The following is a 242445-nucleotide window of genomic DNA, read 5'->3' on the forward strand; positions in this document are numbered from 1 at the left end:
CACTTTAAGCGCTTCTTGCTCCAGTTTAGTAGACTTTTGCATCACAGGCGTGAGAGGTGGAAAGTGCGAGGTGTTCTGGCAATCAGATAAATTAGCTGCAGCTATCATAAGATTGCAATAACACTGAGCACTGCCATAAAACTGAGTGCTGTCTGTGTGTGTGTGTGTGTGTGTGTGTGTGGATGCAGGTGTTTGACAGACAGCAGTTGAACATCATGATTTATTTCGGCACCCCTGTCCTATTGATCCGCCACGAGGGGTCCCAGAGTTCATATCTCTAGAGGGTCGCCCCGCATCTCTTAGTGGCTTATGCTACCCCAACATAGACGCATCAGAAAGGGTGAAGGAGTTTATGGATTAAAATAGCAGAACCTTGATGATAACCATGGAGGGCGATGCACCCTGAAACATGAGCTCAGTCACGAGTGATGTTTAATGAAATGAAATAGAAAACATGTGCTAACAAAACTGACCTGTTTTCTTCTTCTAATGATCTGTATAATACATCATCTCAGCCTATGTTCCAACCGCCTTCACAGGGTTTTCAGTCATCTTAAGTGAAATTTCAAATCGCTGGGAACCAAAATGTACAGTCCGAAGGGCACTGCAAATGGCAGAGGGAGCAAATGTACATTAATATATCACTTCACAGAAAGTGGAGAGAGAAACTGACTATTTATTCACTGACGTTTTGCTCAGCTTCATTTACCTGCGGTGAGGTTTCTAAACCGGTTCAAAGCACATGAGATGCCAAATAAATAATTAACTGTAAAATATATTTATTATTATTATTTTATTTATTTACATTTATTTTCATATTAAACACCGCAACATTATCATGGCATTTAGGGGTTTCAAGTATAATAATTGTATTCATTGAATTATGTTTTAATACTCACCAAGGCTGCATCTTTTTGATCAAAAATATATTATTACAATTTATAACAAATGTTTTCTATTTGAATATATTATGAAATGTAATGTATTCCTGTGATGCAAAGCTGAATTTTCAGCATCATTACTTCAGTCTTCAGTGTCACATGATCCTTCAGAAATCATTCTGATATGATGATTTGCAAGAGACATTTCTTATTATTAATGTTGAAAACAGTTGTGGTGCTTTATATTTTGTGGAAACTGTGATGGATTGTTTTCAGGATCCTTTGATTAATAGAAAGTTTTAAAAAAACAGCATTTATTTTTAACAAAGTTTTTACTATCACTTCAATCAATTTAATACATCCTTGCTGGATAAAATTATGTATTTATTTAAAAAAGAAAAGCAAATCAGTAACAGCTTACTTAAAGCTTTTATGTATAATGCATTATAAAGGTATTGTTAATTATGTACGTTATAATGCATTATATATTTCAGATTCCTCGTTACATCTGAAATTGGTTATTGAAAAAGGTGTTCTCAATGAATATATGAGCATTATAATGTATTACAACTGTGGTTACAATTATTCATGAGACCATAAAGGCATAATTAATGACTTTATAATGCATTCTATATAAAGGCATTAACTAAAGTGTTAGTAAAAAATCTTACTGATCCTAAACTTTTAAACAATATTGAACATCTTATATACAAAAACATCAATGTATGATATGCATTTATATCTATGGAAATATTATAATTCATATTCTTTTTATTTACATGGCTATATTATGTCACATACCTGAAACTCCTAATCAACTGAAGTGCTGTCAGGTCTTGTCAAATTTTGTCAAGTGAACATCTTTCCTGCACAGTAGGGTGCAGTGAACACTGCATAGGCTCCCTGTGAATCAGAACACAGCTTTAGTTTTCTTACTTTAATCAACAATACAAATGACATGTCTTAATTGTCTTGCCACAAGAAAAAAAGAAAAAAAATACACAAATGTAGCTAAGCCGACTCAATGCGTGTAGATAATCAATGAGAACAAGCAGCAATCTACAAACACAACATCTTTTTGATTACCATCATGGAATAAAAACAATTATGCTTCGTTCTTCCACTGGCATCTCATTCAAGTTTTCTTGTGTAATTGAATACAAGGACCCAATTTCACTGGGTTTTAATCATAAATGAAAAACTCTGACACATAAGGGCAACCTATCATATGCCCACATATTGCCTCATCCCTTTTAACAAATATGTTTCATAGCCCTATTAAAAGGGGTCTTCATCCGTCCTGTCAAAAGGCAGTCCAGCCGGGTTTTTTAGTTTAATTACACTACTCAATTAAAAAAAAAAAAAGAGCACGAAAAAGAGAGCGAGCGAGCGAGAGAGAGAGAGAGAGAGAGAGAGAGAGAGAGAGAGAGACCCTCTTCAGTGGGTGCATTCTGATTCGCCTCTCCTTGGGTTTGAGTGGAGATGACATTTACAAGGCTCGCCTTTCAGGCAGACAATGGCGTGATTGATGAGGTGCAGACGCTATGAAGGAGGCCGATTGCCATGTGGAAGCAGTGCTTAGTGCACTTTGATTTATTTATCATCTGTTTCTAAAACAAGGCTGCCTGCCCCCTAAAACGTTAGGTGGGGACTAGAGAGGTGTAAGGCAGCCTTGGTGCTGGAATGTTTGTGTGTGTGTGTGTGTGTGTGTGTGTGTGTGTGTGTGTGTGTGTGTGTGTGTGTGTGTGTGAGAGAGAGAGAGAGCGAGAGCGAGAAATGTGGTGATTCACAGTATGAGGTGGGCAGAGTTTGGTTTAGGTATACTTATGGTTTTTTTTTCTCACTGTCATTCAGTGATGGATTAACATCAACCAAGGTGTCCAGCTCAATGGAATGATAACTTAATGAACAGAGTACAATTTTATTTACTGCTATAGACATACAACACATTTGGGGAAGTTTGCATGCACCATCTAATATATTTTAAACTGCATTTTTCTACATGCGCTTTTTCTCATTATTGTTGTTGTTGTTATATTTAATTATTGTATTTCATATCATGATTATTTTTAATGCAGCTTTTATGACATAATATTAATTGAGGGACTGTGTGGATTTTTTTAATACTAAATTCAATTTTCAAACATGTTTAAAATGAAATAGCAAAATGAGCAAACAGCAATCAGAACCTAAAATATACACATTCCTTTACACAATTCACATTCATTCACAATTTAACCCAAAATGTTGGAAACTGATTTAAAAAAAATCATGTCAAAAAGTCCATGACCATTTTATGCATCAACTAACATAAGTAACACTTTCTTATTTTTTAGTATTAAAGCATAGAGAATGTTAAAGCAGATAGCAGAATAAGAAAAACAGCATTTTAATGAAGGCCTATTATTGCTGACTTCCATCCCTCCTTTACACGGCTCTCGAGATAAAATGCTTTCCAATGTCTAAAGATGAATAATGATAATCCAGTAAAAACCGCAGGTCTTTGTCAGGACAATCATTGTGCTTTCTCAGGGCAGACAGAGACTCGTAAAAACAGGGTATTTTGAAAATGAATGGAAGCGTGTTAGCAGGAGTGCATCGTAGGAAAATAATGCGCAGTTTCCTTGATGGACAGCGTGTTTCAACCAGGGTTTATGTACACACTACAGCCAATGAGGCTGAAAAAAGCAGCAGGAGGATGTGATGGATCTGTTATTGTCTTTTAGACCCCCCATCTATCTGTAGTGGTCAGGGATGTGCTCTTAAACCACTGCAATGTTTTAACTTATTACCCAGTGCGCACTGGGGATAGAAGTCAGAAAACGCCCATTCTCTTGATTACATGTAGATAGTCACATTAAACCAGGAATCTATCTGTCTGTCTGTCTCTCTGTCCGTCCATCCATGTCTATTTAATTCACCACAAAAAATATATATATTGTGTTAAATTATATGTGATAATATCATGCGTTTTCACATAATTTTGCAACATTTTAAGCACAATTGAATGCTCAATTCATGATCAATTTACTCCAAAATGGTTGATCAGAACACTTTTGCAATGCACAGCCCTGCTAAATAATACCATTTTAAGAGTGTCCTTTCTCTCTCATAATTTTGAACGTGTGTACTAGTTAATTATTCTATAACTAAACATTTAAATGGTATTTTAAACATTTTAGATGGGAAAGAGTGTTTGCTCCATCCCAAGTAGCATTTCCACACCAGTGCTGTGTTTTTATTTTCTTTGAGCGTTGTAAACGCTCTTTACCACTCATGATAACAATTTTCATTATATCCTGAAATACTCCAGCTCTTTCATGTGACACTATTTTCAATTAAACTGTACTTGTAGCAATTTACCCAGCATCTTTTTTAGGACAGTGACCACATTTTTTTTTTTTTTTTTTGTGAAGGTGTTCAGAGGCAACGAAGAGATTTAAATAATTCATAATCTGTCTTGAGAAATTAGCTTGCCTTTTCAAATTTCCAAGGATGACATGCTACAGTTCATTACTTGTTTACAGCGACTACAGTATTGCCTCATCTCAATTAAAAATGACTTACTGATGTTCCTTATAAACCACACAGCCATGAAGTCCCAATCATTAAATAGAAACTAATTCTCACTGTACAGTGAACAACCTGAGAGACTAGCATGACAGCTAATTAAAATGTGTAAGACTTTAATAAACAGCAAAACAAATAATGCATTGTCTGCATTAAAAAAAAAAAAAAAACTTTTAATTGCACAGAGGAATATCAGTCGACAGAATCAAACCATACGTCAACTGTCAAGTCTCAACAATGGCGAATCTGCAGGAATAATTCGATCTTGATGGGTAAAGTGTGCATACAGCGCTTTACAAACACCATAATGGCATCTACACAAAGCACTGGACCAAGATTCGGACCAATTTAAACCTGAAAAGCACCAGGAAAATAAAATGATCAGAGTTACATCTTTTAATGAAACGGGGGGTGGGGGCGGATTCATTTTTTCATTCACTTGCAACAAGACATGGGAGCCACGTCTCCGTAGCTTAGACGTTAAGAACAATGGGTGGTCGACTTTCATCAAAAAGACAAGCCTGGTAATGAATCCATACTCCCTTTAATGAGGATACACATAAAAAGGCTTGTCAGAGTTAATGAAAAACTACTCTCTACACGCTCCTGTATGACAGCAATGGAAGATAGCGGCCTTTGAATGGTCATCATCATCCATTTCAACAAGCCTATTTTTACCACTGCTCAGGACACTTGATCTTTTGTTGCTCATCATTGCATTAGTTAAATGGAATCGTTCACGCGGGGAACACACACGGGTTTCGGTCTTATCTGTCCGCTTTTCAGAAAGGCAGAATAGAAAAGCGACTTGATTGGAACATATTGAGAAGGGAAGGTGCATTGATACCCAGTGGAGCATGAGTGCCCCTTGCAGATACCTGCAAATGTCTAATCACAGCGCTCTGATGAACCTTGCCTCTGACAGGCCTCTTGCCTGCCCTCCGACGTGTAACACGCCGCACTTCATGGGGGAATTATGCTGTGGAGGTCTAACTCCATGAGCAATGGAGCTTGACTGAGACAGTGTGACTGTAATGGAGTAGGACAATTGATGGGGATTTTCCTGGCTAAAAGTGTCCGTCAGTCCGGAATTCTGATGGCGGGATAGAGTGGCAACCCATGCATGCTCGCTTCCTGGTCAGTGAGCTGTAAGGGAGCTGGGGAACGAATGTTTGATTAACCCAGTAGAAAGGTGATGGCCACGGTAGAGAGGGAGACACGCTGCAATTTGTTGGCTAAGCGTTGTCTGCGTGGTTGCTCCTCCCCAGCTGATGTCTGAAGGGAGAGGGGATGAAGAAGGGGTGTGGTGCGAGACAGATGCCTAACGACTCCCATGGGGGCCCCCGTTTCTGGCCCCTTATCTCATCCGCGGTTTGTGCGGGTTGCCATAGAAATGGACATCTGAAGATAAAACCATGAGCCTCTTTGTATTAGATCAACAGATATTAGTTGGATTTACTGGACTTGGCGATTGCGTCTTCAATCTTCAAAAGGAGATTTTACAGAAATCTGTACCTGGAAAGTAGTCATCATACTTCGCTTTATACAGCAAGTGGTTACTATACAGGGTATGTTTACACGACAATGATGTACTAAAAACGGAATTTCTTTTCCTTTTTTCGTGAACAGACGATGTTGTCAAAACGATCCCCATTCACACGGATCTGCGAAAATGACTAAAAACCCTGTATTATGCATGCCAAGCCAGTAGTTGGCAATGTAACTTTGTAAAGAAACACTTCACACCTATAGACTGAACGCGTAATACACATGTGCATGACGTCACAGTTTTCACAGTTTTTGTAGTTTACACGGAGACGATAGCGGTATCGTTTTCAAAACCTTGCACTTTGAAACCCAATTTCAAAAGCTTTTCAGGCCGCCAAAACGCATTCCATTTTTAGTTGAAAACTGTGTTGTGTAAGTCCAACAGCGCTGAAAAAACTTAAAGGAACCGTATGTAAGATTGTGGCCAAAACTGGTACTGCAATCACTTTCAAATTACTGTAGAGCGGTGTATCCCCTCCCCCTCCCCCTGACTCGAGGTTGCCAGATAGGCTGGCATTTTTTATCCGACACGTTTGTAGCTACAGCTGTGGTAACTAGAGCAGAGCTGGCAACCCGGATGCCGAAACACGACTGACTTCGTGATTGGTAGATAGGTGGAGGGTGGAGCATCAGGCCAAAACACAAGATGACAACATCAACATCAGTTGAGGGCTGCAACTTCCCTTTTAAATGACAATATCCTGGCCGGACTACTGTTGTCAGTGATATAAGTATTTGAAATGAACATGATTTCTTAATGTCTAGTGACATATCAGGGCCATTTTATGATTAATTAAAATACATTTCTTACATACGGTTCCTTTAATCAGTTAATTGAAACCAATAGGTGGCGGCAAATTACTTTGAGTAACAAAAGCACTGATTCTTTCAGGAACAAACTACGTGACTTTTTATGAGTGAGTCATTGAATCATTCATTCAACTGATTTATTCAGGAATGAAATAAGTGATTGGCTGCAAAAACATACTACATTCATCATGTTGTCATTGTCATGTAACCTACCAACATAAGTTGCATAGTTTTACTGCCATTCACAAATGAAAGACCTGTCAAACTATCGTTGTGGTAAAACAGAGTAGGCCCCATTCACACAGAACGTGTGCAGTAATAATTGCGATATGCAAGTCGAGAGACATGTTTTTTTTTTAGTTTTTGAACTACTTGTACCTTGAGCACCATGTTTTTAGAATACTGTCATGCACAAGACGCAGACGCAAAGGTCAAACACATCAGTCTAGCACGTGTTTACTTGAAAAAACAATGGCACATTGTGAACCAGGTGAACAAAAACCAATAATACAGGAGTTTGTGAACAGCACACCATACGAAAAGAGTTCAGAAAGGCAAAAAGAAATAACTGACGGTGTCACGTATTATTTAGTCTATGAAAAGATATGGTGCCCGCAAATATCGTCAATAAAGCCAGCTAGAAAAATCTAAAAGGAACCAGCGGCGAATTAGTCTTCCGGGTTCTGACGTCATACCTGGACCACTAGATCTGTGCATTCAGTCTTAAAGTGAACGCAGCCTAATAAACCTTCTGGCTCTTGTGTCATTAATGTAAATCAAACAACAAAAGAGAAAATCACTTCCTGATCTTGACTGAATAACTTCATTTGCTTTAACAAGAATCAATGCATATTTAATTCATTAAGTGAAGTCTGTAGTGTTTTATTACCTCTACTTTGGCCTAAATGGTCTGTCATTCTTATTTCTATGTCTATTTATGAGATTTGTACCATATCGCCACCCCTGTACTGAACAAGATTCAAAAATCCAAGTCAGAAATAATCAGATCTTCCCATCACTAGTAACTGACAATATTGTGTCTAAAATGTAAGTAATTCAATACTAACAACTTGTTTATTGATCTTGTTGCATAAAATCAATAGCACATAACACTGAATTGTGAAATATCAATGATATACAAAACTGTTGTCAGTTGCAAGGCGTCGTAACGATCTCAAACTTATCAGCTTTGCTCATGAATATGAACTGCCTAACATGACCTTCACTCCAAATGGATTTCCTAAAAGGCCGCTAGCCATATAGCTGAATTACTGCTAACTGTTTCATTCAGTCCAATATAATGATAATGATGTTGTAATGGTTACTACTCCACTGGTCTGCTATATAATGTGCATATAATCAAACAACATGCAATCCAACAGGTTGTGTTACCATAGCAGTGATCTATATAATGTTTGATTATCTGCAGGATGAGGTACGCTTTGCATCGGAGAAATTATAGAACGTAAAAGCACAGGTTTTCTTGTCTTTTTTCCCCCCTTATCTGTACAGACAGCTGTTTCTTCATCCTCCCTTCTCATCAAAACAGGAACATCTGGCAAAGCCACCTCCGCACAACAGTTATACGTAAGGTTACCTTGGAGGCTGACAGCAGCTGAGCACAGACAAAAAAAAAAAAAAGAGAGAGAGAACAAAAAACACATTATTCTTTGTGTTAGAAACTAATTTTTGTGTTTATTTAACATACAGCATAGCTTCATTTAAATTCTCTTGCATTTCAGCAAACGATATCTGATATATAGTACAAGTCAATTGCAGACACCTGAAAATACATCAATGACTGGCCAGGAGCCTTAATACTCATTACAGAGCGAGTTCACTAACAAGACACTGAGGTTAATTCTTGCTAACAAGGGATATCAGTATATTTAGGGCATGATACAGTTCGCTGTTTATGTCTTAAATAGGTATGTGCAGTGTTAATAGCCTGTAAATAAACTAATAAGGTGACTGTGGCATGCATCCGATTGAACAGAAAGTTTATGAGATTATTCTGCAGTTACTTATTTTTCTTATTTCACATAGACGGTTTAAAATTCTTTGAGTTGATGATGTGATATAAAGTGAGTGGATTATATTAAAACAAGCCGAATGATTTATTCTGTAGCAGGCAGAGAGAGGCCCGGCCACTAAAGAGTTAATGAGAGTCCTCTCACAGCCCTTATGACAGAAAAAGATGTTTACTTGAAATGACGTCAAATGGGCAAATTCATGTAGCATTTGCAATGAACAATTACTTAAATAATTGGTCCCCGCACCAAAAGATTGATTGCATAAAAGCTGTTTTCGTTTGAAAATCCATTAGCGGGCACCATTTTTCCAGCACACTTTGACATCCTATGATTTTATTAATTTTTATCCCTAAAGATGCATGATTCTCTCGCTCCGGTCCTTTACCCTTTGCAAAGAGCACAGTAAGAGAGGGGAAGAAAGGGAGGGAGAGATGAAGAGAGAGAGAAAGAGTACCACTTAGATGCCGTCATTGATTACGCCAACTATCAGGACCCTTGAATATATAAAGGTCTCCATTTGGGGATTGAGAAATCTCCATATGCTAGATTCCACTTGCTTACAGGCCCTGCTGCTTGATTTACATTAGGATTCATTAATCTATTAACTGTTGAAGAAGCCGAGATTGTGATTGGATCTGAAAGCAAAGGTGTTTCAAGTGGCCCTTGTGGTTGAGGGAGAAAACCGCAGACTGACAGAGACAGAAAGAAAGAAAGATGGAGGAAAAGCATGTTGCGATGCCACCTCGTACCTCTCCTCCTCATCATTCTTTGCTCTCTTCTCGTTCTTACTCATTGCAGACGCCGTGCATACATTAACATACTAATTAAACCTCAATTAGTAGTTGCGCTGACTGTTCTTTTTTTATCAGTGAGATGTAAAATATGGATTGGACATTAGCGACACCAGAGGCTAATTTATCAAATGCTTTTCAAAGGTTTTTTTTTAATTATTCAACAATTTCTGTACAGGGAATTTATGTTAACGATTGGTGTATCATAATGATGTTTAATTAACATGATGATGAAATGCCAAGGTTTTGGAACTTTGACCAGTCATTCTTCAAAGTACGTGAGTTTAAAGACAGTTTGAAGCTGAACCTGATCACGTGCACGCATATAAATGCATAAAGGCACTTAATGTGATTTAGCAAAGTAGGACGTACCTGAATTAGTATCCTTGTTGGTCTTTGAACAGTATTCTTATTAACCACTAGGCTAATGGTCTGTTTACATGTGAGATATCCCTGTTTGTCATATTTGACCTCTGACCATAAAGGTGTTCCTATGTCTGAAGCTCTAAAGATGACAATATATAATATATATCAAGGCTAAAGTTAGTTTTACAGTTGACTGTTGTCAATAAAATAAAAATATAGTGTTCTGGCAAACCCCTGTGTCAAACTGTCACAAATTACCTGAAAGTTAGCAACAGATAAATCATTTTTGCGGAGGAACCAGGAATATAAAGTGGAAGATAAACGATTCTTTGCAATGCTAGCAATTGTTTTGCAGGATCATTTAGCATGTTTTACACACCTGTCTCTGCAAGCATTTGCTAAAAAAGTTGTATAATGTAAACTTTGATTCACTGATGCATTTCATTTGCTTAATTTGCAAAGTTCATGGGGCATCTGGGTTTCGAATTACAATATAAGCATTATCAATTAATGAATTATTAAGCAAAATAAGAATTTTTTTATATTGTAATATATCACTGTAAAATTTAAATTTAGTATTTCATAAAAAAATATATTTAATTTTACAGTGCAACTGTAATATTACATTACAAAAAGTCTTAATAATTTATTCATTTTCAAACGTTAAACAATCACGCTTTTATTTTAGCCATGAAAACTGCCCTTGAATCTTCTCTTTTGTTAACAGCTGCAGGTTTAAATGTGTTTCTTATCACAAGATTGGGAAGATGGTTGATACATGTTGCATTCCCAAATGCACGTCATATAAGCGACCCAAACTCACGGCACTTGCACTGATGAGTTTGTGTGGAGAGGCATTTACACTGGATCAAGAGATGCTTGTGTGTAAAAGAACAGAGTTCACTCTGAAACACACAGCACATATTTACTTAATTAAATCACAGATATTGCGATTTGATAAACGTACTAAACCGTATTGCGATTTCGGTTTCATTTTGATTAATCGTCTAAACACACTGCAAAAAATGCTTTTCTTACTTAGTATTTTTGTCTTGTTTCCAGTCCAAATATCTAAAAATTCTTAAATCAAGATGTTCTAAGTTCAAGAAATTCTTAAATCAAGATCTTTTACTAGATAAGTAAAATGCCATAAGATATTATGTCTTGTTTTCAGGGGAAATAAATGAAAATTAAGTGAGTTTTTGCTTAAAACAAGCAAAATTATCTGTCCATGGGGTAAGAAAAATTTGCTTGTTTTAAGCAAAAACTCACTTAATTTTCATTTATTTCCCTAGAAAACAAGACATAATATCTTATCTAATTTTACTTATCTAGTAAAAGATCTTGATTTAAGAATTTCTTGAATTTAGAACATCTTGATTTAAGAATTTTTAGATATTTGGACTGGAAACAAGACAAAAATACTAAGTAAGAAAAGCATTTTTTGCAGTGCACCTAAAATTTCTTCTGACACTGATTTGGCCTATGATTATTACATTTTTTATTAGAACATTGTCCCAAGACCAACATATACTGTTTGGGTATATTATACTGTACGCATTAACAAGATAAACTGCTTACCATTTAGAACAGAAAATCCTCAACAAACATAGCAAACAGCCATAGATTCTTATTCCAAGTGAAATATCTGCACTTTTGTTGCAATTCACCGGACACAACTGAAATCAAAACAACTTGGTGTTAACTGAAGCCAGGTGCACTGTACATAAATTCATTTTCTCTTAAAGCGATGGTTCACCCAAAAAATTTAAATTCTGTCATCATTTACTCAACCTCAAGTTGTTCCAAACGTGTATGAATTTCTGTCTTCTGCTGAACACAAAAGAAGATATTTTGAAGAATGTCAGTAACCGAACAGTTAAATTCCATAGTATTTTTTTCATACTATGGAAGTAAATGGGGCCCATCAATTATTTGGTTACCCATATTCTTCAAATTATATTTTGTTTGTGTTCAGCAGAAGAAAGAAATTCATACACGTTTGAAACAACTTGAGGTAAATGATGATATCATTTTCATTTTTGGGTGAACTATTCCTTTAAGGGACATATTTACTAACAGCTTGCACCAGCGCAAACCCTCTTTTACCGTTAAAAAACCATTGTCAGGAAGGATTTACTTACGACTGACCTTATTGCTTATGCATTTGTAGGAGTTTCCCTTTCAGACGCAAAATGAATGGGAGGAGAGTATTTAAATGAATTACGCAAGGTGATTTACTAAGGTTTGCGCTAGTCAATTTGCTAGTGTTTGCACCATTATTTAACACCCCCCCAAAAAAGCATGTCTTAAACCAGATGCTAATTTGCACTGCTTTTGGTAGATTGCGATGGTCATTATGGAAATGATCCGGCTGCGTCTGTGCTCTTTAATTTGCGTGTTGTCAGTAGATCACGCGCAGAACTTTCCACTCCCATCTGCGCACTCTCACGCTAATTTGCCCTGTTTAGTAAATCCGGCCCTAAGTGTTTGGCTGTAAGACTCGCATCAGTTAGTAAGTGGTGTCTTACAGTGAGGAGCTTCTACGGATTGACTTTCACAGGAAACTTTTGAGTTTCTCAGTGCCGCATTATCATTTGTCTTCACCTCGTGAAGATGTCACTTCAGAAGTGAGAACATGTGTACTCGTACGCACTCATTCATAAACTATCCTGAGGATTGCGTCTGCATGTCCCTCACTCCGATTAACTCAACCCTTTTTTTAGACAGTTATTAAAACCAAAGCTGCCTGCTAGACGTCGCCTATTCCCTCAGAACGCAGCTGACTCTTGCGAGTGCTCTCGCCATCTTGCGGCCCCCGTCTGTTGTGCTGAAGAGACGGGGGCCACAGCCATCTGTTCCCTATCCTCCTCCTTGTTTTCCTTCTCTTCAGCCCCCACACCAAAGCTCCTCTCACTCTCCTCCATCCATCCACCCCTCCTTCCCTTTCTTGCTCAAATTGTCTTTGCCTTCTCCTTGTAGGTCATGCAATATTCAAGCTCTCATATCTCAAACATCATGACTAAATGCCTCTTCTCTTTCGGTCCAGTGTCTGAATGTCTGCTTCCGTCGACCAGAACAAATTGTAACATTGTTAATTGTAGAAGGGCTTTTATTTTGTTCCGTGTTAAATTGTCCATTTACACTATACTCTGCACAACTATCATCTGGTCCCCAGCACTAAAACTCATTCTGGCACCGAGGCATGTCTGATGCACTGTTAATTATGTATTTAAAAAAGTAATGCTTCAGTTCAGTACACACTATGCAGACTCGATGTAGCCTACTGTTTAAAAGTTGTCGTTTTTTAAAGAAATTAATACTTTTATTCAGCAAGGACGCATTAAATAGATCAAAAGTAACAGTAAATACATTTATCATGTTACAACAGATTTTTATTTTAAATAAATGCTGTTCTTTTTAAAACTTTGCATTCTTCAAAAAATCCTGTTTCATGGTAAAAGGATCATGTGACACTGAAGACTGGAGTAATGGCGGAATAAATTCCATTTTAAAATATATTCAAATAGAAAACAGTTATTTTAAATTGTAATAATATTTTAAAGTTTTTTTCTGTATTTTTGATCAAATGAATGTAGCCTTGGTAAGCATAAGATCTTAAAGATCTTACCAACCCCAAACTTTTGAATCAATAATTTTATGTTTAACATCACTCCTGAATTTTTCAAATGTGAATTCAGTTCTAAATAACCAATCTCAGTGTGAACAGAACAGGATTTAGCACTCTGAAGAAAGAAGAGACAATCATATTCACCTTAGCTGCAGTGTGCCACACTGATACACTCATACTCTCTCTTTTTGTGAAATGCAGAGAGCAGCAGTGCAGCGTGAGCGCTGGTCTAGACATGTGAGTGAGCCCTGCCTGTAGCCCCCCACAGCCGGGCTCCTCTCTCTGCCCGGGGGTCTGGGGAAGAATGACTGTGAAAGTAGGCCAGAGAACATATCACTACCACTGTCTGCGAATGAGGTGAAATCTGTGCTTTGTCTTACTGGAGATTCTGCTTTAAAGGGATAGTTCACTTTGAAATTAAATTTTGGTATGTTTTAACTTACCTCAAGGGCATCCAAGATGTAGGTGTCTTTTTTTCCGCAGTAGTTTCAATTTTGATATTTTTAGGTCAAACCGTTCTTGTCTGTCAGTCATATAATGCAGGTCTATGGTCACCGCCTCAAAGAGCATGCACAGAGTCCAAATTAAAGTGATACGCGTCCAAGTGATATGAGAGCGCGGGCGGGTATAGATATATACACTAGATGTCGCCTTGGCTACGGTTTCGTTCCAATGAACTGCAGTAGCCAAGGCAACTTCTATTGTATATATCTATACCCGCCCGCGCTCTCAGATCACTTGGACGTGGTTGTGTACAAGAGGTAACAACGATATAAAAACTGTTCGTTTTCTCACACAAACCGCTCGTTTCGTGTCTTAGGCCATCAATGTGTACTTACGATGGGGAATTGTTTAATTTGGACGATGGGGAATTGTTTTAATTTGGACTCTGTGCATGCTCTTTGAGACAGTGACCATAGACCTGCATTATATGACTGACAGACAAGAACGGTTTGACCTAAAAATATCAAAATTGAAACTACTGCGGAAAAAAGACACCTACATCTTGGATGCCCTTGAGGTAAGCTAAAACATACCAAAATTTAATTTCAAAGTGAACTATCCCTTTAATGGGTCTTTTTATTCAAATGTGGGTGGATTTCAGCAGTGGCGTGTAACACAGTCACTCATATATATATATAACTATTTTTCAATTGTAGTCTTTTAAAAAAGGCATCTGAAATAATTAATAATAAACTAAGTGCAATGTAGTGTTGTCAAAAATATAAATTTTTCCGATACATATTGACACTGAAATATCTGTAACGCTTCCAAATACTCATTTTCTGCAGAATTGATGCATGATTCCAGCTGCGTTTTCTCGCTCTCTGATCTCTTCGACAGCGAGTTGACACACAAACCCGCCTCCCCTCACTCGTTTAATTTGCTTCGGATGAATATCGTTGGTGTTACAGCGCTTGAATTTTGGCGTGGGATTGCGCATATTGCACATAATTCGACTCATTCCCGCAGATTTTGTGCTCACACCTTTCAGTACTAAATTGAGTTTTTACCCGATGCTTCTTTAAGCTTAAATGGTCAAATACACACAACATAATGTCAAAATGCTGGTCTCTGTGAGTGTTAAGTTTGAAGTGTTTTAAGTGAACATAAATAGTTGGGAAAGAAAGCACATGTGTAACAGTATAATAGGTCCGTCCGTCAGGTCTTAAAGTGACAGCAGCATAATATACCAGCTCCCGCATTATTAAATAATATAAATATATCTATATCTATATAATTCCCAGGTAATATAAAAAAAAAATAATATATATATATATATATATATATGTGTGTGTGTGTGTGTGTGTTTTGGCTTTAATACAATAACAAATAAATGCTATTTAGGCTACTCTTACAAAGTCATTTCATACACAATATGATATTCTAGTTTAATAAAAATTATACAGCTGGCTTTATATCTTAACAGGGTCCCTTTCAAGGGAAACATCTTTATTCACAGTTTATTTTGCCATTGTATGTTTAAAACCCCCTGAGCTTTACGATCATTAATTTTTAGTCAGAGTACATATTTATTTCTCAATGCAAATTGCTGTTCAAACACAGCACGCGTATTGTGTTTGAATTGGATGGGTCACTGTACACTGATTAATTGCACCTCTGTGCTGGGTTGATTTTAAGAATAACCAGGTGGATTAGAGAGGTCAGAAATGCCCTGGTAAACATTAAAATTTTATCTTGCTACACATATCTGACATTAGAAAAGACAGTGAGAATGCATACACTGGAGGCCAAAGTCTCGCACGTGCACGTGAATATAAATTACTCATGTAGCTTTGCACAAACCGAATCCGAAAAGTACGCTGGGACGCTATTAATAATGAAGACGACAGGGTTCCATTTATTAAAATAGTGAAAAGTCATGTTTTCTCTGATGTGGCCTATTTAGGAAGGAGCAGCACTGGGAATAACGTAGCCTGCCAAACGCCAACTGTTCAGTCCCGGGCCCTGAGAGAGAACCGGTGGGGACGAGACGCTACAAAGAGCCTCAGCACAATCCAGCACTCCAGAGGGATCTTAAATCTTGGGTGATGGGGAACAGTTTGAGCACAAGTTCCTTGTATGCATCAGTTTATCTGGAATACTCGCTGAGCTTCTCTCTTTCTCTTTTAGTCTCTCTCTGTCATGCTCGGATCTTACATTTTATTATCCATGAAAATATTCAGTATATTTTTATGCCTTAAGCTATAAAGCGTAATGAAAGGGGAACACCCCACGGTGCATAAAATACGTGTACATTTTTCTTTTCTTTTTTTTTTTTTTTTTGCAGCCATACAGTCGACAGCTCTCTCACAAAAGGCCAAAGGCTTTGGATTTTATCTTTTGATTCCCACATTAACCTTCCATTAAAAATTATCTATGTTATCGTCACCTCAAATTTGAGCTCGTAAATTGCCGTTTTATGAGCCATCTTAAAAGGGAGAATTATCCTGATGTTATAGTTTAAGCAACATATGTTCCAATTTACTGACATCTACCAGATTTGACGCGACACCAGCCATCCATACACATCAGTGTCATTTGGTGGCACTAAATTGCCCCGCAATAAGTCGCCCCGTGGAATTTTTTGGTGATCAGGCAGCACATGGAGCTAGAAATTAATAGCCTGCAGCCTTTACAGGGGAGACGGGGCCAAATCAACTCCTCTCCAAAAAACTGCTCTCATTCTCACAGACTGGCCCGTATGGTGCACAGTTTCCTCGTGGCACTCTTTCTACAACAGTTAAAAGATTAAATGCTGAGACATTTTTATCTGTTTTGAATAGCCACAATGAACATTTTATTATTTGGGCTATCAAGCGTTTAATCAAATTAATTATATGATATGCCAGTTAATATAGAATTAATTGCAATTAATTGCATTGAGTCTATAAAATATAACATTGAGGCAGATGGAAGCATTACAAAAAGTGGCTTTAGAAGGCAATATACTGTTTGTTTTATTTCTGAATCATTAAAAATAAGACCTACAGCCCACAGGAATCCATTTTTGCCATTGAGTTTGTCAATCTGTCTGAAACTCACTTAGGGAACATTCACACAGGAAGCATTTTTGCATTTAGTCTGTGATATTTGTTAATTGTTGGGGAATTGTACCAGTGCACTAGACAAGTATTATTAGTTGTTGCATCGTGTCTCATTTTATAATTTTTTTAGTATTAGTTGTTTTTTTGGTGTCTCGCCATATTTTTAAGATGCAGAGAATTAGCAAAATTTTTAAAACTGTTCTGTTTTGTTCTCTTGTTAAGTGTGATTTGGTTTAAATAGAGTTAATTTTTATTGCATTGTGTTTTATACATTTAAAAATAATAATAATAATTACACTAAATGAGCAAATTAAATTAACAGCCCGAGTTATTGTCTTCTTTTGGTACATTTCTTAAAAAAAATGTCCATTCTAAAAACCAAGCACACTACATTTGCATTTGCTGATTCATTGGTAAAACTTAAAATAACAAAGTGTTTTAATAGACTTCAGGGGCTCATCGTTTTGGATTAGACAAGACCCATAAAGCAGCCATTTTGTACCCTTTCTTTACTGCGCATAAAATCAGTCTGCTATAGTGATATTATAATGCATTGAATTAAAAATCTATTCCGGTTGGGTGACCTCACACTAAAAAGGTGAACGGGTCAAAGGTTAGGGTCATTCTTATCCATTTCTCTGCTCTTATGCACAGCCCGGGACGGGTTCATGAGTATAGGAAAGAAATAGGCGCCAAGCGGAAATGAACCCTCACTGGACAGCTGAGGCAATAACCTGAATAGATGTCGTCTCCCAGTGCAATTAAACCCTCCCTGATTACACCTCTCTGGCTATCGATTGGAAACTTTCACTTAATAACCACTAGCATGGTCTCTTATGGTAACCCAAGGTCCAGCCTTCAAGAGCGGGACTGCTCGAGATTTATGTCCAATGGCTTTAGTGACTCCTAAGGGAGTCTGTGTCATTTCTTTATTCCAATGTGTAGAGTGGGACTAACTCAGCTTTTTACACCATGTTATTAAGAGTCAGACATTTGTAGACAACAGGATATTGTTTTGAGTACAAAGATATATTGTATTGGAGTTTAGGGTGTGGTGTTACATTATTAAGGATGGAACATTACTGTGTATACCTTTTAATAATGCAACTCCACACCCCAAACAGCAATATTGTTGACATGCATAACTTATAATGACATATAAATGGCAGGATTGGGAATTCACAGTCAGTTATTCACTATCTTAGCTATCCTATCAAGGCAAAAAGCCAAAAAATAATAATAATTTATAAAGTATTTAAATAAAAAGTATTAAAAATCTTAAATTATCACGAGAAGACTCATGCATACTTATTACTTATTCAGTAATGCAGTAAATGAAACTTAAAATGTGAGCATAGACAATGTCTCAAGTGCCCACAGACCACAATGGTTAAGAAAAGAGAAAAATGCATGGCATAATCAAAAATTCATGCCATTCACACCCGTGAGGCAATTTTATTCAAAACAGTCACTTTGCAATGTGTGTAAAAGCTTCTTGAGTCAGGTCCAAACAGCAAGACTGGCTTCAAAAGCAACATTACCTCCACGTAAGAAAATTCACCCTTCACAGCCCGCGTCTTCCCATCATACACCTGTTTGGCTGAGCGTGCCAGCTCGGATCCCTGGACCGCTCGCCGCTCACTCATGTGAGGAGAGCACAGGTTGTCCACGCTACTGCCCTCGGGCACTGCAATGTGTTCACAGCCCCGGCTGGGGAAAAGCAGCTAGGGATGAGAGGGCTAGGAAGAAAGGATTAGAGAAACAATGCTATATGGCCTTCATGTCTTTCTGGATGAGGACATTAAAGAGGTGAATCTAACATTGAGTCGTTCACAATATTCCCTGCATGTAGGGGTCAAGGTCTTTTAAAAATGGCGTCTGTAAAGCACTATCCAGGCGCAATTAGATTTCTAAATGATGTTTGAATTACAATTGACGGAGGATGTGATTTCATGTACTGATTTGGTCATGTGCTCTTGATGCGTATAGTTGCAATTAAACGGAAGTGTGGCGACAAACTTTTCTCCTGCATTGTACAGCCAAGTGTTACAGATTATCGAAAAAAAGGACTTGGATGAAGCAGTTGTTGTTTGGATTTTGAGATGTGGGTGTTGCACTCAAATGTGGAAGCTGATGAACACATGGTTTAAGTTGACTAAAGGATCGAATACACAACACAAATTTTGAGTTTGAAAGTCCGAGCCAGTCTGGAGATTTGAGTTAATCCAACCCGATCTCACAACAATTTGAACAAATTTTACGAGGTGGCTAATTCGTACAAATTCATACGACCTCACTCGTACGATTTTTGCCAAATCGTACATATTTTATGAGTTGCCCAATTCGTATGAAGTCGTAAGAGTGCCCTGACACGTGGGTTTAGACAATTCATACAAATTAGCCACCTTTTAATCACTCGTACGAATTGGTCGTGAGATGGTGTTGGAAAATCAGTGTATGATGCGCACTGACACACTGACTGATTTTTTAAATTCAGAATATGATTCCATTCAGTCGAAAGATATCAAACGTTTGATCTCTCAGCAACCATTTACAAAGTCGTTACGCATATGTATGATGCCTAGTGTTTTAAAAGCTGTTCAAATGATTTTTTGAAATTTGAAGGGATAGTTCACCCAGAAATTAAGATCCTGTCATCATTTGCTCACACTGAAGTTGTTCCAAACCTGTATGAGTTTCTTTCTTCTGTTGAACACAAAACAAGATATTTTGAAGAATGCTAGTAAACCAGACAGTTGACGGCAGCTATTGACTTCCATTGTAGGAAAAAAAAATACTATGGAAGTAAATTGCTACCGTCAGCTGTCTGATTTTTGTGAAGCATTATTTTGCTTTGCTTCAGCTATGATAAAGAGACACATCCGGTGTTGCATTGTGTGTTTGTGTATTTTGGGGGCAGTGAAATTAAGGGAGGGGTGTGTGTGTTTGGGTTGATTTCAAATATCATCAGCGATTCAACAGAAATCGCTTACTGCACCTTTAAGAGCGTACGGAGACTGACACTATTACATCAATTGCAGTGCTTCATGGGAGTGGGCGGGGATAAAGGTTTCTTTTGCCACAATTTGCTTGTTTCGCTTCTCTAATTGGTGGAGACTTCTTTGCAGAATCATGGTTTTTCACCAGGAATTCCACTGTTAAACATGATTATTTAATAAGCTGAAATAATGCAGGCAGATGGCTTCAACAAACTCTTTAACGGTTTATTGCTCAAAGTTATCGCTCCAAATCAATTCCCTGAGCAGGATTTTTATTTCTTGAACCTGACTGTTGCACTTTGGGCTGAATTCAGGTTTAGGGCCTAGATAATCATGGGATTCTTTCTCTTCATGGTGGAGTACATTATATATTGTGTAAACTGCTCTGGCGTGGTCCTACCTGATACCACGCTCTGTGCTTTATATAATGGTTAATCTTCATAAAACATCAATGACTTCCTGTATTCCACACACCCCAATGATTTCACCATTAAGATCTGCTTTTATGACAAATACAGTGAGGCTGATAGTAGCTCATATATATGGCACTGACAGACAGGAGTGAGTTTGAATGTTACCCATAGACACATTAACATTATAAAATATGTAGACTCATAGAGAAAATTAATATGTTGAATTAAACCAGACTTGTTGAGAATGCTCATCCTTTTCTTTTTTTGAACCATCCGAGGTGCTTTTTTTGGGCATGGCGGCCTAGCAGCGACTGCTGCATTTATCACAAGGATCTACAGTGAGTGGAAGACAATAGCTAATGAGAGCTTGCTCCCCGTTGGGCTGGAGCTCCAGACAATGCAACAACATCTGTGCTGGCGTGCTGAAGTGCCTCTTCCCCAGAGTCGCAGGACGAGAGGGGGGGGAGGCAGCAGCTTCACCTGTCCTGTGCTTCCAGACACCCCCAACCCCCACCATTGTCCATCCTTTTCCTTCTTCCCTTCATTCCTTCCCTCCGTCATCCTACCGATCCAGGAGCCAAGCTTCTTAAGGGGACTCCCAGGTCAAATCCATAAAGCATCTCCCACCAAGGTCACTGCTCACGCTCGAAACCCGAATCCCAGAAAAGAAACATTTAAAACGTCAGGAGTTTTGAGTTAGCACTGCGAGGAGAGAAGGATGGCCTACCCCAGGAGAGAGAAGGAGAGAGAGAGAGAGAGAATGTGCGAAAAAATGAGAGAAGAAAACCAGGTGTGGACTTCAGTTTTAAGTGATGTTTAATGAATGGGCCCCCAGGGTGGTTTAACACATGAGCGAGGCTCTACATTTCCCCCTTTCCCCTATGGAAATGCACTGGACATATGATTCAGGGACTGAAGAGTGCAGGCTGTAAATATGTCAAGTTCTTTCGCGGTCTGAGGATAACTCAGGAATCGCACTCAGACTGCAGCCTTGGTATGTGGATTCGATAGAATCCAAAACACAAACTTTTTCAAAGCCCAAACTTTCACCTCAGTGGAAAAATGAACATGAGAGGTTTATTTAGGATGCCTAAAGTTTTCTCTCTCTTTTTCCCCAAAGAAGAGGAAATATAAACCCTGACAATGGGATCAGGACTCTTGAATCACTTTATATCACAACTAATGTTCAAAAATTTGGGGTGAGTTGTTTTTGAGATGTTTTTTGAAAGTTTTAAGTCTCTTATGCTCACCAAGTCTGCATTATTTGATGAAAAATACAGCAACAAAAGTAATATTGTGAAATATTGTTACTATTTAAAATAACTTTGTTTTAACATATTATATTATGTCATTTATTCCTGTGATGCAAAGCTAGATTTTCATCAGCCATTACTTGAGTCTTCAGTGTCACATGATCCTTCAGAAATCATTCTAATGCTGATTTAGTGCTCAAGAAACATATTTTTTTTTATCAATTTTGAACAGTTGTGCTGCTTAATATTTTTGTGAAAATGTGATAATTTCTTCAGAATACTTTGATGAACAGAAAAAAATACGGTAATCTACCAAATATTATTGTCTATACATTCATACTCAAAGAAAACTCCGTAAAAATAGGGCCAAATTTACTGTTAATATGAAGTAATTTTCTGTATTGATTTTTTCACAAGTGACAAACTTTACCTTCGCCACATCTCCCACCTTCAACTCCAAGAGACGCAGGCAAGCTGTGACCCCTGTAAAGGACGGAGAGGAAGTGGTTGGTAATTAAAATGCAATCTCCACCACTTCAACCCCCCAGAGCGGGGCACGCAGCAACAGCGGTGTCGCCCAGGAGCCCGAGGGCGTGAGGTGCCACCTGCCCAGCCGTGCCACCTGCGCCCATGTCCTCCCTTCATTAAAGTGTGTATTTATACCACTTCTCCTGGCCCCCCGCTCCACAACCCCACCCCCCACGCGGGACTCTCGTCCGCTAAAGTGAGGCTTTATTAGAATTAATGTGCTGCCGCAGAGACGCATGGGCAGGCCTGGAGCCGGGGTGCCAGAGGAGAGGGTCCCCAGCCCTTGTACTGTCACTTTGAATAAAGGCGGTCGGGCAAGCTGAGCATGCATGGGCACATGACAGCCATGTTTTCCACTGGGCAGAGGGGAAAGCAAAGTATTTTTTCTGTACAATCTGCTCGCATACACATGACAAGCTGTCACGTGCACGGAATAGATGAGCGGATCGAGGACAGAATCGAGTAAGTTTCCAATTTGATTGGTCAGTAACAAGCCGATAAGTTGATATCTGGCTTCCAGGGTATCTCTATAAGCACTAATATTAGCTTGACGTGCTCATTATGACTGTTGCTCGGTCTGCTTTCTCTATGCGGTGAAGTGTTGCAACTAGTTGCATTAAGTCCAACTCCAAAATTCAGCATTTGTCAGTATTGTACAATGTGTACTTGGGACTAATTGGAGATAGATGTGATACATAATACAATTACTGAAGAAGTTTCCACATTATAGTCCTGAAACGTATCCGTGTGGTCAATAAGTCGAGTGCACCAGGGCAATGGAGAAGCTACGTATGAGCTTGTTGTGTACAAAAAAAACGATGTACGGATCGAGGACAAGTTGATTGGTCAGTAACAAGCCGATATGTTGATATCTGGCTTCCTGGGAATCTCTTTACGCACATTATTAACTCGACATGCTCATTATGACTGTTACTTGGTCTGCTTTCTACATGCACTCAAGTGTTGCAACTAGTTGCATTAAAGGGATAGTTCACCCCAAAATGAAAATTCTGTCCTCGATTTCTCACTCCTGTTCCAAACCCATTAGACTTAAGGCTTTTATTCACATTGATCAGTGAATGTACATACCTGCTTAACACGTGACTTGCTTGGAAACCTCATTGGTTCTCACGCGTCATGCAAGTGTGCTTGAGCTTCCATTTACCAAATTTGAGTGCTCTATGTATGTTTGCGGATCAAAGTTTATATGTGAATATAAGCCTAAATTAAATATTTTCATCATAAAGTGATTGTCTCTCTTCAGAAGACATTCATATGGATTTATTTTACAATCTCTGGGTTTGAAATGACATGAAGTGAGTAGCTGATGACAGAATTAAAAAAAAATGTTTGGAGAGTTAACCCTTTCAGTGTGACTCAAATTCAGTATTCAGTATGTACTTGGGCCTAATTGGAGATGGCTGTGATACATAATGTAATTATTGAAGAAGTTTACACATTATAGTCCTGAAACGCATCCGTGTGGTCAATAAGTTGAGCGCGCCAGGGTAATGGAGAAGCTACGTGTGAGCTTGTGATGCTTAAAAGGGCATTTCAGTCAAGTCATTATCATTCCACCACACCAATTAGACACAAATAACCTCCATACAACTCTATTCTGAGAAAGGGCAATCTGCGGCATGCTGTACTCCTACACCGTAGCCTAATCCACATTTCATGTGCACACTCACTGCTTCACAACCGAGACACTATTGACTTCATTAGTGTTAAAAATGGCTAGTATTTTATAGGCAGATGTAGATTTTAGCATTATTAGCCCTCTGTAATGTTCTCCTAAAGGGCACGTGAAGCAACCAATTAAACCAGAAACTATGAGAGAGAACAGACAGGGGAACTCTGAAAGATAATATTTACCCCTCACACCCTCCGCAACCAGAATGCAACTGTATTTTATTTTCTGAGGAATGAATAGCTCGTGTTGGCCTTATCAAATGGAAAAATCAAAGAGGGTATATGGATTCCACGCTCACAAATAACACAATGCCCACTTCGCTGGGATTGCCTCAGATTGAATTGTGAGATTACGTGGTAAGTACCTGAGCGAGGACGCACATAATCTTTCCATTACCACACAGATGTCTCGCTAACATGGTCATTGCGTTTGATATATCTTTATTTCTTCACACATTGGGTACGTACGTAACTATACGTACACATGTATTTGTGCACAAACCCTGTGTGGGAGCATTTTAACAAAGTAATCATGTTTCGTCAATACGTTTTAAACTTGAGTATTTCTTCAACTTCAGGCACTTTTATGCCCCAGGGGTTGATTCTTGTTATAATCACTGGCCAGTTGCATAAATACAGCCATTATGCTAATATTTAAGTACTAATTTGTGTTTTTAAAACAAGTCAGATGTACTAGCAGTAAGCAAAGGGATAATCAGTCTTGCTTTTCATTCTCAAACCGTTCTTCATTCTCAAATTAAATTAAAAGTTTTTATGCAACTATCCAAAATTTATGACCAGTCCTTGAGGGAAAAAAAGGCTAGATGAATAACTTGTAATACTTCTTAAAAAGTTTATGAAATAGGCTAGTCCTTGAGCTTTGGAAAGGCACTATATAAATTAAACATATTACTATTATTTTATTGTATTATTATGTCGTCAACTTTTTTGTTATATCATATAAAGATCACTTAATTTATTTATTTTTGTTCCAGGCCTTACTTCTTTTTTTTTTTTTTTTTTTTGCCGCTTTTAAACTCTTTTATGTATCTTAAACTATTAAAATCCATCATAAAAATATGAACCATGATATATTTAACATTGTGATAATCTAAACAAAAACTGAAATAAACCATTTCAATATTTATTGTGTGAAAAGGATTCTAGTATTTTTATTTATTTTTTTATACTATGGCTGTCCCACAGTCCTTTGAAAAAACACTTGACTTGGTGTGTGTTTACACCTGTTTGTTTGAGCACATTTTATGCACACATTAGTAAAGTACACTTCTTAGCAGTAAACTAGTAAAAAAATTGCCAAAATATTTAATTGGGTAAAATTTGTAGGTAAAATATTTTTTTCCAAATCATCTTAGAAGCTCTATTAAGCATTATGGTATATATATATATATAAAACATGCTTAGCTCTTTTGCACTGTGTGTGTGTATATATATATATATACACACACACACATACACACACACATACACATACATAGTAATATGATGTTTAAAGTGGAAATGTTTAATAAACATGGGCCGCCATGTCAGTGGTTGGTGTGAGCTAAATGAAAAATGCAGCACCAGCGTGATGTACAGAGGGATCCAGACGCCCGCTTTCCTCCTCTGCTCTGCGGTCTCAGTGCTGTTACAGTGCTGTCACTTCTCATTGGCTGTGCCGGCTTCCATTGGGTGCCACCACCTCAACAGGGGCATCACTGCTGATAGAAAACACAGCGTGTGATTTGTGAACTCTCACCGTCTTTGTAATTTCATCAGGGTAATGGGATTATATTTCAAATCACCGCTCCTTTCTTCATTACACCTCTAAGCTCCTCTGACAGACCAAAAAACTTAAATAAAATGTGCGCGTCAGCCCCGCTTGACTTCGCCCGCCGCTCGCACTTGATTAGACAAACAGCGCGGAACACGAAGGGGGGAATAATGTGCTCATTTATTCATTTTCCCGACGAGTCACAATAGATTTTTAACGACCGATGTCTGACCTCCCTTAGGTCCCCCGTGCTTAGGAGGGTTAATAAAGCCCAACAGTCTGGAGCTGAGAGGAAGAGAGCGAGAGAGCGCAGAAGAACAGGAAAAGACCAAGCTCCCGCAACAATATAAAGACAGCCACGTCTCAGGGCCCAAAACAAACTGCCACTCCTTCCTCCATCTTGAGCACCAACCACCCTAGAGAGACGGAGTGAAGAAAGAGAGACAGAGGGATGGAGAGTTAGGCTGCTTTTCCACTTAGATTCCAATTCTACTGGTCTCTGAGGGACAATTAAAGGCAGTGTGGTAGAAGTGGATTCTTTGCTGCGAGCTCTCTGGCGTGCATGTTAAAAGTGTTTCCCCTGGTATCACTGACTCGGAGACTCTGTAGCGACAGGGTGGACGGGAGAGATAGAGCACGAAGAGGGTGGAGGGGTGGGGAGAGTGACAAACTTGCATCTTAAAAACTACCAACTTCAGACGGTTACCAGAGAATGGTAATGAATGTTTCGCAAGACCAAAACTTGTTTTGTTTTTAGAGTTCTGGAGGGAGAAGGAACTTGTGTGATGATGATGGCATTGTGACATGAGGACACATAAGTGTAGTGTGATATTTGAGAGCAATTTTGCTTTTAAACAACACACTGTAAAAAAAAAAAACTTGGATCATGTTTCACAAGAAAATACTATTTAAGTCTTTCTGAACTCAGATGCTGAATTCAGAACTGCATTCTAGTGTACTACTCAAACTACTTTTACCACATCTTTCTATGGCACAAATAGTCAGAGTAGTATGCTAGTATGTGGTTCCGAATTTAGCAAGAGATTTGTTTAGGATTAACCGATTAACTAGAATGAATCAGATTTTCCATTTCAACATATGAGAAAGAGATTTGTTTAGGATGAATCGATTCACTGGAATGAATCAGACTTTCAAACACTACATAATGAGAAAGAGAGATATAATCATTTAAAGGCACACTATGCACGATTTGTACCTTAACATAACAGCTTCGAAATCATTTCGATGGTAAACGCCGCTGACAAAACCAGCAATGCAAGTTTGAGAGGTGGCGCCCCGACAAATCTCGCGAGAATCACGACTTGCCTTACGGCACGACGTCACATACATCAACAACATATGAAGCAGCCTCTATGGAAGACACTAGCACGCATTTCAGACGTGAATCATGGCAGAGTCGACGAAGAAAACGAAGAAAGCGCGGTCGGAAGAGTGCAGAGACGGCTCTGCACTCTAACGTTGAATACAAGTACTCCGCCTCTAGGGGTCACTGTTTGAGAAAAACGGAAACGGCATAGTGTGCCTTTAAGTGAGCGTGTTTAATTACTCCCTCAGTTAACCTAGGAGATATCTGTCCTTCTGTTGAAAGTCAACGCAACTAAACCTTTGACAATTCATAAAGTTCATAAAGTCATTGTAAACAAAATCAACAGAAATTGGTTTAAAACAAGTCTTCTGAAGAGACACTATCACTTTATATGATGAACTGATTTAATTTAGCTAATTACTCGGACATTACACAATGTCAGACACAACTGGATATTCTCCAACCGAAACGAATATCAAAAAACTTGCTCCAGACAAAATTTTACAATTTGGCTTCCACTTGGCACTGCTCACATACTTTATGGATCGGCACAAACACAGACCATCAGAATGATACAAACCTAGAAAAGTCTCAGTGTGGTTGGACTGTATAAGCTGTTGGAACAACACTTGGCCAATCAGGTTTGAAAGCCAGAAGAAACTGATGTATGATTATAATTATATTATTGTTTGAGTTTCACTTACTGTAGGTCTACTTTCACTCTCGCGCATGCTTCCATCATCTGATAGGGTGCCCTGCGATTATCAGGATCCCCTTGGGTGTTTAACGATCACATAATTTTTCCATGATAATGTTAAAGACTTTAAAAATGGCTTGTGATGTTGACACACTGAACTTTAAAGGCCACTCAAGAAGCAAAGACCATTACTAAACTGGCATGAAGTGACACCGGGTGTCTATATAAAAGACAGAACAGAAATTTTATCCTGGCACTCTTGGCATTTGAATATATTAATGGGTTAATGCAGATGGCAATGTCCTCATAAATGTCCTGGCAAATGCCTGAATCCTGATCTTATCATGTCACAGCCCTTCCATAATAGATCATAAAAATGAACATGCACAAAACGATTCACACCCATTTGCAAGTGCACACTCTACAGCTTTTACATTTCTCAGACACTTTTTCTTCTAAAGTGACTAACAGTAAAGTTACATTGATAGCGCCATGCACTACCAGATGAGCTAATGTTGCTGCTATAACATTGCTACCCTTGAAGTGACCTTTAATTGCACTTGTAGTGTAAAAGTACAAAAGAAACTGTCTATATAGAAGGCAACTTAAGTGTACTTGCTCTGTAGTAACAGTAGACTTTCATGTTTCCTAACACTCTTAGGCCTAAGCATACTTTTACAAAAGTATGTAATTTCATCATTACAAATGTGTAATTACCAGGATCCACATAATAGCCTCCGAATGCTGTGCATTTTTTATACATAAATATAGTGGGATTTTCTGCATCTATGGTTTAAAAATAAAATATGTCCCCAACTAGGTTCCCTCCAGTGAATCTTGGCCATTTCCAGCACTGGTAATTACAAATGTATTTAAATACAGGCTTACAGTTTCAAAAGAAATGACATTAAAGTGTATTTTAGTTTACCATAAATGCTTGTCAGTACACACTTTAACCATATTTCAAAGACAATAGAACTAATTATGAAATTACATATAAAGATGTACTTAAGCCATACTTAAGTCAAAAAAGCTCACACACACAAAAAGTTCAACTAACTGCATTTTTTATATAAATTTAAACTATATTAAATTATAAATTTACAGTAATGTCAAATAGCATGAAAATAAGTGTCCGAAAACATTACATTCAATTTGCACTTTAGAATATTCTTTTAACTATTTCCGTAATACGTTTTTTTATTTTTTTATTTTAAGTATGCTAAAGTCTACTTTTTCACAAGTGTATGCAATCTTACTTTGCAATGCCAGTGGTTTATTTAACGGGCATCTCAGTGAAAAAAAAAAAAATAGAATGAAACCATAATCACATCATCTTTTATGGAAGAATCTCTAAATATACTACATGCTAAATGCTAAAATAAGTTTAATCATCGCCATTCAGCCATCACATGTACATTTGAGTTGAAAATTCACTGTATTACAATGTCTTCTTTCAGATATAATTCATGACTTTAAAACAATGAGCGCTCGCCGGGCAGCCGAGCACGTTCAGAGTGGAAAATGAAAAATGTCCATTTGCGTTTCACCCCCCTCTCAACATCTATGCATCATTTTCATCTAATTGTTCCCTCTATTCTTGCAGCTCTTTGTCAGGGGCCACATGGGAGAGGGGAAAATTACAGACTACCTGATAATTAGCAAAGTTCACAGTAGAACTTGGATCTGTACAGAACTAGCGGCTCCACGCTAGAGCCGGCTTTCTCTTAGCAACTAATTAAGTCCGCCTCTGAGGGCTCCTACTGTGGTGGAGGTAGATGCTGCAACAGCAGAATCCAAAAAAAAAGAGGAGAGAGAGAGAGGGGAAGCAAGAAAAAGAGAGAAATAGTTAGACTTGCTTTCGTCTTTCTTTAAACAGTGGAATAAAACTGACTCTAATGCTCCTGGTGTTTTATTATTTGTTTCAGACGTAAATGGATTTCTTTCCCAAATGGAAGTATCAGTGGTGGTCACCATTATACACCACTCCAAACAGCGAGGCTTGTTCAGCTCATGACACACTTTAATTATTATAATGGCATTATCCATATCCGTCGATGTAACACGGAGAGAAGGAACAGCTGAGCGCAGTGGGCGTTAAGCGCAGGTTTTTAATCTCCTGCAGTTGAATTAAGCTTCTATCTAAAGAAGACTTTATTGGTGATGCTATCATCATCACTGCAACAGATTATTAAGCAGGATGCATCATCAAATGTCATCGCTCGTACACGTCGGGTGGCGAGATTATCTCCTCAGGGGCCTTATTGGATATAATTATGATTTTTGTGTTTGTTTGTTTTCATTTAGTTTGTAATTTTTTTTCTTGCCCTGCTGGGCAGAGCGATGTTTGTTCTTAAGTGTCGCATGCAGCATGTCACTTTCCTTAGAGCACGCTTATACATACTTAGATGGCTAAGAAAAAAAAATTATTGAATCTAAAATGGTGTGAAAGTTTGACAGATTAAACAATTATATATTGTAAAACTGTATATTACGACTCTGTAATTTTATATATTTTTTACTTGGACAGACAGACAGACAGACAGACAGACAGACAGACAGACAGATAGATAGATAGATAGATAGATAGATTATGCAATATCCCAAATGTGCATAAAAATATGTGGATGGAAACATAGCTACAGACTGACAGACATATGGGCTGTTTACACTACACCGTTTTCGACTAAAAACGTAAAACTTTTTATGCGTTTTGGCCTATCGTTTACACGACAATGGTGTTTTGGGTGCCTGAAAACACAAACTTTTGTAAATGTGTTTCATAGTGCAAGTTTTTGTCTCCGTGTAAACAACAAAAACGCGAATGTCTGAAGACTATGACGTCATGCACATGTGTATTATGTGTTCAACCTAATAGTGCTTCATCGCCATCTAATGGCCTGACAGCAGAATACAGCGTTTTTTTGTCATTTTCGCGGATCCGTGTGAATGGGGATCGTTTTGCCAATGGTGTCGTCTGTATCCGGAAAACTCAAAGGAAAAACTTCTCTGTTTTAAGCATAACGTTTTCGTGTAAACGTACCCATAGATAGATAGATAGCCCAGACAGACAGACAGACAGACAGACAGACAGAAATACGGTGACCGGGAGGGGACATGTTCGGTTCACTTAGTTTTGTTGTTGCCACAAGATATTAATTCGTGGGAACGTCATATTAAGTCGTGGGAACGTGATAATAAATCGTGGCAACGAGATCATTTTGTTGAGGTAACGACATCATTATGTCGTGGCCTCGAGATTATATGTTGAGAGAACCACACCGGTCAATATAGTAACCATATACAGCAGTCAGAGATGGAGATGACTGTGAAACAGTGAAAGACACATGAATCGCATTCTTAAGTTGAATGGGCTTTTTCGTTGGAAATTTGCTGGCTTGAATGAAACAGGCTACTCGGGTCATGAATAAAGTCCCGTTTAAGGCAATAAACAAAAACAAATTATGAGAAACTTAAATGAACAACAAAGTAAATTATGACCGGGATAGAAGGAGGAGCCTGTGTCGCCTGTGAAGATTCGGTTCCCACATGTTATAAAACTCGTAGCCATGAGAAACGGATGTCGTACCCTCAAAATATTTACGACTTAATATCACGTTCCCACGAGTTTGTTTATATGTTGTGGCCACGACAAAACTAAGTGAACCGAACATGTCCCTTCCCGGTCACCGTACAGAAGAGATAAGATCTGTTGGCTTGATGGAATGTGCCCATGTCCCAATTTCTCCTTTTCATCTTATGAGAAGATTTACAAACAATAAATCCCTTTGGTAAAATCCCCCAAAATCTTTCTTGAAAGTCGCTGCCATGAACCCAAGGGCCAAAGAGGACAGCTGAAGCCAACCAGAAGTGATGTTTGGGCATTTGTGGCCATCCTGACAAGACTCTAGCGACACGGAGAGACTGTTTGTGATGCAATCCAAGAGAGACACGTCTAGCGAGCAGCAGACGAGGCTAAGGCTGAGGCAGTCATTATTTTCTGTGCAATTAGAGGAAACCTGAAGTCCTTGATAACGAGCGCAAAAAAATGCCACATAATTAGAAATACACCACAAACACCATTATTGTCAGGAGAACACGGCCGTATAATGAAGCAATTATAAATGAGCGGCTGAGCTCCTGTCATTAATTTCAGCTTTTAAGGATGCGAGAAGATGAGCAGAGGCTAAATGTTTCAGAGAGAGTGAGCGCTGAGAGGGTGCTTAAGGTAGTCAATGCCGTCAAAACCACTTGAGGTTCCCCTCAACGGCCAGATAAAGCCTTAAGTGCCCTGTGGAAAGACTCCTCTGAGCCGGAGTGTGAGGCGAAGAGCTTTGAGCGTTAACTCCTGAGCCATTATGGCCGTCACAAGCCGAATGTTTATACATGCTTGTGCACACGTTCAAAAGCACAAAACGAGGAACTGACTTTGATGTAGAATTTCAGTCTTGAGCTAATCAACAATCAACCAAACCAACATCATTAAAGAGCCTTCCAGAAAGCCAGGAAGGGATTCCAATGCTCTAATGTGATGGTAAAAGGTATGTTTGTTTGGTATGTGGACTGTACATTGCTAATCGCATTAGCTTGTAAGCTAAAAGGCTAAGAGAAAGCTTCATTACAGCCACACTTGGAGGAAAGAGAAAAACTGCTCATCCACGAAAATAACTCAAACGTATTGATCTCGCTTTGAAATGCACACGCCGCTCTCCTTAAACCCCACCAATTAAAAAAGTGGGGGTGAATTTCATTAAAATGCCACACACTTAGTCTTGATCTACCACCGCAAGCCAACCAGCGCAAACACGCGAACATATCGCTTTATTAATGAGAATGTTTCTTCTTTGATTGCCCTCCTGCATCAAGCCGATCGGCGATGAAATCCTAGACCGTTATATACATATACACACGATAAAGAATGCCAGGCAGAATATGTGCTAAAGCATCGTGCAGTAAACATGAAAACGGCAGTCACTTCTTGTTCGCACACATGCACACACACACTGCGCATTGAACTCCAAAGACGTTGGCGTCATCCAGCACACTTAGAAATACAATCTTATTAATAGAAAGGCTGGTGCTACAGGCACACTACATCATTATTGTCTTGAGAATGCAGTGCTAGAGAAGGAGGCAATTAGGCTGAGGAAGCTGCGAGGTTGCCATTATTTTAGCATTTAATGACCAGGCGCTACGGCAGGGGCTTGATGCAGAAATGAGGGTCTCAGCTCTGAAATTATGCATTATCTGGCAGATCTTAGTGCACCCCCCTAAGACTCCCTCTCCTTCACCATGAATAAATTTACATGGGAATGCTTATTTCTCTAATTTAGGCAGTAAAATTAGAATATACAATACAAATCTACCCGTGGAAGACAAGCATCTACTCACTGTTTTGGTTTTTAATGACCCTGTTTCATGTCTTCCTGTGCTTTTTTCTAGTTATTGGGCGGGGGCTGGAACAGACTTGTGGAAATGAGAATTGTGTCTTTCTTCCATTAGTTTAGCTACGATTTTTGCAAAATGGAGGAATATTTTGAGACTATGTGGGAGTTCACACATATGCCTATTTGGGAACACCTTTGACTAGAAGAGCAAATGCTGAAGGAACGGTAGCATTGGTAACGTGTTGAACTGGTCTCTCCAAAAAGCCATTCCTAAAATAAAGTGTCAAGCTTTTTAAGCATCGAATGAACACCCAATAAACACACAACTAGCATGAAAAACGTATGTTTTCTCATAGGTTTCCTGAACACTTACCCCATTTGTTATTGGTCAGTCAAACAGATAGCCCCACCCCAAACAAACACCATTGGTTGAGCCACTGTTGTCGTGCTGGGCTGGTCGGAAAGCTGAAACAAACAAAACAATATTTGAAAACACCACAGAGACACAATGATCAAATAACTACAAATAACTTATTTGGCTTACTATGACTCTGCATATACCGCTGGGGAAGGAGAAAGTATTTTAACATCCAAAAATTATACACTTCACCTTTGTAAAACAAACATTCTAAATGATAAATGCAAAATTATTTTGCTGAACTTCATTCTAACTCCCAACAATGAACATTTATGTGATTTATTGTTGATGAGCAATTGTAAAATTGACATCTTCCAGATGAAAATGCACACAGAAAATTGATGCCATGGATTGTTTTTATCATCAAGGAAGATTCTGTTCATTAGAATTAAAAAGTTTCATATTAGACGTTTTCAAACTGGGGTCCACGAGAGTTATAGGGGGTTCATAATGTGAAAAGACGAATATAATATAACAATATATAAAGTGTTTGAATGCGTTTCAGTGTTATTGTTGTTAACAAAAACAAAAACTATTACAAATCATTGTTGTTAATTGAAATAAAGCAAAAAATAAATTAAAATCAAAATGTTAGATGAAAAACTTAACCTTATTTTATGTAATTTGCCAAGGCAACAATTCTAAGTTTAAGTTGAAGAACTAAAATTGAGCTAATAACCTAAATAATGCCTTCTGCTTCATTATACACAATTTTGTGATGATACATTATTTGCCACCACCATATCACAAAAAACTATTTGTCGGACATTCTCTACCATTATTTGTAACCCAGAGGCTTCGACATGGCCATAGTCTGCACTGTCAGCTAGAGCTCTTCTCCGGGACGATCACGGCAGATTCCTGCATAAGAAGTTTCAGCCATCCGGTGAAGTCAGGACTGAGGAGATGCGTCTCTCAAGTGCTAAGAGATGTTCATCATTCTTGATCTGAGTCTGTCAGGCCCCGGTGTTTTAGTGCCTCTTGCTATTAGGCAGAATTGACAGGCCAAGAAGGTAGCGAATAGCAGAAACGTGTGAAATTAAGGAGGGCATCGTGTGTGTGTACGTGTGATGGGAGAGAGCAAGTGAAGTGTGGCCGTCATTTAATCTGCAATTTATCAGTTTAGGCTGCACCTTGTTACAATGGAGCGAAATTGTTGCTGCCTTCAGGAGAGATGAGATGGCGTCTCGTCTCTTCTATTGCCCCCCTCTCTCTCTCATTCGCTCTTTCTCTGCATGCACCTCTTAATGTAGTCTGACAGCGGGGGGCCGGATGGAGTGGGAGAGATATGGTGGAGAGGTATTTTTTATTGTTATTATTATTATTTCTGAAAACCCTCAATTAATATATAGCGTTGTCATCCCCTCCATGGGCGAACGGCCATAGCTGTGTGACAGAGAGAGAGAGAGAGACGCCTGTGGAGGCTTCTGTGTCATATAGGGCTGAGGTCACACACTGAGGTCGGTTGCTTTGGGAACATACACGCACAAACATCTCTTCTATAACACTGAGCACATTCATTTCAAGGCAATCAATGCTTAATTGGCATTTTTCCCATTAGGCCTCTCTATTAATGTCTTTTTAAATCAGATTTGTATGAGTTGTGAGCTAGTTCATGTTAGATTTCCCATTTTAGAAGCCTAATCAAATTACCTCATTGGGCTTCTGTGGAATGGTATTTTTCTATATCCATGACAATATTCGATTTAAATGGCCTCCCTGCTAAACAGGTTGACAAGCATAGTGTATTAATCTTAGTGCAGTGTCTCCTGAAATGACATGTAATCTGCAATGCGCTTAGCCACGTTTACGCGCATGGACGTTTGCGAATGAAGTGTCCATCATGACGTGGAAAAGAATCCTCTGTGTGATCCCACCCAGGGTTTTGGTATAGAACGCTGCAAATGAGGGGTGCCATTGAAGAACCATTTTTGGTTCACCAAAGAATCTTTCAGTGAAGAGTTTTCTTAAGGTGCGTTCACATTAGCAAAAAAAAATGTCAGTAGCGTAGAGATGTATTTAAGGGTTAGTTCACTCAAAAATGGAAAAAGAAAAGTTTTATCAATTTCTCACCCTTGTGTCTTCCAAACCCTCAAGACTTTCGCTCATCTTCGAGACAAATGAAAATATTTTTAATGAAATCTTAGAGATTTCTGTCCCTCCATTGACAGTCCACGCAACTACCACTTTGACACTTCAAAGAGTTAATAAAGAGATGGTTAAAGTAATCCATATGAATTGAGAGGTTTAGTACAAATTTTCTGATGGGACTGGATTGCTTTATATGATGAAACGATTAAATTTATGCTTGTCGGTAACATGTGAATTGACATGTGAAGGACAAGTATGGTAACCCATACTCTGAATTTGTAAAATCGCAACCTTTGGCTTACCAGTCTCACTCTAACCATTAGGCCATGACTGCCCCATTCACATATAAACATTGATCAACGAACATAAGAAGCAGACGCTTAACCGAACCTGCCATGACGCACGAGAACAGCCCTCATTGGTTCTTTCAGAAGCTCAAACATGCTGTGTAAAACACAAGAATGAACCTCATTGGTTCAAGCAGAAGCTCATTCATGCTGCGTAACACACAAGAATGAAACTCATTGGTTCTTGCAGAAGCTCAAAAGTGCAGCGTAACACATGAGAATGAACCTCATTGGTTGTTACAGAAGCTCAAAAATGCTGCGTAAAATACAAGAATGAACCTCATTGGTTCTTGCAGATGCTCAAAAGTGCAGCGTAACACATGAGAATGAACCTCATTGGTTCTTACAGAAGCTCTAAAGTGCAGCGTAACACATGAGAATGAACCTCATGGGTTGTTACAGAAGCTAATAAATGCTGTGTAAAATACAAGAATGAACCTCATTGGTTCTTGCAGATGCTCAAAAGTGCAGCGTAACACATGAGAATGAACCTCATTGGTTCTTGCAGAAGCTCAAAAGTGCAGCGTAACACATGAGAATGAACCTCATTGGTTGTTACAGAAGCTCAAAAATGCTGCATAAAATACAAGAATGAACCTCATTGGTTCTTGCAGATGCTCAAAAGTGCAGCGTAACACATGAGAATGAACCTCATTGGTTCTTGAAGAAGCTCAAAAATTGAACCTCATTGGTTCTTGAAGAAGCTCAAAAGTGCAGCGTAGCACAAGAATGAACCTCATTGGTTCTAGCAGAAGCTCAATCATGCTGCGTAACACAAGAGATTAAACCTCATTGGTTATTGCACGTCAAGTAAACATGATTGAGCTTCTGTTTACCAAAACTGATGTTTGTGTTGATGAATGTTTATTTGTGAATGAAAACCTAAATTCAATCTGGTCACCATATAAAGTGATCGTGCCTCTTCAGAAAATTTTAACTAAACCGTTCAATTCATATGGATTAGTTTTTCCATCGCTTTACGAACTTTTTGAAGTGTCAAAGTGGTAGTAGCGTGGACTGTCAATAGAGGGACAGATATCTCTCAGACATAAGGGTGGATAAATGATGACAGAATTTTCATTTTTGGGTGAACTAACCTTTAAGCACAGCTCATGCAGTTGTCATTTTCAAACCAAGTAAAAGCTTCAAATTCGCGAATTGACCAACTGTGTGGTGATTGACTTTTTCTCTCTGCCGAGAAACTCCCAATCACATGAATTCCTATTGGAATGACTGGATTATGCTCGCAAAATTTCGCTGAAAGGTAAATGTGACCACACCTTTAGTGTGAAGAACATTATAAATCTAAAGAACCCTTTTCCACTATAAAGAACCTTTTGTACAATGCTAAGGTTCCATGGTTGTTAAAGGTTCTTCATGGCACCATAGATGCCAAATGAAGAGACATTTTTAAGAGTGTATATGTGTTACCTGGTTTAGTATCAGCTATAAGACGAAGTGTCGGAGCATTAATGGTTAGTGGGAAACTGGACAAAGTGTTGCGGTGCCGCTATCACACAGCACTTTTTCCACAAGAGCCTCTTTAATACAGAGCAAGTTCACCTTTGTTAGCCTGCTGGGCTGACAAGCAGGGCAGGGAAGCCAGGACCAGCCCTGTTTAATGCCTGTGCCCTGTAAAACAGCATTGCGCAGCAGAAAAGTCATGGCTGTGTTAAATACCTGCAGGGCATACTCCAGGCAACCAGGGGAAAAGAAGAGAGAAATGGAGGGAGGAAAAAGAACTAGGCCATCTAAAAAAAGGAGAGATGGGGAACAGGAACTCTCACCTGGCAGGATTTGATGACACACATGCAGGACGTAATTCAAACTAAGTTTCAGAACAGCAGCTGTCTGAAACACATCAAGAAAACATGAAATTACTCATAGGTTTGTTACATCAAATATAAATGTTAGGAATAAGGCAATGTTAACATAGCTTTAATAACACCCACAGAGATAAATAAATGGTAACTTTATAAATAACTGCAACATTACAAAAATGTAAACATGATGATAATCTCTTTTATATGACAGAATGTGCTGCTCATAACAGATATGCTGGTAAAACAACTGAAAAGTCCCATTATCATAAGAACAATATATACTGTTAAAAAGTTTGGTGTCAGTAAGATTTTTTTTAAAGAAATTATTATTTATATTCAGCAAGAATGTATTAAATTGATCAAAATTGACAGCAGACATTTATAAAATGACAAAATATGTAAATTTAAAATAAATGCTAATCAAAGAATCCTGAAAAAAATTATCAGTTTCCATAAAAATATTAAGCAGCACGTTTTCAACATTGATAATAACAAATGTTTATTGACCACCAAATAATTTCTGAAGGGTCATGTGTCACTGAAGACTAGATTAATGATGCTGAAAATACAGCTTTGCATCACAGAAATAAATTACATTTTACGATATATATTATAGAAAACAGTTATTTCAAAACATACCAACCCTCAACTTATGTGTGTAGGCTATTTGGAAAAGATTATTTAAAAAACAGTTTCATGTTCAATAAGAAATATTTATGTCCAAATGGTCATCAGTGGCAGGTTTGGATTCTACAAGCTCTGTCACTGATGTTACCATTAAAAGATTTTGATGCTTTATTATATTCTATTAAAACCACCATGTTATCTTTTGTGCTGTAGGCTAAAACAAACCTTTAATTTGTTCCGCTCCTTAACTAAAACAGATCCCACCACGCACAGAGAATTAAACTAAAACAATCATGGGATAAACAACAATAATAACAATTATTTGATAAGATACATTTTTTCCATTAAGTTTTAGTACGTACATGTTAAATAATGCTTTCACCATTAAACAATCCAGATGCTTCCCACTGAGAATATGACTCAGCTCCTCTGAAGGTCTGTTCTGAGATCAGTTCGCTTCAACCATGACAACAACTGTTTTATTTCCTCAAACGTGGATTAAACTCTTCTTTGATGAAAACGTGACTTGACATCCCCTGCTCACTGCATGTCGGGAGCCGAGACAGCTCACTTTTCCATCGGGCACGTCGCCAGACAGCCTGCCCTGGGTCAGGTCCTCAAAGGAGGGCCGCTGTGGCCGGAGACACATTTGCTTGTAACTTCTGTCACCTGTTGCTTGAGGGACGAGGCAGCATGACTGAGACCAGTCACCGACTCACATCAGTGCTGAAGAAGCTACGGAGACTCTATCTGGTACCGGTGTAGTGGTGCCCGTCGATTTAGTTTCCTCAGGCACATCAGTGGCACAGCTCAGAGCTCATTTCTCATATTAACGCTGACAGAAATCAGCAAAGCAGGCGTCAAGCATACATACTTAGGCCAGATCGCTCTCACTCGGAGGGAGCCATTGGCTACAGATGATGCATGTCTGATTGATCGTGCTGGTGGACTTTACAGACGTCTGAGATAAAATATCAACATCTAGGCTATAGGCTAAGGTGAACACTCACATAAAGTGATCTTAAAGGGGAAGTTCACCAACAAAAAAAAAAGACAATTATGTTATCATTTACTCACCCTCATGTCTGCTCCAAACCTGTATGACTACATCCTTCTGTGAAACACAAAAGTAGATATTGCAAAGTAGTTGTTTCACATACTGAAAGTCGACTGGGTCCAAAACAACCCCTTGACTTTCCATTTCCAAAAACACTGATATATTTCTCAAATATGGCTACATAAATATTTCTTGCCATCAAAACTGACCCAATTAACTTTCAAAATGCACAGTCCCGGTGTTGTTGTGAACAATTTATGAGTACATTTTTAAAGTAAATAGTTTACCTTTGTTTAAAATTTACACTGCAAAAAAAAAAAAAGGTCTTCCTCAGTATATCTTGTTTTCTAAGACAAACATCTAAACATTCGTAAATCAAGATACATCTAGGCAAAATTACTAAGTCTTGTTTTCTGAAACAATGATCAAAATTAAGCAACTTTATGCCTAAAACAACAACAAAATCTGCCAATGGGGTCAAAAAAAATTATTTAAATAAATTTTTCTTGTTTTAAGTGTGAAGTTAGTTCATTTTGATGCATTTTGATTTAAGGAATGTTTAGATATTTGTGCTGGAAAACAAGAGACATAAATACAGGAAGAAAGCAGTGTAATAACTTGTTCTTATACTCTGAAATGAGTTTCCTTTCCCACTGACATCACTATGCAGGCTATTGGATAATAGTAAAAAAAAACACTTTTAAGGCCTTATTTCAACAAATTTGTATTCAGGTCTGGCTCAATTCACCCCGTTCAAATAAATTACTGATGGATAAAACTGTGGTTCTCAACCTTAGCAAACTTCCAGAGATGCCCCAATAAATCTTCAAATGCTTTACATTTAGTTAAATTAAAAAATATTAGCACTTTATTTTGCAGTCCTGTTCCGCATGTACACAGTATGTCCTTCTTATAGCAATTGCAATAACTGTATTGTAAAAAAAAAAAAATATTTTTTGATGTTGTTCACTTTGTTTAAACCATTCATTTTGATTTAACACCATTGTATGGTTTCATGTTCAAACACTATTGCATCATGTTAAACTGACTGGAAACTCGATGTTTTCATTTTGAAAGAACATGTTTCAAACAAGTAACTAATTAATTTAATCTAGTAGCTGTTACGTGTATGCCTGACCACAAAATATTTAAAAGAAATTTGAACTTACTCCTATAGGAACTAACCCTGAACCTAACCTTAACCCATGTTACCTTATATCACAGTACTTTTACATGTAGTGTAAAAAAAACTTGCTGAAAAAACAGATTAAAAATAAATATGTACAACATTAAACTTACATTGTATATTTTAGTTTATTTATTTTCATTACAACAGAGGTTCATATCACCTTATGTGGTCCTTAAAATATTATCTTGAGAACCACTGGGATAAAATCAAGTCCCACCCTACATTTTTTTCCCTGAGATCCTATTTCACTCTTAAATACGTCACATTACGTAAAAAAATTAATTGTGAACGGTAAGTTAACTTTAAATAGAATATTCTCTGATACAACAACAAAACAGGACATAAAACACAATTCATACTAGGTTACAAGTCAGTCCTTATGAGCTGAAACACCTAATATTCTTACAAGAACTTTAAAATGCCACATATTTTATGTTGATGTTATTAATCTCCCATAAGCCATATCATATAATAAGCTTATCTACTGCAGAAAGCTGCATAAACGACTCACATCCTCAGGTTTTTTTAATGCACAGTACAGTCCTGGTGTGCCGGTCATGCTTTTCACTAACTCAATTTAGGCAGCCAGCTTAACTCATTTCTAGTAGAACAACATGTTTGGAACTGAAGACCCTGTGTTTTTTTGGTTTGGATGCAGAACGTCTCCCGTGTCCATGCTGCAATCCCAGTGTGTGCAGGTTGAGCTGGGTTTCATTATTTACATCTCTGCGGATCCTCCTGAGCTCTAATCTTCACGTCTCGCAGGCTCCTCGGGGCTATTTCATTTAGCTTTAATATGTGCGTTTGACGTTTTGTTCATTTAGCTTCCCCCTTTAATTTAATTGACATGCTGCTGCCTTGTTTTGTTTGTTCTCGCCTGTGTAGGGATTTTTTCCCTCATCTTCTAATGCTTCTATAATGCTGTGGTTGTGTGAGACAACTTTTATTGTGTGTGGACAGACAGTGAAAATGAATTTATGCATGCATGCTTATGGGGAGGTAAAAGTCAGTGAATTTTTCATTACATTACAATTGCATGTGGTACCTGTGGGAATGCCTTACTTGTGCAATAAATGTACAAACAGTGGTAGCCTATCAGCAGAAATGTGTTGTGTAATCTGATTGACTGAATTATAACAGGATGAGATTATGAGAATGCCATGATGGCAGTTATCAATGTGCATTGGTTAATGTTGGTTAGTTAATAGTGCTTTGCTTTTTGGAAATGAGTGTACCATCATCAGCCTAAGACAAAACAAGAGCAAAGAAAGAGTTGTGAATTTCAGTTTAGCATTTCAGGAGAATATTTATAGAGTTAATTGTTATACTTAGCTATCTGAGCAACAGGATTTTGTATATCTTCTTTTAGGTCATGTGAAGCTATTCAGTGGCCTAGAGCATCTATATCCCTAAAGTACAATTAGCCTAGACACAGTTCCTTCTAACAACAATTTCTGCCATGTTAATTACATTTTTCGATTATTAGGCGTTTATATCTGAACATGTACAATCTTGCAGACGTTCTATTTGTAAATATTTTTTAGCATTACTTTGTCTAAATGAAAGGTTTCACAAAATGGTGCGTGTTTTAGCCACAGTATCTGAATGTGTTCTTTGTTTCGGCGATTTCCGAAGCGCTGGTCGCAAATGGCGCGGCTGCCATCTGGCGGTCACTGCGAGAACAACACCCAGTCAAACCCATTACTGTCTGCATATTTACTGACATAATTCTTTCAATCGCAATTCACTTTGATAATTCAGAGCAACCCAGCGGAGCTTCATATTGGTGGGCTACACTGGTTAATTAAACTTTCATATTATGAGGTAGAAATATAATAAATCTAAAACAAAACAAGTACAAATGTATGATAATTCTCCATTTCTATTCGCATTAAAGCTGTTAATCAAGTATAAAAATAACGCACATATAACATAACCCTTCCTTATATGGGTCAATGACGTGATGCTAATTTTTTTCGGATCTATTAAATGATTCAAAAACACAAGCATAAATGACATGAATACACTTCCTCAATTTCTTAAGCAGGCTAGGCAAAAATGTATGTCTTTTTGACATACATTTTGCTTCATGAATGTCTACAAGGGCCATTGACCTGGCTTCATGAATGTCTACAAGGGCCATTACATATGGTAATACTTCACATTAAGCTCTCATTTGTTCACAATAGTTAATTAACTAACAAACTAACAACGAGCAATATATTTTACAGTGTTTATTAATCTTTGTTGATGTTAGTTAATAAAAAAAGTTCATGTTTATGTCAGTTCATACAGCATTAATGTTAACAACTTTTGAATCTTAAAAAATTAAAAAATGTTGAGCAAATTACATTTAGACTAATAAGACTGATAGACTAATTAGACTAACAAATTAACATTTAGACTAATAAGTGTTGTAGAACAAGTGCTGTAGAACACCTGTGTGTGTGTGTGTGTGTGTGTGTGTGTGTGTGTGTGTGTGTGTGTGTATATGTATATTATGTATATGTGTAATATATATATATATATATATATATATATATATATATATATATATGTATGTATGTATATGTATGTATGTATGTATGTGTGTATGTATATGTGTGTATGTATATGTATATATACACACACCAAGGTTTCATTTATTAACGTTAGTTAACCTGAACTAAGAATAATAGTTCTATATAGTACATACATATACATATGTATATATGTGTGCATGTATGTATATACCGGTATGTATATGTATATCATATCATATCATATCATATCATATCATATATCAGACTACTTTGTCATTGCACCATATATAAATATGTTATATAACGGGTATAATATATACATACGGTAGCCTATATTAACGTTGGCTGAGCCACAATCCATTCTGCTGTTCTAGCTGCATGTGAATTAAGCAAGCCTAACATTTAAAAAAAAAAAAAAAAACTGAACTGTGTGTGTGTGTGTGTGTGTGTGTGTGTGTGTAGTCATGTGAGAGCCTCACTGGACTGATGATCTGTGATTTCAGTGCCATCTGGGCTTGGCCCTCAGGCTGTTTAGATCTTCATGCAACAATCTGACATCAATATGTAACACAGTTGCATCAGACAAAACCCATTCCCAAATCCAGCATGCACAATCAAATCAGCAAACCCCCAAGAACCTTTGTTTACAAACGGATAAATGACAATAACACGGCCACAGGATTGCCAAATGCGTTTAGATGGGGGGGCGATGACCTCGTGTTGTTTAATCAAAGTTTATTCATATCACGAGCCTGTTTCACCAATAAGGCCTCCATCTCGCACAGCGGGCTGCCGATATCCACCCGATCTCACCTAAACAAAAGCCATCTCTTCTCCCGACCAAGCGAGTCATTTCGGGTTATTAATACAACTAATTACCCTTTTTCTGGCCAAATTTGAATTTAAATGAACAATCGGAGATATCATCAAGAGAAGCAAAGGCACCCCGCTGCGTTCTTTTCCTCTGATGGAAAGATTACAATTAGAGCACTGGAGTGGTAAGGGCAGGAGAGAGAGAGCAATTGCGAAAGCCTATTACGCTGAAAAAAATCTCCAATTACAAATCCGCTATACAGTTGTCAGTGGTAATTAAATGTGTGGCGAGTGCGGGGGCTTTGCTGTTCGTGGCGGCCTTTGTTTCGTCATACTCAAGGCCGGTGACGTGCTCGATGTGAAGGTGACAGACATCAGTGTGAAGGGATCTGTCAAGGAGAGAATGCCACTTTTTAAAGCAGTCCTTGATGGTTGAACTTTTCATAGACAAAGTTTTATTTGTGATTATCGATTGTGAAGAAAGTCTTTCTGCCGTCAGACCTTGCGGCTGCTCAAGGAGGCTTAGGCCAGCGCAGTTAAAGTCACCATTGAAATGGACAAATCCTTCTTTTTTTTATGGAAAATGTATGTATTTATTATTAATGATTTATCTGTGTACAAAATTAATGTGCCCTCGTAATCTTTAATCAAAAATAAAAGTGTGTTCACGCCATGTCGTAATAAGCGTAATTCCGAGATTCCGACCTGTAAAAAGCGTTCACATCTTCATAGATCAATTACAACTTGTAATAGCATTCCGACTTGAACTACCTGAGCGCTGCAGATTCATTTTGGCGTTGTTAATGTTGCCATAGAAAAGCATTATTTCAAGTAGGTCACGCGTTATCATCTTTTAATTATGGCACGGATGCAGCATAACTTCCAATACCTCCTTGCAATGACATGTTTTTTATTCTCTGATGGTGTGTTTAATGGCATAACCGGTCACTCGCATGAGATCACAGCAATAGCAAACCACAACCATCCAATCAACTTCCAATGGACAAAATCAAGTCCCACCCTACATATTTTATATTTCGAGAGGCTGTTTCACGTCACAACAGGGAAGTAAATAATATTGCAATTTTAGTTTCATGCTGACTTTAAACTAAAAGAAGCCAGAAGATACAGTAGTCATGCATCTCTATCAAGACATTTTGATGCAAAAACAGGCGTTGCATTTTCACGGAAAAAGTCTTTAATCGTTTTTTTTTTTTTTTTTTTTAAGAATTATGTACAGGTTCATATTAAATCACATAACACACAGAATGCCTTCCCAACATGAGCCCAAGTGAGTACGCTCACAAATGCAAGCCATTACCCATAATTCTCTTAGCATGCTCTTCAAAATAGTGGACCAACATGATACGGTAGGGATTATAAAGCTCTTAAATACAGATCGAGTACAAAGCCTTGCTCTCAGTCAACATACTGTGCAGATATTAAGCCAGTTCAGTTAAGTACAGTACACCAAAACCCTGTTTAAGTCACTTCTGCTAAAAAGTGTGTTCAAAGGAACAGTAGTGTATTTCAACTGTTCAATTAAAAACTGCCCTATTGGAAACCTCAAAGACTATTAGTCTTGTGGGTTAGAATATTTGCACAAGGCCGTCGCTTTTTAGTTCTTCCGGTTAAATGTAGAACACCAAAAACACCAACCTTTCAATCTCAAGAAAAAGAAACAAATAAATCAAGATTAAGTCCTCTTCAAATGTTTGCCACAGGTTACACAAACCCCAAGGTGCATATTTTTGTTAGGGCAGACTTTATACACAAAAAGGTCTTGGTAAAAGTACATGCCATGAAAATATAAAGTCTTTGATTCCTTTGGCAACTAATTTCACCAAGATCCATCAAATGCAACATTGCTGCTGTGGTAAAAAAAAAAAAAAAAAAAAAAATCCAAACACTGCAAACAAACAGAGCACCAAATTAGTGTGCAAGCCTGAACCATTTGAGATATTGAGATCAATAATACCCGATTCCACATCACAGAAAATATTGAAAAGGCAAAATTGTATATCACATTATAATTTAAAAAGGAACCAGTAAAAAACAAAGATAGTCTGCTATAGCATTTATATAGAATTTAAATGATCTATTATATAGAATATAAATGTTATACAGAATATCAGTGTTGTTCCAAAGTGCACTGCAAATTAAGTCTTGTAGCTGATGCTCTTCGTATTACAGTTTGTGCAAGAGAGAGATACACGACGATATCGCGTTCATGCGCCATTCAAATCAGAAGGAAAACAAGTATATACAGGGCTCTAAAGGCAACAAAAGCTAGAGGAAAAGAATGCATTACAACAATTTTATTTATCCCTTTATGTACACAGTTGGAGGTAGAACTAATTGTTCTAAGTGCATCTACTATATTTAGGACCAAAATCAACACCCAGAGTATGTTATCAGATATTCACACATCTTTAGGAGCAACAATAACAAACAGATTTGAAATGGGGAAACTCAAGACAACCACACAAAATGTTAGGTACAGTTATTTTGCCCTAGTTCTACGCAAGTGCAAATGTTATTGGGAAGTTCTGATGTGATAAAGATAAATTTAGCAATAACATGAGTATGATATTCTACATTCCTGTTTAAATAATATATTGTGCCGATGTCAACAGCAAAAACTGTTATGAAGAACGTGTGCTTGCTGTTTATGGGATTATGACACGAGGTAGCCTGAATCGCATAGATATATTCTCCTCAGCAACATCAATATACTAGTCCTCAAGCTTTGATGATGCCACAGTGTTCAAATGTTCTTTGTTCCATCTAAACGCAATACACTGGCAGAAAAAAAAAAAGTGTAAAAATTGTACCTTTAGGTGTAAAACAGCTTGTCAATGGGGCAGCTCCCATAAGAGGGCCAGTTTGTACCTTATATACCCCTAGAAGGTGCATATTAGTAACTTAGAGTAGTCATATGTGCCCTTAAGGAACTACGATGAACCTTTTAGGGGTAAATAAGGTACAAAGGTGTCCCTTTGAGGATACTGCCCCAATAACAAGCTCTTTTTGCCCTTGAGGTACATTTTCTGCTGTTTTCTTTTCTAAAAGTGTACCTCAAAGTACAGAAAAATAGTCCTCCTAACTCAAAGTTTTACTTGGGAACTGCATTATAAAAATAACAATGATTTTAACCCTAGAAAAGTAAGAACTTTGAAAACAATACATGGACTTTAAACACAAGTAAAGGTCAATATCAAACTGAATAAAAATATTTTCAGCAGTAACTATTGTCTAAGACCATTTGGTAAGACCTAACAGTCAGTTTTCCAACTATTCAACATAATCCACATACTGAACGTCCAATTGTGGGGTGTTTCTATATGGCATGTTGTACTTTTTACTGTAGGTTGGTTATAGCGTACTGACGCTTAGCCAGGCTTGACTTTGACAGATCCGACTTCCTCACTTCCAGGAAGATGCAAGGAACGAAAAGAACACGTGTTACTGCAAATATCTGCAAGGCACTAATTTACAACTCTAACCGCTAATGTGAAGACACCCTATTTTAGCTGCTCTCAGTGAGTCTTAATTTTTCTTAAACTTGTTTCCTCAACCGAACCGTGTGCATCTGTCCAACAGCTAATTCATGGAACAAGTCACTAAATATAATAAAACATTAAATACAGGAGTTAAGTAATAAATACATTTTATTTTATATAAATATGTGGGCCCTTTTGTCCAAATTGTCTGGGAAACGTAGTAAAGAATGAATGTACAATAATGACAAAACCTGCTTACATTCATAGAACAAGCTGCCCTAGTAAGATAATGGCATGATTAATTTGATAAACTGTAACATTGATACACTGGCAGCATCTATAGTGATGCATTATGATATGACTCGGCGTGTGACTGTTAGCTATGAATGGGGTGAGATTGCACGGTTTATACGAGAAGGACAGAATCATGGATTCCCATCTGAAGCGTCCCGATTCATAATCGTTGCCGGTAGTTCCTGGTCCCTTTTTTCATTTGATAGGTATGTTTTAACAGCTAATTACTTGCTAAATCTGTTTCATATAAAATTTGATTCTAAGCCCCAACACCTCCCCAATACTACAGAAAAAAGACGTGGGTTATAAGCGAGATCAGTAGAGCGCGGCAATGTCGCCACCGGCCGCATTATTTGTTTTCATTCGTTTAATACCCCACCGTAGTAAAACCTGTCATGATCATGTCTAATTTTTGATCGCTTTTAAACTTGTTTTTGTCTCTATGTACAGCTATACAGACTGAGGCGATGCCTCGCTGTGATGAAGGGGAGAGTAGTCGTCCGCGCTGTCCTCTCTCTCTCTCTCTCTCTCTCTCTCTTTCTCCTTCCTACAGTCTGCCCATACAGGTGGCTGTTCTGCTTCACTTGCGATCGTCGATGGTTTTAATGAATTCCACGGCGGCAGTGAACTGCATCCACCAATAGCACTCCTCCCCGCTCAGCCTGCTGGCGTAGAAATTATTGATGTACTGAATGGTGGACAGAAGGCAGGGTGGGTTTGCCTGGAGGGAGGGAGAGAACGAGCGAGAGGGGGGAATTAACGTACGAGATAACATCTGACCACCCACATTGTGCATCCTTACACATTCAAGCACACTTACAAGTTTAGAAAATCTGGTGTAGGCGTGTGCATCGCAAACACAAACAGGTATGGGGTGGGGAGAAGGAGAAAAACCTCACACACAATAACAATACTTAGACACCAGCAAGCAAACAACTCTAGCGTAAGGATCAGTACATTAAGTTTGCTTCTGAAGACTTGAGAGGTTTTAACCTTGAAGCAGACTAGTGTTCAAAAGCTTAGGGGCAGATTTTTTTTTTTTTATTATTAACTTTTATTCAGCAAGGGTGCATTCAATTGATCAAAAATGGCAGTAAATACATTTACAGTGTTACAAAAAGATATTTTAAATAAATGCTGTTCTTTTGAACTTTCTATTCATCAAAAAATCTTGAAAAATACAAGCACAATACAGCACAACTGTTTTCAAAATATTAAGAATGATTTCTGAAGGATCATGTGACACCAAAGACTGGAGTAATGATGCTGAAAATACAGCTTTGCCATCACAGAAATAAAATGGAATTTTAAAATGTATTTAAATATAAAACTGTTATTTTAAAATGTAATATTTCATGATATTACTGTTTCTAAAGTATTTTTGATCAAATAAAAGTATCTTTATTGAGCATAACAGATGACAAAAAAAAAAAAGCAGGGATGCAACATATATCAATCCCATATCGGTTAATGGTTAATATTGAGATTATTTTTATTATTATATCATTTTTCGATATCATTCAATAATGGATATTTATTAGTGCATGCTCATTTCCCCGATTTTTACTTTTGCCATAATTTAATGCACTTAAAATGTTTATCTTTAAAACAATAAATAATAATAAAATTTTATATTAACACAGTTAAACCATTTTTAGCAAATCTCAAAATAACTATGAAGCATTTGAACGACTGATTTATTTAAAATGTATATAGAATTAAAAGAATAATTATATAATTTGCACAACCATAATTTGCACAATCAGCTAATTTTATACAACATATATAACTAAAGGGAATTACAGTATTTTATAACAGTCAGAGACTATGTGAGTCTGGTCTCTAGGAGGCAAAAACAAGGGAATATTGGGCATGTTTTTAAAGGACGAAGGAATGAACCCTGCTGTTATGAATTTACAACTGAGTTGCTTGTATTTGAAAGGATGTGCCAATTTCCATTACACCTTAAAAGCAGTTTAATGAAGTCATATACTTTTATATAGCAAAGGAAATTTTATTACATAGAAGACAACAAAGCTTTTGGGCCTTAGTGCCAACTATCAGAAATGTTACAAAATACACAGCACACTTAGTGCAATTAGCAGCATTATATCACTCTATGGTTTTGTCTCTCAACTCACCTTAATCAGGACAAAGACGAGCACGGGGACGAAGTCGTCCGCCCCGGGGACAGCATCCTCATTGGCCAGGCTGAGCAGGTTCATAATGGTGGAGCACATGCGCAGGATACACTGCACCTTATCTCGTGGGGTCTTATAGGCATTGATGGTCCTGATCTCAGCCTGTGCTGAGGGCCACGGTGCCTCCTTCAGATACACCTGCACAGATTCACACACATCAGATTGCAGTTTTCTGTCTTCATTTCTAGATATATTTTGACTCATAGAGCAATATCATATATTCTGAGACAGAGCAAACGGTTACCTCTGGGATCTGCAGGGCTTTGTGATTGGCCGTCACCACTTTAGACAGACGCTGAATGTGCTCGTGGAAAAGCCTTGAATAAATGAGACATCCCATTAAAAGACATTTAAAATGCTAAAATGGTGTCCTAAACTGAGTTGAGCATAAGTTTTCTTGAGCTAAGTAAATGTTTCAACTGACAGTGATTTTGTTATAGTTAAATATGCAGGCATGAACAGGATTTTGGACCAATGATGTTTCATTGTGCAAGGCCATCCAGACAAAATTTCAACTATGTGATTGACAAAATGTCAAACATGAGGATTAGTATAGAGGAGATTGTTTGATGCATCACATCTAATTCAGACACAATGTATGAATCAACATGGAAAGGAATAAGGAAAATTGATCGCATAGTAAATATTTGAGTTTCCTCACTCGTCTCTGTGGATGTCCCCATCCTGATTGGGGTAGAATGCCAGTTTGAAGATGCGGTTCATGACGCTGCGTTCGATGGCCATCTGGGCGTCCTGGAGCTGCTCCTCACTGGCATACTGCCAGATGGCATCATGGGCCATGGCTCCATACAGGTAACGCAGGAAATCCTCCACGGCTGCTGTCTTATCGTCAGATGCTGTGCAGCCCTGAAATGCTGTGGAACAACAGAGAGAGTCAGCCTCAAAAACAGAGGTCTCATCTATCATTTCATACAACCACTCAAATGCTAATAGTTTAATTAAATGTACATTTAGAAAAATTTGTGTTGCATTACGACAATATTGTTGATTTTCGACCAGCTGCAGCAACTGCAGCTAATTTATTTTGCCTGTCTATATGAAATTATACTATTTTAATTACCAAAAAATGAATTATTGTATTGTATTTTAGTCCTTTCACGCCACCATTCAAAAGGAGGGTCAATAATATTTGTTTTTAAGGAAATTAATACTTTTATTTAGCAAGAATTAATTGGATCAAAAGAGACATTTATAATGTTAAAATACATTTCTATTACAAATAAAACTATATTTATCAAAGAATCCTGAAAAAATGTAGCATGGTTTACACAAAAATATCAAGCAGCACAACTGTTTTCAACATTGATAATAATAATAAATATATCTTGAGCAGCAAATCAGCATATAAGAATGATTTCTGAAGGATCATGTGACATTGAAGACTGGAGTAATGATGCTGAGAATTCAGCTTTGCCATCACAGGAATAAATTACATTTTAAAATGTATTTAAATAGATTTCACAATATTACAGTTTAAAAATCTCAGACATCATTAATCCGCTAAACAGCAGAGTAGTACGCTAGATAGTAGTATAATATGAGTCACTATACTCTGAAAATGGAGAGGTAATAAAAGATGAGTCAAATATCCACCTTTGCTCTGTGAATGACTTAAAATAAAGCACTGGATTTTTTTTAGAATTTGGCAATCAACACAAAAAGTGAGTTCTCATATACACAGATTCATATAGACCTTTGATGAAGTCAAGCATCTTAGACTCCATGTGTTCCAGGAGCAGTCGGACACAGACAGTGGTAAAGTAGCGGTTGGCCACTTCTTTATCTCTCAACACTCTCTGCAGGAGTCGCTCCAGATGAGCCTGAGACGTCTGCAGGCCCTGCCGGCACCGTGTCAGATAGGCGATGTACGGAGCCCGCTTCCTACAGCACAAAACCATCACAGCGCTCATTATGGAGTCATGCCCAAAAATATGTCAGCACAATCTTTTATTAAATTGTGATTCATAGCTGTGTTTGAGAGAAGTGAGTAAAAGAGAAAGACAATGAGACAGAAAGTTAGTGAGACATTAAGAGATAGAGAGATAGAGAGAGAGAATAATGTGTGTACCTGTAGTCCTCTGCCATGGCAGTGAGCAGTTTTCTGCAGGTGCGGGGGTCGAGGTGGCTGACGCAGCGCGTAGTCTCCTGGATCTGAGCCATCTGGTTCTTATCCTGCAGGTTAATGGCCTCCGCCAGCTGCACCTTCAGAAAGCACACGATCTCGTTGTCTGAGGAGAGAGAGGAGACAGGGGCCAGACATAAATGCACAGCGTTTTGAACCTCAGAACCTGCGTAACAGCTACTTTCACCCCATGAGCAGAGAGCTACAAAAACTTTATTTCAAAAGAAGGTTTGTTTTAAATAGGACTGAATACTACCATAATGATGATAATAATAATAGTAATTAGTAGTAGTAGTAGTAGTAGTAGTAGTACTACATGATAATTCAATATATTGGCTATAAAAAATAATTCTTATTTTTATTAAGTATAAATAATAGAAGATAATATGGATAATAGGAACCTTCGGGATCTGCATGGTCCGGGAGGCCGTTACGTGTTGTTGCAGGTGGAATGATGGGAAATACAACCGAATCTGCAGAGCACAGCGCCATGCGAAGCTTTTTCTTAATATCACTGCAGAGATGAAAGACATGGCAGGTTAACAGTCTGATTGTGTTAAATGTTCATTGCCATTTTGGTTTCTAAATGTGATTTAGACTTTCAGAATGTACTGATTTTACTGAGAGTTTGTCTGAGTGACCTAAAGGAGAACGTCTTGTCCTGAGGTGGTGCTGTCTGACTGGCAGAGTCTGGAAGGTCATCTGCAGAGATGTTCTGCAGTACTTCATCTTTAGGAGAGTCATGCTCACTGTCTCCTTCTCTACAAGACTCTGTAACACACAAAGCAAAACGGTTACAAAACAGCAGACAACAAATTGTATCAGTGATTAATTTTGTCTAACAGATGCGAGTAGAAAGCATAATAAATAGTGCTATGTCTTTAACGACTTTAATTTGTAGATAATATAAATAGTTCCCCAGTGATAACACTTAATTTACAGTTTCCTTGTTACATATGTTACATGTGCTTACTCCAGTAATAACATGCAACATACTTAATTATGCTTAATTACATGCTAACCCTAAACCTAACCCTATAGTAAGTACATGTTGTCAAATAATATTACTCAATAATAAAATGTAGGACACCTTAAAATAAAGTAACCGGAATAGTTTCCGGGGGGGGGGGGGCTGCCATGATTTCCTTTCAAACACTACGATACAAGTTACTAACAAAAGGTGGCTGACTACATTAAGCTATTAGGGACAAAAGGCTGACAGCAATAAACTAAAATATAACTGATAAAACAAGAAAATATCAAATTTTCCCATTTTATATTAAATAATTTGCTACAAAAACATGACAGATTAACTACTCACTGATGAATTCTTGTTGTAGTTGTATTTAAGTTTATTGACATGTCAGCATTATGGGCTATTTTATGGCAGGTTTAAATTAATTGGACAATGCTACAAATGAGAGGACAATGTAGGAGTGTGTTTGCTGGAAAAAGTAGTTTGTTATTGGACAGGATACGGTCTCTCTAAAACAACTGAACTGCAAAAAAAAATGTTTTACGTTAGAAGCATCACTACTTTTACTCATCAAGTTATTTACTCCTCAACACTGAAGAAATAGAGTGTATACCCTTGTGTGTGTTCGTGTATAAAGCATGAATATTGTTATTTGGCAAACCTTGTCCAATATAGTTTCCAGAACCTGCTCCATCACTGTGGGTGGGTCGTTTCTCCATGTACCTGATGTACTTGTCCATTATTGCCTCCGCTGACTGGGTCTTAGAGTTCTGTCTGAGCATTGAATGCTCATCTGAGATGCACAAAAATGCATACACGTGATCAATGTGGACAATGGTGGCAGAGAGTGTATGATGAAGTTAAATGTGTGCAGACCTTGTGGGACCCTCTCTGCTCCTTGCTCGTCTTTTTCTGGCTTGTCCCGCTTTCGGAGCCCCGCGATCGGCACTGCAGAGATGAGCAGAAGCCGTTATTCTCACAAAACGCCAGAACGCTGCAGTTGTGTTCCTATGAGAAAGCTAACCTCAAGACACGGACTCTCTCCAGTCCATTGTGGCAAATGGATAAACATGCTTAGAATGTTTTTGCTCCACAGATAATCCACAACCAACATTTTTGTAATGGGGAACTAAAACAGGGCATGTCACCACTAAAGTGCAAACACACAGATGTGGAGCTCTGTGCTGCAGAATGTCATGTGTATGCTCATGTGAATTTAGGCTGTGTGCAAAATAGAGAAAAAAAAGAGGTTACAATAGCAAAAATTCAGTAGTTACCAATAATGGTAAAATCATGAATCTCGATACCAAGAGCAAAAATCAATACGCTATTAAAACAATCTTTTTCAGAATACTTTAATAATTTTTTTAATTTTTGTTTTGACTTGTAACCAAAGTACTGGTAGTTTTGGTGCCTACTGTAAATTACGCACATTTTTCAAGTGCAAATTTCAGCAAATGTCCTTTAATAGAGGTCAACCACTGCAAAATAAACCATGTTAAACCAAAATGGCTGCATGAATGAAAAGATGAAGCTCGATTGTGTCATGTCACAGAGTGGCAAGGAGGAGTCTACGGGATCTAGTACAAATTCGGGCCGCTGGAGTACAGCACTAGATTGAGTGGGAGAGAGCTTGAAGAGTGGGTTACCTGGGAGTTCACCCTCTGCAGTCCAATAGAGCACTGTGTGAGGAACACAGACAGCAACAGACAGGGTTGGGGGTCACAAACACAAACTCGTCACCCAAGCCATGCTAAATATTAATTGCTAATGAGCGTCAGAAAGTAAGATCGATTCGAGCTGCATTTGGGAGTTTGACTGTTCAAAAGTTTGGGGTCAGTATTTTTTTTAGTAAACATGCATTAAATTGATCAAAAGTGACAGTAAAGAAATTCATAAAGATTTCTATTTTAAATAAATGCTGTTCTTTTTAACTTTGCGATAGACGATAGATAGATAGATAGATAGATAGATAGATAGATAGATAGATAGATAGATAGATAGATAGATAGATAGATAGATAGATAGATAGATAGATAGATAGATAGATAGATAGATAGATAGAAATCAGCAAACAGATAGAAAACAGATATTTTAAATTGTAATGATATTTCACAATATTACTGTTTTTACTGTATTTTTGATCAAATAAATGCAGCCTTGGTGAGCACAAGACATTTCTTTTATTTATAAAAAAAACAAAAAACTTTTTGAATTGTAGTGTACAGGCAATTCCACAAACAAAAACTATTCAGAGTTTAACTGTCAAATATCTGTAAGAAAGGAACAGCCAATAATCACAAAGAGAAATTACTCTCCAATTAGAAATACTGATCACATACAGAACTGCAATAACTTGGATAAAGTGTTTTCCATGTTTAAAGAAGTCGTAGTAGTTGTAGGGATGCACATTACAGCGGTGACAATGTCAGTATCAGCAAATACTAGCGTTTTCAAAATTATCGCCATAAATCCAATTAGGCCAATAATAAAAGCAGATATTATCATCACTTTTTCCCCACTCAAACAGAATACTTTTTTTTCCTATGCCAGCAATTTCTATATCAATTAAATTTTCTAGCCATTGATCCACTGGATAAAAGTAGGCATTAGGGATGTCCCGATCAGGTTTTTTTGCCCTCGAGTCCGAGTCATTTGATTTTGAGTATCTACCGATACCGAGTCCCGATCCGATACTTCTATAATACATAAAAAAAGAATAAAGAAGAGCGAAAAAACAGATCCAGGATGTTCCTTATTTTTTATTTAATTCACCTTATTTTAACATTCAACAACTCTGTTAACAAACAGAGCACTTCTGTGAGATAGCTTGAACAATCAAGTAATAAATAACATAAATTCTTCACTTTTGGACTTTAGTGCAACAGTAAATATAAAAAAAGTCTAATATATATAAACAAATAGCACCTCAACTTAAAATACCCGGCAGGCATGTAAACAAATAAAATATAAAAGTGCCACAGTGTTTGCAAAGCCAGTAATGTGCTTTTAGGAACTGCACTCCTAACTCTTACGCCGGTTTCACTACTGAACGCGTTAGCAGAGCGTGCAGCGCGTATTTTTTTTGTACATGTTAACAGATTAGAGCATTCACACCGCACGCAGAGGTGGCGCGGCAGTGCGTAGCAGAGCAGAGCAGGAGCAGCAGTGCCGCGATCGTTTCGGCGCCGAGTCTATTTTTGCTGTGCCGCTTACGCTGAATTAAAGTGACAATGCATTGATCATGGCCAAAATACACCAGTTTTATCCAAAAAGTGCATTGATGATATCTATTGTGTTTTAAACAGTCAATCAAATGACCAACAGCAATTTAAAAAGAAAACAAATGTCCAAAAACAAACTTGTTGCCAGAACAATAAAAACAAAGATGAACCAAAAGTTATATAAATGAAATTATTAATAAAATAAGCTTCTTGACAAGTCTTTTCTCTTAAATGTATTTGAAAACGAAATAAAGCAATGACATCTTATCCATAATAGAGTACTCTGTCTGTACACAACCCGCGGTTCAGCCGCGCGTGACAAACGCTGCCAGTGTGAAGCCGCTTGTCCACCAGCGTCTCGATTTCTGACGCGACGCCAAACCCCATTCATTTCCTATGGAACTACGTCAGGCAGCAAAAACGCCCCCGCAAAGCATGATGGGTCACGTCGCGTCGATTTGGTCAACAGCGGCGCTGCAAAATAAGTATCTCGGTGGATACTTTATGCAAATGAGAGCGTCAAAACGCGGGGCAGCAGCCAATGGAAACTCGGCGGCGAGAATTTGTGTATGGGCGTTGCTATGGTTTCATATTTAAAGTACATTTTTCCCGGCGCGAAAAGCAGCGAAAACGTCACAGGCGTCGCGTCGGAACAAAAATGTATCGGACGCTGGTGGACAAGCGGCTTGAAAGCAAAACGCGCGTGTCCTGCCCCTGCTCACCAGACACACTGCTCCTGCGCTGCTTACGCTCTGCTCACGTGCAGTGTGAAACCGGCGTAAAGCCGCTTGTCCACCAGGAAATGAATGGGCTTTGGCATCGCGTCAGAAATCGAGACGCTGGTGGACAAGCGGCTTCACTCTGTGGCACCGCATAACTATAGATGTGTTAAAAAAATTATGAGAATATATATACATATATATCCGAGTCCTGATCGGGAGGTAACGTCCGATTCCGATCGAGTCTGAAAACACGTGATCGGGCCCGATTTCCGATCACGTGATCAGATCGGGACATCCCTAGTAGGCATGTACTTTTTCCAAAAAATTAAGGGAAAGAGAGTTGGGCTCCTCACCTTTAGGAATGGCAGGAACAAAGCGCTTCTTCCACCAGGGTCTGTTCCTATCAGACTTCTCATCATCACTGTCCTTTCTGTCCTCAGTCTGAATGCATACAAAAACAGTTATTTAAAGTAGTTGTTCACTCAAACATTTCAATTCTGTCAATTACTTGATCTCATGTAACTCAAACCCTGAAGAAAAAGAAAATAATGAGTTCGACTGACAAAGTAAAGATTATTTTGAGTAGATTATATATTTTTTGTCCAGAAATGAAAATGAAAATATATATTCCAAATTATATAATATAATATAATATAATATAATATAATATAATATAATATAATATAATATAATATAATATAATATAATATATACTAGGGCTGGGGGAATTCACGCGTTAATCTTTGCGATTAATTTGAGATGCTAAACGCGTAAAAAAAATAATAACGCAATTAACGCAGCACTTTTTTTTTGCCTCGTTTTAATGACTTAAAGGCCGAAAATATGCAGTCCCGCCCCTCCGTGTTCGGTGATCAGGTTTCATTCTTGCGCAGCTTTCATGAGCGGGTCTTTTCCGCGCCGCGCTCTCCATTCCGTGTGTGTGTGTGTGTGTGTGTGTGTGTGTGTGTGTGTGTGTGTGTGTGTGTGTGTGTGTGTGTGTGTGTGTGTGTGTGTGTGTGTGTGTGTGTGTGTGTGTGTGTGTTGGCGCGCTGCTGCGCTCTTTGCTCAATGTTCTGCTCTGTCGTTAATGGCCCAAACGCTCCAATCATGTACCGATCACGCACTGGAAAAGAAAAGTCCGCTCAAATAACGTGAAATTTCTCAGTAGTAGACTTCTGTTTGCAATAGCATAGGCTATAGACTGAGCTGGTATAGTCATGCTGGGCAACAATGGTAAAATGACCTACTCTGATCATATGCTCTGGTAATAATAGCTTTGTAGGACTATATTGTATTTTGATAATTAGTAAAAAAAAATGAATTATGTTGATTGATTATCGAAAAATAATAATATATTGATGTTTAATATTTTAATACAGGGCTATTTTCTGTTCCTTTTTTTTTTTCTGTGTTGTTTAATTTAATTAGGTTATTCTAAGTTTAAATATTGATGATTACAAGCTTGGGGGAAATGCAATTAATTACAGCAAATTGTGCAATTAATTAGTTTTTTTTTTTTTTTTGATTCCCAGCCCAAATATATAGACACACACACACAAACAAATACATAAAGTAAAAAAATATATAAAATAAAATAATGCAGATAGTTCAGTCAAATTCAAGTTCACTCAACTTTATTTTTTTTAAAAAATCCGAATTTTTATATACTGTAAACAACCATTTAAAAGTTTGGGGTCCGATTTTTTTTAAAGAAATGAATACTAAGAAATTATTCAGCAAGGATGCATTAATTCATAAATTGCATAAATAATGCATAAATTCATCTTGTTCACCTCTCCTTTGAGGGAATCCTTGCTGGGAGAAGAGGTGGGTCCTGTGGAGAAAGCCCCAGCCACGTCTCTCTCCTCCATCACGGTCCTGCGGTTCAGTCCGGGATCGCTGTTGGGTCTGCGGCCAGCAGACACCACATCTGTGCTGCGGCTTCTCACCAGCCTTTCAGGGTAAGAGTGCCTCTGCTTGGGATGCTCCAGGTCACCCTGTGCCAGGTGGGGGGCAAAGAGCGGCGGGCGAGGCTCCTGGTGGCTCATTATGCTGGCCTCTGGAATGGGCGGATCAGGGGGAGGGTGAGGGGGCCGGGGATAGTGCACCTTGGGCCGTACAATGGTACCAGTGGTCGAACCTGCAAAGACATTTGATCCAAAATCAGAGGGTCCTTGCTTTTGGATTTAAATAATGTCAATGGCTAAATTCGATACCAGTGAGAAAAACTTTTTGCGCTGTGGTATTTGTGACTTAACCGCCAGTTTTTGACAAACAAAACTAGATGCAAGGGTCGTGACATGACTTCTGTTCAACTGGCATTCATAAAAAAGGTTAAATGCATACCATCAGCATGAGTGTGTGTGTATGTGTGTTAGAAAGCTTGAAAAAGCTGTCAGAGTCAGACAGACCTCAGGTGAAAGTAGGCCACCTGTTCCAAGGGTACAGCATCTCTGCTGTGTGCCTTCCAATGCCAGCCCTGTGCCACTAGCTCAGTGGGGACGGGCTGCTGAGCCAAAACGCCTGCAGTGAGGTCTAGCAACCTGTCATCCCCTCACCTTGCCCCACACACACAGATTCTCACAATGTCTCTCCAACACATTTATGCAACTTTCCATTGTGGATTTGTGGGCTTGGACAGAAACAAATCAAATTTAGCCCTTAAACACCAATATAATATAACCCCTTATTCTACCAAAAAGGGCCGTAATAGGGTAGAAATCTGGCAAGCGCTTCCTCTATTTCACAGCACACATGCTGTTTAGTGGGCTCTTGTCATTAGGCACATTAATGGCACTCCTTTCTAGATCTTACATGTGTAAGTACTGCATTCAACAGCAGTGCATGCTGGGAAGTGACATTACCTTCTCCAGAGGAGAGGGGATCGAACATGGCCAGCAGTGAATCTGCATGAGAGGGTGCACAGGATAGACTGTGAGCTCCTAGAGAGGTGGAAGAATGGAGGAGTGGATAGAGGAAGAAGTAAATGAGTGACAAAGGATAGTCCCACACCAGACATCCCAAGAAACAAATTCAACAGCTGTGCAGGATGAGATTTAATAGTAAAGAAAAACATATTTTATATCTGAAGATAAAAAAGTTTGATATACTTGATATCTCACAAAACATACAAATATGAATTTAAACTTAAAGATGCACCAAGTTATTATGTATATATGTTCCTCTGGCTCTTATTTTCTTTAAACATCTGATATATCAGCATTATGCTTTTTGCCATCTGTTTTCCTGGGCACTTATGTGGCTTTACCACAGATAAACTGGTGTGCAACATAAGTTGACATTCACTGGGAAAATACGGATGCACTGATCTTAAATTCTGTACAAAGCACAGTGTGTATGTGCCCAATCAGTAACTTGAGTGTGTGTTTGTACCATGAGCAGAGTCTTCTCCATCTGGACTGGTCACGGAGTCTTTGCCTCCAAAATCTGAGCTGCACTCTGAGCGTAGGTCTTCAATCTTATTGGGGATGTCCTCTGACGTGGCACTGATGCCTGCACAAACAATATGTAACAAATCAGCAAAACCTCAAACTATAAATCACAGAAGCAAACATATTACCTTCAGAGCTGTGAAGTAGTTTGGTTTGTCAAAGAAGAAACTTTGGCATGACATTCCTCTTATACAAAGAACAAAATAATGATGAAAAAAAAAATATATATTTTCTGCTGCCTTAGCAAAACAAGCCTAGAGTTTGACTGTGTATATATCTCTCAGATATACTAAATAGTTCAGATAGTAAGCAAAAGTCTAGCGTATAGGTGATGGAGTGGTGGCCAAGTTGAACAGCCAATCTCATTTCAAGCTCCTCATGGAAGCGGGGAAACCACGCCAATGCTCCCTTGAGCACACAAAGAGGGCAGGAGAATCCCCAGGGAGGTCAGAGTAGGTGAACGAGAGATGGAAACGGCAAGAATGAACGAAAGAGGAAGGGAAAGGCAATCCATCTGCAGAAGTCCTCAGGGAAAACTCCCCACAAGGAGTCGGTCGGGAGTTTGCCGTTGTGTTACCTGGCTCTTCGTCTTCATCACAATGTCACGGCAGAAGAGCCACTGAATAAAGAACTCTGTGAGCCAGGGAATAAAATTTAAATGTGACATGTAAGCGGGATGTTCAAACCTTCGGATTGCTGAATGCTGCAAGCTCATGCTTACTCAAATAAGTCTGATTCCAGACTGACTGTGAACGTTCATTTGAACACATTTAGACAATTGAGGCTCTGATTTGACCTCATTTTGAACAAAATCAGGCTAAAACAAAGTTCGTTTTGGTTGTTCGAAACAGCTTGCCAAAGAGAACTTTCCGGAAAAAGTTTGCTACAGCTGGTAAACACCTTCAAAGTACCATTTGTCGGTGGCATTTATGTAATAGGTAATAGGTTCTTCTGTTCAGACCATCAAAGTGAGACAAGTAAGAACAAACACACTGAAAGTTTGCTTTATAGTAGAAATTTAAGTTGTAATTCTAAGTGAATTTTCATGCTTAACATTGTTAAGCTGCTTGCTTTAAAGCAATCTATTGTATAAAGTGCTAAATAAATAAACACAATGTGACTACTGAAGAGACGAATTAAATATCCACATGCAAACAGATTCATGTCGCTATGATCTGCTGTTTATTTTGTTATTGAGAGGAAGAAAGCATGCAGCACATATTAACATATCCATCTAAACGTCGCTCTCAGCAGCGTGGACAGCTTCGGGATGTTCGCTAAAAGTATGTCGCTGCAAAGGTATTTCAAACTTCTTTTTACCCCTAAGCGAAGAACAAAAAAGAATTTCACCGTGAGTATATCGGGGCCTTTAAGCTTCTGTGTATGTGTACCTGAAACAACGCTGAGTCCCGGGGTGCTGGGTCGGGAGCTGACCTCCCTGACCTCGGTGTCATCTGAAGTGCTTCCCACACCGGAGCAGCTCTCCAGCTCCTGCAAGCGTTCCTCCTGCTTCAGGTCTGCAGCTTCTGCAACACAGATTCATTAACTGTAGAAAACGGTGTATCCACACACACACAAAGACACTCAGGGCATCCCCGTGGAGGGCTCTCATTTACGTGCTCATTTGTAATAATGCAGGTCTCAATTGGTCTTCGGAGTCTACTTTTCCACCGCCTCGAACTGAAACAAACCCCAGAAAAGCAAAAAAAACAATCACTCATTCTCTCTTTCCTATGTTTGTGATGCAAAACGGGCAGGGAGACAAGACCACACACAGACTGCCGTATGCCTGATACTGGCACAGTGTTGTTTTACTTTCTTATTCACAACAACTGCATGATTTATTTCTTATTCACAACTGTATGATTCATAACATAATTAGCCTTGTTAGATCATTATTAGTGATGTCACAACAACCAAATTTCAGTAGTGGATACTAATACCAATAAAATGTAAAATTTCTCAATACCACAACAAAAACTAATATGCTACTGAACAAATTTGTTCAATTAAAAAGCTAAATATTAATTAAAATATAATTTTTTTTTTTTTTTTTTTTAATGTAACAGCCTGTAGAATGTAATTAAAGTTTTAAACTAGTGATTTTTAACATTCTGGGAGATCAGCAAGTCTATCAGGCTGCACTGACACTAAAAGGCCCAATGCACAGTTCCAATGCTTTGACACAAAACATCACCTTTAAGTATTTAAATTTAAGATGTTTGAATCCCACAATAATATTTAAAATATCAGTAAGATTAATTAATATATATAAAATCATCATTTATTGGGTACTTTCAATTGGGAGGTGGCTGTCCTGAACCCTAACTCCTAAATTTCAACTTGTAAAAATTATATTGAAATAATTTTTGCATTTTTTCCCATAGTTTTTAAAAAAGTAAAAAAAAATATATACAGTATTTTCTTTGTAAATAATGAAACTGTGTCCCGCATGTTCATGTCACTACCGAAACAGTGTATGTTTTAGTCCATTGGCTGAGACTGATTTTGACCACACCCCTATATTTTTGATTAGTAAATATTCCTGTGTCCCTCTCGCTCATATCTTCTCTCTTTCATAGTAGATAGGTACCATCGTTTTGAGGTAAATGTGTCCAGAAGTGAAAATCTGTGTAACTTTAAGGAACGTCACTACCAAACACCTTTTTTCTGCAATTAAGCAAACTTTTTTGGGTGTTAATCCATAAAAAATGTTTTGATGTGTGTACAACTGTTCAGAACTGTGCTAGGTAACCATGTACTGATTAGCATCTTTGAGCTAGTCTCAAAAGTATCTAAAAATGTCACTACTGAAAGTCATGACCTAAACGTGTACACATTGTTTTGGTAGTGACAAAAGGGAACACATAATCCTTTAATTGGGGAAAATAAACAAAATTTTTGTACAGTTATGCAAATCATTAGTACTTTATTATTAGTACTAGAGCTACAATACATTAATAAAGACTCTCTTGAGTAAAGCCAAAACTGACACTAGTAACACTCTGAGAGAGATCACCAGTTCATGGGCAGCCTTAGTCACTAAATTATTCTTGTATGCATTCAGCTCTTGTATGCATTCAGCTCTCACCTGAGTCACTTGGCAGAACCTCCACGCTCCACGCCTCGCTCGTTGTCTCAGAGATGGTAGAACCATACGGGTCCAGAAGCACCGGCAAACACAGCAAGCTGCCCAAAGCGTTCTCCGCCGCCGCCCCTGAGAGGACAACACATACACAAGGCGCTTGGTTGAAAATACTGATTTCTTGATTTTAATCGATTCTCATTTTGATGAACCGATATTGATTCTTAAATCACAATATTTCCGTCTGTGCTGTTTTCAGTTGGTGCATGAACAAATCTTCACTGAAAATGATTTGAAGCGTGCCTACCATCCAATAAATCACAGTAAGTTTTGTGCTTTGTTACTTTTGATACGAAAAAAAGTCTCCGCTTTCAAATTCTGTCCATTTTATTATGAAATTCAAACAATAAATACTGATTTGGCAATCTTTATTGTCGCATGACAACATTAATAAAAAATGTATGTACTGTACCTGACTTATATCCAAATTAATGGTTATCAAACTGAAATTAAATTGAATTACACGCATGTGAACTGGAATTGAATCGAATTGTGACAGCCCTACACACACATTAGAAACACATGGGTATGAGGCATCTCTGATCTAAAGCAGCAAGTAGGCGGACTACGACAGGGATGGCCAAAGGTTAATTGCAGCCTCCCTCGCACACAGACGCATACACACACATGCGGCATCATCAGGGTTGTGACTTTGAGGTGTGGATCGAGCAGAGCATCACTCATAACCTCATTATTCTCTCAACCGGCATCCCACACAGCGCCTCCTCTCTCCGAAACACTCCCAACAGGAGCTAACGCCTAACAAGGCAGAAGAATGGAGATGGAGAGCGGGAAGGGGGGGAGTGAACAGCTAGCATGGCGGGGGGGTGTTTGCACTCGTGCAGGGGCGTTTGATGGTCGGGCTGAAGCAGAGATCATGAGCGCTCCATATGAAGCTCTCTGCAGGTCACGTCTCCCCACATACGCACACATACATGCGCACACAAGGGCAGGTTTGGTGGGCCTGCAGGAGAGCTTTCCCCCGCTGGCCCTGTTTACAGTGAGTGAGGCAGGGGCTCTGGGCCGCCCGTCTTTCAGGTGCATGATTAAATGAGTGGCACCCGCAGTAGTGAAACAATTAGAATTTCTGCCTCATTATCATGGTAATCTTATCAGTGGGATAATGAGGTATTAATGGATATTTAATGTGTATCTCATAACCCAATCCCTCGGAGAAAACACATAAGGAAATCGCTGTAAATTCACTTAATGATGGAAAAGTCCCCCAACGCCATATTCCGAGGAATGAAAAATGGAGGATGCAAATGAGAAGGAACCAAGGTCAATAAGACTGCAGGGACTGTGTGAATGTCAGAGAGAGGGAGGCGAGAAAGAGAGAGAACATGGAAGACAAGTGAACAGAGTGAAAAGAAGGGGTGGAGGGAGTGAGTTGACTGAAAGACAGAAGGAGAAAGAGATGAAGAGAGAGATGGAATGTGAGCGAATGAAATGAGAAGCAGTCTGCGGTTGTTCTGCACATCGCTCCGTACATAACATTTTTGAGTCAAAACCCTTAACCCTAACCCTATAGTTATATCTCAATCCAGGAAAGCATGAACTAAAGACACTGAGAGGTGGAACAAATACATTACCCTCATTTTGAATATTGGATAATTTTTTTTTATAAATGTGCATTTTTGCGTTTATATATATATATATATATATATACACACATACACACACACACAGTGTATATATATAGCTAAATGGAACATGCACATGATTTGTTACAAGGACTATGATAGTAAAACCTCAAATATAATTACAGTAACACAATCCATTGTAATTACTATGGCACTACTAAAGGGGACTAACAGACACTTTAAAGTTCACTCTATAGCTCCTTAATTGAGAAGTGCAAATATACAGCTAACCACAAGGTGGCAGTAATGGGTTTGCTGGCTAATATGCTCAAAAGAACCTTCTCACACTGTAAAATGTGTATTTTGCACTTAAATCCTAAACAAAATGTTAGGAAACCATTACTATTTATGGTTATATGAACTTAATATGATCTATATGAACTAGAGCACAATAAAGTGCATAGCCTTATGACTGTAGCCATGATTGTGAGATCTCCTGAAATAAACTCATACCTGCTATCTCCTGCAGTCGGTCCTCATCCATGTTGGGATCGAAGTCACTGCCCAGGACGTCAGTACTCCAAGTCTCACTGACAGTCTCAGAAATGTCTCGATCATCTGTCAGGCCCATCATGTCCCGAATCTCAAACTTGCGCAGTTTATCGTCCAAATTATCCTGTGTAGTGGCTACAACCCAGAGTAATAATCAAGATTTGCGACTTAAAGCAAAAAGCTCTTGTGAATGCTATTTAGTTTCTTGCTGGAGATTTTTTTGGGTGAAATACTTTAAAACACAAATTCACCTTGTTCATGTTCCAGTAGTTGTAAGGCCTCTGCACCATTACTACCAGATGGCCCGGGTCCTCCTTCTGACACAGACTCCACCTCCAAGTCCAAAGAAGAAACTGAATTGGAGCGGTTAGACGGGCCTACAGACAGACCACAATTATTCATATTCACTAACATACTACTAGTATTCAGATACTTAGTTTTAGCCACTTATTGCAAAAAAAATAAAAAAAATAAAAACGTAGTAAATGAACAGAAGGTCTATAAACTAATTTTTATAAAATATAAAATGTCTATATAAAATAAAATAAGACTGCTATATTTCTTTTTCCCAAATTTCTCTTACAAAGACCATAGGAAAGAAAAGAAAATGCGAGGTGGATATGGAACAGTTTATGTACAAGAGAACCATCTGCTGGTTGTCTGGTGAAAACACACCCTCAGAAATGCCCTCCAGGTTGTCACTGCAAAGTGAGAAGCGCAGCGTTTTGTCAGGCTTGCCGTGCAGTTTGTTGTCGTCGACAGGGGCATCTCCTTGTCCACCATCTCCAAGATTCAGAGTCAGAACCTGCGGACATAGACACAGCAGTCACATACCAATATCACTATCTATAGAATCAACAGTGCTTGTTATCTACTATACCATTTGACCATCACAGCATATGGCATAATGACTATAGCTTCAGACCTCGTTTTCTGACATCATCCCAGGTACAGTCTGTTGTGAGGATCCAAACGAGATGACCAGCACTTCCTCAGGCGTGACCTCCTGCAGAGACTCCTGGGAGCTAGCTTCAATCTCGCCCTCCTGGGCCATGTTGGATCGGCTTCGGCTGCGAGAGCCTGCTGGGTGAGGAGGAAGGGGAATGGAGACAAACTGTTAGGGTTAGAGGAACGCAAGGCGGCTAAAACTGTTAGCAGAAGCCTAAAAAACCACGATGAAAGCCTGCATGAGCATTAGCACTCACAAATGCTCAAAAACATCTTTAAATGGCAACAAGAACACATGCGAGTGAACAAACTGTTCTGATAACTGAGACAATAAGTGATGTTCCATACTTAGACAACTTGGAATGTCACCTTTGTATGGATTATGAAACCTTTTTTGAGAGACTTTTTGTCCAGAATCGGTCTTAAAATTGGAATTGAAACTGGATAAAGCAAAGCAAACAAATCAAATGAAGAAAACAGCTGGAATACGGTGGAAAAAGTTGCAGGTCGGCTACATCTTACAAAATTTATGACAGTCATAAACAGTTTTGCTTGTCTGAGCAACTACAACAATCGCTAGAGGCAAGTATTGCAGTCCAGATGTGTTATAGCGGAAGTGAATTGTATAGCAGGGACACACACGGCAGACACAGGCTTTTACAGGTTTACACCTGGTATTTAGATGCGTTTTGGTCGATCGGATCACAAGTAGAAGAGGCAGACATATACCTGTTTACACCTGGTGTTTTAACCCGGCTCTTTTGTCCACTTTCAACCACTTACCTCCTGATTTCTTCAATGGGAGGGTCTTTGGTCAGGTAAATGTTTTTTTTTTTTTTTGATCTTTCGATCTAATGGACAAAATAAGCTTGCGCAATTTACATATGAACGCGCCCGGAGACGACGAAAAAACATACGGAAGCCGATCAACCAAAACACATCTTAATACCAGGTGTAAACAGGGCCATAGTGAGCACTGTCAAAGCATGGGTGAAGCGGTAAGAAGCTATGAGTGGACGGAGGTAATTGTACATATCGTTCACGGCAGAGCGACAGTGTTACCCACCAAACGGGGTTACTAAGGGTATATGAGCGGACAGGGCAGTGGCAGAGGGTTCCCAACACGTTATGGCTGCCAACTGTTGTCCTGATGATCATTGGCAGCAAGGCAGGAAAAAAAGGTGGAAGAGACAGAAGGGGGAAATCAGAGAGTTGGTGGATAAGATAAACTGTGTAAAAGATCAGTAAATGTAAATGAGTGTAAGAACAAACACTAGTAAATTAACATAAGACCATCAACTAATGTCCATGTCTTGTGGGTTGTACAGAAGAGATATTAGCTCTGTTCCAGCATGCTTATGACTCTTAAGCCTCCTATGCTCGTAACTGATTTGAATACATTTTGAACAGGTTGGAATATTGCTAAGGTAACAGTGCTATGCTCCATGCAGAAACTTTTTTTTTTTCATATTGAGTGAAATACATTAAAATTATTTTAAATCCAACTTTTCTCATACCTCAATCAATATTTATTTTTTCGCTGAGCTAATTTTGAGATTGCTTTGTGAAGAATGCATGGGTTATGACAAAAAATGTGTATTATTATAAAATAACAACAACAAATAATTATTAATAATATTATTTGTTACAGAAACCCAAGTGTGTATCATTTTATAAACTGTATTATTAATAATAATACTTTTCATTGTAATATTATACCATTTAATTTATTACCAAAACAAACAAGTGTGTATCTTCCTACAAACTGTCATATGAACAGCCAGTTTAAGATTTAAGTTTCACATCTTTAAATACACAAAACTTGCTTTCAATATGAACATCACTGAAAGTCATCATATTAATCATCATATTAATATTAAAAGTAAATCATAGTTCATTTACCGAGTCAGATGTTGATTCAGTAAGCTCTCTGACTAATTCAGTAGGTTCATTAAGTGAAATAATTAAATTCTTTCTAAACAATTCATTAAAAGAACCAGCTCAAAAGAGTCATTTGTTCTTGAATCAGATTATAGTGGACTGCATTTTCTGTAGAGGGTTAGTCTCCAAAACATTTGCAGCAACCAACATGCAGTAAAGTGAACGTAGAAGGAATACCAATGGGGAGTCTGTTCTTCTTGTTGGCGGGTGTGGTAGCTGGAGAGAGCTGGGGCGTGTTAGAGGGCGTGAGCTCCAGGCTGTTGCTCTTTGTCGTGCGGGACTGAGGTACATTGGCTATTAGGGTTTCCAGAGCCAGGTGGTCTTCTTCTCTGAGCTGATCGCCTGCAGTGACACTACGCACAAAGTCCACCTGAACACAGAAATGAGGTTTAAGACACTTTTTTTTGCTTTGCTTTGGTACAAACGTATTATCAAACAATCACTCTAAATTGCTCTCCGATTATTTCTTTATGTCAATATCCTGTGAAATAAGACTTACGGTGAGCTTTCTTTATGTCTTCAAGTAATTTTTTAACTCACTCTTAATCAGTGCTGGTAATTAATGCAGGTGGGCCTCATTATTCAGCTATCATCATTAGTGAATTTCAAACAGTGAGTCTAATGCAATAACAACATAGGAGTCGGGCTAATTGGCTCTGTAGATGACAGTGTGATGATGAACATCTTGCTGCTCATGCTGAGAAGAAAACCAGGGAAATGGAGGGTTATTGGCTCTTGGCAGGGTTGTGCAGGAAGCATTTTGACTGTAAAGGTATGAAGCATGACTGTTACTTCTGTAATGACGTGACGTGACGGGTTTGGGCCTGTCTACTTCACCTTCTTTTAAACCAACAGAATGATTAATATTTCATTGATCTGAGTCTCATGTAAGAGTAGAGTAAAAGTACTGTGATATGTTTTGATTAGGGCTGTCAAATGAATTAAAAAAAGTGATTATGCATTTTAAAATAATTACATGACACTGTGATTAATTAAATTAACTGCACATTATTGCACATCAATATTACGTAAAAGCTCTGAGGAAGAAAATTCAATGCTTTACTACTCTCTGCTACAATAATCTAATATCTTTGAATTGACACTACAAAAAAAGTGGCTTTAGAGGTCAATAAATGATTTGATTTATTTCCATATCATTATCATAAGCTAGTCACAGGCCTACTGTCCACAGCAATCCTTAGTGTTAATGTTTTTGTGTGCTTATTTACATGCAGGTCAGCGGACTGACATGATTAATGCATTCATTTTAGTATCGCATTATATTTTTATAATTGTATCAAATTAAAATCCCGTCATATTTTACTGAAGGTGGACTAGCTAGTGAATATGACAATGTTTAGGATTACATTACCTATGTCTGCTAACCTAAAAAGATTCATCTGAACAGAGCTGTTCAGAAAAGGATGTGAAACTGCATAAGTCTTATATAAGTCATAGTGCAACTTGTAACAAAACTGCAGACCATATTTTAGAGGGATATTTAACAGCCCATTTAGCTCATTTGTACTTTTGATTTTGAAATCATAAAAGTCAGCTGACGTTAACTTCCTTCCACACGTCTCTTTCATTACATACCAGAGCTAAAAGCTGATTATGAGTCATGAAAACCACCGTCCGTGACAGGCCCTCCAGTAAATTCATTGACGACATGGGTGGGGTCTCGACAGCTCTTCCACCAATGACAACATCCAAAAAGGCAGCAACACACGTCTGAAAAGACCAGAAAGCAAACTTCAATGAGTCAATCACAAAAAAAAGACTTGGAACATGTTAGTGAACCATTTAACGTTTTCTGATTATGTTTGGAATAGTGTACTAGCATGGCACTACTCTTACTCTTTGTGTAACATGCACAATGTATACTGTATACATGGAATACCCAGATGACATTTGCTAAACTGTGATTTAACTTTAAAATAAAGGAATAAGTTCAATGGCATATTCATTTTGGTGGTCAAATCATATTGAGAATGATGAAATTTCCCTGGTGTTGGTTTAGACTTCTGAAATTTATTGTGACCGTATTATTATGTAAACTGGCCAATATGCAATACGCTAAATAGATGTAGTTTCAGAATCAGAGACAAGGAAGCTTTGTAATTTGGGGATTCTTACCTTATCAAACTTTAATAAACTGCTTTTACGTCGAGGATCTCCATCATCTGCATCAGACATGGCTAATTGTTGCAATAACTGCCCCACCTAAATCATCAAATTAGATTTTATTTTTCCAAATACATTCATAACACAGACAGACATGAATAACACTAAATATTTGTGTTAGAACAAGCATTTGATTCTTGAAAAAAAAAACGAATCCAGTGTTTCTTGCACTGTCGCTGAATCTACAGCCTCACAGCAAAAAAAAATATAATAATCATTTTATCCTAGTCAGTAAGATTTAATATGTTTTTGAAGGAAGTCTCTAATGCTCACCACAGCTACAGTTATTTGATCAAAAGTACAGTAATAACAGTCATATTGTAAAATATGATTATAATTTAAAATAACTGTTTTCTATTTTAATATATTTAAAACAATTTATTCCTGTGATGACAAAGCTGAATTTTCAGCATCATTACTCCAGTCTCCAGTGTCTAATATGCTGATTTGGTGCTCAAGAAACATTTCTTATTATTGTTGAAAACAGTTACACTCATTACAGAGATTACAGTTGTTTTGTAATATCATGATGAAAGAAGTGTAAATCACAATCAAATGATTCTTATAATTTGGTTATTTTAATTAATTGGTCAAAAAGACCTCTCAGATCACTGGTGCAATCTGCCCGGGCAAATAAGATGCTAAGAGAATTAGCATCTGCCTCACTGAACTGCAAGTAATAACTTTCAACTTTCAAGTAAAAAAAAACTGAACCATAACTTGAATTTAACTGAAAGCTGTTACTCTGTTCTGTAAGTAACACTATATACCATATACCATATAATAAAATGACACAAAATTGCTTACTGGCTAATCATGCAACAATTACAGGCCTAGTTCAAGTTATCCATTCACAAACAAATACTTTTTCACAATGGTATCTAAATGGATAAATAAAAACTTTGTTTTAATAAATATGTTAGTGTGCCATCTAAATACCACTCAAAAATAATTGTTGTGAAACTGGAAATTCTTAACTGTAATACTGTTATACTGTCAGCATTTTAACTAACTAATGGCAGTCAAAGTAATTACATTAAAGTTGTTTTGTAATATACTGATAATGATGCAACACTTATCCTCTACCTGCATGAGGTTGAAACGAGCCACCTCATTGATGGGTGCATCTGAGATGATGCCGTACTGTTCAGGGTTGACAATGGCTGGACAGATGAAGCAGGTGAGCAGCAAGTCGGTGCACATCGTCCTCACCTCCCCGACCTCTAACCTCTCAACCCGTGCCAGCGTCTTATACATCTGAGACACAATCCAACGCAGACTCTGTGGGAAGCAGTAGGTGTTCTGCTTCAGGTAGCCGATAAAGGTATTGACCAGGGTCACAAGCTTGGCCTCATTGGCCTCCACCTCTGCCTGAACTTTTCTGCGGTACTCATCGGTGCCTTTCTCCCCAAACAGGCGCTCCTGCTGGGTCGGGGTAAAGCGTTCTATCAGTTTGGCTGGATCTGTCTCTAGATGGTCCTCGTCCTCCACCAGCAGTTGCATGATGGGCTCATGAAGGGTTGCAGTGAGAAAAAGCTTAGCAGAATACAGGCCCTCGGAGAAGAGTTTGAAGAGGATGCTGAAGGCACACGTGCCTCGCCGTAACAGGCGGCGAGGGTTGTCACTCTCCTTTAGTTCAAATTCCACCAAATAACGCAGCACCTGTTCAGAGTAGGACAGCACAAAGAGAGTTACCTGGTATCAGTATCAAACAAACAACATACACACATACAATAATAAAAAGTAATGGCTAATGACTAGTACAAATAAACAAATTGTATTAACTTGAACTAGAAAAAGTTTAAGTGCTTTGGTACACCTGCAGATTTATATCACTACACACATCCAATGTACCTGCAGCAGGTAGCTTTCATCCTCTTGCATTATGCAGTTGCCATAGAGTGAGGTGAAGACTGTGTGTATGACCCCCTGCGTGTGCTCATGATTGAGTCTCTCTCCTGCCACCAGACAGGATGCCACCAATCGTGGGTTCTCCCTCAACCGGCCCAAGAACTCCCCGTAGATGCTCTCCTGAAAGCCCAGTGTCTTATAACCATCCACAAACTGTGTGTCCTCAAGAAACTTAGCATGCTGACAGCATTCTGCAGGAGAAGCCTCCACACTGGAAAGGAGAGAGACACATTCAGACAAGTGGATCGCAGAAAACCATGTAATTAAATCTGATCACCCTGGAGATGCATTGGAATGAATGTGCAAATGCATTTCAGATAAAGAAATATCTATATACTATCTGCTGGTTACAACAACCATTCAAAAATATCCCCATTGAAGATTTACAAAATCCCCACTGAAAAGGGGCCACCCTGAACTACCTTGAATGTTGGACTTACTAGCATCCAAGACTACAGATTTAATCATTTGATAGTGTGCTGCAATGTACTATAGATGATGGTAGGGCTGGGCGGTATGACCAAAAATCTGTACCACTTTTTTTCTTTTCTTTTTTTAATCACAGAACCAAACCAGGAAATCCCTAATGATTTAAAACCATAGACAGTAAAAGAAATGGACACAGCGACCCCATAGACTTCAACAGAGAAAAGTGAAGTCAATTAGAAGCACTCATTTCCTGATGGCTGAGCGTACTGCGCAGACTCAAACTGAGCTTGACGAAGTAGATGTGACATGAGCAACCGGTCTGACAGTTGTAAGTCTTCTAGTAGCTGTGCCAAGAGAAATCTGAATCATTCCCTTCCGAATCTTGCAGAGACGGAGAGCGTGAGTAGGAGCTGTCCATGAGCTAGGAGCAGGAGCAACTTTATGACTCTCTATGGGCTTCTCCCTTGACTTTATGCCACCACGTCCCCCCGATTGCCCGCGAGCTTCTCCTCCTGTCTATACGGTAATTATCTACTGTGTGACAGAGAGTCGCGTGGTTATGACGCAATCGTTAGCCTATTTTTACAAAAACTGCTTCTACGGGGCCATAACGTAAGATACAAGGTAATGGAGCCTTTTATACATTGTCGTGTTTCTTTAGAAATAAACAATGGATAAATAGAGTCTTTAAACACCTCAGATGTAAAGTTATTTGCTGTCAAAGTGACACCAAAATGAATGAGGTCAATGGAATGCTAACAGCAGGTGACGGCTTGCTAACCAATGGCGGCCCCCGGGGAAGGTACGCTTTCCGGGTGCTGGATTACCCCCTTGATTAGAATGACAAAATAAGCCAGGCCTCAACGTTAAGGATTATTTCCACTGGCCCGAGCAGGCCAGCGAACATTTTTTTACTTGCCGTGTCAATGTTCACTGGCCCCACCACAAAAATAAATAAATAATTAAATTATAATAGTTATTGTTTTCATTGTGTCAGAACCTGTGGTGAAAATCAAGTTTTTAATGTTGTTTATCCATGTGGTGTTTTTGATATGCTATAAGACAAACCATGTGAAAATTTCCAAGCACCATTGCAGAGTATTTTCTCTTTAAAACTGCATTGATCTAAAGACAGTCTCAAAACATGCGGTTTGAAATCGCTGGTGTTTCTTACATCACAAACTACCTTGTAACCAATCACGTCAACGTGCCGGCGGGCTTTAGCATATCATCAACTATGACTGCTCTGAAGAAGGGGAGTCTCAATAGAAGCCAAGTTATCCCGGTATATTTTTCTGTTGATATGAAAAATGGGGTACTTATATGTATATGATGTATTTTACAAAGTTATGATGAACTATATGCCTCTCTCCACTGACGTGCTGAGTTGTTCAAAGCGTTTCGAAGGATACTGATTGTTAGAAGGCAGCTGTCTGACTCTGAGGTGGCGAACGGGAACATGGTTTGTGTAACATTAGCAACACATTATTAGCTGTTTGATAACATAGTCAAGCAACAGGCTAATTATATTAATTACCTTTGTGTGTCGGACTTTGTAAAGAGCGATGCCATTGTGCAGTGTTTACCTCAGTAAGTTGACCGAGCGAGTGGATCTCTGAGCTGAGTGAGTGAGTGAAGGCGGGGCTAATTAATTAGCATACTCATGGATCCGCATATACTAAATGCAGCAAGGGTGTACAGTTACATACAAGCTATTTAAAGACATGAAGAAAAAAAATGTACAGGAAAAAATATTTAAATATGTAATTTTGGTGATCAAAGATGAGTTTTAAGGGATACAATTATTGACTTCAGGGGGACTATAAGACATAACCGACTGTGTTTATGAGGATACTCTCCAAGATGGGCATTTTAAATCTTGAATTTATCTGTTCAAGTGCAAGACGACGTGAAGGAGAACTCAATTCAGTATTCACGCACTGACTGAGGTTTCTGGGTGTGCGCTTCATGAGTGTGCACGCACAAAACTCCTCACAACGCATGAGTATGATCGAACTGAACTCCGAATAGTGCCCTTTCACAAATAATAAGCTAAACAACTAAAAATCAATACATTTCTTATTTTAATTCACCCGCTCAGCACCTTTTTTTTGAGAGCGAGTCGTCATTTACTCACCCTCATGATTTTCCAAAACAAAACTTTGTTTCTTCCATGTAACACAAAAGTAGAACTACTAGAGAATGTGCAGGCCTCTCTCTTCCATATAATGAAAGTGAATGGAAAACCAAGCTGTTTTATTTGAAAAAAACATTCTTCATTTATTTTTTTCTGTTCCGCAAAGAAAGATCCTAATGTTGTTCCAAACCCGTATGAGTTTGAGTAAAAGAAGACAAATCTTTCTAACAAAGTCTAAAATGATGAAAGACATAAAAGAAAGTATTAGTCAATCAGATGTCAGAACTTGCCAAACCAGAAAACTCATTTGGCTCTTTCCTCAGCCACCTACCACAGAGATAATCTGCAATGTGATCTTAGTGATTCTTCCAGTTCAGTTAATCAGGTAATGAGTCATGAAAGAAAATAACAAGGAGAGTCTCCTGATTTTACTGGTCTGGAGTGCACAATGCAGTCACCTGGTTAGGATTAGGCGGTCGAGGTTGATCCTTTGTTGTTTGGCAATCCAGGCTGCGCGGTAGAGCCTCTCTGCTGTCTTTAGCACTTCATTGTTGAGGCGCTGGATGAGCTGCTTCTCTGATGCCACGTACAGCCGTTCCTGCTTCAGGTGGTGGGCCAGAGTGTGAATGTCTGGCTTCACCATCGTTCAGCTCAGCCACGGCGCTGCAGATAGACAGCAAAACAAGTAGGCTAAAGTAGAGATATTGAAAGAATTATGTCACCAGAATATAATGTAAACACTAATGTAAATTCAATAGAAGAGATAGGCAAAGTATGAGTAACAAATCTGAGCAGTATAAACCACGCTATAGCAGACATATTTATAATGTATTACTTTGAGTCTTTTGTTAACTCAAGCATTATGTAATGTGAAGCTGTTTTTGATCTTATGACAGATTTCTAATTCATGTAATAAATAATCATACCTTGTAGTTTGCATACATCAAGTCTCAAATAAAGAAAATAAAATGAGATTAACTTTTCATTTATGAACATTACTTCACTTAAGCAATGGAAAAAATAAGTAATGCATCAATGTATTTTTGGGACACATTTTTCTTCTAAATTAATAACAGTTACCATGATAAAAAAAAATATTACTCATTCCATGAGTTTTTTGGTTTTACCACCCACCCCGATGGGAAACTGACAAACTTGAGGAACTGTTTTCAAAAGGGGTTCAGAGACAATACTGATCAAAACACAATAGACTTCAGTTGGAGCAGATGCCATAATTAATTAGACATGAATTAAAAAAGAGGCTGTGAGTGACAGAAGAACAGACAGTCTAGAATAGTTATTCTAGTCAACTGAATGAGATCTGTCTGTTGTTCAAGACAAAATACATCAAGTTGACTAGAATAAATCTACTAGACATTTTGCATTGACCTGGATAAAAGTTTCCACAGACAGTTCTCTAAATATGTCATTGTGTATTAAGTTCAAATGTAATGTGACACGTCTAACTTTCAGTAAACTGTGTTTAACAGTTTGGAGTTTTTTTTTTTTTTACTAAACACTTACACTTTAGTTTAAGGTCCAATTCTCACTATTACCTAGCTGCTTATTAGCATGCTTATTACTAGGATATTGGCTGGTTATTAGTACTTATAAATCACATATTAATGCCACAGTCTGCATGACCATATTATACATCCTTTAATTCTACCCAATACCTAAATTTAACAACTACCTTTCTAACTATTAATAAGCAGTAATTAGGAGTTTATTGAGGCAAAAGTCATAGTTGTGAGTATTGGACTCTAATTTAAAGTGTGACCAAACATTTGTATAAAGAGCTAGGCTATGTTAAAATGCATGTCTAATACAAAAGTATGATGGACAGGACATTTTCATTCACATCAAATAAAGCTATTTTGGCCAAGGTTCTCAGGCCGAACAATAGGGATTTTTTTCCCTGTTGTCTCAGTTGTTCACATTTATACTTGTACTGACAAAAACACATTTATATTTTTCATTAAACATTGTTTACTTGCCAAATCTAGTGTGGATGTGTCACACACTAGGACTGGGTGATATGGATCTCTGTATTTTTTTGCTGAATAGAGATGCACAATATACATCCCGGTATTTGGATGATAACATATAAGGCATGTCTCATGTTTTGGAAAATTTGGATTACGCACTTTCCCCGCAACAGCTCACTCCGTGTCCTCTGCAATTTTTCAAAAGTGCCCGTATTATCAAACTATTGTATATCGATAAACTGTATTGCCTCATCCTATATCATTTATAAAAATATATTGATATATCAGACAAACTCAATATACTGCCCAGCCCTATGTCAAACTGGAACTGGAGTTCACTGGAATAAGAGGTATAATTACTTCTGGGAAGTAAGCAGAAGTATTTATCCTGCAGCAGGTTTGGTTCCTTTGGAGTGTAGTGTCACTACAACATCTAACCCTAACTTGTCCCAACAAGGATTCAGTAATACACCCCCATTATAACGGCTGGACCGCACATCTCAATATTACACATTCCTTATAGGACAAAAGCACGTGGGGCCTATTATGAAAGTAAAATCACTAGAGATAAAGTCAATAAACAGAGCTGCTGAATAGCGCAAATCCAACTGTGTAAGACAAACAATCAGGCTTAAACAGGAAGACTGCTCTATTTCCTCTGAGACAGGAGAGAATAGAGCAATTTTCGTACAGGGAACTTATGAGACTATAAACACGGACATACAGCATAAAAAAATTGCAAATATTTTATAAGGTCCAAAGGGCATGCTGAAGTAAAGCATTTTTTAATTACTTCACCTTTTTAACCCAGAGTCAGCAAACAGCAATGGCAACTACGCACTTAGCTTCGATGCGTTTCATTTAACCCCATGAAACTGCCGTAAAAAGAAGCAAGGCATGAAATGCATCATTTCTGCTTATTGGTTTTGTGTGCAAAACTGATGCCATGCACAAACTCTGCCATAATCTTTGACCAAAATCATTCTACACCAATGCAGCTAAGAGTATTAAGGACTTTACAACAGTTAAATACATTAATAATCCATTGTTAAATCATTCACTAACATAATGACTAACAATGCAAAGACCACATAAAATGCAGTCTTTTAGACAGTAGCCTTCACCAGTTATCACAGCCTGAACACAAACTATTCAGGAAAAAAAACAAAGACATGCTCTTTGCATGCAATTTGCTTTTGGTTAACAATGTATTTTAGGGCCCAGTTCAAACTACATTTCTAATGTTACTGAAATACAAAATCCATCATATATAAGTGAAAGATAATGTACAGTCAGTTACCCTGCAAATAAGCTCAAAATAATACAGTGAAGGACCAATCAGAGTGAAGTGTTCCAGAACTATAAAAAAATAAATATGTAAATCAATCAGTGCTGTTAACTAAAACTATTAAAAAAAATTGTTTCTGATAATTGAAAACAAGATGATGAAATATAAATGTTAAATCTAAACTAGACTTTCAGAACTAGATAAACAGAAATGTAGCCTTGGCAACTAACTGAAATAAATACAAATAAGTACTAAAATTACTAATACTTTTAATAAAATTTCAGTAAAGCTAAAAAAAAAAAAAAAAGACTAAATCACATAACAAAATTACTAAAATTTAAATGGTAAGACTTTACAATAAGGTCTCATTTGTTAACATTATAGTTAATGCATTAAATAACATTAACAAAGTGTAATAAATGCTAAAAATATTTTGCGCGTTGTTAAAGTTAGTAAATAAAAACATTGACATTTATGTTAGTTCACAGTGCATTAACTAATGTTCACCAATACAAATTCTGATCTTAAAAATGTATTAGTAGATTGAGATTACCAGCCAGACCTGCAGGCACTTTATTTTATGAATGGCCAAAAAACAATATGTAAATCACATTAGTCGCCTTCGCCTTCGCACATAGTGGAGGGATGCAGACAAACAGAAAGCACATGCAAACATTCAAACAAGAGAAAATGCAGAAAATTCTAATAATTTCATGGACCGTCACCGAGACACAAAGAGGTTTTTGTAAAGCACGGTTACACAGGAGAACGTGGGATGAAGAGCAGCCCCGAGATGCCCTCGATTGAGCCGGGCCCCTGCGCATCCGTATAGCAGCCCACAAATACACAGAGCGGAATATCAGTACATCCGCGGAGGCCTCTTGTACCACTCACTCCTGAATCAGCTCAGCCTCTTGTCATCCTGCCAAATAAAGCACATCAATGCGCTCACTGTGTTTTGTGGTTGAATGCAGAGGTATGTGAAGATTTAGCCTTGGGGGCAGAGGAAAAGGCCACCCTTTCACTTACTTTCTACTTCTATTCTGAGAAAGTTTAAGGTAGCTGTATTGGCTTTTGTGCTTTACTGTAAGTGTCAATAGGCTTATAAATAGCAAAGGCATGTGCTGTGTTACACTGAGTAAGCATTAAATAAGCTTACCAAAGAAAATCTATGAATCAAAGCAAACAACTAGGTCTACTTTTCTAAAGATCTAAACTTAGCTTAGTTGGCCATATGGTATCAGATGGTAATAGCATGATACTTTTAAGTACATTACCATTCAAAAGTTTGGGGTCAGTAAGATTTTTCTTTTTAAGAAATGAATAAAAACCTTACACATAGGCCTATTTATAATTTTAACTTATAAAATCATTCTATTTCAAATGAATGCTGCTCTTTTGCTTTTTTGTTGTATTTTTTCATTTAAAAAAATGATTTCAAAAACATTCATACCAACAAACTTTAAGAAAATATATATTTTTAAATGTTTTATGACAAAAATATGTTATAATTTAGGCTAACCTCCAGTACTACAGCAACAGTGAGAGGAATGCTGCTTAGATAGCAAGATGCATCATTAAAATAAATAGTATCTCTATTTTGAACTAAGTTTTGAAGACAGTAATGGCATCTCTTATTTATAATTCTTTATTAAAGTGATAGTTTACCCTAAAATTAAAATTAAGTCATAAATAACTCAGCCTGGTGTTGTTCTAATGTCGTACGCCCTTCTTTCTTTTATGGACCTCAGAGAAGGCGGCATGGATTGTATTTTGTGTCACATTTTTGTATCTTGACTTCTCACAATTTGTGTGCTTTTTCTGGGCGAGACGGAGTGAATTGTTGCGCTAATTGAGTCTCAAGAACACGCAGGTCGCGGAACCGTGCACTGAAGACCATCAGCCAAGGTCAGGATTTTTGTTAAATAATACATTGTTACATATCGTATAGCTACCCTCACAACACTTGGAATATACGCATGTCGCATGGATACCTTATGTCGCTATTCAGCCGGACATTTAATTTAAGCCGGAGTATTTCGTTTTCATTTTATGGTGAACTATCCCTTAAGATTGACTTTTATACTTCAATCATTTATTTTAAACCAGTAAAAAAAAAAAGTTTTATTAATTGTGCAAACAGAAAAGAAACTAAAGGTTTCCAAATATCTATCATCAAAATGGTCCCATTTTTCTCACACTAAACATATTAGACAAAACATCTGCAGCCATGCAGTGAGGGAAAGTATAAACTGGACCATAATAGGACCACAGAGAACTAAAAAGAGGCATTTTAACTAACACGCTGCTTTTCTTGCACTGCCAAATTTCTGGTACAGGAAGTTGAAGCAGCCAAGAATATTTTCAAGACGCAGTCGCTCTATTTCGATGATCAAAAATATCAAAGCATCAATGGATCTGTGAAAAATGGAAACGTTTCACATCTTACACAAAAGGACACAGGCTGAGATTAATAAGTTAGTATGCAGCAGTGTTTCTAACATCCTAGGGATGTTAGGTGGTAAGCATTAAGATAAGACGCACTGCAATCCTCTGACTCAACGTCAGCAGCAATAAATTCACAAGCAACTCAAACCCAAAGATTAGTCTACTTACACTTTTTTCAGGTTTTGGACTGCAGCCGATGCTGTTTTTAGCAACACATAGAAAGGCACACTTTCTAAAAGCATTGGGAACAGGAGGAAGGTCCTTTTTTCAGTTCCTCTGTTCTCAAGAGCAGCATTTGGATTAGATCTGACAGCATTTGATCAGGTAGAGCAGACTCAGTCACTCTGAGGAGGAATGGAGAGAGAGATGGATGTGTGCTTAGTGTATTCTTATGCAAGAGAACAAAATGTCAAAACGTAGTTAAGAAAATAGCCCAGGGGATTAAAGAAGGGATGTACAGATAACTTTTTTAAAGGTCAAGTACAAATACCAATAAATTATTTTGGGGTACTTGCTGATATTTCAGTACTGTCATATCAATTACAGTCCAATGCTGTTACAGTTACAGTTCACTAGGCTACAATTTTCTTGTGATTTCATTTGAATGAAGAGCATGTACGGATTGAGCAAGCCGACAGCACTCGAATGCGCGTGTGCGCGCACACACACACACACAGTACACTAACTTAGCATTAGACTTGGTGTCTTCCTAGTCTAAAGACCTCAACCTTTCTCAAAACTGTACTTTTTATTTATTTTTTATTTTTACTTTTAACAAAAATATTCTTTGAATATAATTGTTATTTTACCATGTCAATTCATTTTATGCAAATTTACTCAGATTTCTGATCTAATTTTAGCTGATTAAATCATTTTATATATTAATTTAAATTTGAACAAATTTATTCATATTCAAAAGTTTGGGATCGAGAAGAGTTTCTGTTTTTCATTTTTAAAGTCTCTTAAACACACAAGAGCTGTATTTATTTGATTAAAAAAAATACAGTAAAATAGTAGTACCGTGAAATATTATTAATATTTAAAATAACTGTTTTCTACTTCAATATACTTGAAAATTGAATGTATTCCTATGGTGGCAAAGCAGAACTTCCACCAGTCATTACTACAGGCTTTATAATCCTTCAAAAATCAATTCTAATATGCAGATTTTTTTTATAATTACCAAATGTTGTTTTGTAGTGTTTGTTATAAATTATGTTTTGTTTTTTTGTGGGGGGGCGGGGGGCAACAGGGAAGAAAAGATAAGAGCCACTTCTGTTTCATGCAACCTTCAATAATATTTTATAATATTTAATAGGGCTGCACAATTAATCGCAATGAAACCACACGCGATTTTTGCAAAGGCTGCGATTATTTTATGCGCAGCTTGTCAGTGCAGTTCCATCTCAACGCCAGAGGGCGCTCTAAAGCAGACACGCTAAATACGCCCTGCGCAGATAACACACATCAGTCAAGGAAATCCCTATTGCTGTACCCATCATTGCTGTACCTGTACCTTAATAAACAGAAGATTGAAACGCTTTGATTGATTAAACATGACTTATAAACACACGACTGCCTTATTCTGGTGTAAGAATACACCAGATTATCTCACATAAGGATGTTCAACTGTCATTATGAAGTGAGTTTGGAGAAAAGGGATGTTATTAAATGTCTTTTGTTGGACAAGAGGTTCATAAATGCTTATATATATATATAACAGAATAAAATGGTTAATTTTGAGTACCTGAGCACCGGAAACGAGTACACGGTTGTAACAATCCAAAGTTGTGAATCAATAAAAATCAATAAATAAAAAACTCTGTTAGGGGAACATTTACATCAGTAATTTTATAACACTGGTATTCAAAGCATAACTCTCAGGTTAGGTTGGTGCCTTAACGAGGATCCGTTTTTCATTTCTTCTTCCTCTTTGCATCTGGTTGAATCATTGCTCTCAGTGCCCTTAAAGCACAGCATTAAGGAGCTCTGCGGGATATGAATCACAGCCTGGATGCAACATTACGCACTTTCACATGTTTACTACAATGCACAAGACCAAACCACTCATGAGAGAAATTACCCACACATTCAGCAACGAATGCAGTCTGACTCTGCAATGGACAGTATTGTGGAGTGACTGAGCACGCAGATGAGAAATCCAGAGTGGAAGTATACAATTTTCAATTTCATGGCAATTATGAGAACAAAGAGACATCTAAGAAATAGAGGCAGCTAACGTGACTAGCAGGGGATGTGATGTGGAGTGGGATACTCTTTCGGTGGCCAAGCATCCCAACCACATTTCCATTTACAACTACATAAATGTGCACGCAAAGAGATAACACTTGGTCAGTGGAACTCTACTAAAAGCCTTTTTAAAGGGATACTTCACCTCTGGAAAGATGAATGTGTATTTAAAATAGGTCATTTATGTAGAAGAAATGTGAAATTATTTTTGAATTTGGAGCTTTCTAGACTGAGAAAAGCCAGAAAATGTATTTTTGGCTTATGTGGATGAAAGACAACAACTCCCAGAATGCACTTGCTTCGCTGCCCTAGGAGGCCACTCCCAAGCCGCGCCTACCAGTTAGAGAGCGCAGTTGAAAACAACAAGGCTACTAGTGAGACTCTGACGCATATGAATCACTCATCCGTCCATAAGGCTAGCTACCACCGGAGCTTGAAATTCATTTCACACAAAATGTCTAACGTTAGTTAGTTGGCGAACTCATTAATGAATTACTCCTCATTTGTATTTCTTTCGAAGTGGTGAATTATTGCATGGTTACGTTACCGGGATGTTCAGTCAGATGCGGTGCGAAACTAGGATGGTTCACAACACAAACGTCCGTGTCCTCGTGTGATTCAGAGATTTCGTCCAGGAGAAATTGGCATCGTTTAAATGCTTTGCAGCAGACGGACTCTATCTCTGTGTTCGTAGCGGTTCGTAGTTGCATAGTGAGATCACCGGCGCCACCAGTCCGCCCCCAGCTCGAGCCAGTCTGGGCTTCTCGTCCGCGACAGGCAGGTCTTCTGCCTCGGCTGCTCTTCGCTATGCGGCTTGTAAAGGTAGCCACAAACACCTGATTCGAGCATCAGACTTCCGAAATCCTCTTCTTCTACATCATATTGAGTAACGTTACCCTCCGCTATTGTCATATCTTCACAGCTTGCTCCACAGTGCCTGTTAGCTTAGCTTCCAAACAAGATGGAGGATATTGCTTTTAGTTTCAGAAAGTGAAGTCCCACCCACTGATCTGTAATAGGCCTGTAGCGTGAGCGGGTCCCGCCCCCTGGAATAATGAGGAGCTAGTGTTTGTAGTCTCTACACTTTTCAATGAAATGTGACTTCCTGCTTATTATGACGCAAAATGATGATTTTTACGTCATAATAAGCAGGAAGTAAAACACTTAAATCCTTATTTCTCCCATCTCAGGGAAAAATTAATGAAAAATCCACGTTTATTATAATATATGACTGGGTTTCTAACAATACAAAGCTTAATGCAAATGGGTGAAGTGTCCCTTTAAGGTGTTCAGATCTGCATTTTTCCGCTTCTACTGGCATCTAACTGACCACTGAAAATCCCATAACCAAGCACAAAGTCTCTCTGAGAAATCTATTTCATTGCACCAGCCTGGTGAACATGAGTGTGGGAGTACTGTGCGGAAATGTCTCCAACCCAGGATGCTTTCTGCTCTCTTTAGGGAATGTGAAACAATATCTCTGTGGTTCACAAAAATAGTGTACCAAGCAAGTTTGAGTACCTTTGGAAAGAATCCGGAGATAAAATAACAACCACATGCACAGTTTAGCAGTCATCTTTGAGATTTCACAAAAAAAAAAAGTCACCGAACATCAAGGATCTAAGAAACACCTGTGCATGCCATTACATGGAAACAAAATTACACCTCAGAAAAATTGACTGTTGATGGAATAGCGAGCCAAAAATAGCATGCCTGCCAATGACCAAGTGACCAATCAAAACAAACAGAAGTTCACACACAGATGACATAGCCTAAGCCTCCTGAGAATTACAAATTAAAGCGGCTCTCAGAAACAGTCATCAAACTTCTTGTGTTGTAGATAGAGAAGTTGGTGACAGATCTGAAAAATGTGGTCATGTACGGAAAGAGGAGGCCAACAAATGATTCCTCTAAAATAAAGAAATACAGCAAATATTCCACTCCCCTAAGACTGTGTTTAAAAGTATTTCTGAAGTGGGCATTCATGAAGACCATTTCACTATTTTTTCTTTATTTTAGCATACAACTGTCATATAAAATCCAGTAAAAGTATTTAAATTACCATCAAGAAAATGTATTTTGGAATAGATATAACCTAAAACAATAAAGTTGCACCAATTAGGCTACATGACTAACTGTCATTGCCTGTTAAATAACTGTTAAAACTTTTTTTAATATCTAAAAGGCTATCAGTCATTTGGTTATCGGCCATATAAAATAATTATTCCATATCTGTATCTGCCAGAATTGCATAGACCGCATTCTTACTTAAAGTCATCATAGAGCGGCACGATTAATCGTTAAACGATCACGATCTCGATTCAAACACCCACACAATCTTATTCCTAGATGATTCGGGATTGATCGCAGCAAACATTCAAATCTGCGTTAGTGCTGCCGCTGACCCAGAGAGAGAAGTTGTCTTGTATAGGTATGAAAGAGCTTCACAAACAGTCTTTTCAACCACACACATTATCATTATTTCTGTTTTACAATAATTAAAATTACACAGAAGTCCTGAGATAAAAGTTAATAGTTTGGATATAAACACTGATGTCTATGGTAGCGATCAAAATAGAGTAAATTACCTTTTAAAAGTAACTTTGACTTTAACTTTGATTAAACAAGTATGGGCTGCATCAGAAATCGCACACTCTTGAGTGGGTACTTAGCCTATTTAGAATAAATCATTACTTCACAACCGCTAAAAAAGTATGTTCTATATAGTATGAGTGTGCGTAGTATGAATGTAATCCAGATGTACTACATTCACCATGCTAAAGTGTCAATTGTATGCCCACTTCAGAATCTCGCCGGAAGAAGTAGGTCATCCAGGTATTTTTTGCCTACTCTTTTATGAGGACTGTGTGAATTCTGACATGCTTATTTTGTCACATACTGTTTTTAGCCTACAATATAGGATGTTTCTTGCCTACAAATAGTAGGGAAGTATGCAATTTCGGATGCAGCCTAAGTCTTTATGAGTGAGTCATTGAATCATTCATTCATTCATTATTCCTCATTCCAAACGGTAAAAAAACAAACAAAATGTAATTATTAATTATAGAACATTAATTACATATTTTTAAAAAAGACTATCATTTTGTCAAACCTCTAAATTACATGTTATTTTGTTTAGTTGTCTATTCAACCCTCTACACTGCAAGTAAATCACTCCCATATGTGACCAAAATTGACGCTAGATGACTAAACAAATAATTAGCCAATGGCTAGTAGCCTAAATTGTACGATTTCACTCGCCTGTGATTAAGTTACAGGTAAAAAAAAAAAAAAAAAATTTTTTAGCACAGACATCATTTACGCATCATAGTTTGGCTGAGAGCGCCCTCTGTCGCTTTCTCTCACACACACGCATTCAACGTAAAAGAAAGGGAGGGGCTTACACACGGCAAGTGACGCACTAGATCCAAATACAGGGCACAACAATAAGGACTGCCCGATGGACAAGAGTTGACGAAACTGTCACTGTCCCAATCAGGCCAGTGATGCATCATACTGAAATTTTATCAAGTGAACACAAGTGTTTATCAAGTATTTTTGTGGAGAGCGCGCTTACTGCATGACATACAGGTACCGGCACCTTCACTTGCATTTAACTTAAAATATGTGCTTTTGTAAAATAATGAAAACAATCAAGATGCGCTTTTTGCCGTCTTGGTCTCAGTCACATCACAAAACAAACTGAAACTCAGTGTACACTTGCCTCACAGACATGATAATTAAATCTATAGAAAGCTTGAAATATCTAGGCTACTTTTAAACAGCTAGGCGTGTCCACTAATGCGGAGATGACGAGTCAGCATTCATGACTTAGGCCTAATCTCTACTGCCAAAAACACAGAAACATTATCAATAAATTATTAAAATGTTTAGACAGTCTCTTTCTGTATTTTCAAGACAAACTCAGTTTGCCGATGCGCTGTGGAAAGCTTTATGTGTGCGTTTGAGCGCTGATTAGGCTATGTAATATATAGGCAATTAAAGGCTCATTATTATGATATATGGCTTATTAATATAAAAGCGTGATTAGTCAACTAATCGATTAAATGACGAGGGCAGCCCTAGATTCTCAATTTATCCAGAATCACACAGCTATAAGTCATCATAAATAAAAATAATTAGTTCTGGAACCATTGCACCAAACTGAAATATACAACTGTTAAATCTCAGAAGAAGCTGAAACACATCCTAATATGTTTACAAGCACATGATGTTCATGAATTGTCAGTTTTCACAGTTTTGCCAAATACCAACAGCAAGGCGCCAAGAAAAATATGCTAAGGGCCCCTCTGAAATTACTATGTGTCAGTGCACTCTCTTTCTCACTCATGATCACACACACACACACACACACTATCTGGAGCTTCACACTTCCTAACTCCAGACCCTGCAGAAAACACATCCTGCTTGACCTCAGCATCACCTCAACAGTTTGTACATTGCCTCAGTCACATGACAGAAAACTGCAGCCTGTTAAAAATGCGAAACCTCCCACTAACGCTGAAATGGTTCATCAGGACTTAGAACTTCAACATAAGGACATTTGGCAGAGGTAGGAGTAAATTGGCATCACGAAACATCCTCATTGAGCTTTCAAGACAATAGTGAAAGAAGGTGTTGAGATATGAGCCCCACTAAAATAGATAATGCATCAAATAAACTCCAGTCTGTTACTCAAAGAGCACCGCTAACCTAATGTCACAGCTTTGGCATGTGTTGAGGAGATGCAATGGGAGGAGCTTCATACCCTTAATATGAGGCTACATAAGGACAGCCAAACAGTTGGGGGATGAACCAGATCAGAAAAGCAGTCCGTAATGTGCCAGCCACACACAGCTGACTGATTAGAAAACAAGAGCATTCTAGGATTTGGCAGTTGTCTAAAAGACCGGCAGCGCGTGTTTGAGCAAGCAAGCCGTATGGATCAGTTTCCCTCCCCTGAAATTACCCAAAAACCCATTCAAATCTTTTTGGGACGATTTCCATAGGCAATTAAAGTTGCAATGAAATGGACTTGGCAACAGATATTTTCTTCTGTACTGTGACTTACATCCAAGTGATAAGGATTATCGAAAAAAAAGAAAAAATATAGGGTGGGACTTGGTTCAATGCATCAAATGTTGAATGACATGGGTATTGCACTCAAAAATGAATGCGATCTTGCAGTCAATTGTGGAGGGAGTAAATTATTGGTGAAGTCCTGCATAGATCACTAGAGAGAAGTCTGTAAGTTTCACTAGAAGATCAAGTTATGGCAGTTACAAAATTAAACAAATTAAACAAGCACGGAAGAATTGTTCACAATAAGATCTATAACATGCATTTAAAAAAAAGATGGGGTGAAATTCATGCCGGCTTTTAGAAATATACAAACTGGGCAATGTCTGTATAAAACAAACTTAATATAAACTTCTTGCTTAATGAACTGTTGTATAAAGCGACATCAAACTCGCAATAGTGCTGCTGGTCTCATTAACAGTTGAATCACATCAGTTACCACTCCTGCTCCTGCCATTTTGTTTTTTTTATCCATTTATTTTTATTTTAACATTGTTTTTAAATGAAGTGTTATTTTTCTTACATTTTATCATTTCTATGTTAAGCACGCCAAATTACCATTGTGTAAAAATGTGCTAAGTAAACCTACCTTTAGGGGTAGTTAGGTCACTTATTTCCAGAAATAAGTGACCAGTATGAAAACCCTAGAATTTAGAGATTTGCTGCAAACAACATTGTCTCAGGTGTGCATGGTCATCCATCATCACAGAAAATAATTTTTCACAATAATATTTTGATCACAATGGGAAATGTTTATAACGTCAGTCACATAAGAGCCATCTGTAAACACAGAGATATAGCAGCGCGTGATCTAATAACGTGAGTGACAACAGAACAAAACATCGGCTGCAAATACATGTGCAATTCACATTGAAAGGAAATTATTCAAACCACTTAGGGCCTTACACTGTCAAATAAAACACTGTAGCTGGCGTTAACACACCAGCATGACTGTCAATGAGAAGTGCATGACAACAACAAAAGCTGCAAGAGTCGGTGTGTCAGCGACCAAAAGCAAAAGAATCATCGTGTTTTATAGCGCAACAATAAATGAAATACCTCGCTTAATAGCGCTTTGAAATCTACAGTCAGGTAACAATATGCCAAGAAATCGAAATATGTTCCTGAAAGCTTAGTTTGGCAAAAAACGAGGTTAAAAAACAAAAAGTGACAACATGACCGAGACAAGCAGGCCAACAAGCAGCTAACGCTCAGTTCGCTAAAGTGTCACATTAACCAGCTCGAGACAGCGTACAACAGACTTACCGACTAATTTGAGGCCTGGGAATTACGTTTTAAATTCAGTCGCGACTGGTACGGGTCGGTTTTACAGTCGAGTTCTCGTTACAGTCCTCCCAAGGTCCTAGCTGCGAATGAAAGAGATAAAAAAAAGTCCTCCGTCGTGAGATTTTCTCCTCCCTTTAGCAACAGCCACAGCGCACAGCTGTCATCAAACGGGGACGCGCGCCGTGCGCATGCGCAATTCAAACCTGCGCAGACCTGCAGCGTATGGAACTTTTTTTGAGTGTGTTTTTCGTTTTGTATTTACAGTTTTCCATCACTGTTTTCTTTTAACATTACATAAAAACTATTTATACATTTAACTACTTTAGAGAGTTATGGATTGACTGAGAACTCGAGATTCAACGAGAACAATAAATTGACAAATGTATTTTCGATAATAAATTGTTTGATCAGCAGGTGTCGCTACCAGCATTTGATTATAGAACAGTCGAAGATATGCACTATTTTATGGTGTGTTGTGGAACATTTATGTTATATTTTCTTTTTTAATCTGTCAGATATGACTGCCTTTCTGTTGATGTTGCAATAATAACAATAATTGCTCTTAAACTGCAGAGGGGTGCCGTCTGTGCCTGTATGTATAATAATAAGAACTGTTATAGGACCAATTTGAATAGATACTTAGTAATTGAAATGCATAACTTGAAAAACAAAATGAAATGCAATGAACACATTAGTTTAAATGAAACTGCATATATATGCAAATACAAATACAATACAGATGCATGAATAGCATTAATTTCTTTATTACTGACATTATGACAAAATACATCCAATCATGTGCATAATGTTAATATCACATATATGATATGTGCAAAGTGAATGTGAACAAATTAATAAAATCTAAATTATTATAAGCTTATGTGCTTGATACAACTTTGAAAATCATAAACAACAAAATAACATCTTGCCAATCACAATTTTAATCTTATTGTAATTTTTTTCAATGTACAAAACATTAAATATGCCTTACTGTTCATTTGATTAATACAGTTTGACAGAACTAAAATACATAGATTAGGATCCTGGTAGATATATATTTGTTTCATTAGTTCAGTATTAACAAAAATCATTCTGTGCAATACACTGTATAAAGATATATGATCAATTAGTTTTGACAACGTATGTTTTTTACTTTGCTTTAACTCATCAAAAAAAGTAAAGCAATTTTCAACTTTTTTTTTACAAGTTATACAAGATTCAACTCGTGTTTTAAGTCAGTTTAATGTAATTTAAGTTGAAATGACTTAAACATTCAAGTTGATTGTACTTAAAAATTTAATGCAGCAACTTTTTTTTACAGTGATGAAATGTGATACATTATAGCACACAGGTGATAAAATAAAAAGATTGAGAGAGTTTAATTTAATCTGTACCTCATCCTGTATATTTTGTCGCAATGTCTTAGTAATCAGTATTATACATTCTATTCACCTCCTCGGTGCATCTATTTTTTTCTTTGAGATTCATTTAGTAGGATTTTTCTTGGTTGTCTTCAATAATTCCATGGACAAACAACACGGAATAGCACAGAAGAGAACACTTGTGCTCCTCAGCTCTCTCCGCAGCTGTTCATATTGAATTATCTTATCTTGTGATCTCTATCATTGATTCTGAAAGTACAGAATGATGCTGGTGTCTCCCCTGATGGCATTTTAATGACCTTTTCCAGCAATAGTATTTGGGTCGCAGACCTCTCTAGCATGCTGGCTTACCAATGCGAGTCCTGCTTCGCGAAGCCTTCTTGACTTTCTGTGCAGGAGGTAGAGAAGGAGGCAACGGCTCAGGAGGATGACTTCTCAGCAACGTTCGAGCGCTGTTGTTGGAGGCGGTCTCAGCACCCCAGCCCCCCAGTGGCTCTGAATTGGAGCGGGGCCCCAGGGAAAGAGGTAGGCAAGTTTTAGGTGTGATAGTGGTCATTGTGCGGTTGAGCACTCGTCTCCTAGATGTTCCAAGGGGAGGCATGCTGGGAGGTCTCTGTTTCTTGGTCTCCATGGGATCGACTGTGTGGTTTCTGGGAAGCGCTGTGGGAGTTGTGCGAGCCAGCGCTTGTGTTCTCAGGCGGGTCTCCAGGCCGCAGAGCGCCCGCTCCGTGTAGCTTTGCATGTCGCAGCGAAGCTGAGCGAGCTCCTCGCTCAGATCCTTCTTTAATGTCTCGACGTTCAACAATATCTCCTCCAACAAGACTACACATAATTCTTCACCTCTCTCCTTCTTATTCTCCCCAGTCATTTGCTCTTCTACAGTCTCTTTCTGGACCGCCTGATCCGCTGCGTTCTCCTCAGATGAGCTGATCTCAACTGTGTGTGTTGGTTCATCATGTTCCTTCTTGCTCTTCTCCAGTTCCTTGATTTGGTTTACAACATCCATTATGCCCATGCGCTGATCCAAACCGGCCTGCGTCCTGATCTGACTCCTCACCAAAGAGAAGACTGAATGGATTCTAGCCTCCTTTTCTTTGCCTGTAACCGCCTCTGCTGCTTCATTCTTCTCCTCCATTTCTTCATGAACAGCAGGATCATGTTCCTCAGCTTCAACCTGCATGTTTGTTTCCTCCTTCTCTCTGTCATCTCGGCTTCTCCTCTTTTGCAACCACTTCTGCACAATGGCTGGGTTTTCTGCTGTCTGCTCATTCATGATGCTCGGCTTTCTTTGATCTTTTCTTTACTTTTCTTCGCTCTTCATGCTTGTTTTATAATATTTGTATAGCTTGTCTCATGTTTTGTTATCTCTTTGTTGTTTCTTCGTTCTACTGTGATCTCTCTTATGACTTGTGTTGAGATCACATTGAGCTAAGAGAGACCAACGGCACTGTATTTCCCCTGAGAACTGTATCTGTCCAATCAGCGTCGGCTACAGACTGTCACTGTTCTCTCGAGAAACATACCTCATATGCATCAACATCTTTCCCCTAAACACTCACATATGCTCATTTGCATTTCAGCTACTGCCAGTCTACAGCTCAAAGACCTGCTCTCAGTAGATTTGTACTTCTGAGAACACTTAAAAGTTTCACACTTACATCAGATGGATTCATAGTAACAGTAGCACTGTTATCACAAATCAGTAAAGAGTTTTTTTTTTGTTTTTTTTCTGGGCCACACAAATGTTACTTTATTTCCAAACAGAAAACTGATGTAAATACTTTATGAGAGCTCCTCATAAGATGCTGAATTTATAATAAACATTATATATATAAAGCAAATTATTTAAATGTTTTAGTTATTTGCGTTTATGCTTTTATCCAAAGCCACTTATAAAAGTAATAATTAAAAGTTACATCACACCTGATATAACTGTCCTCAGCATCAACATTGTCACTGCTAATGAAGTCCCCTGTCGGTTATAAGCATTTTGCTATTTAAAAGGGGGGAGCGGGGGCTGTTACACTAAACGTTATGTTTACCATCATGATGCATTTTATAGTTAAGGGGAGTGACAGAGAGGAGTTCGAATTTTTTGTGTCAGTATGACAATGCAGTTCTTTAAAATCATTTTAAAGAAAATTCCTTCCAGAGTGAGGAAGAGAGCAGGTAAAATCATCACAGACTCCACTCACCCTGGACACCCCCTGTTTGAACTGTCAGGACGGCGACACAGATCACTGGCCACAAGAACATCCAGGCACAGGAACAGTTTCTTTCCACAGGCCATTTCCCTTCTGAACACTTAACATGCCCCCCAAGGCATATGCCTGTAAGTGCAATACTCCCACTGTCTAGTGCAATATTCTCTAACTCAGGTGATATTTATATTTATATTATTCATACTACTCAAAATACTGTAAATATGTTCATAATCTGTAAATGTTTATTCGGACTAAACCCAACTGTGACCCTACTTTTTTACTTTTATACTATTCTTACTTTTTTTATATATATTTTATTCTTAGAATTTGTATTACTATGTTTCTTGTTGTATTTGTATTTGTATATGTGCACTGGAAGCTTCAGTACCAAGAAAAATTCCTTGTGATTCCTTGTGGGTGCAAGCACACTTGGCAATAAAGCTCTTTCTGATTCTGATTCTGATTCTGATTCTGATTTAGGCCTATATTAATTGTTTCCATACTGAAATGTAACTAACACGAGTAGCAAATTAATTTATAATACAATTTATAATAACTACATTTTTTACTGTCTAATGAAATAGGCTACGAATGCACATTAAAAAAAGGGAATTAATAGTAGGCTAAGTTTAACCTAACTTTTACAATTCTACCTCAGAGAGATAAACATGCATCAATCTTCATGACTCATGAACTAAATCGTTTCACAGCCATACTCGGCACTGAAAACTACAAACGCAACTCAATAGCCAATAGGGTTGAAGGACCGTGTTCCTCCTCTTTTGCATGGAGACAAACATCTAAAGTTAAAAAAACAAAACCTCACTCAAAAACCGCAGCATGTCTTTTTAAACGGACAGAAATCCAAAGATCGATTATTCTGTTGTACACTTGACTGATTTTGTATTTTTAGAGTTAGATGTTTACATTTGACTTGCTTCATAGACTGCATAGTTTTAAAAACATAATAATTATATATGAAATATAGAATATATATATGAAATATTATATATTTTATTATAAGTATGTTATATTATAATAGTGTATAAATCTGTCTAGTAAAATAGTACTTAATTCATCATCAGAGCATCATGTAGTGCCGCTCTCGTCCTCTATGGGCGGAGTTTCACACACAGCACTACAAATTCACATCTGGAGCATCTGCACTCACCACATCACCTCATTTCTGACACTGACCCAAGAAGAAGCTGTCTGCAAGAACCACTAAAAGATGGTAAAAAACTTGATTTTTAAGACATTTTAAGATTTTGATGCATTTGATTTGCTAACTGACCAAACAATTCAAACAAGCCTAAATTTCTCATTTCTTTTTCTACAGACAACCTACACTGACAAAGGTGAAAAGGTATGACAGCATTATACATGCATGCTTTAAGAAATATGTCCTCTTTCTCCTAATGTACTGATATTTTACTGCCACCTGCATTCTGAACTTTGTTCTGATTCTGATTTTACTTGTAGGCTACATCATTATACTCTTCAGACTCTAGATTAATTCTGCTTATAGAATAGAAGGTTAGTACATCACAGTCGTTTCTGCTTTTATATGTCAACAGCACGAGCAGGGCAGGTTTGTCTGCTTCGACCACATCACTTTCTGGGTTGGAAATGCCAAACAGGTAATTATTTAACACTACAAGTTTGTAGATTTAGTTTGTTTTATTGAATGTTAGAGGAGGTGTCCAGTAGGGAGATGCTATTGGCTCTTTTCAGGGGTGGAGGCAATAAGCTTGCAGAGGCAGAGACCACCATCCTCCACTCACTAATTTCTTCCATATTGAGACTTTTGGGGCACTTCTGTGATTTCCCCAGTAGATGGAGCCATTATCATACTACACATGTTGAAAAAACAAAAACAAAAGATCTTTCCCTTTGAAGATTCAGTGAATAGTTTGTTTCATTTAGCCTATATGAATGTTCAAATGTATATACACCTATATAGCCTAGATATAATTTTATTACCCATATTCTTTTAACTTTATTTGCTGTGATGAATTTGTTCAGATCTCCCCATCTTGTCATTTTCTCTGTTTTCATCTCTGTGCTGTGATGCATCTCAGGCGGCATCTTATTACTGTAATAAACTGGGGTTTGAGCCCTTGGCGTATCGTGGGCTGGAGACAGGCAGTCGTGATGTTGTGTCTCATGCGGTGAAACAGGGAAAGGTGAGGGTCAGGTTGTGTCCATCCTCTTCATTCCTTATGCATTGTGAAGCCTGGCCAGTTTGATCTGCTTTGGTCAGAATTTTTAAAAGCCTCATAGAAGTGTTCGCTGATCAATGTTTTCTATACCCAGATTGTTTATGTCTTCACCTCTGCCTTGAATCCTGGTAATAAAGGTAAGACTGATAAATTGCCGTTTTTGGTATTTGATTATCTTTAAAACCACATTCCGTACTGTATAATCTTTATTTTCCTTGAACAGAGATAGGAGATCACCTGGTGAAACATGGAGATGGTGTTAAAGATGTAGCTTTTACTGTAGAGAACTGTGACTTCCTGGTAGAGGTAAATGCTCACTGTAAAACATCAATACGTTTTGACAACATATGTTTTTACATTGCTTTAAAGGGATACTCCACCGAAAAATGAAAATTCTGTCATCATATACTCACCCTCATGTTGTTTCAAAACTGTATGAATTTTTTTCTTCTGCTGAACAGAAAGGAAGATATTTAGAAGAATGTCAGTAACCAGACAGTTTTAGATACCATTGACTTCCATAGTAGGAAAAAAATATACTATGGAAGTCAATGGTATCTAAAACTGTCTGGTTACTGACATTCTTCTAAATATCTTCCTTTCTGTTCAGCAGAAGAAAGAAATTCATACAGGTTTGAAACGACATGAGAGTGAGTATATGATGACAGAATTTTCATTTTTCGGTGGAGTATCCCTTTAACTCATCAAAATAAGTTAAGCAATTTGCAACATTTTTTATGAGTTATTCATTTTTTTAGTCAGTTACATTTTTGGTGAAATTATTTAAGTTGATTACTTAAAAATGTAAGGCAACAACTTTTTTTTGTTACAGTGCTGATGGTTTTCTCTCATGTTATTTCACCTTGGCATAATTTGCAGTAATCACCTATTGGTTTATTAATTTTTTCTTGCAGAAAGCAAGAGAACGAGGTGCCATTATCGTTAAAGAGCCTCATGTTGTGGAGGATAAGTTTGGCACTGTGAAGCTGGCAGTACTTCAGACAGTATGTATAGTCTCATGTGTTTATATAAGTTAAAAAAATAAAATAAAAGATCAGTTATTGAGCAAGTATGCATTAAATTGGCCAAAAGTTACAGTAAAGACATTTACAATTTTACAAATGATTTATATTTCAAATAAATCATATTCCTTTGAACTTTCTATTCATCAAAGAATCCTGAAAAAAAGCATCACGATTTCCACAAAACTATAAAGCAGCACAGCTGTTTTCAACATTGATAATTATAATAAATAAATAAATAAATAATTTGAGCACTAAATCAGCATATTATAATGATTTCTGAAGGATCATGTGACGCTGAAGACTGGAGTAATGAGGCTGAAAATTCAGCTTTGCTATCACAGGAATTGATTACATTTTATTATTTATTATTTTATTATTTCAAAATGTAATATTTTACAATATTCTTGTTTTACTGTATATTTGATTGAATAAATTCAGCCTTGTTGAGCATATGAGACTTCTTTTAAAAACATTTTTAAAAATCCTATACCGACTGTAGTGTATGTATGCATATACATTTAAATCTTTCAACTTTTTGTCCCACTTCCGCTCTGATTCCTCTTATTGTTTTAGTATGGTGACACCACTCATACTCTAATAGAGCGGACAGGATATAATGGGCTCTTCCTCCCAGGATTCCATGCTCCTCTGTTCTGTGACCCTTTCTTGGCAAAACTGTGAGTGTGTTTATGTGTCCTTGTCTTCTTATATAAGAGGTCCATATCTCCGATCATGCCTGGATGGATTGTTATATCATTGTCCTTTTCTTTGTCTCTTAACATGATTGTTCTTCCACAGGCCAAGCGGGAAGCTGGACTTCATTGACCATGTGGTTGGAAATCAGTCAGACAATGAGATGGTGCCAGTAGTAGAATGGTAAAACACTTTTCTAAACATATTGTTTCAGCTGCGTAATTGTGAACAGGCAGACAGCATCAGACCTCAGTGCCAGGGTTGTCAAGACTGAAAAGCACAAAAGAAGTCACGAGAGGTACTAGCTTAGAACATCGCAAGTCTTTGGGGGGAAACTCCCTATCCGTCCCATCCAGTCAGAATACAACGAGAGCCCTTCCCCAGTGATCAGCAGTGTGTCTCCATGGTGAGGATGGAGTAAAGACAGAAAGGAAAGATCAGAAGAGACTCAGAGAGAACAGACAGAGACAGCAGATGGGGTGGATGCATTTCAGTCTGTGGTAGTGGACGACTGAATATTATGCAAGAAAACTCCTTAGTAAGTATGACTCAGCAAAATTACTTTTCAAAGGATCTGAGACACCATCTGGAGACAGTTAGACACAGTGGGGTGGGAATAGAAGAATTATCTAAACCAGACCCCATCCCATCATGTCCAGCTCTTGTTAAAACACTGCACAAATAAAACCAAACTCATTTTTTCTTGATTTCCAGTGCAAACATCTAAAATCAGACATTCTTAAATCAAGATACATTTACTTGAGAAGCAAATTGACTTAAGATACTAAAAATAGTTTATGCTTAAAACAAAATAAATAAAAAAGTATGTCAATGGGGAAAGAAAGAAAAAAATAAAAATAATGTTTGCTGCTTTTGTAACCATTAACTCTTTAAATTGAATACATTTTTAAGAAAATATATATATATATATATATTTGTAATGGAAAAACAAGACAAAAATATTAAGTAAGAAAATCTGTGAAGATAGATTCATTATAAAACAAAATATCTAATTTTGTTTTTAAAATGAAAATGCATTTGTTTCTAAAGGAAGAAAATGCATCCCACAAATAGGCCTAAAAAAACTCATATGACTTCTTTAACCTTATATGACTTCTCCAAAAGTATTTATAATCATTTGGCAGATCACAAATTGTGACTTGCACTTGCACTTGCCCATGCTTTTCACATCAGGATCACTGTGTTAAACTGACCTGTAATGCATTTTTATGAAGGTATCAGAGGAACCTGCTGTTCCACAGATTCTGGTCTGTAGACGACAAGCAGTTACAGACTGAATACAGTGCGCTGCGCTCCATAGTGGTGGCCAACTATGAAGAAACTGTGAAAATGCCGATCAATGAACCAGCCATGGGAAAGCGCAAGTCCCAGATCCAGGCACGTATTACAGACATGACATCTACTGTACTTTCTATCCATCGATGCATCCATCCATTCATTTGACTATCTTTTCTCCTTTTAGGAGTATGTGGAGTACTATGGTGGCCCAGGGATTCAACACATTGCCATGAACACCTCTGACATCATTACAGCAGTGAGTAAAAAAAGCTTTTCATCCAAGGTTTTACAACATTGATACAAAGATAAAATACATTTGTAGAGTGAAAAGGGTTGGAATTGTTCTTTGTGAAAGCTGAAAAGGTTTACTTTAGGTATGTATATTGCATTGACAAGGATATGTTTTCAGATCCGTAACCTGAAGGAACGTGGAATGGAGTTCATGTCAGTGCCTGACACTTACTACCAGCAGCTCAAGGAGAATCTGAAGCTTTCCAAAGTCAAAATTGTTGAGGACATGAGCATACTGGAGGTACAATACAATAATCAAAGTATTTATCTGCTTACTATCAGAAAAGTGAAACAATGCAGAGTTTAAATTTTAAATATGTTCTTTTGGTTGAAGGAAATGCAGCAAAGAGTTATTGGCCACCTGATAGTCATTTTAAATTTAAATGTATTTAACTGAAGCAGAATGTGAAAATAATGTGGCATTGTTTATACAGGAACTTAAAATCTTGGTCGATTATGATGACAACGGCTACTTGCTCCAGATCTTCACTAAACCAGTACAGGACAGACCCACCGTGTTTCTAGAGGTCATCCAGAGACACAACCATCAAGTAAGACTGCTATTATAAATCTCAGAATATAGCAAATATTTCAGAAATAATTTCAGAACAAACATTCATATTTAAATTTGCAATGAATTGATCAAATCTATTGTTCGGAAATGTCTCCTAAATGTGTAGATATGTGGTAGTGCATTAATAACAGAAAATCCTCTACTTTTTCAGGGTTTTGGTGCTGGAAATTTCAAATCTTTGTTTGAGGCTATTGAAGCTGACCAGAATGCCAGAGGAAACCTCACCATCCTTACACCCAATGGCACATGCGAGAAACTCTGAATAGGCTATTCATAGTAAATGCATGGTAGCCTACATATTGAAATATGCACAGCACAAGTATGGGTCATTATATATGTACCCACGTGTTTCTTTGCCAACAGACACTTTTGACCCTGTGTGGAAAGAAATGGAATCATGAACATTTCCACCACAGTATCACCACATCTCAAATTATGTTTTATGTTTACCAGCATACTGTGGTGGAAATAAATGATGGCCTAGTGGAAATTATTTTTTGTAATGAAATGTCCTTCGTCTTGCCAAGACTAATTTCATTGCTAGCATTTTATGTATCACTTCACTGATGCATAATTTGACAAAATTACAGCTTGATTGGAAATGAAGCGCAATAATAAAAAATAAAAAAATAATTTTCATGGAAATAGCCTTGATTTTTCTTTGTTTCACGTCTTATTTTTCGTCTCGAATTCTTAACTGACTGCCTCCTTGGAAAACAAGCACACTAGCCTAAAAACTTTTTGGCCAACATATTGTGGTGGAAATAACGCCGCTGCAAGGACGCAGTAATTTACGTTAATTAGCTCAGCGCAAGCGAGAGGTAGCAGGATCGATGCCCGCATTCTCCAATGACATTTTTCCTTGCGTCAAAAATAGTCAAAGAATAAAAAATACAATAAAGGCTTTACAAAGCTAAACAGTGTTCAGCGGATAGCCGACTAACTGAGGCACCCATTTTTGAAGCATAAAACAAAAACTAAAAGTAGTGCAATTAATTCAAAACATATCATTTTTGTCTTTACATTTAGTCAAAGTTTGATAGTAGGCAGAAAATAAAAACATTTATTTGGAAAAATACACGTTTTTATTTTAATTTATATTTCACAATAAAACTCATGAAAGCATATTTAACTTGAATCCAATTCAAACCTTCCAACAATAAACATGATGAAAACTAAATTTAACCAGTGATGGCCTGTTGCTCTGAACATTTTCCAAATCTACACATGCAGAATATAAATATTAAAAATCTGTATTCCTAAAAGACTGCCCTAGTGAAAAATAAATATACTAAAATATATTTGAAATACATTTATTTTATGCTAAGTATACTACATATACATTCACATATTTATGTACTTAATATAAATACCCTGCAATTGTACTTTTACTTTTAAATTGGTATACTTTAAGTCTGCTAAATTGGAACAACTAATTTTGTACTTAATGCACTTTAGTTATCCAGAAATAGTGCTGAGGTCCAAGTAAAGATATATTTATTAAGTATATTTGATTTTGTATTTGATACTTTAGGTACTTTAAATATCTTACATTTAAAGACTGATATTATACAGAGATCATACTATCACTAATAGTGATTTTAAATCACATTTTAGGCTTAATATTAAGAAATGTGCATTGTGCAATAAAGAAGTACTCCAAATAAAGTTTAATTATAATATTCATATCATTAAGTCTCAAGCGATATGTCAGTGAATATGTTAATGGATTTGTAGTATACTTAGTATGAAATAAATGTATTTTAAATACAGGAGTTTGTTCTTAAAAAATAAGTTTACGAACAGTCTGAAACTTATTTACTGCTAATACTTTGAAATTGTGAGAATAGTCCTTGTCTAGTTGAGGGTTCCTCTACAGTTCTCTGCAGCACACAGGCAGGGGATCTTCTCATCCTCAATAGGGAATTTGTAATCGTAAGTGATCTCTTCATTTACACAAATAGGTTGCCGAGAGTAGATGACTATCTTCTTCTGAGCTTCTACAGCGATGACTTTGGCATAGCAGTTCGGCTATGGAAGAAAAAACGCATAAATGAAACCAGTAAGCACAAAATGTTAAAAATGGAAATGAATTAAATTCATAGCAAACACTAAACAACAAAAGGAAACAATTCTTAGGCATATTGACAATGTATTATGAATTAATGACTTACATTGCAACTGTGATTGATGAATCTTGCCAGGTTACCGCACTTGGTTGCATCAATTATTGTGTCCTGGTCTACCCGGAAAAGATAGCTGCTTCCAATACCCTCGTTTTCATAGCGCCTTTCACGCATGTCCGCTATCACCTAAAGGCAGGATTTGGGATATGATAATAATATACAAAATGTACTGCTTGAAAAAGGCCGTCACTGATGTTTATACTCAGAAACGACTGCTGAAATCTTAAAATATTTCTTTTGTGTATTGTGTATCTCACCTGCCGAATGCTCTGGCCAACATATTCAATTATCATTTCATCTGCAGCAATAGGTTCCTCTGCAAACAGCCCCCAGTCATGAATACGACTCTTGCCAAAACGCAGATTCTTCTTACGGAACTGTAAGGAGGGAAATATATTTGTTATTGAACTTTATAACTCGCAATTGCTAGTTTATATTTCACAAAATGTTAGAAAAGAAGTCGGAATTGCGAGTTATAAAGTCAGAATTGCGAGATAGACATGTTTTGCGAGTTTATATCACAATTCTGACTTTATAATTTGCCGTTTTGAGTTTATATCACACAATTCTGACATCATAACTCACAATTGCGAGTTCATATCTCGCAATTCTGACTTTATTTTTTGCAATTCTGACTTTATAACTCGCAATTGTGAGTTTATATCCCCTAATTCAGAGAAAACATTCAGAATTGCAAGATGTAAACTTGCAATTTTGAGAAAAAGGTTACAATTATCTTTAATTTGTTTCATTCAGTGGTGGAAACAAGCTTCCTTAATATTGTTATAGTTATCACACCCTTGGTGTGAACAGACCTTTAATGTTTTTGTAAAAATAAATAAAAATAAAAGTTTTTGTGTTTCTGGTGGCTCTAGCATCTCATATGCTTTGTTATGCTGTTGTTGGGACAGCTGGCCTCACCTTGAGCTGGTTGAATTTGAGGAGGTCACTGTCACAGCTGAATGAGGACAACAGACGACGCTGTTCCGCTCTGAGTTCTGAACCTGATCTGGATGAAGATGGAATCTGAGATGGCACACTCTTTCCCTGCATAGATCAGAACATAATTCTCAAATTACAATTACTTTTAAACGTGCAAGTACTTTTAAACTTGGTCTTGGATTTTATACTGACACCCACTGGTGTGGATGCATGAAGGTTGTGACAAACTTTGTCAAATTGCACAACAAATTGCCTGGTTATGTCTCTACATTCTGGCCATGGTCAAATAAAACAGCCTTTTCTAGGTCATTGATATAGTCCTCATTTAATCCCTCAGTATATTCAATTATATCCCTATATAAAACAAAGTTATACCCCTCAAAGTAAAAAGTACTTAGTGAACCTTTAAATCACTTCATGCAAAAGCACACAGAGAAACACATGAAGCAGAGAAATAACAGAGGGATGAAGTCTTTAAACATGTTTACAACTGAATAGCAACCATCATGAATGGTAACAGTCACATAAATGTTTTTCTTTCCAGTGTTATTTTTGTATAATTTATATACTATTATAGTATTTATTAATATTTAGATCTTTAAAATTTCAGTTTAATTTGAACTAAAGTTAAATAGTTATTTTACTATTTATTAATACTTAATTTATTCATTAATACTTTTAGTTTTTTTATTAGTTTTAGTTTTTTATATAGCTTTAATTTATCGTTTTTCAGCCCATTATATTTCAAAACTTAAACGAGTTTTAATGATTTTAGTTTTAGTTAACAATAACAGCACTGTTTCTTTCTCACCTGAGTTTCAACAACAAACTCATCACAGAGATATCGCAGCTTTTCCCTCTTGCTGATGAAGTAATATCCCTCACTACGTGCACAACCTGTCATGTGATACCTGATCCCATCCAGCCATCTTCCTGGCCCGTCGTCAGGACTGCTGGTTGGTGCAGCAGAGTCAAGGAACAAACAACAGAGCAATGTGCATTTGGAAAATAAATTTGACACAATGTTGCATGACACAATCCACTGGATACAAATAACATTATCAAGTATTTTGACTATGACATGTTTACATGTGTATTATGCGTTTAAGGATATGAGGATGTGGGATCCAGCGTGTTCTCCTCAACCAATCACATTCTTTATCCTGCACCACAAGCCTCTCATAGGTGGCCTTCAGGTGCCTGATCTCCTCCTCATTCACTCCTTTAGTCCACACAGCATGGACGACCAACTTCTCTCTTCTCTCAGAGCGTGGAGAGAAGATGAGGTGACGTCTGGATGATGATTCTCTCCATTTTCTCCATAAACATGACGACTCCTGAACCCTTTGATTCTCATTCAGTTTACGTTTGTCTTCTAGCAAACTCTTCTGTCTGTGAGCTTCGGGTAGTGTTTGTTCTGTCCTGATATCTGAGACACAATCAAAATGCCCCAAAACCTGATTTGAAGAAGATTTTGTTGTCACATTGTTCACTTGTAAGGACGAATGAGTATTTATATTTGGGCATTGTCTTCTCCTTTGTAATTCAATCATTCGTTTCCTCATTTTAAGCCGCGCTCGTCGCCTTTTCAAGCGCGCCGAGTCCAAACACTCTGTTTGACGTGAGGGGATATGGCGGTTATGAGGTTCATGCCCATCATCTATACTAAAATTGTTAGTTTGCGCATCTGACTGTGCAAAACCAGAGTTGTGATAATGGAGTCCACTAGCCCACAGCTCTCTATGCTGAACGTTTCTCTCTCCGTGGTTTAGAACAGGTGGAGATGGAGACATGTCTCTCCCTGGAGTCCTCGGAATCATGCCGTCAGCACATGGAGACAGAATGGAGTTAGAGGGGCTTCCCATTCTTTGTAAAGCCTCTTGCAGTAATCCCGCTGGTGTTATTCCCTCAGAGTGATAAACGTGGGCAGGACCATTGAAGCAGCCTGGTGTTTTTGGTGTTTCCTCATATGCTGGGTATAAGAAAGAGAGAGGAGGACAGTGGAAAAGGGGCGAGGAGGGAAGTTCCTGGATGCCTGTGGGAGAGGCAGGAGGTGGTAATGGTGTAGGAGGTCCTGGAGGTAGAATATGACCCTCAGCCTCCTCCATTTCCAGACATCCACCAGGTGTGTGTGGCAGCTCCAACTCCTCAACTGCAGGAGGAGAAAATCTACGCCCAAGCTCCATTTCAGGGTCACTGTCAGACAAGGATCCAGTAGGTGTGATGGGTCTAAGGTTCTCAGAATCCTCCAGTGTTTCTGTAATGACTCTCTGGTACTCTGAATCTGTAGAATATTGTGTCTCCAAATCATCTGAAAGCAGAAAGATCCATGAATTCTGGAACTAACAACTATTTGATCTGGTGATTATTTATTTGATTAGTCTGATATTCCAAATATACAAATCGTCGCTGTTGGGCAGAAACCTCATATCTCCGTATTTTGTCCCCCCCATACATCATTACTATTGGTCACCTTTTACATCTGTCTGTAGGTTATGCAAATATTTAACCCACAGACAGAATTTAACACACAGAAAAGTATTAAAAAGAGTTTGTGACTAATCCTTGTAACTCCATTAGATCCTCAAACTGTCGGTAAACCCTCAAAACTCTACCCAGCCTCTATCGCGAATGAAGTGCTGCGCATATTTTGGACCGTCTCTGCTTGTTTGCAATGCAAAGGTAAATAATGAACTGGTTCTTTGAATAAGCAGAGCATTTTTACACAAGAAACACTATATATTTTGTATATAAAGGCTAATGATTTAAGCTTTTGAGGAGAGGAGAAGAGTGTCTTAGTCTAGCATTTGTCTTTGAGACATTGCCAATACTATCTTAAATAGCCTTAAAAAAAGCACTTTGTCTTTACTAACATGAGATTTTGTCCAAATGCCAGAAAAAATGTAGTGCCCACATAGCTAACATTAAACTTTATAAACTGTAAAACGTAATGCGATGCACTTACTTTCTCAGATGCAGACGTTCTAATGACGGACAAAACACGCATGTCCGAAATTTGCTGATCAAAACCCTTAATTTGAGCTTGATTTTGCTAAAACGTTAATAATATTATGACACATGCAAGTGTCGGACCATACATAAAGCCACAATATCAACTTTGACAATACTGTGTTTCATTATTTTAAAAATACAGTTTTTTCATTTCCTGAAAAATTGCTTTCAGTTTTTTTTTTTTTTTATGCGAACCACACTTTTAGGGCTTTGTGTTCACACTTGAGTTTACAAGAACAAACAAACCTTTACAGTAACCATAAAGTAATTTAAATCCCTCCACTTGAGTTTGCATAGGGCACATCTCCACTGTTTTTGACCAATTCAGTATGAAATAATAATAATAATAATTATAATAATTGTGATTTTTATTGTGATTATTATTGAAGGTGATTTCTGATCAGTGAACCTTACCTGACAGTCCTCTGTATGTAGGAGACGGTGGGCTTGGCAGCTCTGACTCCTGCTCTGAGAAGAATATCACTGGGTCTGGGAGCTTAAATTTGTTTGTTAAACAGTGTTTAACTGGGTCCTGTAAGGTGTATCTGAGAGGCTCAGATAGTTTCAGACCTTGCATGTACACTCTTACACTCAATTCCTCTTCTGGATCCTCTGATATCCTTGGATTTAAATCTGCTAGAGCAGAAGCACAAATTACATTTCAAATGACATGAATTACAAATTGCATCAACACTGATGATATAGACATTTCTTAAATGTTCTGCTTCACCAACTGAGGTCAGAAAACTATCTCTGACATACAGTAACTACAAGAAATTAAGAATTCTCAGAAACATCTACGTATGTAATGTAAACTTCAAATAATAAACCACTAGTATTAGAGTGGATATTTTTTATTACTAAATGTCCAGTTCAAATTTAGTTAAGACCTATAATCTCAAAAAAAATATCAATATACAGATAAAAAAAGAATGTCTTTGTTATGCATGATGGTTTTGTTTTCATTTTGGAAACATGGAGGTTGATTTGTGCTTTATGTGAAAACAGAAAATCAATGAACTAACCAAACAAGTCATGGTCCACAGCACTTTCAACTGAATCTGGAGCAGAAGGGGTCACAGGAGGGCCGAGATCTTCTTCACAGTGTGTGAAAGACAAGTAAAATGGTGTGTGAATTATCTCTTGGTTTTCCTTATTATCCTCATCTGAAGAAATCCATATCGCTTCTTCTATTCTCCTGTCCTCATGTTGAGTTTCAGGAAAAGACCTTTCACCATCCAACTGATCTTCCTCCCCAGAAGAAAGACTGTCTGACGAGTCGTCGCTTCTGTCGTCTGAGGAGTCAAAGACAGATCTAGAGGAAGCTGAGGAGTCATTAACAGATGGAGAAAAAGCTGAGGAGTCAGAGACAGTTCTGGGAGAGACTAAGGAGTCGTATCCTTGGCTTTTAGAAGCAGACGAGTTTGAACTTGTATGGCTGATGGTATCTGGAGGATAAAAAGAGGACTATAAAAAAGTTGTCACTTGTCATACATGATATAGAAAATATAATTATTTTAAAATTGTTAAATATTGTATATATTAATATTATATATATTTACACACACACTACCGTATGAAAGTTTGGGGTCAGTAAAAATGTATAATGTTTTTGAAAGAAGTATCTTAAGCTTGCCAAGGCTGCATTTATTTGATGAAAAATACAGTAAAAACAGTAATAGTATTACATATTAAACTAACTGTTTTCTACTTTAATATATTTTAATATGTAGTTTATTCCTGTGATGGCAAAGCTGAATTTTCAGAATCATTACTCCAGTCTTCAGTGTCACATGATCCTTCAGAAATCATTCTAATATGCCAATTTGCGGCTCAAGAAACATTTCTTATTATTTGAAATATCTTAAATGAAATATCATTTATTTGAAATATATTTGTTATGTAACATTATAAAGATCTCTACTGTCAATGTTGATAATTTTAGCATCCTTGCTGGATAAAAAAGCATTAATTTCTTTCTTTTTTAACGTACTGCCTCAAACATTTCAGCGGTAGTGTTTTATATTTGTATGTACATTAAAAATTATATTATATACATTATTATAAATAACATATAATTAAAATAATTATTTTATATAATAATTGACAGATATCAATGAAAACCTGAATCTGAGTAATCTTCATCCTCTATTACACAGGCATCACTCTTCTTATCTTTATGTACTTCATCAGCTTTCATCTCATCAACCTCCTGAAAAACACAATAGACACCAAACATGTTCATTAATGGCAGGGGTCAATTATCAACTCTCCTAAATACAGTGTTATCTCCCAAGCAAACATCACAATTTCTGCTCAAAAATCAATATTTCTTATACATGCATCTGCATTTCAAATAAGTGAAACAGTACCTGAGCAGACACATCAACTTCCTTAGATTCTGGATCCTCCACCTTCTCAGAATTCTCTTCATCTTCTTCCTCCTCACTTTCTAACACCATTGGCCTGGAATGCCTGCGTTTCACCATGGTCTCTTCACAGGCATTTTTGGTCATGTCCTCTCCAACATTATCTAGGGCTGTTTGCTGCTCTGGCTCTTTAAGAAATAAATGTTGACCATATTTTGTACAAGATCTACTTAAACTTTGTACTGTGAGATATAAATTCACAATTGAAAGAAATGTCACATTGAAATAAAGTCAGTGAATTAATTTCCATAGTTAAATCCTTTTTCCACACTCAAAAAGGTTTTTCTAACTCCATGTGAAAAAGCCAATGCCAAACTGACCTTCTTCCTCAGTTTGCTCAAGACCAGGAGAAGGACAGATCCTTTTAACATCAGTGGAGTCCTGACCTAATGGATCCTTCCTTTTTAACTGAGCATAATGGAAAAAATTATGAAATCACACAATGATTCTCAACCAAGCAGCCTCAGCAAACTTTCGAGGGGGCCTCAAGAAGACTTACAATTATATAATATAAGACAAAGCAATCCCTAAATACAACTGAAAATGTTATTCTAAATACTTCTAATTTTAATTCACCCCTCCAACAACCCCAACACCTTTTTTTCTTTTTTCTTTGAAGAAGCATGGCTCCCAGGATCTTGAAAAACCTGGATAAACAAGGTAGCCTTATTTTTAAACTTATGATTTCTAGATTTGGAAAGGTTAGGTAAATTAATCAAATTGTGTAACTCCATGGTAATTGTTATAATGTATATTAATTTTTGTAGCCAAGCTGTAAAATATTTTATTGGGTAGAAACTGAGTAAAAAATATATCACTGGAAAATTCATGGGGCTGTTGAATGTTTTTTGTGGACAATGGTGTGAAATTTTTCACTTGGTGTGAAATTTTTTTAGGAACCATCTCTTCATTATTCATTACAGTTTTAAACCTCTTATAAATTTCCATTTCATTATAGGTGTTATTTTATCCAAAAATAATAGTGCAGGCAATACCAAAGTGTTTAGCATGCACTTCTCTACAGAAAACATACTAAATCAGTTCTTCTATATTTTCTATGTATACAATATATATATATGAAGTACCATATTTGTACCTTAAATGATGGTAGTTTAATGGCACCATGCAGACTAATTTTTCCTGTGCCCAATACAGAGCCTTCTCTCCCAGCAGTCATTCTAAGGCACTGCTCCATCGCTTTAAGCTTGATGTCTTTATTTCCTCCTGATTTAACAGATGGGGCAGATACCTGGGGGTGCAAAACATGATATATATGAAAATAATGTTGAAATGGTAATGAAAGTATAGATCTACTCTACACAGTTCATCACTACAGTTGAAATAAGAAACAAATCCCACCTTAGCTGCCTGTTCTTTCTCATCCCACCACTCATCAAACGCTTTGTAGGCCACAATCTCAATCATCCTGCGATGTATGTCTTTCTTTACGATAGCCCGCAGCTCTGCAGCAACAACAGCTAGAACTCCATCCACTGTGGCCTTTTGGGGCAATTCTTTCATTGGGACGTACCCCGGTGGGGGCACTGAAGGGTCAAACCTGGGCATAGAGGGAGGAGGCCAAGGTGGTCTGAACCTTAACATGGTAGATGAACACCCAGCGGAAGGGTAAGGTGGGCGATGAGTCATGAAATTGAAAGGTGGGAAGGGGGGTGAGAATGAGGTTTGCCCTTGTGTTATTCTAGTTGGGATAGGAAGAGGTATTGCACTACTCTGCCAGTTAGGTGATCTACAGACTTGCTTGATCTTTGGAGGAGGGTACAATGAACAAGAAGTCGGAAGAGTGTATCCAGGTAACAATGGAGCCCTAGGAGAAGGAGGACCCAGTTTTGTTGTCATATTAGGAGGCACAAGGGAGGGGTAGTGAGCAGATGGTGGTATAAGGATTGGATGTGGGGGCATTTGAGGAATTGGAGGGGGTGAAGAGCTCCTGTTAGTGCAGATCACTGGTATACTAGATGGCTGATCTGAAGTATCTTCATCTTCTTTTAGGTTGACCTAGGGAAAAGATTCATATTTATGTAAATGCTTAGGGTTGTCTGCAATTCAGATTTGAATTGAGAATTCCTTTTATATTTTAAATCAATTCCAGAATTTGAACTAAGGCAGCAAACAAAAGTAGATGGCAGTCTAGTTCTATCAATCACTTACAGTAGTGCTAGAGGATATCTTGGACAAAGGCTTCTTGATTGATTGAAGTTCATGTTCATCTTTTGCCACATCACAGAGTGGAGTGAAACTCGCATCCTCAAGGCTTTCTCTTGGATAAGAGTATGTATTGAGATGGGAGCCAGTATTATTTGCACTAGCCGATGTTTGGTCACAATTTAGGACAACATCTATGGAGCAAGAAGGAGAGTGGCTGGGATCATGCTCTTCAGTAGCAGTCTCCGAGTCTGAACTCTCTTGGTTCAAAAGGGGCAGAACTGGACTTCCAGCACTTAGAAGCATCTGGATGCGAGAGTCTAGGCTTTCAGGCTTTGATTCCGGAGCAGGAGATTCAGGAGAAGGACACTGCACTATGGGGTCTGAAAGATCTTCAGTGGATTCAGAGGAAGGACACAGTTTTGGGGTATATGAGCGAGAGGATTGGGCTTGTGGTGGACAATAAGTTTGGTTCACCTCTTGAGTTTTGCAAGATACTTGGGAAGCAATTCCATTGAAAATATTTTCTGAAGCATTTGCATTTATCTGCATATCAGAATGAATGTGATGAACATCCACTCCAATAGCCTTTTGCGGCAATTTTTCTAAATTTGGAAGTGATGGTGGATCTTCAGCAACATATCTGTTATTAACACTGAGGCCCTTGACTGAGCCAGTAAAGGTTTGGACTGTGAGCTTATCTGAATGTGATGGTGTGGTTGGACTTTCCAGAAATTTATTAAAAGGCACTTGATTGGCCAAAGGTACAGAGCGGTGCTGACCTCCTCTGTATACAGGTCTATGTATATAGTGGTGTTGTGGCCTACGGTTGTATGCGTTTTGGTACTTGCTCTCGAGAGGTCTGACCCGGTGTCCTCCACGAACATGGTTACTAAGGTGATAGTTGCGTCCTGGAGTTCTTTGCCTATTCGAGAAGCTACAATTTTGCGAGGGAGCTCCACCTAGCATCCAAAAGTTTTGCACAGCACCTTGAATAATGCTAGGTTTATTTGAGACTGGTTGAGTCAAATGACCAGACTGTTGCTGTGAAATGTTTGGGATGGATTGTTGAATAAAAGGGACATTGAAGGCACTGGTTGTCAGCGAAGAGTCATTTGGGGTCCTTTCACACTGAGATGGTGTGCCTGGTCTACTGTAGGTCACAGAAGGCGTGCAAGGGGTATCTTGGTATTGAGGGGTCTGCCAGAAGCTATTAGGTGTATCCTGATGCATGCTGGAGTAGGCAGTATCCATGGATAAAGGTGTAGAACAATCCAATGATGGAGAGCCATTACATATTGAGGATGATGATGATAGTGTGTACGACAGCTTCTTCAGTGGTTCACACTCCTGAAAGATTGAAAGAGATTTACAAATTGAACTAAAAAAAAATTAGACAAGTTTCAATATAAAAACCTGAATTTGCAATGGCAAATGCACTTTCTGTATACTTTGTGAGAGTCTCTTCTCTAACCATTGTATGTCTCTTGTGATGTAACAGCAAAGTTTTAAACCATAAATGTTAAAGGTTAAAACCAATATAATATTATATAATATAATAACAAAAAGCCATCCCTCCACACAGCTATAGTAAATGTACTTAAGCCAGAGGGATTCAATTAAAGAGAGGCCAGGTCTCTATATTTCCTTCCCAGCGGAGGTACGGACAATACTTTTTTGGAATTGTTATATATATATATATATATATATATATATATATATATATATATATATATGAAGAGTTCAGATGCAAAAGCCTCTAAATGCCATCTGAAATTTTCTCTTAGAATTATCATTTTTATCAAGCTCGTATATTTAAATTCAATAATTTCACTTAATGGCAATGAAGATTACCTATTAATTGTCATTTAAGTGAAATTACTGAACTTAAATATACAAGCTTGATAAAAATTATCATTCTATGAGAAAATTTCAGATGGCATCTAGAGGGTTTTGCATCTGAACTCTTCATATATATATATATATATATATATATATATATATATATATATATATATATATATATATATATATATATATATATATATATATTTACTCCCAGTGGTACTTTTATTTACAGTATGTGCACTTGTGTGTACTTACAGTGTACTTACCTAAGAAAGTACTGGTTAATATAAGATAACGACATGGGTTATGATTAGGTTTAGGCCTAAATTCAGGGTTAGTAGTTATTACCCAGTTATTGTAATAACTATAAGTACATAGTATGTACATGGGGAACAGGACTGTAAAATAAAGTGCTAATATATTTCCACCTGGGCAGCAGTAGTACTTTGTAAAAGAAAAATATCTAAAACAAAATAGTCATCAAAGATGAAGATATTTGTAACGTTTAGGCAAGGATGAAGAGAGGTGAGAATCCAGTTGCAGCAGTATTTATTGAAAACGAAAACAAAGATAATCCAAATACAGGATCAAAACCAGGAACAGGAGCAGGAACATGAAATATAGTGAAAAGAGAAGGAACTTAACAGCTTCACACAACATGCAAAAACAACAACCGACAAACCAAGACTGAAACACAGGGGTATTTATACACAGGAAGAAACAAGTTAACGAGACACACCTGGGTAGACTAATCAACAGGGAAAACTACAAGGAACTACAACATGGCACTCAAGACAGAAAGTAAAACAAAAATCCCAAAACCAACACAGAGCACATATGACAATATTAGAGCCAAAGCAGTTGCATCTGAGAATTAAAAAAAGAATAATATTTCATCAGTTGAGCACAATTGGATATGAATATTAAAAGGCAAGATCAGATGTTGTATTAGGCTATTATTATTTTACATTTAGATACCTATGTAGGGCAGGCCATATGATGTGTGTGGGTTCAGGGTTTTCCTCTTTTGAAGTCTGGTCTACCATTTTTATACTTTGCTTAAAATAAGTATCTACTAAAAACAAACAATGTACATAATAATCAAAACGCTCTCATTATGAGCAGAAAACAAAGTTAACTAGTAATTCCAAAGTTTTAGTTGTCTTTCCTTGCCATCTACAAATAATTTCCCCAATTATAACATAGTTTATTATAAAATGCTCTGAGCATGCTAATTAATATGCCTAATGCTAAATGTGGATAAAAAAAAACATCTCGTCACAAACCTGGTTTAAACGGTCGGAGCCATATACTGTATGACAGATAAAAATAACTATATTTACTGTATTCTCGTTTTATGAAGCGTTTTATCGAAAGTATAAAAATAACCGAGAGAGAGAAGCAATGCGCATGGAACGGCAAGGGCTTGAATGAAACACGTTTGGCTTTAGATAAAATATTAGATGAGCGTTTGTGGTGTGAACTGCTCCATTGTTTTGATGCGCTGCCCACTTTAATCTGTGGGAAAGTTGTCTCACGGTCCGGTTCGAACCAAGCCAACTATTTAACATCCCTTATAGATTTTTTTTATTTTTTTATTTGCTGAAATAACCTGTTTCAGTAAATGTGAAAAGAGATTAAATAATCACACATTTTTAAGAGTGCTGAAAGATGAGATAGCCTATCACAGATTAATAGGGGCCTGAGAAAGGGGGTGAAAAAGAAAAGAAATGCCTATGGTCTTGTACTCACAGTGAAAGAGTCAGTGATGAAAGATGGTGACCGAGGTCCCCAGGTCTCTTCTCCAACAGGGAGAGTAAAAGGTGTATATAAACCACTAACAAGCATCTGGAAGTATCGGTTCCTCTTCACACCTAAAACCAGTCAGTCAATAAAGATCATGAATTATATAATGCATGCAAATACAGTAAATGTGTCTGCATAGACATGTTTATGAAAATCTTTATTTGGAACTGATAAGGTAGTAAGAAAAAAATTGAGAAGTAAGAGATAGAAACATTTATTTACCTTTGGGGTCAAACTCCACATGAATGTTGTTTCCCATCACAGAAGTGTTGTGGAGGTTTTTTACTGCATTATTTGCTGCCTTTACAGATTCAAAAATGACCTTTGCTATTCCCAAATGCTTCTTATTTTTCGGGTTATATAAAACTTTCAAATCTTGAACCTCTCCAAAGTGTTTACACATTTCAGACAGGAATCCATCTCTAATGTTGTCATTAAGCCTTGCAAATGTCAACTCCTTCGGCGCTCCAACATAATGCTCATCAACCTAAAAAAGAGATTTATTGACATAATATGGCATTATTTTATAAATCCTACGGTCCCTAAGGCAATGTAAAACAACCATCAGATACACTCCTGCCCATTGTTTATTTACATGAATTGTATTGTATTTTTATATAAAGTGTTTTTGCTCTGGTAAAAGTCATCCCAAACACAATGTTACAATACTTTATCACAATTCTTTGTGATGAATAGTTCAATAACAATATCTGCCTATAGGGATTTTTATTTAGGTCAGAGAAACTAGATAGATTTAAATAGATTAAATATATTAAAATAGGTTAAAGAGGAAAACAACAGGTTAGTTTAGCAATTATAAATAAAACAGTAGCCAAATACATAGAACATTTTAACAATTTTTTCTCTTGGACTCCAAACATAAAGAATGTAAAAAGGGTTAAATGTTTATCATTTTAAAAACGTTGCTTTTACTGTAGGCAAAACATTACACAATGCATTAATTTGATGCTGTATCTAATACTAACCTTGAATTTGGGGAGCAGGAGATCTGTTTCTTTAAATTTTGTCCAAAAGCGAGTAATTCTGGGATCTCGAACAACATCCACAGGGAAACATCCAGGATGCTGACAGACAACAATTTAGTAAGCTTCAATTGTACAATGAAAAATACAACTAGACTGTGTAGCCTAAATATGATTTAAAAAAATTACATAGGTCATTAAGTTTGATAACTAAGCATTATGTTAACGTTTATATAAATATTAGTATAGCTATTGTTGTTCGCCTTGAAATCATAGGCTACTCACCGGTGCGCTGAAGTGCTGTCCATCATATCGGTACAGTTTCTGACTTCCGCTGCTCAAATCCGGATCAATAATCAGTTTGTAACAACTCCAGTTTGGAGTTGCATCTTCCAGAGGATCAAAACTACCAGTTTTTAATAATGTATCTAAATTGGAGAATCACAGCACACGATGAAAAGGACTGTTTCTACACAACGGAAACTGCGGTTGAGTACCGCATATATAAGTAGGCCTACATTAACACATATTTTGATACACCTTTATTTCTTACCGTTATCTTTCCGTTGACCCTCCTTTTCGACGCTTTCGAACATGATTCGCAGTCATTGTACAATGTTAGTAAATTTCTCTTTATAGGACGCTGATTAAAAACGATATTTCCTGTAAATATCAGAAGGCTGTTGTCAGGAGAACATTGTAGGTCTTACGTGTCTCCCCAGAGAAGCAGCACATCACTGCTGCACAACAGGTGGGAGGAACCTGCCGCCACACCCGCACTGTCATCAGGACAGATTAAAAAAAAATAAAAAATAAAAAGCTTCACTGTGGATCTGCAGAATCCTGCTACTGATTTCAGTAGGCAATATGAACAACACAAAATGTAACCAACACAGACACATTCTAACGACATATCTGCTATAGGGTCAAATATTGGATACAAATATTGCAATAATTATTAGGCCTATAATTACTATTATTATAATATAACCATTTATTATTTTGAAATACAGATTGTTTTGCTCTTGGCACGAAGTAAAAAAAAAAAGAGTTTATTGGACACACTAGACTGTTCATATAATCTAGGCTATATAATAATAATATTAATAAACCTTTATATTTTTACATAGAGAGTTAGAACAACTTCTACTACCTCAGGAGGATGGTGGTCATGTGTGAAATTGATTTTGCTAATGTGATTTGCTAGCTGGGTAACGGTGTTAAATTACCCAATGTTACTACATTTGATCTACCAGTAAGGATAAAATCTCCTGGGATGGGGAAATGTGGGTACTTTCCAGCACAGTCACAACATGGCTAATGCACTCTCCAAAAATATGTCGTTGGAGGATGTAATGAAAGTCCATGAAAATACTTTGGCTGATTATAAAACAATGCATTGCACCACATTTAGAATAACATAATTGTTACATATACTTTTTTGGCTTTATTATGACTATGCCTAAACGAAAATAGAATTGTAAATTTTTAGCCATATAATGACAGATATAGGGCCAGTTCTGCATTGTCCAAAATAGACCATGTGATTGTTACGGAATCATGGCTGTGTCAATGAAGCACATGACGAAGGATGATTCCAGAAAATAGTCTTTTAATCGAAACCCACAAGGAACAGGAAGAGAAACTCAAAAACAACCATCCAACAAAGACAACGACAGACAACAAGACAGAACAAGACTTAAATACACAGGTGACAGGGAGGAACTGATTGACAAGATAACTGACATGCAGATGAACCAAAATAACTAATGAGGGTTACCATGGGAACAAATAAATGGAGGGAAACTGAACAAAAGAAACAAAGAAAAGAGTTCAAAAACAAACAGACATGTAACAGTGATCATGTTAATTTCTTTGCAAAAAACTCTGTCAATGTCTGTGCACAATTTTCATTTCATTCGGCCCTGCTGGTGTGTGCAGATTTGGCTACTATCTGACTGAAACTAAAACACACACACGCAAAAAAAAAAAAAAAAAAAAAAAAAAAAAAAACGAAGGGGCCGTTTACACAACACTGTTTTCAACTAAAACTGGAAAACGATACCATTATTGTCTCGGTGCAAACTACAAAAACGTGAATTTGTGAAAACAGTGACATCATGCACATGCATATTACGTCATGTGTTCAGTCGCTTAGTTTTTCTTTACAAAGTAACATCGCCAACTACTGGCCTGGCATGAGTAATACAACGTTTTTATTACAAATTTTTATAGGATCAGTGTGAACATGGATAATTTTCGTTGTCGTCTGTACTTAAAAAACTTAAAGGAAAAACGTTACAGTTTTTTGTACATTGTTGTCGTGTAAATGTGCCCTAAAGACATAGAAATAACCCTGACATTACGGCTGGAGGCGGAGCCGGGGAACTGGGCGGAACTGGAGACCGGAAGACCTGAGGCAGATTCACCAGGGGGGCAGGGTTTTATATTATTTTGAAGTAGCCCAGGGCGCCGCCATTGGCTAGCGGACCCCCACCTGCTGATAGCATCCCATTGACTCCCATTCATTTTGGCGTCACTTTGACAGTGAATAACTTTACAACTGAGGCGTTTAAAGACTCCATTTGTCCATTATTTATTTCTAAAGAAACACGAAAATGTATAAAAGGCTCCATTACCTTGTAGCTTACATTATGGCCCCGTAGAAGCAATTTTTGTAAAAAAAATAGGCTAACGATTGCATCATAAGCACGCGACTCTCTGTCGCACAGTAGAGAAATACCGTATGGACAGGAGGAGAAGCTTGCGCGCAATTGGGGGGACGTGGAGGCAAAGTGACAAAATAATTCATCAGAATACATAGCAAAAGTTGTTCCTGCTCCTAGCTCATGGACACCTCCTACTCACACTCTCTGTCTCTGCAAGTTTCGGAAGGGAATGATTCAGATTTCTCTTGGCACAGCTACTAGAAGACAGACGGGTTGCTCACGTCACATCTGCGTCGTCAAGCTCAGTTTGAGTCTGCGCAGTACGCTCGACCCCCAGGAAGTAAGAGTTTCTAATTGACTTCACTTTGTCTCCGTTGAATCCAATGGGGTCGCTGTGTCCATTTCTTTTACTGTCTATGAGATTCACAAGTTAAGGATGAAAGCATACTCACACCAGGCTAGCTTATATACATTTTATTAGGCCACAGGTAGGCTATGAAACGTACTCGGTTACTAACGTAACCTCGGTTCTCTCTAGAGAGGAAACGAGTACTGCGTAAATCTTACGCTAGGGGAAAATCTCTTTTCCGCGAGATACTGAAGCCAAAAAATTATCCTTAATTTTGAAATAATGTAAAACGCGTTGCGGCAGCATGCAGACATAGGCGAGACAGCTCGCGCGCCTATTGGCTGCCCTGCGGCAACTGCAGCAGCCTATCGATAAGGCCCTATCGTGACGTCATCACCAATGGGGGCGCTTCGCGCCCAATACGTCACGTCCCGCCGAAACGGGCGTGGCCTGGGGCTATAAATATAGCATCGAAAGGCTAGCTTACCGGTTTTTCATCGCCGGAGCGAACCGGAGCGTGCGCAGGCACGGCAAGATACGCAGTACTCGTTTCCTCTCTAGAGAGAACCGAGGTTACGTTAGTAACCGAGTACGTTCTCTTACGAGAGGTACTCTCGTACTGCGTAAATCTTACGCTAGGGGAAACAGTGTAAAACGCCGTGCATGCTATGATCCAGCACCAAAGTCCCAAGTGCAAGTGCCCGGGCTCATGTAGTACATGATCATAAGTGACTCACAGAGAGCCCAGGAAGAGTGGCTAGAATAGCATCATTCCTATAATGCAGCATCCTATAAGAAACAGTTATAGTGATGGTATTTTATTCAGTCAGGGCGACCCCGGCCTGGACTGATGAATATAGTGGGTCTTACACACTGCCCGTAGAGCTGCGCGATCTAAACGAGCGTTGCTCGAGCCATTTCGGTATTCTGGGCCAGACGCACTCGGGGCAGACAGTACCGATTTTCAGACTGAAAGCAGCTTAGCTTGCAGAGCGGGAACCTCTAGGTTATAAAACCTTATAAATGTAGACGGGGAGGCCCAGCCTGCCGCCATACAGATATCTTGCAAGGCAATCCCACTAGACCAAGCCCACGACGAGGCCACGCCTCTCGTGGAGTGCGCTCTGACACCTAATGGGCACTGCAAGCCCTTAGAGGTGTAAGCCAGCGCTATAGCATCGACTATCCATCTAGATAGACTCTGTTTCAACACGGCGAGTCCCTTAGAACGTCCGTAGAGTGAAACAAAGAGCTGCTCCGTCTGTCTGAAAACAGACGTGCGGGACACATAAGCCCTTAACGCCCTGACTGGGCAAAGGAAGCTGGCGTCCTTCTCCTCGTTAGAGACCGGCAGGGCAGACAGGGAAATTACCTGGGCCCTGAACGGTGTGTTGAGGGATTTAGGGACGTACCCGTGCCTTGGTTTGAGTATGACTTTCGAGTCATTTGGCCCAAACTCCATACACGTCGCGCTCACTGAGAGCGCTTGTAAGTCCCCTATGCGCTTCACTGAAGCGAGAGCCAGAAGAAACACCGTTTTGAAAGACAAGTGTTTGATATCTATTGACTGGATTGGCTCAAATGGGGCACCCTTCATGGCCTCCAAGACCGTAGAAAGGTCCCATATGGGGACTGAGGGAGGTCTGGGAGGATTTAACCTCTTAGCTCCTCTAAGGAACCGAATGACCAGATCGTTCCTTCCCAGTGACTGACCAAGCGTTGGTTTGGAAAACGCTGCTATAGCCGCCACATAGACTTTGAGCGTGGATGGGGCTCTGCCTTCATCCAGTAGCTCTTGTAGGAAGGAGAGAACCTCCGTCACTCCACAGTCCAGGGGTGAAAAGCCGCGTGCTGTGCACCAGCTGGAGAACACTGACCATTTTGAGGAATAGAGCCGTCTCGTAGAGGGAGCTCTAGCCTGCATGATCGTGTTTAACACTCCCTCTGGGATATCAGAGGGTACCCGTTGATGGCCCACGCATGTAGGGACCAAAGCTCCGGGCGAGGATGCCAGATCGAGCCCCTGGCTTGAGAGAGGAGGTCCCTCCTCACTGGTATTGGCCATGGGGCATTGCTCGTCAGCTGCATAAGAACTGGGAACCAAGCCTGGTTCTTCCAGAACGGAGCAACCAGTAACACTGAGCATCTGCTTTCCCTGATCCGCTCTAATACCTGAGGTAGGAGCGTGATGGGGGGAAAAGCATAGAGCGGGCAGCGGGGCCAGACGTGGGCCAGCGCATCCCTGCTCTTGGAGAAAAATTCCGGGCAGTGAGCGTTTTCTTGAGACGCAAACAGGTCTATCTTTGCTCTGCCGAATGTCTGCCACAGCAGTTGGACTGTCTGCGGATGCAGTGACCATTCTCCTGCTGGAACATTGTTCCTGGACAGTCTGTCTGGTCCCACATTCAGGTGGCCAGGCACATGCGCTGCCCTGAGCGAGCGCAAATTGTGCTGAGCCCATACCAGGAGGCGTTTCGCTAACCTGTACAGGTTTCGGGATGTGATGCCTCCCTGGCGATTTATGTAGGCTACCACTGACATGTTGTCCGAGCGGACCAAGACGTGGTGTCCTGATATTTGGGGACGAAAGCGCCTCAGCGCGTTGTCGACTGCCATCATTTCCAGGCAGTTTATGTGCAGAAGCTTTTCCCGTTCTGACCACTGGCCGAAAAACGGTCTGCCCTCGAGCAGTGCTCCCCATCCCGAGGTGGAGGCGTCCGTGGACACCACCTTCAAACTCGAGGAAGTCCCCAGGCTTACACCTGACTGGTACCAGTCGGTCGCTCTCCAGGGTATCAGTGCTGAGACGCATTTTTGATCGACCTTGAGGCGAAAGAGACCTAAAGTCCACGCTCGACGCGGTACTCGCGCTTGTAGCCAGAACTGCAGTGGGCGCATGCGAAGCAGACCCAGCTGGAGAACTGTGGATGCTGCTGCCATGAGACCGAGCATCCTTTGAAACTTCTTTAGCGGGACTATAGTGCAGCGGCGGAAGGTTTCTGTCATGCGCTGAATAGTCAATCTGCGCTGTAGCGATATTTGAGCTGTCATTGACAGCGAGTCCAGTTCTGTGCCCAGAAAAGATATTCTCTGACTGGGAGACAGTGAACTTTTCGCCCAGTTGACTTTGAGACCCAGATTCTCGAGATGTTCGAGTAAAATGGTTCTGTGTTCTATGAGCTCCGTATGTGACTGAGCTAGAACCAGCCAATCGTCCAAGTAGTTCAAAACTCGCATTCCCCGAAGTTTCAGGGGAGCGAGGGCTGCGTCCATGCACTTCGTGAATGTACGGGGTGCTAGGGACAGGCCAAACGGTAGGACTGTGTATTGATAAGCCTGGCCCTCGAAGGCGAATCTCAAAAATCGCCTGTGACGTGACGCTATTTGTATTTGGAAATACGCGTCTTTCAGATCTATTGACACAAACCAGTCCCCGTGGCGAATTTTTTCCGCGAGGATTTTCTTGGTTGTGAGCATTCTGAACCGGCGTTTTGAAAGCGCTTCGTTCAGTTGTCTTAGATCTAGAATGGGTCTGAGACCCCCGTCTTTTTTCGGAACCAGAAAATATCTGCTGTATAGCCCCCCTTCGCTCTGAGCTTGAGATAAAGGCTCTATTGCCCCTTTGCTCAACAGTTTCGCAATTTCGGTACGAAGTACACTTGCTACTTCCTTTTCTACCGTGGTTTCGACTCGCACCGCACAACGGCGGGGACGTCGAGCGAACTGTAGCGAATAGCCTCTTTCTATAATGTTCAGCACCCATTCTGATACACCGGGAAGCTTTGCCCACGCATGTGCATGCATAGCTAAGGGTTGAATGAGATCGGAGCTCTGGTCGTGACATAGTGGCGACCGGGGAGCTTCGGTATGCTGTATTATAGACACCGCATTTGCAGCGCTCGAGGCGGGGAGTGTTTTGATCACAGCGGGCGGTTCGCCCGCGCTCGGCTCTCTCACGGCAGGTAGCTGAGAGACGGCGAGCGTGGGGGAAACCGAGGGATTCGTCATGTCTGTGAGTGAATGTGGGCGCAGGACAGCGGGCACATTTGCACTGAAAACACCATCGACCTGAGTCGGCTGTATGTGTGTTGGTTTCGTTTTTACAGAAACCGAGAGACATGCAGCGTGTAGTGTTTGGGGGCACTGGGACGTGGGCACGCTCACTACATTCTGTGCGCAATCGACATGAGTCGATTTTATGTGCGCGAGCCCTGTGGGGCGGGCTGTGTCTGTGTGTAGAAATGGGCACTGGGCAGTGAGCATTTTTACTACACTCATAACACCGTCGGCCGTGGCCGGAATACCAGAAAATACGCTCTTTACAGGATTTATCTGGGTCGCCGTGAAAACGGCGTTTGTGTACAGGCAAGCGGGTAATGTAACCGACTTGTTTACTGTAGAGTACACTGGAACAGTCGCATGTAATGGAACTGGACGAGCGAGAAGTTTTGGTGGAAACCCGGCCGCAGCGGGGCTTGAACACCGTCGTTTTCCTAAGCTGGCTAGGAAGACTTTGAGGCCTCGGGCTTCATCTCAATCTTCGGCCGAGTCCCACGCTGTGGGGGGCGGCGGCCGGCAGAGCGAGAGCGTGGTCTCTGGTCCCGGGCCTGTCGACGCTGTGAAGCGGCGGCGGGGGGCGGCAGCTGCGAGCTGCGAGCAGACGGCTGTTTAGAGCGGCCTGATGCGGAGCTAGAGCGCTTTGGCAAGAAGTGCTTCATGGCCTGCGACGTCTTTTGTACCTCAGCGAATCTGTCCGCGAAATCTTTGACGGACGATCCAAAGAGGCCAGTAGCAGAAACGGGGGCGTCGAGGAACACAGAGCGCTCCGAGTCCGGCATTTCTGAAAGCGTCAGCCAGAGGTGTCTCTCAGCAACGGTGAGAGAGACCATGTTCCGCCCTATGGCCTGTGCAGCGGATTTTGTAGCGCGGAGAGCGAGGTCCGTAGCGCTCCTTAAATCCGCCACGTTGACTGCTTCCGTGCCTTCCTCGTCCAGCTTTCGGAGAAGGTTAGCTTGGAAGATCTGGAGAGTGGCCATAGTGTGTAGCGCTGATGCAGCCTGCCCAGCGGCGGTGTAAGCGCGACTGTGCAGGGTAGAAGTAGCGCGGCAGGCTTTTGAAGGTAGCGCCGTCTTAGTCCGCCGTCCAGCAGAGGGCGGGCAAAGATGGGCTGCTACTGCCTCCTCCACCAGAGGGAGAGCGAGGTATCCTCTGTCTTTGGCACCGTCCACCACGGAGAATGCCGCTGAAGCAGAGGAGCGCAGCCTGGCTGAGAAAGGGGCGCTCCAAGACTTTGCCAGTTCTTCATGAAGCTCAGGAAGAAACGGGGCGGGTCTTGAGGGCGTGGAAACGCGGTCCCCTTGTAAGAAACAACCGTCCAGACGGTTGCGTGTAGGCTCGGTGGGCGCGGACCACTCGAGGCCGAGGCTCTCTGTGGCCTGTGTGAGCAGACGCATCAGCTCAGCTTCAATACTGGCCCGTTTTCCTGACGACTCGCGGGCAGAAGAAGGGGCGAGGTCCACAGAGCTCGCCCAATCCTCGCTGTCCGAAGCCAGGATAGAGCAGTTGTCCTCCTCGAAAACTGCCGCTTCTTCCTTGTCATCTCCGGCGGAAGCGGCGGCCAGCGGCGGCCACTGTCCGGGAGTGAGAGACTCGAGAGAAGCAGACGGCGAAGCTGGCAGGCGCACCGGCGAGCTTTTCTCGGTGGGAGGCTCAGGGATCCGCTGAGCACGGCGCTTTTTACGGCGCGGCGTCGCAGCGGGAAGTGCAGGCTCGAGGAAAGTTGCCATGCGAGTCCTCAGAGTCGCCATAGGCATAAGCTCGCAGTGAGGGCATCCGCCGTCGGCGAGCGCTAGAGCTGCATGTCCTTCACCCAGGCAGGAAACGCAGATGACATGGCGGTCCCCGTCGCTGAGTGGGGCTCGGCACGAGCCACAGGATGGACGAGACATCTTGAAAAAGTCGCGGCGGCGAACACACACTATGCAATGAAAGGATATGACGCCGGATAGCGTAGCAGGAACGGCGGTTGAAGGCGGCGCGGCCAGCGACTCCAGGTACCGAACTCGTCCCGCTGAAATGCTTTTTCCACGGCGCGGCTTCTTCTCTCTGGATCCAGCGATGCGTGAGCTCCGCTGAAGAGATGAAAAATCGGTAAGCTAGCCTTTCGATGCTATATTTATAGCCCCAGGCCACGCCCGTTTCGGCGGGACGTGACGTATTGGGCGCGAAGCGCCCCCATTGGTGATGACGTCACGATAGGGCCTTATCGATAGGCTGCTGCAGTTGCCGCAGGGCAGCCAATAGGCGCGCGAGCTGTCTCGCCTATGTCTGCATGCTGCCGCAACGCGTTTTACATTATTTCAAAATTAAGGATAATTTTTTGGCTTCAGTATCTCGCGGAAAAGAGATTTTCCCCTAGCGTAAGATTTACGCAGTACGAGAGTACCTCTCGTAAGAGAACCCTAGTTTCACAGACAAGGTTTAAGCTTAGACGTTGGCCAAACAAAGAATCATTGTCAGATATATCAGCATTCATATCCCCTAATCTATAAATATACTTGTATCTACACTCTCCTCGTAAAATAACTTATAAGCACGTGTAACCGGTAGTGCTATGTAGTGCGCTGTAGATACTTTTTTTCTTTGTGTATCATAAGCCAGGCTTATTTCAGTTAGTCTGACTCATTGTCAAATGATTTGGTTTCATAAAGCTAATTTAACATATAGCTCAAGCTCAGTCACTCCGGCAACTTATGCCGGGAAACTAACCTGGTCCAGCGCAGGCTAACTCTCAGGCACATCCTCTTCTAACACAATGATATTACCACTCACTCTCTCGCATACCATTATTTGACTTTATTAACCACTATCAGTCCAAAAATAAATACTGTACACAGAAAATCAACTTAAATAAGGCTACAATGATAAATCATACAATATAGACTGGCAAACGTGTTCAATTATGTTGTATATGAAATGTTTCGTTAACGCATATATATTTTTTTTTTGTTAACGCTGTGTAGGCCTATGTATATATATATATATAAACATAAACAATTGATATTATACAATAAAATTTAACACGTTTGTAGGTCTTGCAAAATGTATTATTGTAGCCTACAAAGTTTATACATATATAGCCTACATACTGTACATACACATATATATATATATATATATATATATATATCCTAAAGGTTTTCATTTCTTACTGGCTGAATGTTTTGTGCCCAAGATTTAATTAGATTGTTTTAAAATATATGAATACATTTCTCTCTGGTTTTGTTTGGCAGCTGTAGTACATTTTATGGTTATTAAAAGAGCATTTGAACATTACAATAAAAAAAATAAAAAAATAAAGTTTTTTAAAGCAGAAGTTAAAATCACAAAATTAAAATAAATTTTAAAATAAATTTAAACTGGTAAGATGAATCTGAGCTTAGTAATTGGCCTACAGTATAGCCTACATTTGATTTACCCCATTACAATATATATTTAATATACTATATTATGTCTTTCAATTCAAACACAAATATACAATTGGACAATTCATTAAATAAGACATAATAATTGTTCCTTATTTTTCTTTCTACTTTCTTTTCCTTTATTTTTCCCCTTTGTAATAATACCCTCCACCAACACATAAAAAAAAACAATTAGAAAAATAAACAATAAGTACTATAGTTAGACACTTTATGAAAAAAAGGAAAAAATTAAAAAAGAGAAAAAATATGAATAAAAAAATAACATTCACATGTATATCAAACTCTTATAATTACACATAATTCCTAGGAATTCAAGTAATATTATTTAAACAACAACAAATAATAATAATATTAAATAAAATAATAAATAAGTAAATTAAAAGGGAGGGAGGGGTTAGGCCTAAATAAAAAAGGTAATTAATGTAATATATATTCATTTATTTAGAATATTCTTTGATTTAAGAGGTGCCCATATCAAAATGTATACTTTTGCCCTTAATTTCATGTTATCCTCTCCATAGTGTACTTTAGAAACTATAGAAGTCAACGTTTGAAGTGGATCAAAACCTTTCATCAAAGTTATACATGAATTTTGAACAATACCCGTTCTTGTCTTATAGTACAACTTTGATGAACTTTTTTGATCCACTTCATATGGTGACTAAATCTAACCAATCATTTAAAACTGCAGGGGATTCTTGCTTTCTCCAAAATGTTGTTATTGCTTTAAAAGCTGTAGTAATTCTCAGTAATCTAAACAAGTATAATCTTTATATAAGTATTTGTATTTTTAATTAGCTTAACTTAAATTTGATTTTAGGTTGATGTCACTTTTTAATCTCTTTTACTTTACAGTGTCCATCTTAAATGTCACACTTTGATTATTATAGTTATTTTAATTATTTTGATGCTCATAATGCAGCAGAAGGACTTTGATAACACTACACATTATATAAATTCTCAGTAGTTTGAGAGAAAATCTAATTATTGCAAATTATATTTATTTTTCTGATCAGCTCAATTCTGACCTGGGTTACACAAGCCTATTCATATATTTATCTTCGTTTTAACATTAGTTAACTAGGCTACATTTGTTAACATTAACTAATAATGAACAGCACTACAGCATTATTAAAAAATAGTTGTAGGCTATTTGTTAATGCACTGTGAAAATGAACAAACAAGCTGTATTTTTATTAACAATAACGTTAGATTACAGATTATAGCCTACAGTAACAAATATATTGCTCATGGTTAGTTCATGTTAGTCAATACATTAATAAATGAAACCTCAGTGTAAAGTATTATCAAAAAGTCTCTATAGGATTCAATGTCCGCATTGCTCTTTATCGCCATTCGCCAACACACCGACCCAAGCACAACCCACGCGAGATAGGCGTAGCCTATGACACTATATGTTCATAAATCATATTCACAACTTTATTACAGCAAAATTATGTACTTAGGCCTACCACCCACACAGAAGTGAAATTCGAAATAAAACGAAAGATGGTTAACACGTCTTGAGGAAGAAACTTTCACTAGTGTCTTTTAACTTTAAGCAGCTAGTTTTAGACGATAATTATCAAAGAACATAGAAGAAGGCTACACAACACCTGTTTTTCTGAAGACCGATTTTGCATCAACTTGGGATCGTGTTAAGAAGGGACAAGCGCGTGCACGCACATCATTTTTTTTTTTTTTTTTTTTTTTTTTTTTTTTACAGAGATTATCCATAACACCTGGATTCGTTCATTTAAAGAATGCTCAAGATTGTGTATCTGCTGTCATGCTTGACAGTTGTCAATGCAGGTAAGTTCATTTAATACTTTACTATCCACCTTATTTTGCAACGCGGAAGTAAGCTATTTTCTATTAATGTGTGTGAGAATAGTAAAACTATTTGTGCTACAAACAAGTGTGTTTATAATTATGACAATACATATAATATGAAATAGGGGGAGAGCGGGGCTCAAACTAACGCGGGGCTAGTTGTAACACCCTTGTTTTAAATACTTCCACACAGGGGCGTCGTAAAGGGGGGGTAAAGGGTACCGAGTTATGGAAGCAGATTAGTCTCAAATATAATTCACACAAAAAACATGATTCACAAATGCGTAGACAATTTCACATGCATGAAACCTAATTCACGTGCACACAAAAAAAATCCACGTGCGTGAAAAAAAATATATATTCACAAAAAGCAATTCACATGCGCAAAATAAAATTATATACTCATAAAATACATTTCACAAATGCAAAACACAATTCGTAGATATACAACTGTGCACAAAAACCTTTGAATGTTTAAAATGTACGAGTGTATCCTTGCATTTGAATGTGCAAATCGTCATTCACGTACGAATCGCCTTAGATATGTGTGTGTGTGTGTGTGTGTGTGTGTGTGTTTTGAGACTTTCCTGGCAGCATAACACTCGTAACACAGAGCAGTCGTACTCTTTAGCCAATCAGATTTAAGCTTATCAATCGACCAATCAGTATCACGTGAGGGCGGGCCTACCTACATGTTACGTCATCAGCTTTCGACCAGTTCATGGCTGAGCAGAGGTAAGTGCAGTTAATAGTTCATTTCTGTGTTAACTGAAGTTAATAAAGTTTGAGATCAGTTGAAGCAATAGTTTATTAACTGCTGTTTAGTCCACATGTGAATATAAACATTTATTTTTAGTATTGATGGATTTTCATGTCCTGTCCACCACACATTTTTTTTTTTTTTTTTTTTTTTTTTTTTTATTAATTACAAAATCTGAATACAACAAAATGGCACAAGTCAGTTATTATACCAAGAAATTACAGGCGTGAAAGGCTCAACACAAATAAAGAAGAAAATAAATAAATAAAAATAAATAGATTAAATTAAATTAAAACAGGTTATACAATACTAACAACTTATACAATTTTATCGCACTTCGATTTTTCATTTTTGAAAGGGCATCTGAGAAGTATTTTAATTCGTTTCTAAATATAATAAATAAAGGAGGGGATTTAAAGAATCTACATTTATGTATAAAGTAATTAGCTAAAAATATAATGTTCTGTCCACCACACATTCAACCTATGATAATGTATGTAATGACGTGCATATATAGGAGACATGTTTTGATCTGCATATATTATGTAGTTTTATTGTTTCAGATTTCCAAGACAGATGATGTATGAAGTTGCAGACAACCAGTACTGTGATCTTACCATTTCTACTGTAATTCTTTGAAAACAGTCATGTTGCAAGCCATCCATTTTGACAGTTGTTTCAACAAGTGGTTGAAAGTGATGCATTGTTACTGTATTAATTTGTCTCCTGCGGACTATATGTACACGCTTAAGGAATAAAGCCTTGCTATGCATGCATTATTAAATGTTCTTGTAAGAATTAAAAGATTCAGAAATAGTTCAATTTGATGTACACGTTTTATTAATTAGAAAGTTTCTGAATCCTTTGGGAATAAAATATCTAAAATGACTTGATCATGATTAATGTTCCTGTTACATATGAAGATCATGAACTGACAGTCTAAACTGTGAAGCACAATATTCAGTACAGAGAAATATACGTCTCTTCAGGAGTTGTGAGATCCAGTCAGAGTGTACTTTGCTTTTAGAGTATATAAATATAAGTGTAATACATCAAGTGAAAAGCTAAAAAATGAATTGTGTTCAGTTCGGTCATCAGTAGACCTCTCTGTTAGGACATATAAGATTTTGTCCTGATATTTAAAGTACTAAAACCCTATAGTACAAGAGTTGCAGACAGAGGACGTGGGGAATTAAGTGATGGTATTTGAATAGAGTTTACTGAGTAATCTTAGTCGCATAATCTTAATTGCCTCTCTATGATAAGTACCTTTGTCTCATCAGCATAAAATCAGATTTGTCTATTTTACTAGGCAAAGTTAAATTAATGCTTCACAATATTGTCCTGAGACCTTAAGATGACAATAAAAAACCTTATTTAAAAACCTTGCGATGACAATACAGCACAAAACATAAGGAAATGCATGTTGAATATATTGCTAACACTCTACAATAAGGTACAATAACTTAGTTAACATTAGTTCATGTATTAAATAACCATGAGCAATACATTTGTTGCTGTGTTTGTTAATCTTTATTAACGTTAGTTAAAAATACAGCTGTTCATTGTTAGTTTACAGTGCATTTACTAATGTTAACAAGATTTTAATGAAGTATTAGTAAATGTTAACATTAATAAAAAATAATAAAGGCTGTTCACGTGCAGTTCATTATTAGTTCATGTTAACTAATGAAACGTTTTAATAAACTGTTACCAATTAAGACATAAATAAAAAATAAAAATAAAGTATAAAAGAGAATTAAGAAACAACATGAATTAAGATGTTCGTGACTGCTATCCAGATGTCACACCAAAGGTGAGTAATCCTGATAAAATGCAGGGAAACAAGTGTTAATAATAATTTAACATCATACACAAATGGCAAAAACACTGGCTGCTCATTAAAATAGGTCTATTCACTATTTAAAGAACAATCTCGATGGGTATTGACCATAGATGATTGTTTTGCAATCATTAGCGTGATTGTAGCTGTACTGTGAGAGCTGTCTGTACCTTCATACAACAAAACAAGCATCATTCTTCTTCATTTTTGACACGATATGGGACATCTGATTACAACAACACTTGCTTACATCAGTTAATAGTTCATAAACTATTGCTTCAACTGATCTCAAACTTTATTAACTTCAGTTAACACAGAAATGAACGATTAACTGCACTTACCTCTGCTCAGCCATGAACTGGTCGAAAGCTGATGACGTAACATGTAGGTAGGCCCGCCCTCACGTGATACTGATTGGTCGATTGATAAGCTTAAATCTGATTGGCTAAAGAGTACGACTGCTCTGTGTTACGGGTGTTATGCTGCCAGCAAAGTCTCAAAAACACACATATCTAAGGCGATTCGTACGTGAATGACGATTTGCACATTCAAATGCAAGGATACACTCGTACATTTTAAACATTCAAAGGTTTTTGTGCACAGTTGTATATCTACAAATTGTGTTTTGCATTTGTGAAATGTATTTTATGAGTATATAATTTTATTTTGCGCATGTGAATTGCTTTTTGTGAATATATATTTTTTTCACGCACGTGGATTTTTTTTGTGTGCACGTGAATTAGGTTTCATGCATGTGAAATTGTCTACGCATTTGTGAATCATGTTTTTTGCGTGAATTATATTTGAGACTAATCTGCTTCCATACCGAGTACCCAGGGCCCAAGGCAGGGGGGGGGGGGGCCTTGGAAGTCAGTTTTCTATACATACATATATATGCACTAACATTTGTATAGCATTTATGTACAAATAAAAATGTTCCTGTGCAAAACTAAACTTGTAGTTAGGTACTGGTTTGGTATAAAAAAAAGTCATTTTCATGCTGTGCAGGGCCCCACCACCCCTCTCGAATCAATGTAAATGGTACGACCCGCAGTTCAGGTGCTTCTGCTGCGGACCTGCCTGCGGTCGGTGAATCAGTTGATGAGACAGGAGTTGGAGTGAGCCGTGATAGGAACTAGGAAGACAGGGGAAGAGTCATGTCTTTCCTTAATAAAGGAAAATCAGGGGCTCAAAAACGAAAAGAAAAGAAGATTAAAGAGAGAAAGGCAAATGAGGGCAAGCAGTTGCTCACTCAGTTTTTTTAAAAGAAAGGTGAGCTCCAAATGCATCATCGAGCATTGACATTGTTTTAACATAAATATCTACTCCAGGTAGAATAGCATACATTTATGTTCGTACTTTATTTGAATTATATATCAATACTTTATAGTATCACAACCTACATAGCGAGCAAACAATGTTTGGGTAAATAACGGAGTGAGAAGCAGGCGGAGCTGGGAGCTCAATACGCTGATTTCACGCAGCCGCCATTTTGAAATCGAAAGTGAGGCTCCGGTGGGAAGAACCCCGGAAGTAAAGATAAACAACAATGCCTTGGATTACCAACCTGAAGCTGCTGCCGCGATTTACACTATTGGATGTTAATATTCAATATAGGATATGTATATAGTTCATTCCTGCTTCTGTTTTAACATTCTGAATTATATATAAAAAATTTATTTTATTTATAAATTAATTTCACTGTATATAGTCTAAAGTATGAAAGAAATGTATGTACATTTTTAGAATTGACACAACATCATTAAACACAACAATACGCCATCGCATTCACGACTCTCCTGTGATTAAAGGCGACACTTCCGGTTTTCTTCCCACCGGAGCCTCGCTTTCGATTTCAAAATAACGGCTGCGTGAAATCAGCGTATACACTGCCACTCCAGGCAGCTGCGCAGCTTGTCTCCTCTTCTGCTGCAGTTCTCCCCAGAGTCAGAAGTTTACATGAAAACACTGTATATTTCCCTCCATTGTCAAAATCTAACACCCGCGAAAACACAGATCGTTAGCGCCTATTTTACAGCAATGTTATGCAAATAAGCTCGCGCACGCTCTTACATTAAGTACAGGATTGTTCTCAGTTTAATGCACATCTTAATGATTGAAAATGATGAAACGTAATTCAAAGACTGAATGTCTAGTTTGGCGGTTAGTGTACCCTGTGATTCTATAGTCTGCATTTATTTTAAACAGACAAATAATCATCAATTATCTTGTACTTTTGACAATAAAACAAAAATATATTAATCAGAGTGTGGCTTATTTTGTTTACATTTTAAGTGTTTTTATGATAAAAATGCAATACCCCACCCATTGGTATCACTATGGTATTTGGTACGGGGGCCCAGCAAGATGGTTTGTACCCAGGGCCCAAAATTTGGTGCTACGCCCCTGCTTCCACACATACTAGCATGACGAAACTTAGTGTTAGTTGCCATATTAACACTACTAGCCTATATAGAGAAAAAAATCACTGAACATTTATTTAACCATAGCAAAAGTACATTTCTGACCTATGTTCATTTTTCATGTCTGTTTTTGGTGTTTATTTTAAATTTCAAATCTGATATTATTTTAATCTTCAATTATGTTATTTAACAGTTGATATGGTTCTTCGCTAACTAGCAGAAGACACTAATCCCAGTTGTGCAGGTGGGGCATGTTGTAACCATAGACTGTAAAAAATATGGACAAAGCGTCTGTGACGTCACCCATAGACTTCTGAAGAACGGTTCTGAAGGCCGTTTATGGGGGGTATGGGCGGCGCCATATTTCAATACAAATGTTCAGAAAGGATAACTTACAGGTATGATGTGTGTTGTGTCAGATCATGGCCGAGACGTCAAATTTCAGGAATTCCACTCGGCGCAGCCTATATGCTCGTTGTCAGCTGTCAATCAAGCTGTCAATCGCGCCCTTATTTGTCATACATTTTATATCTAAATACGATCTAAACTAACGAGTTAGAAAAAAATTCACCCCCCTCACAGTTGTCAGGCACTCGGAACCTATCGAAAAATACAATAAAAGTCCATGGGACCAACCTGTAAAAACATGAATTTATGCTGTGAAAACGGACATTTTAACATGGGGGTGTATGGACATTTGCTCCCTTTTGGGACCTGCCCCTATTGGATTTTCGATGTATTGCAGTTTTTCGCACTTCCGGGTAGGCTTCATTTTTCAGATTAGAATGTTGCCGCTTGGTTGTAACGCGTTACAATGTGCCCCTATTAGAACAATGCTATTCTATTCATACTTTTATGAATTCTATTGAGAAAACTTGAGAAAAAGGTGAATAAAGACTGAGAGTCAATGTTCAGAAATTATTAATTATTATTATGTTTTGAACTATGTTGTATAGCTTTGTTTTCCGGTGTGTTCGTTGTCAAACTCAAAAATTGTTTTACTTTTAATTATAAAAAAAAATGCCATTATTTTATATTAAAAAGTTAATAGTTTTATTTTATTGAGAAAATATTTTAGTTTGTCTTGATTAGATCAGATAGCATTTTCAGCTGTCATATGGTCATGTTACAATGTACCCCACCTATGGGGCATGTTGTCACATTTCACTTCCATTCTTTCGGGGTATATCAAGAAAAAAGTATACACTGTCTTAATAAAACAAAACTACATAATTGTAGTAATTAATGTAGGAAAAATAAATACTTTGATTTACACAAACTAAGAAAGTCAAAAAGTGTTAGGTTGTGCCCCGCTCTCCCCTACCAGTTTGTAATATTAAACAGAAAACGAGCTGTTGTACAGTTAAATATAACTGAAAGCGGATGATACCAGACACATTTACAAACGATATAAAAAATAAGGTAAATAGCCAACTTTTTGTTTCATAAAAAAACAAAAACTGTATAAAAAGACTAATTGTGATGTTTACCTTACAGTTGTTTACAGTAGGATAGCAAATGTATAATTTATCATTCCATCGTGATTTATTATTTATAGTTAAATAACATAATCAGATGTTTTTTAAAATGTCTTCTTTTGAAACTCATACAAGTTTGGAGGGTGAGTAGCCTAAATGTAAACCGAGTTTATATTTGGGTGACCTATCCCTTTAACGTTGCAATTTTCCTATTTTGTCTGTGAATGTTGGATAGTTTTTCAGATTTTGAATATCTTTTTTTTTTTCTTTTTTTTTTTTGGACATACAGAAAAGGCGAAATATTGAGTTAGGAAGTTTAGGAAGATCTATAGGTTATAATAATGTGTCTGTCTGGTGAACAATTGTTAATACGTGTGAAATTGTTGAAGTATCATGGTCTTATCATAAACTCAAATATGGACTTGGCCTGGACTCTGACTCAAATTAGCTGGTCTCTAGTACAACATTGCCTGTTAATAATTAATAGTAAATAATATTGTTTATATATTCTTTCACCCGTTATCATGGTTAAATGCTACAACCACCATCCAAATCTCTCTTGATTCATCCTGCCTATTTTTGCTTCTCTGTTTCACTGTTCCACATCAAGTACAAGGTTCTTAACAGAGGAACCTTCTCGAATATTTTAATGTGGATGACAACTTTTATAATTAACTTTACAATTTATAAATACTGTGTACTGATGTAATATTTATCACATGTATATCGTTGTGGCAAATAAACAAACAATTCTGAATAAGAGACAAATAGGCCTACACTAATTGTCTTTGAGGTTTATTTTCTTGCAAGAAAAGGTCAGCAGTCATACAGTCACACAGAGTGACAGGGTATCTTTCTCAGAATGTCTCTAGGCCAATTTTTCAACCATATGTGGAACATTATTAGACTTGTTCATCAAATTTGATCCTTGACCTCCTTTCACGTATACCAACACTACTCTATTGTCATTTAATGGTCACTCACACACATCTTAAAGATAAAATTTCTTCTTCAGTTATAATGCCAGAGGAAGATAAGCATGAAATGTATGTTATGGTCTGTACTTATATTTCTCGTCTTTGTGTATTCACAGCTTCTCACTCACTGATGGCTTTGGCAACATATATAGTTGGACAGACACCATTTCCTGAGTTCAGTGTTGTGGTGATGTTGGATGATCTGGAAATATTATATTATGACTCAACCACATGGAAACCTGTCCATCGCACTAACAGTGATTCAAAATACTATGATGAGGAGCATAGGGATGCTGGTGTTGTATTTCAAGACATGTATCATGCCATGAAAACTCGGGATGTTTATGTTAATGAACACCTCAATCACACAGATGGTGAGAACTATACATTATCATCATTAACAAATAATTTAATAACAGATGTAGCTTATGTGTTTTATTTATTTTATTAAAAAATTCAATGTAAGACTTTAAGAGGGTAATCATAGAGTCCAGAATATTCATTTACAGTTCACTACATTTTATATTGTGTCAGTGTCAGAGTGAGGACTAATAAAAATACATTTTTCTTTTATTTGAAGGTGTACATGTGTATCAGAGACTTGCTGGATGTGAAATGTTGAATGATGATAAACCAGGTCCAATTCATTCCTGGGATGCTTTTGATGGACATTGCGTGGAGGAGTTAACCTATGACCTGGAAAAAAACGATATCCATTTGAAAAAGCCATGGATGATATCATGGGACCAAGTATACTGGCTTCATATTCAGTTTCTATATGAACATGTTTATCATCCTATTTGCATTAAAACTTTGCAGAGGTACCTGTATTTGGAAAAGAACAATGTGATGAGAAAAGGTGAGATAATCAACCTGATTAACTTCAGTATAATTTAGAAAGAAAAAAAAGTACAAATATGACCCAGACAGCAGTACTGACAGAAAATGCATGCCTCTGAATGCGGAATGCGTTATGAAACATGAGAACCATTAATAAATAACAACAGTAAAACTTCTCATTATTCTCTGTAGTGAAACCCAGAGTCAGACTCATGAGGAAGAAACTCCCAGACGCTCAAGGGCTTCAGATCAGCTGTCTGGCCACTGGCTTTTACCCCCGTCACATTAACCTGACCCTGTTCAGAGACGATCAGCCTGTGGATGATGACCAGATCACAGGAGGACAGATTCTGCCCAACGGAGACGGAACTTACCAGATGAGGAAGAGTTTAGTGATCAGCGATGAAGAACTACGTGAAGGACATAAATACAACTGTACAATGAAGCATCTCAATCTGGACAACAAACTGGACATTATATTTGGTAAATAAAAATGCCCAAACCAGCAAGCAAACAAACAAAATGCCCTTTTTGATATCAACAACATAGATTTAATAATAAAAACTATTTCAGTACATATCTTTAGCTTTTGTAATTATTTTCCTGTTTTTTTTAATTCACCTTAATTTCAGATACAGATAAATATGACCCAGGAGGATCCGTCATTCTGTCAGTTATCAGTGTGCTGGTGTTAATGTGTGTGGCTGTTCTCATCATAACTGCACTCATCATATGGAGGAAGAGACGTGCTGCTGGTAAATGTTCTACAGTCCAGTTCACTACGTTTGATGCTCAATTAGAAAATGACACCAAACATCATGTTCCTTTAGAAGAGGCTCTTTCAATGTTTACCGTATACAGTTTTGTGATTGTGACTTTTTATTCTGGTTTATTTAATCTTATTCAGGACAAGGCTCTGAGACGTCACTGAATAAATACTCCCCTACTCCATGTGAGTATACTATGTTTTAAATGAAGTCAGCAATATGTTCATTTTAAGTTTAATTTGGGAAAATATCTAGAAATTGAACCAAATGAATGTTTTATTGATTTCAGCCTCCACGCAAGATGAAAATTGAGTCTATGTACAACACATGGGAAAATGAGCATTTCGGGGAGTTTCCAAGATGATTCCTTGATTGCACATGTTTTGATCAGCTCTGCATTCCCAAATACTTAAATTAACTTGTAACATTGTTGCAAAGAAGACTTTGAAAGATGGCTAACTCTAATATCACAGTGATTCGTCGGACACAACAATGGGTGGATCTGAAAAAAGGAAAAGTGCTGGAAAGAAGGCTGGAAAGTCCAACCAAAGCGTAAATGCTAACACTGCTAGCAAAACTAGCAGCAGCACGCAGTGGCCGAAACTTTTATGAAGATCCCTTCCAGTGATCTGATTACTGACAACTTGCATGATTATCTCAAACAAGACACTGATCTGGATGAAATACTGGTGGAGGAAGAATTTCCATCTCTCCCTGAAACTCCATGCAAGTCTCCATCCCCAAACAACATAGCACTGTAGACAGACACACTACGGTCATCCTCGCACAGATCTCAGAACTTTTCTGTGATAAAAAATGATTCAAAAAATGCAATTTGAAATCGGATTTTTTATTTTATTTTATTTGTTAAGTATTGTAGTGAACTGGCAAAAATTAGGAAAATTGGTGAGGATAAAATTTGAGGTAAAATTTCCATCTTCTAAAAAAGTAGAGGAAATTTCTGAAATGGACAAAACATAACTTGCTGAGCAGAAACTTAAATTAGAGGGAATTTACAAAAGAATGGCTTGAAGAGAGCGAGAAGAGCTCTGCCTATTTTTTAGATTTGAGAGGCATGCAAGCCAAAAAGAATTATATTGAGCAATTGAATATTAATGGTAATATTGCTGAGGACCCCAAAATCATTGCAAATTTTTGTTGAATTTTATAGTTATCTTTACACCTCAAATTTTTGTCAACAATTTACTACTGAGTTTTTCGAGTCCTTGCCCAACATAAAGCATCTTAGCATTGAGGATTCTAATATACGAAGCCCCCTCTCAGAATTAGAAGAAATTATTGATGCCATAAATTATTTGAAAAATAAGTCTCCAGGAATGGATGGTAACATAAATTTCATAAAGCATTTAGGAAGACCATAGCTCCTTTTGTTTTAAAGTTTTTATGGAGAGTCTTGAAAGAGCTTTGCTTCCTCCAACCCTGATGTGTCAAGGACTTATCACCCTCAAAACCAAATAAAGATCCCATTTTAATTGATAGTTGGCAGCCAAATACGTTGCAAAATAATGATTATAAAATAATTGCTTTGGTTTTATCAAAAAGACTGAAATTTGTTTTAAACTGATTTGTTTTAAAAAGAAAAAAAGGCGCATCTTCAATAATTAGGGGCCAAGCCCCGAAGGGGCTGAGGCACCTATTGTATCTGTTAGTTTTCTTATTATTATTCCGTAAATGGAAGTCTATGGCAGCCCTATGAACCGTACATAGGAAAATGATGAAATTTGGTACAGTTCTAGTGATGCTAATGAATAGTATTTGGACCAATTTTTGAGCCTCTATAGCACCACCAGCAGTTCAAAAATTCAACATTGAAATGGTTATAACTTTTGAACCCTTTGATCTAGAAAAATGAAACTTAGTACACCTGATTCATCTCATCATGCTGATCAGAACCAATATCTTACATTAAGACTCCGCCCATTACAGTAGTGGCCATTTTGAAAAGTACAGTATGCAGTTTTTTTGCTACTCCTCCTTCAAAATTGGTCTAATTTTGTCCAAACATGGGCTCAAATGATCTTCGGACTGAGCCGCATAAAAGTACTGTCCCCGATTTTTTTTATTCTTCTCTGATCAAAAGTTATGACGTCGCAAAGTTAACAAGGTCGACCTAAAATTGGTTCAGCGGCTGTATCTTGGCCAAACTTTGATCAATCGAAACGAAAATTGGTACGCTTCATCGGAAGCATGATCTGAGGTTCCATGCCAAAGTTGGGAACAGCGCCACCTACGGGTCATGAGATATGGAAAATGCATATTTTGGCCAATAACTTGTGAACGGATTGTCAGAAAATTATAAACTTGGTGTCTATCGATTCCTGGCGTCATGACGAATCCGTGGATATTGATTTTGTTATGATGGGATGTACCACGTGTCCGCCATTTTGAATTTTGACATAATTTGCAATATCTTTTAAACTATTTGAAATTTCTTCACCAAATTTGGTATGGATCGTCATTAGCATGGCCCGAAGGTACGTGAGAAGTTTGATCACAGCGCCACCTAGTGTTCCAGAGATATCATTGTTTTTTGAAAAAACGATTACAACTTTTGCTAACATTGCTTGAAATTTAATTTCTTTATGTCAATATATTCCTTGGCTTATGCCGATTTCAAAGATATCTCATATGTTATTTTTCAACAATGTGACTGGCCGCCATATTGGAGCGAATGTAAAAAAGTTTTTTCGCTACTCCTCCTTCAAAATTGGGCTAATTTTGTCCAAACATGTACTCAAATGATCTTTGGACTGAGCCGCATAAAAGTACTGTTCCCGATTTTTTTGCTATACTGGGAAAAAAAAGTTATGATGTCACCAACTTAATGAGGTCGACCCATAATTGGTTCAGAGGCTGTAACTTGTGAACAGTTTGTCACAAAATCATAAAATTGGTGTCTATCGATTCCTTGCGTCATGTCGAATCCCAGGATATCTATTTTGCCAGGATTGGATGTACCATGTTATAAGCTGCATTAGCATTAAGCTAGCTTAGCATGCTAATCTGGTTAACTTGCTTTTGTGTGCTCATTCTTACACTGAAACCTCTCCTCTGCAGCTTTGTAAAACATGTCCTCTGGGTGGCGCAATCTGTTCAACCATGCGTCATGAATCCCGAACCATTCTGGTCGTGGGTTCGAGACCAGTGTGGGGCGACTTTGAAATTTAAATTGGTACTTAAATGCTTGCTGCGCTGCTGTGCTTGATGTACATTTACATGTATATTCAGTTTCGGCTCTTTTTGTTCTTCTGGCTCCGCACTGCTGTTAATGCTTGCTGTGCTGCTGTAATTGATGTGCTTACAGAACTTGCTGTGCTTGATGTACATTAAATTTCTGATGTTTTGCTCTTCTGGCTCCGCATTGCGCTACAGCGGCTTTTGCCTGCTCTGCCTTGCAGGGCTTGGCCCCGTATTGCTGCTTGCAGCTATATTATACGTTTGGTTTTGGATAATTTACATAGATCTCTAATGATTGTTTTGGACTATAAAGATTTCGAGTCCTTTGGAAAGCCCTTTAAAGGGAATTAAAAGGAATCAATACCAAAATGATAAGTCAGTTAGCCGATGACACTGCCTTGTTTCTGAAGGATGTCTCTCGAGTAGCTATTGCATTAGAAACTCTTAAGCCCTTTTCCAAAGCCTCAGGTCTTTATCTTAATATCAATTAATGCGAGCTGCGTCCAGTTGGCAACTGCTTGGAGTCCTCAATTTGTAACAGTTATGTAAGAGAAAGCATCACCTTTTTGGGGGTTAAAATAATTTGATAATAAGATGATAAGAGGTGGCCCTCCAATTTTTGCCTCAAAAGACATGCAAGGTTGAATCATTTGTTTCTGAGAGATCTGTCACTCAAGGGAAGAGTTCTTCTCACTAAACCAGAAGGCATTTCTCGCTTATCATTTTACTGCTCAGTCACTTTATGTTGACAAACACACGTAAATTAATTGACAGAATATGTGAATTTGAATGAAAAAACAAAGTTCACTACTAAGAAATCAGTAATATTAAATTCATATGATAAAGGTGGTCTATAGACTTCAGCTCTCTGAACAATGCTTTTAAAATAAACTGGCTTAGACAATATTTTCAAAACCCATGGTCTGTTTGGAATCTAATCCCTCTGTATATTTACTCTCATTTAGGTGGCAAAGAATTTCTTTTAATGTGCAATTATAAAATTGAAAAACTTCAAATTAAACTCTCTAAAATCTATCATCAAGCACTTGCTGCTTGGACTCTCAATTAAGTATTAATTTATGCTTACTCAACAATATATAGATATGTTCTCTGTTGTTTTCTTTCTTTTTTCTTTTCCTTATCTCTTTTTTTGTAATTTTTATTGTATTGTGAAACATGTATGTTCTTCTTATGTAACATGGAAGTTACTCATGCTATTTGCTGATAAAGCATAAAAAAATAGCATTTGCTTGGTGGATGTAATTTGGGTTGTTATGAAAATTACCATTAAACGATGAAGCCACAAAGGAATGTAACATGTAACGAATGTTTAACAGTTATGAAATGTTTTTAAAGAATCACTTTATTAGTTTTCTTTTCTTGCTGGTCAAAAGGAGATTTATGTTTTATCCAAGCTCTTCTCACTCGCAACTTCAAGGCATCTGATATTGTCACATGTCCAAGAAAAAAAAAAGTGCCCATAATGTGACATTACTTTCAAAGAGAAACTTTTGCCATCTATAGACTTACGCAAAGGACATGGAAATTTGTGCCACAAACCAAGGGAAGTTCATTTTGTTATAATGACATATTTTGGCGTAAGATTTTCAGTTTGACCGTGTAAGCTTAAAACTTAAATTCCCACTCATGTGTTAAAAAAATGCAGCCTGAAGAAGCGTTATGTGAATAATGTGTGACATGCCAAAGTTCAGATTTATCTTTTGAATGGCTGAATTCAGAATGGCATAGCATTATATGCTGAAGGCATTGCAGAAATAGTAAAAGTAAAACATTTCACGCTTGAACAAATTTCAACTGGTCGATAAGAGAATGCAGAGTCCCATGTTTTAAAGCAGTTGTTATTGTTCCAGTGCCAGAAAAGCAGAATATCAGGTTCTCACTCACTAATGGTTTTCACCACATACAGTCAATCCCAAAAATATTCAGACACCATATATATATATATATATTTACTGGGTGCAGGACACTATAGTTCATTTATGTATATGTATATCCATGTGAGGATATCAAAATAAAGTAAACTGACATATTATACCCAAAAATTCTCATATAGTGGACCACCAGTAAAATGTATTCAGACACTTTGACATGACCATGTTTTGCTTAAGTGTTTTTCTTTAATTGCTAGTCCATCCTTTTTACACCACACACAATTAAGCATTTAATTGGTTGACTATTGGCATTATCTAATTTTGTACTTAAATTTAACATCTGGCAGCTATTCAAACTAATTAATTTGTGAGACAGTCTAACAGAAGGATGGCCAAAACCAGTGAAATATCAACTGAGTTTTTGTCATATTTTATTTACCATTTTCTAAAGCATAATGAATAAACTGTGATAATGTGAGAAATGTTGAAGGTGCCTGAATACATTTTGGTTTGACTGTAAATTGCTGAACAGACACAGTTTCATGAGTTCACTGTTGTGCTGATGTTAGGTGATTATTAGGTCAGGTTAAGCTGTCCACCGCATGCAGTCAAAATAATTCAAATGATGACAATGATGCTGGTGATACATTCATGAAAGACTGAACATTTTATTTAAAATCGCACAGGTAAGTCCAAACCTAAATTTTGGTATTACCGGCATCACCTTTCTTTTTAAATTTTTTCATCTGCCTCTTTTTGTTTAATGCCTAATTCTCTTTCGTTTTGTTTCTCTCTTCTTGCGGATTCTTGTGGTGCACACTGCTGTGCCCTGGTTAAGTTGTGAGCAAAACACTCAAACTGTCTAAAATCGCTGCTAAACAGCGCAATGATTGATGCAAGTGAATTCAATACCTGTCTGTAGTTATAAAGTGTACTTATAGACCTAACACGTGTCACATTTGGACATAAATTAAACATTTAAACAGACATTGAAACAGGCTTCTATAAATCATTTTACTCTGCATTAAACTTAAAAATATATAGGCCTATATAAAAAAAAATTACCCAATTATTAAACTTACCAGCAATGTCAATTTTATTTACTTTTATCAAAAGTCTCTGTGCCTACAATGTGTTTTCAAACCAAGACATACTTTGTTTTTGTTTTTTGTTTTATCCAATTTTGCAAATAAGAATAGTATAAGATACTATTATCCATTGTTTTCCAATGTCCATTTTGGGTCACTAGCACCAAGGATTGGCAGGCATCTGAACCAATCCAATGACATGCGGTCTGCAAAAGTGAAAGTAAAAAGTAACAAACGAAAGAACAGATAAAACAGGCAATAAAATGTTGTATCTAAGAGAAAGAACACTGTCTTCCCTGCTGAGAATGCGCCAAATGAACTTTGAGGGGCTGCTTATAGCCTAACAATGCATGATATAGATCAAAGAACATTGTAGAAGTACACATTTGACCCTGATATTAAACACTGTTGAAACAATGAAGGCCAGAAAAAGTTTCCATGCACTGCCATCAGAAAGGAGTAACATTGAGTGTACACTGTAAAAATTTACTTAATTCATAATATATATATATATAATTTATTAATTTATTTATGTTTTGTTTGTTTGTTTTTAATTTTGTTTGTTTTTCTTCTTTTTTTTGTCTTGCACAACTGCACAGACCAATGGCGTATCGTGTGCCCAAGTGGGCAAGTCCATTTGCCATAAGCAGCCGCTGAGTGAGCAAACGGGACTCGGTGAGCTCACGTCGGCCCAGATCCTGCATGCCTCACTCTCTCCACAGCGAGAGGATTCCCCTGTGCTTTTCACCAGCAAAGATCAGTGTCCCTCTTCCGGTGCAAGTGGCTTGGTCTCATTTGGAGGGTCCGAGGAAGATGACAGCAATGATCCTATATCCCTGGCTGCTTCAGATTTAGAGGAGTGGTCGAAACCCCACTAAGGATTCCGCAACCCTGGACCAAACAAGCAAGATGATTCCCGGCCCAGGCTACACTCCGAGCTCATCTGAGTCCTCTCCAAGGCAGTCGAGGAGCTGGGGTTAGACCCCTTTTTTTCCCCAAAGGTGCATGAAGAGCTGACAAAGTCTTAGCGTGTCCCCTAAACAATCTCTCTCCAGACATCTCTGTCCTGAGCCAGTCATTCCTGCTGTCCAATCCACCTCCAGCATCTTTGGAGGATGTCATCTTTAAGCTTTAAGTTTAAACCTATGGGCATGAGAGACGCTACTGCAGATAAGCGCCAAAAGTCCTCATTAAGACTCTTACTCTCTGTTCTTTTATTTATCGGAAATATTGAACTTAACCCTGGTCCGGGCAAAAATGCCTTTATGTCCGCTTTTTTATATTTCCTGGGATTTTATACTCATGTTTTAAATAACACTCTGGGCATGGGCTTACATTCAGGTGTCCCACACATGGATTTATCTCAACCGCAGTGCTTTCAACAACCTGTAGGCACATCGATTACACCTCAGTTGCTATTTAATTCTCCTCTTGTTACACCTCAGCTATTTAATTCTTCTCCTGTTATCCCAGGCTTTAATTCTAAATCTGTTAGAGCACAAAAAATACCATTGTGTCTAAGGAAAAATCCAGTTACTTTATGCCAACTTGGTAGAATCAGAGGTTTCAAAGTTTGCCATCTAAATATGAGAAGCCTTGTTCCCAAACTGGATGAATTTAAAATCATGCTTACTCAAACAAAGGCTCATGTTATGGCAATATCTGAATCATGGCTGACTCCTGTTATATCAGATTCATTTCTTGCGATTGAAAACTATTTATTATATCGCAAAGACAGGACCGATAGAACTGGTGGTGGTGTTGCTCTTTATGTAAATAAAAAATATGCACATTCTATAGTAAAACTATCAACAGTATCAGAGTCACTTCAATTGGTTATTCATTTTACAAATCAATTTTCAGTTACTATTATTGTCACATACAAGCCTCCAAATGTCAGTCCAACTGCATATTTTTTGCAGTTCTCGGACTTAATAAAATCGGTTAAAACTAATGAGCTTGTTATTCTTGGTGACATAAATTTTAATTGGATTGATAACTCATCTAAACTTCTGAAAACAACTGCCATAAAATATGGTCTTCATCAATTAATTAAAGATCCCACCAGATTTGGTAAAACACGAAATTCTATTTTGGACCTTATTTTCACTAATCAACCCTCCAAGTATGGCATATCAGGAGTGATAAACACAGCAGTTTCAGATCATTCACTCATATATGTCATTAGGAAATGTTTTAAACAGTCAAAATGTCATAAAAATAATTACATTAAAAAAGTACCAAATTCAAAATTGTCTCAGTTTAATGCTGAATTTGCTGATACTGATTGGAGTAACGAGATGTTTTTGCAAAATCCCGATCATGTTCTGTCAAATTTCCATAGGAGAGTGGAGACAATACGTCAAAAACTACCTGTAAAATACATATTAGACAAAATACAGTACCTTGGGTAACTCCTGATATTTTACAGCTCCTAAAAAAGAAGGCCTCTTCTTTGAAAGCCTACAGATTATTAAAAACACCTGAAGCTAAGCTTATTTTCACACAGTTTAGAAATAAGTGTAATTTTGAATTATACAAAGCAAAACAGTCTTATTATGAAAATCAAATTAGTCGAACAGTTTCCAACCCAAGAACATTATGGCGAACATTGAAATCAATAACTGGTGAAAATAAAATTAAAAATAATAATAGTTTACAAATATCCATAAATGGTACTCTTCTTACTGATCATGATAAAATTGCTAATTCTTTTAATGAGTATTTTATTGCATCTGTACAAGAATTATCCTCTAAATTTACTATTCCTCTGTTTCTCACATCAGTACCAGCATTATCTCAGCAATTCTCTTTTTCTGAAATCGTACAAAATGATATAACTAATATCTTGTGTTCTCTGAATGCTTCTCATGCTTGTGATATAAATAATTTAAACATGACTTTTCTTAAAACTCATGCCAGTACTCTTATACCACTTTTTCATCATTTAGTTAATCTGTGTATTAGACAATCAGTATTTCCTGCCATGTGGAAAACGGCCCAGATCACCCCGATGTTTAAATCTGATGATCCAACTAATATTTCCAACTACCGTCCAATTGCAATTCTCCCAACCATTTCCAAGTTGCTTGAAAAAATATTATATAATCAACTAATTAACCACCTTGAAAATAATAACCTGCTCAGTGATTGCCAGCATGGCTTTCGACCCTTGCGGTCAACTATGTCGGCTTTGCTGCTTCTCACTGAGCAAATACGTGCGTCTCTAAACAAGGGTCAGATTACTGGAGTTATATATATCGATTTTCAGAAAGCTTTCGATATACAGTCAATTATCAAATTCTGTTAAACAAACTTCTTTCTTTTCATTTGTCATCTTCCGCAATAGATATGTTTACATCATATTTAAGTGACAGATCTCAGACTGTAAGAATCGGCACAGTAACATCACAGCCACGAGTGTGTTCTATGGGAGTTCCACAGGGCAGTATTTTAGGTCCTTTACTTTTCCTTATGTATATTAATGATCTTCCTTGTGTTTTGAATTTTTCTAGTTCTTTGCTATATGCTGATGACACTGTTATTTTTCTTTCTGGTTCTAATATCGACACAATCAATTACAAACTTAACACAGATCTGCAACATTTACATAACTGGCTACAAGATAATCATTTAACACTTAATGTCAAGAAAACACAATGCATGTATTTTTATTAATCTAGGAGACAGCTATCCATATCCAACCCTATCACTTTTTCTAATCAAACGCTTTCAATTGTATCAGCATATAAGTATTTGGGAGTCTATCTTGACTCACATCTTACTTATCAAGAACATGTTCAAACCCTAACCAGAAAGTTAAACCAAAAGTTATATGTTTATAGCAAAATTAGACCATACTTGTTGCTTTCTGTTTCAAAAACCTTTCTTCATGCCATCATTCTGTCCACTTTGTCGTATTGTTTACCTGTTTGGTCACTAACAACAAATGAGATTATTGAACCAGTAATAAGACTTTATAATAGAGCTCATAAGATCCATGTCAGGCTTCCAGGCTGGACTCACCACTGTACTGCACTATCTTTGTGTAATGCCTTGACATTCCAGAACTATAAAATAAGCCATGGGATAAACCTGTTTTATCAAATCTCAAATGGACACACTGTAACTGCTCTAACCGAATTGGTTCCGAAACTTAGCTCAAGGTCTGAGCGTACTACGAGATCTTTTACAAATGGACTTTTGCCTTTACCGGCTTATAGAAACTGTTAAGGACAGAGATCTTTTTTTTATGTGCTCACTAAAACCTGGAATGAGATCCCACAGCACATCAGAACTATCACATCAAGAAGACTATTTAAAATAACATTTGCTCGCCATTTAATGGACAGGTATGTCTGTGACCATTGAGACGGCTTTATAGCCCCTCCTGTTGCCCAATATCTTGGTTTGTGTGTTTGTTGTTGTCTCTAGCTGTCTAGTGCGTGAGCTTTGTTGTGTATGTGGGTTTTATGTTCTGCAGAGCAGGAACCTGCTGAAAATCAGTTTTATACTGAGCCAGGCCCAATTGTCCTTAATCTTTTCCTGTTTTAAAAATATAAATCAATCAATCAATCAATCAATCAATCAATCAATCAATCAATCAATCAATCAATCAATCAATCAATCTTCCACTGGTTGCTGTTTCATTAGTTGCCACAGTTCTTCGCTGCTGAAGAACTTTCTTGTTTGGCCAGCCTCTTCTGAGGCAAGTGTTGATGAAAACCTGGTTACCTTTCGAGAGGTCTCTCCTATTGCGTAAGTAGCTTAAGCTATGGGAAAACTCCTTTTCTCGAGAATATTAAAGCCAACATTTTTGAAACGCAGTGCAGCTGCACAGCATACACAGATGAGCGGTAAGAGCGGTCATTGGCTGTGCTGCGGCAACTGCATGAACCTATGACGGGGTGGCTCAGACGCGTAGTCCAATCAGGGCAATTTGCGCCCTGACGCGTCAGAGCCCGCCAGGATGGGCGTGACCAGAGGCTATAAATTCAGCCCATCGGGCCGTCAAAGTCTAGATTTAATCTCCTTCAGCGAACTTCCACTTCGCTGATTCTCTGGATTACAAGCCTTTCGCCGCCGTCGACGAGCAACCCAGCGGAACAAGCCCCTGCTTCGCAGATCTGAGGACGCCGGCTTCCTTCGCCACCTTCAGCCCGCTGTTCTGCTGTGCCATCCGGCGCGCCGTATCCTTTTTACTGTGTTCGCTGCCGCGACACTTTCTAAAAGAGAAATTTCATGCGGGCGTTGTTTCAAATGCCTCGCACCAACTGCGCCTCGTGCAGAGGCCCTCTCCTCGGTGGAGATCGCCACATCCTCTGCGCTTCCTGCCTGGGCCGGGACCACGCAGAAGCTGCACTCACCAAGGGCAGCTGCCCTGAGTGCGACAAGATGGATCTCCCCACTCTGCGGGCTCGCCTTGCCGTCTTCACCGAGGATGATCCCTCCACTTCCGCTCTCTCTCGCCCTTTGCTCGAGCCGCGCAAGAAAAAGCGCCGTTCACAAAGGATGCCTGAGCGGACAGAGACTAGTGATTTCACGCCGGCAAAGTCCCCGCGTGCTTTGCTCTTTCTGGATGATTCCCCCTCGCCAGTTCAGTTCACGCAGGTGGACCAGCGCCCCTCTTTGCGAGCGGCAGGTCTCGTCTCCTTCGGAGCGTCGGACGACGAGGAGGACAAAGCTGACAGCCTTTCTTTTGCTGCATCTTACGACTGGACGGGCTCCGCTTCAGACCCCGTACCAACGACCCAAGCCAGCACAAGGGCGAACTTGGACTCTGAGACCATTCGTGTTCTCTCCAAGGCCGTCGAAGACCTCAGGATCGATTGGTCTTCCCCGGAAGAACCAGGTTAGATGAGTGGTTCCTGCAAGGGCGCCGGCAGGCCCCTGAGCAGAGACCCGCCCCATTTTTCCCGGAAGTACACGACGAGCTCACTAAGTCGTGGAAGGCGCCACACTCAGCTCGCCTGAAACATTCCTTTTCCTCGACACTCTCCTCCGTGGACGGCGCGAAGGATAAAGGATACGAGGCGATTCCTCCCCTCGAAGAGGCCGTGGCCGCCCACCTCTGCCCGCCCACTGCTGCCGGATGGAAAGCCAAAGCTTCTCATCCGTCGAAGCCCTGGCGCACTACTTCAGCTCTCGCCGGTCGCGCATACACCGCCGCCGGCCAAGCTGCATCGACGCTTCACACTATGGCTGTCCTCCAAGTGTTTCAGGCCAAGCTTCTCCACTTTCTGGAGAAGTCTGGACCTGAACCGGAGGCTTTTAAGGACCTACGCAGCACCACTGACCTGGCCCTGCAAGCCACGAAGTCAACAGCCCAGTCCATCGGCCGCAGCATGGCGAACCTGACTGTTCTCGAGCGGCACCTGTGGCTCACGCTCACGGACATGAAGGACGCAGATAAGACAGCTTTTTTCAACGCGCCTATCTCCCCGAGTGGGCTGTTTGGTCCAGCCGTTAAAGGGTTTGCCGAGCGCTTCACCGAAGCTCAGAAGGCGTCGTAGGCTATGCGCCACTTTCTGCCTAAGCGCTCTGGCTCCGCCTCGAGCCGCCAGAAGAAGGCGCCGCCGCCTCCGCATGTGAAAGCGGCACCGACGGTCACTCAGCCCCAGCCAGCGACTGAAGCCCGCCACCGCTCCCGCTCCGCCACACGCCGACAGTTCCCCGAGAGGCGGGGACCCCGACCCAAGATTTCGTTGGACCCCGAGCCTCGCAAGACTTCCTAGCCACGGAAGAAGAAAAAGGGAGAGTTTGAGTCCCGCCAAGGCCGGACGGTTCTTCCTAAAGTTTATCAAACATTCTCCAGTCCCCTCCTCACAGGCGGCTGGAACTGCCTATATTGCAGTCAATGGGCCGGTTACAAAACACGCTCACCTGCAAACAAACGCCGTTTTAACGGCGACACACACAAAGCACGAAAAGAGCCCTTTTCTGTCTGTGTCACCAGTAGGTCACGTGCCCACCACAATGTCTGCACCCCTACACATAAGCACTGTTCCCACAGTCTCAAGCATTTCCCCAGCCCATGCTGGAAGTTGCATAAATGTAGCGCACGTGTCTACTGTCATGTACACACCCCTGCACACAAGCACTGTTCACACTGCCATAAACATTTCCCCAGCTCAAGCGGGAAGTAGCGATCTTAAAGAGAATTAAGATCAATATAACTCAAAGGGGATTGAATTACAGTGAATAAGAACCAGATTAATATGCAAATTATTCCGAATTAATATTTAACACTTTATCAACTATTTGTCCACCGATAAATTGAGATTAGGGTATTTTATCAATTCTGGACAAAATATCCAGAATATCCTATCCCGTGGCCTACGGTAATAATATCATAAAATTATGATAACTGATTATGAGCAAGGTAACAAAATCTACAGTTTAAGGCAGTAACTTGTAATCACACAGCACAAGACGCTTGTGGGTCAATGACGTATAAGGATTTTCGACAGGCCAATTTTAAAATACAAAAAAAATTCAAATACCTGTTGCAATTGTTCAAACATTAAGGATGTTGTGTACACCTAAAAATTAATTTAAGTGATTTTAGTGTTTTTCTAGATGAATTGTCCGTAGCCTTAAAAAATGTCATGTGGTGCTGGTGCGACCGTGATTTATCTTAAAATGAATAAATTTCCTTAACATGCTTAAACATTTTTTTTTACAAGTTCTTAGTAATTAAAGTGTTTAGAAACCAAGTATTTGCATTTCTTTTGAGTTTTTGTAAATAATGATCTCATTTTTTGTTCTATAATTTCTGAGTTGCCTTCTTAAATCTAGTTAACAGACTTATTTTTCCTGTAAATCACATAATAAAAAATAAAAAAAATCATTTACTAAAGCATACTCTATCAGTGATTCATATTTCAGCCACAGAAATAAGATATTTTATTTTAAATTTAATACAGTGATTGCTTTAAGTGGTCGCTCCAAATGACACGAAGACCTTATATAGTTAAAAATCTATTTAAAGAGATCAATGAACAATACATTTTATACAAAAAAATGTAAACCAGATTTTATACAAATTTCACAGAATTTTCCTGAACATAAACATTGTATAAAAATTTTTTTTATATAAAAATCACATCACAAACACAAGTGCACCATTTAATTTAACTTGACTTAGAATTTATTTCTAACAAATAATAATGTTATAGATATAAATTATTTCATAAAAGTATTGTATACAGGTAACATTTGGGGTCAATAGTTTTTTTTTTAAGTAAATAATAGTTTTATTAATCAAGGACACATTCAGTTAATAAAAAGTGACAGTAAAGATATTTAGGCTATAATGTTATGAAAGATTCTATTTCAAATAAATGCTGTTCTTCTGAACTTTCTATTCATCATATAATCCTGATAAAAAAATATGATTATTGATAATAATCAGAAATGTTTCTTGAGCAGCAAATCATTAGTGACCCTGGATCACAAAAACAGTCACAAGTCACACAGGTTTATTTGTGGCAATAGCCAACAATACATTGTATGGGTCAAAATTATAAATTTTCTTTTATTCCAAAAATCATTAGGATATTAAATAAAGATATATTTTTATATATATTATATATAATATATATTATAAAGATATTTCATATTTTGTAAATGTCCTACCGTAAATTTATAAAACATTTATTTTTGTGAGTGAATATAGCAATATCGCAAACATAAATGGACAACTTTAAAGGCGATTTTCTCAATGTTTCGATTTTGCAGCACCCTCAGATTCCCGATTTTCAGTTGTATCTTAACAAATCTGTATGTAATCTTAACAAATCATACATTAATGGAAAGCTTATTTATTCAGCTTTCATATGATGTATACATCTCAATTTCAAAAAATTTACCCATGTGACATTGACCCATTGAGTGGTTTTGTGGTCATTTAAATATTAGAATGATTTCTGAAGGATCATGTGGTCGCACCACATGATATTTTCAAATTCAGTCAAAATGTACAGGCACAGAATTGGCCACCTAAACAAAAAAAGCTAGCTTCCCAAAAAAGGTCACTATGAAATTTATAATAAAAATATATATTTGTAGAAATAACTTTAATATTAATTTGTTTTGAGGTCATACCATGACATACAAATGTGGCAACTACATACCAACCATTACAGAGGTTTTATTTTTTTTTCCAATTTGAGAGAATTACAAACCTGCTTGCTGCTTCCATGGGTCCTTGGTAAATTGGTATATGATGTAACTTCCTGTGTTTGAATAGTTTTCAACATAAAAGTCCCAAAATGGTTGTTCCTTGATGGTCGCACCACATGATACTTCATAAAATGGACATCATCGGACAAAGTTTGTTTGTATATTATGATGGAAATATAAATACAAATGCTTTGAATTTTTTTAAAGGATTACAAAACATTTTGGAAATCATGCCAAATAGTGCAGAAAATAAATTTGAATAAATTCCGAGTAATTTCAAAGACTTTTTCAAAACAGAAGTTATGGCCGGACGGTCGCACCACATGATGTTTTGACACTTTAAATAACAACAAAAAAAAAAAAAAAAAAAGTAAAGGTTTTTGATGAGTTAAAGTGAGTAGGCTACATACATGGGAGAGCTACTACAAATATACAGTATCTTTTTATGCATTTAAACCCGTTTTTGCCTGAAAAAAATGCAATCGGACAGAAAATGTAGGCGTCACGTCATTGACCCTTGTGTGTAAAATCAACCAAGACTTTATTGAACTACTCTAATACACACAAACTAAAATAAGAAGACACACAGACATTTATTCAAACAGTGACAGAGAAAAGTGATGTTATTAATGGAGGGTGAGTGGAGTCCCAAATGGGTGAATTACATAATGGTCTCAGCATGAAAGAGGGGGAGTAGGGAAGAGGGGGAGAGATGTGTTCTAACTTCTGAGGTGAGACTTTGCATCTCAAATGGTGAGTTCAAATCTAATTTCCTTTGTTCTCTCAGAGAGTAGTTCTCTCTTCCAGTTCTTCCAGTTTTTCCAGTCTTAAAAAAGTAGGCATTACCAAAAAGTCTCTTGTAGGCTATAGGATTCAATGTCCGCATTGCGATTTATCGCCATTCGTCAACACTCCGACCCAAGCACAACCCACGCGAGATATAGGCCTATGAGTATGACACTGGGTTCATAAATCATATTCACAATATTACAGCAAAATCATGCGCATCCGGTAGGCTAGCCTACCACCCACACAGAAGTGAAATTAAAAATAAAACGAAAGAGGGTTAACACGTCTTGAGGAAGAAAATTTCACTGTCTTTTAACTAAGCAGCTAAGTTATATAGTCTTTTTTCTGAAGACCGATTTTGCATTGACTTGGAATCGTGTTAAGAAGGGACAAGCGCGTGCACGCATTTTTTTTTTACAGAGATTATCCATAACACCTGGATTCGTTAATTTAAAGAATGCTCAAGATTGTGTATATGCTGTCATGCTTGACAGTTGTCAATGCAGGTAAGTTAATTTAATGCTTTCCTATCACCTTATTTTGCAACGTGGAAGTAAGCTTTTTTCTATTAATGTGTGTGAGAATAGTAAAACTATTTGTCCTACAAACTATAATTACGACATAATATGGTAAGAAATAGGGGGAGAGCGGGGCTCAAACTAACGCGGGGCTAGTTGTAACACCCTTGTTTCAAATACTACCACACATGCTGTCTAACACAATGATATTACCACTGACTCTCTCGCATACCATTATTTGACTTTATTAACCACTATCAGTCAAAACATAAATACAGAAAATCGACTTAAATAAGGCTACAATGATAAATGATACAATATAGACCTACAAACGTGTTCAATTATGTTGTATATGAAATGTTTATGTTAACGCTGTGTGTGTGTGTGTATATATATATATATATTTTTTTTTAACGCTATATATTAACATAAACAATTGATATTATACAATATAATTGAACACGTTTGTAGGTCTTGTATCATTTATCATTGTAGCCTATACACATATACATATACTGTACATATACATATATCCTACAGGTTTTCTTTTCTTACTGGCTGAATGTTTTGTGCTCACGATTTAACTTGATTGTTTTAAAATATATGAATACATTTCTCTCTGGTTTTGTTTGGCAGCTGTAGTACATTTTATGGTTATTAAAAGAACATTAGAACATTACAATCTAAAAAAAAAGCTTTTTAAAGCAGAACTTAAAATCACAAAAAAAAAAAAAAAAAAAAAAGCATAGACTAAATTTTAACTGATAAGATGAATCTGAGCTTAGTAATTGTATAGCCTACATTTGATTTACCCCATTACAATATATATTTAATATACTTTATTATGTCTTTCAATTTAAACATAAATATACAATTGGACATTTTATTTAAAGACACAATATTTTCCCCAATAATTGTTCCTTATTTTTCCTTCTACTTTGTTTTCCTTTCTTTTTTACCCTTTTGTGACAATACCCACCACGTCCGACACATCAAAAAACACACAATTAGAAAAATAATCAATAAGTACATAGTTAGACAATTTAACATACAACATAAAAAGGAAAAAAAAGATGAAAAAAAACCTCATATTTATATCAAACTCTTATAATTACACAATTCCTAATATGGAATTCAAGTAATATTATTTAAACAACTAATAATACTAACAATAATAATACATAAAATAATAAGTAGGTAAATTAAAAGGGAGGGAGAGTTATGTCATGTAAAAATCATGTAATATGTATTCATTTATTTAGAATATTCTTTGATTTAAGAGGTGCCCATATGTAAAGTGATCCACTGGAGGCAAGTGTAAATGAGAACCCAAGTGCAGTTTATTATAAACAAAACCAAACATGAAACAAAAACATGGCATGGCGTGGCATGAAACTCAAAACAAGACATGAACTTGAACAGAACTCATAAACAGTGGTTACAGGGAACAATACTTGACAAAGACACATGGGAAACATGAGGGCTAAACATGGAGAAGGCAAAGTTGGCAACTAGTTGCCATATTAACACTATATAGAGAAATAATTGCACCAAAATTCATAATCTTTGGAAGATATCACTATTTAACCATAGCAAAAGTACATTTCTGACTTATGTAAATTTTTCACGTCTATTTGGTGTTTATTTAAAATTTCCAATCTGATATTATTTTATTCTCCAATATGTTATTTGACAGTTTATATGGTTCTTTAATGCTTCGCTAACTAGCAGAAGACACTAATCCCAGTTGTGCAGGTGGGGCATGTTGTAATACTGTGTTACAATGTGCCCCTTTTAGAACTATGCTATTCTATTCAATACTTTTATGAATTCTATTGAGAAAACTTGAGAAAAAGTTGAATAAAGACTGAGAGTCAATGTTCAGAAATTATTAATTATTATTATGTTTTGAACTATGTTGTATAGCTGTATTTTCCGGTGTGTTCGTTGTCAAACTCAAAAAAAAAAAAAATTTAATTATTAAAAAAATGCCATTATTTTATATGAAAAAGTTATACATTTTATTTTATTGAGAAAATATTTTCTCTATGGAAGCGCCCAGCCACCCTGCGGAGAAAGCTCATTTCGGCCACCTGTATCAGGGATCTTGTCCTTTCGGTATAGGTGAGAGGAATGTGGATTGACCGATAAATCGAGAGCTTCGCCTTGCGGCTCAGCTCCTTCTTCACCACGACAGAATGGTACATCAACCGCATTACTGCAGAAGCTGCACTGATCCGTCTGTCAATCTCCCGTTACATCCTGCCCTCACTCGTGAACAAGACCCCAAGATACTTGAACTCCTCCACTTGAGGCAGGAACTCTCCACCTACCTGAAGTGGGCAAGCCACCCTTTTCTGACTGAGAACCATGGCCTCGGATTTGGAGTTGCTGATTCTCATTCCAGCCGCTTCACACTCGGCTGCAAACCATCCCAGTGCATGCTGAAGGTCCTGGTCTGATGGGGCCAACACGACAACATCATCCGCAAAAAGCAGAGACGAAATCGTGTGGTCCCCAAACCTGACACCCTCTGGCCCCAGGCTGTGCCTAGAAATTCTGTCCATAAAAATGATGAACAGAACCGGTGGGATTGAGGAGATCCTCGAAGTATTCCTTCCACCGTCTGACGATATCCCCAGCTGAGGTCAACAGCTGCCCACCTCCACTGTAAACAGTGTTGGTAGGGCACTGCTTCCCTCTCCTGATGCGCTGGATGGTTTGCCAGAATCTCTTCGAGGCCAACCGGTAGTTATCCATGACCTCACTGAACTCCTCCCAGGCCAGATTTTTTGCCTCCACTACCACCGGGCTGCAGTCCGCTTATGCCTGCCGGTACCCCTCAGCTGCCTCATGAGTCCCACAAGCCAGCCAGGCCTGAAAGGACTCTTCAGCTTGACGGCATCCCTTACTTCCGGTGTCCACCACCGGGTTTGGGGATTGCCGCCTCGACAGGCAATGGAGACCTTACGGCTACAGCTCCGAGCGGCCGCATCGACAATGGAGGTGGAGAACATGGTCCACTCGGACTCAATATCTCCAGACTCCCTCTGGATCCGGTCGAACCTCCGCCGGAGATAGGAGTTGAAGATCTCTCTGACGGGAATCGGCCAAACGTTCCCAACAGACCCTCACAGTACGTTTGGGTCTGCCGAGTCTGTCCAGCTCCCTCCCCCGCTATCGGCTCCAACTCACCACCAGTTGGTGATCAGTTGACAGCTCCGCCCCTCTCTTCACCCGAGTGTCCAAGACATATGGCCGGAGGTCGGATGAAACGACCACAAAGTCGATCATCGACCTCCGGCCTAGGGTGTCCTGGAGCCACGTGCACTGATGGATAACCTTATGCTTGAACATGGTGTTCGTTATGGACAAGCTGTAACTAGCACAGAAGTCCAATAACAGAACACCGCTCGGGTTCAGATCAGGGGGGCCGTTCCTCCCAATCACGCCCCTCCAGGTGTCACTATCACTGCCCACGTGGGCGTTGAAGTCCCCCCAGTAGAACGACGAAGTCCCCAGTCGGAGCACTTTCCAGCACCCCTCCCAGAGACGCTAAGAGTGCCGGGTGCTCTGCACTGCCGTTCGGCCCGTAGGCACACACGACAGTGAGAGACCTATCCCCTACCCGAAGGCGCAAGGAAGCGACCCTCTCGTTCACCGGGGTGAACACCAACATATGGCGGCAAACCCACACCAGCCCGCCACCTCCCACCATGGCCAACTCCAGAGTGGTAGAGAGTCCATCCTCTCTCCAGGAGTGTGGTTCCAGAGCCCAAGCCGTGCGTGGAGGTGAGCCCGACTATCTCTAGTCAGATTAGATCAGATATCATTTTAAGCTTTCATGTGGTCATGTTACAATGTGCCCCTCACATGTTACAATGTACCTAACCTATGGGGCATGTTGTCACATTTCACTTTCATTCTTTAGGGGTATATCAAGAAAAAAGTATACACTGTATTAATAAAACAAAACCACATAATTGTACATGTGTGACATGTGTGAAATGAATGTGTGAAAAAATAAAAACTCTGAACCCTAAGTAGATTTACACAAACTGAGAAAGTCAAAAAGCGTTAGGTTGTGCCCCGCTCTCCCCTACCAGTTTGCAATATTAAACCGCAAAACGAGCTGTTGTACAGTTCAAAATAACTGAAATCGGACACATTTACAAATTATCTTAAAAATAAGGTAAATACTACTTTTTGTTTCATAAAAAAACAAAAAAAACAATGGTAGTAAATGGTTTTTAGTGTTTGTCTATATATAAACCAATAGACTCTGTATAAATAGCTACGGTCAGCATGAATGTGGTTGACTGTATTCCCTTATCTAATTGTGATGTTTAGCTAACAGTTGTTTACAGTAGGATGGCAAATGTATCATTTATTATTCTATTGTAATTTATTATTTATAGTTAAAATTAAATATATTAAATATAATTAATATTAAATATAATTAAAATGATCAGATCTTCTTTTGAAACTCATACAAGTTTGGAGGGTGAGTAGCCTAAATGTAAACAGAGTTTATATTTGGGTGACCTATCCCTTTAACGTTGCAATTTTCCTATTTGTCAGTGAATGTTGGATCGTTTTTCAGATTTTGAATATATTTTTATTTTTATTTTTTGTGACATACAGAAAAGGAGAAATATTGAATTAGGAAGTTTAGGAAGATCTTAGGTTATAATAATGTGTCTGCCTGGTGAACAATTAATAATATGCCTATAGAAATATTCATATTTTTTATGTGAATTGTAATTTTGCACAATGGCTGCCTGCTGCTTTTTTAAAATATTGTTAGTGTTAAAGTATCATGGTCTTGTCATAAACTCAACTATGGACTTGTCCTGGACTCTGACTCAAATTAGCTGGTCTCTGCTACAACATTGCCTGTTAATATTGTTTATATATTCTTTCACCCGTTTTCAGCATGGTTAATAATGCTGCATCCACCATCCAAATCTCTCTTGATTCATCCTGCCTATTTTTGCTTCTCTGTTTCACTGTTCCACATCAAGTACAAGGTTCTTAACAGAGGAACTTTCTCAAATATTTTAATGTGGATGACAACTTTTCTAATTAACTTTACAATTTATAAATACTGTGTACTGATTTAATATATCACATGTATATCGTTGTGGCAAATAAACAAACAATTCTGAATAAGAGACAAATAGGCCTACACTAATTGTCTTTGAGGTTTATTTTCTTGCAAGAAAAGGTCAGCAGTCATACAGTCACTCAGAGTGAGGGCAGCTTTTCTTCTTTTATAGACTCAACTCTCAGAATGTCTCTCTAGGCCAATGATGGTGTTTTCAACCATATGTGGAACATTATGAGACTTGTTCATCATATTTTATCCTTGATCTCCTTTCACGTACCAACACTCTTTTATTGCCATATGATGGTCACACACATCTTAAAGATAACATTCTTCTTCAGTTATAATGCCAGAGGAAGATAAGTCTGAAATGAAATGTATAGTCATATGTTATGGTCTAAAGTTTTTGAATTGAATTGAATTGAATTATGGTCTAATTTGACTAATCTGTACTAATATTTCTCGTCCTTGTGTATCAACAGGTTCTCACTCACTGATGGCTTTGGCAACATATATAGTTGGACAGACACCATTTCCTGAGTTCAGTGTTGTGCTGATGTTGGATGATCTGGAAATAGGATATTATGACTCAACCACATGGAAACCTGTCTATCGCACTAAGAGTGATTCAAAATACTATGATGAGGAGAAAAGTGATGCTGGTGTTATATTTCAAGACATGTATAGTAGCATGAAAACTCGGGATTTTTATGCTAATGAACACCTCAATCACACAGATGGTGAGAACTATACATTATCATCATTAACAAATAATTTAATAACAGATGTAGCTTTCTATGTGTTTTATTAATTTTATTTTAAAAAATTGATGCCCTGAGGATGGTCGTTTGACCGAAAGCTTGGCTATTAAATTTGCTGAAAGGATTCAAGTGTGCAGACAGTTTTATTTATTTTTTGAGATCTTCAGTTTTCTTTGTCTGGCACCTTGTTGTTCGTGAGTGCGGTGTTACTCCTTCAAAATTAAAAAAAAAAAATTGATGTAAGACTTTAAGAGGGTAATCATAGAGTCCAGAATATTCATTTTCAGTTCACTACATTTTATATTGTGTATAGGACTAATACAAATATTTTTTTTCTTTTATTTGAAGGTGTACGTGTGTTTCAGAGACTTGTTGGATGTGAACTGTTGAATGATGATAAACCAGGTCCAGTTCATTCCTGGGATGCTTTTGATGGACAATGTATGGAGGAGTTCACCTATTACCTGGAAAAAAACGATATCCATTTGAAAAAGCCATGGATGATATCATGGGACCAAGTAGAAAAGCTTCAAATACAGTTTCTATATGAACATGTTTACCATCCTATTTGCATTAAAACTTTGCAGAGGTACCTGTATTTGGAAAAGAACAATGTGATGAGAAAAGGTGAGATAATCAACCTGATTATCTTCAGTATAATTAAGATAGAAAAAAAAGTATAATCAACAAATATGACCCAGACAGCGGCACTGACAGAAAATGCGTGCCTCTGAATGCGTAATGAAACATGAGAACCATAAATAAATAACAACAGTAACACTTCTCATTATTCTCTGTAGTGAAACCCAGAGTCAGACTCATGAGGAAGAAACTCCCAGACGCTCAAGGGCTTCAGATCAGCTGTCTGGCCACTGGCTTTTACCCCCGTCACATTAACCTGACCCTGTTCAGAGATGATCAGCCTGTGGATGATGACCAGATCACAGGAGGACAGATTCTGCCCAACGGAGACGGAACTTACCAGATGAGGAAGAGTTTAGTGATCAGCGATGAAGAACTACGTGAAGGACATAAATTCAACTGTACAATGAAGCATCTCAATCTGGACAACAAACTGGACATTATATTTGGTAAATAAAAATGCCCAAACCAGCAAGCAAACAAACAAAATGCCCTTTTTGATATCAACAGCATAGATTTAATAATAATAAAAACTATTTCAGTACATATCTTTAGCTTTTGTATTTATTTTCATTTTTTTTTTTTTTTACCACAATTTCAGATAAATATGACCCAGGAGGATCCGTCAGTCTGTCAGTAGTTATCAGTGTGCTGGTGTTAATGTGTGTGGCTGTTCTCATCATAATTGCACTCATCAAATGGAGGAAGAGACACGCTGCTGGTAAATGTTCTACAGTCCAGTTCACTACGTTTGATGCTCAATTAGAAAATGACACCAAACATCATGTTCCTTTAGAAGAGGCTCTTTCAATGTTTACCGTATACAGTTTTGTGATTGTGACTTTTTATTCTGGTTTATTTCATCTTTTTCAGGACTCTGAGACGTCACTGAATAAATACTCCCCTACTCCATGTGAGTATACTCTGCTTTAAATGAAGTCAGCAATATGTTAATTTTAAGTTTAATTTGGGAAAATATCTAGAAATTGAACCAAATGAATGTTTTATTGATTTCAGCCTCCATGCAAGATGAAAATTGAGTCTATGTAATGCATTAAATTAAAAAATCAAGACAACACATGGGAAAATGAGCATTTCGGGGAGTTTCCAAGATGATTCCTTGATTCCACGTGTTTTGATCAGCTCTGCATTCCCAAATACTTAAATTGACTTGTAACATTGTTGCAAAGAAGACTTTGAAAGATGGCTATATCACAGTGATTCGTCAGACACAACAATGGGTGGATCTGAAAAAAGGAAAAGTACGGTGGCCGAGAGAGCTCAACGCGCTGCAACTGAAGAAAACACATGCAAATAGAAAAACACCTGCAAATTAAGAAGACATCTTCATCAGTTTCACAACACATGTGTGCTCCAAATACTCACAACACAACCAAATACAGAAACGCGCTGCAAAAGTTCACAACACAAACAAATCAGAAACGCGCTGCAAATGGGACAGAACACAACGGAAATGTTTCCGGGGAACCCAATAAGTGACGGACCCGGCTGGGACGTGCTTACAGCTGTCTACTTTTATTATTATGATTTTTTTTTGCAAAACATACAGAGATGACACGTTTATGACATACAACTTTGTATACAATATACAAAATGTATTTACAATATGTTCAATGTCATAAGAATACTAAAAAGAACAATGAGCTGAAGACTAAAATAAATAAAAAAAGATAGAGAAAAAGAGGGAAAGACATTAATCTATACATCAGTTACATTGTACACATTTTGTCATGTTATGTTAAAATAAGTTTCATAAGAAATGTTAGAATGCAGCTAGGGTCCAAATATGAGATGGCAAGTTTTAAAGTTGAGACACTCACACACAGATATAACGCATATTTTAAAAACTTTGTTGTATAAAATGTATATTTATTTGCAACAGTTATGTTAACAGCAATAATACTATATTTCTGGTAAGAACAGCTATTCAGCTGATGGACACGCGCTGCGTTGTCATGGGAACATCCCAGGTGAAAATAATGAGGAAAATATTACGTTGTCTTTCGTTGCTCCCTTCATCAACATAATGGCACACAAGTGCCCCGCTCCCTCCAAAGTGCCCAATTCAAGGGCTCTGCCGTCTGCCCCTTTAAGAGAGTAGGGCATAAGTAAAGCTCACGAGCAATAAGCACGTCCCAGCCGTCCGTCCGTCCGTCACTTATTGGGTTCCCCGGAAACATTTCCGTTGTGTTCTGTCCCATTTGCAGCGCGTTTCTGTATTTGTTTGTGTTGTGAACTTTTGCAGCGCGTTTTTGTATTTGTTTGTGTTGTGAACTTTTGCAGCGCGTTTCTGTATTTGTTTGTGTTGTGAACTTTTGCAGCGCGTTTCTGTATTTGTTTGTGTTGTGAACTTTTGCAGCGCGTTTCTGTATTTGGTTGTGTTTGGAGCACACATGTGTTGTGAAACTGATGAAGATGTTTTCTTAATTTTGCGGGTGTTTTTTCTATTTGCATGTGTTTTCTTCAGTTGCAGCACGTTGTGCTCTCTCGGCCACCGTAGTACGGTGCTGGAAAGAAGGCTGGAAAGTCCAACCAAAGCGTAAATGCTAACACTGCTAGCTAAACTAGCAGCAGCACTCAGGTGGCCAAAACTTTTTTGAAGATCCCTTCCAGTGATCTGATTACAGACAACTTGCATGATTATCTTACACAAGACACTGATCCAGATGAATTTATACTGGTGGAGGAAGAATTTCCATCTCTCCCTGAAACTCCATGCAAGTCTCCATCCCCAAACAACATAGCACTGTAGACAGACACACTACGGTCATCCTCGCACAGATCTCAGAACTTTTCTGTGATAAAAAATGATTTAAAAATGCTATTTGAATTTTTTTAAAAAATGTTTTAAGTATTGTAGTGAACTGGCAAAAATTAGGAAAATTGGTGAGGATAATATTTGAGGTAAAATTTCCATCTTCTAAAAAAGTAGAGGAAATTTCTGAACAAAACATAACTTGCTGAGCAGAAACTTAAATTAGAGGAAATTTACAAAAGAATGGCTTGAAGAGGGCGAGAAGAGCTCTGCCTATTTTTTTTTATTTGAGAGGCATGCAAGCCAAAAAGAATTATATTGAGCAATTGAATATTAATGGTAATATTGCTGAGGACCCCAAAATCATTGCAAATTTTTGTTGAGTTTTATAGTTATCTTTACACCTCAAATTTTTGTCAACAGTCTACTACTGAGTTTTTCGAGTCCTTGCCCAACATAAAGCATCTTAGCATAGGGGATTCTAATATACGAAGCCCCTCTCAGAATTAGAAGAAATTATTGATGCCATAAATTATTTGAAAAATAAGTCTCCAGGAATGGATGGTATAACATAAATTTCATAAAGCATTTAGGAAGACCATAGCTCCTTTTTTTAAAAAAGTTTTTATGGAGAGTCTTGAAAGAGCTTTGCTTCCTCCAACCCTGATGTGTCAAGGACTTATCACCCTCAAAACCAAATAAAGATCCCATTTTAATTGATAGTTGGCAGCCAAATACGTTGCTAAATAATGATTATAAAATAATTGCTTTGGTTTTATCAAAAAGACTGAAATTTGTTTTAAACTGATTTGTTTTAAAAAGAAAAAAAGGCGCATCTTCAGTATTATACGTTTGGTTTTGGATAATTTACATAGATCTCTAATGATTGTTTTGGACTATAAAGATTTCGAGTCCTTTGGAAAGCCCTTTAAAGGGAATTAAAAGGAATCAATACCAAAGTGATAAGTCAGTTAGCCGATGACACTGCCTTGTTTCTGAAGGATATCTCTCGAGTAGATATTGCATTAGAAACTCTTAAGCCCTTTTCCAAAGCCTCAGGTCTTTATCATCAATTAATGCGAGCTGCGTCCAGTTGGCAACTGCTTGGAGTCCTCAATTTGTAACATTTATGTAAGAGAAAGCATCACCTTTTTGGGGGTTAAATAATTTGATAATAGGATGATAAGAGGTGGCCCTCCAAATTTTGCCTCAAAAGACATGCAAGGTTGAATCATTTGTTTCTGAGAGATCTGTCACTCAAGGGAAGAGTTCTTCTCACTAAACCAGAAGGCATTTCTCGTTTATCATTTACTGCTCAGTCACTTTATGTTGACAAACACACGTAAATTAATTGACAGAATATAAGAATTTGAATGAAAAAGCAAAGTTCACTACTAAGAAATCAGTAATATTAAATTCATATGATAAAGGTGGTCTATAGACTTTAGCTCTCTGAACAATGCTTTTAAAATAAACTGGCTTAGACAATATTTTCAAAACATGGTCTGTTTGGAATATAATCCCTCTGTATATTTACTCTCATTTAGGTGGCAAAGAATTTATTTTAATGTGCAATTATAAAATTGAAAAACTTCAAATTAAACTCTCTAAAATCTATCATCAAGCACTTGCTGCTTGGAGTCTCAATTAAGTATTCATTTATGCTTACTCAACAATATATAGATATGTTCTCTGTTGTTTTCTTTCTTTTTTCTTCTCCTTTTCTCTTTTTTTGTAATTTTTATTGTATTGTGAAACATGTATGTTCTTCTTATGTAATATGGAAGTTACTCATGCTATTTGCTGATAATAAAACATAAAAAAAAATAGCATTTACTTGGGTGGATGTAATTTGGGTTGTTATGAAAATGACCATTAAACGATGAAACCACAAAGGAATGTAACACAGGTAACGAATATTTAACAGTTATTAAATGTTTTTTAAAGAATAATATCACTTTATTAGTTTTCTTTTCTTGCTGGTCAAAAGGAGATTTATGTTTTATCCAAGCTCTTCTCACTCGCAACTTCAAGACATCTGATATTGTCACATGTCCAAGATTTTTTTTTTTTTTTTTTGCATCCTTATACAAATGCCCAAAGTGCCCAAAATGTGACATATTACTTTCAAAGAGAAAACTTTGCCATCAATAGACTGACGCAAAGGGCATGGAACTTTGTGCCACAAACCAAGGGGAGATCATTTTATCATAATGACATATTTTGGAGTAAGATTTTCAGTTTGACTGTGTAAGCTTAAAACTTAAATTCCCACTCATGTGTTCAAAAAAATGCTGCCTGAAGAAGCGTTATGTAATCTAATGTGTGACATGCCAAAGTTCAGATTTATCTTTTGAATGGCTGTCATTATATGCTTAAGACATTGCAGAAATAGTAATAGTAAAACATTTCACGCTTGAACAAATTTCAACTGGTCGATAAGAGAGTCCCATGTTTTAAAGCAGTTGTTATTATTCCAGTGCCAGAAAAGCAGAATATCAGGTTCTCACTCACTGATGGTTTTCGCCACATACAGTCAATCCAAAAAATATTCATACACCAGATATATATATATATATATATATATATATATATATATATATATATATATATATTTTTTTTTTTTTTACTGGGTGCAGGACACTATAGCCTAGTTCATTTATGTATATCCATGTGAGGATAGCAAAATACATTTCTGGCTTGGCGCTGGCTAGGCAGAACTGCGGATCTTCCCATTTAGTAAAGTTACTTATAGGCATCTAAATATGTATATGCCCTCAGTTTCTCTTTACGCTCAGTTTCTCAACCGGAGGTAGCGTTAACGTTAATCCTGTCAGATCGTATCCATTGACTGAGCATGTATAGGAGACCGGAGACAGTTGCAACAGGGGATGGTTGCAACATGTCATTTTTCTCCAATCAGAAACAAGCTAGAGTGATGACACTCATACTGCACCAGGGATGGAAATTAACTTTTTTGTCCACCTGCCACTGTGGCTGATGGATTTCAAAATCTACCAGCCACTTTCTTGTTTTTAACCGACAATGTGTAACTGCATGTGAAAATTAATACTACAAGATCTACAATACTTAAGTCGTTTATTTCATAGGGTCTCAAGTCTCAAGGAAATACTGACATTTTCTCTTTCTCTCTTATACACACACAAACCATGAACTGATACACATTTCATTAAATGAGTATAGGGCAGATTAAACAAAAAACAAACATTCCTCCACCCATCCTCCCCACTCCCAGTCCAATTTACTCCTGCTCATCAGAATCAGATTCTGAAGTCTCAGAAGGGCTTTCCTGAGCATTCTTCTTCCCCTCCATGAACTCTGGCCTTCTAGGCCAGATGCTAGCCTGATGCCTGAGCTGGATAGCAGGGGTGGGGTCATAATCCTCAATAGAGGGACTGGATAGCTGGACAGTCAGCAGGTCACAGAGGCATCTTGATGTAAGACGGGACCTCCAGTCACTTTTCAGTAACTTCATTTGATTGAAGCCTCTTTCACAGTCTGCAGTAGAGGATGGTACGGTGAGAATGAGGTCAACCAGGCTGAGGATGTCGGGGACTGGTGTTGCAAAAACCTGTTGATTTCTGGCCAGGTCTTCATGTGGAGACTCTCTCCCGTCTCATACAGTCTGGTCTTGAGAATGGTCCACTGATCTGGGATGAGCTCAACAGCGACCCCTGAGGATGTCAGGATGCTCTGGAAGTGTCTAGTTAATTCCTCCACTTCTGATTCACCAAATTCTGAAAAGAGACGGACATAATGAAACAACATTGAGTTATATGCTTTCATGACTTTGTAGATGAAATGGTATGAACCTAAACCACAGCCGTATTCTCCGGGGCTGCTTTTCCCTGTGCTATCTTTTTTACCTGGATGTGGATGGCATTTGGATGATTCGTGGCCTTTTATGGCTTTTTAGTCCCAACAATGAAACTTAGTTCTCTTATTGGCATCAACAGAACATTGTCAGACTTGTGTCGTCGTAAACTAACCAATCGCGGGACTCCCCATTGTCTGCTTTTCTCCATTGTTCTTTAAAAAAAACGTTTTTTGACCTTCGCCTCTTTGCCCACTGTCTCCTGAGACGTTTTCTCTGCAGACCTCTTAACACCTACGATGTAACGGCAATTTTTTTTGAAGGTGTGCCTCCTCTAAAAGTGTCTGGGTGAAACAGCATGCTACTTTTATTTACCCGCCACGGTGGCTGGTAGGTGAAGCGAGTTTACCAGCCCCAACACAAAATCACCGGCATTTGGCTGGTGGCTGGTACTAATTTCCATCCTGCACATGCACAGTTAGACCCTCCCCCCACCAAGAAGACAGTAGACATATTCAACATCTGCTGCTGCATTTATTGAACAAAAGTTGTTTTGGAGGAAATTTTTTTCATGAGATGTATTTTTGTCATGCTGTCCTGGCATTTTGTATGAATTAATCAAAACTTACTTTTGAATTATTGTTTTGTTGACTTCTAAGTGACATGGTTAGCATGTGTCAAAGTCAGTGTGTCTAGCAGGCATATGATTTTCTGTCATGGCTTATAGGGTTGGGGACGGTTGCAACAAGTTATAAATTGCATGTTTAATAAAAGTTTGTTGCATTGCAAATTGTTCAATTCTTCCTGTCTGACACTGAAATGTGGAGAGATTGAATAGCATCTGTAATACCTGCACACTGAATCTATGTAGGCCTATATTCTACACATGAACAAACAAAACTCAATAACTGTTATTTGATAAATATGACTAAATAAATAAATAATAGGCTACAATAATATTATTGTATAAATAAATAATACTATAATATTATAGTAGGCCTAAAACAGTTCATATTTTCAGAATGAAATGCTCATTGAGACAAAAAGTTAAAGTTAATTAGTGAAATTTAAGGTATTTTTAACAGGGTTGGGGTCAGTTGCAACATCTGGCTTCTTCCATTCAAATAAATACTGTGAACGATATGTCATATGTAATCATCTTTAAATGGTATGGGTAATTAGCAGACAGATGCAAGTTTAATATACAAATTTGGCTGGTCTAGTCCAAATAGTCTCTGAGTAACTGAGAGAAATGCAAAAAGTGTTGCAACTGTCCCCGGTCTCCCCTACGTGTCAGCCAATCTGGGATGTCCGTTAAAATTAACTTTTGCAAATAACAGTCGTGGTCCTGGACAGTGAGTGACCTTGCACATTAAGATAAAATCGGATTTTCTCCAGTCATTGTTTAAAAAACTTGCAAACTAACGTTAGTGAAGCGGCCAGAGGGATCGTTCCACCACCTAAGATCCGCCCACAAAAAAACGTCAACATGTTTACCAACTGAAAAGGGGTGGTAGTATGGGTCTGAAGCATGGGTCTGAAGGGACAAGCGCGTGTACGCGCATCATTTAGTTTACAGAGATGATCCATAACACCTGGATTCGTTAATTTGAAGAATGCTCAAGGTTACGTATCTGCTGTCATGCTTGACAGTTGTCAATGCAGGTAAGTTAATTTAATGCTTTCCTATCCAACTTATTTTGCAACGCGGAAGTATGCCTAAGCTATTTTCTATTAATGCGTGTGAGAATAGTAAAACTATTTGTGCTACAAACAAGTGTGTTTATAATTACGACAATACATATAGTAAGAAAAAGGGGGAGTGCGGGGCTCAAACTAACGCGGGGCTAGTTGTAACACCGTTGTTTTAAATACTTCATCATACTTGCATGACGAAACTTGGGCTGCGTTCGAAACCGCATACTCAATGAGTAGGTACTTAATTTCAATTTACTTACTTAAGGTTACTTAACGAGCGCTAAAAGAGTAACGTTAGGTACTTTATAGCCTGATCTCGTTGAGTATGAATGGTATGAATGCGAACCGGACATCTGCTGCCATGTTCACGTTATCATGTGACGTACGTAGACCTACTACGACGTACCACAAGCGCGCAACAACTGACGAGATTTGAACTACACGTTTAATTCATCTATCTGTAAATATCTTGATATTGATTAAACTTGCTTATTTTGTGGTCTTGTTGGAGAAACTGCAGCCCATTTATTTTGTGAATACATTTAGGGTTGATTTTAAGTTCTTATATTTTTAACCCTAACCGTTACTAATGTGACCCACCGTTTTATCCTTAACGATATTATTTATTTTTATAACGAAATCCCCAAATCGTCATCTCTTGAATATGTTGTTAATTTCTTTATTTTCTATCCAAACATTTTCATCAACAAGCAAAACTGGCTTACTGCTTTGTTTTCCTCTTTTTCTTGTTGAATTTAACTCTCCTTTCATCCCTCAGGCCTAGGCCTATAAATAACACAAAAAAAAAAACCATTTTTTAAAACGTATTATGATGAATTATTCAAGAAAATATATATTAAGATATTCATCCTTGTCAGTTCTTTTTTCTTGTGTATAAAAGCTCATATTATGTACGCAAACCCATGACATGTATATGTAGGCTATATATCTTCTTTTTTTTTTTTTGTCATTGTGATTGTGTATGTTTATTGTTAAAGATACAATCCCACCCCAAAACATACAATAATAACAATGATAAATGCTGACCAATACTTAGCTAATTATATTACTTTTTACTGAAAATTATCAAATTCAATAACACAAACAAAATGTATGACATTTAATGAAATCATATGACATAGCATGAATACACTCTAGATGTGTATATAGTGAACATATCTACATTTTCAGTAAAACAATTAATTAATGCATTAAATAATTAAATGATTATTTAATTTACTGACAACAATAAGAAATATGAATAAATTAGTAAAAGAATGAAAGTCACCATCACACAATAAACAAATGCATAAAGTCAACACATGAAACAAAGCTTTATTCAAACTACAATCATGTATGTAGGCTACATCTGTTCATCTGCCCCTGTTACATCCAGACAAGATTCACATTTCCTCTGTGATTTATGAGCTCAACACTACATTTACATGTTGAGGTTGTTTTAACCTTTTATCCAACATAAATGTTCTTCAATTTATCAACAGTAATGGACAAATAAAATAGATAACTTATGTTAAGTTACTTTATAGATTTGTTCTAGCCTACATAATAGCACACATCACTCAGATGTCTATTTCATGTTGTGGTGTGCTCTTCTGCAATAGCCTACTTATTGGAGATTTTCCTGTCAGATTTAAAATAAGCGTCTTTAAGATGTATATGGTTTATGAAAATCCACTTTAGAGACAAACGTGCGCTTACTGGAGCTCCCCTGTTAGTTATACATAATAACACGTGTTTTTATAGCAAAATCACAACTATACCGTCTAACGTCTTTACACCTTCAACAGTTTACTCTACACTGTATTCAACAGATGCGATTTTAACACAAGGAACCGTGTTTACACAAATTTGAAAACACCCGCCTCTCTGATCTCCGCGATGTTTGATAATGACGTATCCTCTCCCGTGGCCTCCTGGGATAGAAAAAGTAGCCTATCCATCGGTTGAGCACTCGAAAATCTGGACAGAAGTAGTAGGCCATCCGGGAACTTCTCGCCTCTTTTATTGCCATATGATGGTCACACTCACACACATCTTAAAATTTTAATTTCTTCTTCAGTTATAATGCCAAAGGAAGATAAGTCTGAAATGAAATGTATAGTCATATGTTATGGTCTAAATATGGTCTAAAGTTTTTGAATTGAATTGAATTATGGTCTAATTTGACTAATCTGTACTAATATTTCTTGTCCTTGTGTATCAACAGGTTCTCACTCACTGATGGCTTTGGCAACATATATAGTTGGACAGACACCATTTCCTGAGTTCAGTGCTGTGCTGATGTTGGATGATCTGCAAATAGTATATTATGACTCAACCACATGGAAACCTGTCTATCGCACTAAGAGTGATTCAAAATACTATGATGAGGAGCAAAGTGATGCTGGTGTTATATTTAAAGACATGTATAATAGCATGAAAACTCGGGATGTTTATGCTAATAAACACCTCAATCACACAAATGGTGAGAACTACATTATCATCATTAACAAATCATTTAATAACAGATGTAGCTTTCTATGTATTTTATTTATTTTATTAAAAAGATTTGATGTAAGACTTTAAGAGGGTAATCATAGAGTCCAGAATATTCATTTTCAGTTCACTACATTTTATATTGTGTCAGTGTCAGAGTGAGGACTAATAAAAATACATTTCTTTTATTTGAAGGTGTACGTGTGTTTCAGAGACTTGCTGGATGTGAACTGTTGAATGATGATAAACCAGGTCCACTTCATTCCTGGGATGCTTTTGATGGACAGTGTATAGAGGAGTTCACCTATTACCTGGAAAAAAACGATATCCATGTGAAAAAGCCATGGATGATATCATGGGACCAAGTAAAACGTCTTCATATACAGTTTCTATATGGACATGATTATCATCCTATTTGCATTAAAACTTTGCGAAGGTACCTGTATTTGGAAAAGAACAATGTGATGAGAAAAGGTGAGATAATCAACCTATCTTCAGTATAATTAAGATAGAAAAAAAAGTTTAATATGACCTGACAGCAGCACTGACAGAAAATGTGTGCCTCTGAATGCGTTATGAAACATGAGAACCATAAATAAATAACAACAGTAACACTTCTCATTATTCTCTGTAGTGAAACCCAGAGTCAGACTCATGAGGAAGAAACTCCCAGACTCTCAAGGGTTTCAGATCAGCTGTCTGGCCACTGGCTTTTACCCGCGTCACATTAACCTGACCCTGTTCAGAGACGATCAGCCTGTGGATGATGACCAGATCACAGGAGGACAGATTCTGCCCAACGGAGACGGAACTTACCAGATGAGGAAGAGTTTAGTGATCAGCGATGAAGAACTACGTGATGTACATAAATACAACTGTACAATGAAGCATCTCAATCTGGACAACAAACTGGACATTATATTTGGTAAATAAAAATGCCCAAACCAGCAAGCAAACAAACAAAATGCCCTTTTTGATATCAACAACATAGATTTAATAATAATAAAAACTATTTCAGTACATATCTTTAGCTTTTGTAATTATTTTCCTGTTTTTTTTAATTCACCTTAATTTCAGATACAGATAAATATGACCCAGGAGGATCCGTCAGTCTGTCAGTAGTTATCAGTGTGCTGGTGTTAATGTGTGTGGCTGTTCTCATCATAACTGCACTCATCAAATGGAGGAAGAGACACGCTGCTGGTAAATGTTCTACAGTCCAGTTCACTACGTTTGATGCTCAATTAGAAAATGAAACCAAACATCATGTTCCTTTAGAAGAGGCTCTTTCAATGTTTACCGTATACAGTTTTGTGATTGTGACTTTTTATTCTGATTTATTTAATCTTTTTCAGGACAAGGCTCTGAGACATCACAGAATGAATACTCCCCTACTCCATGTGAGTATACTATGTTTTAAATGAAGTCAGCAATATGTTCATTTTAAGTTTAATTTTGGAAAATGTCTAGAAATGGAACCAAAGGAATGTTTTATTGATTTCAGCCTCCACGCAAGATGAAAATTGAGTCTATATAATGGATTAAATAAAAAAAATCAAGACAACACATGGGAAAATTTGCATTTTGGGGAGGTTCCAAGATGGCTCCTTGATTGCATGTGTTTTGATCAGCTCTGCATTCCCAAATACTTAAATTGACTTGTAACGTTGTTGCAAAGAAGACTTTGAAAGGTAGCTAATGCACGCAGATGGGCAAAACTTTATGAAGATCCCTTCCAGTGATCTGATTTCAGACAACTTGCATGATTATCTCAAACAAGACACTGATCCAGATTAATTTATGCTGGTGGAGGAAGAATTTCCATCTCTCCCTGAAACTCCATGTCTCGAGCCCTCAAACAGCGTAGCATTGTAGACAGACACACAATGGTCATCCTCGCACAGATCTCAGAACTTTCTCGGCAGGTGTAGAAAATTTCACCCATCACAAGTATTTAGAAAATATTATCACCGATAAAATACTTTCTCCATTTTCAGACCACAAGGCTCTATACTGTAAGTATTCCCTTTAAATGTTTGTAAAACTTAAATAGAAAATCAGCATACTGGAAAATGTATAATTATTATAATAATACTTCAACATAATGAGATAATTAGAAATACGAATCTCATCTTGTTGGAATAAAGCAAAAATAAAATAAAAATAAAGTATTGTAGTGAACTGGCAAAAATTAGGAAAATTGGTGAGGATGACATTTTTGGTAAAATTTCCATTTTGTAAAAAAGTAGAGGAAATTTCTAAAATGGACAAAACAGAACTGACTGAGCAGAAACTTAAATTAGAGGAAATTTACAAAAGAATGGCTGAAGGAGACTTTATAAGATCTCAAACAAAATGGCTTGAAGAGGGCGAGACGGCCGTTATTAATGGTGATATTGCTGAGGACCCCAAAATCATTGCAAATTTGTGTTGAATTTATCTTTACACCTCTAATTTTTGTCAACAATTTACTACTGAGTTTTTCGAGTCCTTGCCCAACATAAAGCATCTTAGCATAGAGGATTCTAATATAGCCCCTCTCAGAATTAGAAGAAATTATTGATGCCATAAATGATTTGAAAAATAAGTCTCCAGGAATGGATGGTAAAGCATTTAGGAAGAACGTAGCTCCTTTTTTGTTAAAAGTTTTTATGGAGAGCCTTGAAAGAGCTTGGCTTTCTCCAACCCTGATGTGTCAAGGACTTATCACCCTAATAGTTAGCCGATGACACTGCCTTGTTTCTGAAGGATGTCTCTCGAGTAGCTATTGCATTAGAAACTCTTAAGCCCTTTTCCAAAGCCTCAGGTCTTTATCTTAATATCAATTAATGCGAGCTGCGTCCAGTTGGCAACTGCTTGGAGTCCTCAATTTTTAACTTTTATGTAAGAGAAAGCATCACCTTTTTGAAGGTTAAAATAATTTGATAATAGGATGATAAGAGGTGGCCCTCCAATTATTGCCTCAAAAGACATGCAAAGTTGAATCATTTGTTTCTGAGAGATCTGTCACTCAAGGGAAGAGTTCTTCTCACTAAACCAGAAGGCATTTCTCGTTTATCATTTACTGCTCAGTCACTTTATGTTGACAAACACACGTAAATTAATTGACAGAATATAAGAATTTGAATGAAAAAGCAAAGTTCACTACTAAGAAATCAGTAATATTAAATTAATATGATAAAGGTGGTCCACATTTGATAGACTTCAGCTCTCTGAACAATGCTTTTAAAATAAACTGGGTTAGATAGTATTTTCAAAATATGGTCTGTTTGGAATCTAATCCCTCTGTATATTTACTCTCATTTAGGTGGCAAAGAAATTTCTTTCAATGTGCAATTATAAAATTGGAAAACTTCAAATAAACTCTATAAATTCTATCAAACAAGCACTGCTTGGAGTCTCAATTAAGTATTCATTTATGATCAACAATATATAGATATGTTCTCTGTTGTTTTCTTTCTTTTTTTCTTTTCTCTTTTTTTTTTGTAATTTCTATTGTATTGTAAAACATCGGATATGTAGCCTACTTCTTATGTAACATGGAAGTTACTCTTGTACATGCTATTTGTTGATAATAAAGCATAAAAAAAAAAAAAAAGCATTTGCTTGGTGGATGTAATTTGGGTTGTTATGAAAATGACCATTAAACGATGAAACCACAAAGGAATGTAACACAGGTAACGAATGTTTAACAGTTATGAAATGTTTTTAAAGAATAATATCATTTTATTCGTTTTCTTTTCTTGCTGGTCAAAAGGAGATTTGTGTTTTATCCAAGCTCTTCTCACTCGCAACTTCAAGGCATCTGATATTGTCACATGTCCAAGAAAAAGAAAGTGCATATAAATGCCCAGAGTGCCCAAAATGTGACATATTACTTTCAAAGAGAAAACTTTGCCATCAATAGACTGACGCAAAGGCCATGGAAATTTGTGCCACAAACCAAGGGAAGATCATTTTATCATAATGACATATTTTGGAGTAAGATTTTCAGTTTGACTGTGTAAGCTTAAAACTGAAATTCCCACTCATGCATTCAAAAAATGCTGCCTGAAGAAGCGTTATGTAATCTAATGTGTGACATGCCAAAGTTCAGATTTATCTTTTGAATGGCTGAATTCAGAATGGCATACTAGCATTATATGCTTATGGCACTGCAGAAATAGTAATAGTAAAACATTTCACGCTTGAACAAATTTCAACTGGTCGAGAGTCCCATGTTTTAAAGCAGTTGTTATTATTCCAGTGCCAGAAAAGCAGAATATCAGGTTCTCACTCACTGATGGTTTTCGCCACATACAGTCAATCCAAAAAATATTAAGACACCATATATATATAGCCTATATATATATATTTTTTTTTTTTTACTGGGTGCAGGACACTAGGCTATAGTTAATTTATGTATAGGCCTATCCATGTGAGGATAGCAAAATAAAGTAAACTGTGACATATTATACCCAAAAATTTTCCCCCAAAAAACCATAAAATCGGATTTTCTCCAGTCATTGTTATAAAACAAGCTAACAAAACTTACAAAACTGTGAAACGGCCAGAGGGATCGTTCTGCCATCACCTAAGCTCCGCCCACACAATACGTCAACATGTTTACCAACTGAAAAGGGGTCTATATGGCTCTGGGATCGTGATAAGGGACAAGCGCGTGTACGCGCATACTTTTTTTTTACAGAGATGATCCATAACACCTGGATTCGTTAATTTAAAGAATGCTCAAGGTTGCGTATCTGCTGTCATGCTTGACAGTTGTCAATGCAGGTAAGTTAATTTAATGCTTTCCTATCACCTTATTTTGCAACGGGAAGCTATATTCTATTAATGCGTGTGAGAATAGTAAAACTATTTGTGCTACAAACAAGTGTGTTTATAATTACGACAATACATATAATATGGTAAGTAAAAGAAAAAGGGGGAGAGCGGGGCTCAAACTAACGCGGGGCTAGTTGTAACACCGTTATTTTAAATACTTCCACACATACTAGCATGACGAAACTTGGGCTGCGTTCGAAACCGCATATGAGTAGGTACTTAATTTTCTATAAGTAGCCTACTTACTTAACGAGCGCTAAGAGTAGCCTACTTATAGCCTGATCTCGTTGAGTAGCCTAAGTTATGAATGCGAACCAGACATCTGCCATGTTGACGTTATCATGGGACCTAAGTTACTACGACGTGTTATCACAAGCGCAACAACTGACAATATTTGAACTAACGTTACACGTTTAATTATCTATCTGTAAATATCTTGATATTGATTAAACTTGCTCATTTTGTGGTCTTGTTGGAGAAACTGCAGTCCATTTATTTTGTGAATAGGCTACATTTAGGGTTGATTTAAGTTCTTATAGTTTTAACCCTACTAATGTGACCCACCGTTTTATCCTTAACGATATTATTTATTTTTATAACGAAATCCCAAAATCGTCATCTCTTGAATATGTTGTTAATTTCCTTATTTTATATCCAAACATTTTCATCAACAAGCAAAACTGGCTTACTGCTTTGTTTTCCTCTTTTTCTTGTTGAATTTAACTCTCGTTTCATCCCATCAGGCCTAGGCCTATAAGTAACAAAAAAAATGAATTATTCATTTTCTAAATTCACAAACTAAATGAAGATATTCAACCTTGTCAGTTCTTTTTTTTTTTTTTTATGTACGCAAACGCATGACATATATATATATATCTTTTTTTAATTTTATTTTTTTATTGTGATTGTGTATGTTTATTGTTAAAGATACAACCATGGTCTCTTTCCCTGATCTTGTATAAGTTCTGCATTAAACAATATTAATATGAGCGACAGGTGAACTGACACCTCATAACATCAGTAGGCTACAGGTAACTCAACAGCCCTACCTTGAACGGTTTTCCTCAGCGTTTGTAATGTCTTCACAAAGAAGACGGGCAGCTGTGCGAAGATTCGCCTTTGGAGAAAACTGTTGATTTTATACTCGAAAAAAGTAAGTAGGCCTATCATTAAAATAAAAAAATAATATTACCCCAGAATGAATTGCATTGCTATCCCACCCCAAAACATACAATAATAACAATGATAAATGCTGACCAATACTTAGCTAATTATATTACTTTTTACTGAAAATGATATAATTCAATAAAACAAACAAAATGTAATGTATGTCATATGACATAGCTATGCATGAATACACTCTAGATGTGTATATAGTGAACATATCTACATTTTCAGTCAAACAATTAATTAATGCATTAATTAATTCAATAATTATATTTCATTTACTGACAACAATAAGAAATATGAATAAATTAGTAAAAGAATGAAAGTCACCATCACACAATAAACAAATGCATAAAGTCAACACATGAAACAAAGCTTTATTCAAACTACAATCATGTATGTAGGCTACATCTGTTCATCTGCCCCTGTTACATCCAGACAAGATTCACATTTCCTCTGTGATTTATGATCAGATGTCTATTTCATGTTGTGGTGTGCTCTTCTGCAATACTTATTGAAGACTTTCCTGTCAGATTTAAAATAAGCGTCTTTATGTATATGGTTTATGAAAATCCACTTTAGAGACATACGTGCGCTTACTGGAGCTCCCCTGTTAGTTATACATAATAACACGTGTTTTTATAGCAAAATCACAACTATACCGTCTAACGTCTTTACACCTTCAACAGTTTACTCTACACTGTAGTTCAACAGATGCGATTTTAACACAAGGAACCGTGTTTACACAAATTTGAAAACACCCGCCTCTCTGATCCCCGCGATGTTTGATAATGACGTATCCTCTCCCGTGGCCTCCTGGGATAGAAAAAGTATCCATCGTTGGCCCTGTCCCAAATGGCGCACTTCATGCGGACTTTCGGTCTCGTGGACTTGAATTGCGCGTGCTCGCTGAGTCTACGAGTCCGTAGGCCGTCCCATTCAGCATTTTACCGCTCTGAAGTGTGCTCAGCAGCGCCCCCTTTGTACCCTTGAAGCGGTCTTCCACGAAGCCCGCATAGAAGCAGGCTCCACGCACTTTAACTACCCAGGAATCCTTGCGAAAGGCCAATCAGACAACAGATGGGAGGAGATTTCACTCACGGATAATTTTTGGCCCTGTCCCAAATGGCACACTCCGGACTTGTGCACTCAAAAAAATGCTGGGTTGTTTCTGTAAACAAATTGTTGGGTTGATTGTGCTGGGTCAAAAAGTTGGGTTGTTTGGGGTACTGTAAACACATTATTGGGTTGCGTATGCTGGGTCAAATGAGTTGTAAGGGGGTCATTCACAAATGAACCGCTGGTTGGGTTATTTTAACCCAGCAACTGGTTACCTTTTTCATTCTTTGCGGAACTTTCTGGATTCTTCTTCACTTCTGACTCGAGGAGCACACCACTCGACTCGGAGCAGGCAGTGTTTTATGGTAAGTTAATATGAATGTTTACCTATATTTTTTATAAGTTGTGGTGGTAGCAGCAAGCTAATTTCACTGTTCAACATACAGTCTTTGATATGGAAGTGTGAGGGGTAACGTATTTATTCTGTGAAACATTAATTAGCCACAGCTAGCCGGTTAGAATTTTTGACAACATGCTGCATCGTTAAATCCTTAGTTGAAATTAAACCAGCTATATCAGCAGCCTTTTTGAAAATTTAAATTCTAAATTCATCATGTAATAATCGTAGGCCTATTCATTGTGGACGTTGCATATTTAAAAGTGAGAAAAGCGTTTTGTATGAAATCCCTACGCGCAGTTTCCCTCACAGGGCTCGCACGTAAAATCAGCGGGAAATGAGTCTCTATATAGGCTACGTTAGGCTAGCTAGTGAGTTGTGAGTGAAAAGTCTGCTGGCGTAGTTTTAGAAATACCCGTCTGAAGAAGTGACTGAGGTAAGTCACTTCCAGCACAGTCTGCGTGTGTCTTCTGTAATGTGTCGAACCACCGTTTCTGCCAAAAAAAAAAGGCTTTCAAGAGCTTGATGTAGCCTTTTTTTTAAAAGTAAATGTATGACTTTCAATCTTTATAAACATCGACTGAGGAAAGGAGAAATAAATGGACAGGCGCCAGTTTTGAGAAGAAAAGTATACCCGTAGTTGAACGAATGATCGCCAATATTTAAAACTTAGAAAATTGTAAACTTACATGATAGCCTACCCTACCACCATGCATGTCATCTTTCATTTTATTGTGTGCAAGTTAACATCTAAACGATGCGATCATCAGCGCTGCCAGTCAGGAGATTAAGCAGCTTTGTGGGTTTGTGAGTTTTAATGTTAAAGACACTATATCAACATTACAGTAATATTTTACTTTTAATAATAATGTTTTATTTTAATGCCTTAATGTTGATAATATTTGTCCAAATTACTCTTTTATTACTATTACTATAATTCAGTTTGCAAATACTACACATTTTGTTTGTTTTTCACATTTGGTAATTTGGTAATGTTTGCAATAATTTTAATTGCATATTCAATAATAAATTGATACTTCCACAAAAAAAGCTTAACTTGCATGTCAGTTTTATAGCAAAACTCTAAGTGATTGTCCGGGAAGCAGACACAGAGTACTCTGTCAGTTTAAATCTAGAAAAACGCATCTCTTTTACCTGGCATTCATATAGAACATTATACATTTCTATTATTCAAATCAGTTAAATGATTATTAGGCTGCATAGGCCAGCCGGAACCGGGGACACTTTCCTATAACACCTGATGTACTCATTATTTAATAAGAAAAATGGCCTCTATGCTAATGTATGTCTTTCTGTTCATTCTAAAGTTTACTGAAGTCAGCCGGATCCAGGCCGTATCCAGATCAGAAGGTGGACCTGCGCCTGGACCCATCCATGACGCATCCCTGAAGGGCCAGCCTCATCAGCCCTGTGAAGGCCTCATCGACACGACTGATCCTCAACAAATTCGTCTCCATACCGGTGTGATGACTCCGACTTCCAACCAGATGGAACTGGATAAATATTCTGAATGTTCTGATCCAATCTGACCTCTGACCTGTAACGCTGCCTGGATCATAATCATACACTGTTCGCTCGTTGGCCAGAGGAGAACTGAGCGACTGAGACTGGGTTCTCCCAAGGTTTTTTCCTCCATTCTGTCACTGATGGAGTTTTGGTTCCTTGCCACTGTTGCCTTGGCTTTTGGCTTGCTTAGTTGGGGACATTTAATATTCAACAATATTATTGATTTGCCTTAAGGTGGACGATGACGCAATTTTCTTCTAGAAACAAACTTTGTTGTATTATATTCATGTTACAGTATCACTGTGAAGCTGCTTTGATACAATCTGTATTGTAAAAAGCGCTATATAAATAAAGATGACTTGACTTGTGTAATCAACAGGTGAGGATCAACATGGTTGAATATTTACAAAATGAGATGACCGGTGAATTGCTGCACATTCTGTGCCTCAGGGATGAAATGAGGGGGACATGTCAGACCTTTGACATTGATTAACATTTGTATTTGATAAAGAAAAGTATTAAAGAAATGTATAAAATAAAAAATGAGATTGAAATCATACAGTGGCCTCTCTGGTTTATTGTATTACAGAGATAATAATTATTTTACATTCATAATATAACAAATATTTGTTAATGGTTCTAATTTTATTAAGGCAATGCAACAAAAAATAACCCAGCACATGAGTAAGACTTAACCCAGCAAGAGGGCTAATTTCACCCACTGGTTGAGTCAAATGAATGACCCAGAAATATGGGTTAAATGGTAAAACCCAGCACTTGGGTCAAACCAACCCAGCGCGTGTTCTGTCCAATAGTGACCCAGTGGCGTGGTTAAGGTTGGGTTATTTTTTAACCCAGCAGTTTTTAGAGTGTGGACTTCCTCAGAGTCCACACATTGGTGACGTCATGTAGTGCAGACCTATAGGGCCCTTGGCGCGAGTCCACGAGGGCGCATTGAGAGGTATTTTTGGGACAGACTCGCTCGGCATGCCGGAAATAACGGTCTGGTTGTTATTGGACAGGAGAAATCAAATTTTTTGCGCTCCGACGTCTTATCTGCATGTCCACTACACAGCCTAATTTTACAGTTCTATATTTTGATATTATGCATATCACCTGGGCATTAGACAATAGATAAATCATGCTTATTTAAATGATGTATACAGTTGTACATAATAATACATAATGTTCCATTTGAACTAAGATTACAATTTTAAAACATAATTTAAACATATTTTTTTCACTTTACAGGTTTCAATATTCATACTATGTTTACATATGACTCAGTAAAGCCCTGCCATTCGGTTCTATTTATTTAATGAATCATAATGCGATCGTATTATTAAACACGCTATTATTATGTTTGAGACATCAACCACTGGTCGATGACCATAATGTTTGTATAAACTGTAGGTAACAACTGGTAAAATGTACATTTAGGTCATAAAAACAGTAATATTTTCTTCTGTATACATCATTTAAATAAGCATGATATATCTATTGTTTAATGCCCAGATGGCATGCACAATATCAAAATATAGAACTGTAAAATTAGGATGTGTAGTTGACATGCAGATAAGACGTCGGAGCGCAAAAATTTGAGATTTCTCCTGTCCAACAACAACCAGACCGTTATTTACGGCGTGCCGATCGAGTCTGTCCCAAAAATACTTCTCAATGCGCCCTCGTGGACTCGCGCCAAGGGCCCTATAGGTCTGCACTACATGACGTCACCAAAGTGTGGACTCTGAGGAAGTCCACAAGTCCGGAGTGTGCCATTTGGGACAGGGCCGTTTGAGCACTCGAAAATATGGACGGAAGTAGTAGGCCATCCCCATCCGGGAACTTCTCGCCTACTCTTTTATGAATACTGATGTTTCGAACATAATTTTTCTTTCACATACTGTTTTCTCCTACTAGTAGGTAGGCTAAGTAGGCATATTCGAACGCACTATTGGTATGCGTCTGTCCGAATCTCAATAGAATTAGTACGTCACAGGTAGGCTAATTCCCGTATACTCTTTTATGAATACTAAGGATTCGTACCAGGGATGGAAATTTACTTTTTTGTCCACAGGCCACTGTGGCTGGTGGATTTAAAAATCTACCAGCCACTTTCTTGTTTTTAACCTACAATGTGTAACTGCATGTGAAAATTAATACTACAAGATCTGCAATACTTAAGCAGTTTATTTAATCTCAAGTCTCAATTAAATACTGACATTTTCTCTTTCGTTCTTATACACACACCAGGCAAGGCATTATGGGTGCGTTAGTAGGCCCACCCACTTCACTTTTCAACAGGCCCACCCAAAACTTGTCTTAAAAAAAAAAAAAGTTTAATATATTCTAATGTTGTCAAGAACTATAAAAAATCGTCAATAAGATCATAATTTGTGCTAAAATAGTCTAAATGTTTAGTTTGATTTTTTTTTAAAAGCTGGTTATGTCTATCTTGATGTTTCTGCGCAAATTCAGTAGACGGGTTTGTTCCGATCAGAGCTCGTGAGTGGAGAGCGCATTTCTGAATATTCCGCTCCGCTCGCTCATTCCGCAAGGTCGCTCGCTCAACCCAGAATGGCCTGATCCTGGTTCGAAAATATGTGGAATAGGGCTGCCTCCGACTTAAAAAAAATTCTAGTCGACTAGTTGTTGTTCATTTAAGCCATTCGTGGACAAAATCGCCCCTGCATATTATTTTAATTATGCTTAAATAGGCTATAGCCTACAGGATAATGCGCGTTTACGTAATATAGCCGCACTCAAGCGCACGACCGCACGCATAAGCTTGCCACAAAGAACCGGTAAAAGTAATGAAAATTAATGTGTCTAAAATAGCAAGGAGACATTTAATTATTTATTAATAAACTGGTGTTTTGCGGATTCGCCATGAACGCCAGAGAGAAATGCACATTTCATATGGATTTCACAATCAGAGAGCCTATTTCTTTTGGTTTTGAATATTTTCGTTTAAAAGTAGACATTTCAAGCTTTCTGTAATATATAGCCTATATTTCTCAAATCTGTGAGGCAGTTTCGGCGCCCTCCAGTTCACATGCAATGCAAGTGATCATGCCGGCGCCTTATTACATTGTCTGCTATATATTTTCTTCTTATTTATTAAATACAGGCAATTCGTTGATAAAACATTGATCAAAATTAAGATACAATTTATACAAAACGAAAATCTTTTAAAAAGAGTCTTTCTACAAAACAAAACTCAATGAAGTGGTCAAAATCATGTCTTACATGTCATGTCTCCAGACATATTTGCATCTCATGATGTATCATATCTTTCTCGCTAGGAGGGCGCCAGCGCCTCTGCCTCGCGAGTGGATGATAGCCCTGAAGACGCCTAGCAATGGTAGGCTATACCTTTAGTGGTAGTATAGATACCTTTAGTTAAGTTATACCTCAAGAGTCTTCGTAGCGCACTAAGAGACAACCTTATGATGCCTAATGGAGATTCCAAAGCGCTCTTCTTTGGTCAGAACCATGGAGAGCGATCGCGGATAGGTCCGTCCTATGCACCGACACTTTTTACAATGCAACAAAATATTTAAAGAGCATCAAGCTATTAAAATCTATATTTTATTTTATATTTTAATCTGTTATTTTATCAGTAATTTTTATTAGGTTAAACAGTGATTGAATAACGGTTTTAATTTAACGTTTTTAATTTAAGGCCCACCTTGTCTCGTCGTAAACTAACCAATCTCGGGACTCCCCATTGTCTGCTTTTCTCCATCGTTCTTTAAAAAAACGTTTTTTGACCTTCAATGTAACGCCACATTTTTTTGAAAGTGTGCCTCTGTCCGCTGTCAGTGTGAAACTGCTATTTTTATTTACCCGCCACTGGCCGGTAGGTGAAGCGAGTTTACCCGCCACAACACAAAATCACCCTCATTTGTGGCGGGTGCTAATTTCCATCCCTGATTCGTACATACTTTGTACTTTTCACTACACTCACCTAAAGGATTATTAGGAACACCTGTACAATTTCTCATTAATGCAATTATCTAATCAACCAATCACATGGCAGTTGCTTCAATGCATTTAGGGGTGTGGTCCTGGTCAAGACAATCTCCTGAACTCCAAACTGAATGTCAGAATGGAAAAGAAAGGTGATTTAAGCAATTTTGAGCGTGGCATGGTTGTTGGTGCCAGACGGGCCAGTCTGAGTATTTCACAATCTGCTCAGTTCCTGGGATTTTCACGCACAACCATTTCTAGGGTTTACAAAGAATGGTGTGAAAAGGGAAAAACATCCAGTATGCGGCAGTTCTGTGGGCGAAAATGCCTTGTTGATGCTAGAGGTCAGAGGAGAATGGGCCAACTGATTCAAGCTGATAGAAGAGCAACTTTGACTGAAATAACCACTCGTTACAACCGAGGTATGCAGCAAAGCATTTGTGAAGCCACAACACGCACAACCTTGAGGCGGATGGGCTACAACAGCAGAAGACCCCACCGGGTACCACTCATCTCCACTACAAATAGGAAAAAGAGGCTACAATTTGCACGAGCTCACCAAAATTGGACAGTTGAAGACTGGAAAAATGTTGCCTGGTCTGATGAGTCTCGATTTCTGTTGAGACATTCAGATGGTAGAGTCAGAATTTGGCGTAAACAGAATGAGAACATGGATCCATCATGCCTTGTTACCACTGTGCAGGCTGGTGGTGGTGGTGTAATGGTGTGGGGGATGTTTTCTTGGCACACTTTAGGCCCCTTAGTGCCAATTGGGCATCGTTTAAATGCCACGGCCTACCTGAGCATTGTTTCTGACCATGCCCATCCCTTTATGACCACCATGTACCCATCCTCTGATGGCTACTTCCAGCAGGATAATGCACCATGTCACAAAGCTCGAATCATTTCAAATTGGTTTCTTGAACATGACAGTGAGTTCACTGTACTAAAATGGCCCCCACAGTCACCAGATCTCAACCCAATAGAGCATCTTTGGGTTGTGGTGGAACGGGAGCTTCGTGCCCTGGATGTGCATCCCACAAATCTCCATCAACTGCAAGATGCTATCCTATCAATATGGGCCAACATTCCTAAAGAATGCTTTCAGCACCTTGTTGAATCAATGCCACGTAGAATTAAGGCAGTTCTGAAGGCGAAAGGGGGTCAAACACAGTATTAGTATGGTGTTCCTAATAATCCTTTAGGTGAGTGTATATAGTAGGGAAGTATGCGGTTTCGAACGCAGCATTGGTGTATTTACTAGTTGCCATATTAACACTATAAAGAGAAAAAATTGCGCCAAAATTCACAATCTTTGGAAGATATCACTGAACATTTATCTAACCATAGCAAAAGTAAATGACTGACTTTTGTTAATTTTTCATATCTATTTTTGGTGTTTTCTAAATTTCAAATCGGATATTATTTTAATCTCCAATATGTTATTTAACAGTTGGTATGGTTCTTTAATGCTTCGCTAACTAGCAGAAGACACTAATCCCAGTTGTGCATATATTTAATTGTTTATATATTTTTTCACCCGTTATCAGCAAATGCTGCAACCACCATCCAAATCTCTCTTGATTCATCCTGCCTATTTTTGCCCTTCTGTTTCACTGTTCCACATCAAGGACAAGGTTCTTAACAGAGGAACAGTACTTTTTGAATATTTTAATGTGGATTATAACTTTTCTAATCAACTTTACAATTTATAAATACTTTGTACTGATGTAATAGAGCTGGTAAGTCCCGCCCCTTCCGCTAACCCCAAGTGGACCTCTAGGTTGAAAAATCGTCAATGCAAGTGAATGTGAGAAAATAATTATTTTCTGGTCCCATTTGAATTTTGCCATGAATGTGAACATATGTTGTCTGTGAATTTTTTATATAATTTTTCGTGTGAAGAATGCTACAATTTAGCGGGTAGAAGTTTGATACGGTTAGACTTTGTGTGAGAGCACTTTTTGGACTACAACTCTTCGCTGCTTTCGACGCATTTGATATACGAAAGAACAGCCCATTTGGTTTGAATGGTGACATTTGGGTACAAAACACACAGGCATCTCAATCTGTCTCCATAGATTATTGCAGCATTAGCACCGTGATTTGACAAGTGGAGGGAAAATGTGTTATGGGGTGACGTCACATCTTGTTATGTCTTTTCCACAACTGCTAGCCAAAGAATCATACAATATACTGTCAAACTCGTAACATGAAAAATTATATAAACAATTCACAGACAACGTTCACATTCATGGCACAATTCAAACAGGACCAGAAAATTATTATTTTCTCACATTCACTTGCATTGACGATTTTTCAACCTAGAGGTCCACTTGGGGTTTTACGGATGGGCAGGACTTACCAGCTCTATATATATATCACATGTTTATATCGTTGTGGCAAATAAACAAACAATTCTGAATAAGAGACAAATAGGCCTACACTAATTGTCTTTGAGGTTTATTTTCTTGCAAGAAAAGGTCAGCAGTCATACAGTCACACAGAGTGAGGGCAGCTTTCCTCTTTTATAGACAACTCTCAGAATGTCTCTCTAGGCCAATGATGGTGTTTTCAAGGCAGCATATGTGGAACATTATGAGACTTGTTCATCATATTTTATCCTTGACCTCCTTTCACGTACCAACACTCTTCTATTGTCATATGATGGTCACACACATCTTAAAGTTAAAATTTCTTCTTCAGTTATAATGCCAGAGGAAGATAAGTCTGAAATGAAATGTATAGTCATATGTTATGGTCTAAAGTTTTTGAATTGAATTGAATTGAATTATGGTCTAATTTGACTAATCTGTACTAATATTTCTCGTCCTTGTGTATCTACAGGTTCTCACTCACTGATGGCTTTGGCTACATATATAGTTGGACAGACACCATTTCCTGAGTTCAGTGTTGTGGTGATGTTGGATGATCTGCAAATAGTATATTATGACTCAACCACATGGAAACCTGTCTATCGCACTAAGAGTGATTCAAAATACTATGATGAGGAGCAAAGTGATGCTGGTGTTGTATTTCAAGACATGTATAATAGCATGAAAACTCGGGATATTTATGTTAAGGAACACCTCAATAAAACAGATGGTGAGAACTATACATTATCAGCATTAACAAATCATTTAATAACAGATGTAGCTATATGTGTGTTATTTATTTTATTAAAAAATTTGATGTAAGACTTTAAGAGGGTAATCATAAAGTCCAGAATATTAATTTTCAGGTCACTACATTTTATATTGTGTCAGTGCCAGAGTGAGGACTAATACAAATACATTTATTTTATTTGAAGGTGTACATGTGTATCAGAGACTTGCTGGATGTGAACTTCTGAATGATAATAAACCAGGTCCACTTCATTCCTGGGATGCTTTTGATGGACAGTGTATAGAGGAGTTCACCTATGACCTGGAAAAAAACTATATCCATGTGAAAAAGCCATGGATGATATCATGGGACCAAGTAAAACGTCTTCATATACAGTTTCTATATGAACATGATTATCATCCTATTTGCATTAAAACTTTGCAGAGGTACCTGTATTTGGAAAAGAACAATGTGATGAGAAAAGGTGAGAGAATCAACCTGATTATCTTCAGTATAATTAAGATAGAAAAAAAGGTTTAATCAACAAATATGACCCAGACAGCAGTACTGACAAAAAAAAATGTGTGCCTCTGAATGCGTTATGAAACATGAGAACCATAAATAAATAACAACAGTAACACTTCTCATTATTCTCTGTAGTGAAACCCAGAGTCAGACTCATGAGGAAGAAACTCCCAGACTCTCAAGGGCTTCAGATCAGCTGTCTGGCCACTGGCTTTTACCCGCGTCACATTAACCTGACCCTGTTCAGAGACGATCAGCCTGTGGATGATGACCAGATCAGAGGAGGACAGATTCTGCCCAACGTAGACGGAACTTACCAGATGAGGAAGAGTTTAGTGATCAGCGATGAAGAACTACGTGATGTACATAAATACAACTGTACAATGAAGCATCTCAATCTGGACAACAAACTGAACATTATATTTGGTAAATAAAAATGCCCAAACCAGCAAGCAAACAAACAAAATGCCCTTTTTGATATCAACAACATAGATTTAATAATAATAAAAACTATTTCAGTACATATCTTTAGCTTTTGTAATTATTTTCCTGTTTTTTTTTAATTCACCTTAATTTCAGATAAATATGACCCAGGAGGATCCGTCATTCTGTCAGTTATCAGTGTGTTAATGTGTGTGGCTGTTCTCATCATAACTGCACACATATTGAGGAAGACACGCTGCTGGTAAATGTTTTACAGTCCAGTTCACTACGTTTGATGCTCAATTAGAAAATGAAACCAAACGTCCTGTTCCTTTAGAAGAGGCTCTTTCAATGTTTACCGTATACAGTTTTGTGATTGTGACTTTTTATTCTGGTTTATTTCATCTTTTTCAGGACTCTGAGATGTCACAGAATAAATACTCCCCTACTCCATGTGAGTATACTATGTTTTAAATGAAGTCAGCAATATGTTCATTTTTAAGTTTCATTTTGGAAAATGTCTAGAAATGGAACCAAAGGAATGTTTTATTGATTTCAGCCTCCACGCAAGATGAAAATTGAGTCTATATAATGGATTAAATAAAAAAATCAAGACAACACATGGGAAAATTTGCATTTTGGGGAGTTTCCAAGATGGCTCCTTGATTGCACGTGTTTTGATTGGCTCTGCATTCCCAAATACTTAAATTGACTTGTAACATTGTTGCAAAGAAGACTTTGAAAGATGGCTAACTCTAATATCACAGTGATTCGTCTGACACAACAATGGGTGGATCTAAAAAAGGAAAAGTGCTGGAAAGTCCAACCAAAGCGTAAATGCTAACACTGCTAGCAAAACTAGGAGCAGCACGCAGAAACTCTTATGAAGATCCCTTCCAGTGATCTGATTACAGACAACTTGCATGATTATCTCAAACAAGACACTAATCCGGATTAATTTATACTGGTGGAGGAAGAATTTCCATCTCTCCCTGAAACTCCTTGCAAGTCTCCAGCCCCAAGCAACAGACACACAATGGTCATCCTCGCACAGATCTCAGAACTTTCTCGGCTGGTGCTGAACAGATCAGGTGTACTGGAGAAGCTGGTGGAAAGAAACTCGAGCATATTTAATGAAATGAAAGTCATGAAACAAATCCCCAAACTAAAGGAAACAATTGAGTTTATTTGCACCGACATCAGTGCCTTGAAAGACTGAGTTACTCATGCAGAATATCAACTGAAACAAGCTGTCAAGTGTGCTAAGGAGCAAGAGAGACGACTAACCTTGTTGGTAGGCTATTCGCACAGGAATCTGAAAATTCATGAGCTTCGAGAGAGGAGGAGTTTTTTTCTTAGTTGATGCATGTAGAAAATCTCACCCATCACAAGTATCCTTTACTTGGAGTAATAATTCATCATCAAGGCAGTCTAGGATTGATTATTGGTTTACATCCAAGTATTTAGAAAATATTATCACCGATATAATACTTTCTCCATTTTCAGACCACAAGGCTATCTCTATAAGTATTCCCTTTAAATCTTTGTAAAACTTAAATAGAAAATCAGCATACTGAAAAATGAATAATTCAATACTACAACATAATGAGAGAATCACCAGCATAGAAAAACTAATCTCATCTTGTTGGAATAAAGCAAAAAATGTGGATAAATGTTTCATTTGAAATTGGATTTTGTTTTTTGTTTTTTTTTATTGTAGAGAACTGGCATTAATTAGGAAAATTGGTGAGGATATGCATGCAATGACTTTGGGGTCCTCAGCAATATCACCATTAATATTCAGTTGCTCAATATAATTATTTTTGGCTTGCATGGTCTACACTATAGACTTGAGCTCTCTGAACAATGCTTTTAAAATAAACTGGCTTGGACAATATTTTCAAAACCCATGGTCTGTTTGGAATATAATCCCTCTGTATATTTACTCTCATTTAGGTGGCAAACTTATTATTTTAATGTGCAATTATAAAATTTAACAACTTCAAATAAACTCTAAATTCTATCAACAAGCACTTGCTGCTTGGATTCTCAATTAAGTATTAATTGATGCTTATTCAACAGTATTTATTATGCTCTCTGTTGTTTTCTTTTTTTCTTTTCCTTTTCTCTTATTTTTTGTCATTTCTATTGTATTGTAAAACGTGATATGTACTTCTATATGTAATATGAAAGTTACTCTTGTACATGCTATTTGTTGATAATAAAGCATAAAAAAAATAGCATTTGCTTGGTGGATGTAATTTGGGTTGTTATGAAAATGACCATTAAACGATAAAACCACAAAGGAATGTAACACAGGTAACGAATGTTTAAAAGTTATGAAATGTTTTTAAAGAATAATATCATTTTATTCGTTTTCTTTTCTTGCTGGTCAAAAGGAGATTTGTGTTTTATCCAAGCTCTTCTCACTCGCAACTTCAAGGCATCTGATATTGTCACATGTCCAATAATTATTATTTTTTTTGCATCCTTATACAAATGGCCAAAGTGCCCAAAATGTGTCATATTACTTTCAAAGAGAAACCTTTGCCATAGACTGACGCAAAGGGCATGGAAATTTGTGCCAGAAAAGCAGAATATCAGGTTCTCACTCACTGATGGTTTTCACCACATACAGTCAATCCAAAAAATATTCAGACACCAGATATATATTTTGTTTACTGGGTGCAGGACACTATAGTTCATTTATGTATATCCATGTGAGGATAGCAAAATAAAGTAAACTGTGACATATTATACCCAAAAATTCTCATATAGTGGACCACCAGTAAAATGTATTCAAACACTTTGACCTGACCATGTTTTGCTTAAGTGTTTTTTTTTTAATTGCTAATGCATCCTTTTTACACCACAGACTGAACAAAATTAAGCATTTAATTGGTAATTGGTTGACTATTGGCATTATCTAATTGTGTACTTACATTTAACAGCTGATAGCTATTTAACCTAATTCATTTGTGAGACAGTCTAACAGAAGGATGGCCAAAACCAGTGAAATATCAACTGAGTTCTTGTCATATTTTATTTACAATTTTCTAAAGCATAATGAATAAACTGTGATAATGTGAGAAACGTTGAAGGTGTCTGAATAAATTTTGGTTTGACTGTATATTGCTGGACAGACACATCATGAGTTCACTGTTTTGCTGATGTTAGCTGATGTTAGATGATGTATTATGACTCAATATCATGGAAAGCTGCACCGCATGCAGTCAAAATAATTCAAATGATGACAATGATGCTGTTGGTGTTATTTATGACATCATGAAAGACTGAACATTTTATTTTAAGGACCACCAAAATCGCACAGGTAAGTCCAAACCTAAATTTTGGCATTACCGGCAATCACCTTTCTTTTAAAAAAATGTCATCTGCCTATTTTTGTTTGATGTCTAATTCTCTTTCGTTTTGTTTCTCTCTTCTTGCGGATTCTTGTGGTGCACACTGTGCCCTGGTCAAGTTGTGAGTAAAACACTCAAACTGTCTAAAATCGCTGCTATACAGCGCAATGAATGATGCAAGTGAATTCAATACCTGTCTGTAGTTATAAAGTGTACTTATAGACCTAACACGTGTCACATTTGGACCTAAATGAAACATTTAAACAGACATTGAAACAGGCTTCTATAAATAATTTTACTCTGCATTAAACTTAATATATAGGTCTATATAAAAAATGACCCAATTATTAAACTTACCAGCAATGTCAATTTTATTTACTTTTATCAAAAGTCTCTGTGCCTACAATGTGTTTTCAAACCAAGGCATACATTGTTTTGTTTTTGTTTTTTGTTTTATCCAATTTTACAAATGAGATAAAACTGTGTAAAAGATACTATGTCCATTGTTTTGCAATGTCCATTTTGGGTCACTAGCACCAAGGATTGACAGGCATCTGAACCAATCCAATGACAGCTGCGGTCTCCAAAAGTGAAAGTAAAAGTAACAAATGAAAGAGCAGATACAATAACATGTTGTGTCTAAGAGAAAGAACACTCCACTGTCTTCCCTAGTGAAAATGTGCCAAATGAACTTTGAGGGGCTGCTTAGTATCCTAACAATGGATGATATCAAAGAACATTGTAGAAGTACACAACACCTGTTTTGAATTAATTTAGAGAATTCTCATGCTTCTGTATTTGTCATTCTTGACAGTCGTCAATGCAGGTAAATTGATTTACAGGTTTTTATTTAATTTAAAATGTCAATTTGACCCTGATATTAAATTGTACTTTTTATTTAATTTAAAATGTCAATTTGACCCTGATATTAAACACTGTTGAAACAACGAAGGCCAGAAAAAGTTTCCATGCACTGTCATCAGAAAGGAGTAACGTTTAGCGTACACTGTAAACATTTATCAATTCATTATAATGAATTGAGACCAATGGCGTCTCGTGTGCCCAAATGGGCGAGTCCATATGTTATAAGCAGCCGCTGAGTGAGCAAACGGGACTCGGTGAGCTCACGTCGGCCCAGATCCTGCATGCCTCACTCTCTCCACAGCGAGAGGATTCCCCTGTGCTTTTCACCAGCAAAGATCAGTGTCTCTCTTCTGGTGCAAGTGGCTTGGTCTCATTTGGAGGGTCCGAGGAAGATGACAGCAATGATCCTATGTCCCTGGCTGCATCAGATTTAGAGGAGTGGTCGAAACCCCACTAAGGATTCCACTACCCTGGACAGAACAAGCAAGATGAGTCCCAGCCCGGAGTGGACTCCAAGCTCATCTGAGTCCTCTCCAAGGCAGTCGAGGAGCTGGGGTTAGACCCCCTTTTTTCCCCCAGAGGTGCATGAAGAGCTGACAAAGTTGTAGCCTGCCCCCTAAACAATCTCTCTCCAGACATCTCTGTCCTGAGCCAGTCATTCCTGCTGCGCTCACATGTGGCCCATCCTGCTCAGGCCCGCCTCCAGATCACGGCGCCAGGTGTTTCTTTGTATGCCCCTCTTCCACCTCACTTGGGGGTTCCAGGTGAGGGCTTGCCTTGTGATGCTGTCTGCAGGCCTGCAGGGGGGTATGTCCAATCCACCTCCAGCATCTTTGGATGATGTCATGATGAAACTGGTTGCTGTTTCATTAGTTGCCACAGTTCTTTGCTGCTGAAGAACTTTCTCGTCTGGCCAGCCTCTTCTGAGGCAGGTGTTGATGAAAACCTGGATTCTCTTAGTGGTGGTGGTTCACCAGGTCTAAGCTCCATACAGCAAGACAGGCTTCACAATGATGTTGAAGACCCTGGTCTTGGTGTTGATGCTGATCTCAGAGGATCGCCAGACGTTCTTCAGTTGGAGGAAAGCTGCTCTCGCTTTCTCACATCTGCATCTGTCCCCATCTGTCCCCCTTGCCTGTCAATTATTTTGCCTTGCTCTTCTCTCTATTGATGTTAATGCACAGGCTTGCTGAGGTATCTAGAATGATGCTGGTCTTTTCGTGCATCTGTTGTTGGGTGTGAAAGAGAACTAAGACAAGTAATTTCCCTCAGTGGCCATCTTTGAAGTGCCTCTCATGCAGCTATTTCAGCCATGCAAGTATATATTAGCACCTATCTCTTTAAATTTAAAATCTATTTTACCTTTGCACAATGTGTTAGTAATATACATTTCTCAGATAATTTTTTTGTCATACTTCTGGTGTCTTACTTATTCTTTGTCGCATATTTTATTCTTTTATTTTATTTTATTCCTTTCCATTTTGTTTACTTAATTGTTGTTCCTAATCTGTAAAGTCTGTCAATGTAATGATTGTATTGCCTCCACAAATAAAATAATGTAAAGGTACGATCAGCTATGCCAGGTCAGTGTTTCGAGTTCTCCCTGCCTGTTTCTGGACACATTTTGTGATTAAAATGACACATAAGAACAGAAAATCGACCACCTGTTTGAATAAAACAGAGTGGAATAAGAATTACCAATGTCATAAATGTTTTGTGTTTTTAAACACTGAACTATTATCATTCTCTGTAAATGGCTATTTAAATGTCCGTTTCATTTTTATATCTCGTATTTATAAGCACTTTATATTTTTTGCTTAAAGAATTCAATTATTAAATTTATAAAAATGCATCCTTCCGTTTAAGAAGAAACATATGAACTTTTATTTTGGTTTTTGGTGTAACGACGTCATAAAGGCTGCGCCGCTCTCATCTGTCTCAACCTTTTTTACAGTCTATGGTCTCAACAAAGGTTTGTGTTTCTAAACGATTATGTATTTAAGGTGTTAAAATCTATTTATTTTAAGTAACATGAAATTAATCAATTACTTATGTTTAGTGATGGCCCGTGTACTTAGTGAAATTATTATTTGAATAACTGTGGGCTGTACCATTAGCACGAGAGTGTGGGTTGGGGAAATGATAGCCACGCCACGGGCTAAATTTACTGCATGGATTTTTAGGAGTAGTTAAACACAGTGGACGGCAACATTCTTGACACGAAGTGCCAGATTATTAAATTATTACATTTAGACCCCAAAATGAAAATACTGTCATACTCACCCCCAATGTCGCTCCAAATATATATGACTTTCTTTTTTTTCTGTGGAACATAAAATATATTTTACATTAGTATTGGTATGGTCTGAAAATTGTTCCACTGACCCTGTTAGTTTGTCCCGTAAATGCTCATAAATGGTTCATAAATGATGAGTGTTATTTGTCTGTAAGTAAAGTGTATTCATACTTGAGTAACATTGGGTTTTGATATAGTCTACATTGTTTTTCTCATACTTAACATGACAAAATGTCCAAAATACAGGATAAACTCCTGAGATCACGTGACATATCAAGATGGCGTTTATTAAAGAGGAGACTGAAGACATGAGAATTTCAGAACCACTGGTGAAACATGAAGATGTTGAGAAACAAACAGGTTGGTTCTCAAATGTGAACTCTGTTATTTGTTTCTTATTAAATTGTTGACATCTAAACAAATGAAAGATAATTTTGAAAAATGTTAGGCATGCTATGAATAATCCAGTCATATCAGTGCCACGATTATAGCTGATTATTTATATATATATATATATATATATATATATATATATATATATATATATATATATATATATGTGTATATATATATATGTATATATATGTATATATATAATTATTTTTATTTTTATTTTATTTTTTAAAGGCAGAATAAAACCCATTGTAATTTTTTTGTGATTTGCCTATGATTTGGGGCATTTTTCGGCGATCTCTTAACCTGTCGGCGAGCGAAAATCGGGCTTTAAATTGTTCAATGTGAACTCGGCATAAATCATGGGGTAATTCATTTTGTGGTGAACTATCCCTTTATGGCATGAAGATTTTTTTCAAGGAAAAAAACGTTTAAATTAGTCATTTTGGTAAACAAAAATGAGTTTAAGTGATCAAATTGACTTTGACAAAAATAAAGCCAAAATGGAAAAACCATGGGTGACAAACTTAGTAACACCATATGATTCAACTGCTTGAAGACTAGAGCCACTTTTAGCAGCAATAAGTTGAAGAAATCATTTTCTGTATGACTGTATCAGTCTCTCACAATTTTGGCCCACTCCTCTTTATAATGTTGCTTCAGTTCAATGGGGTTTGTGGGCATTTGATTATGCACCGCTCTCTTAAGGTCCCACGGCAACATTTCAGTCGGGTTGAGGTCTGGACTTTGACTGGGCCATTGCTACACCTTGATTCTTTTCTTTTTCAGCCATTCTGTTGTAGATTTGCTGGTGTGCTTTGGATCATTGTCCTGTTGCATGACCCAATATTGGCCAAGCTTTAGCTGTCGGACAGATGGCCTCACATTTGACTCTAGAATACTTTGGTATGCAGAGGAATTCATGGTCGACTCAATGACTGCAAGGTACCCAGGTCCTGTGGCTGCAAAACAAGCCCAAATCATCAACCCTCCACTAGCGTGCTTGACAGTTGGAGGTGTTTGTACTGAAATGCTGTGTTTGGTTTTCGCCAAACGTGGCGTTGTGCATTATGGCCAAACATCTCCACTTTTGTCTCATTGGTCCAAAGGACATTGTTCCAGAAGTCTTGTGGTTTGTTCAGATGCAACTTTGCAAACCTAAGCCATGCTGCCATGTTCTTTTTAGAAAGAAGAGGTTTTCTCCTGGCAACCCTTCCAAACTTGTCTCGTCTTTTTCTAATTGTACTGCCATGAACTTTAACATTTAAAATGTTATATGAAACCTGTAGAGTCTGAGATGTAGTTCTCTTGGGTGTTTTGCCATTTCTCTGAGCATTGCACGGTCTGACCTTTGGGTGAATTTACTGGGACGTCCACTCCTGGGAAGATTGGTAACTCTTGAATGTTTTCCACTTTTGAATAATCTTCAATTATTCAAAGCAGTAAGGGTGTACTTAGGTTTTCAACCATGGCTTTTCCATTTTTGCCTAGTTTGTTAAATAAATGACACAGTATTTTTGTTCATCTGAGGTATCTATAGGTATTTACCTAATTTTAAGATCTGCCAAGGATCAGTTAATTTTTTTATTATTTATCCCGATACATAATTAACAGAATTCAATAGGGTGTCCTTTCTTTTTCACATGACTGTAGCTGAATGATGTCTTTTGCTTTGTGCCATTAAACTGGGGTTAACTTTTTTTTCACTTTTCAGACCTGATGCCGCTTAAAGAGGAGAGTCCAGAACTGTATGAAATGGAGGACAAAGTACAGTATGAGAAACATGATTTCATAACTGAAGATATACTTTGCTCACAGACTGAAAAGTCTTCCTCACAAAAAAAAGGTGAGGAGACGGGATCTAAAAGATCTTTTGCCTGCAAAGAGTGTGGAAACTTTTTCTCTACAGCAGGAAACCTTAAAATCCATATGAGAAGTCATACTGGGGAGAAGCCTTACACATGTGATCAGTGTGGAAAGAGTTACACACGAAGCAATACCTTAAAGGATCACATGATGGTTCACACTGGAGAAAGACCTTTCGAATGTGATCAGTGTGGAAAGAGTTACACGCGAAGCAAGACCTTAATGGTTCACATGAGGATTCACACTGGAGAAAGGCCTTACACATGTGATCAGTGTGGAAAGTGTTTCATAAGAAAAGACAACCTTAATTTACACATGAAAATTCACTCAAGAGAGAACCATTTTATATGCCATCAGTGTGGAAAGAGTTTCAAAGACATAGAACACCTTAACAGGCATGTAATAATTCACACCGAAGAGAAGCCCTTCAAATGTCACCAATGTGGAAAGAGGTTCAAAATAAGTAAAAACATTAAGGCACACATGAGAAGTCACAGTGAAGAGAAGCCTTTCAAGTGCCATCAATGTGGAAAGGGGTTCGTTATAAATAAGGACCTCATAAGACACATGAGAAGTCACACTGAGGAGAGACCTTTCAAGTGCCATCAATGTGGAAAGGGTTTAAAGCATGAAGAATCCCTTGCTTACCACATGAAAATTCACACTGGAGAGAAGCCTTTTAGCTGCGATCAGTGTGGAAAGAGTTTCATACATAAAGGACAGCTTAATGTTCACATGAGAGTTCACACAAGAGGCAAACATTTTAAATGCGGGCGATGTGGGGAGAGTTTTACAGACAAGAATCTCCTTAAACTGCATAGAAATACTCACTCCAACGAGAAGCCTTTCCCCTGTCCTCAGTGTGGAAGGAGATACAATCTTAAAGGACACCTTAAAAATCACATGAGATCTCACACGGGGGAGAAGCCTTTCACCTTTTTTCACCATGTGGAAAGTGGTTCATGCATAACGGACACATTAATCGTCACATGAGAATTTATCAAAAGAGAGAACGATTTAAAATGTCAACTGTGGAAAGAGCTTTACAGACAAAAAACAACAACAACTTAAAAGGCACATAAATATTCACAGAAGAGAGAAGCTTTTTTTATTTTTCAAAATATATTCTTTTGTTTAACAGAAGGAAGAAAGAAACTCATACAGGTTCGGAACAACATGAGGGTGAGTAAATGATAACAGAATTTAAATTTTTGGAAATGAAAATTCTCTCATCAATTACTCGCTCTCATGTCGTTCCAAATCCATAAGATTTTCGTTCATATTTGAAACACAAATGAAAATACTTTTAATGAAATCTGAGACCGTCAGAGTTTTGGGTGAAAATACTTTCAATAAAGGGACAGAAAAAAAAACTATAATGTATTCACTAATCACTGAATTTTCTTTATTCACTATGAATTTTCTTTTAAAAAAAATATTATTTTTATTTGTATAAATTATTTTTTAAGTACCAAGGCGATGTAAAACATTTGAATAATGATTTTGGTCAAGCTCGGGTAAATAAATTGAACCACTTATTAAAAAAAATTTAAAAGGGAAGATCACCATGTTAGGGACAAATGAACAACAGTTTAAAATACTGAAGATTCTAATTTAGGCACATTGTGTACGTTATTGTAGACGATGTTTGCCACTTTGTCCCTTTCGAAGCATACCAGTTAATAAATGATCAGAAACAAAAAAAGAATATATATATATATATATATATATATATATATATATATATATATATATATATATATATAATACACAATATATATTATATTGTGTGTATATTAAATGTACTCACTTTCTGATAAATGCATAATTTTAAATTTGTTTGTTTTCAGATGCAAATGCCTTAAAGATGTTTTTGTTAACCTTTTAAAGTACTACATTATTGATATTCCAATAAATTTTCATTGTCACTGAATTACATGTGCTGCTCCCTCTTTCATTAGTACTTTTATAATATATTTTATACACATTGTATTATTTGTATGTAGTCTTTTATGTATGTGGCCTACATTTCTATGAACTTTCTGTGGACGGGACTTTTATTTTGGTCTGGTGTTATGACATCAAAAGGCTACACCGCCCTCCCCTGGCTCAACAGAGGTTTGAGTTTTTGAACACTTAAGTATTTGAGGTGTTTAAATCGATACAAATAGTTCAGTCTATATAGTTTTTACAAGTGATGTGAAATGAATGGTATTATGTGAGGTGCCGTGTTTCGCTTTACAGTTCAGTTTTCAGTTATGGATAGCCTAGTTGCCGTTTTCTCTCATTCAATTTCTAAATCGTGACTTCAGAAATAATTGAGTTATATTTTTGTGTCGGAAAACTGAACTATAAATCGTTACATGAACTGATAGTTTGTCTCTTAAATGTCTCTTATGATATCTGTATGTGACTAAAGTGCATTTATATGTAACAAATTAGGTTTTGGATTTTTATTTCTTTCTTTTAATTGCTTTCCTCATATTAAACATGGCAAAATGTCAAAACATACAGGAACAAGAAGCTCCTGGTGAAACAACTGAGATTCACGTCACATTCTGTTTTCAAGATGGCATTTATTAAAGAGGAGACTGGAGACATGAGAAATTCACAACCATTCAGAGTGAAACATGAAAATATTGAGGAACAAACAGGTTTGTTTTCAAATGTGAACTCAGGAATTTTGTTCTCATTAAAATGTTGATATTTAAACAAATAAATGATCATTTTGAAAAGTCATGTAAATGACATGTGGTTAAAAATCCATGTTTTTAAGTGATATACAGTGCCTTGCAAAAGTATTGAAAACCCCTTATTTTTTCCACATTTTGTTATGTTGCTGCCTTATGTTAAACTTAAGCCACTTGCATTGTATTAGCTGTCTCATTGTCCTGCTGGGCCTGAGGTTCTGAATAATCCAGTCTATCCAGTTGAGTCATTACAATTCATGTCTGATCATAACTGGTAATACCTGAAAGCCAAAAAACAAAACAAAAAAAAACATCGGTATTTTTTACTTTCTTCAGACAATATACAATATCACTCAATATTACTATTAAATATTATGGTAATGCCGCAAATTAGTCTTACCTGTGACATTCCCTACTCTGCCTTCTCTTATAAAATAACCTTTTTATCATAGTAAAATCTACATATCGTTCCTAAAAAAAGTATTATTTAGCGTAAAACATGTTGAAGATTAGTTAAATGATAAGGTGTTTCCTTACAAAAGCGGTTTATTCAGTGAAGTGAAGCCTCTTCTCTATTGACATCCATTCATAAAAAACAGCCTCAGTCTGCTCTCCACGTACCAGCGTTTGCATTTGCCGTTACGCTTTTTTGGCTAAAGGTTGTGGGCTTGCTATTTAGTGGCTTAGGTTTATCCTTCTGTATGTGTTTCCCATTCCCATATATGACTCTAACAGTTATTATTTTTTTGTAGTGCTCCCCAGATCTGTGTCTTGGTTTTTGCTCTGATAGGCATTTTCAGCTGTTAGACCTTTTGAGGTGTGTGCCTTTCCAATTCATACCCATTCAACTGAATTTGCCACAGGTTAATTAACGAAATTGGAATGCTCCTGAGCTAAATTTCAAGTGAATGAATCATTAACAGATACATTTTTTTTTTCAACATTAATTTGTCACTTGAAATTATGTCATTGAAACCATTTTTATTTGAAGCGTCAAGTTACTACTTCACAAGGTGCTTCACTCTATTTTGATCACTACCGTACATCAGCGTTTATATCCGAACTATAACTTATTTGTATACTTCTGTGATAATGTTTATAACACAAAAATAATGGCACTGTTTGGTTGAAAAGACTGTTTGTAAAGTGTGTGTTTCATACATGCTCTCTCAAAGTCAGCTGCATCACCAACACAGGTTTTGAATGTCCATAGGCTACTTGTCGAAGGTTTAATAGAAAGGCGAATTGATGTCATTTAGGAATAAAGTTGCGTAAGTGTTTCATTCAAGATCGCAATCTTTGAATGATTAACTGTGCAGCTCTAACTCATAGTAAATATTATTATAGTGTAATACTTATATATATTACAATACTAATAGTATAGTATAATACTATAATACACACACACACACACACACACACACACACACACACACACACACACACACACACACACACACACACACACACACACACACACACACACACACACATACATATAAAGAGCCTATTATAAATAAAATATAATAAATATAAGTAGCCTATAATAAAAATAAATATTCTTTAAAAAAATAAGTTGAAATAATGGAAATTGATTACTTTAACAAACGCATACTATCATAGTTAACCTCGGATAGTTACAGTAGACCTGTCTTTAACGGTTTATACATTTTTGTACAAAAAATATTTATTCATGGTAGCCTACCTTATTTCATACTTTAACAGTTGAATTTTAAACTTCCATTTTGTAGCTAAACAGTAATGATACATTATTATATCACTTGTTAATGGTTATTTATATTTAATAATTACATTCAGTCCTGCATGAACAGATTCGGTTTGCTTGCAGATTCGATGTGCGCTCACGCGCTCTGCTCACGCGGGCGACTTCGGGTGCGCGTGCCTGCATATGACGGATTCGAATTTTAGTTGCTATGGTGACGCGTCCCATGAATTCTTTCTGACTCGCAAATACTTTGTTCGCTGTCTGCTGGTTGAGAAGCGAATTCAGAGACTTTTGCCGAATCTTTCTGTGCTGATCTTGCGATTTTGAAGCTGTTTGGAGGATTTCAGAGAGGAGACTTGTATTCTTGAAGGAGATCGGATATATCATCTAACGTTACATCGTTTTATAAGTTTTTTAAAGTTCACATTATTTCTGAGGACTCGTTAACGTTAATTGTATTGTTCTTTTCTTATTTTAGAGGGAGTTTGGAGTTTGTTTATTTATTTATTTGTTGCGGGGAGGGGTATTTCTGAGGAGCATAGTATTGTATTGTATTGTATTGCATTTTGTTTTGTATTTGTATTGTTTTGATTGCAGTTTGAAGGAGGATGCAAGGCCCGACCCGGACACACACCGAGATTATTCCTGGACATTTAACACCTCTGTTTTGTGAGTTTGTTTCTCTGTCCAGATTATTCAGCACCGAAATTGAGATGCCGATGAGAAAGAGGAGGAGGATGGATAGTTCTGTGAAGCTTCGTTGGAGCGGCATCATCTCAGACCAGAATAACGTTACTGCACCGATAGACGAGAGAAGAGCTGAGGGTAAGTCAAATGACCATTGGAGAATATCACTGGAGTGTCATTAATGACCAGATATGACCACACCATATTATATCAAAACACAACTGAAGTTTGATCAAGCCAATAATCAGATTTTTATTTATTTATTCCAAGACATGTCATGAATATTTAAACAAGGATTGTTGAAAAAATAAAACATTTTAACAGAAGAATAGCCATAATATGAGTATCCAATGTTTAATAATTATAATTATTTGTTTGAAACATGCTTTTGTTTGATATTCTCTGCTTTAGATCAAGACTGTCTTCAAACCCCTCCATCTCCAGTCCACCACAGTCCTGCACTTTTCCGGAATTGGTTTAAGGTATTGGCCCTAATAAGCTACAAATGAATTTGAATATATTAATACTTGATAGATTTTGACACCTTTTTGTGCATTCGTATTAAATGTTCTTTGTTTATTGTGATATGGGAAGAAATCCAGGTCAAATCTCTTCTATGTGCTCTATGTGTATCATCAGCCTGTTAGTGAGGAAAGTGATAGTTCTCTAGATCTGCTCTCTCTTCACTGGAGTTGTGGAGAGCATATCTCTCTTCACTGGAGTGGCTCAGGTCAGGGTCAGAAAGTGGAGGATCAGACCACTGCAGCCATTAGTGAGAGACACGCTGAGGGTAAATCCAATGACCAGTTGACAATGTGTAAATGCTCTGTTTATTAATGCTCTGTACATCATTAAGTCTACATCATTTTCAGCTAGATATGAGTATCCATTAATGGAAACGTGTCAATCATGGGAACTTAATTAATTAAGGGATTTTTTCTGTTCCCTTGGATGAAGTGCCATTAATTACCATATGTTACAAATTCACACCTATATCAAAATCCAAAAGTTTGATCAAAGTTATGATTTTTTTTCCAGGACATGTCTTGAATATTTAAACAGAACTTTATTTTTTTAAGAATTCATGTAGTATCTGAAGAATCACCATAATATGACTATGCAGTGTTTAATTGATTACTTCATTTAATACCATTTAATGTAATTAATAATTAATAAATTAATAAATTAATAAATTAATTAAATTATTTATTTATTTAATTGATTAACTTTATTAATTTATTTTGTATCATACATTTTAAGGCCAGACAAGTAGTTTGTTGAGAGTTTGGTTTGTAAAGCAGGACTATACGCCTGCGCACATATATATTCAAACGCGCATACCTATAGACTAAACTCGTAATACGCATGTGCACACCGTCAGCGTTCTCACAGGTTCGCGCTTTTAAAGTTTGCGCAGAGAGAACTTAAGAGTTTTCTGTTAAAACGGTGTCGTGTTAGCGGCCCCTAAGTTAATAACTAATGATTGTTGCGACGAAAGTGAATCAATCAAAACTAACTTTACCTGGACAATAACTTTATTCTAGAGCTGCTATGAAGCCAAAACAATCTCTGCTACTTTAATTTCCTATTATCACTGTAAAGCTGCTTTGAAACAATCTACATTGTTAAAAGCACTATATAAAAGAAGGTGACTTGACTTGACTAATTATTTTTTGATTGCTTTTAAACATGATTTTGTTTGATATTCCTTGCTTTTAGATCAAAATTGTCTACAGTCCAGTGCCCGTGCTGCAGAGGATCATGGTCTTCAGGAAGCTCTATCCGGTGGTCTTGAAGATCAGCAGGTTCAAACCCCTCCAGCTCCAGTCCATCACAGTCCAGTCAGTCCAGCACCAGGTCACAACAACAGAGTGGACGAGACAACTGAGGGTGAGTTTACGGCCATGACCTCAAGCATTAAACTCACTGCTTTCCATGCAACTAAAATGAATCATCTTTTTGCAGACAACATTTTGAGCCGGTATGAAATGGGAAGAATGCTCGGTAAGGGATCATTCGGCTCTGTTTATGAAGGGAAACGCTTGGAGGATGGCCTTGAGGTATCGTCATTTTCTTACAATATTTAGACAGCAAATTATGTTGTCTCACTATATCCATTTCAAGTCTTTTTGTGTGTATTTTTCCACTACTTACTGCATTTGACATGTTAGAAATGTAACATCTTTTTTTTTCGGTTGATCAGGTGGCAGTGAAAATTGCCAGAAAGCCGCAGAACATGAAGTACATCTACATTGTAAGTAGGCTACACTCACTATGTTGTTTTCAAATTAAAATATGAAAAACATAATGACAACCCCTTCATATAACAATGATCTTTCTTCCAGCCTGGTCATCCCGGACAATTGCCATTAGAGGTCGGCCTATTAATCCTTGCTAATAGGGGCCCCAAAGTTTCAGAGATCATTGAGCTGCTGGACTGGCAGGACCAGCCTTACCAATATATCATGGTCTTGGAGCGTCCCTCAACCTGTGAAGATCTGCGGCATTTTTGGAAACGTCACAAAGGCATCCTAGATGAGGACACAGCGCGGTTTATCATGGCGCAGGCAACGATGGCTGCTCATATGTCCTGTCGCCGTGGAGTGTTTCACCGTGATGTTAAGCTGGAGAACCTGCTGATCAACACAGAAACCCTTGAGGTCAAACTGATTGACTTCGGGTGCGGGGATCTCCTACAGGACTCTGGCTATGAAAGATTCTTTGGTATGAATTATGAATCAAACCTGTAGTTTGGGACTTAGCTTCTAGTGACTAGTTCAATTGGTATCATATTAAACCATATCTCACATTTGAGGCAGCATTTTTTTTAATTAAAAACACCAGGTGTTTTGACCACATGTTATGGTATTTCATGCTATGGTACTTACCCATCAGACAAACCTTTTTTCTGCAGGCACTCGACTCTACTGCCCACCTGAGTACTACACAGAGGACAAGTACCACGGGAGACCAGCTACTGTGTGGTCTCTGGGAGTGCTCTTGTTCCTGTTGGTGTGTGGACGCTTTCCAGAACCAAGAGACAGGCAAATGATTGATGAAGACACCTGGTCTGATCCTGGCTTGTCAAACGGTAAGATGGCATTCATCACAACAAAGAAGACCAACTGTAATTTAAATCATACAAAACAAAGAAATTACGAAAAAGTAACACCTGAGCCAAGTGCCTGTATAAAAGATAGATACTGTATTGGATAATACAAGCTTTTTTTTTCTTCTGACCGTACTTTATAGGATAGTCGAACCTTACAGCTTAATACAAAGACAGTATGTTTGTAAAGTTTAAGGTAATAATCTGACTCACTTCTTTGGTTCTGCACAGAATGCTGCCTCCTGATTCGATCCCTCCTGAAGGAAAGCCCAAGACAAAGGATTTATTTGAGGAAAATCCTTGAACATGAATGGTTTAAGGTAATGAGCCTAAGATCAGCTACAAATGATTTTGAAGATTATATTCACTTTTCATTTGAAAGATTTAAAAAATGTTTTCTTCTAATTGTAATCTATGACTGTAACCTTTTTTGTTTGTTTGTTTCAGGTCACAGAATAAGACATAAAGAGGAATGTCAGAGCTGCATGTCATGTCAGAATTCCTCCCAGAAGTTCCTTTGAAAGAATTGTTGGCTTGTCTGTTTGCTATTCAGCACCCAAGGACGATCTCCTGGAAAACAGCCAGGAAAAACCAGGACAACATATCACAGCCTCCGATAACAACAGACACATTATCCCTCTCTCCAGCATCTCCACTTCTGTGTTTCTCAGAGAAAATGGAAGAACTGGTGTATGCTGGAACCAAACTATCCCACTCTTTTGCTGCGAGCCCTCAGATATCAACCAAAAAACATCAGGCCTCGCAAACACCAAACCCTGCGGCCCCAGCTCGCCCTCGCCCTCCTCCTGTGAGAGCTATTCGGCCTCTGCCACAACGCCAGGGCCCACACACTCCCCCATCTGCTCGAGGTGAACCAAAAGCAACTGATACCAACTCTCAGTGATATGTGTCGGCCTTCAATAGCCGTACAGCAAACCCAACTAATCTGGTGCCTATTACACATCAAACCCCTGGTCATTGCAACTATCTACCGTCCCCCCCCCCCCAAAACAAACCCTGCATTCCTCTCTGATCTATCCGAATTTCTATCTCAACTCTGTGCCATATCACCATCCATTCTTTTGTTAGGTGACTTCAACATCCACATTGACTCCACAGACTCCAAAACAACCACAGATTTCCTGGACATCCTACACTTTTTCAATATCAGCCAACATATTGATTTCCCCATCCACAAAAAAGGACACACACTTGACCTGGTTTGTTCATCTGGAACCACCATCAACAAAATAACCCAAACTGACCTCACCATTTCCGACCACCTGGCTATTACCATTGACATCGACATCCCATCTCCACCCACCAAGCAAAAACGCACAATAGCATTCAGGAACCTCAAATCCATCGACACCACATCTTTCTCCTCCATATTGACAACCACCATTGCAAAATCCATTGACCCCCTAAACACGTCCCCAATTGTCCTCGTCAACGCCTACAATGATGTACTCTCATCCTGTCTCAATACCATCGCCCCCCTTATAACCAAATCTGTCTCCTTCACACACTCCGCCCCTTGGTACACTAACCACCAAGTCCACCTCCTCAAAGCCAAATGCCGACAACTGGAACGACTCACCAATAAAACCGGTCTTACTGTCCACCTGGAAGCCTACAAACTTCACAGACAACAATACAAAGACGCCCTCAACTCTGCCCGGTCCTCCCACTACTCCTCTGTCATCCAATCCGGCTCCAACAGTCCCAAGACACTCTTCTTCACAATCAACAAACTTCTGAAACCCATGGACACAATCTCCAACTCCTTCACCACCTCTAAGTGTGAAGTCACCAAAATTGCCCTCTTTTCACCTTCGTAACATTGCACGGCTCCGTCCCTCTCTGTCTACCATTGCGGCTAAAACACTCATCCATGCCCTTATCACCTCCAGATTGGACTATTGCAACAGCATTCTTTACGCCGTAATCATATCACCCCTGTCCTCTACAACCTCCACTGGCTCCCAGTCAAACACAGGATCAACTTCAAAATACTTCTCCACACATACAAAGCACTTAACAACCTTGCCCCTCCATACCTCTCCGTCCTACTAACCCGCCACACTCACGCCCACACTTTGCCTCTGCTTGTCCTTGTACCTATGTGTTTTCATTTCTTGGGCTATCTATGTAACCCTGTCTATATACCTTGTTTTTATTTAATTTTTTTATTTTTTTATGTAAACCAATTAACTGTAAAGCGTCTTTGAGTGTCTAGAAAAGCGCTATAAAAATAAATATGTTATTATTATTATTAAACTAAGATTGCTGTGAGGAGGACAAAAAGTAAGACTGTTAAATTAGCACTTTTAAACATCCGCTCATTTAATAATAAATCACTTCTAGTCAACGACTTAACCACAAACAACCTGGATTTGTAAGCTGCTCTTTTTAAAGATATCTATCAATGTAAGCAAATATCATTTGGGAATTACCCATCTTTCGAATATCTGTGTATTTAGTGTTAAAAGGTGCTCCACGCATTTTACTTATTATTTACAGGCCTCCAAAATACTCTCCAGCCTTCGCTGAGGACTTTACTGAACTGTTATCAACAATTACCTCAGAGTTTGACTGTTTTGCTATTGCTGGAGATTTTAACATCCACATAGATTATGCCGAAAACAATATGGCAAAAGAAATCAAAACTGTTTTAAAAACTTTTGATCTGACTCAGCATGTACATGGACCCACACACAATCGTGGAGACACTCTAGATTTACTTATCAGTAAGGGTCTAAACATTTCATCGATTGTTATTAAGGATGTAGCACTGTCTGATCATTTCTGTATTTCCTTTGATATATTGATCTCTCCTGCCATTGAAGGATGCTTAAATGAGAACACTAGTGTACTATTTATGAAGGCTATATCTTTAACACCAAGCATATCTGATGGTTGGTACAGATTACTAATCTGGTGGGCTCAGATAATCCACGGTAAATGAAAATCCACAGAAGAACACTGACCGTCATGGGGAAATCTCAGAGTCAAAATAAGATACACCGGTGTTTTGTCAGATGAGAAGTGTATTTACTATTTTAATTCATTTTACTCTTAATTCATTTTATAACGGTATCACTTATCTCTTTTAATTCCTTTTATAACTGTTTCCCCTGCTTTTATTTTTCTATGCAAAGCGCTATGAATTGCTATAGTGTGATTAATTCCTTTCTATGTAAAGCTTTTGAATAACTGTTTGAATGTTCCTTACTTTTATTTTTTGATTATTTTTATTCCTCTCTAAAGCACTTTGAATTGCCATAGTGTATGAAATGTGCCATGTAAATAAACTTGCCTTGCCTTGCTCATCTACAAACTTTGTATTCTTGCATAATTAACTATTATTGTTCAATAATTCATATTTTATATAAACCATATTGGCGTACCTGATTTTGAGAAATGGTATGTGTGTTAGACCGCTTAACATTGTGATTGCTATCAGGATATGAGGAGACTTTCAACCAGCATAAAAAAAAAAAAATGTTTGTAGATAATCACCTATTGCACCTCAGCATTTTCCAAACACTCTTATCTTTATATGTTAAAAATTCTGTATTCTTCAGGAGGGGCAGGTCCTGTATCCACCTTATTTTTATTTCTATTTAATGCCAAGGAATCAAAAATACAAGTAGCCTACGTATCAAAAATGTAGAAGTTACATTAAATGATACTAAAATCCATCATTTATACATGGATCTATTATATAGAAGAACTGAACAGAAAACTTTAATGAAATAAATTAAAAAGTTGAAACAAGGTTATTGTCTTAAGAGCTTTAAGATTCTTGGATGATGAAATATTTTGGATGTACTGTTGGACCTCTCTCCTAAAAACAATGAGTAAAGGATTTTGAAGAGAGAATTTACAGTGGTGAATATGAAATTTAGTAAGGAGCAATAATAGATTAATAATAAAATATTCCTTAATTTGAGCTTTTTGTATATTAAAGAAGCAAAACATTACATCCTTAAAAAACAAAAGAGAAATCCAGAAGCACATTGCAGTTGATAAAATGAGAAAATTAAATAGTTGTTTGTGAGGACAATCCCAGAAGATATGAGGAGCAGTTTCATCAGGGGCGCCACAGAAAGAACAACTTGTGTCTATATCTGACTTAAACCTTTTCAAAAAAGGGTAAGATTTGTGTAATAATCTGAATGAAATTTCTCTAACCTTGTTAGTTATTATGTATTTCAAAGGCAGAGTCCATACTTTTTTCCCAATCAATATGGTCAACCAAATTCATCCAATATGACGACATATATGGAATTGTTGCAAGCTCCTTTTGAAAGAGAGATCTAATTCTATAATAATACGTGATGAAGGATGTGACAAAAAGCACAGTTTTCCTACTGGGAGTTCAAATGGGTCTAAAGAAATAGGTAAAGTGTTAGATGATATAACGGACTCTCTTAGAAGCATAACAACTCCTTTAGGAACAGCGTCCATTACAATGGGAAATTCCTTGGGAGTTACTGGGAAATTGAATTTCCGTAAAAATTCTTTATAATTTAAAGTAACACCTTCTGAATTTAATAACTGAGAAAGAGTCAAAATTTGTTTCTCAAACCAATTACTAAAAAAACAAAGACATTCTTATATACAATTTCCCAGTTGTTCCAAATAAAGTACCGGTGAGGGGAAAAGTTGTGCTTAAAAATGAAAGACCACGCAAGTAATGCTTGCTTATGGAACTTAGATAAGTTGTAAGGGATTCTAGCAATATTATAATTACAGATCAATAGGAAAGGGAGACCACCTAATTTGGAAAAGAAGTAATTAGGGATAAAATCCCAAATTGAATTTGGATTACACAAAAACGGTCTAATCCAATTCATTTTGAAAGTGTTGTTCAGAGATGAGAAATCAAGAAAATAGATTTTAACATAATGTACTTCTTAACATAATGTATTTTGTTTTGCCAAATGCAACCATGCATTACATCTTCTTTGGGCTTTTATTATAACAGGGTCAAAGTTCAATGTACTATTATCTACTATCTTGATTTTTAGTGATCACGATGCCTAAATATGTAACTTTAGAGCTAACTGGAATATTATAGAAAGAGGGTGCAGTGCAATCTTTAATAGACATTAAGTCACATTTATTTATGTTTAAATAAAGTCCTGAAGCTTTAGAGAACAGTTTTATATAATCAATTACTATAGGGATTTGGGAAGCATCTCTTAAAAATAAGGTATAGTGTCATCTGCTAATTGGCTAATATAATAACTTCTCGATCTGCTATATACGGATACCCTAAATACTGCTTTCACAGATAAACGTGGAGAGTTGCTGCACACAAAGTAGAAATAAATAGGGAGAAATGGGACACCCTTTGTCTGACTCCTCTAGATAAACTAAACCTTGGGGAAGTGCCATTCTTTAATTTAATCCAACAGCTTCTATTATTGTAAAGGGTTTTAATTACTTTGCAAAACATATCTCCAAAACCAAATCTATGTAATGACTTCATAATAAATTGTGCTCTAAAGAATCAAACGGCTTATAGAAATCTAAAAAACGAATGAAGCTGTACTCCTGTATCAATTCTGAATAATATAATAAATCAAGAACCAATCTTATATTATTAACAATTTGTCTTTTACTCATAAAACCAGATTGTGTCTCATCTATTACAGATCTCATTGCCGATTTTAGTCTTTTAGCAAATATTAGAGCTATGTAACAGGCGTCTACAGAATTTGGTAATTAATTATTAAATGAATTGCTGTTGGTACAAATAGATTTAGCAGAAGATTTAAAGTTCGTAAAGGAAGTTGCGGGTTGTGTTGAGAAACAACAGACAGACAAGAGTTAGATTTGAACTGGAATGTAATTTGATATAAAGTGAAAATATTAAACAAAATAAAAGAAAGTGAATTACAATATCATACAAACAATACACAATAATGATCAACCATGAACATTTTTCCTCGAGTGCACTCTTCACTCACTCCACAAAAATACACAGACCGGTCATTTCAATGTCAAAATGAAATGAAATAAAAAACAAAAATAAATAAATAAACGAAGTGTCTTTTCTCTAAAAATATCACAGCTGTTAAAATGAATAAGGACCTCAATATCAATCAAATTTGGCTCTGGGTAACCATACGCCATCAAGAGTTCAATGTTCTGCAAAGTACTGATCAGTTTCTTCTCAGTCCTCGTATTTGTCAAGTCAATCCTGAAAGGGAACTTAATAGTTTTCTCTCACACACAGGCGCATGTGACCAACAATAATGGTGAACTAAATTGAACAAGGAATACCCACGCGTTTCACTATAACCACACTTATAATCATTTAGATTGAAATATTCAAATTAAACAATGGAACATCACAATATAATTTTTTCACCAGAAATTATATATTAATCATTCACCTCTATATTAATCGTTTTTCCTTTTACACAGGCGCGTCTCACAGGCACGCTTGGCCAACAATGGCGTCGGTGAACAAGGAATACCCACGCGGTTCACTATAACCCCGGAGTAAAATGTGACTCAACAATATTCAATCAGCTTCTCCATACAGTGCATGGTATGAAATGAATCAATTGAACTCATTTCTACTTTTCAGAAGGTTTTCTTTTAACTATATTCCTTTAACTTCGATCGCAAAGATCAGCTCACGTCTATTCTCCTCTATCATGCTCAGCTCTCTCTCCTCGTTACGCAGGCGCGTGATGACGGAGCGCTCTGATTGGTCTTCTTCTTCTTCTTCTTCTTCGGGCTTATTGGCGGTTCGCATTCTTAAAGGACAAATACTATGGCAAGCCGTTTTAACTTTTATTCATTTCCAGGATATGAATCCTTGATATCAACAATTACATTTTCACTAGTTAAAATTATAATTCTTGATATCAGGAAAAATGTTTCTACTAGTAACAATGGCAATTTTTGATATCAGGAATTACATTTTAACTAGTAAAAATGTTCATTCTTGATATCAACAATTGAATTTTAACTAGTAAAAACTATAATTCTTGATATTAACAATTTAATTTCAACTAGTAAAAACTATAATTCTTGATATTAACAATTTATATCCTGGGAATGGCAATAGGCAAGCCGTTTTGACTTTTAATCATTCGCAGGATACGAATTTTTGATATCAACAACTACATTATCACTAGTTAAAATGATAGTTATTGATATCAGGAATTAGATTTCTACTAGTAACAATGGCAATTTTTGATATCAGGAATTACATTTCCACTAGTAACAATGCTAATTCTTGATATCAGCATTTACATTTTCACTAGTTAAAATGATAATTCTTGATATCAACAATTGAATTTCAACTAGTAAAAACTATAATTCTTGATATCAAGAATTGTATTTTCACTAGTGAAATGTCACCATAGGCTGCCATTCAAAATCAATTGTTGATATCAAGAATTGATTTCTTACTAGTTAAAATTCCAGTTTCACATATCAGAAATACAATTCTTACTAGTAAAAACATTTATTTTTGATATCAAGAATTCAGTTGTCACTAGTTGAAATGTCTATTCTTGATATCAACAATTGAATTGCTACTAGTAACAATGTTCATTTTTGATATCAAGAATTCCATTTTCACTAGTGACAATATTAATTTCTGAAATCATGAATGTGATTGTTACTAGTAAGAAAGCCATTCTAGATATCTGAAATTATATTGATATCAGAAATACATTTTCAGATATCAAAAATTAACATTTTTACTAGTAGCAATTTAATTGTTGATATCAAGATTAGACATTTTTACTAGTAACCACGTAATTCTTGATATCAGGAATTTGCATTTTTACTAGTAACAATGTAATTATTGATATCAAAAAAACAAGTTGATATCTGAAATTGCCCTTGCAACTAGTAAAAATAGAATTACAGATATCTTAAATACTATTTTAACTAGTAAAAATAGTATTACAGATATCTAGAAATGTCATTTTTACAGGTAAGAATAGCTATGGTAATGAATTTATGAATATTAATGAGTAGGGGTGTGACGAGATGTCATGCCACAAGGCAAGCCGTTTTAACTTTTATTCATTTCCAGGATATGAATTCTTGATATCAACAATTCAATTGTTGATATCTGTAATTGTATTTTCACTAGTGAAATGTCACCATAGGCTGCCATTCAAAATCAATTGTTGATATCAAGAATTGAATTGTTGATATCAAGAATTACATTTTTGATATCAAGAATTGAATTGTTGATATCAAGAATTGAATTGTTGATATCAAGAATTACATTTTTGATATCAAGAATTGAATTGTTGATATCAAGAATTACATTTTTGATATCAACAATGTAATTCTTGATATCAAAAATGTAATTCTTGATATCAACAATTCAATTCTTGATATCAACAATTCAATTCTTGATATCAACAATAACCGTCAGCGGTTTCCCCTTGCTCCCACGTTTTCACGCCTGCAAAGCAGTCATTGTAAGATGGAGGAAGAAGCTGCTTCATCAGAGCAGGTAACGCTAGATGCGGCAGTTTCTGCCTTTGATAGAATTTTTAATGTCGCAAATAGAGCAAGAATGGAACTTATGCAGAGTTCATCGAACGAGAATTTGCTTGCTGCTACAAGGAGGCTTTTTCGACGGTCTCGAAATCGACATTCAGGTAAGTCTAGGCCTACGTTATATCTTTTGCGAAACATATGTTTCTGAGTTTCGAAATGCTTTCTTTTTTCAGTTACTACCATCAGGGATGCAAACAGAGGTGAGGGACAGAAGAGAAGTCTATTTACATCATTAAATTTAAGTTTACGGAAACTAGTTTTCCCTCCTCTGTGTCTGTCAATCATTCTCCATTCAGTAACGTTATTCAGACAGCGCGCGCGCCTCGTCAGGTGTTACAGCAGCATACATGCACGGTAAAACTCTCTACAATATGATATATTCACATTATAATACTTGATCTGTAGATAAAAGACTGTGGATTTGCATAAAATGACTTTATTTTGTTGTAGTTTGTTGCTGTTTTTAAACGACTCGCTACCGTGTGCCTGTTAACGTTAGATCACACACATCACAAGGGCTATGAATCGGCATCAAACGCACAATAACTGGAATTTAAAACTGTGAAGAAACAAATTATCAATAAACTGTTGGACAGATATACTCTAGGATTTGTCATAGGGATTTGTGCGCTCGACATGTCTTCGCTTTGTGCCGTGAACTTTTAAATGCGCACTTGCAGCGCAGCGCTGCACACGTGACTCCATGTTGCTTTGAGCACATCATTCTGCACCCGCGATGCGCATGTGCATACGCGCTTTGTGCGCTCTGTTTTGAAGCGTTTCATATTATCATTGTTTTGCGCACTGAAAGATTATTTAAAGCCTATATTTTTTTATACCTTGCCAGCACAATACGTTTAAAATAAGCATAATTTAATTGTATATTATTTCTGTGTAGTGTAGTGTAGGCTATATTAATATATACACTTCTGAATTCTTAACATATAAATATAAAATTGTGAAATGTATGATTGCCTGATTGAATTTTATAAGAGTACTAATAGTAATTTGTTTTTATGAACATATTTATTTAGATTTTATAAAATTACTGTGCAGATTTTTTCAAGAATTACTTTTTGCTGCTGCATAGACTCACTCATACGCACAAGTTTAATAAAAATACATAATACAATTATGTAATATTTAAAGGTGTTAACTGTAATCTTACACTGCAAAATGATAACTTACAAAGGATTAAATTCATCACAATTATGTAAGTATCTGGATATTTGCCGCGGGGCGAGGGCTTCGATAACCTCTCTTTTTTGACCATACATGTTTGCATCCCTTTACCATTCATACTCATTTTGATGCATAGCCTAGGGTTTTTTTCCTTTCAATCTCATTACAATTTGATGTTGTTGTTTTTTTGTTGTTGCTGGAGACACTTGAAATAGACCTAAATACTATAATATTAAATGTAGCCTATTATGTCAAGAATTTGGTAATTGATGTGCAAATAAAAAATAGTCCCACAATTGTTTGAAAATGATTTAAAAAAATCGACAAGTTGTGAATTCCCAGTGATAGGCTTGACCAGGGGTGCGTTTCCAAAGCATTGCATCCGATGCAATTTGGTTTTAGGGCAAATCACTCAACAGAAACTGCAATATGTTACTTTACAGAAAAGGTAAAAGCATTAATGGATAAAGGTGGAGTGGTAGGGGCTGTATTTCTTGATTTACAGAAAGCATTTGATACTCTAAACCATAATAACCTTTTGCATAAACTGTATGATTTTAATTTTTCTATACATTTTGTAAATTTAATCAAATCTTACCTTTCTTCCCGTTCTCAATTAGTAAAAATTGATAATTTTAAATCGAATTTAATAGACAATATCAACTGGTGTTCCACAAGGGTCCATACTGGGCCCAATTCTTTTTAGCTTGTATATTAATGATTTACCTAAGGAGTGTGGACAATGTAATATTCTAATGTATGCTGACGATACAGTCATTTTTACACATGGTAAAAATGCAGAAGAGGTTGCAAAAAAGTTGACAGACGTTATGGTAAAAGTTACATCCTGGCTAAATCAGAGTTTTTTTAGGTTAAATGTGTCAAAAACAGTCTGTATGTTCTTTTCTAAAGGACATAGGCCTGATACAAAGCAGGACATTTTTATTTCAGGAGAAAGATTACAGGTTGTTTCAGAATGTAAATATCTAGGGGTACATCTGGACTCCTGTCTTGGTTTTAAAACTCACATAAAAAAAGTTTGCAAAAAGATTAAATTTAACTTTAGGTTTGTTAGAAATTGTTTATCAAATGAGGCAGCAAAGATATATTTCCACTCTATGATTCTTTCTCATGTCACATATTGTTTGACAAGTTGGTCAAATACACATTCTACAGTCCTAAAACCATTAGAATCAATATACAAACAAGCACTTAAAATTTTAGATAAAAAACAATTCAGCTTTCATCATTGTCACATTTTAAATAAGTATAACTTGTTTAACTGGGAAATTCTAATCAACTTTAAAAATGTTTGTTTAGTTTATAAGATCATGCATGGTTTGGCTCCTCCTCCTTTGGCTGATTTTATTAAATTTAAATCTATTGAAAACAGAATTACAAGAGGAGCAATTAGAGCGGATTGTATAATTCCACGTAGGAAAACATCGTTTGGCCAAGCTGTTTTCTCATACAGAGCTTCACATCAGTGGAATACTGTACCTCACTCAATTAGAGAGTGCTCAACATTTAACTCTTTTAAGTTTAATCTTAAGAAATGGCTTCTTCATAACCAACAATGTGAACATTAATGCTGCTCTATTATTATTATTAAACTTATTATTAATTTTATTATAAACCTGATTAGTCATATTAACTCATAACAATTTTTTCTATTGTGTGTATATTGTCTTTTTGTATAATGCTCTTGTATTGTATTTTATAGAGGTGTTTACAAGTTCTAGATTTATGATTGTTGTAGTGTATTGTTGTAATGTTTAACCTTTTTACTTTTTTCTAGTTTAGAGCCTAATAACATCTGGCAAAGGGACTACCAATGAAAACTAGCCTTCGGGCTAATTTGGGTACATTTACATTTATGAATGTTAATTAATGTACATTGTCCCTTTTCTAAATAAATAAAAAAATAAAAATTGCAAAGTTGTACGGGAACACATGTCTCATTTCGAAAGCTGTTGCTACGTAGGACGCAGCCTCTACAGGCTACAGTAAAAGTACAAGTGCCCTGATGAGTCTTCATTGGAGATGATTAGGGCTTTCGAAGCTTCGAACACACTTCGTGAAGCTTTGAAACCTTTATGAATATTTTTTTTCGAACAAGTGATTCAGAGCCTGTATCAAACTACCAAAGTCACGTGATTTAAAGGTTGTATCAGTGATTTCAGGCCCAAACATAAATAGTGTTCCAACCAATCACCGACAGGGGGTGGGTGTTGTGAGGTTTTGTGCTCGTGCACACGAAAACCTCACAACACCCTCCCCCTGTCGGTGATTGGTTGGAACACTATTTATTTTGGTTTTGAGTGGTTGGTGAAACCAATTGTTTTTGTGTGCAGATCTCAGAGCCTAGGCTGCCTACAGAGACACGTTTTTTTGACGGCTTGCTTATGGGGCGGGCAGCTAGCGGATGGTTTGGAAAGATTAGATAAATGTGATCATTTATGTTTGGGCCTGAAATCGCTGATACAACTTTTAAAGGGATAGTTCACTTTGAAATTAATTTTTGGTATGTTTTAGCTTACCTCAAGGGCATCCAAGATGTAGGTGTCTTTTTTTCCGCAGTAGTTTCAATTTTTATATTTTTAGGTCAAACCGTTCTTGTCTGTCAGTCATATAATGCAGGTCTATGGTCACGGTCTCAAAACACATGCACAGAGTCCAAATTAAAACAATTCCCCGTCGTCCAAATTAAACAATTCCCCATCGTAAGTACACATTGATGGCCTAAGACACGAAACGAGCGGTTTGTGTGAGAAAACGAACAGTATTTATATCGTTTTTACCACTTATACACAGCCATGTCGAAGTGCTCTGATCTGACGTGAGCGCAGACTGGTGCATAGACATATACACACTAGATGTCGCCTTGTCTACGGCAGTTCATTGAACGAATGTCTTTAAGGCGATATCTAGTGTATATATCTATGCACCAGTCTGCGTACACGTCAGATCAGATCACTCGGACATGGCTGCGTATAAGTGGTAAAAACGATATAAATACTGTTCGTTTTCTCACACAAACCGCTCGTTTTGTGTCTTAGGCCATCAATGTGTACTTACGATGGGGAATTGTTTAATTTGGACGACGGGGAATTGTTTTAATTTGGACTCTGTGCATGTGTTTTGAGACCGTGACCATAGACCTGCATTATATGACTGACAGACAAGAACGGTTTGACCTAAAAATATAAAAATTGAAACTACTGCGGAAAAAAAGACACCTACATCTTGGATGCCCTTGAGGTAAGCTAAAACATACCAAAATTTAATTTCAAAGTGAACTATCCCTTTAAGTATAAACGATCTCTGAAACCATGAGCCAGTGTCTATTCTATATGATTTTTTTTATACCTGATCTCGGATTATAAATGTGTAGACATTCGAAGTCAAGACGAAATCTCATTGACCAGTGTTAAACTAAAGAAATAATAATAATTAAAAAAAATTAACTGTCTTTCAATTTCTCGTTATTCCTTTTCGAATAAGATATCAAACTGGTAAAATGTACACATTGATCAGAGGGTTCTCTTATTTAATTTATTCAGTCTTTAATGTTCTGTTTTAAAGGTACAGCCGGAAGACGAGAAAACCTTTGTTGGAATGTTTGCCTGTTTTTGCTTCCTGGCCCAACCTTTACAAAGCTACCTACAGTGACAGAACGAAGAAAAATTACACAAACTGGATTTGGTAATGGCACAGTGAATTATGAGATTTTTTAAATTATTATTATTATTTATAACAATTCAGTAATTTTATATCTTTTTCTTTCAAAACATCTTTAGGTAGCCCTGTGGATGACACAGGTAAAGAAAAAGTCTCCCAAATCCAAATGAATTGGAGTTTGGCAGATTTCAAACAATGTATCTGTCAAAGTTTCCCAGATGTCAGCCTGAATTTGATTGGATATGAATTAGCCAAGGCTGACAGAGGAAAGAAATTACAGAAGCTTCTGGTTACTTCTGTCAAAGAATTAAAGCAAGCTCTTGGCCGGAGTAGGCTGTACATTCTGCCATTAGCAGAATTATACCAGGTTTGTAATAATTTTCTTTGATAATGCTTTATGTAAAAGTGTGTTGTGGTGTAAATGACAACAGTTACCCACACAGGAATCACCACCTCCTTTGTGCCAGTCACAAAGTGCACCTGAAGCAGGAGCCAACTCTGAAAGTGTGGTGATTGACTCTGAGGACCCAACTCCATCTGTGGTGATTGACCTTACTGACTTTAGTGGCAACACAGATGACACTGCAGACAGCACAGTGGTAACTAAGAATAGACCTATAACGTTTTAAACCAATATGTACCAGAGTCTGTGTTGATCATTTGTTTCTCATAATATTTAAGTCAGATATTTTTTGATGTGTTTATAGGTCTTGCAGCAGTGGCGATTTTTGCGGCAAGAACAAGACAAAGAATTTGAACAATCTTTAATGGCAGATAGAGAAAAAGTAAGTAACTGTATTATTTTTTTCACTGCAACCCAGCAACCACCTAACATTTTACCTTCTAAATTTGCAAGTTTACATAAAAAAAACATGATAGTAGCATACTGTTAGTCTTGTAATACTTCAGCTAATATGTATAAATGTCTTTGATTAAGAACATTAATCAGCTATATATAAACTGCATTACCTGTATGTATGTATATATATATATATATATAAACTTTTGAATGTTGAGGTCCTCTTTACTAATCTTGGGAAAATCGTGTTTTTGACCAGTTGAGTCCGGTTTGAAAGACATTTTTATTAAGGAAATTTTGATGTATTACATGAACCCATTTAACCTTTAGTACATTTTCTGAATTGACATTAAGGTCTGGATGGTATAAGATGGTTGTAATACAAAAGAAACTATTTATTTGAGAGTATGGACATTAAACTGCTCTGTAATGTTTTTCTATGAACATACTAGTTCTAATAGGTGTAATATACATTTCTATTTAAATAGAATCCACAAATTCTTTATATTATAAATAGGAAATGAGACGCCAATGTTTAGAGGCACAGGAGAAGAGTCGACTACAGGTAAATGTTATTTTAAAAAATATAACTCATGATTTGTTTGTTTGAAGTAAAAAAAGAAGTACTGCATTCATGTAACCTTGGTTGCATAATAGGCAATTGAAGACAGACGGAAGAGGATTGCGAATTACGAGGAACCCATTGATGCTGTGCCCATCAAATTCAAGTTTCCTAATGGAGTGGAAAAAATTCGAAAATTCATCTTGTCAGACACAATTCAAGTAAATGACTGCTGATTTTTAATAAAAGGATAAACAATAAGCATAGAAAACAGTCATGATTTAAAATGTGTTTGGGAAATAATATAGTAATTAGCCTTGATGAAGAAGGATAATTGTATAATAATGTAATCTAATAGTGTAATCTACCTATGTTTCATGTACTTCTTTTCAGATCTTATTTGACTTTGTTGGTCAGGATGACCTGTCCAGTGAAGTGTTCTATGTTCAAGATGCGATCTCATCTACACCTCTTGAAAATAACCTTTCAGGAACACTTAATGATTACAACATCCAGGGTCATTCAACTCTTTATGTTGTTTGGGGTTCACCAATGGATGCACACGTGAGTAACCCTTCTATTTATAGTCTCTAAAACTATTTTAGGTGTATATAGTTTTTTTTTCTTCTTTTTTTTTTAAATATATTTTTTATTTAAAATATTGGTCTGTATGTACAGGAAAGTCAAGATAAACAGAACGAAGCAAGCATTCAAGTGAATTCTGGTGAAGTTCATTTTACCTCGTCCTTTTCCAACCAGTCGCTTGCATCATCATCACATGAACCAATTACTTCTTTGCCACTGAATGATTGTCATTCCCCAACACCCCCAAACTGGTCACCTGCTCCTTCACCTGCTCCTTCACCTGCACACTGGTCACCTGCTCCTTCACCTGCTCCTTCACCTGCACACTGGTCATCTGCTCCTTCACCTTCACACACATATCATCAGTGGTCACCTGAACGCTCTCTTCCCACTCAACCATCCTCTGTAACAAATGACAACTGTGAAATTATTTCAGATCAGTATGTTATGTTATACTTTAAAGGAATTTAAAGAACTAAACTTTTTCAGACACATGAAAGCAAACTTATTTTACCCCTTTGTGTTTTAGAGTTGATCTACAGATAATTTTGAAGAAGCTTCATAGCAGAGTTGATCTCTCATGTTGTCCCACAAGCAATCAAATCAATGTAAGTCGAGACAACATATTACAAGGTAGCCTGCACGCTTTCAAACGAAGGCGCTTCAATCCAGAAGCAAGACTGGATGTGATTTTTGTGGACTCTGATGGGGTTGGAGAAGGAGCTATAGATGATGGTGGACCAACCAGGGAATACCTACACTTGTTGATGAGGGAAATCCAGATATCAAAAATATTTGAAGGGCCGGAAGACAACAGACTACTGGCTCTTGATACTCATGGTGAGGATTATCTAATTTGCTTTTCTTTTTTTCATATGAAATTGAAATATATGTATATACTAAATATATCACTAAATATATGTATATATATATATATGTTTTTCAGCACTTGAGAATGGCTTGTACATGACCATTGCAAAAATGATTGCTGTGTGCATAGTTCATGGTGGAGTGGGCCCTCGTTTTTTTTCTGATCGTCTCTTTATGCAACTCTGTGGTACATGTACACTTCCGGTCTCCCTTGAGGAAATAGCAGACAGCTGCTTCAGAGAAAAACTCACAAAGGTGATTATAAACTTTAGACTTGTACATTAAACAGTCTCATCTATGCAGGGGTTTTTTATTTTGTCATTTGCAATGGATGCTTTGTGATTTCATGGCATAACTTTCTAATGATTTACTTGCAGATTAAAGAAGCAGACTCTGTTCTAAAAGCAAATTCTGCTATATCAGATGCTGGGGACAGTCTGAACATGATGGGAGCACTTAGGTACATCTCATCACTTGAAGAGAGAGATTCCCTGATCCAATCTGCAGCAGAATACTTTGTGAATGGGCGGATAAATTTGGCTCTCAGACAGTAAGTATCCATCATGAGAACCATATAAATGCTGTACAAAGGAAAAATGTAGTAAATGGAAAGTTTGGTTGTGGCCAAAATCTCATTATGACTTGATTAAAATCTCTAAATGTCCTGTGACAGATTTGAAGAGGGTTTCAAAACTTTTGGTCTGATGGACGAGCTAAAAAATCATGCTGAAATCTTTGAGGACCTGTTTGTCAATGCGATCAGACCACTGGAGGCAAAAGATCTGGCAACTCTTTTCGAAGTGGACTTCTCACCCCTTGGCAGCAACAAAAGGCAACTGGAAAATAAGACCATCTGTTTCTGGAGAGACTGGTTAATAGATGTAGAAGGTAGGGGTTTTAGTGCTTTATCATTTAAACATTACAACCACTTTGTTGTAAAAAATGTATTTGCATTTAATGTGATTTTGAGTGACACATTTTTGTGAAGTTAAATTTCTTTCCAATAAAAAAAATTAGTTGGCTTGAGAAAGCCAACATACTGAATATGATATTCAATTTAAACCTTATTCTGCTTTGTGTGTCTGTCTGAATCTGTGTGGTTACAGAAGGTGACTGCAATCCGTTGACACTGGAAATGGTGCTGCAGTTTGCTTCTGGAGCCTCATCTGTGCCTCCTCTTGGATTCCCCCATCAGCCAAAAATTGAATTTTTACTTGCATTTGGTCAAAACACCAGAATATTTCCAGAGGCCAACACATGCCTTATTGTTCTCAGACTTCCAATTCACAGTACCTACGAATCTTTTAGAACCTACATGACCGAAGGTATTCTGCAGTCGCCAACCTTTGGCACCATGTAGTACCTTGTTCATGTAAGGGTGATAAAAAAAAATACTTGAAATAATTCTCTTAACACTCAAACATGCATTTTACTGTTATTGCATTTACTGTTATTGTTGTACTGTTCTTACCTTTAATGTTTGATATATAATTAGCACAACTTGCTGATGTACAACTTGAAATGTACTTTTTCAATTCAGTGGAATTAAAACTGATGATGATAAATCGAGTAAATGAAGCAAAATGTGCTAATTCATGTTTCACTGCATAAATGGAACAATAAAACCTGAATCAATTTTGATTGCATTTGTCTGAATCCTTTTTTCACATTGGAGTCTAGTAATCCTGCTAAAAACATTTTGTCAGAGCATGAAACAGACAGTGTGGTATTTACCTGAAGGCATTTAATCGTTTTTTAATACATAATAAGAATACATAAACATTATCATTCTGATGGTGCGTTTCAAGAAAAAACAGAGTATCATAAATTGTATCTCAGCCATCTTGTAATGTGTTTGCAATTTCTCTGCAGCATGTCTGATACTTAACAGTAGTATCTGAGATGGTCTCAATTGCCTGCATAATGTTTTGCTGCTGCTGATGGCTCAGATTGATTCTGGGTTGCTCCACAACTACAGCAGGAAAATGATCTTCGCCATCATCAGTCACAGGGAAGTTTTCTACGCCATGTTGCGCCAAAAGCTCTTGTAGAGTTTGTGTGCTGCAAGGATCTTCACCAAAAACATTGCTGATGGCTCTGCAGTTTGTCTCCATGTTGGCAAGCATTCCTGCAGTCCATATTTGGACAGGTGTTTTATTGTTCTCAGTTCTGATTTTGTGGTGATTCCATCCTTCCCTAAATAGACCCAGTCTCTTTTGTATCTCTGGCAGGAAGACAATTTGCAGGGACATCTTTTGGACATCATCATCTGGATCAAGGATCTCAGAATCCTCAAGAGTGTAGAACAAGTTGTAAAAGTACTGGAGCACATGCAGGAAAACATCTCTCCAAAGTCGCTCTATGCGTTGATTATGAACAGATTATGTGACTCCTCCGTTCCACCCCTTGAACAAGATTCATGAAGAGGGCGATTTGTGAATTTTCCCCTCCATGGTCAGATCGCACTCGCGAAGGAAGGCCATAAAGACATGTGGCCTTCACAAACTCGGTCAGCACAGTGGAGGCACGGTTATTTGTGTTGCAGCTCAGGTAGGTTATAAGGCGAGATTTCCCATCAATGGCTCCATGTACAACAAAACCCCACCTTTTATAAAAAAAAAAGGCATAGAAACAACACAAGGTTAATTAAGCAATAAAAAAATAAGTGCATTCATAGTATCTTAAATGTCACTAGTAGAGCTCCAAACCATAAAATAAGATGGGGCAGATCTGATCCTGGATCGTAGCAATAGATGATTAAGTGCTTGTGTTATAGATTAGCGGAGTGCGATATTGACAAATTATTTCTTGATATTTTTTGTGGATTTTGTAAATAATGATAACACAATATTTGTAGTATATTTGTACTCTTATCATGAAAAATAACTTATAAAAACTGCATTATATTAATTTGTGTTGTTCATTTTAACCTTTAGTAATGATACCAGCTGATACAGCATTAGTTAAGAGATTTATTTTTCCTTGAGAAAAATTAGCATGTAGCTACTGTACCTGATATTTATCTAAATTAATCGATATTGAACAAAATTTCATGATTTTCATGATAAACTTGCAATTTGATTCCAATCTTAAAGGAATACTTCACTTTAAAATGAAAATTCTGTCATCATATACTCACCCTCAAGTTGTTTCAAACCTGTATCAATTTCTTTCTTCTGCTGAACAGAAAGGAAGATATTTTGAAGAATGTCAGTAACCAAACAGTTAACTGGAACCATTGACTTACATAGTATTTTTTTTCCTACTATGGAAGTCAATGGGACCAGTTGACTGTTTGTTACTGACATTCTTCAAAATATCTTCCTTTCTGTTCAGCAGAAGAAAGAAATTGATACAGGTTTGAAACAACTTGAGGGTGAGTATATGATGACAGAATTTTCATTTTAAAGTGAAGTATCCCTTTAAGATCGGAATCAAATCACAAGTTTATCATGAAAATCATGAAATTTGTGTCAAGCACTTAAAATAACAGTTGTCTGTCCGTCATGTAAACATAACATGTTGTCACTAAACTTAATGAAGTTCTATTTAGTTACCAATTGTTTTGACAACCACAATATTGTGATGCAAGGTTTTTCCCTCAAAATGAATTTGTAAAAAAAAAAAATTAATTACAAGTGATTTTTTTTCCTGCTGTTCACACTTGCTAAATATGATTCCAATTAGATATGCACAAAAATTGGGTTTGGCCTGACAGTCTGAATAAGGCTTTTTCGACACAGGATTTATGCCCAGAAGCCCTTCCTGATGTAACCCAACACTGGAAGTGCACTAACTTGTGCAACCCCAGTACTACTAGGGCCCTGTTTACACCTGGTATTAGGATGTGTTTTGGTCGATCGGATCACAAGTGGATTAGGGAGACAAATTCCCATTTACACCTGGTGTTTAAATCCGTCTCTTTTGTCCTGATTTCTTTGAGAGGAGGGTCGGATAAATGTATGGGCTTTTTCAGATCTTTCAGTCTAATGGACGAAATAAGCTCATGCAATGTACATATGAATGACAAGACCAGCCGAACACAGGGAGTGTGTATTAGAAATCAGGAATGGTGAGAGAACATTGTATTTGCTATGTTTTTCGTCTTCAAAACCAAACTTGGGTCTTCAGCCGACAAAGTTTAAATCCCATCTGGCTAGAGCTCTTCTCATTAAGGTTACGCATTAGGTCAGTAAGAGGAGAGTAGACATTGACTACGTTTACATGCAGCCAATAACCCGTTCAAAACCGGGATATTAGCAATAACCCGGTCGCGCACGGCCATGTAAACACCGGCAAAAACCCGGATATGCTCATATCCCGGTTTTTAAAAACCCGGATATTATACCTGGGGTACCCCCTTTCTAACCCGAATATTTGGTCATGTAAACGCGTATCGGCATATCCCCATCAAAAGGGACATTGATTTGTGTTCTGCGCATGTTCTATTCGCAAGGAATCTTGGTCTTTTGAGTAGGGACGGCGCATACAGAAACCCGCGTGCAGTATACCGGAAGTAAACAAGAAGTAGAGGTAAACATGGCGAGACGCAGCACAGCACCACACTTTTGGAGCGAGGAGGAAAGCGCAAACAAAGGCGATCGCTATCTGCCCCGAACTATTCATTATCCGCGTGCTGCTGCTGTTGTTGTTGTCTTTGGATACAGGAAAAAGAATCGGAAATGACGCATATTGCGTCTTAAGGAAGTCCGTACGTCCAGACGCTAACCGTGCGTCGCCGTTTACATCGGGATATTGCAAATTCCATGTATACAGGAGTAACTCTCTCTCCTCACGCATGTAAACGCGTTATTCCGAATGTTTCAGAAACCCAAATAGTGACTCTAACCCGACCATAACCCGGATATTGGCTGCATGTAAACGTAGTCAATGATTTGTGGTTGTTCGAACACATTCTACCACATTTTTTGCGTTTACACTATGAAAGCATCTGGTCAAATGCTTTTTCAACTACCTCTGGAAGTTTTCAAAAGCTCAGAAAGTTTTAGACCATGTTTAAGCCTGTATTTAGCATCGTCCACTTGTGATCCGATCGACGAAAACACATCTTAATACCAGGTGTAAACAGGGCCAAGGACACTCTCACATGCACTCACTCCTATTGGCAATTTAGTGTTTCCAGTCCACTGAACTCGTGTCTTTGTATTGTGGGGAGGGATGAATAGTGTATTACCTAATCAACCGCATATTTCCATCTATGTGCCATAAGCTGTTTGGATGAGGAACATGGTAGACTCTTCTGGCAATGGCATTACTCCACCTGCGTGCAGTCGCGGTGGGATCGATTAGGGTAAGGGCTTCTCGGACCCTGCACCGCTGGACAAACAGCCCTTCTCCACGTAGCAGCCCCCTCATGATCTAAGAAGTAATAATAAAAGCACATTTATTTAATTTGACAGTATGGATGCAGAATAATGAATTTGACTTTCCTAACACACCTCACTTCCTGTGTTGGGATAGAGACTGTGAAGTCTTCTGACATGCTGAATGAGCTCTTCCTCAGTCACTTGTCTTTGCAGTTTTCGTATAGGAATTCCGAGCTGTTTAGTTTTCCTATAAAGAAATGAAGATGAGCAGCCCAGAATATTGGCCATCTGCTTAATGGTGTGTCCCTGTTTCATTAGAAACTCAATTTGCTGCTTTGAAACATTAATGGAAGGTCTTCCACGTACACCTAAGACAAAAAGAAACAAAGAACAATTGAACAACAATTAACAGACACTGCTGAGGACACACAAGCATTCTTAACAGTGTCTCTCCACTGGTTGCTCTGCTCCGCACCATTATGAATGCCCGTGCGGCCGTGTGCATTTTAATTAATCTAGTAGGTTTTCAATCTATTAAGTAGTCTTATCTATCTAAGTGTAATCTATTAAATGTAAAAAGCACAATTTTAATTATTAAATACAATTAAATATGAAGTGTCTGTGTTCCTTTAATAATTTGTTTGCAAAATTCTAGGAATTTTCAAAGTTGGGCATGGGAATCAATTAACGCATTAATTTACAAAATTGCATGTAAGCCTTACAGGGAATGCAGTTGAAAATGATCTTGTTTAAAACAACCAGATTTAATGCCAATTCAGCAAAATTTTTACCCTCCACATTCCTCACTCACTTCAGGGCTATTTCTGTTTCATTTTACATTTTAAATGGGACTTTTTTTTTTTCATTCATGCTTTTCTGTTGTTTTATTTCTGTAAGAAATAAATCAAAGTTCTACTCACAAATAAATCTGTCAAAAATGTCTTATTTATTTTATTTTTTTAATTGTAAACTGTTACTTTGCATGCATGTCTGCTTATGACCAAACAAAATGTTTATATAAATGTTTGAGTATGATACCATTTGTATAAATTACCCCAAATTTCCAATTGATTCTCATTTAGTTTCCAGTCCATGAAAAGTTTCTAGAAATGTTCTGCCCTTTTACAACCCTAGTAAAAAATAAAAAAAAACCTGTCTACTATGTGAAATTGCTCTTTGGTCAGGTTAAAAAAATAAATAAAAAAAACTGAAAAACACATTAATGAGTTAACAAAGGTCGCCCAAGCCGACGAACCATTGAAATTCCCCAAAGTTATGACATAGTTAAAATCAATTTGAAAATTTGCGATTGTTGCCGGTGGGTTTAATTGCATCAAAGAGGCCAGTCTGGGGTATTTTTGCAGTAAATAGCTAATTCAGAACCAGAGACGGAGAGTTGCCACGTGTTCAAGAAAGACGCCGTAGCGACCCAAATATAGCCTAGTTTAAATTAACAGGTCTAACATTTTAATAACTTAGAGAGAACAACAATTTTACTCACCTAAATGTACACGTCCGGCAGAGTAGGACTGGTCTTGCTCTACATTTTGCACCAGCAAAATCCTTCTTAAGTCGATGAGCGAGTCTTTAAGTTCGTCCGCTGTCTCTGTTCTTAACAGACCGGCAACTCTTGATAAATTTCTGAGACATGCCTCTATGGCACGTAGATGTCGTTGACCACAAAAGCCATAGTGGTACGTCCTTTCAATGGCATAACATTGCCTTCCAATTTGCCTCAAAACCTCCTCTGCCATTGCCAGGTTGTTCACAGTTCATCGCAGTTCTTGAGCACGTAAAACATCACGCAAAAACGTCACGCTCTTTGAATATTTATAAGCAGTCGTCATTACTATGCACATATCCAAAAAGGAATTCATTACTATGCACATATCCAAAAACGAATTCTTGATATCTGCAATTACAATTTTTACTAGTGAAATTTAAATTTTAACATGTAACAATTAAATTACAGATATCAATAATTAAATTTCACATATCAAGAAGTATGTTTCTTACTAGTTGTAATTTCATTTGTGATATCAAAAATGTATTTCTGCGAGTGATGACGTCATTTTTTATATCAACAATTGAATTCTTGATATCAACAATCAGAATTTCTGATATCAAGAATTGAATTGTTGATATCAAGAATTAAATTGTTGATATCAACAATTCATATCCTACATGTGTTTTAAATGTTAAAAGGGCGACAAAACTATTACAGATATCAAAAATGTATTTCTTACTAGTTGAAATTCCAGTTTCACATATCAGAAATACAATTCTTACGAGTAAAAACCTTTATTTTTGATATCAAGAATTCAATTGTCACTAGTTGCAATGTCTATTCTTGATATCAACAATTGAATTGCTACTAGTAACAATATTCATTTTTGATATCAATAATTCCATTTTCACTAGTGACAATGTTAATTTCTGATATCATGAATGTGATCGTTACTAGTAAGAAAGCCATTTTAGATATCTGAAATAATATTGATATCAGAAATACATTTTCAGATATCAAAAATGAAAATTTTTACTAGTAGCAATTTAATTGTTGATATCAAGAATAGACATTACTATGGCAAGCCGTTTTAGCTTAAATTGTACCCAGCGTTACTCGTCGTAATTGCATTTTTACTAGTAAGAATTCAATAAGAGAGCTCTACAATTCAATTCTTACTAGTAGCAATTACAATTAGAGAGCTCTCCAATTCAATTATTACTAGTAAGAATTACAATTATAGAGCTCTCTAATTCAATTATTACTAGTAAGAATTACATTTACAGAGCTCTCTAATTCAATTCTTACTAGTAACAATTACAATTAGAGAGCTCTACAAATGAATTTTTACTAGTTGTATGTCTCCATTGACTTCCATTCATTTTTAATTACGGAGCTCTACAATTGAATTGTTACTAGTAAGAATTACAATTAGAGAGCTCTACAATTGAATTGTTACTAGTAAGAATTACAATTAGAGAGCTCTACAATTGAATTGTTACTAGTAAGAATTACAATTAGAGAGCTCTCTAATTCAATTATTACTAGTAACAATTACAATTAGAGAGCTCTCTAATTAAATTCTTACTAGTAAGAATGCAATTACAGAGCTCTCTAATTGAATTTTTACTAGTAAAAATATGAATTAAAGATATGTATAATTGCAGAGCTCTGTAATTGAATTAAAGAGCTCTGCAATTACATTCTTACTAGTAACAACTGAATTAGAGAGCTCTCTAATTGGAATTGTTACTAGTAATAATTGGATTAGAGAGCTCTCTATTTAAATTGTTACTAGTAAGAATTGAATTAAAGAGCTCTGCAATTGCATTCTTACTAGTAACAATTCAATTGTAGAGCTCTCTAATTGTAATTCTTACTAGTAACAATTCAATTGTACAGCTCCGTAATTAAAAATGAATGGAAGTCAATGGAGACATATGACTTGTAAAAATTCATTTGTAGAGCTCTCTAATTGGAATTGTTACTAGTAAGAACTGAATTAGAGAGCTCTGTAATTGTAATTCTTACTAGTAATAACTGAATTAGAGAGCTCTGTAATTGTAATTCTTACTAGTAGTAATTGAATTGGAGAGCTCTCTAATTGTAATTGCTACTAGTAAGAATTGAATTGTAGAGCTCTCTAATTGAATTCTTACTAGTAAAAATGCAATTACGACGAGTAACGCTGGGTACAATTTAAGCTAAAACGGCTTGCCATACATTTCAACTGGTGACAATTGAATTATTGATATCAGTAATTCACATTTTTACTAGTAACAATGTAATTATTGATATCAAAAATTATATTTCTACTAGTAAGAAATCCATTCTTGATATCAACAATTGATTTTGAATGGCAGCCTATGGTGACATTTCACTAGTGAAAATATAATTACAGATATCAACAATTCAATTGTTGATATCAACAATTACATTTTTGATATCAACAATTACATTTTTGATATCAAGAATTAAATTGTTGATATCAAGAATTAAATTGTTGATATCAAAAATGTAATTGTTGATATCAAAAAATTTAATTCTTGATATCAAAAATGTAATTGTTGATATCAAGGATTCATATCCCGGAAATGAATAAAAGTTAAAACGGCTTGCCATACTAGTTCGGTATTTTCAACCCGTTGTTCTCATCTCAGGGCGTCATATAAGGCCGTTTTGTCACGTCCTTCTGCGTTTTCTGCCCACGCATATAGCACCCTTTTGCGTATAGATGACACGCACATGGCTTTCAACCAACTTCAATGTAATTACACGCTCAGGGCTTCGCCAGTCGTCAATTCACCTCAACATTGATCGACTGCACAGACTAAAGACGTTTTCAGCAACGACTTATGTTTGCTCTATGATTAGGATTGCCTACACCTAATATAGGAGGTCATTGTTTTCCATTATTTATCTTTTGAGAGGAGATATTCGCCATTTTCAACACCCTTATCGTCTGTGAGAGACGCTCGCGGCTTAACCACCTCCAATGCAACCCACCCGCGTTTTACAGGACGCAGTTGGACTTTGCTAGCCAATCCAAGTGCGTGATATCAGACGCTTTCAGCAACAGTAGCATGCGTAGGCTACAATTTCGTTTAGTTTTAAATAAGCCTGTGGTAGCCTTCTCAATTTAAACGTGAATGTGTGCTAGGTATCCTAACTAAAAACACGACAATATAGGTTCCATCATCCCTTAATTGCCCGCAGGAGTATATTGGCCGAATTCAACACACACCCTTTATCGTGTGTGAGAGACGCGCATGGCTTTCAACCATCAATGCAACCCACGGGCGTTTTACAGGACCCAGTTGGACTCGTTACATATGGACGCTTGGCCAGGACCCCTTGGCGTCACTTTTTAACGCACTGGGTATACCTTTGGCGTCATTTTTCAACGTGCAGGGTAGTCTGTTTGACTTCTATAGAACTCTGAACCGGAGCCTGCAGCGTTGAAATTTGACGTCTTGGGTAACACCACAACCCGTCTGCTGTGTATGGGTCGAGGCTACAATAAATAAAAATAAAAAGGAATAGACTACAATGAATGATCTATGCCAGGGCTAGTAAAATGGCGGCCCCCAGATGATATTTATCTGGCCCTCCAACTGGTTTTTGATGTTTAAAAACCCTCGCAATCTGATATCAAAGTGCCCTCTCTGCGCAAAGGTTTAGCGCGTTCGGCAACCGCATTCAGCGGTGAGTTTAACAACGCACATGGTGTACAACCGCATTCAGCGGTGAGTTTAACAACGCTCAACTGCAGGTAAAACGGCATTCAGAGGTGAGTTTAACCAAAACAACGCTCAACTGCAGTTAAAACTGCATTCAAAGGTGAGTTTAACAACGCTCCACGGCGTGCAAGTAAGCAGTTTAAGCGTTTTCTTGTCATAGGTACTGGTACATAGGTACACTGCTTTAACTAGAGCATGCTGGGTAACGTATTTTTATCGGAGGTTTGTTGATGTTAATAAATATATATAATATACTACGATTGTGTTCAATAATTTTTTTTTTTTTTATTTAATTTTTTTTATTGATTAAATCATCTAAATTAATAACGCTGACGTCACTGTATGGGGCGATCCCAAGGTCCATTGCGATTTCCCACTTGGTAAGTAGAAGAGTTAATTAATAGAGATGGATACAGGGCCGGCGCGTCCATATAGGCGAACTAGGCAATTGCCTAGAGCGGCACTTTTGTAAGGGCGGCAAAATGTGTGCCAATCGGGAATGAACAATTCACAAAATAGGCTATATGATTTGCTGAGCTGCCGCTGCGCCGCCCCGCACATGTCCCACCCCGCCCCGCCCCCTGCTCTCACGAGTCATGACTCATGACTGAGTGATGGGACGTTCGGATAATTTTACTGACTCTCTTGTTCGATCTCGTTCATAAAAATGAACGAATCTTTATTTGAGTCATTTCGTTAATTTAAGTGGCTTTAAATGTTACACAGCCAAAATCCCCGATCACATCCACCTACGCATATAGTATATGTATATATTTGCTTCCTCTTGGCCTAAAGTGTTCCTGCAACGGGAGTGTTCTCTGGCTAGAGCGCAGAACAGCGGAGTTTGTATGGACAGAAGTGCATGCCTGAGCTTGTGTTTTGGGTTAAGCTGCGTTGCTTTGACATTGTGGAAAATATAACAATAGAAACAAAATATAGGCTATTAGCCTTTTTACCCATTATTATCAATCTAAATTAATCTCGATTTTAATTTAACTTAATTTCGTTTTTCTTTATGTAAATTTCGTTTTTCTTTATTTAAATTTCGTTTTACTTTATTTAAATTTCGTTTTTTCTTTATTTAAATTTTAAATTTTGTTTTTTCTTTATTTAAATGTTTTTTTCTTTATTTAAATTTCGTTTTTTCTTTATTTAAATTTTACATTTAGTTTTTTTCTTTATTGAAATTTTGTTTTTTCTTTATTTAATTTTTACATTTTGTTTTTTCTTTATTTAAATGTTTTTTTTCTTTATTTAAATGTTTTTTTCTTTATTTAAATTTCGTTTTTTCTTTATTTAAATTTTACATTTTGTTTTTTTCTTTATTTAAATTTCGTTTTACTTTATTTAAATTTCGTTTTTTCTTTATTTAAATTTAAAATTTTGTTTTTTCTTTATTTAAATGTTTTTTTTTTCTTTATTTAAATGTTGTTTTTTTTCTTTATTTAAATTTTACATTTAGTTTTTTTCTTTATTTAAATTTGGTTTTTCTTTATTGAAATTTTGTTTTTCTTAATTTAAATCTACCCTTTACTGTGTCAGTAATTTGTTAGTCAGAAAAAAATAGACTACCTTAAAGTATTGCTTAATTTAACAGACGTGTGTGTGCGTTTTATATTGCTAGTGCAGCGTGCGTCAAGTATTTAAGCCCTGCCCGCTTGAGGTGCGCCGCTTCCCGCTCGCGGTGTTCTGTAGTTTACTAAAAGTTTATTAATTCTGAACGTATCGTGTCTCGCGTGTCCATCTATATTGCACCACCAAATGCTACACTGCACTCCCTTGTGAAGTCGATTGGATGAACGGTTCTCGAAATAATCAAAATGCAAACGGACATAGACACATAGAGATTCTGCCTTTATTAGAGAGAAGAATACGTTCAGCACCCTCTCGAAGCTTTGAATATTCGATGTTCATTACTACTACCGCAGCTTCGAAGCTCAAAAAATGGTATTCGGACCAGCCCTAGGGGCGGCACAAATGTTTTTCGCCTAGAGCGGCAGAAGTGCACGCGCCGGCCCTGGATGGATACTATTCTTAAATTTACACATCTAAAAACTGTTGAATCAGGACAAGAAGTTGTGTTTAGAACCTTTAGATGTGTAAGGTGGCAATTTCGTATGACGGTAAATAATAGAAGGCATTATACAAATATAGCTTGCTGCACCAAATGTGCAGGCTAGCAAAGTTAGCTAATTGAATTCAAGTTCATTTTTGTCGCATATAATCATCATGTATCGTAGGGGAATGTAATATTTTCAGTATTACATTAGCCCACAACTATTATCCAATATTAGAAATGTTCAGATGAAGAACAGTTGCCAGATTGGTTTGTTTTACAGCCTAATTGTTTAAAATCCACGCAAAATTATATAATTAACACCCAAATAAATCTATAATTAACAATACAAATTAATTTATAACTACAACATTATTGTGGCTCATCACAATATGAAATGATAAATAATTTGTGTGTTCTTTCAGAGGCTACTACAGTGAACAGTGCAACTGTAAAATTATTTTCCATTTCTGTCCTTTGCCTTAAAATAAAAAAAAATTCCACTTGCCCAAGCCTTTTTTTTATCACACATAGATCAACCCAAAACCAACCAAATGGCTGGGAAACTATCCAATCTGGCAACATGAAGAATACTGGTGTAAAATATAAGGTGTTTGATTCTGAATTGCTGAATTGCAGGTCCTTCAATTTTGCCTGCTCTTTATTCTAATCCCCCACCACACACACACACACAGAAACACACACAATAAAGGCACTTTTAAGAGCCACGTCTGTCTTGTGTTTTTCTGTCAAGTATTACTGTAAGTAAGTCATGATGGCAATGGCAGAAACTGCAGAGTACCTCTGGCCTTATCTGAAACTGGCCATTGATTGCATACAGTTCAAGAGGAATGTTTCTTGCATTGTACTCCAACTCCATTAAATGTCCTTAAAATAAAATTGATTTACATATTACTGATGTTTCTAATAATTCAGTGGATTTAACTAATGTCTGATAACTGCTTTTGTTCATTTCAGGTGAGTAAACTTGAAGCTGTAGGATACAAGCCAATTTTATTTATTGGCAAGCCAGATAAAAGGGCTTCGAATAAATGGGTTGCAGATATAATAATAACTCATCTGCACCCCACTCCTGTCACTAAAATTCTTTTGGAGAAGATGCGGAGGGCCTATGAATTTATCTTGACAAAATGTAAGTAATGTTTTGATTTAGAAATTATGAATGTTTAAAATGTATATTTCTTTGTTAATATGTAAAGATTTTAAATGAAAGTAAACTTGTATTATAGCAACCTCCACAGCACAGCAACCGGAGAGTCAAATGGTGCAGCAGGCGGAGAGTCAAGCGGCGGCAGAGAGTCAAACCAAGGAGTCTGAGACTGTATTTGTTCTTAACCTTGTTCCTCTGTCTTCCCCACTCTCTCCAACCTCTCTCTTCTACTTCTTCTACTTGTACAACTATTCTTCCTTCACTTTCTTCCAAACTTCCACTGCCATGCTCTAAGTCTTTGCAACAAATGAAAAGGACAAACACCTCTGCCTCTTCACACTATTCTCCCTCTGTCTCTCTTCCAACCTTTTGCATGGTACATCTTACCCCACACTGGTAATAAATTTGCTCCCAGTCAGAGTTGACTTCATGTAAATTTGATTCATTGGGCTAACCGGGTCATTGGTAGCCAGTTCACAGTATTTAGTTATTTAGCTGTGGCCAATGTCCAAGGCCTGTGGTTAATGTCAGTCCCTGACTTAAGGTCCTTCCACACTGAGTCTGAAATTTTCGTATGCGTTTTTCCGTATTCGTCATTCGGTGGCTCTGAATTGTCAAAACACCATTCCAAATTCTTGCTACTGATCCGAAAAACGCAGAAAATCGAACCCGATCCTATTTTTTTATGACGGCAGTGTGTAAACGTGATTGACAAAACAGATTTATTCGTCGTATTTCAGAGTCAGTGTGCAAGGACCATTAAGCTAAGAGGACTTTGGGAAAGCCAATCCTGTACATTTTGCTTTCAAAAACAGGGACAAATTTACTTTGACATGAATGAAAAGGATTGCATATTACCTCACATGTGAAATGATACATTTGAACTGATTCAGCTACAAAGCATGACATCATGGCTTAATAAACTTTCCGTGTCTTTTCATCATTTCAGGTTGCCGAAAATGTAGTAGGCAGAAGGTTTTCCTCTTTGATCGAATAACTGGGGAATGGATAAATGAGGTAAAATGTGTTCTCTTAGGCTGCTTTCTTGTCTAAATGACTGATTCTGACCTTTCAAAGATAATAAAACAATATGTTATGCCCTAATCAGTGATTGCTAAAACAGTTAAAATAATTATTAGGGGAAAGCCGAGTTGAAAGTCCACTGGTTGCCATGCACTGTGTGGTAAGTCATATTTTATTTATTATTTAATTCTCAGTACTCAAGCAAATAGCGATGAGGTGGAGGCATTTGGAAGAGCTAGATCCGGCAGGTAGGCCCTTGTAACCTTTAGGACATGCATTCCGATGATGAAAAATTATGGAATAGTCTTCCGAGCATTCCAAAATCAGACACACTCTCTCAGTCCAGACTAAAGACAAATATCTGGACTGTCTTTAGTCTGGACTGAGAGAGTGTGTCTGAATTTGGAATGCTCGGAAGACTATTCCATAATTTTAAAGACAAATGGGCGAATGATCTACCTCCTTGTCTTTATTTAGAATATTCTATTTGTAAGATCCTGGAATTTTGTGATTAACACAATGGATTATAGGTAATGAGGAGCTGAACCATTCAGTACATGCTGAGTAATTAATAGAACTCTAAAATTAGCTGACAGACAGCCAATGTATGGACAATAAAATGGTCCTGATGTGATCTGGTTTTACTGTTTCTAGTAAGTTCTCTAGTGGCTAGCTCTAGCTCTGAACTATCTTATTTATTGAGCCTGCAGGACATCCACTTGGTAATGCATTACAAAAGTAGCAGTGTTTCATGCACACATAAATTAATCTTTCAGCATCTGAAACACTTATGTGTCATAATTTAGTTGTTTCCTGTTGTACATGTGTTGGAAATGTGATTTTCCTCATCCCACTAATGACAACTTCATCCCTCAGTTTATCAGAAACATTTTGAAATCCGTAAATTGAGATACATGGCTTTCAATGTACAGGAACTGTGGAACATTGTGGAACTAGAGCTGCCAGACAATTGTAGTTTAGTAAAAAGTACAATAGTTTCCTGTGAGATGCAATGTTGTATAAAAATGTGTAAAATGAAAAAACACCGTAAATTGAGTGAATGTACTCAGTTGCATTCCACCACTGGGCTTAACCAGGGTTAATGCTACTTTAACAAACATAAATACATTTCAATGAACTCTCTAAATTTAACCCAACAGGTTTTTTTTGTCTTTTTTTTTTTTTTTTTGTCTTGTGTTCTAATGAATTTTTTTGCACTTATGATATTTTACAGTGGCAAAACCTGGGATGACACATGGGAGCCTGCCAGTGAATTCCTGCATGTTATGCCTAATTCCCCACATCCCAACCAGCTTTCAGCATGACAGCCTAGTCACCTGGACTCAAGCACCTTAATTTCTTTTCTTTTTTTTTTTGTGAGTTTTTTTCTTTTCTTTTTCTTTTTCTCTTGCTTTTGTTCATTAAAGTTTTTTGCACAATACCCAGTCTCTTTTTGTGTTTATTTTCTTAATGGTGTGTAAAAAAAAAAGCTTTTGCATTTTCATTAACTGCACAACAGCCAGGAAGTGTGCCATGGAGATCATAAGGGAGAAAATGAGTGCTGTTTGGCATAATGGCATTCCCAAAGGCATTATTTGTACTTTAAAAAAAAAAAAATTATATAGTTTAGGTAAGTCTACTTGAACTATTTGTTTGGTATGCCAGCCATGAATACATACCACAGAATCCTAAAGATATTAAAATGTTGTAATCCTACAATTTCCGATATTAATTCCTTTAACATTTATAATTGTAATTACCTATTTATATTTGCCTTTTTACAAAATAATGTAAAATTAATCATGTAAATATATATATTGTTTTTATTTTGGGGGGCAAAGTGTTCTTCAAAGGGAAGAAAATAATGTATTTTCTGGTGGCAGCCTTGCATCTCCTGGGGTTTTTTTTTTTTTTAAGAAAAGAAAAATTAAAGTCTTTAAATAGTTTGGCATATCAAAACATTTTGGGAAATTAGTACAAAGTGTGAGCGCAATCATCTTTAAATGTTACAGACACATTTTATTTAATTAAGAGATTAACTTACATCTGTTTAAAACAAATACTGCATGCTAGAATAACTATCAAGAGTAATTTTCTTTCTGTAAGATCCCTGTAGGGTTACATAACATAGGTTACATAGCCTATCTTCAGTCAGAACTGGGAAGAGTCTGTTTTTTTATTTTTTTATTTTTTATTAGATTAGATTAGATTAGATTAGATTCAACTTTATTGTCATTACACAAGTACAGGTACAAGGCAACGAAATGCAGTTTAGGTCTAACCAGAAGTGCAATAGCAGCAAGTGCAGGATATACAGTGGTTCCATAAGTGCAGAACATGTACTGAATAAATATAGAGTTGAATACTATTATAAACAAAAATTTACAGATAGATTTGTCCTATGAATATAATATACAGATAACTATTACTGTGAACAGAATTTACAGCTAGATATGTACTGAATATATATACAGATGGGTGTTACTATAAACAGAATGTGAACATAATATACAGATGGCTATTACTATAAACAGAATTTTACAGATAGATATGTACTATGAATATATATATACAGATGGGTGTTACTATAAACAGAATGTGAGCATAATATACAGATGGCTATTACTATAAACAGAATTTTACAAATAGATATATGTATAAGTTAGGCTAAAATGAGCAGTATAACAATGGATTTAAAGTAGTGCAAATAAAGTTTGGACAGAAGCTATCCGAGTGAAAGTGCAGTGGAAGTAATTGCATATTACAGTTAAAGTACGGTATTGCAAATGTATATGTAAACAGTCGGTACTGTAAATAAACAGTCGGCAGTGCAAATTGAGCATATTCCAGTCAAGGTAGTAGTGCAAGATGCATATGTAAACAGTTGTTTCTGTAATAACAGTCAGCAGTGCAAATGAACATTATAGTATTGCAAATAACAAAATGGAGGCAGGTGTGAGGAGGGAGAGGAGAGTCAATCAGTATATGAGGGGAGTGTGATCAATGAGGGTTAGAGTTTAATAAAGAGACAGCTCTGGGGAAAAAACTGTTCTTTAGTCTGCTGGTCCTGGTCCGGAGGCACCTGAAACGCCTGCCGGAGGGCAGGAGAGAAAACAGTCTGTGGGCTGGGTGAGAGGAGTCCTTAAGGATGCTGCGAGCTCGATGCAGACAGCGTTTCCTCTGGATGTGCTCGATGGCAGGTAGTGGAGTCCCAGTGATGCGCTGGGCGGTTTTCACCACCCGCTGCAGTGCCTTGCGCTCTGCAACAGAACAGCTCCCATACCACACTGTAGCACAGTTGGTCAGGATGCTTTCTATTGCACAGCGATAGAAGTTCACCAGGATAGTGGAGGAAAGCTGATTCTTCCTCAGTGTCCTCAGGAAGAAAAGGCGCTGGTGAGCCTTCTTGACCAGGCTGGAGGTGTTGGTTGTCCAGGTCATGTCCGCCGAGATGTGGGTCCCCAGGAACTTGAAACTGGAGACACGCTCAACAGCCATTCCATTGATGTGGATGGTGTCGTGTGTGCCTCTTGACACTTTCCTGAAGTCCACGATGAGCTCCTTCGTTTTGGTGGTGTTGAGGAGCTGGTTATTTTCAGTGCACCATGTGGCCAGGTGCTTGATCTCCTCCCTATAGGCAGTCTCATCGTTGTTGCTGATGAGACCAATCACCGTAGTGTCGTCCGCAAACTTGACGATGGAATTAGATCCGTACACAGGCTTGCAGTCGGAGGTGAAGAGGGAGTAGAGAAACGGGCTTAGCACACAGCCCTGTGGTACACCAGTGTTGAGTGTGATGGACGTGGAGCAGTTGGAGCCTGATCGAACATTCTGGGGTCTGTTGGTCAAAAAGTCCAAAATCCAGTTGCACATGGAGGTGTTGATGCCCAGGTCTCCAAGTTTGGCTATTAACTTAGTTGGGATGACAGTGTTGAATGCTGAGCTGAAGTCAACAAACAGCATGCGTGCATAAGTGTTCTTATTGTCCAGATGTGTGAGCACAGAGTGCAGTGCCATGGAAACTGCATCCTCTGTGCTCCTATTGCTACGGTAGGCAAACTGGTGTGAGTCCAATGTGGATGGAAGAGAGTCTTTTAGGTGTGCCAGGACCAGCCGCTCAAAGCACTTCATTACGATGGGTGTGAGTGCTACAGGGCGGTAGTCGTTAAGGCACTTCGGGCTGGAGTGTTTTGGCACTGGCACAATGGAAGTGCATTTAAAGCATGTTGGTACAGCTGCTTGGGCAAGAGACAGGTTGAAAATGTCTGTAAAAACCCCAGCGAGCTGCTCCGCACATGCCCTGAGTACGCGTCCAGGGATGTTGTCTGGTCCAGCAGCCTTGTGCGCGCTGATCCTGCTCAGTGCATTGCAGACATCTGTATTGCAGAACTTATACATAAATGATCATGGAAATAAAGCGTTGTTGTATATCTTTCAATGAAAAATAACAACAAAATAAATAAATATCCTGGATTTGCGTACATCAAAAGTCGGAAGAGCCTGTAAATACCATATATGGACAAGTGTGACGAGGCTTTGACGTTTCTATGGCGCCAGCAGGACAAGCTGTGGTTGGACTAACGTTTAGGTCAGAATAAAAAGCGCTCCATATCGCAAACTATGTTTTGCTTGCGTTATGTTGTCAGTAATACTGTCAGTTAACAATAAGGTATTGCTATATTGAAAGAAATTACACGTTTACCGAGATCCTAACCCTAACCCTATAGTGTAACTACACACTTCAATGAACTACAATTTACAGCGCCCATCCCATGGACACAATGATAGAGGCTTATGGGTAATGTAGTTTAAAAACGTTTAGTAATGGAATTAAATAAATACAATCTTTAATGAACAAAGGGACATCCAAATATGTTCATTATACATACCTCTTTGACATATTTGAGAGCCAGACTGAAATTTGGTATTTTACTGTGAGCACTTTTTAAAATGCTTTTTTAACACCTTTCCATGTATGCCAGACATCTCTGTCCAACATTATGTATTAAACATAGCATAAATAATTGTCCTACCAATTTTCACTTTTATACACTTATCAGACTTTGCATTTGCAGACTTTGTAGAATGTGCATTTTTTTGCTCTTCCAGGGGTGCTATGGGACCCCTGGGGGAGGAAGGGCAGTAAAACCTACACATATGTACTCTCTTCATCATGGACAACAAACTGTATTGAGTCACATTTATATCTGAACATTCTTTTGCTTTCCCGCCTTTTCTATATTTACATCATGCTTGTGTTAGGTTTTGATTATATTGCAAGACTCTGAACTCGGAATACAAAAATACAGTAATATTTTACAAATGTTGTAAAATAGACCTTTTCTGAATTGCTAAAACACTAAACCTCCCAAATTCTCAATAGCCTAATCGAATTTGTCGAGTAAATCACTCTTTCTGTAAAACATTAAACAAGTTCAGGTAGTTAAAACACTGTTTGCAAATCTCATGCACTCTTTTGGCAAAACTCTAAACACATTCTCACTCACTAAAACACATTTCACACTGACACATTTATGTTTCAAAACACTAAACACGGGCAGGCAAAAGTTAAACAACTACAACACAGTTGTCATCGTTAACACACAACTACTCAAAATTGTTCACTTATTTCTAATGATGAGACCAAACCAACTGTACATCATACAAGTCAGTTCAGAGTGCCAAAACTGACTCAAAATGTTGCACTGAATGTTACCAACAATGGATGGAAACAATATAAGAGGGAGAGGAGGAAGAAGAGTATGTGAAATAGGTGGTGAACAAAGAGGAAGAGGAGGAGGATGAGAAAGAGCAAGGTGTGAAGAATGTTGTCAAGGCTGGATCTGCTTTAGGGATTTTCCCTTTTCCTGAGATGACATTGTTATGTGGAAGAAGTCATCAGGCCGGACCAACATGAAGACATGATGCTGAAGCAGAATAAAATCTCTCTCACTGACCTTGATTCCTCTAGTTGCACAACTCTTCTGAGTGACTGTAACGCTTTTTATTTAGAGTTTTTTACTGTAACCTTTTTGTCTTTTGCAGTTGGGTCACTGTATTTTCACAGTATAAAAAGTGCTGAATATACAGACATTCAATACTATACAATATTCAGTACAATACTATACTTGCAGTGCACACAGTATACAATTTATTCACCTTACTACTGTAAGTTGTCATTACTATACTTTTTTTACGCAATTGCAAAATTTGTTTACTTAGTTACGATATACTTTTATTTCGGTAACTGCGTGTTTCGGATTCTGCTCTTCGTTTTTCTCTGTAGTGTCTAACGGTTGATCTGTAGTGTTTATAATATTGACTGATGTGTGTATGATCTGAAAGCATTGTTTGATTTGAGCACAGATAAAATGGTTTTGAGGCAATTGTTTGATTTTGCCATAAGAGTCAGATGTTCTCTGAATGTGGTTTGAAAATTTGGTTTTGTGTTTAAGGTTTTGAGAATGTGAGTTTCAAGAAATGTGTTTTAGCAATCCAGAAAACTGTAACATTATACTGTTAATCAGGTCACAGCTGATAAATCTACACAATTGAGTGGTGAAATGTTTTGAGTACCACAGAATCACATCAGTTGACTATGAAACCTGTACTAGATTACACAGAAAGCACATTGAATATTATGTTGGGGAGAAAATTATTCCTCATCATTATGGTGTTCTTCCTTATAATCTGCTTCTTCCATGTCTCTTAACAGGTTTCAATTGTTATACAGCACCCTACAGTTCAACTAATGAAAGTTACTGTACCACACAGTGCATGCATGCACACATTTCTATGTATGTGAAAGAAGAGGTAACACTTTGGTTATATTTATGGTGATAAAAAGCAGATTTTATTACATGCTTTATATTCATAGTTAAGGTCATTGTCCAGAAGTATGAAAGGTGTTACTGTCTTGTAGATTACAGTCCATCATCAGATATTTCGTAGTCACTGTCGTACTCATCAGCTGAAGCACTGTACAAGAAGTTGATGTCCTCTGCTCCAGACAAAACTTGCAGGTAACAGTCTCTTGCTTGCACCTTCATTTCTCTGATTTGATGTCGCTTTCTGAGGATGATGCTCTGCAGACCTTTCAAACCTTCTTCACT

The 242445-nt window shown here is 37.4% G+C and overlaps 8 protein-coding genes and 4 long non-coding RNA genes across 27 annotated transcripts; 7 read left to right on the top strand and 5 right to left on the bottom strand.

Annotated features, from left to right (window-relative positions):
* Nucleotides 1-510: 510 nt before the first annotated feature.
* Nucleotides 511-38276, bottom strand: LOC309512458. Of its 2 annotated transcripts, XR_014211037.1 has the most exons (4): nt 37892-38276; nt 33622-33713; nt 1683-1784; nt 511-604 (listed from the first exon to the last, which is right to left on the bottom strand). It is a non-coding gene; the product is annotated as an uncharacterized lncRNA (long non-coding RNA). The 2 variants fall into 2 exon arrangements; XR_014211038.1 differs by lacking the exons at nt 511-604; nt 1683-1784 and adding an exon at nt 25585-25781.
* A 7705-nt stretch (nt 38277-45981) lies between these two features.
* Nucleotides 45982-89974, bottom strand: gapvd1 (GTPase activating protein and VPS9 domains 1). 9 transcript variants are annotated; one of them, XM_082187970.1, is made up of 30 exons: nt 89800-89974; nt 81373-81548; nt 75939-76143; nt 72858-73125; nt 72090-72665; nt 70956-71042; nt 70416-70550; nt 68997-69189; nt 67945-68025; nt 66856-67013; nt 66606-66735; nt 66182-66307; nt 65892-66065; nt 63742-63867; nt 62042-62176; nt 60592-60711; nt 60063-60140; nt 58992-59338; nt 57552-57639; nt 54902-54934; nt 54129-54200; nt 53914-54045; nt 52918-53047; nt 52678-52790; nt 52223-52382; nt 51848-52035; nt 50795-51008; nt 50378-50450; nt 50074-50271; nt 45982-48653 (listed from the first exon to the last, which is right to left on the bottom strand). In XM_082187970.1, the coding sequence occupies exons 3-30, from the start codon at nt 76121-76123 to the stop codon at nt 48513-48515; spliced, it is 4461 nt and encodes a 1486-aa protein (XP_082044096.1). In that variant the 5' UTR covers nt 76124-76143; nt 81373-81548; nt 89800-89974; the 3' UTR covers nt 45982-48512. The 9 variants fall into 9 exon arrangements, with proteins under 9 accessions (XP_082044096.1, XP_082044097.1, XP_082044095.1 ...); XM_082187971.1 differs by lacking the exon at nt 81373-81548 and having other exon boundaries at nt 66856-67010; XM_082187969.1 differs by lacking the exon at nt 81373-81548.
* Nucleotides 89975-94558: 4584 nt separating this feature from the next.
* Nucleotides 94559-100155, top strand: hpdb (4-hydroxyphenylpyruvate dioxygenase b). Its single transcript, XM_082189103.1, has 14 exons — nt 94559-94640; nt 94746-94772; nt 94984-95046; nt 95488-95592; nt 95723-95765; nt 95852-95934; nt 96543-96632; nt 97227-97330; nt 97452-97529; nt 98582-98744; nt 98830-98901; nt 99055-99177; nt 99371-99487; nt 99662-100155. Exons 1-14 carry the CDS (start codon nt 94638-94640, stop codon nt 99770-99772), a joined length of 1182 nt encoding a protein of 393 aa, XP_082045229.1. The 5' UTR covers nt 94559-94637; the 3' UTR covers nt 99773-100155.
* A 1212-nt stretch (nt 100156-101367) lies between these two features.
* On the bottom strand, nt 101368-115475 carry setd1bb (SET domain containing 1B, histone lysine methyltransferase b; the record flags this gene model as incomplete). The annotated part of the gene is made up of 19 exons (XM_082188572.1): nt 101368-101541; nt 101685-101822; nt 101954-102073; nt 102618-102743; nt 103450-103591; nt 103728-104949; nt 106065-106283; nt 106676-107098; nt 107775-107862; nt 108023-108207; nt 108400-108481; nt 109176-109328; nt 109439-110095; nt 110249-111592; nt 113843-113964; nt 114119-114383; nt 114883-114981; nt 115165-115307; nt 115433-115475. The coding sequence occupies 19 exons, from the start codon at nt 115473-115475 to the stop codon at nt 101368-101370; spliced, it is 5745 nt and encodes a 1914-aa protein (XP_082044698.1).
* Nucleotides 115476-126824: 11349 nt separating this feature from the next.
* Nucleotides 126825-172538, top strand: LOC309512418 (uncharacterized protein). Of its 4 annotated transcripts, XM_082187985.1 has the most exons (13): nt 126826-127193; nt 134812-135069; nt 135276-135554; nt 135728-136018; nt 136168-136290; nt 136443-136487; nt 158560-158817; nt 159187-159356; nt 159426-159465; nt 159639-159929; nt 160082-160215; nt 160363-160393; nt 171790-172538. In XM_082187985.1, the coding sequence occupies exons 1-13, from the start codon at nt 127145-127147 to the stop codon at nt 171810-171812; spliced, it is 1992 nt and encodes a 663-aa protein (XP_082044111.1). In that variant the 5' UTR covers nt 126826-127144; the 3' UTR covers nt 171813-172538. The 4 variants fall into 4 exon arrangements, with proteins under 4 accessions (XP_082044109.1, XP_082044111.1, XP_082044108.1 ...); XM_082187983.1 differs by having other exon boundaries at nt 126825-127193; nt 136174-136290; nt 159187-159465; XM_082187982.1 differs by having other exon boundaries at nt 159187-159465.
* On the bottom strand, nt 140536-164155 carry LOC309512459. Its single transcript, XR_014211039.1, has 2 exons — nt 163931-164155; nt 140536-140586 (listed from the first exon to the last, which is right to left on the bottom strand). It is a non-coding gene; the product is annotated as an uncharacterized lncRNA (long non-coding RNA).
* On the top strand, nt 167183-188428 carry LOC309512441 (class I histocompatibility antigen, Gogo-C*0202 alpha chain-like). Of its 3 annotated transcripts, XM_082188040.1 has the most exons (8): nt 167183-167574; nt 167635-167756; nt 170017-170274; nt 170481-170759; nt 170920-171210; nt 171363-171488; nt 171641-171685; nt 187844-188428. In XM_082188040.1, exons 2-8 carry the CDS (start codon nt 167708-167710, stop codon nt 187864-187866), a joined length of 1071 nt encoding a protein of 356 aa, XP_082044166.1. In that variant the 5' UTR covers nt 167183-167574; nt 167635-167707; the 3' UTR covers nt 187867-188428. The 3 variants fall into 3 exon arrangements, with proteins under 3 accessions (XP_082044166.1, XP_082044168.1, XP_082044167.1); XM_082188042.1 differs by lacking the exon at nt 187844-188428 and having other exon boundaries at nt 167184-167574; nt 171646-172538; XM_082188041.1 differs by lacking the exons at nt 167183-167574; nt 167635-167756; nt 170017-170274; ... (2 more) ...; nt 171363-171488; nt 171641-171685 and adding exons at nt 174869-175058; nt 186079-186336; nt 186542-186820; ... (1 more) ...; nt 187441-187546; nt 187699-187738.
* Nucleotides 173085-189356, bottom strand: LOC309512457. Its single transcript, XR_014211036.1, has 2 exons — nt 189319-189356; nt 173085-173673 (listed from the first exon to the last, which is right to left on the bottom strand). It is a non-coding gene; the product is annotated as an uncharacterized lncRNA (long non-coding RNA).
* A 4058-nt stretch (nt 189357-193414) lies between these two features.
* On the top strand, nt 193415-199626 carry LOC309512436 (uncharacterized protein). 2 transcript variants are annotated; one of them, XM_082188030.1, is made up of 3 exons: nt 193415-193482; nt 194053-194166; nt 195914-199625. In XM_082188030.1, the coding sequence occupies exons 2-3, from the start codon at nt 194085-194087 to the stop codon at nt 197056-197058; spliced, it is 1227 nt and encodes a 408-aa protein (XP_082044156.1). In that variant the 5' UTR covers nt 193415-193482; nt 194053-194084; the 3' UTR covers nt 197059-199625. The 2 variants fall into 2 exon arrangements, with proteins under 2 accessions (XP_082044156.1, XP_082044157.1); XM_082188031.1 differs by lacking the exon at nt 193415-193482 and having other exon boundaries at nt 193489-194166; nt 195914-199626.
* Nucleotides 199627-202493: 2867 nt separating this feature from the next.
* LOC309513240 (serine/threonine-protein kinase pim-2-like) lies at nt 202494-204804 on the top strand. The gene is made up of 7 exons (XM_082189013.1): nt 202494-203058; nt 203134-203228; nt 203372-203422; nt 203514-203892; nt 204083-204259; nt 204509-204597; nt 204725-204804. The coding sequence occupies exons 2-7, from the start codon at nt 203157-203159 to the stop codon at nt 204734-204736; spliced, it is 780 nt and encodes a 259-aa protein (XP_082045139.1). The 5' UTR covers nt 202494-203058; nt 203134-203156; the 3' UTR covers nt 204737-204804.
* Nucleotides 204805-211076: 6272 nt separating this feature from the next.
* LOC309511967 lies at nt 211077-212005 on the top strand. Its single transcript, XR_014210839.1, has 2 exons — nt 211077-211482; nt 211613-212005. It is a non-coding gene; the product is annotated as an uncharacterized lncRNA (long non-coding RNA).
* Nucleotides 212006-215744: 3739 nt separating this feature from the next.
* LOC309513252 (uncharacterized protein) lies at nt 215745-222150 on the top strand. Its single transcript, XM_082189023.1, has 14 exons — nt 215745-215874; nt 217598-217717; nt 217813-218060; nt 218137-218292; nt 218401-218478; nt 219010-219057; nt 219150-219275; nt 219448-219618; nt 219814-220079; nt 220169-220479; nt 220586-220764; nt 220887-221059; nt 221183-221397; nt 221616-222150. The coding sequence occupies exons 1-14, from the start codon at nt 215847-215849 to the stop codon at nt 221867-221869; spliced, it is 2373 nt and encodes a 790-aa protein (XP_082045149.1). The 5' UTR covers nt 215745-215846; the 3' UTR covers nt 221870-222150.
* The last annotated feature ends 20295 nt before the right edge of the window (nt 222151-242445 follow it).

The sequence above is a fragment of the Leuciscus leuciscus genome, assembly GCF_965113295.1.
Source record: "Leuciscus leuciscus genome assembly, chromosome: 13".
NCBI lineage: Eukaryota > Metazoa > Chordata > Actinopteri > Cypriniformes > Leuciscidae > Leuciscus > Leuciscus leuciscus.

What these genes read in the sequence shown, in the direction of transcription:
- LOC309513252 (XM_082189023.1), top strand. Translation starts at nt 215,847, where the DNA reads ATGAAAACTAGCCTTCGGGCTAATTTGG. An exon ending in ATAAATTTGGCTCTCAGACA is followed by an intron (nt 221,060 to 221,182) that starts GTAAGTATCCAT and finishes GTCCTGTGACAG; the next exon opens with ATTTGAAGAGGGTTTCAAAA. An exon ending in CTGGTTAATAGATGTAGAAG is followed by an intron (nt 221,398 to 221,615) that starts GTAGGGGTTTTA and finishes GTGTGGTTACAG; the next exon opens with AAGGTGACTGCAATCCGTTG.
- LOC309512418 (XM_082187982.1), top strand. Translation starts at nt 127,145, where the DNA reads ATGCTCAAGATTGTGTATCTGCTGTCATGCTTGACAGTTGTCAATGCA. An exon ending in ACACCTCAATCACACAGATG is followed by an intron (nt 135,070 to 135,275) that starts GTGAGAACTATA and finishes TTTTATTTGAAG; the next exon opens with GTGTACATGTGTATCAGAGA. An exon ending in TAAATACTCCCCTACTCCAT is followed by an intron (nt 160,394 to 171,789) that starts GTGAGTATACTC and finishes TATTGATTTCAG; the next exon opens with CCTCCACGCAAGATGAAAAT.
- LOC309512441 (XM_082188040.1), top strand. Translation starts at nt 167,708, where the DNA reads ATGCTCAAGGTTACGTATCTGCTGTCATGCTTGACAGTTGTCAATGCA. An exon ending in ACACCTCAATCACACAAATG is followed by an intron (nt 170,275 to 170,480) that starts GTGAGAACTACA and finishes TTTTATTTGAAG; the next exon opens with GTGTACGTGTGTTTCAGAGA. An exon ending in GAACAATGTGATGAGAAAAG is followed by an intron (nt 170,760 to 170,919) that starts GTGAGATAATCA and finishes TATTCTCTGTAG; the next exon opens with TGAAACCCAGAGTCAGACTC.
- hpdb (XM_082189103.1), top strand. An exon ending in ATGCGGTGAAACAGGGAAAG is followed by an intron (nt 95,593 to 95,722) that starts GTGAGGGTCAGG and finishes TTCTATACCCAG; the next exon opens with ATTGTTTATGTCTTCACCTC. An exon ending in AGGACATGAGCATACTGGAG is followed by an intron (nt 99,178 to 99,370) that starts GTACAATACAAT and finishes TTGTTTATACAG; the next exon opens with GAACTTAAAATCTTGGTCGA.
- LOC309512436 (XM_082188030.1), top strand. Translation starts at nt 194,085, where the DNA reads ATGGCGTTTATTAAAGAGGAGACTGAAGACATGAGAATTTCAGAACCA. An exon ending in AGATGTTGAGAAACAAACAG is followed by an intron (nt 194,167 to 195,913) that starts GTTGGTTCTCAA and finishes TTCACTTTTCAG; the next exon opens with ACCTGATGCCGCTTAAAGAG.
- gapvd1 (XM_082187969.1), bottom strand. Translation starts at nt 76,123, where the DNA reads ATGGTGAAGCCAGACATTCACACTCTGGCCCACCACCTGAAGCAGGAA. An exon ending in ATGAAAGCTACCTGCTGCAG is followed by an intron (nt 72,666 to 72,857) that starts GTACATTGGATG and finishes TACTCTGAACAG; the next exon opens with GTGCTGCGTTATTTGGTGGA. An exon ending in TCGTCTTTGTCCTGATTAAG is followed by an intron (nt 48,654 to 50,073) that starts GTGAGTTGAGAG and finishes CCCTCCCTCCAG; the next exon opens with GCAAACCCACCCTGCCTTCT.
- LOC309513240 (XM_082189013.1), top strand. Translation starts at nt 203,157, where the DNA reads ATGGGAAGAATGCTCGGTAAGGGATCATTCGGCTCTGTTTATGAAGGG. An exon ending in ACATGAAGTACATCTACATT is followed by an intron (nt 203,423 to 203,513) that starts GTAAGTAGGCTA and finishes TCTTTCTTCCAG; the next exon opens with CCTGGTCATCCCGGACAATT. An exon ending in TGGCTATGAAAGATTCTTTG is followed by an intron (nt 203,893 to 204,082) that starts GTATGAATTATG and finishes TTTTTTCTGCAG; the next exon opens with GCACTCGACTCTACTGCCCA.